We start from the raw sequence: 288,156 nt of genomic DNA, 5'->3' as shown, positions 1-288,156 counted from the left end.
GTACTAGTTTAGAAAGGCAAGACAAATGTCAATAGTGTTTTTGTCATAGTTTATACAGTTAGCTTTTACCTATGAAAACGGACTTAAAAATCAAAAGTTAATACTTGAAAATGACTAATAATTTACATCGATAATAGTGATATTAGATTTGGCTTGTATTGGTCCTTATGTTTCAGGTAAATAGGTTTTTGCCTCTTGTGAATGGCGGGCAAAGCCGCACTAACGACTTTCATTGGGCCCTCTGAACAAAGGGTAAGTGGGCGGTGGTGCTTACTGCAATGTATTTGGGATTGCAGGAGTCAAGATACAGTCTCTGCAGGTCATGTGGCAGGACTCCCATGTTTTCAGAGAGGAAAGGGCCCGAGAAGTCAGGAGCACAACCGGCCGCACGCCTGTGTGGATGTGCTGTGCCCCCGACAGTCCCTGAAGGCAGGCCGTGCTTTGCGTTCAGGTTAAGATCTCTACCTTGAATGTTCTTCATGTGTAATATCCTTTTACCACCTCACTAAGATTAAACCTTTTCACCCAGAAAAGGCCACTGAAGAAGTGTAAAAGTAGCTTTGTAAGATTTTATCTAAGTCCTTGCCCGACACCCCTCTCAGCCTTGGGGATGATACGCTCTCTTGCTTTCTCAAATAAAGCTGCTGTTCATCTCATGTTTAATCAGTGTGCAGAGTTGCGGAGAAATGAAATTCTGTTAGTTCAGCTTTTAAAACTGTTTTCAGTTTTCCCTTCATCCTGTTTGATCCCTAAGGAAGCAGCTTTTAAATTGTGGAGATGGAACTTCAATATAAATAACCCCTGACGACTTCATCTGCGTTCCCAGAGGTGCGTCCAAGGGCCGCTCCTGCGGCAGGTGTGTACTGGGAGGCCCCCCCCCCCCCCGCCATGCTCCTGCTTTGTTGCCACTGGCTCCTCTGGAATCGCAGACACCTGTTCTGAGGCAACAATTTAGAAGTATCACAGCTGTTTAAAAAACAAAAATCTGTGCAGTAAGCATCAAGTAGATATTTTACCCCTGACCTTGGTCTCTTTGGTGTTACCCAAAATTAAATCAGCAGCTATTTCAATTTTAACAGGCAAACTCTTTAATTCCCACTGTCCTCTCTCAGATGGTGTTTGCACAGGAGCGAAGAGTCATTTTATCTTTTCTCCTGCAGGTGAGACTGCAGGTGGAGACTCCCTAAGCAACCTTGGATTAGATTTCCTGAGTAATCTAATCACAGCACATACTTAATGTATGTACTTTCGTGTGATGAAGTTTGAGAAATAAACTATTATGTTGATGTTAAATAACTAGACTGATAACTAGCATGACTGTTTTAATTGGCTGAGAGCTGGTTATCCATTCACAGCAGAACCTGGAATGATGAAGAGAATTCAGCATCCTTTATGGTCCAGTGGGAATTAGTCCAATAATCTTTCAGGCAAAAATATAATTGGAGTAATAGAACAATGAAAAAAGATTATTTATAAATGATATTTTATAGGACACTGAACAACTTCTAACATGTCTTTGAAACTAATTTTAGCAAAAATACAAATTTAAAACAGAGGTTCCATTAACTGGGTTATATTAATTCCCCCTGCCCCCTCATGTCAGCTTAGACCCTGCAAATGTTCATTAGTGTCAGAAAGTTGGGGAAAGTTTATTTTCATTTTGTGTTTAAATGTTTGTGTATTTGTAGGCTATTTCTTAGCTCAGAGAGCAACACTTTTTTTAAAGTGTACTAAGCCACTGTTCTTTAAATCTGGTTTGTAAAATTCTGGTTATGTATACGCTGAATGGTGTGTATCTCTGGGCAAGTTAAATGACTGAATAGTCTCATCTTCGAATTATACAGACCTTCAGATAATGAGTTTTATAACCCAGACCCTAACCAGTTGAGACAAGTGCTTGTTCTTTATTCTTACTCCTTGGAATAAAGTGCTACCTTGTCCTGAGTTGAGTGATACAATAAGTTCTGCTTCTACAATTTAGATGCTTACAGAGATTCCAGTTCTTCGATGGGTGCTTGGTAAATACTTGACTCTTGAGCCAAATAAATGATTGTGATTGATTAGAGATGTCCTAGATAACCTAATTTTCCATGTAACTGAGGTTTGCCTTTAGGAACCTTCATAAACAGATTTAGACGAACAAATGCCTTTTGAATGAATGTTAAACACACAGACATACAGATGAAAACCCACTTAGAGGTAAGAGGTAAGCCAGAGTCTTTGTGAAAGAGTTCCTTGCTTTTTACTAATGTGTCTCTCTGAAAGCTGTTGTGAAATGACAGTAATGGAATGTCCATTAAGGGGTGATGGACTGTATCTGCCTTTATCTTATGTTCATATTTAAGCAGTCACCTTTTAACTCTCCAAAAAAGCTGCCACATTATTAACATTTACGATCTGAGTATCATTTAAGAGTAGTTTTGTGACCTCAACCAGCAGCCTACAACTGCCAGTCCCCCCTCCCTGCCACAAAGGACAATCTTGTTCTAGTTTTATGAGATGGGCTCTTCCAAAAATTATTCTAGAAGTCTACAGGTGACATATCTGTGATCAAAACAAAGTACCACGCCTTCCTTTAAGCATGGCTTAATGTTTGAATTATAGACAGAAAGTTACAGATACTGTATATCTATATTTTTGCAGGAGTTTAGAAGTTCAGAGTTGTTAAATAACTTTACATGACCTTCCAAAAGCTGATATACCTCCTTTAAAAAAAAATTTAATCCTGACCTATGTTTGATTTTACAGAGGAAGGGAGACAGAAACATTGATTAGTTGCCTCCCATATGCACCCCAACCAGGGATTGAACCCACAACCTTTTGGTTCATGGGATGATTTTCCAACTAACCAAGCCACCCAGCCTGAGCTACATCCTTTTTAAATGTAAGGAATGGAAGGCATTATTAGCAGAGGACTAGAAAATCTTACAGTGTAAATGAATGCCTAGGTGAACTGGTTGAGTGTCTCAGCCAGGTCATTTCAAGTCTTCAAAAGCAAAATTTTAAAATACCTCTGGCAGCTTGTAGGATGACAAAAATAGTCATCTCAAGTTTTATTTTATGACTCCTTATGGCAAAAGCAACTGGTTCTGGTTTCCCTACTCTCCTTAAGATTTGGAGGTATTTGATATAGCAACTTCTGCTTGGATTGCTTTGCAAATATCAAATCAACCAATTTCATCACCTGAAGCAAACTGTTTAAGGCAAGGCACCAGACTCCAACGTGCTGCCTCCAAATTCCTCTGCTCTTCTAGCAGCCCTGGGTTCTCACCGTCAGGTGTTGCTCCTGCTGAAAAAAGTAGTCAACCCACTTCCCTAGAGCCGTGGTTTTTTGTTTGTTACCTTCTCTATTCAGTTTGCCCCAGGATAGCTCAATGCCATCAGGATGTGCATTACATATTTAAAAAATTCACATTCCATTAATTGCACGAGCAATTTCTAGATCGATGAAGTTCCTTTCTCAAGCTTACACACTTGGAAGATAGCACTAGTTGTAATTTGGTTACTTTTTTTCTAAGTACTTTTCAGGGGCTTGGTCAAAATTTTAAATCTTTTAAAAGTACCCAAGTAAATGTTAAAGATGTATTTAAAAAGCATCTACATTCTTACAGGTATATAATTTAAGATATCATGACACATAAAATCACAATCCTCATGTAATTTAGCCTTCCTATATAGATAGCTTAGAAGTCCCTCCTAAAATCCCTCTGAAATGTATTTTGCCAAGATCCCATACAAGTGTTTAATAAATCCTTTGCTTTGAAACTTCTTTTGGATAATTTGTTTGAATTACTCAAATGTTAAAGAGTAAACACCTTCAGTTCTTAACATGTATTAACAAAGTGCTATTGTTTTCATCTCCAGTAATACATTTTTGTCAAGAAATTTATTAACCTTTACAAACACTATTCTCAACCATTCATAAAAAATGATTTATGATTAAATCTGTAATAAAACCATACAAGGTTCCTCAATGCATTCAACCACAGCAGTGTTACCCATGGACATAATAAACCACTTTAAAACAGCAGTTTTCATTCATGTCATATAAGGCTGTCAAATTAAAAGAATTCTTTATAATGGGTTGTTATCCAAGAAATCCATTTCACTTCATATTAGGTGGTAAGACTGATGGATGGATCCGCCAAGAGTAGAATCTGAAAGTAGATTTTACCCCTTTATGGTCACCTTTCAATCTCAAACAAGCTTCACAACGGGAAAATATTTATGAGCAGAGAAATCAAATTCGGGAGGAACCTATAAAGAAAATCAGAAAGTCAGTGTTATCTAAAAAATGTTCAGACAGTAAACAACAAAGATCACTTCTATCTTACAGTATCTTGTATTTCTAAGGATGAGGCAGCAGCACAACATAGATTTTTTAAAAAGCTGGTTAAATGATAAAAACCAACCTGGAGGGAAAAAAATAATTAGTGTATTTCCAGGTTTGCGAAGATCACTAGAAAACAAGCTGACCTGTTTTCTATCTTAGAGGAGTTAACGAAGGAAAAAGGACTCAAATTACTGAACGATGAGATGTGTGTCACTGGTAAAGAAGGGCAGGCGGTGAGACCGAAACACTGGGAGTAAACACAGGCACGTGTAACAGATGGCACCAAAACGGCCTCAGCAGTTGGCTCCTAACAGATGCAGAACCGGTGTTGAATGTTTGTATTAGCACTGGCGTTAAAACACTACCAAGAAAGCTTATAGAATCTTCCATATCCTAAGCCATTAAAAATAGCTTATTGAAGCATTCACTTTTCTAAAAGCAGGTGACTTTTTAAGTACCTCTTCCATAAGTGTATTCATATACATTTTCTTTTTTTTACCATGAGTGATCAGGTAATTTACATGGGGAGGGAGAGGAACGAAAGGGCAGACTTTTGAAATTTTAAGTTAAAACCTCTTCTAAGATAATTTTTGAGTGCTTAAGTCTTATAAGAATACTTGTACATCTTTTTGAAAAAGTGAAGTTTCACAAAAACTGAGACCCACCATTTATTTTCCCCACAGTGTACTTGCCTTAGACTCCTTTTTGTGTCCTCCCGCCAATAGCTTCATAACCACAAAGTTGGGTTTGGCGACCTTTAAAATTCTATTGACCTAAACAATGAGCAACATTAAATTATCAAAACATAAAATTCAGTCAAAGTGTCTTTATAGATACTAATAGGAACTTTGTACAATATCAAGTGTTGATATTTTATTAAAGGCAATTTAAAAATATGAATATATTTCTATTAGTAACTATAGAACAATGCATTTCAATAAAATTTACTACACAGCAAATGTGAAAATAATGAAAGCCTGAAACTTAATATTTGCAAGTTCTAAACTCTATACAGAGGTACCACCAAGTAAGGTCACCAAAAACAATAGCCCTTTATTTTAAAAGGTCAAGTGGATAAGGTGGCTTTTACTTCCTGTGATAAATGACTAGATCATTTTTCAGATTTAAGATTTATATTTGAATATAGTAAGCTACAGATTAAGATATTTTAAATATTAGCATTTTTAAGCTATGGATCAATCTGGATCTTATTTCTATTCTTCATGGTTCTAAGTCTTTTTTTTTAATTGATTTGAGAGAAAGAGAGTGATTTGTTGTTCCTATGCATTCATTGGTGGTTTTCTTGCATGTGCCCTGACCAGAGACTGAACCTGAAATGCTGGCATATCAGGTTGACGCTCTAACCAACTGAACAACTCAGCCAGGGCCCAAGGTTCTAAGTTTTAATTTCTCCTTGCATTGATTTCTAAATTTATCCATAGGAGGTATTTACATCACCTCTCTCATCAAATAATTTTAAGTCTGACAAGGTCAGGTTAGCAAAGTCATCTGAAATTCTCAGCAGAAACACAGCAGGCTTCATTAATTAATTCTATAAAGTTCATTTTTATAATCAAACTGCCATCCAGTAGTAAGACATGTACTTCCCACCAACCTTCTCCTTTAGAATTACTGTGACCGCACTCTTACCTCATGGTCTGGGTTGGGGATGTTTTCCAGTATCATTTTAGCTTGCTGGAAGTGCTTACTAGCTGCCACATACAGATCTGGAGACTGAGGGGGAGGGCTGTATTTATTGAGGTCAGACATTTCCTAAGAAGGGGGTGAAACTATCATTCAAAACATGTTTAATATGAACAACTTAAAAGTATCTTTTTAAATTAATTCTACAATGACTGTCCATTAATAAGTGCACACCGAAGGAAACATTCAGCCGTACCTGTTTTTTCCTACGTAATAATAAATTCTCAACCTTCACATACTACCTCATGTTATTCTCATACTTAAATAACATGGTAAATACAACAGAAAAAAGCCAAGTAATTTTCACACTATTTAAATTGGTATTTTATCACCTTGTCCTATTGGTTCAACAACAGTCTGATTTGACTATTATAACAAAAGGGCTAGGCACAAACATCCACAAGAAGGTCTAAGACTAAATATTTCACTTTAGTGAGCAAGTTCACCTTGAACTGCAGATAGTGTACTGGGGGTGGGGTCATCACACTGTTGAACGGAGCAAATCTGTGCTCATACCGCACTTGTTCACTATCGAGTTCAAACTTGGGTTTTCGTACTTTGCCATCCATGTCAAATGCTACCATGGTCTACAGAAGAAAAAAAGAAAAAAGGGTACCAATATGAAAAAGTGAACACTCATTAATTCAGAATAGAAAACAGGTGTTTACAGAGAGCTAAAATAACTTAAAGCTCAGAAATCAGAAACTGACTTTAGTATTCATTTTTATGTTATGTGCCATCTTTTATATAAAATGTTTTCAAGGTCTTGTGTTTATGTTACTACTTTTCCCTGTGAAATTACACCAGGCGCACATTTTTTTTTCAATATTTCACGCTTTATAAAAGCTTTGAACCTTTCAAGTAAAAGCTTCTGAAGAAACAAGTAGCATATAAATTTTTGTAAGATAAGAATAGGTCCTGTTCTTCAAACAGGAGTCCATGTTCTATGTATTTTAATGTAAGTTACTTTAAATCATGTCCTGAATTGCTCAGTACAAGTGAAGACTCAGTACTTACTATACTACAACACCTCCTTGAAAACGCCTGCTTTTGTTTAAGCCACACATTGTGGAGCCCACCCCTTTCCCACTACATTCCCAAAAATTAGGCACTTGAGAAAAGGGTCATGTCTGATTCCGTGTGGTCTCCTGCAAATGTGCTTAATACACGACATCTGGCACACAACATGGGCTCAAGTATCTGGTAAACAATTTTAATAAAAACAACTAGACTTGGACAAAAGCTAATTTCAATAAAATTTAATAAAAACGGGTGAAATTAGAACCTAGAAAAAATTTTAATTAAACTATGTAACACCGATATAGTTGAAAAGCAAAAAACTTTTTCAACAACTTACCTTAAACATTCCAGCACACATGTTCTGATAGGCCTGGCTCATTGTGATTTCTCGGCTCAAAGGGCGAACTGTAATTAGAAAATCACCTATACTCATTAACCCTTCCTCTTGCATTACTGCAGGAGAAAATCTAATTTTTGAAAATCTTCCACCTTGTTTATTAAACTTTCAAACAGTTTTTTCCTGCAGGCTACGTGTTATTTTATGGCCCACTACAAACAATACTGACAGGCTAAACAAAAATCATGTTCCCAAATGGCTAACACCCTGACATTCTAGTATTAAGTAATTTTAGCTTCTGAATTCATCACAAAGAGAGAACAGTTTTTTTCTATAAGCAATTTGATATGTTTAATCCCCAATGGCTGTGATAGAAGCCACTTCTTTTTTTCAATTACAGTTTACATTCAGAATTATTTTGTATTAGTTTCAGGTGTATAGCGTAGTGGTTAGACAATCATATACTTTACAAAGTGATCCCCCTGATATTTCCAGTACCCACCTGGCACCACACATAGTTCAGAGACTTATATAGAAAACCTGTGAACAAGTGTTCTCAGGTTTTCTATATAAGAAACCCATGAACAGTCTACCCAAACTGCTGAAATCCTAAGGAAATACGAGTAATATTTTGTAATGATTGCAGCAATATTTGTAACCCTTCTGTACGTGACCAGTAAGGCAGTCCCTCTGAAACATTTCTTTCCCCTCCAGGTCCTTGGGTGGTGTGCCAAGGCACTATGGAATCACCCTTCTGTCAAAAGATCAAAGGTCTCCTGCTGTCTTGTTCCTTAACCTGTCTTGCTTGCAGGCTTCATGTGGCCTATCTTGCCCTAAGGTCCTCTGACACATGGACTTGCAAAGAAGTAAAGGAAAAACAAGGAAAGGAACCAAAAAGGCTTGTGTCACTGATACTGGGACTCAGTTTCTACCTTATACTTTCCAAAGAGAAGATGAGAATTAAATTATTATGACTAATTCACCTATTACAAGAGACAAGTAGCACTCCCATCTATTTATTTGTAGAATTTAAAGTATCTCCAATGTTTATTCATTTCTTAGGTTTAAAAATAATCCACGGCACCTTTCTTCTTTTTCTTTGTCTTTTTACTGCTACGGCCCTTCTGTTGCTCTTCCATTATCCTTTCCTCTGCCATCTGAGAGCCATCGGCACGACTTAATGTCGACATCAACCACGCATAAAGGAACTCAGAGAGGTACCTTACAGGATAAAAAATGTTAGTTAACAGTAGATGTCTATGTGAGATAGCTTTATCCACACATGTATTGGTGCTAACAGATTATTTTCCATAATGCTATAAAGTCTTTAAACAATAGATTATCCAATTAGTTAATTGATAGGTTAGAACTTATATGAGTGTTACAAGTGGTTAACTTCCCCTTTCTTGTAGCCATCTGTGTTGCCATACAATATGGAAAAATTTGTTTCCTACAACACACATTTTACAATTTCACAAAAGATTTATTGATAATGATGCATGTATATGCAAATCAAATAAATCCCATTGTTAGTTTTACTGTATCACAGCACCTTTCACCTCATTAGTGTAAATATTGTATTTTCCTGTTAATTACAAAAGAAAGCAAATAAATCCAAATCAAGAGCACAAAATCTCCCAATCAGCTGCCTCAAACCCCAAAGAACTTCAGCATTTTCCCTATAAACTGTCTTCTTTGTCTACTATGAGTTAACAAAATGTACCCCAAATATCTGTATCAAGACCTGTTGGTAAGAGCTATTATCTATTGAAATGTTGGAGAATACACCAAATAATATTTTCCTCATATTGCTATAGTTGATGCTCAAATTCAATCTGCACAGCCAAGAGTCTCTGTCAAAGAACCCCAGCAGCCAGAATGACAAAACCATGCCAACGATGTGGAAGAGAATTACTTTTATTCTTTCACAGCAGTTACTCCAGGAAGTATATACTGTCTTTATTACTAATATAAATAACTTAAATGAGTTTAAAAAAGTGAACTATATTAAGAGCTAATATATGGAACTTAGTTGTTTGTGATTGGGAGTAAAAGGTTATTACTATTTTAAAGTTACCACCATATTTTGCCAGGCTAAGAAAAAGATTCAAGATGACTGAATTCATTAGCTCACAATTTTCTTTATTTTCTTTCTATCATGGCTTTTCCAGGCCTAAAATATTCTCAAGCATCTTCTTCCTAGGTTTCTTCACCTCATTTCTAAGTGAAAGCAAAGAACTATATACTCTGCTTAGGATCCTCTCTTACCAACGTCTTCAAACCTCCCGAAACAAATCCTCAGGGCCACAGTTTGCAATAATTACGCTCCCATGAAAATCTTAGCCTTGGTTTCTTCTCAGAAGAAATCTGGTTCAAATTTTTAATTTTAATTCAGTTAAGTATTGGGTTAGCCAAAATGTTCATTTTTTTTTCCTGTAAGATGGCTACAGTAGCACTTAGATGTCTTTAGCTTCATTTGAAACACTGTGACAGCTGTCTATCAGCATGCATTTCAAAAAAACTTAAAATTGGCAAATTTTTGTGTAGCCATTTTAATACTGAAGATGGAAGAAAACTGCAACATTTTTGGCATATAGTGCTTTATTATTTCAAGAAAGGTAAAAATGCAACTGAAATGCAAGAAGAGATTTGTGTGATGTATGGAGGTGCTATGACTGACTGAATGTGTCAAAAGTGGCTTGTGAAGTTTTGTACTGGATTTCTCTCACTGGACAATGCTCCATAGTCAGGTAGGCCAGTTGAAGTTCATTGTAATCAAATCGAGACATTAATTGAGAACAGTCAACATCATACCACGTGGATCAGATAGCTGACATATTCAAAATAAGAAAATCAATAAAGTTATTGGTGAAAATGAAAAATGTCTTTCATTTTACAGTAAAAACCAAGTGGACTTTTTGGCCAACCCAGTGTATTCACTGATACTACTACCTGGCATCACTGAAGTTAGGGCAAAATGTGTGTTAATTTTTCTACCTATAAACAGGTAAAAGGTCTCCCAATAGTCCCACAACTAAAGTTAAAATACACTAAATTTAAAAAGTACCATGAAATTATACTCTACAAATGCTCTCTCAGATCTTTTCTATCCCACCCACTACAAATTTTAACTGAAAGTGTTCCCTTACCAATATATGTAGTAGTACTCGTGCATGCTGTAGAGTTCCAATTCAAAGCCACTTAAAAGATACTGTATCATAATTCTAAGGTTATGGTAAAGGACCCAGGTGCCTAAACAGGCCAAATGTTGCCTTTGGGGTTCCTGTTTCAACAGCATAGTGTGAAGTGCCGCATCAACCTTCTCTGCCTATCAGAATAAAACATAACATTTACTTTGTTAGGTAATGAGAGAATTTAAAATAAACACTGAGTAATAGCATGAGCAGAAAGTATGAATCTTGCCACTGAAAGAACTAATACTTACAAAAGCAGTTTGGTTAAGTTTATACCTCAACTTTCACTTCACAATGGATAATATTTAGCTAAACAGTCCTTAAAACTGAAAAGACACCCAATTTACAGGACAAAAATAAAAATAATTGACCTTCAGTTCTTTAGTTATATCATCAATTAATATTGCTACTGCTCACAAATTTAAAGTTAATTTCTAATACATTTTTATATTAATATAAACGTACTGTATAATTATAGATGTATACATATTTTATAATTTATCATGATTATCCAAGAAATAATTTAAGATGTTTCTCAGTTTGGATTATTGTTGTTTCTTTTTTGTTAACTCTTACTTTGGTATATGAAACGGTTACACTGTAAGTAAAAAGGTAATTCACCATACTGAAAAATTAAATAGTCAAAATATTGTTCCAAAGAATTGTTTTTAAAAATCTGGTCAAGGCATATGAATTGCTTAGTTTTAGAAGGCGGGACACTTGCTGGCTCTTACCTCATCCTGCAAGGTGGCGAATTCCTCAAGAATATGACCCAGCTTGTCTCTCTGACGAGCCCTGTTATGCCCATGGATCTGAATAAGACTACAGAATGGCTGCAATGCAAATACAGTTTGTTAACCATCAATATGAAATTTCCTGATACTATAGGAAATAAACATTCAAAGTTTCCAAAATCTGGTTTAAAGAGAAAAAAAATACTGTGTATGTAAGAATCATGCCTATGCATATTTTTTACGTAGGTATTTCTCTTTAAAGAGCTCAACACCAGAATTTATCAATAGTTAGAAGTGGTTGTTTATGAAACTTGTTTTCATATGACAAAAATATCCTCCTTCAATCTTCAGATACCATCCCACAATCTCAAGAGGACAGTTTCTTTTCTGCTTATTTCAAGCCAAAAGTCAATGTTCAAGGCTGACATTTCTGTGCTGTTTTACACATACCAAAATGTCTAGTAATTCTAAGGCATCAGTAATGGCTAATTCCTATAAACTTGAAGGTTCTTCTACTCCTGATCTATATAGTATTCCCATATAAAATACTGTAACATTTCATTAAACAGACAATAGACATGTACAATAGAATGCTCTAAGAAGTATGAATCAGAACATTCAAGTATAATACTGTTTTTAACATTGTATACTTTGACAGATACTATCTCATTTGATGGAAGTGATATTAACATCTCACTTTATTGAAAAGTAAAGTGATCTGCCTGATAATGATACAATGTTTGTTTATAAAAATGAGATCTGGTCATTTACTGATTCTCATTTGACCACACCATGCTATCTTCATTGTGTGTGTGTGTGTGTGTGTGTGTGTGTGTGTGTGTGTGTGTGTGTGTGTGTAGTAATTAGAATTAGGCCCTTAAGAGCTGTCTTTATATTGCTTATAATTAAATAAGAATGAATGTAATAAATTTAATCCATCACAAAGTTTATACTTTTTCCTAATTACTTGAGATTTTCAAAAACTTTGTGATCTTGTCTGCATTAATAATTTTAATTTTACTGTCATCATCCTGTTCATATGTGCCTGGGGATATTACAAATATTCCTTGTTTATAAGGTCAAGAAGTTTTTATGTGCATTTATAAAACAATGTGAACTGATGCTTTCACAGATGGGAGTCATAATACAACCCACTTCTGTGGTTCCTGAGGGTTGTAGTAAGAGGACATCAAAAGGAGCCTGTGTACCTGACAGCCTGCCAAAAAGATACTAGATTATGAAACTACCAAGTCAAGCATAAGAAACTTTTTATTCAGTGAAAATGAACAAGAAATATGAGAGGAAAAAAACAGCACAAACTAATGCTACTGAAGGAATTATACCCTACAATTTTTGAAGTATCCATCACAACGACCCAAACTGTAGCTCTTACCCGAACACAGTGAGTAACAAAGGAGTCAATACAGTCCTTAGCCTGGTGGTTATTATATAGGCAGCACCTGAAATACAACATTCATGTCATTAAAATCAAACTATTTGGCCTACAAAAAGAAGCAGAGATTTCTGTAGGTGTTACCAACAAACAGGGATGGTGGAAAAAAGAGAAAATGGAACCAAATACATTGCTAAGCTGAAGGCTGGTGGCTCTAGGTTAAGAAATATTTCACCATTACTGTGCTGTTCACACAATAAATGTCCATTTTTCCAATTTCTTTAGTTTTATATTTGGACAATCAAGAGTTAAATTGAATAAGGTCAAATTAACAAGGAAAAGAAGGAAAATTCCAAAGCTCCACTTTTTCCTGAACCTACGCCAATGTCATTAATTTTCCTACAATGGATACCCTTACAGTTATTACAAAGAACTACATAGAATCATAATTTCTCCAAGACATATCCACATTTCCAAATGCCAGTCAAAATCATCCACCATCTATATACCCCTCTGGCACTTGATCTTTTATCCTCACAAAGTGGTTTTCCTGTGGCATTCCTTAGTTAAGAGGATTACTTCTTGACTAATGCTTTCCTGAGCAGTCTGGAAGGATTTGCTCCTTTCCTGGCTCTAGAGGAACTATAGGGGCTGAATGGATGGAAGACGGCCTTTTTCCGTCCCCGAGGTGTGAGGTCAGTAGCCTTTGCACCTAAGGAGATGGCAAGAAGCAAAGACATTCTTCTGATGCACTGAGAAGGAGCTGACAATTTGCTACTCCTAAAAGTTTGCCATAACTGAGCAATCTGACCATAGCCCCAAGGATAAGCAGTTGTGATCATGCAACAGACAATGGTAGTACACACAGGAGCCAGGAAAAGAATAAGGCAGAACACCTGAAACAGACGGTGGCAAAAGAGAGGTGCTGGAAGGCCCATTATATCTTTTATTCCACAGTAAGAAAATTACTGAAACAGACTAAAATAAAGCGCTTAAAAAAAAAGACTTTCTGGATCTGAAAGCTATGATTTTCAAACCTAAAGATTCAGTACATGAGAGATGCTCACTAGTAGTCTTGAAGATCAAGAGGAAGAACTCAAACCACAGAAAATATAACAAAGAGATAAGTGTCATGAGGAATAAGATGATTAGAAGAATATAGTATATTAGGAGTTCTAAGTAAGAGAGAGAGGAAAAAGATGAAGGTGAAGCAGTAATTAAATAATAATATAGGACAAGTGATTTGACTGAAAGACCTGAAGCTTTAATGAACTCAGTTCCAATAGTAGTTGAAAATTACACCTGAACATTCTGTTAAAACTCTTGAAGTCCAAAGTGTCGCAGGTTCGATTCCCAGTCAGGGTACATGCCTGGGTTGCAGGCCATGACCCCCAGCAACTGCACATTGATGTTTCTCGCTCTCTCTCCCTCCCTTCCCTCTCTAAAAATAAATAAAATTTTAAAAAACAAAACAAAACGAAACTCTTGAATTCCCCAAACTCCTAAAATAAAGAGAAACTCTATAATCCTCTACAAGAAAATGTCAAATCACCACAGAGGAAAAAATATCAGCAGCAGATTCCTTACATATAACACTGTATTTTGAAAAACAGTGGAATGCCATCTACAAGCTACTTACTACGCAGTGAATGTTGCTACATGCACAGTTGATTCTTGGTATTTGTGACAGTCTTCTCTGTAAAGTTGCCCTGGACACTAGATTAGACAATACTGAAACGTTGCTGCCAGTGTAAAATACAGGGTTCTGTTTCTGCCAGCCTCTGGTCACATTTTTATGCAACTAACCAATACATAACAGTCTTATTTTATGTGTATTTGTTTCCAGATACCATAAATAATATATACTGTTGATACATTAGCATCGAACTCATGCCTGAGCAAAGCTTACCTAACACATCTTCTCTCTGTAAAGCACAGGACAGCCTTCTTGTGCTAAGGCACACCAGACAGCACATCACCACCCTTACAAGCCATTTTAAACTATGAAATCAAGGAAAAGCACAAAAACAGTCCTCTAGTGGAGCTATTTATAGTATAAGGGCTGAGACAAGAAGGCAACGAGAAGGCTGCCTTGCTCAACCTCAGTGTTAGGCAACTTGCTTATGTCCATGAAGATGAAAAAAGCAGAGTGAATATTGATCTGAGAGTTACTAATATATTTTAGTGTGTAGGCAGATTTATAAACACGGAATCCACAAATAATAAGATGGACTGTAGTTAAATCTAAATGGGTGGCAAAAGTAACAATGTGTAATCTAAGTGCTGAAGTAGGACTGTTAAATAGAAAATGCAGAATGTGCCCTGGCTGGGTGACTTGTGTGGAGCACTGCCCCGGTCACTGAAAGCCTGTGGGCTGGATCTCTGGTCGGGGTGTGTATGGGAGGCAACCAATCAATGTCTCTGCCTCAGTCTCTGCCTCTCTCTCTCTCTCTCTCTCTAAAAACCAATGAACATGTCCTTGACTGAGAATTTTTAAACAGTTGAATTTCTATCTTCATAACATTTACTGGAAAATTAACTCAGAAGAATTAAAAATTTAAAGGTAGAGAATAAAGCCATAAAAATCTCTGGAAGAAAAGTTTAGTTGGTTTAAGATTGAATAGGACAATCTATGGTCTGGGGAGAATTATTTGCTTCAAATAAGAAAGGTATTAAGTTATACAGGAAAAAAAAAAAGCAAAAACTATCAGAGAAAATGAAAATTTTGATGTGGAAAAACAAAGATAAGCAATTCATTTAAAAAATCTAAATGTCCAATAAATAATTAGTGATTAAAGTAACAACAAGATATTACTTCTTACCCAACACATTGGAAAAAATAAAGAATGATAACACCTGCTACTCAGGATGCAGGAAAAAGTATAACCTCATATATCAATTACTAGGAGAAATATGAATTGTTACAATCTTTTGGAATGCAATCTGGCAATATTTATCTCTACACATGCCCCCCTACTCAACAATCTCACTCCTTAGAATACAATCTTATTATAAAATATTTGGCAGCCATTACAAAATTAATTAAATCTATATCAGGTAATTTGAAACAAAGTCATGATTGTATCTTTTTGGGCAGAAAAAAGGTAAACAATTTTAAAAGTAAAAATAATTTTTTAAATTTAAAAAGCAATCCATAAAAGTTCACAAAAGAGCCTGTTAATGTCCTCTTATTTAGAGCAAGTCATGTATGTGTGTATCTTTATACAGAAAAATATATGCAGTGACAGTCATCAAAATGTAGTTATCATAGAGGTAAGATTTCAGGTGGTTTTTACTCTTTCACATATTTTCCTGTATTTTTAAAATTTTCCAATGTAACCATGTATTATTTATATACAGTTATCTCCCCATAGCTACAGTTTCACTTTTTGCAGTTTTAGTTACCCATGGGGTTCCCAAAATATTTAATGGCCAATTCCAGAAATAAATAATCGATAGTTTATATGAATACAGTGTTTGTTTCACAATATCTGACTGTACTGTGTTTGTCTTTTCACTTTGTACTTGAACACAAACATGGTGATACCTCAAGGTCTGAGAAGCGAGACGGCAACCAGGTGACTAACGGGTGGGCAGTGCACAGCGCGTACACACTGGTGACGGGCGGTGTGCATCCTGGGCTGGACAGAGCAGGACAACCCTAGATTTCATCCTGCTGCTTACAATGGTGTGCTATTTAAAATTTACAGATTACTTATTCCTGGAATTTTTCAATAAATATTTTCAGACAGCAGTTGGCCTTGGGAATTAAAATCATGAAAAGTGAAGCCACAGGTACAGGGAGGGACTACTGTATTTCACCTAATAATGACCCAAAAGTGCAGGAGAAGTGATGCCGATGAAGGAAAGTAGCATTTGCCACTCTAAAAATATGCCTCTTTGAGATGGTATTTTAAGCTGGTTATTTTTAAGAAACAAGACTCAGGAAGAACCTTTGATTTCCTCCCCAACTGTTTAACAGATTTAGATATAGAACCTGCTCCAGAAAGGGAGCCATCATAATGGAAAACTATAGTTCAGTATGAAAGGTGTGGTATAAGGGAGGAACCTATCAAATACTGTTTGATCCAAGTCCTCTCTGTGTCCCACTGTTCAACAAGGCCCAGCAAAACAGCTACCAAACACCTGCTTTTCCATCTCCATGTGAATATCCTTCCTCACCTGTGAAGTCCAAAACCATGACCTCCCTTTCTCCTTCACTCAAGACGGCACATACAGCCTCAACGGCCTTTTTCCTAAAGCTCCATAGTCTTACGGAATCCCTGTACATACATATGTAATTAAACTTGTTGTTTTTTTTCCCCTCCCGTTAATCTGTCTTGTGTCATTTTAATTATTCAACCAGGAAGAACTAAGCAGGGAAAAGGAAAATTTTCTCCTCCCCCAAACTGGCGATTTGGATATGCCAAAGAGAAGCTGTAAAGGGCTTCCTTTATGTGAAAAGATATATGCATTTTAAAGAATGGTGTATATAGGGTGTGGTACTGTCTGAGGTTTCGGAAACCACTTGGGGTCCTGGAATGTATCCCCCATGGATAAGGGGTGAGAACTACTATAATCAGCTTGCTTTTTTTTTTTTAAGCAATAGTTACGTTCTCTTCCCTTTCTATTCCTTATTGAATACGCTGTCACATCCTACTAAGTTTACTAACAAAATTATTCCTATTAATTGTACTACTGAAATCTGTCCTCTCCTTTATATTTCCAGGGTTTAATTCTTCCTCATCTATTACCTGTACTACCAAATCAGCCTCGCTAAACACTCTGCCTCCATTATCACTACTGGTTTGCTTCCTACTAAAAAATACATACTCTACCATGCCAATTCCTTTCTAAAAACTTGAAGCAGTTCCTGAATTAACCATAAAATAATGAAAGAAATGGAATGCTGGATCATGGGAGATGGGGGAAGGTTGACCCTTTTTAAATAGAATGATCAGGGTAGCCCTCACTGAGGTGACACTGGACTTGAGGGTGGTGAGGGAGCTGGCCCTGGGAATCTTTGAGGAAAACACCCTCTACCCCCATTCCTGTAAAAAGGCCATGAGAGAGTGTGTACGTTCCAGCAACAAGAGAGTCAGTGTGGCTGAAGCCAAGGAGGTGAGGGGAGAGCAGTAAGAGATGCGGCCAGACGGGCGTCAGGACAGGGATCTAGATCAGAGCGTATGGGGCCTTGAAGGCTCAATTAGAAAGACTTTGGCTTTACCTGTGGACGCAACGGTGAAATGTTAACCAACAGTGAGGACACTTGGGAATTTACTTCCTCCCGGTTAAGGGGCAGTCGTTAATTGCGAGGTGTCTGGGTAAATTCTCATGCTCCCTGGGCCCATGACTAACAACTCTTGAGGTGTCATGCACTGTCTACAGAGCTCCTGACAAGAATGAACAAGGGTTACTTTCCACAGAGCACACCTTTGTGTGGTGGCTTTCTTCTTTTCCATGTCCCACCTGCCCACAGCTCTACTGTTTTTTCCTGGGAAAAATTTATAATAGCATTTACATGAATCTTTGTCACAGGGTCGGCTTCTGGGGAAACCCAACCAAAGAAAGCTACCAGAGAGTTCTATGTGAGATGTGGCATGATTCATTCAGACTGAATGCCGAGCCACTAACTTCTTATAATACACCACCTCATACACCGCGTCTTCACACATGCTGGTTTCTTTGTTAAGAAGTAAAGACTCCTTTCTTCCATCCACCACGGAAAGCTCTACTTATTTTCCAAAATGTCAACTCAAATTATGATTCTTTCTGCCTGAAATACTTTCCAGCCTCTTACAGCAGCATGTTTTCGGGGTAGTGACTCTATCAGAACATAATTTAAGAATCAATCACCTGCATTTTCTATTTCTATCTGGACTGAGCTTGTTGAGAAGAGACCTTATCTTGTTTTTTTTTTTTTAATTACTAACAGTGCTTTGCACGCAGTAGGAATTAATATAATTTACTGAATTTCTTGTAACTGCTTGAAGTTTTTCTACTCATATTGGACCTAAGGTCAACCTCACAAAAACCTCAATTTAAATCTAAACAATATGTGGCATAAATAAATTAATTTTAATGTGATTGAATTTGTTGTTTTTATACAGAGACTTGATTTCAACAGTTTTTTTTTTTTATTTCTTGGCTAAAAAGGAGAAGGACAGAGAATTTGGGCTTTTAAGGAACACACATTATAAAACATCTTCTGATACTTACTTTGGGGAAAGCACCGGAGGACTGACAAAAGACCGAAGGGCATCTTTCACCATGTCTTGCATGAGATGAGTTCCAAAGACCTTTTTGTTATCAACCAGGAAAGTGGTCTTAAAAACAAATGTTACATATTAGTAATGCTGTCACAAACTTGACATACTGCACATATAGTTCCCATTACTGTGACATGAGAATACTTCTTGGCTATAAATACCACAGAGGCCCTGACTGGTGTACCTCAGTTGGCTGGGTGTTGTCCCTCAATGCAAAAATGTCGCTGGTTCGATTCCCAGTGAGGGCACTTGCCTGGGTTGTGGGTTTGATCCCCGGTCAGAGAGCATAGGAGCGACAACAGATCCATGTTTCTCTTTCACACTGATATTTCTCTCCCTCTCTTTTTCCCTCCCTTCCCCTCTCTCTAAAAATAAATAAAATCTTTTTAAGAAACCCCACAGAATACAAAAGAGATTAAAATATAAAAAGTTGGTGGAAAATTTTTATAAATCACTGCCTCCACAACAGGTATTACATATTAATCCCTATTTAAGGTGTATTTTGATGCAGGAGAATTAAAAATGTGCAGGAAAAAATCTTCCAAGTCAAATTGTGAACTTGTCAAAAATAAACTGACTAGTCTAATTATATCAAATGAGCTAATTACATAAGAAAAGACTTCAGAAATTATGAAATAGTAAATGGCTATAAATACTTAGCTAGTCGGTAATCTGTAATACCAATAAGGAATGCATGAGAGGCAACCAAACATTTGATGTTTCTCTCCCCCTTTTGCCCTCCCTTCCCCTTCTCTAAACATAAATAAAATCTTAAAACAAAAAATGCAACCTTTCCAAAATTGGAAAAAAAATAGATTATTAAAAAATACATTACGGGCTGGGAACCAAAGTGTTCCAGGTTCGATTCCCAGCCAGGGTACAGTCCTGGGTTGCAGGCCATAACCCCCAGCAACCACACATTGATGTCTGTCTGTCTGTCTGTCTCTCTCTCTCTCTCTCTCCCCCAACCCCTTCCCTCCCTAAAAATAAATAAATAAAATCTTTAAAAAAACCCATTAAATTAAAATAAAATATTACTTCATAATAATTTGCATTTAATTTGTTCTCTTAACCTCATTGCATTTTAATATTTATTATATTATACCCTATTTGATTTCGTAACACATGTGGGTTATTTCCAGTTTTTGATGATCATGAACCAAATAGCTATAAATATTTGTATACAGTTTTCCAGAACATTGGATTCTACTTCTCTAGTAAACAAGTAGAAGTGGGATTTCTACATTTCACTTTATAAGAATCTGCCAAGTTGTTTCCCAAAAAGTATGTAGCACTTCACATTCCCATCAGTACTGCATCCTTACAAGCACTTGCTATTTTATTTTCCTTTAAAAGATGGCGGATAGTGGCATTTCATTATGGTTTTAATTTGCACTTCTGTAATACTAATGATGTTGAGTTTTTTCCATGTCAAAGTGTTCAAATTTTTGCTTATTTAAAAAATTGGATGGTCTGTTTTTTTATACTTTTAGAGTTCTTTTTATGTTCTAGATTCAAGTCCTTTGTCAGACATGATTTGCAAATATTTTCTCCTACTCCAGTCTCTTCATTTTCTTGAATGTCTTCCACAGGATTAAAGTTTTACATTTATCAACTTAAAGATTGTGCTTTTGACATCACACCTGAGAATTCTCTGCCTTTTCCAATGTCACAAAGATTTTCTCCTATGCTTTCTTCTAAAAGTTTTAGTTTCACATTTTACATTTAAGTTTATGATGTATTCTGAGTCAGTTTTCCACCCATATGCCTATCCAATTGTTCTTGCACCACCTACTAAAAAGACTACCATTTCTCTATGGACTTCCCTTGGTAATTGGTCAAAAATTGACCATACTAATTATATTTTCATTTCACTATATTTTAAGACTTCCTCTTTGATCCGTGGGTTATTTAGACATGCATTAATTTCTAAATATTTGGAGAATTTTCCAGATCTTCTATGAATTGCTCATTTAATTCAAACTAATCAGAGAACATACTTTGTATCATTCAATTGTTTTAAAATTAAGGTTTATTTTATGGCCCAGGATATGATCTTGATGAATGTCTAACAATTTAAGTCAATGCTTGTAATTTAAGGATGTAACATTAACTGTGGAATAGGCTTAGAAAGAAGCATTTACCTTTTGTTCCATCAATAAAACAATGTCAACAGACACATAATTTGATATTTAAAGAAGTTTTTTCAATACTAAGTGACACTTACTTGTAATAGAGATCTTGAAAGAACACAAGGTGATTGTTCACTAAACTCACAGAAAAAATCCTAAGAGATAAACAGAGAAAAAGTAACGTCAATAATGGATTTAATAAAAGCAGAAAACATCTGCATATGGAGTGTAGTTTTTACTGGAAATAAAACACTCTCAGAGTTAGAATATGACCAACAATTAAAGATCATCTCTACAGGAATTGTCTAAACTATATCAGAGACTTTGGACAATTTTAGAGCCTCAATTTTTTTTAAACAAACTGACCAATAGTAGTCTTTTGTGGACACTCACATTAAATTTGTACACCATGAAAATAACTGTCAACAATATTTTACTAATTAATTTTAGGGTTTACTTCCTACTTCACCTAAATGAATACCACGTAATAACCAGGCCAACTGGATTCATATTACTGACTGACTTCCTGACTCTAGGGAAAACACAAAAGGTATGCTCAGAAAGCTATACGTGGGATTATACAGATAGAGAAAAAAAAAGACAAGAAAACACACTGAAATGTTAACATCTGTAGGTTGTAGGACAGTAGTTATTTATCATCTTAATATCTTTCTGCATTTTGGGGGGTCAAAGTAACACATTTTTAAGAGTGGAAAGAGGTAGTCTACTGGCTGTCTCTAGCTGTTATTATCCAGAGACAACCAATATTATGCACTTCATCATGTAGAGGGAACAACAGTCAAATGACTATCTACACATAGTAATGCAAAATAAATTAGTGTACTTATATCTAAGTATCAACAAGAGGAGTACAGGAGAATGACTACTGCCCTTTATCAACATTAAATATTATTATACTTTTCAATCTAGTTGTTATAAATTACATTTCTTTAATAACTAGTAAGATAAGCACTATTAATGTTTACTTCTTTTTAAAAGTGTGTGCTTATGTCCTTTCCCAATTTTTCATTTGGATGCTTATCTTTATTTTACTAATATGTCAGCATTCTTTATAATCTGGCATTAACCTGCCCTAGCTGGTGTGGCCCTGTGGATTGAGTTGCCGGCCTGCGAACCAAAGGGTAGCTGGTTCAATTCCCAGTTGGAACACATGCCTGGGTTGGGGCCAGATCCCCAGTAGGGGGCGCCTGAGAGGCAAACACACACTGATGTTTCCCTTTCTTTCTCCTTCCCTTCCCCTCTCTAAAAATAAATAAAATCTTAACAAACAAAAAGTAATCCGGCATTATCCTAATAACAGGGTTCTTATGCAGATTAACCAGACAATTTGGTCCCTAACCCTCCCTGACTTTTTATCCTTCCCTCTACTCTTGGCTTCTTGTACCCCCAGAACCCCCACTACCACTGCCCATTCCTCTGTCCCAAGTCCTCCAGGGATCCAGACTTTTCTCCTACTAGACTCTTTCCAGGTCCAGGGCCAGCAGTCCAGGCCTGGCTCCCTCAGCTCCTCTCTATGGTGTGTCAGTATGCACTCATCCCTCTGACAAGGTAATCCATAATCTTCTGCCAGAATACAAATTCCAACTGTGTATTATATTTTCTTATGCCAATTCACATTGATCTCTCCCTTTCTAAAACCCTGTAATTAATCTGGTGAACATAAATAGGTACCCATGTAACAATTAAGGATCAGAAAGGTAGATGCAGCAGAAGAATAAGAAATCTCTATTTATTATCCAGATATGTCACTAACCAATCTCATTTAGTTACAATCCCTCTCAACCTAGGTTTAGCATTATGACAAACTGCGAAATGAATTGGCTTACATCTGTGATCTTTTCTATCTCTTAAGATTCTATGATTCTTAATGACAAAGTACTAAAAAGAAGGCAAACACAAAAGAAGTAATAAAGGCATAATCAGTGAAAGTTTCACCAAGGAGTGAAGACTTAAGCTGGGTGTTAGTGACAAAGAATTAGTAGAAGAGAAAATAAAGTTATAAGACAGAACATAAACAAAAGCACAAATCTTTATTGACCATCAGCTATATCCCAGAGGCAGTTGCTCAATTCTAGGAATATAAACTGGTTAACCTGTCACCTCAAGGAACAGAGGTTCAGAAGAAACCTGCACCCAGCAAGAAAGACTTCACAGAGGGAATGACAGAGGGCTAGGAATTATGTACTTTAGCATGTAGAGGGAACAAGAGTCAAATGCATATCTACACAGAGTAGTGCAAAATAAATTAATGTACTTGTATCTACATAGCAACAGTGTTATTATGCATATTTTGTACCTTCCTATGAACCTTAAATATATCACTATTACCTTACCAATTAATAAAACTCCACCCCTGAATGTTTTAATATTCCCAAAATTAAACTATAGTTTTTCCATATTTAAATCCATAAAAAGATTAATCCAAAAAATGCCAACTTAAAAATGCATGTACTCTTTTACCCAGAAACCTCACTGTGTAGTAACCTATGTTAAGGGGCAAGAAAGTGCCTGAATAAAGATTTACCTATAAAGATATTCACCATAGTATTGTTTTTAGTAGTAAAACACTGCAAGAGACTTAAATGCAGTTCAATATGAATGGAATGAAAAAAAAAAGCATGCTTACTGTGGAATCCCACGTAGCCATTAAAATAATACAGAAATATATGTATTTGTTGACATGAAAAGATAGTCATGATATAGAGATTAGTAATTAAAGAAAAAGTTACCAAACACCATGATCCAATTTTGTATGAAAAATACTGATACACATGCACTATGTGTATGCATGCACACACCTATTTATATAAATGATTTTGAAGACATAATCTAGGGTTTAAATTCCCATTTGTAAAGTGTGGATGAATTATGTAGCCTCGTGACTTTAGTTTCTTAATCTCTAAAACAAAGTTATATTAAGAATAGAGATTTGTACTTACCAGGATACAGTGTAAATTTGTTAAGTTTACCACCTCACAAACAGTTTTTATTCTATCTATTAATCTTGCAAAATAGTTGACCATTTCTTCTCTTTTAATTATCTTTGCATATCGAGGAAAAGTGGGTGGAAGTAGCCTCTGGTTAACAAGGGGCTCAAAACCCATCATAATTGGATGATCTAAAAAGAAATAAAAATAAGATTTTCAATGTTTCTTGGAATTTAAAACTTCAAACACTACTAAATGTGAAAAAGGCCAGTTTCAAAAACATCTCCAAATGAATTCTAATCATAATATTCTCTAGATTTTATAATTTACAATTACTATATCTACACACACATATTTTAAAATAGATAAGCATATTTAAAAGCTAAAGTTGTACTTGCCATCTACATGGTGGTGGTGATGTTTACAGGGAGGGCCTTCTGCCTCCAAACCAAGAATGGGATAAAACACAGTTAATATATTCCCACATAACAACTATCTTTTCTGACTATAATGGTATGAAACCAGGAAGCAACAAGAGGCAAATAGAAAATCCACAAATACATGGAAACTAAACAACACAGTTCTAAACAACCAATGGGTCAACAAAGAAATCAAAAACTATCTCAAACCAAATGAAAATGGAAAAAACACACCAAAACCTATGAGCTTCAAAAGCAGTTGTGACAGGGAAGTTCATAGCAATAAAAGAACATATGTAAAAAATTAGAAACATTTCAAATAAACAACCTAACTTTATACTTCAAGGAACTAGGAAACAAATTAAGCCCAAAGTTAGCCAAAGAAAGGAAATAATAATGATCAGAGTGAAAATAAATGCTATAGAAACCAGAAAAACAACAGAAACAATCAACAAAACTAAGAGCTGGTTTACCAAAGATAAACAAAGTTGGCCAAACTTTAGTAATTCCTATATGTCTACTGATTGGAGAATTTAGTTTTCATTTAAAGTAATTATGGATAGATATGGAACTGCCAATCTCACTTTGTAGACTGTTTTCTGGTGGTTTTCTAATTTTTATAATTTGTTTCCTTTTTTCTCTTGCTCTTTTCCTTTGTTATTTGATAATTTTCTGTAGTGCTATCCTTTGATTACTTTATCTCTTTTTTTAATATCTATAGGCTTTTGCTTTGTGGTTACCATGAGGCTTGCATAAAATACATTTGTATTCAATAAGTGTATTTTAAGCAGATAACCTCAAACACATACAAAAGCTCAGTCCATCATATTTTATGCTTTTGATGTTACACTTTTCATCTTTTTACATTGCATATCATTAACAAATAATTGCAACTATAGTTATTTTAATACTTTTGTTTTTTAACCTTCATGTAAGAGTTAATAAGTGCTTTACCCACTACCATTAACAACATTAGAGTATTCTGAATTCAACTAGTTGGCCCTTGGTAGCCACAGGTTTTGCATCCATGGATTCAACCAACCAGAGATCAATCCACGACTGGGAACCTGTGGATAGAGAAGGCCGACTATATGCGCTGTTCTATGCTACTTCATAGAAGGGACTTGCACATCTATGGAGGATCCTGGAACCAGTCTGTTGCTGATACACAAGGACCACTGTATTTATGTTTCACAGTTTTATACATTCCTATGTTTTCAGCCCAGCCCAAGCTGCTAGTTGCCTTTAAACTTCTGTGATTGTCCTCACTTCCTCCTCAGTTCTTAGTAGTAGTTGAGGGTGTGTCAAGACTCACCAGTGTCCCAAAGCCAGCATCTATATGCAGGCCAATTAGAAGCTAAACCCTCTTGTAGCAGCCGGGGAAGTATGTAGTTAATTCCCTTCCAGGCAGAAACTAGGAGATGGGCATTTTTGTCTAATTCCTCTGTGCTAGGTCTGGGTGTATATCCATAGGGGGAAGGGTGCTCCCATACCTGATAACAACTGTTTCTTTGTTTTACAGTCTGGTGGGGCTCCTGAATCCAAGCCCTGTTGGTCAGTAGAGCCAGGTGATCTGGGGGCTCATCCCTTGCACAGCTGCAAAAGCTTGAGCACCAGCTGTGTGTGTACAAGCTCCTTCCCGGGGGATACTGGTAACTGGGTTTTATCATTACAACAAGTTGGACAGAGGAAGTGAGAAAGGTGCCTGCTGGTTTTCCCAGTTTCAGGAAAATCTCATCTAGCCTTTAGATGCCTGCTAAATTAGAAGCCCAACACTCAGGCAGCAGCTTTTATGGAATGCAGACAAACCTATTTCAGGGGAAGACTAGGAGACGAGTAATTTTGACTACTGCCTCTGCATGGATCCCTGCAGGGACAGCCACGGCAAATGACTGTGAAATAAGCCAGGCAGTGAAAAGACAAATACTGTACGATCTTACCTGTTAGGAGAACCTAATGAACAAAACAAACAAATGAGCAAAACAGAACCAGAGGCATGGAAACAAGGAACAGGCTGACAGTGACAAGAGGGGAGGGGGATAAGGGTAGAAAAAAAGGGAAGGGACTAGTCAAGGACCCATGGCCATGGACAACAGGGTGGGGATGGACTGTGGGGGTAGAGGTAGGGGTAGGCTGGGTGGATGAAGACAAAGGGGAAAATTGGGGACAACCATAATAGAATAACAATAAAATATTAAAAATAAAAGAACTGCTTCTTTGTTTGCTACAGTCTTCTGGGACTCATAGATAGAAGCCCTCTGGCTAGGGATTCAAGTTCCATCCCTCAGCCAGTAGCAGTAAAAGGTGGGGTGCAGTTGTATAAACAAGGTTCTTCCAGAGAGGTACCGGCAACTTGGGAGTGGGTTGGAGGGAGAAGGCAAGCAAGGTATCTTTGGACTTCCCTGGTCTCTGGGAAGGATCACAGCCCACCACTAGCTAGTGCCTGCTAAGTGAGAAACTGCCTAAGGCAGCAGCTTTTAAAGTATACAGATAAACCTCTTTCACAGACAGCTTGACAGAAGGGTAATTTTGTCTGCACTCTCCCTGCTGACCCCTATAGGGACAGCCAAGGCAAGTGCTCACAAGCCCATTAAGAACTGCTTAATTCTTTGCTGTAGTCTTGTGGGTCTTGTGGACACAAGCCGTGCTGCCTTTCAGAGCTAGCTTTTCTGAGATCCTGTCTTTCCAGAAGGAGTCTTAAAAGTTGGGATGCTAGAGGTGGAGTGCAAACAGTTCACTCCTCAGGAAGAAAGCTGGAAGTCAGGGTCACTCTCCTGACTGTATGGCCCTATGCTGGGGGGTTATGGCAGAGTATGTCTCAGCTTTACCTGCCCATTTAGGTGTGGGTATTTTCTCATTCATCTAATGCATAGGAGCTGATCAGCTAGTTTCTGGGTATCTTTCAGAAGGAATTGCTTTGTATGTAGCTGTGCATTCACTATGTTCACGGGAGAAAGAAAGCTCAGGAGCCTCCTATGTCACCATCTTGATCAAGTCCCACCCCCCGATACTTGCAGTGGACAATAGTCTTTAGGAAGCAAGATCTGGATGATAGATTCTTTAGATGACAGAGCTAGAAAACATACATATGTATACGGACATATAAACTTTTTTTTTAAATTTTATTCCGAAAGAGAAAGGCAGGGAAGGAGAAAGAGAGGGACAGAAACATCAATGTGTGGCTGCCTCCCATGCATCCCCCACTGGAGACCCGGCCCACAACCCAGGCATGCTCCCTGACTGGGAATTAAACCAGTGACCTCTTGGTTTGGAGGCCTGCGCTCAATCCACCGAGCCACACACCAGCCAGGGCACCAACTGGATGTTTTAAAAAACAATAAACACTTACTCTCTCACAGTTCTAAAGGCCAGAAATTTAAGATCAGTTTCACTGGACTGATCTTAGTCCAAGGCACTGACAGGACAGCACTCTGTCCAAAGACTCTAAAGGGAAAACTTACTCCTTGTCCCTTCCAGCTTTTCGTGGCTGCTGGAATTCTCTGGCCTCTAGCTGCTTCATACAAATCTATACCTGTCTTCCCATCACTGTCTCTTCTGTGTGTTTAATCTTCCTCTGCCTCTTTTAAGATATTAAGGATGATATTTAGGGCCCAAATAGATAATCCAAGATTATCTCATTGAAAGATCTTTACTTAGTTGCATCTGCAAGGACTTTTCCAAATAAAAAACACAGGTTTCAAGATGACCATAAGTGTGAGGGTTAGAGTTTTTGGATTCTGACTCTATTCTACAGATGTATGCCTATCTTTATACAAGCCCTACACTGTCTTAATTACTGTAGCTTTGCAATCAGTTTTGAAATCAGAAAGAATGACTCCTTCGACTTTGTTCTTTGCGCCACTGATTTATATGTTTCCATTACTGTTGTTAAGAAGTCTAATGACCTTCTGTCTTGATTCCGTATCTGTAACTTGATTTTGTCTCTTTCAAATCTCTTAGGACCTGACTTTTAACCCACCAATATGAAGTTTCATGATGATATGGTTTAAAAGAAGTCTATTTTCATCCTGGTTGTACCAGGTACCTCTTTATTGGTCCCCTCAATCTAAGTATTTGTATCAATCAAATCCATAAAATTTTCATAAATGATTTTTGGGGTGTTTTTTTGCTTCTACTTTCTGATCTCTTATTTCTGGAACAACCTTTATTAGTTTACATTTCTTTTATCTTATTTTTATCCTTATTGGATATTAGACCTTCTGGAACTGATCCTATAGTATTTTTCATTCGCCTTATTTTCAATCTCTACACTTTTTACTCTACTTTCTCTAAGATTTCCTTCAGTTTGCATTGTTTTCTTTCAATTTTTATCATTTCTGTTTACATTTGAATCTCAAAGACCATGTTCTTTTTTTCCTTTTTAATCATCACCCAAGGATATGTTCACTGACTTTAGAGGGAGGAAAGCAGGAGAGAGAGATACATCAATGAGAGAGAGACACATAAGTTGGCTGCCTCCTGTACACATGCCAACTAGGGATCAAACCTGCACACCTTTTGGTATACAGGACAACACTCCAACTAACTCAGGCCAGAGCTTTTATTCCTTTTTTTCCTAATATGCTATATGTATTACATTTTACACATGCACTGATTTTTCTCATTTTTAAAGGCATGTGATCCATTTGCCTGTTTTGTTCCTATTTGCAGCCTTGAGATTTCCCACCTTGACTAGATTTGTCACTGAAGGATAAAATAAACCTCATTAAGAGCTCTGTGAATACACGTTAGGCTTTTCCGCCAAGCTGTTTTATCATGAGAGTACAAATTTTGCTATGTTTTCACCCACCTCTGGGTGTCAGACTTCTCTAAAAAGACTCTTTCAAATTCTTAAGTGGAGTACAAGAGCTAGGCTGTACTGTTTTGGAAACTAAGTGAGGGGAAAAAATGGCTAAAGTTTGGAGGGAAAGAGGAAGTAAGTCGGTCACAATAGTAAATATTTAATTTTTCACTTAACTCTCCCATAATGTGTACTATTCAATGGTGCCTGGTGTCCCCCCATCCAGAATCTGTTACCCTACATGAATGCTCAGTGATTTAAAGCTTTACATAGCCATTTTGTTACCAGCTGGAGTTATAATATTAAGAAGGCAAATGAGTTATCTGAGATGAAAACTAATCTACAGCATTGTTTTATCATCATTCTTCTTAAAATAGACATTGGGAAGGCATTCAGTTTTTTTGTTTTGTTTTGTTTTTAAAGATTTTATTCATTTATTTTTAGAGTGGGAAGGGAGGGAGATAGAGAGAGAGAGAGAAACATCAATGTGTGGTTGCTGGGGGTTATAGCCTGCAACTCAGGCATGTACCCTGGCTGGGAATCGAACCTGCGACACTTTGGTTCGCAACCCGCGCTCAATCCACAGAGCTACGCCAGCCAGGGCTAGTTTTTTTTTTATTATATAACCTTTTAGCTTTATGCTCAAGGAATAATTACAATGTTAAATTAAGACAGCTAAAGGTTTAAACAGAAAACTAAGCAGAGTAAGTACTCCCTAAATTTACTACTTCACCTGCTTAATCATCGAGACAGCTTTAAGCAAATCATCTTCCTGAAGCTTATTTGTAGGCAGACTATAAAACCAAATAGTGGAGAATATACACACAGGCAATATTTTTCTTTTTTTTTTGTTTTTAAGCCCTGACTATAGGGAAGCCACAAACCACCTGGACAACTAATGATCCTATGGTGATGAGTATCCTCACAGTTATAGTTTTCACAAAAGTATTCTTGCACTAGTATTCAAAGTATTGAAGAGCTGTAGATATGTTATACTTCTCTGTAAATAAGTACTAGACAGCTTGCTATGCATAACAACCTTTTTTTAATGTACCATGGTTACAGAATGCCACCTGGTTAGGCATCTTATATATATATTCCCCTACTGAACCAAAAAAATGTTAATGAATATATTCATTGTAATTATTAGATAAATAAAGATTATAATACTGATTTCCTAAACCAAATTACCTTTGCACTACCCACTATCTAATATCTGAATAAGAAAAAAAGTTTGTGGGAAGGGGAACATCCAACCACTGTCCCTAAAACGTGAGGAGTGCAAAAAGAAAGCAGTGAAATTAGGAAAAACTGGTCTTCTTGGTCACAACACCAACAACTGGGAAACAAAGTTTAAAGAATATAAATTTCATCTTATTTTAATAAATTTAAATTAGTCTTCTTTTATTGATTCTAGAGACAGGGGAATGGAAGGAGAGAAACATCAATGTGAGAAAGAAACTAATCAGTTGCCTTTTGCACGTGCCCCAACTGAGGATGCCCCAACTGAGGACCGAACAAACCTGCAACCCGAGCATGTACCCTGTTAGGGAATTAAACCAGTGACCTTTCAGTTTGCAGGACAACATCCAACCAATTGAGCCATACTAGCCAGGGCTCATTTTCAGTAAGTTTTAAGGGTAATCAAAATTGCCACATATTATCTAAAATATTAATTTACTTGCAACTTTTATAAGAAAAGTACACTATTCCTTTCATATTAAGGCTTATTTCATAAATTAAATCTGAGTGATAAACAAATCTTTAGAGGGATAAACAAATAAGAAAGTCCCTGGCCTAAAGTATCAAAAACTCATGGAAAGACAAACAGGTAAACAACTACAATATGATACACTAAAAAATGCTGTAGCAGAGGCATGTATGAGTCCAGTGGGGGAATACTGAAGCTGCCTGGTGAAGGGAGGGAAGACTCTGTAATGAAGGTAATGATCTGTCAAAGAAGTAAAGGGGAGAAGGTGACTAAAAAAGAATGTACTGCCCTGGCTGGTGTAGTTCAGTGGATTGAGTGCTAACCTGTGACCCAAAAGGTCACCAGTTTCATTCCCAGTCAGGGTGCATGTCTGGGTTGCATGCCAGGTCCCCAGTTGGGGGTGTGTGAGAGGCAACTGATCGATGTTATCTTTCATGCATCCATGTTTCTCTTTCTCCCTCCTTTCCTCTCTCTCTAAAGATTAAAAAAAAAAATGTCCTGTTGACATCATAATATGGTCCCCAGAGCAAAAAGAGTAAAATATACTACTCTTTTCATCCTAGAAAAAAATGTTAAAAGAAGGGGGCATAAACATTTTGTAAGTCTATGAAGCAAAACATTCCAAGGTCCAGATAGACTGAATTAAATGAAAAAATTTTTTTAAACTTTAAGTAGTGATCTTTTTTATTTTTTAAAAAGATTTTATTTATTTATTTTTAGAGAGGGAAGGGGGAGGGAGGGGGAAGAGAGAGAGACAGAGACAGAGACAGAGAAGACAGAGAGAAACATCAATGTGCGGTTGCTGGGGGCTATGGCCTGCAACCTAGGTATGTGCCCTGACTGGGAATTGAACCTGCGATGCCTGATTCACAGCCCTCGCTCAATCCACTGAGCTATGCCAGCCAGGGCTATATGAAATTTTTGAACAAACCAAACAATATATACACACTCTGAATGGGAAAGAATGAAAAAAGAGTAGGAGCAAAACAGACACTTACCCCCTTTTGTAGTATCATTCTGGGCCTGGATGCCATGATGCAATGAGTTATGAATGGCAGAAAGAAGATCTGCTGCTTGAACCATCAATTTTTGAGCTTCTGCAACAGCACTGGTCTAGCAAATAAATCACCAAAAACATTCTTACATATTCTTTCACTGAAAGATATATATTAAATAGGAAAATCCTATAAACAATAATGAAATTAAATGTTTGTTGTAATGTCACTGGTTTTCACAAACTATTCACTTAATACAGGATGTCCAGATCCTGTTAGAATAGAAATCATTACTTTTTTAGCCATATCCATATTTTGTAGGAGCCATTAAAAAAATTTTAAAAACTTCTATTCTATTAATCTTTTGTTTAAAAAAGAGAGATGCAGCCAACTGGAAAATAGCAACATTTCTACTTTGTCATTCATCAAAGTGAAACAAACAAACACAAAATGAGGAAAAAAAAGTATAGGAGTTAGAACAATGGTAAAAGTTGACTCTTTAGTCACCACTTATTAACTATTCAAAAATTCATCTGTAACTGAGATACACACACACACACACACACACACACAATTTACCATCTAGGACTTACTTTGGGATCTACACAAATCTAACAGTTATTATTTCTTGAATGAAAGAAAATATCCTAAAATTTTCATTGTTACTTTCTGCTTTCAATTCACAACATATAACTACCTAATTTTTATAACAATGACATATATGCATGTTATGGAGCAGAATGTAAAATTTATAAGACTTTTTGAGAAAATCATCAGGGCTACTCTGATGTAAACACACCAAATGTTGAGTGCTGTCTATGTGCAACTGGGCACATTTTAATGGAAAAGTCTCAGAACCACTTCGATAAAGAATTCCATCTAAAAGAAAACAAAAAAGCTCCCACTAAAACAGAAAGATTACAGTAAATGTCCTTACCTCCTTCTTAGTAAAGGCAATAAGCACTGTCAGTAACACTCGAGTAAATTTCACTCTGCTGAATACTGCTAAACACTGTTGGTGCTAAAAAAATAAAGAACTGAAAGTTAAAAAAGATGCAAAGTATGCCAAAATAATTTCTTTTGAAAATACAGTATTTTAAGTTTGAAATCTCACTATACAACTTACTACATTACAAACACCTTCACTCAGGTTTTACATATCTGAAAACAAGAGATTCAGCAAAATATAACAAAGCCTACTCTACTGAAGTAGAAACATAAAGCTTCTATAGCAACAAGGCTGATTTTTCCCTAAGAGAAAAGTTACACTATCATCTCTAAAACAAATACAATCAGTATTTTAAAAAGGACTGTTAAAAAAGTACTTTAAGCTGAGTTAGAAAATTTAGGATCTCAACAAAGGATTGTCAACTTTTGATTCTATGCAAGTTCTTGATATTTGCCAAGCTCTGATGTACCATTTGTAAAAAGTCATTTTTTCTTCCTACCTCATAGGAATACTGAAGATTCAGCACTGAAATCATGTATTTGAAAGAGCTGTATTATTATTCTATCAAAATTAATACAAGGGAAATAAAATCCCTTGCAATGTCCAATTTTTAAAGAAATACCTTAAAAAGGGCTTCCATAAATTATAACGCAGTTCATAAAACTACAACATTAAGAGGCAGACTTCTCTGATATTATCTACCAGAAAATAAGTTCAATTACTTCTAGTTCAACTTCTGGATCTCTTTCTTCTCCTTGTCGACTTCGAGTACTCTAAAATTTTAAAAAATGTGAATTAAAACAAACACAAGACTGTAGAAGCATTAAATCATAAATTTATAAAGAAAAGCACCTAATTAATTTATTGTAAGAATCTATTTGTAAGAAAAATGTCTGAAAGGGAAAAGAAGTTGTATTTAGTATTTCCCTCAATAGGAAATATTACTATATACAGAAAGTTAATCTTCATATAAATTACAAAAATCACACAAAAAAGTAAGGTATTAAAAGCAGCAAAAGCAAACACAAAAATAACATAAGTAAAAGCACATGGCACATGGCATTTCTTTCTTTTAAAAAGATCTACTCATTGAAATTCCTGATGTTTTTAAAACTAATAATCCTACCAGGAAAAAAGTAATCTTTACAAAATCACATAATAAGAATTAAGTCACATAATAAATACTGATCTGTTCTGCACTAAAAAGCAAGACACCTTGTTAATACACAACTAATATACGGTTGACTGTTTTGACAAAATTCTAGGAAGATATAGTAGAAGAGCTGGGTTCTAGCACTGGAACAGCACTGGCTAGCGGCAGGCCCTTAAGTAAGACTCAAACAGGTTACTAAACTTCTTTGAGCTGTATTTTGCTCACCTAAATGTGGGGCACTGTGTGTATTTTACTGTCTAATTCAATGAATAATTGTAAATATCAAATAAGACAACAATGTAAAACTGCTCTGACAATGGTGCTGTGTTATACAACTAAAAAAATAGTAGATATATGAACTTTTTTCCTTTTTTAATCTCTTTGGGAACCAACCAAATCATCAGGGGCATTTGGCTGAAGGACGTCATTCATAGAAGGCATTTACCAGATTTGGGATACCACCATTTACTGAGCTTTTCCATTGTTTTGTAGACACTCTACTAGCTATTAAAGCTACAAAGATGATGACAGTCCTTACTTCTGAGTAACTTAACAACTCCATGGTATTATGCTACTCTTAAAATAGCATACAAAAATGCTAAAACACTGGCCTTAAATTAAAAAACTGAGGGTTAAATTTCTAATACTTTTAAGTGACATTAACTTGTCAGTAGCTCCTATAACAGCCTCAAACTCATTACCAAAAAGGCACAGCATACACAAAGGAAGTTGAAGGTCCTACCTACATTAGCTATTTATACTTAGTTAAAGTTAACCTGCCATTTAGAAGAAAACAAAAATCCTATACAAAAGAGAAAAAATGTATATATACCTTTACTCTTCTTTGCATGTCATCCTCCACATCCTTTAGCATGCCTAGAAAGAGAGACAGTGAGGTGAAAAGGAAACAAATCCAAACATTAAACTTGTGAACTACCTTTATAAATAATATTACCTGTAACTCGAAGATCTGTGACACTGTTAGCCATTTTAAATCCATAAGTCATTGACTGAAAATCTTCCTAAAGAGAAAAGGAATAATTAGGTCCTTGAGTAGTAGCAAAACCTTTCCTTATATTTCTCTTATAAAATCACTATTTGCTAATAAGAAAACAGTAGTGGAAAGTCAGCCTGCTTGTCCAAATATTGCTATCCAGCATCCAAGCTTTCCTTATCGCTGTACCCTTAAACACCATATTCTAATACTCTGTGCCCATAATTTCAATTGCTTGTCCTTAGACAATGCTTATGATAATATCACAAGGTAATTCCCACTTACGAAGTATTCTCACATTCACAGGTGAACAGTAAATACATAGTAATTACTGTTTGATTCAAAGACTGCAAAATTTAAATAAGGCTCTTACTTCAAAAATGAATAAATGCCTATTCCACTGTGAGGATGCAAAGGTTAAACCTTCTCAAACAGAACTACTCAAAGTAAGAACAAAACCACATTCCCACTTCAGCCCCATTCTGAAAAAAAATTATTCACAACCGGATTCCCACCCTCAAAATCATTTAAAACACTACTGAGAAATTAACAAATTAAGTGGCTTGCTGACTTGCATTGAAGACTATTGATTTAAAATCATCTGGATGATTTGGTTATGGCAGAAGCTCTAGTTAAGGAGTGTTTCTGTCATATTACAATTCTTATAAAAAAATATATAAAAGCCTACCATAATGGACTAAGAGGTCTTTACAGCAGTGGCCAGGACTGTAGCAAAATTTCTGAATTCTTAATAAACACATCAGTGACCATGCAATGCATACCAGGTATTACTATCTTACAAACAGAAAGACAACAAACATAGATTATGTCTCTGGTCTCAAAGAACTAGGTGTGTTACAGAGCTATAAGGTTATCCTCTAGGTGAAGTTTATACTCTATCTCTACTTGAACACCAAACAGGATTCTCAAATTTTGTGTCTAAGAAAGTATATTCTCCTAGTGTTTACCACACTGCTATGGCACCTCCATCTACCCAGTTACTCTGAATAAAAGCTTGCACTTCAAGTTTTCTCATTTTCTCACAGCCCATATCAGATCAATCAGAAAACCCTGTAGATTCTATCTTCAATTTCTAATCTAAATATCTCATTCCTTTCACAGCTGTCTCTATTTTGAGTCACTACCATCTCTCACTCCCGTAACTGTCTCCAGATAGGCCCCAACATTCCCATGTGCCCCTGCTACATTTGCTACCATAAGTCAAAAGGATTATTTTAAAATAAGTCATTTTACAGCACTTTTTTAAAAAATACATTTTATTGATTATGCTATTACAAGTGTCCCATTTTCCTCACTTCAGTCCCCTCCACCCTGAACACCCCATCCCACCCACATTCCCCCCCTTTAGTTCATGCCCATTTGACATACATATAAGTTCTCTGGCTTTTATATTTCCCATACTATTCTTACCCTCCCCCTGTCTATTTTCTACCTACCATTTATGCTACTTATTCTCTGTAACTTTTCCCCCTCTCTCCCCATCCCGCTCCCCCACTGATAACCTTCCATGTGATCTCCATTTCTGTGGTTCTGTTCCTGTTCTGGTTGTTTGCTTAGTTTTTGTTTTTGTTTTAGGTGTGGTTGTTAATAATTGTGAGTTTGCTGTCATTTTATTGTACATGTTTTTTATCTTCTTCTTCTTAGATAAGTTCCTTTAACATTTCATAGAATAAGGGCTTGGTGATGATGAACTCTTTTAACCTGACATTATCTGAGAAGCACTTTATCTGTCCTTCCATTCCAAATGAAAGCTTTGCTGGATAGAGTCATCTTGGATGTAGGTCCTTGCCTTTCATGACTTGGAATACTTCTTTCCAGCCCCTTCTTGCCTACAAGGTCTCTTTTGAGAAATCAGCTGACAGTCTGATGGGAACTCCTTTGTAGGTAACTGCTTCCCTTTTTTCTTGCCGATTCTAGGATTCTCTGCTTAATTTTTATCTTGGCTAATGTAATTATGATGTGCCTTGGTGTATACTTCCTTAAGGCCAACTTCTTTGGGACTCTCTTGAGTTTCCTGGACTTCCTGAAAGTCTATTTCCTTTGCCAGATTGGGGAAGTTCTCCTTTATTATTTGTTCAAATAACTCTTCCACTTGTTGCCTTCCTCTTCCCCTTTTGGTATCCCTATAATTCAGATGTTGGAACATTTAAAGATGTCTTGGAGGTTCCTAAGCCTCTCCTATTTTTGAATTTTTGTTTCTTCATTTTTTTCTGGTTGGGTGTTTTTTTCCTTCTGCTCCACACCGTTGATTTGAGTCTTCAGTTTCCTTCCCATCATTACTGGTTCCCTGTACATTTTTCTTTATTTCACTTAGCGTAGCCTTCATTTTTTCATCTAATTTGCAACCAAATTCAACCACTTCTCTGAGCATCCTGATTATGTGTTTTGAACTATGCATCTGATAGGTTGGCTATCTCTTTGTTGCCTAGTTGTATTTTCTCTGGAGCTGTGATCTGTTCTTTCATTTGGGCCATTATTTTTTTTGGCTTGACGGGCCTGTTATGCCTGTTACGTAGTAGGAGGTGGAGCCTTAGGCATTCACTGGGGCGGGACAACCCTCGTAGCCAGGTTGTGACACTGTATGTGAGGCAGGGGTCCAAGAGGGAACAATGGCACTTGCTCCACTCTCTGCTGGCTCTCAGAGAGAAAGCCACTTCCCACAAGCAAACTGGGCCTTTGCGGTGCCGATTCCCAGGTGGGTGGGCTTGAGTACACTCTAGGACCCTGTGGGTCTCTCCAAGAACTCACCTGTGAGGCCAGGAGTCTCTCCCGGCTTCTCAACTCCCACAGGAGTTTTCAATCCGTGTTTTGAGGCTTTATTTCCCCGAGTTGGGACTCTGGGTTGTGCGGTCTGTCTCGCTCCACAGTTTCGCCTGATTTATCTGCCCACAAATGTGGGACCACCCGGTCCACCAGCTGCCATGTGTGCCTCGCCCCTCCATAATCCAGCCTCGCTGGGTCCACCCACTGCCGCTTTCCCACAAGCCCTCTCCACCCAGCCGCCCAACTCTGCCCCTCCTTCTGGTCTGGATGAATGTGTCTTCTTTAACTCCTTGGTTGTCGGACTTCCATACAGTTCGATTTTCTGTCAGTTTTGGTGTTTTTTGTTTTTAAATTGCTGTTGTCCTTCTTTTGGTTGTACAAGGAGGCACAGTGTGTCTACCTATGCCTCTGTCTTGGCTGGAAGCCCCATTTTACAGCACTTTCTAGTCAAAACCTAGTTTTTTTCCTCACAGGAAAACCCAAAAGCCCACCATGGCTGCTAAAACCATCCCACCATGGGGTCTGGTTTCCCTCCCCAATCTCATTTCCTACCCACCACTCTCCTCTATGTTCACTGTAAAGCACTCACACAGGCTTTTTTGTGTCTTTGAGACACATCAAACACATCTCCTCTCAGGACCTTTATACTTACTGACCCCCTCTCCAAAATTATTTTCTTCAAAAGAATTACAAAGTTCTATCCCCACTATATTCCAGTCTCTGTTCTAATGTCAATTCCTCATACAGATGTTTCCCCTTAGCATTCTCTCTAAAACAGCCTCCTCCCCTACTTTCTATACCTTTCCCGGCTTTAGTTTTCATAAAACTAATCACCACCTGACATTATATATATATATATTTGCTTACTTGCACACTGACTATCCAAAAGAATGCATAATCCATGAGATCAGGGCTTTGCTTTATTCATTATTTTATTCCAGGACTTAAGAATAGTGCTTGGTACAGAGTACTTTTCAAAATATATTCAGTGATGAATGATGACTCACCGTGGGGCCAGGGCCATAAATGTAAGCAGCCGGTAACCTTCCTGAGTACATCAGGCCAGTTACAAGATACCTTGGGGAATGGTGGAGACTGTAGCAAACCAAAGAATATCTACTTCATCTGAAGGAAGTCAACCACTAGCTACCCTATTGTGGCCATGAATCAATACAAGGCTAGTATGGTAAGGTATTGTAATTTTTCAGAACAAAAACCTAATTTAATGTAAAATCTTCCAATTTTTAAATGTTGCCCATTTTTGAAAAATTAAGTAGGCTAGCACTGTGATGATAACACACAAAAAACCACCTGTAGGCCCTATCTGTGAATTGTGAGTTTGCCAAGAGGAGTCTTAGGAAAAGCATTTGTCTGGGAGAATATCACAGGTCTGTGTAGTAAATACAAGGCTTGTAACAGGAACTTAACCCAAGTCATTGGAGGGCTGAAGCAGAGATGTTGGATAAAGAGAAGCTGGCATTAAAAGATCATTCTGAAAACTTTGTGGATTTAAGGACAAAAATCAAAGTGAAACCAGAAACTGACACAACACAACAATCCAAGCAGGAGATGGTGACAATTTGCGCTGAGATTGTAACTAAAGGTGAGAAGTGGCTGAAATCAGTATGTATCTAAAAAGTAAAGCCAACATGATGTGCCAAAGACCTGAATATGGGGTATAAGGTAAAATGTACAATTAAGAATCGTTTTTCAGTTTTTGGTCTGAACAACTGCTAAATGATTGAACCATTTAATGTGATGGGGTAGACTTGGGGAGGAACAGGATTAAAGGCAGAAATGGAGTAAAATGTTGGTTATATAAAGTTTGCAATTTCTTTGATCAACCAAGTGAAGATTTTGGGCAGTTACTTGCTTGAGCGGAAGTCAGGGGAGGAATCAGAACTAGAGATATAAATTTGGGTTTCATCAGCATACAGTTGGTATTAAAAGCCACAGAACTACAGGAAATATACAGAAGGAGAAGGTATAGAAAAGAGAGAAAGCCCAGCAGTATTTCAGTATCTAGAGAAACAAGCACAGGAAATGGAATAACCAGTGGGGAAGAAAAATCTAAGACAGAACTGTATCAGGAGACGAGAAGAAAGAGTATCACAGAGTGCTCAGCCAGGTCAAATGATGCTGACAGGTCAAAGAGAGCAGGGTGAGAACAATGGATTTAGTAAGATGGATATCATTAAGGACCTTGTTAGTACCAGTTTCTATGTAGTGGTAGAAAAGAATGTCCTGTTGAACAATGTCCAAGTGGGCGAGAAGAGACTGAAAAAGAGTAAAACGAATATGGGTTAACAGTCTACTTAAGGAGTTTTTTGTGTAGGGTAGCAGAGAAATGGGATTATAAATACAAAGAGCCATGGATCCAGGGAACTGGCATTTTCTTTTAAATAGAGTGATATTAGAACATGTTTATATGCCAGAAAGAACAATCTAGTAGTGAAGAAATACTCATAATGAAATACAAAGACAGGGTCAATAACTGCATTCGGTAAGAGGGAAGAGAATCTAGAACACAGGTGGAGGGGCTGAACTCAGAATGCCAGGAATACTTTTAAATTTCCACAAGAGAGAAGGCAGAGTATATGGGTATCAACACAGGTTAGCACTTGTGATAGGGAGAAGATGGTGTACTTCTAATATGTATGATTCCATCTAATATTTCATTAAGGTACAAAGCAAACTAATAGAGAGAAGAGCTGGCATTAGAGACTTGAGGAGAAAAGATATGGAAAAGTCACCTCAGAGGCTGGAAAAGCAAGTTCACCACAGCAAGTTATAGAGTAGGACTGTCGCTAAGTGCCCACCTGAGGTTTGCAGTCCTAAAATTAAAGTGAGAACAGACACACAGATAAGAATTTTATGTAGCAGCCTTCTGCTGTTTGGGTACAAGCCGTGAGTAGGCAGATGGTTGGGGGCCTTGCCAGAAAAGTGACACATGATGAAATGAAAGGGGCAAGGGAGTTTTAGAGTGACTTTGGCACTGTATCAAGGAAATGAGGGCATAAGGCAGAGTTACAGAGAAAAAGAAAGCAACCGCATCCATAAATCGAAGGTCTGTATAGAAGTAAAGGATAGCAGGAGTAAGAGAATCAGAGTAAATAAAGTGATAGCACTTAAAAAGCAATATGCTTGAATCAAGACTCTGGAGGTGAGTAGATTAGTACGGGTAACCACACCATTATTATTCAAACTGGTGTACTCCAGAGTAGAAAAGGATGCTATTAATAATCACACCAGGACAAAAGGTGTCAAGCTGAACTGTTCCATGCAAACCAGTATGTACAGATACCAGCTATAACAGAAAGATGTGCTAAGGAAGGGGCAGAGAAGAAAACTAATGTATGTCTGGTTAAGTCAGAAGAGTGGGATACAAATTTAAAGATAAGTAGGACTTTTCCCTAAAAAGGTAAGTAAGAGAGAAAAGGCATAAGGAGAACCAGGGGGAAATGTATCTAAGGGGAAGAATCAAAGAAATGCAGTGTTGCTGGCTTTAAAGATGGAGTCACAAGCTAAGGAATGGTGGAGGCTTCCAGAAGCTGCAGAAGGCAAGAAAGCAGTCCCTTTCCTAGAGCCTCTGGAAAAGGGCACAGCCCTCCAGTTCCCTGATTTTTGCCCCATGAGATCTGTGTGGGACTTCTGACCTCCAAAGTGCTTCCTCTGCAACCATGTCTGAAAAACCCGATATGGCTGAGATTGAGAAATTCAGTAGGTCGAAATTGAAGACAGAAATGCAGGAGAAAAACCCACTGCCTTCAAAAGAAATGACTGAACAGAAGAAGCAAGCAGGCAAATTGTAGTGAGGGCCCCCACTGCCAACATGCACTGTACACTCCACAAGTATTGCCTTCTAAATTTACTTCTTTTAGCTGTTTAACTTTGTAAGATGCAAAGAGGATGATGGATCAGTTTAAATGACTGTGCTGCCTCTTTTCACATCAGAGAACTACTGACAAGGCTGTACCTGCCTCTCCCATCTGCCTCTCTGGCTGGCAGGGAAGGAAGAGAACTTGCATGTTGGCGAAGGAAGAAGCTGGGTGGGATGACAGTGAAATCTAGAGTAAAAACCAAGCTGTTCCAAGGTGTCCTGCAGGCTGTAAAATGCAGTTTAATCAGAGTGCCATTTTTGTTCGTTAAAATGATTTTAATTATTGGAATGCACAATTTTTAATGTGTAAAAAGTTTTAAAACCTGGAAAAAGAGAGAGAAAAAAGGCCTAAGAGCCAGAAAGAATCCTGTGCACTAGCATGAAATAATGAAAGACAATAATATACCCAGAATCAGCTGAACAATATGCCAAGGAGGAAAACAAAAATTTGTATGAGAAAGAAAATGTAGGAATATACTACTCTGGCTCATCTGTCATTAATATTTATACAATCACAGTGTCAGAAACGAGTAATGACTTAACCAAAAACTGAAGGACTATTGGGGTAGGAGAGGGGGTAATGTATGAATGCTAAATACTTGGTAAAGATGTGCTGATACACACACCATAGTTAAAACCTGTTAAATTCTTAAATTCAGAAATTAGAATATAAACCTATTATCTAGGAATATGAAAATAAGTAGCAGAAAAAAGCTAGAAGATTATGGTAATAGTGTCAACAATAAAAATAAAGTTAAAAAGAAAAAAGAAAAAGAGGTCCTTGCTGGTGTGGCTTAGTGGACTGAGAGCTGGCCTGTGAACTGAAATGTTGCCAGTTTGATTCCTGATTCAGGGCACATGCCTGGGTTGCAAGCCAGGTCTTCAGTTCCAGGTGTGTGCGAGGCAACAAACAGATCAATGTATCGCTCACACATTGATCTTTCTCTTCCTCTTTCCCTTCCTTCTCATCTGTCTAAAATAAATAAACACAATCTCAAAAAAAAAAACAACTCCTTCTTAATAGCATCATTACACTCAAACTGCATATGTATCAAGTGACCTTATGTTAAATGATCTTATAACACAAAAGTAGAGAGTGAAGGGACACTTGGAAGTGATGGATGTGTTAATGGTATTGACTGCGGTGATGGTTTCATGGTGGGTACTTATCTCCAAACTCATCAAATCTTAAACATTAAATATGTACAGCTTTTTATAAAAAGCTAAAAGAACTGAGTGTTAATACAGAATAAATAAGAACAGAGAATCACAAATAAACTCACGGGCTATTTGACTATGTACAAGTATTATCACTTCTATTAAAACACATACCCCAGGGAAAATTTTTAAATAGCAAGATTGAACATGACCAGATTACCTATTTTCAAGATGGTCAAGTGGAGAATGAACTAGAAGGAAAGACTGGGCCAGAAAGAAGAGTTCTGCCTACACTTAAAGCTAACAAAGGCATGAACTAAAGCAGGAACAATGAGAGAGAAGAGTGACCAGATTCAAGATAAAAATAAAATAACCTTGATGTGGAAGGTTAAAAAAATAAGTAATCAAAGATAATATTCTAGATACCATCTTTGCAAGACAGATTGCAAAAGGACAAGCGGTGAAAGGGGTGAAATTACAGTTACCATTTTAAATGTGTGAGCAAGATATTAAGAATGAAACCTCTTTAGGCAGCTGAAAATGTATCCACTTCAGGAGTTAAAACAAAGCAGGGACATAGTTGAGAACAAAATAAACCAGCACTTAGGAACTTCAGAAGCACCCATTTCAAAGAAATGATTATGTCATTCTCATCTACTCATTATCATATCTCTTAAGGACTTTTACTAAGTAATCGATTTTTTCCTTATTTATAAAACTGAGACAAATTTATCTGGAAAATCAGCAAAGTTTAGAGGAAAACAATAACCATTCATATCATACACACACAGCATATGAGTGTTTTCCCATCCTCAACATGGTGTACTATAAAAAACATTTAACCTTTGCCCATAAGGGGTAAATAACGGTATCTCACACTTTTAATTTGCAATTCTGTTTAGTAAGGTTAGTTATCTTATGTTTAAAAACTATTTTGCAAACTATCTTCTGATTTTAAAACAATATTGATTTTAGAGAGAGGAAGGGAAAGAGAGAAAGAGAGAAAAAGAGAGCGTCGGGGCGGGGACAGAAAAAAACTATGTGAGAGAGAAATATTGACTGGTTGCCTCTGGTACACCCCAACTGAGTATCTGACTGGCAAGCAAGGCATGTACCCTGACTGGAATCGGACCAGCCACCTTCGGCTCACGGAATGATGCTCCAACCAACTAAGCCATGTGGCCAGGACAACTATTTTCTGATATAAAAAAAAATTTAACACTTAAAATATTTCATCTATATGCAATTTATTTTGCTGTTAACCAACCCCTTCCCTCCCCAAAACACCCTAATTCATATGTTAGGTCCTCAAGCCCAAAGTGATGGTATTTGGATACAGGGCCTTTGGAAGGTGATTAGGTCACAAGGGCAGAGACGTCATACGTGAGATTACTGTCATTATAAGAGGAACCCCAGAGAGAGTTCCCTCTACCCTTCCACCACGTGTGGACACAGTGTAAAGACGGCCGTCTATGAACCAGGAAGCAGGCCTTCACTAGGCGATGATCTTGGACAACTTAGCCTCCAGAACAGTGAGAAATAAATTTCTGTTGTTTATAAGCCAACTAGTGTATGGTATTCTATTACAGCAGCCCAAAGGGACTAAGGCAGATGTAAAATAAGTTGATTTTCAAGGGTGATAATCAATTGTTCCAGTATGATTTGTTAAATGAATAATTTATCTGCCCTACTGATTTTTGATGTCCTTCGGGTGTACTTTGAGAATGTAACTATTTAAAAAAATTTGTATTTCTCTTCTCACTTATTAACTTAATCTCTTAAAATATTCCACCTAATGCATTAGATTTTCCACAATGACACCCATGTCAATTCAAATATGTAGCTAAATAACCAATGAGTGTATAAAAAGTAAAGAGTATTTCATAAATAACTCACAAGCCATACATTTAAATGTAGACAATCATGCTGGGTATATATCTAATTATTCTCACACACATAACATTAATTTAGAAAAGTTTTACATTCTATACACTGGACCATTGTTGAAGTCTAAGATATTTATTTTGGGTCAACAGCAATGTTAAAAAGAAACTACCAGTTTCAACAAAAGGAAGAATTACATTATCACTTATCAATAACCTCAAATGCTATCACATTTCCCCTTAAAATTACCAGCATCTGAAGCCTTGTTTCTATAAGGAGAAAAAAATCTATGTCTGTAACTCAGAACACTTCAACAGAATGTGGTGCTTAGTACTAACTAGAGGAAAATGTTCACACCCTAAACAGCAATTTTTAATCCGTTTGCCCCATGAATTTTTAAAACATACAATACCTGACTATTTAGTCAGGTACAGTGACCTCTTTTCCCATAGATTGTCAAATAAAAACATAGTAACAGCCAATATAACAAAAGTCATCTGGTGTGAATGAATCAAAATTATACCTATTTTATTGTTAGACCAGCAACAGATATATTTTTTGGTGTGCTGCAGAATTTTAGTAATTAGTTTGTGTGTGCCATGAGATGAAAAAAGTTGAAAATCGCTGCCCTAAAATATTCCTCATACCTTTGTTTTCTTTAGTTCCTGCTTATCCAAAGACTGAAAATAAAGCACTTCTGTATTTTAATTTGTAAGAGGCTTAGGGGCAGAGACTAGCTCTTCTATTTTCTTTGTGAATCCCTACAATATCCAGAACAAAGTCCTCTGCACATAATGGATACTCAGTGAATGGTACTGACAGAAAGAATATACAGTAAGATGAAAAGTCCTTTCTTACAGAGAAATGGATTACTTTAGCCAATATATAAATAGCAATGGCATCAACTTTAAAAACTGTTTTTAACTATACACGTTATAAAAATATGTATCATAAAATCATTTAAATATATCACAGTGAATAAGATGGTCAATGAGCTTCAGGAATTCTTATATTACAAGATCTTACCTCTTCAAAAACAGCAGCTTTATTTACTTTTTCCCTTGCAATGTCACAGATTTTCAAGATTCCCAGAGCAAAAGCTTTCATGGCAGGGTCTTCTATAAAGTCTGGATTATGAATGTAAAGGCACGTAAATACTGTCTGTGCCAAGGAGTGGCCTTCTAACCATGTTATCTATAAAAGAAATAAAAGAATGTATATGTTTAAGGTTACAAAGTCTGCAAAGTCTAAACTGATCCAATAGTCAAAGACCACAGTGCCACAGACCAAAATAAATATATTAATCATAAGATTTAAAAGGTGATTAAAGGGAAGGTCAGGAAAGACAAAAAAATTAGAATTCACTTTCACTGACTAAAGTCTTTCAAGAGCTGCATACCATAAATATGATTAGCTGAAAGCTATAAATATGGAAAGCAGTCTTATATATAATTCAGTTTGCAATATATCTGGAGACTAATGGAGTTAGAGTGCCTCTAAATACAGCACCCAAAAGCAATTAATTCCACATATAGTCAATAAAAATCCATAAACTAAGGAACTTACATTTTAGAATTAACTAGGTCCCTTGCCACTCATTTAACTCTTTTCATCCTTAAGACCCTAACCCAGTCGAGAGCATCATATCTCACTGAGACAACTGCAAGAAACTACATAATGGTTTTAGTGCCCCTGCCACCCATCTCTAATCCAATATACCCCCAACCAGAGGAATCTTTCGAAAACATAAAAATAATCATTCAACACTATTTTACTGTGTACTTACAATGGGCCAGGTACCAGGTGCTCAAAGCTGGTAATACCCATAGCAGCCCAAATTGAGTAACTATTATGTCCCAAGTGCTATGCTAGGTATTTTCATATATCTTATGTCCTTTTTCCTAACACTTTGAGGAGGGTTGTATTTTTCTCCTTTTATATGTAAAGAAACAAAGTCAGAGGGTGTAAATAGTTTTACCCAAGTTTATATAGTTAGATTTTACACTAAGTCCAAGAATTCTGCAATAGAGCAAGACACATAGCACTGCATTACAGAATAAGAAATGCACATGAAAATTACTACAATCATTGCATTTTTGTGTTACCAGTATGAAGACTTTCCAGGTGAAAAAACCCTCTAAAGGCCTAACTCTTAGAGACAGTTTCAAGAAGTATCATACAATGGTTGCTCAATTTTGGCAAAAACCCTCCTACTTCCCCCCCATCTGTCCTATTCCACTGGGATGGTAAGCTGATAAAGAGTAAGAAAGGTATCTTTGAGGGAAGGAGATAGCTTTGGAGGAAGACAGACCAGGATCAGGACTCCGGTTTTGCCCTTTCCTAGCAATGTAACCCTAGCAAATAAGATGAAACCATGTGTTGAACAGAGCTGACATAAGACCTAAGTGAAAAATACTCACATAAAACATCTAATAGAAGTACTTCACATACTGGCAACCAATACTTACTAAATGACCATATGAATAAAATTTACATAATTCTAAGGACAATGATTGAAAAAAATTTTTTTAAAAGGATGGTTAGGAATAGGCAAAAAAAGAAAAGAAAATAGGCAGTAAATGAAAATTTTGCCAAAATTAGCCAACATTGTTTAGGAAAGACAACTTATCCAGCATTTTCTCTGTCTTCAAAAACATGGGCAGTTTACTACAATTTACTACTAGATTAGAAAAATCTCTCTCCAAAGCCAATCCTTGTTTCAATTCCATGCTTATTTATGGGACTTCCACTTACAAATTTGCTTCCCTGGATACCTTGAAAACAAAAAGGGTATTTATGGTAATGGCTACACTATTATCTTCACTAGAAAGAAAATACCCCCTTCACCCAGAAAATGAGAACCTAAAATCACTGGATGACAAGAAAAAATGCTGTTTCCTATAGCATACTTGGCCTGTTAATCTTATTTACACCTTACTAGGTCAAGCATTACAGATATTTCATACTCAACATTAGTGTGTTTACTTTAAAATTTAAAGATACAGATAAGTAATAGTTTTAAAATTAACTATTAGTGTTACTTTAACTCTTACCAAACAGCAAAAACATGTATCCATTATCCCTATCAATTCCGGCAAGGTGAGGTCTTTAATTTTAATGGTACCATCCTAAAAAGGAAGGGAAATATAACATATAAAAAGATTTTTAAAATGTATATAAAGTAGCATTTTGCAAATGCTATATCAAATCCATACATTTTATCTTTCAAAAAGTATTTAAAAAGAACAATTCTAAGAAAACTCTATCTCATCATCGGATAAAAACTAAGAAGCCAAATTAACTCTGTATTCTTAAAAATATATTTAAAACAGGTCTTCGGTAAGAAAAATGAAAGTCCTTTCCATCTGAAACATAAAAAAGGCTTTATAAAGAAATAAAAAGCTAAACCAGCAAGTATTTTAAAAGCAAAGTTCAAATCAGTTTCAAGCATTAATAAATATGAATCATTTTAATGAATCAAAACTCACAGATGATAAAATAAACATTTTTAAAAACATTTCCCTTAAGATGGTTAATTATACTACCTGTAAATTTTGTTTAAAATATCTACTTACTCAGCAAATCTTTCTCCATAAAATATGCAAAATTTAACTCTGTGGCAACTATGAATGTGTTTCTAAATCAATTCTTAATGAGTAAACATCAAATCACTACCACAAGAATTTTACTTAATATATTAATAGGTAAAATTTAATCCCTAAGCTAATTACTCTGGTATTTGAATATATACTCAGATGCTTTCAAAGATCAATTTTAAAAATATACACACACAAATTTAGAGCAAACTTTTATTGAAGACCTTAAATAAATAATTTTCAGATTTCAATAGAGATACGTAACTAAAGGTTGTAACTAATTCTTATTTATATATTTGAGGTACTTTTAGAAAAGTACACTTTAAGTTAATATGCTAAGTTGCATTTCCATCAGTAATCAGAACATCTTAAAATATGAATAACAAACAGCCCTGGCTGATGTGGCTCAGTGGACTGAGCACTGGCCTGTGGAACAAACAGCCATTGGTTTGATAGTCAGGGCAAATGCCTGGGTTGCAGGCCAGGGTCCCCAGTAGGGGGCGCTTGAGAGGCAACCACACACTGATGTTTTGCTCCCTCCCTTCCCCTCTGTCTAAAAATAAATAAATACAATCTTAAAAAAATATATGAATAACAAACAATAAAAGAAAACACAAAAAGCACAATGGTGACTACCTTGATGGCTTGTTCAAAATTGAGAACTTTTCGATTAACTTGGTTTCCAATCATGCCAGCATCCATCTTGGGATCCATCATTTCAATGGCAGACATGGCTTCAAAAAGACCAAATCTGCAAATAAAAAAATTGACCCCATAAATTGTTTCTGAACTAGTAAACTTACCCAGATTCCCACAATGGTATAAAATTGTAACACTTTAAATAACTACAGTATTCTATGTATTTAAGTTTTTTTAACTTGCTTACACTTCTACTTCAATTAAATAACCTTCCTTCAACACAAAAATTCTTTCATGTACTTGTCACTAAAATTACTCAAGGAAAGGACCATAAGTCACAGTTTCACTGATAGAAACATTTCACATCATAATTAGGGGTCAGTTGCCCCAAAACAGCTCACCAAGGTGAAAAATATATTTATAATTAGTTTTATTTTTATAGCTTTGAATATAAAAGTACTCAGGCTTCAAGGAACACTACTGCACATGAGAAAAAACTGATGGAAATATCATACCACACTATTTCAAAGGACACAAATACTTACAGCTTATCATGAAGTAGTTCTCCCAACTTTAATTCTAAAAGAAACAAAGAGAAAAATCCTTTGATAATACCATATTTAACTTCTTATGCTCAGAAAAAAGACAAGCAATATTTTATCACCTGAAAAATGCACATGTATTACTTTAAACTTAATTTTCTAAGATACGGTTGTAATATTGCTACTCAATTACAAACACAATGTCTTCTACACAGTGAATATTTGGATATTAACCAGAAACTAAACTTTTAAGAGTAAATGCCCCATCAAGGGCCAAAATAACCCAATTACAATTAATTACCAATCTCATTTTCAAAAATCACTAGTATTTCCTTGAAATAAACTTTTTCATAAAACTGATTACTACTTCTGAAGTTGTTTAGGAATCAGCTGTTCTCAATCTAATCTCTTCTGTCCCAGGAACAGTGTTAAAACTATTTTCTTAAATTACTTTTTATTTAAATAATATAGAAAACACTTGCATAGACAGCTAATCAAAATGGTGTTCATTCCTTTAAAGCAGTTTTCAACCATAGCTGCATATTAGTATCATCTGGGAAGATTATGAAAATTTCAAAGTCCAAGCAGCACCCCAAACCAACTATGGGTGGGGTTTATGCAATAGTGTTGTTAAAGTACTCCAGGTGATTTCAATGAGCAAGTACGGTGGGAACCACTACCATTTTAAGTAGCTTAAATACTGATGGCCAAGTCCTGTATAAACAGGCAGTTTTCAGAACTTCGTAGCTAATCCTCTCTTAAGTAACAGTAATCCTCTTACATCATCATAAGTTAAATTAATAGTAATTTTTAACAGTTTCATGTACCAAAACAGATAAATCAATGAGAGGCATGTATCAATTTACTACAATAAAACATATGTAAAAGAACACAACTGCAGTTCTCAAAGATGGTCTGGGAACCTAAAAGTCTGTGATGTTAAAATTATTTTCATAATAATACTAAAACATGCTCTTTTTCATTGTGCTGACATCTGCACAGATAATGCAAAAGCAATGATGTGAAGGGCGGGGGGGCGGGAAGCAATGCTGAGCAAAATTGTTGTAGCTTCAGCACAAAATCAAGATAGTGACCCCAAGCTAAAGAGTGAATTTTTCAACTCCATGTACTTGCAGCTAAAAAAGCAAAATTTTTAAAAAGATTGCACTCAAGAAATCCTTGATGAAACAGTAAAAACTATTAATTTCAGAAGCAGGACTAAGATTCCACAAGGCACCAAGTGTACAAAATTTAACAAGACACTTGCTTTCCGTAGTGCCTTCAATTCTGCACTCTAGGTACCCTGCTTGGTTCACACTAGTGCAGGCCCTTGATTAGGGCATTAAATCTCAATCTTTTGAATACACGTCTTTTTAATATTCTATTTGACAAAATGGAAAGTATATATTAATACTTCCAGTGCATACTAGTGTAACAGGCTATCTCAAGGAAAAGTACTTGCACAATTTATCACAGAACACCATTTTTACTCGAAAGAACTAACAAACTATAGGTATTCAGACTTAAGAGTATGACATTTTCTTGAAGCAAGTAAGTTTATTGTTCTACGGGAAAATACCTGACATTTGTTGCCAATAATAAAATTCAAGCTTTCAAGCAAAAATTAACATTTTGGAAAATGTTTAATTTGCCACTGTAAGCTTGACAGTTTCCCAATACTTATACTTTTCTGATGATATTGTTGGTGATATTAACAAATGTGCTTTTTAATATTGTATAGTGAAGTGAGTCAACATTCAGAGGTTCTGCTTAACTCAGTGAACCAGTATTTTGCAAACAGCAATGCATGTTACAAAACTAGGCATGGATAAAAGATCCATTCAAAGTTCAAGACATACCAATGGATTTTAATGTAATAGAACATGAAAAATACATTGATAGAGCTTCAGATTCCACATAATGAATCTTTAAGAAACTACCACCTTTAAAGACAATTCAAAGGTGAATATTCACAATTATCTAAAAAGTGTAATCCATCTTTCAACTATGTATTTGGTGAGGTTAGATTTATGTCATATATTTCAACCAAAACAACCTGTGGTAACCAGTTTAATACAGAAGATGACATGGAATTCAGGTGCCCATTATGCCAACATTAAAGAGATTTTCAAAAATATAAAACTCCCCTCTTTTAAGTTATTTTTTGTTTTGGAAAATACACTGATTTTTCATTAGAAAAGTGTTATGTTAACATGCAATGAGTTTATTATCATTTTCAAATGGATTAATAAGTATTTTTAAATTTCTCCATTTTAAATTCTAATACAGTAAATATGTATACATAACACACAAATAATAATTAAGAGTGTAAGAGTATAATTTTTAAGAATATATGGGGTCCTGAAGCCAAAAGAATTAATTAATAACTGCTATAATAATCTATCATATACTTAGGATATATTTGGGTACCAAATAGCTTCATCAAAGTTTAAAATAAAACACTACACAGACCTAGGAGCAAGTTGGTCACTCTCTGACTTGGTTTCCTCATCAGTAAAATGAGAGGTTGAACTAGATGACTCTCATAAGGCCATACAGTAATCAGTTCACTCACTAGTAAACTACAGGCAGTAAACTTTAAAATTTATTCACTAAGCAAGCAGAGTATCAGCACTCTCACTGCATGGCCAATGACTGGACACAGGATCACGATCTTTTATAGCACTACAGACATAAGTCACTTGGGTGTTGTCCAGCTAGGTAGCAGTTCTCCAAAAATTTAGTGAGAAGGATAATGTTTTATATTTATCATTAGCAGACAGGGCAATGACATCATCACACATCACGAAGTCTCAAAAATTCCACTGTAAGCTAATAAGAGAACATGAGTCAAAAAGGTAAGTCAATGTCTTATTATTACCATGAAAATAGTTTTGACCTAGCATACCCCAGTGAAAGTCTTGGAGATCCCACGGATAATGGATCACACCAAACCATTAAACTAAGTTAACACAATGATTTTTTTTAAGTCACTTGTACTTTTAAGTTTAAGCCTTAAGTAGATGCAACAGTATATAGCTAAACCACTCAGACCAAAGGAAATTAAGATACAAAAATTTTTGGACAATCTTGATAATAAACCACCTTTAATTTTATCCTCACTCCCTTGAAAAGCACAAATAGAAATGTTATGAGAGACAATTTAACTTAATTTTGTCAATTACAGAATTCGATGACATCTTACTAAGAACACACTTCCATTTGCCTTGGAAGTAAACAATGAATCATAACTTGTGGCTGGAGTCTGGGTATGCAGCAATGCTGAGCACCTGAAGCATATGACCTTTCTTTCCCCTGAAGAAACCAAGACAGAAAACATGCAACAATACAAACACATTTTACCTTCTCTTAAATGAATAGATTTGAAGATGGATGCATAGGTAGGAATGCTTCACTTCCTTGCACAACCAATAGTAAGATAACAACCAATTTAAAAACAATAAACAATCAGAACTGCCGGAATATCAAACTTCATGGAACTCGAACAACCAAGGAGTTAAAGAAACATTCATCCAGGCCAGTAGGAGGGGCAGAGGTGGGTAGCCAGGCAGGCAGATGGCGTGGGTGAGGAGGGATGGCTGACTGGAAACTAAAGACTCAAAACCTCTAGCTGTAAAATACTGTGGGGGTTGCTGCAGTGGGAGAAGCTCCTAGTTTCACACAACAGAGTTCATTGGAAAGTGGGGCCAGAGAAGAGTAAGTGAGCAGCGCTGTTCCCAGTGATGACTCCCCCAAAGACAGCCCCACAACACAGCAAAGAGGGTTGCCCCACCCTAGAGAATACCTAAGGTTCTGCCCACTTACAACATAACAGGTGTGCCAAGACAAATATGGCCCAAACGAAAGAACAGGTCAAAACTCCAGAAAAAGAGCTAAGCGATGAGGAGATAGACAACCTATCTGATGCAGAGTTCAAAAACACTGGTAATCAAGATGCTTACAGAATTGATTGAGTTCGGTCGCAAAATGAAGGAAGAAATGTAGTCTACACAAAGTGAAATAAAGGAAAATATACAGGGAACAAAGAATGAAGGGGAGAAAACTGGGACTCAAATCAACGATACAGAACAACAAGAAGAAAGAAATATCCAACCAGAACAGAATGAAGAAACAAGAATTCGAAAATATGAGGAGAGGCTTAGGAACCTCTGGGACAACTTTTAACACTCCAATGTTTGAATCATAAGGGTGTCAGAAGGAGAAGAAGAAGAGCAAGAAATTGAACACTTGTTTGAAAACACAATGAAAGAGAACTTTCCTAATTTGGCAAAGGAAACACTTCCAGGAAGCACAGAAAGTCCCAAAGAAATTGGACCCAAGGAGGAACACACCAAGGCACATCATCATTAAGCTACCCAAGATTAAAAATAAGGTGAGAATCCTAGAAGCAGCAAGAGGAGAGAGTTCCCTACAAAGGAGTTCTCATAAGACTATCAGCTGATTTCTCAAAAGAAACCTTGCAGGCAAGAAGGGGCTGGAAAGAAGTATGTGAAGTCATGAAAGGCAAGAACCTACATCCAAGATTACTCTAACCAGCAAAGCTTTCATTTAGAATGGAAGGGCAGATAAAGTGCTTCCCAGATAATGTCAAGTTAAAGGAGTTCATCATCACCAAGCCCTTATTATATGAAATGTTAAGGGGACTTATCTAAGAAATAGATCAAATACTACAAACAATAAAACTAACTCACAACTATCAACAACCAAACCTAAAAAGCAAAAACAAAAACTAAGCAAACAACTAGAATAGGAACAGAACCACAGAAATGAAGATCACATGGAGGGTTATCAGTGGGGAGGGAGAGAATGAGAGGGAAAGGTACAGGGAATAAGAAGCATAACTGGTAGGCATAAAATAGACAGGGGGAGGTTAAGAATGGTATAGGAAATGGAGAAGCCAAAGAACTTAAATGTACAACCCATGGGCATGAACTAAAGGGGGGTGATTGTAGAATGCTGGAGGGTGGGGTGGTGAAGGGTGGTGGAAGGATAAATGGGAGAAAAAAATTGGGACAACTGTAATAGCATAATCAATAAAATATACTACAAAAATAAATAAAATAAATGAGAAGATTATTTGTAAACTGGTATTAGAGATCTCTGAATAGATTTCTACATATAACATTATAAATGATGACAACATTCCCAGCTAGGATCTACTGAATCCATGATACAACTGAAATCCAATGTCATTGTATGTTTTTTTCTGTAAGATGGCTCTAGTAGTGCTTAACTGTCTTTAACTTCATAAGAAATCATTTTGTTAGACTGTACTGTGACAGCTGTTATGTCAGCCTGCATTTAAAAAAAACTTACATTGATGAATTTTTGCGCAGCCATTTTAAAATTAAAGATGGAAGAAAATCTGCAATATTTTTTGGCATATTATGCTTTATTATCTCAAAAAAGGTAAAAATGAAACTGAAACACACACAAAAAAGATTTGTGTAGTGTATGGAGAAAGTGCTGTGACTGATCGAATGTGTCAGAAGTGGTTTGAGAAGTTTCTTGGTACTATTAACATTCTGGCCAAATAATCCTTTGCTGTGGGGCTGTCTTATGCACTGGAAGCTGTTAGCAGCATCCCTGGCCTCTACCTACTAGAAGCCAATAGCAGGAGATAGCTGACATACTCAAAATATCCAAATCAATAAAGTTATTAGTGAAAATGAAACATGTCTTTTATTTTACATAAAAAATGCAATGGACTTTTTGGCCAACCTAATAGTAGTGATATTCAAACAAATCAGTTAACCCCTGGGTGAAGGTGGTCAACTGAGCACATGCAACTACTTTAAATTCCTTCCTGAAATCTCATTAAAACAACTAGAATTACTTTTCTAAAAAGAAGGGTATAAACTGAAAGGAACAAAAACAAGTGTAGAAATAATACAACAAAACTGGGGAAACCTGGAAACAGAAAGAAAGTAGTTCCCCCACAATGATCTAAAGTGATCCACAATTAATAGTGTATCCACAGTTAGGATGAGTGATCCACAACTAACCAGCTGCCTACCCAACACATGCCCCACCACTGAAAATATTCTTGATTTCCATGAAATGAGGAAAATGTAATTTTCATTTCTACAACCAAAATCACTTAAGAAATACTTTATAGGTTACCCAGATCTTTCACCAAAAAAATTTCTGTCCATCTTTTTCCTGTTAGAATAAAGTGCTAACCAATTGCAAATCCCTAAAACAATGATTCTCAAACTTCAGTTCATGGATAGGGATGGGCAACCAAAAAAAGCCCATGAAAGTTTTATCAAGAATCTACAAGCATACTTCTTCTATAATTGTTAAATACTATGTAATCAGTTCAATGATAATCTTTTAAAAAAATTACAGAAACATATTATAGACCAACTGGGTAACGTTATAACCAAGCATTGTTATAATTTCAGCGCCTGAGCTTACGTTCATAATTATGCTGGTTTTAAGCAGTCACTGAAAATGACAGCATTTAACGTAATGCTGTGATTCTCAAACTTCTGAAGTACGAGATTCAGATATTTTCCTGGTTTGAAGAAACATGGCCTTAGAATATTCATTTACTCTTAAAACAAATACATATTGAGTACCTATAAAAGTTCTGAGTGAGAGAAGGCAAAACAGAAAGGAAGAGAAAGAAAGAGCTTAAGCAACCTAGATTTTAAGAGAGAGAAAAGAAAGCAATAAAGGGTACTGGGTAAGAGCTGAAGAAACACGATGGAAAAAGAGGGTCTGAAACAACGGTACCTCTAATAAAGATGGACTGAAGAAGAATTAACTAAGCCATCAAGAGATAAGAAAATGGGATGAGAGATGGATCCATATCCTCCTAGACCAGAGCTTAAAAAGAATGAAAATAATGGTAGCCAAGCATAGGTTGTAGGCATCATCCTAGGAGAGCATGTGGAAGAAGGGAATCCGGCAGGCAGAAGAAGAAGGAGCAGTATTTCATGATTATTTATGTTTAAGTGAAATTTCTAAGATGTGGGTTTGTAATTCAGAAAGCACCTAAATATAGACAACCAAATGGAATATGAAGAACAGAGACTATTTTAGGCAAGATTTCCTAGAGAAACAAAGCTCAGAGTTGTTCTTTAGATTATTACATACCAGGCAAAACAACAGTGATGGCACCATACATTCAAAGTAATTTAGACAGAAAAGAAAAAAAAAAAAAAGAGCCTCAAGGTCAGTTATAGGAAATGTGGAGGGAATGCCTACCATCTGCCTAATAGAAAATAAAAGAAATGATGAAAGTCAGAATCTGATCCAAAGGATTTTGAAGAGTCACTAAAAGAGTAAGTAGAAATGTGCATGGAAAACATTGCCATCCATATGCAGATTATTTTACTGTACAAAAAAAGAAACAATCTACCAAAGTCTAGCCAAATACCATCATACTGTCACCAAACATGAGAAAACACTGTAATAGTTAAAGAAAAAGGATGTCATGATGTCTGTTTTAAACTTAGTTTTCAGAAAGTTGCTAGAACAGAAGTCTAAACTATAATCCAGGCAATAAATCTGATTATTTTAAAAGGGGAAAACAAAGTATTAATACCGTAGGCTTAAGACCTTCCAACAGCCTTTAGTACTAATCTACATGCAAATTATGTCCAGTGGACATAATTCTATGTCAATTTTTTAGTTTCAAGATGTATACCTCACATTTGTGCCACTTGAGCGAGTGCAAAAGCTAATTATGGAAGAATAGGATGGTTTAATTAATGTTGGCAACAAAATGACATACTACCTCCTCTCAGTCCACATGAAAGCAGGATTAACCAATATCTCCTGCTCTAAATTCCTTCCATGAAGAAGCAGAATTATTCACTGTTCCTCAAACATAAAAGCTTCATCTGGCTTTAATGGTTCATGTCAGTCTAGAATAATTCCCTCTTACATTCACTTAGAGAAACTCATTCACTCCTTCAAAGTCCAACTTAAGCCATATGCACTTCATAAAACCTCTCCCTTTTAGGTGCATAATGACAGCCCTCTAATACAGTTCACTTAAAATCAGTGCAAAATGATAGGCCTGATCCACTTAACAGCCTAAGATCTGCAGGCACAAAAACTACACTGTAACTTAAAGTTCTTTCTTTCTCCCTGAGGTAGACATATATGGGCAGTCACTCAACTCCCAGTCTAATGCTCTTTCCACTCTCTCTCTCAGGCATACTTTAATTGGACATGCATTTTAAAATAGTCGAAGGGTAAGCACATGATTTATCATTCTGCTTATAATTCAAATGCCTCCCTTTCCACCTGCAGATGCTCCAAGTTTTCATTCCTCTCCTTAAGAGCACTATTCTAAACACATGCCACCACACCATCACCAAAGACCACTAACAGAGAAGCCATCGAGGTGTGAATCCCTCCACCATTCCTCTCCATCCACTTAGAAACAAACCTGTATCTTCACCATCCCAACCTTATTTCCTCCTGGCTCAGTATGTCCCTGTTCTTCCCCACTCCGAGTTAATTTCTCTACCATGTTTTTGATCCAATCCTCTCAATGTTCAAGCTCTCATTCTATCTTTGTTACTTTCTGGTATCTTAAATCTCTCACCTCAGTAAGGCTCTTTCCCCTCAAACAAACAACATGCTCAGTTCTCCAATCATTTATGCCCAAACATTTATCAAACGTACTATATGTCAGGAAATGTTCTGTGTGCTAGGGTTACTGACAAGACCTCTACACTCACAGAGTTTATATTCCAGTGGGATAACGTGACAATAATAACTGAAAATGGTGATTTCTAACATTAGATAAGTGCTATGAAGTGAATAAAACAGGGTGATTCAACTGAGCAAGAGTTGGATAGAAGAGAAAGAAGGGGTGAGTTTGCGTAGATGGGAGGTTTTGACAAGTCCTCACTGGAGAAGTAACATTTAAGTGGTCAGGAAGGAGCCAGCTATGTGAAGAACTGAGGGCAAAGTAATTTAAGATATACAAAACGAAACATGCAAAGGAAGGGGGACCACCTTGGAATGTTTAATGAGCAGGACTTATAACTCACATAATGAGCTCAGTGGGGCAGTGGTACAAAAGTGAAGTTGAGCCCTGGCTAATGTGGCTCAGTTGGCTAGAGCACCGTCCAGTAGACCAAAAGGTTGTAGGTTCGATTCCAGGTCAGGGTGCAGGCCTAGGCTGCAGTTCCACCCCTGGTCAAGGGACGTACAAGAGGCAGCCAGTGGATCAATGTGTCTCTCCCTCTTTCTCCCTCCCTGCCCCTTTCTCTAAAATCAGTAAGAATGTCCTTGAGTAAGGATTAAAAAAAAAAAAAGTCTAAGTGGCAGGCAGGCACCAGATCATAAAGGCCATGGGGAAGAAGTTGGAATTTATTCTTTATGCAGCAGGAAGCCACTGGAGGATCTTAAGCAGGCAATGATATAATCTAATAATTTTCAAACTTCAAATAGACAATATTACTACTATCTCTAGGTCCACACAATCCCTGTTTCCACAGTTCAAAATTTTGCTATATATTCTCTTACCTTTACTTAAGAAGTTATAAAATTTTAATTTAAAAAATTGCCTCAGCATCAATATTTAATGATGATGTGTGTATATACATATGCTTTAAATGAAAGTTAAAAGTAGAAGATAATGAATAAATGTGGTTAACAAACTTAAATAAACCACACTCACCTACTGATTTGATTTATTGAAACAATGCAGAAATCATAATCAAGATTTTATTTTACCCTTTCTTAGATTCTGAACTTCTAATCCAAAAATTCAAACTCACCTCGACAAGCTTCTTCAAAATCTTGAGTTATGTCCACCCAGTTTGTATTGCTTTTTTCCATCTTTTCTGGTATACTGAGCTCCCATCCCGAATCATCGTCTTCTACAGAAGCTTTCATAACCATTATGCCTACAAAATTAATACTGGTTTAAAAGAGAGGATGTAGCTTTCAGGGCCAGCATATTTGCAACCATATGTATTTAAGAATTGAATGAAAATATGACTAAACTGTTAAGGCAGGGCTCTTCTGAGTTTGAGAGTAGTACTGAAAAAACATACCTTATTGTGAGATTTAACGCAATTAAATCTCACAATAATCAACACTGCTGCTGCTCATTTACTAATAGCCAGTCACCTACCAGAGCTCATAAAGAGTTTGCCCTCTCACTATTTAAGGAGAAAAATCACAAACCATTCATCCTACCACTGGCCCAAACAGAACCAACTCCAGAGCTTCCAACTTTCAACACAGGCTGTATAAGTGACCACCAAGGCATTCTACAGGATCCCCTCTCGCAACATTTCAAGTCAAGGTGGTTCCTCATTCTCCAGGACCTTGCTGGGCCAACCTCTACCTGGCCGACGGCACCAGGTAGCCTCGCCGAGATGCGTGGCGTGCGGGAGCACACGGTGGGGTCCCACCCTCCAGGCCCACAGCGAGGCCGCACCTGAGGCGGGAACCGCCCCGCCCCCCCTACAGGTCAACTCGACCCGGCCCCACAGGGCGCGAAAGCAAGGACAGAGCTACTGTGTGGCACGAGAGAGCGGGCATGCCTGGTACCGGGTCTCTGCTCCGGAACACCGGTCAAGGCTGAGGCCTGGGTGGGTAACGGGCACCCGGGAACCCGAAGCTCCTACCTGAAATGAGGCGGGAGGGCCGGGGCCGCAGGGTGACCTGCCGTCCCCAGGGTTTGCCACACAAGCAGGGACTGAAGCGCTCAAACAAGGGAGACAGGAAGTCTCAATGGCTCCTCACGGGCGAATCGTACCTACTACTCCAACGGCTACTCGCGCGGCCACGCACTGCCCAGACCGCGGAAATCACGAAGCCTCCTCTTCTGCCGCCGCTGTAGCAGCCGCTGCAGGCGCCGCCGCCCCCTACCCTCTGTGCTCAGCCTGACCGGCTGCTTGCGCGCATGCGTACGCCCGGTGCGCGCGACCCCGCCCCCTCTCCCACACTCTTAGGGTATCGTGATCTGCAGCCACACCCCTTCCCTCTCCACTGCCACCAGTCGGTCGAGTGCGGCCGTCTTTTTTTCTCGCGGGAGTAGAGCCAATCGCGAGACCGGAAGATACCTTTCCTCTCCGCCCTCGGGCCGAGTCCCTGGGTAGCGGGCAGGTCCTGGTAAGGGGCGGAGCCTAGGGCCGTCGAATCCGCACAGCCCCGCGCAGAGCCCTGGGAAATTCTTTAGAAAGGTGACGTGAAGGATCGAGGTTGTAATGTAAGTATGCCTATACCCCGGCCATTGCTGTATTAAATGAAGAGCCCAGCTTCTAGACTTCTACCGAGCTAGTGCTGCCTGACACCAGATTTAAGTGTTCAGGAGAGTGCCTGGGGGTTTCGTGAGGGAAAAGAGAAACAAAATATCTGCAGGGTCAAGCCAGCCATTTTCTTTCAAACTCATACATGTTTTAGAGTAAAAAAAAAAATATTAGTAAGAATAATGAGTTTTAAAGTGGGATAAAATAAGTAGACTAGTAAGAAACACATCTTTACCACCACATACCCACTAAAATTTAAGAAGATGCCAAATACCGATTAGGACGTGGAGCAACTAGACCTCTTATGATGCTGATAGTGATGCAAAATGGTTAAAACTACTTAGGAAAAGTTTGTCTTTTACAGTAAAGTTTATCATACACTTATATGATCCAGCAATTCTACTCCTATTTACTTATGAATACAAATATGTGTTTGTACATTAATTTTCATAGCCTTATTTGTAATTATCAAAAACTGGAAACAACGCAAATGTTCATTGAATGGTGAATGCATAAAAAACTCCGGGCATAGCCATATGATTTAATTAATAGTAATTATCAACAAAGAGGGATGAACTACTTGACATATAAAAACATGAATCTCAAAATAACGTTGAGCAAAGGAAGTCAGACTATGAGCAAAAGAGTATGATTACATTTATATGAAACTATAAAAAGACAAATCTAAACCACAGTGGTATAAAAGATCAGTGACTGCAGAGGTTGGGTGGGTGGGGGAGTGGGAGAAGAGTGTCAAGAAATGCTTAACTGGAATAGGGCTAGGTGATCTGAGGTAATGGAAATGTTCTGTATCTTGATTATGGTGATCATTAGTTATATGGGTTGATGTATGTGTAAAAATTCATTAAAATAAACACAATGTGTGTTTTATTGTTTGCAAGCCAAACTTCAATAAAGTTGATTTAAAAAAAAAAACAGAACACACCTTTACGTCTCTTACAGGATAATGTGTTTCCTTAAGGGCAGGAACTTTGCCTGTTTTAATTAAACTTGAATCCGTAGCATTTAGGGTAGTGTTTGCCATATAATATAATAGGCACTCACTAAATATTACACACTGAGGGTGAGAATGTGGGAAAGAATCACAATAAGACAGAAAGTTATATTTCTCCAAAACCATTTGGTAATCTTTACAGGGGCCACAAGAAATCTAGAAAAGAATGAACTGATTGCATTTAAGTAACTCAGTATTATGTATAGATTGTAACAAAAATGGGTGCCAAAAAACCCCACCAATTTTTGGAAAGAAAGAAATTACCAGAACAAAGCGGTCGAGTGAAATAAGGTTTTATTAATTTCTTCACTAAAATTATAATTTATTTGAAGTTCAAACTTATTTTTCTAGTTCTACTTACCTCTTCTGTATAAAAACAGTTTTTCTGAGAAACAGAGGTTAACTTATTTAACTTATCCTCATCCTATATGCTTGATAGCGTGGAAGAATGATGGGCATTGTAGACATTAGATACACTACATGATGAATGAATAAATGCAAAGGAACTAGTTAACAAAGAGTTGGTCCACCTTAAAAATCAGTAGTTACGGAGTTGATGGGCATTTTTGGAGATCAGGAAACTAATTCTTATTAGTCTAAATCTTGACTTATAAAATCCTAAGTATTCCTTGCTTAAACACTTCTATTGAGAGGAAATTTAGTTTGATGTCATCATATTAATTGATGTCAGGAACAAATATAGGAAGAGTTAGATAAAAGCAGAGCTGCTAAAGAAAAAATTTAAAAAATGGGACTACATGAAACTAAAAAGTTTTTGCATGGCAAAGGAAAACATCAACAAAATAAAAAGACAACCCACAGAATGGGAGAACATATTTGTTGATACATCTATAAGGGGTTAATATCCAAAATTTATAAAGAACTTACAAAACTCAACACCAGTTATAAAATGGGCAAAGGACCTGAATAGACACTTCTCCAAAGAGGACAACAGATGGCCAATAGACATATGAAAAGATGCTCAACGTCACTAATCATAAGAGAAATGCAAATTAAAACCACAATGAAATACCATCTCATACCTGTCAGAATGGTTATCATCAATAAATCAATAAACAAAAAGTGCTAGTGAGGATGTGGAGAAAGGAGAAGGAACTCTTGCACTGCTAGTGGGAATACACATTAGGTAGTCACTGGAAAGCAGATACATCAAAAAATTAAAAGTGGGTCTGCCTTTGGACCAAGCTATCCCACTTCTGGTAATGTATCTAAAGGAAGCCAAAACACTAATTCAAAAGAACATAAGCATAAGCACCCCTGTGCTCACTGCAGCATTATTTACAATAGTCAAGATATGTAAGCAGCCCAAGTGCCCATCAGTAGATGAGTGGATAAAACAACTATGGGCCATTTACACAATTAAATACTACTCAGCTGTAAAAAAGAAGAAAGTTTTACCCTTTGTGACAGTATGGATGAACCTGGAGAACGTTATGCTAAGTGAAATAAGGCAGTTAGAGAAAGACAAGTACCATATGATTTCACTTATATGTGGAATCTAATGAACAAACTGAACTAACAAGCAAAAATGGAAACAGACTCCTAGATAGAGAACAGGATGACAGCTAAGGGGGGTGGGGAAGTAAGGGAGTCGAGGGATTGAGCAAAAAAGAAAAATGACTCATGGACATGGACAGCAGGGTAGTGGTTGTGGGATATGGAAGAGTGTATAAGGGGACTAAATGGTAATGGGAAAAATACAATAACATTTTAAAAAAAAATAAAGGTCTGATTCTGTCATGTATATAAATAAGAAGCAGAGCTGCTTTTATAATTTGACTGTATTTAGTTTTACCACTGCATAAAGGAAATTAAGGGTGTCCCTAAAGGCTGCAGGCAATTCAGAGAAAGATGGCTTTCAGAAAAGGAAATGGAAAAAATAAAAATATCCTACTGTATCATGCAATAGAAACATGATACTATTTTTTATTAAGTACAGGCAATATCAGTTTAATTAGTTCAATTGTATTTACATTCTCTTTTTTAAAAATCTTACTTCATGCACCTGAAGAATACTCAGTAATCCCATAAAGTTATTAGAAAGTTAAACTTCTATACTAGGGAATAATATATAACTATCTTCTCTATAATGTTTATAATGTAACAACATTATAGATATAGTCTTCTCACACATATATTGTTTAAAGATTTTATTTTTTTTTAGAGGAGAAGAGAGAGAGAAAAAGAGGAAAGAAACATCATTGCAAGAGAGAAGCATCAGTTGGTTGCCTCTCATTCATGTCCCGACCAGGAATTACACCCGAAAGCCAGGCATGTACCCTGAGCAGGAATCAAACCATGGACCTTTCAATTTGCAGGACTATACCCAACCAACTGAGTCACACTGGACACTGGTCAGGGCTCACACACATTTTTAATTAGTTATTCTTACTATCCATTATTACTCATTGCTACTGTTAACTAGTTCTATTGTTTTGTTTAAATAAGTGCATTTAAGGAACAGAAAATTAAATACAGAATATATAATTTCAACAAACATCTGTTTTTCATAATTTTATGTGAAAGTAGTAACACATGTATATGTATTATATATCTTTCTTTTCCTCATACGGCTGTGTTTGAATTGACTGTTTAAAAAGTTAGTTACCTTACTTCATTGAGTGTATGTACTTACTCAACCTATTCAACCTATTCTCTGTTAGGGGACATTTAGATTGTTTTCAGGGTTTTACCATTATAAATGATACTACCACAAGTACTTATGTGCATACACCTTTTTCATAGTTTTGTTTGTGATTTTAGGGCTAAATTTTTCTCAGCAGAATTTGGGTATATATGTATATGTAATTTTGTCTAAGTATACACGCATATGTAATTTTGCTATTGCCAAAATCACCCGTATTAAGTTTGTTCCTTTTTCATATTTCCACCAGCAACGTGTGTGAGTGCTCACTTTCATAGCCTCATCAATACCGCGGTTGAAGTTTTGGAAGTTTTCCAAATTGTTCAATAATATCTCAGTGTAGTTCTAATTTTCATTCTCTTATCTAATTCTCACTCTCTTATGGGTGAGGTAGAATGTTTTTTAAAGGACAATTTGCATATTTTGTCTGGTATGTCTGCTCTCATGTCTAGCCCATTTTTATAGGTTTATAGTTTATTTTCTTTTTTACTTTTAAGAATCTCTGTATATTAACTGTTTGTGATTTAAGTTGCATTTTTAAAGCCAATGTATCATTTATCTTTTTACTTTGCTTTTTGGTTGTTTTGTTTTGTTTGCATTTGTTACCTGAATGTATTTTTTAGTCAAGTTTATCAACAAAGATGTCATTTGGAACCATGGATTCTGAGATCTCATAAGAGAATGGTATCAAGGGGGAAGTAGACTCAAAATTGAGTCTTGAGGAACCCCAACATTTAGAAATCAGGTAGAGGAAGAAGACCCAGTGAAAGACTGAGAATAAAGACTGACTCAGAAGAAAATAAAGAGTGATTCACCAAATCTAAGATATCAGCTCCCAGATATCCCTTTAATATCAATATATGCACATAACATAATTTATAACATTGTTTTCGTTATAAAAAATATTTTAAAAATTCCAATAAAATGATTTTCAGTTTCCTGCACCTATCAAGTAAATTCTTTTTTATTAAAAATAGATTAATATGTATATAGATATGTATATTCCATTAATGAATTGTCTAATGCATAGATATTGAAACTTTTCTTAAAATATTTTATTTATTTTTATTTTAGAGAGGGGGAGGGAGAGAGAAAGAGAGGAACATTGATGTGTGGTTGCCTCTTGCATGCCCCTTACTGGGGACCTGGTCTGCAACCCAGGCATGTACCCTGACTGAGAATTGCACTGGCGACCCTTTGATTCACAGCCCAGCACTCAACCACTGAGCCACACAGCCAGGGCAATATTGAAACTCTTAAACTTCTGTCAAAAGGGAAGTGAGCATAGTGGACATATCAACCAACTGCAGATAAAATATGAAATTAATGACTTGGAAAAGAAAATGAAGGATAAAGAAATACTGAAAAACAAGTTTATGAATGAGATAAACTTTAGATCCTAATTGCAATACGGTATAAACAATTTGAAACTATTGAGCAAATTTAAACACTGACTGGATATTTGATGTTAACAAATGAAATTGTTTGGTAGTATAATATTGTAGTAGCATTTGAAAAAGCAATTATCTTTATTTTTTATGAGATCCATGCTGAAATATTTATAAATGAAAAGATATGATGCTTAGTATTTGCTTTAAAATCATCCTGTGGGGCTGATGATAAATGGGTAGAGGGAATAAGATTTGTTGATAATTGGAGATGGTGATGAATATGAGTTCATTATACTGTAATACTTTTGTATGTGTTTAATTTTTTCATCATAAAAGTTTTCTTTTTTTACCTCTTTTTAAAAGTATTTTTATTGATTATGTTATTAAGTTTTCCTAATTTCTTCCCCTCCTTATCCTCCCTTCTCTGCCCCCCAACCCCTCAGCATTCCCCTCCCCCTTAGTTCCTGTCCATGGGTTGTATGTATAAGTTTTTTGAGTCCTCTATTTCCTATACCATTTTTTATCTCTCCCCGTCTATTTTATGCCTACTAATTATGCTTCTCCTTCCCTGTACCTTTTCCCCATTCCTCCCTCCCCCCCACTCACTGAAATCCCTCCATGTGGTGTCCATTTCCCTGATTCTGTTCCTGTTGTAGTTGTTTGCTTAGTTTTTGTTTTCATTGTTTTTATTTTCTTTTATATTCATTTGTTGATAGTTGTGAGTTTGATGCCATTTTACTGTTCATAGTTTTTATCTTCCTTTTCTTAGATAAGTACCTTTAACATTTCATATAATAAGGGCTTGATGATGATGAACTCCTTTAACTTGACGTTATCTGGGAAGCACTTTATCTGCCCTTCCATTCTAAATGAGAGCTTTGCTGGACAGAGCAATCTTGGATGTAGGTCCTTGTCATTCATGACTACAAATACTTCTTTCTAGCCCTTCTTGCCTGCAAGGCTTCTTTTGAGAAATCAGCTTACAGTCTTATGGGAACTTTTTTGTAGGCAACTGTCTCCTCTTCTATTGCTTCTTTTAAGATTCTCTCCTTATTTTTAATCTTGGGTAGCTTAATGATGATGAGCCTTGGTGTGTTCCTCTTTGGGTCCAACTTCTCTGGGACTCTCTGGGCTTCCTGGACATCCTGGAAGTCTATTTCCTTTGTCAGATGCGGGAAGTTTTCCTTCCTTAGGTGTTCAAATAAGTTTTCAATCTCTTGCTGTTGTTCTTCTCCTTCTGGCACTCCTATAATTCAGACATTGGAACATTTCAGGTTGTCCAAGGTTTGTAAATCTCTCTTCACTTTTTTGAATTCTTATTTCTTCATTCTGTTCTGGTTGGATGTTTATTTTTGCCTTTTGTTCCAAATCGTTGCTTTGAGTCCTGGTTTCCTTCTCGTCCCTGTTAGTTCCCTGAATATTTTGCTTTATTTCATTTTGGGTTTCTTTCATTTTTTTAACCAAGCTCAATCAGATCTGTGAGCATTTTGATTACCAGGGCTTTAAATTCTCCATCAGATAAGTTGGCTATCTCCTCATCGCTTAGTTCTTTTTTTGAAGTTTTGCTCTGTTCTTTCATTTGGGCCATATTTCTTTGTCTTGGTGCACCTGATAAGTTGTAAAGGGTCAGGGCCTTAGGTATTCACACCGGCAGGGCAACCAACCCTCTTTGCTCCTGCACTGCAGCCCCGCCTGTGGGGGAGGGGCCACAGAAGGGGCCACAGAAGGAGCAGTGGAGCTGACCTGCTGGGCTCTAGTGCTCCCAGTGGATTCTCGTGGGAGACCAGGAGTTTCTCCCACCATTGCCTAGTCCACAATGAACTCTGAGTCTCAGTTTCACCTTCAGCCAGCCTCACCTCTGTAGTCCAATGCCTTGCCGCGGTTTTTCTGAGCTGCCCGGCCCACGGGGTCTGCCGCCTTACCAATCTGGTTGTTTTGGTTGATTTTTTTCTTTAATTTCTTGGTTGTTGGAGTTCCATGCAGTTTGATTTTCTGGCATTTCTGGTAGTTTACTGATTTTAGATTGTTCTCCTCCTTTTGGTTGTGCGAGGAAGCGAGGAGTTTCTACTTATGCCTCCATCTTGGCCAGAACTCTCTAAAAATTTTCTTTAAGAAAAATTAATAGCCAAATGTCTGTCCCTAATGGCTTTATCTCATTGAAGGAGAAAATGATCTTTACTGTACTATATTACCATAGTTCCAGCAATACAAGTAACATGAAGCACTGCAAAGAATATGTTGCTGCAAAATAAAACATGTCAGGCCCTGACCTATGTGACTAAGTTAGTTGGGCATCATCCTGCAAAGTGAAAAGTTGCTGGTTCAATTCTCTGTCAGGGTCATATGCCTGGGTTGTAGATCTGATCCTCAGCTGGGCACATACAAGAGGCAACCAGTTGATGTTTCTCTCTCACATTGATGTTTCTCTTCCTTGCCTTCTCTCTCTCTCCCCTTCTATTTAAGTAATAATAATAATAATAATAATAATAATAATAATAATAATACATCAAAAAACAAATTGGTATGGAAACTGCAAAGTAAATTGGGAAATTTAAAATTGTATTCCCTTAAATATTGCGCTAAATAGTTACTGCTCAGTTACATAAGTTCTTTTTTGTTTATTAAATTTTACCTCAATATCTTTTGTGAATATTTGTTATAAAACCAATGTAAAAAATTACCCATACTTGTAAGTGAAAATATAAACATGACCTATAATTCCAGGCTGACAGAAGACCTTTGTTTAAGTGTGTTCAAGACCTTTATTTATTTTTCCATGAATATACACATATACTTCTGTTTTATTAAAAGTGGGTCCTCACTGTATGTATTGTTTTATATTTTATTTTTCACTTCAAAATAGATTATGAATATATTTCACATTAATAAAAATTGCTGTAGAACACTGAGACATGTATTTTTCCACTCAGGATTTTTAAAAATTTTATATTTGTGGTTATTTCTCCTTTGTGATGACTAATCTTATCATTTTTCCCCCTTATTAGGCTTGCAAAAGTTTGTCTAGCTCATACAATTTTTTTCTTTTGTGTTTTTGTCCCCAAACCCACTTTTTTTTTTTCTTTTTTTGTCCTTCTGAACCTTCTGAAACTCTTTCAGTGGTCTTTTCCGAATTCCATAAGATAAGTAGTTAGTTCCTTTAATTTTCGTGGTTTGTGTTTAATAGAAAGGACATTTGAGATGATAAGGTTTTCTTCTATAGGTTTTGTTTATAACAGTTTCCTCTTTCCATTGATTTCTTGATTTCATCTTTTTAAAATTCCTCCTTGACCTAAGGTTATTTTTGTTCAAAATTTTGAGGGGTCACTGATGTATGTATTTTTAATCTTTGTGTATTTTAAACTATTGGTTAATAGTCAGATAGGATCCTAAAGTACTGAAATTTCATGGTGATATACTGAAGTATAAATCTATTTTAGGCCCTGGCTGGCATAGCTCAATGGATTGAGCGTGGGCTGCAAACCAAAGTATCGCAGGTTCAATTCCCAGCCAGGGCGCATACCTGGGTTTCAGGCCACAGCCCCCAGCAACTGCACATTGATGTTTCTCTCTCTCTCTCTTTCTCCCTCCCTTCCCTCTCTAAAAATAAATAAATAAATCTTTAAAAAAAATCTATTTTATTTATTTCCATCATTTTGCTGGGCATTAAGTGGACCCTTTGTGAAAATCGCATCTTTTAGTTCTTGAGAATTTTCTTAAGTTGTTTTTAATTGCATCCTCCTCCTTTCCCTTTGTTATCATCTTCTAAAAATATTACTATTCAGATGTCAGATTTCTTGAACTGGTCCCTTAATTTTAAAAATATTTTCAACAGATTTTAAAATTAGAAATTATTTTTCCTTTTTTTACTGGGAGAATTGTTCAGCTTTATCTCCTAAACTTGGTATCAAGTTTTCATTTTTGCTAGCCCATTTTTTCATTTCCAAAAGGTCTTTTTTGTTCCATAGATGTTCCTTACTATAGTAAAATACTGTTTATTTTCCACATTTGCATTATCTTCTCATATCTCAAATAACATTAAAGATATTTTCATTTCTCCCTGCAGACTTTATTTCCTCTAAGTTTTTTTTCCAATCATTTCAGTCTCTGTTTTTCATGTTAGAGACTTCATCAGTCCAGTGATTTTTGGCTAAAAGTTCATATTGAAGCTTGAGGTTTCAAAGAGTAGATCTAAGGTTCTGTGCCCCTAGTACGGGCCTGTCAAATGTTGCCTTCACTCTTAGGAGACTCAGCTGAACCATTCAGTTGACAAATCTATGATGTCATTAACTTTGGGGCTTGTGTCTTGGGCTTGTGTCTCAATCAGAAGATTGAGAGCTTTCGTGTATGGCAGTGAAAGCTAAGCACTGCACAGCTTCACCAGTGTCATTTACACAAACTGTGAGTCTGAAATGCTCCCCCAGACCTGTGTAATTTAGCAGCTATCCTTCAAAAATATGTTAGCTAAACAGCCATTGGAATGGAAGAAGAAGGCCGGGAGGTGGGGGAGGGAGAATTGCAACATCCATTATAACATTTTCATTTAATCTCTCTTTTTCTTAAGATACTCCCCTTTCTCATCTGTTCCAGTATCCCTTCCCCACCTCACACTAGTCCATCCTTGCCAGATGTTCTGTCTATTCTTTCCAATGTTCTACAGGGATTGAAGAAAACTCAGTTAACAACCACACGGAATTAAGGAGATGTCAAGTCCTGGTGCTTCTTAAACAGGCTCTGTTTTTAGCCTCACACTAACCCTCACCTCTGGAGGAATCTGGTTCCATCAGTTCCGGGGTCTTCTGGATATTTTTTTAAATTATTGTATTTTATTTTTTATTTGATTGTTGTTCAAGTACAGTTGTCTCCATTTTCCTGCTACCACTCCCCCACATCCCAGACATCCCTACCCTAGATCCTACCTCTCTTTGGTTTTGTTCATGTGTCCTTCGTACATGTTCCTGAAAACCCTTCCCCCTTTTCTTCACATTATACCCTCCCACCTCCCTGGATATTTCTATGGTACAAAATTGAGTGGTTTCTTGGCTTTCCCCACAACTAGCCTTTGGTCCAGCTTTCTTTGGGCTGCCAAGTCAGTGTCTCCCAAAATTTGCTTCATATCTTCAAATATAGTTTTTATTTTTTCTTGATCCTTGCCTTTTGTCATTGTGAATGTGTGCATTTTCACTTTCATTTTGTGGATGTTATAATACCATTTAAAATTATTTTTATTGATTATGCTATTACAGTTGTTTCCATTTATTCCCCTTTGGTCCCCCTCCACCCAGTACTCCCCAGTTCCCTCAGGCCATTTCCACACCACTGTTCATGTCCATGGGTCATGCATGTAAGTTCTTTGGCTACTCCTTTTTCTATACTGTATTTTACATCCCCACAGTTATCTATACCTACCTATTTATACTTCTTAGTCCCCTCCACCCTTCACCCATTCCCCCACACTGCCTTCTGATCTGGCAACCACCGAATGTTATATTAATGTATAAAATTACAGCATTTAATTTTGGATTTTTTTTTCACCACTGCATTCCAGTTTTGAATGAATCATAGTCTTAACCTCATGTTAATATGTTCCTACTTAATAACACCAATGAAGGTCAATGTTGTTTTGTTTGTACTCAAGCATATTTTAAGAGTAACTGGCACAGAATAATGGAAATATACCATTCTATAAATAACAACATTCTTTTCATGATTTTCTGCATTTACTTGAGTGGCCAAACTTTAAAACAAAATCTTGACAGAGTTCTCCAAGGACTTCAGGTATTTAGGAACTGTGCAGGCTAGAGCACCATATAATGTATGGTCCAGCATAGGTGGACCATATCCATGATTCTGTCTCTGTTCTAATTTGCTTAGTTTGTTTTTTAGATTCAGTTGTTGAAAGATATGTATTTATTGCCATTTCATTGTTCATAGTTTTGATCTTCTTTTTCTTAAATAAGCCCCTTTAACATTTCATATAATAATGGTTTGGTGATGATGAATTCCTTTAGTTTTTTCTTATCTGGGAAGCTCTTTATCTGACCCTTGATTGTAAATGATAGCTTTGCCAGGTACAGCAATCTTGGCTGTAGGTCCCTGCTTTTCATGGCTTTGAATATTTCTTGCAAACCCCTTGTAGCCTGCAAAGTTTCTTTTGAGAAATCAGCTGACAGTCTTATGGGAAGCCCCTGTAGGTAACTAACTGCCTTCTCTTGCTGCATTTAAGATGGTCTCTTTATCTTTAAACCTTGGCATTTTAATTATGCTGTGTCTTGGTGTGGGCCTCTTTGCACCCATCCTGTTTGGAACTCTCTGTGCTTCCTAGACTTGCATGTCTATTTCATTCATCAAATTAAGGAACTTTTCTTTCACTATTTTTTTCAAGTTGATTTCTAATTTCTTGCTCTTTCTCTTCTTCTGGCACCCCTATGATGTGAATGTTGGAACACTTGAAGTTGTCCCGCATGTTGCTGGCACCTTGTTTTGTTTTGTTTTGTTTTTGGATTCTTTTTTCTTCTTGTTGTTATGATTGGTGGTTTTTGCTTCCCTATGTTCCAAATCATCGATTTGATTCTTGGCTTTATCCACTCTACTGTTGTTTCCCTGTAAATTGTTCTTTATTTCAATTAGTGTGTCCTTCATTTCTGACTGGATCTTTTTTATGCTATTGAGGTCCTCACTAAGTTCCTTGAGCATCCATATAACCAATGTTTTGAACTATGCATCTGATAGATTGCTTATCTCCATTTTGTTTAGCCCTTTTTCTGGAGTTTTGATCTGTTCTTTCATTTGGGCTATATTTCTTTGTCTCCTCATTTTGGCAGCCTCCCTGTGTTTGTTTCTACATATTATGTAGAGCTGCTATGACCCCTGTTTTGGTAGCATGGCCTAATATAGTAGTTGTCCTGTAGGGTCCAGTGGCACAGCCTCCCCTATCACCCAAGCTGGGTACTCTAGGTGCACCTTCTGTGTGGGCTGAGTATACCCTCCTTTTGTAGTTGGGCCTTGGTTGCTGTTGGGAGGTCAATGGGAGAAATTTACCCAAGCCAGTCAGCTGTAAGGACTGGTTGTGACCACTGACCACTGACCACCCAACCTCCTTCTTCTGTGGAGTATCAACTGTGCAGAGGCAGAGTGGTGGTGCTCTGATGTGGGTCTGTAGTTGTCCACTGGGTGTGCGGGCTCTGGGATTTCCCAGATGGTGTAACCCAAAGTCAGCTCCCACCTGTGTTCTCCCTAAGACCACTTGATAGGCTATAAAGCAATCTGAGATGGCTGCTACTTGTGCTGGTCTTGGAGATTCCTTGGTGAAGCTAAACTGTGAATCTAGGATGGCTGCTGCTAGTGCCAGGCCTAGGGTCACTTAGAAAGAGGTATGGGAGCCACAGGCTCACTGAGGCCAGCTGTTGCTTTTTTGATTTAGGAAGTTGTAAAGCATGAGCCAAGACTAGCCATACATATGGAAAAATCACAGTTAACAGTTTAGATGGGCCCTAAGTTGGGTGGGAGAGAGTCTCAGGGGATCTCCAGGGCAGGTCAAACAGTGTTAGCCAGGTTGATGGAGTCTCAGATATGTCGCCTGCCTGCTGGCTCTGTGGTTCTGTGGAGGGGAGAACTTAGAAAGGAACAATAGCCTCTACCCACCTTTCTGTCTGAGAGAAAACTGTCTTCAAGCTCTTGCCTTGATGCTAGACATGTCAGTTCCTCACCATAAGCCACTGGTGCCTTTTAAGCTGCTACCCAGGTGTTGGAGCTCAGAGAGTGAATCTTAGTAAGTCTCTTTATAGGTTCTTTAAGATGAACTGCTTGGGACTCCAGAAGTTTCTTCCACTGGCTCAATCCTCACTGGTTTTTGCAGCCAGAAGTTATGGGGACTTATGTTCCTTGTTGGGGGCCTGGTGTGGGGCTGGGAGTCCTCAGTCCCAAGATAGCCCTTCAGAATTTTTATCCACCACATGTAGATGTGGGACCAGCCCATTCTGCACCTCTGCCTCTCCTACCAGTCTGGATGGATATGGTTTCTTTAATTTCATAGTTGTCAGACTTCCATTCAACTCAATTTGTGACAGTCCTGAGTGATAGTTGTTTTATATTTTATTTGTAATTTTGATGTGGTTGTGCACAGAGGTGAGCCATGTTTGCCTCTCCTGCCATCTTGACCAGAAGCCTGGATGTTATACTCCCTTTGGTCCTCCATATCTAACAGAAAGTCCAGCTGAGGGATCTTGGTCAAGTCTCCTGAATATGCTAAATCCCAGCATCCTCATTCATAAAACAATGAGTTTACATCACTTATAAGGTTATGAGAATCAGAGAATTTGGTGAATTTTAAAATTATATAATGTAGTTCCTTTTATCAGTTTTTTGATGTCTTGGTTATTCAATACCACTTGACTACATTGTTTGGAAGACAATCTAATACTGAAAGTGAAATTCAAGTACTTCACTTTTTTTTTCTTTTTACTTTTTTTAAAATATATTTTATTCATTATGCTATTACAGTTGTCCCATTTCCCCTCTTCACTCCTCCCCTGCCCACCCCCTCCCACCCACATTCCCCCCCTTAGTTCATGTCCATGTATCATAAGTTCTTTAGCTTCTACATTTCCCACACCATTCCTGCCCTCCCCCTGTCTATTTTCTACCTATTGTCCATGCTACTTATTCTCTATATCTTTTCCCCCTCTCTCCTCCTCCCACTCCCCTGTTGCTAACCCTCCATGTGATCTCCATTTTTGTAGTTCCCCTCCTGCTCTATTTGTTTGCTTAGTTTGCTTTTGTTTTAGGTATGGTTGTTACTGTGAGTTTGATGTCTTTTTTTTTTTACTATTCATATTTTTTATTTTCTTTTTCTTAGATAAGTCCCTTTAACATTTCATATATTAAGGGCTTGGTGATGATGAACTCCTTTAACTTGTCCTTATCTGAGAAGCACTTTATCTCCCCTTCCATTCTGAATGAAAGCTTTGCTGGATAGAGTATTCTTGGGTGTAGGTCCTTGCCTTTCATGACTTGGAATACTTCTTTTCAGCCCCTTCTTGCCTGCAAGATCTCTTTTGAGAAATCAGCTGACATTCTGATGGGAACGCCTTTGTAGGTAACTGTCCCCTCATCTCTTGCTGCTTCTAGAATTCTCTCCTTCACTTTTACTTGGCTAATGTAATTATGATGTACCTTAGTGTGTTCCTCCTTGGGTCCAACCTCTTTGGGACTCTCTGAGCTTCCTGGACTTCCTGGAAGTCTATTTCCCTTGCCATATTGGGGAAGTTCTCCTTTATTATTTGTTCAACTAACTTTTCCCATTGTTGTGTTTACTCTTCCCCTTCTGGTACCCCTATAATTGTATGTTGGAATGTTTAAAGATGTCCTGGAGGTCCCTAAGTCTCTCCTCATTTTTTTGGATTCTTGTTTCTTCATTCTTTTCTCCTTCTGGTCCCTTCCACTGATTTGAAAGCCAGTTTTCTTTACATCGCTTTTGGTTCCCTGTGCATTTTCCTTCATTTATCTTATTTTCATCTGCAGTTGTTCATCTAATTTATGACCAAAGTCCACCAATTCTGTGAGCATCCTGATCACCAGTGCTTTGAACTGTGCATCTGATAGGTTGGCTATTTCTCGGTCGCTTAAAAAAAACTGGCTCTCGGGCTTTTAACTCTGTTTGAGCCATCTTTTTATTTTATTTTATTTTTTTCCTTTGGTCTGGTTGCACCTGTTACGTATGAGGGGCAGAGCCTTAGGTGTTAACTCGAGCGGGGCACCTCAGTTGCTGGGTTGTGACATTGCATGTGGGGGCGGGGTCCAAGAAGGAATAATGGCACCCGCTCCGCTCTCACTAGGACTTCCGTCCCCTGCTGCTTCCCACAAGCAAATTGGGCCCCTCTGGTGCTGGCTCCCAGGCAGGTGGGTTTGTGTACTTTCGTGGACTCTGTGGGTTTCTCCAAGGAGCCTCCTGTGAGGCTGAGAGAATCTCCTGGCCTCAACTCCCACAGGTGTTTCCAGTCAGTGCCTTTAGGCTTTATTTCCTGGTGCTGGGGTCCCTGGGTTGCACGATTTGTGTCGCTGCCCGTTTTCTCTTAGTTTGTCTGCGTGTGAATGTGAGGCTTCGGACAGCCAGCTGCCTTGCGCACCTCCCTGGGTCTGCTCGTTGCCTCCCACGCCCAGGGTTTGCCACCCAGTCTCTCAGCTGCCGCTGCGTGTCTGGGGTCCACCAACTGCCATCTGCACCCTGCGGGCCCGTGTCTGCCAGCCACCGCTTTTTCCTGCTGGGACCCCTCAACCCCTCTCCGTAGGCCTCCAACTCCGCCCCTCCTTACTGGACTGGATGTATGGTATTCAGACTTCCGTTCAGTTCATTTCTCTCTGTTCTGGTTGTTTTTTGTTTGTAAGTTTTGTTGTCCTTAGTTTTGGTTGCACGAGGAGGTACAGTGTGACCACCTATGCCTCCACCTTGGCTGGGAGCCGTACTTCACTTTTTTCACACTCAGATTCATGACTTGCTTATCCCTTTTTAAAAACATATTTGCAGAAAAGAATCTTTATTTTACCTTCCTTTCTCTTCAAAAATCCATTTCAGTAATTTGAGTTTATAAAACTATAAGGCACTCATGCTTCAGCTTTGTACAAGTAGTCAGAGCAGATGAAAAAATCATTTCAGTTGCCTAAAAAGCAGCCTTTTAGATGCTTAAAGGTTTATATTAAGTCTTTATGCTTGTCAGCCCTGAGATAAAATGTAAAACCACTTTTATTCTAAACTAAATTGAACCAAAAATATAGATTTCTCATTTTATCCTTCAGACATAGCTTTTAAAAAAGAACTGTAAATGATCATGTTTACCTTGTATTAAAAGACATCAAATGTTGCTCTAGCCTACACAGTTCCTAAATACCTGATGTCCTTGGAGAACTCTGTCAAGATTTTGTTTTAAAGTTCAGACACTCAAGTAAATGCAGAAAATCATGAAAGAATGTTGTTATTTATAGAATGGTATATTTCCATTATTCTGTGCCAGTTATTCTTAAAATATGCTTCAGTACAAACAAAACAACATTGACCTTCATTGGTGTTATTAAGTAGGAACATATTAACATGAAGTTAAGACTATGATTCATTTAAAGCTGGAATGCAGTAATGAAAAAAAATCTATAATTAAACTTCCTCTAACAATCCTTCTTACAAAATAATTGCTAAAATAATTTGAAACTAATCCAGGTAAAATATACTGGCAAGTGTGCAGGGGGAAAAAACACCATGTGTTACAGACTATGATTAGTAACATTTCCAGTACTGCTCTAGTCTTTTTCTCCTTAGGGACATTCATGAACTAGGATTGCTGCAGATATTCCAATGTATGAAATTTAGAGCTAACTTTATAATATAAATATGAGTGTTTGAAGTTAACTTTATAATATGAGTGTTTGAGTATTTGAAATTATACTAAAGAATTTGAAGAAGCATCATAACTTCTAGGTTCTATAAGAATTTAAGCTATGAGACACATCCTTCTACACACAGAAATCACTATGAAACATAACTAAAAAAGCTGTGGTGCATTTACACAATGGAATACTACTCAGCTGGAAAAAAGGAAGGAACTCTTTCCTTTTGCAAAAGCGTAGATGGACCTGGAAAGTATTATGCTAAGTGAAATAAGCCAGTCAGAGAAAGGCAAATACCATATGGTTTCACTTACATGTGTACTCTAATGAACAAAATAAACTAACAAACAAAATAGAAACAGACTCATAGATACAGAGAACAGACTGACAGCTGTCAAAGGGGATGGGGAGTTGGGGGCTGGGTAAAATAGGTAAAGGGATTAAGTAAAAAAGAAAAAAAAGCCTCACAGACAACAGTGTGTGATTGCCAGAAGAAAAGGGAGGGTTAGGGCAGATAGAAGAGGATAAAAGGGGAATAAATGGTGGTGGAAGGAGACTTCTCTTTGGGTGGTGAACATACAATACAGTATACAGATGATGTTATAAAATTGTATACTTAAAACCCATATAATTTTATTAACAAATGTAACCCCAAATAAATTCAATGAAAATTAAGAAAAGAAAATATTAGGCTAAGTGAAATAAGCCAGTCACAAGAGACAACATATTATTTGATTCAGTGTAGGTAAAATATCCAGAATATGCAAATCTATAAAGACAGAAAGTAGATTAGTAGTTGCATGAGGCTAGAGGATATAAAAGAGTTGAGGTGATTCCTAAGGGGTACAGTAGTGGCCCCCAACATTTATGGCACCAGGGACTGTTTTCATGATAGTTTTTCCATGAACTGGGGTAGGAGTGGTTTCGCGATGGTCTCTGTGCAGTCAAACCTCACTGCTAAAGATAATCTCTATTTGCAGCCACCTGCCAGCGCTAGCATCACTGCTTCAGCTCCACCTCAGATCATCAGGCATTAGATTCTCACTTCAGGGTTCGAGCTCCTATGAGAATATAATGCTGCTGCTGATCTGACAGGAGGCAGACCTCAAGCAGTAACGCCCTCATGACAGGGAGTGGCTGTAAATAATACAGATAACTCTTTGCTCGCTAGCCCACAGCACACCTCCTGCTGTGCGGCCCTGTTCCTAACAAGCCCTAGACTGGTACCAGTCTGTGGCCCAGGGGGTGGGGACCCCTGGGGTACAGGGTTTCTTTGCTGAGGTAATGAAAATGTTGTAAAATTTATTGTGCTGATGGTTGCCCTGAATATACTAAAATATCATTGAATTGGGCACTTTAAATGGGTGAATTGTATGATATATGAATTATACGTCAATATAGCTGCTTTTTAAAAAAAGGATTTGGGGTAAGTGGAGTGGGAATGGAGAGTGACAGAAAATGTTCACGAGGGATGTTTTTGGGGTGGTGAAAATGTTCTACAATTGGATTAGGGCGATGGTTTCGTAACTCTAAGTTTACTGAAAATAATTGAAGTGTACTCCCTTAAAATGAATGAAATTTGTGGTATACATTTTATACATTAATATAACATTAAAAAAAAATAAAGTCTTAGAGGGCTGCAGATTCCAGCTTAGAGAGGCAAACAATATTTTTGGTCAGAACTCAAGTTTCTGGAACAGTCACACTTTCTGAAGCAGAAGTCATGCTCCCTGTAAGGCACATTCTTTTGTGGCCAGCCTGGGACTAATAGGGAGATTTGTGGCTACCCACAGGCCCAGAGGCCTTGCTGCAGGCAATAGTATTTCAAAAATCCCAGTTAACTAGGCATATGTTGATTTTCAAGTGGTTAGGTAGCACAAAGAATGGGTGACTTGTGAAGCTGAGCATTTCTTCATAGCCTCACCTCGACCTCCAGAGCACAGAATATTGGGCTTCCCAGTGGAACATAATCATCCATGGTATCTTCTTACACTGGAGTTATTCTTGGGACAGTAGTTACGTGAGGTCACTGGATTGGTTCCTGGTGGGTGAAATGGCCTAATACCCCCCAGAGAATTCCATAGGTCAAATGAGTTGAGGGGGGTGTTCATGTGCACAACTCCAAAAGTAAGAGCTCATAGTTGTCAGACAGTCAAAGAGAAAATAGAGATGCAGAGTTATACCTAGTTCCTGCCTCTGCTCCCTCCCCATTTCTCCCCAAGCCAGAACGTAGCGATATGGCTAGCCACCAACGGAGGAAGAACTATATACCATGACCCAGAGATAGGCATGTCTGACCTTGGACAGTGGTGGGAGAACTTCATCTAATTACCTGTTTTCTCTGACAGTCAGGCACACAGGATTCCTATAAGGTAGAAACAAGCATCTAGTTTCTGTCCAAACTTGCAACACCAGTCACTTTAGCTTAGCTATCCACTGTGGTACTCACAACAGCTAAATCCAGAAGGGTCCCTCCAAGTAGCGCTTACAAACAGTGCTGTATGCGCCAGCCTTGGTCTTAGGCTAAGGACTGCCATCCACTGGGAACCAAACTCATGTGGTCCACTACATGCTACCTCACCTGAGATTGGTACCCACATAGTTGGCAATAGAAAACAAAAAGTCGTCAATGGAGAATTACCTTGAAGGGTTACATGCTAGGATAGTCCACCAAGTTTTTAATCTGTGTGGACTGAAGTTCTCAGACTGGGCTGGAGAGAAGTCCTTAAAGCAATAGGCTCTCCAGGGGAAAATTAGGGAAATATAAGTTTGGGGGGTCTTCTGCAAAGGGTAAGCAGTAGAGATTGCATGGTCATTAGAACTATGTGAGGCTGGGCTTCAGTTCTTGCTCTGCCATTTGCTAGCTAAGTATTTAAGTAGTAAAGCTACTTTTCCTGGCTAAACTTCAAGCTCATCATCTGTAACACCATCTGTCTTAGGTTTTTGATTTAGTATGAAATGGGATACTTTTTTCTATACTCCTGAAGCTATAGGACTAGTGAGATACCCTCTGCCACTCCCAGGAAAGGCCACAGAATAAGAGAGAGAAGACAGAAATATCTAATGATACAAAAAGATGGCAAACACTTAAGTGAGGACAAATTTTGTATTTGCTGATAAGAACCAAGCATATGGAAAATATAGGTTATTGAGATGGGGAAGGCAATTTCTGTTTAATTAAGATGTGACATTTCCATGACAAATTCTCAAGAAAGAAAAACTCTGAAAAAACCCAGCAGCAATTGAATAATTGTTTTATGAATGTAGTATTTCAATGGTTATTTTGAACATGTCTATTTCATTAAGCAATTTTATTTAAGTTACTTTATTTTTTTTTTGTTATTCTATTAAAGTTGTCCCAATTTTCCCCACTTTGCCCTCCTCTGCCCAGCCCACCCTATTAAGGTTACTGACTTGTCCATAACCCATTAATTCTGAGAAATTGTTGTATTTTACTTTATCACATGTCTCCCAGTAGGCAACCAGAGTTTATGGCAAAGTAAAAACAGTGATTTCTCAGGTCACAGAGGAATGTACTGTTTTACTATATCAGTAGGTAGAGAGAACTATGAATTTGGGTCCACTAAGATCTGAGATTTAATTCTGGCTTCACCATTTACTACCTACGTGAACTTTGCATGTCATGGCATCCTCAAGATTGAGTTTTACTGCCTTAGGAGTAGTCACAATACTGCCCATATTTTAGGTTTGGATTAAGAATTAAGTGAGGAATCATCAAGATGCTTATAAACTTTAATTTACAAAATGACATAACTTTGAGTAATGAAGAAGGATCAGTTATTAAATATTTATTGCACTTCTGAACTTAGTTTGTCAAGTGGACTTAAACACTACAACAAAAGGAATATTCAGATTCACAACTGTAACTTAGATGATATTTAGTTTCTAGCAAATTTAGGATGTTCCGGACTCAGAGGTTCAACACTGGCTGCAGATTGGAATCACCAGGACGCCTTAAAATGTTGGAGGCCAAACCTCTCCTCCAGATATTCTGTTTTACTTGATCTTCAGTATGGTTATGGTAATGAAATTTCTAGAAACACTCCAGCTGATTCTAATGTGTAGCCAAGCTTACCAATCACTGCTGTAGAAAAAATTGGCAAAAACGTAAGCTGGGGAGACCAAACCATTGATCCCTACTGTGAGCTTAGCTGATCTAGCCTAGGTTTAGCCTAAAGTGAGGATTATGCTGAAGAAGCATTCCTCTACTAAAGCCAAGGCTCAGGTTTTGTTCCAAGCGCAGTCCATACTGAGGAATCATTGGACTCAGAGCACCTTCCTCTTGCTGGTGTCCTCATCAGGTGCCCTCTGAGAAAACGTTTATGGCCAAGCTGTGCTGAGGTTAGAATCATCTGTGGTGTTATTCATCAGGATTCTTCAGAGAAATAGAACTATTAAGATATAGAATGTGTGTGAATTTATTTATTTTAAAGAATTTATATTTCATGAACAAACTGAACTAACAAGCAAAATAGATCCAGACTCATAGACAGAGAGCAGACGACAGCTGGAGTGGGGTGGGAGGGATCCAGCAAAACAGAAAAAGAAAGGGAAAGAACTCAGGGGCACAAACAACAGTGTGGTGATTGTGAGATGGGGAGGGGGATGGGTGGAGGTGGAAGAAGATATAGGGGGGATAAATGGTAATGGAAAACATACAATAAGAATAAATAAATAAATAATGTGTAGCTCATGTGATTATGGAAGCTAAGTCCCGAGATCTGCACTTGGCAAGCTGGAGAACCAGGAGAGACCATGCTGTAGTTCCACCAGGCTCAAGACTCGAGAAGAGTCAATGTTTGAGTTAGAGTGTAAAGGCTGAAAAAACCTGATATTTCACATTGGAAGGCAGTCAGGCAGGAGAAGTTCCCCCTTACTCATGGGGGATGGAAATGGGGATAAGGCTTTTCTTTCATTCTATTCAAGCCTTCAACTGATTGGATGAGACCCCCTCAACTGCCCCTCCCTCTGCCCCGCCCTTAGATGGGCAATTTGCTTTATTGAGTCTATCAGTTCAGATGTTAATCCTATCCAGAAACACCCACAGGCACACCCAGAATAATGTTTGACCAAATGCCTGGACGCCCTGCGGCCAAATGGACAGTGATTAACAATCCCAGTGTTTGATCATAAGAAGCCCTATCTGCTGCTTCTTCAGAAAGCACAAAAGGGCACCCAGGAGCAGGCACAAGGAGACTCTGGGATGGTGTGTGGTTGTCTACAGCATAGTTTTGGGTAACTGAGGGGAAGCAATGAGGAATTCACAAATTGCCATGTGATTGATTCCCATACCAGTATGTTCTACATCATTTAATAGTAGTGACTTCAAGAGCTGCTACGACCAGTTCTCTGTGTCACCCTCCAGGCACTTAAGTCATTTGCAAGTAGGAAAGGAATTACAGGCAGGACATGAGTGGAGTTGTATCCCTCTGGCCTACAGAAGTTTACTCAAAGTTTTTACTTCAGTATTACTGAGTTACCCAAAGTCTTAACTATTCTATTTCACTAAAAACATTACAGCTATTTAAGAACCCTCACAACTATTATACCCCATTCCTAGATAATTCTTGTTTCTTAAAGTTTTGTATTAGTTTTTTTCCTCCCTCCATAATTCACCTCTTTTATATTGGAACTTACCTCTTTGATTCTAATTGCTAAAATCTAATTTTTAAACAGAAGGTTCTTTTTGAACACTCATTTTTCTCAAACTCCTACCATCTGGAAATGAAACACACTTTTAGCAGCTCAGTTCTTTTCAGAGTAAGCCAAAGTCAGCTGAAGTCTGACAACTTTCTGCAGGAACCAGAAATAGGTTTATTGGGTGGGGGAGGGGGGAAGAGTTATCAGGAAAAAGGGTGAAATTTACTTTTCATAAACTCAGAAGTAAAGCAATCGCTCTGAATATCAGTCAGTTCCCTCCATCTCCCCAACCCAAGCCTCTACTATCTATTACTTTTTTCTCAAAGTGTGCTCTCTATATCAGCAGCTTCAGCCTCACCTGGGAACTTGTGAGAAACACTCAGGCCCCACCTCAGACCTACTCAATCAAAAACTCTGGGGGATGGAGCTCAGCAATCTGTGTTTGCACCAGCCTTCCAGGTGGGGCTGATGCCAATCTTTGTGAAGCTTTATGCTGGTGCTTCCATATTCTGCTTCCTAGGAGCTTTACTGACATACATCCACACAAGGTAATCTCCCCTCTGTAACAGCTCATTAGGTGGAAAAAATAGTTTCATAGCCCCACCTGTGGGCTCTCTGCGTCTCAGGCAAACGACCAAAACACCAGTTGAGCCCTACCTGGATGCTGGAACAGCACACAAGTGAAAAGAAGGAAGGCACAAAGAAGCACAAGGCAGAAGAAAGATCGTCAGATAGAAGCACTTATGTTTGGTCCAGATGGAGGAGCTAAAAACGGGGAGGAAGAAACACTTAACTAGATCATGGCCAAGTTCCAAAACTGATAAATGAATAAAGACAGTCCTTAGAGAAATTTTATTATAAAGCGAGCAAAGAAATAGGGCATGTGGAGTCAATATGAAGGTTATGAATGCCTCGGCCAGGTGATTTCTTCATGAATTCATCTATTTTCCACCTAAAAATGGCTCCTGGGGAAATACTTCTCATAATTTAGGATTTTTGTGGGTGCAATTTTGGCAATAGCTTCTTCATCGAAGCAAGTATACATTTGAGTTTAGGAGTGGAAAAGTTTCAAAAAACTAAAGTTCATTAAAGGCCAGTCACTTTACATAAATTTATTTAAGATTTATAGGATTATAAATTAGGTGTTATTGCCTCCATTTTATAGAGATTAAGTAACAGGCCTCAACATGAGAGTAGGAATTTTAAACCAGGCATTCTGACTTCTCATGTAGTTATTTTTACACATACCAGGCTTTCTCCAATAAAATATACCAAGGTTAGAAGACTTAAATCAAGCTCTGATGTCTAAAGAATCTGTATGCACTTTGGCAGAAGGAATGTAAACACTGAGACATACCATTTCCATTCATTGGGAAGATAAATGAAGGTCAGAAGACACATGTTTTGATTACATAATCACAAAAGCTCAGATATCAAATGTCACATTAAGCGATGTTAGCATGACCGGCTAAGACTTATCTCTGCCACTTTTTTCCTTCAGTAAATACAGAAGAAATCAAAGAATTTACAGGATAGGATAGTGGATATTTTTTCAAATCCATGAAGAGAGGGATTCCTAATGGATTTTGGGGTCCCAGACAGACCCAGTTTGGCTAATGAGTGACCTGTATATTACTTGTACAAGAAATCTACTAAAGCAGCTACCTCCCTGTTTAAAAAAAAATACTCTCCTGGGCTGATCAGTCTCCTGGAACCTGGTTTTTCTTATCTTTACTCCCCCAGGGGAAAAGCCCAGAAGAAAGCACATGGAGAGAAACCTCTAAAAAACTAACTTGGTGGGAGGTGGACCAGCTTAGTGAAAATTATGTCAGAGTGAGGCTAGCATGGGATCCCAGTGCTTCATTTCAGAATACGCCTTATTTGAAGAATGTTATTCAGAGATTTAATATGACTTTTATGCTTGAATAGGCAAAAGTCCATTTCCTCTTCGATCTCTTCCTCTAGCCTCCAAAAATACATCTTAGCTGCAAAACACTGGGAAAGGAGAGGAAAACAAACTGACAAACCATCATCCTCCCTGTAGCCCCAGCCTTATCCTCCCACTACCCTTGAAAGGATGAATGGGTGGGTGTGGCTGGTGGGAACAAACTTTTGGGACCAAGGGGAGGGAACATGTTCAGATGGGCATATTTTGAAGCCGGAGAGAATTAACTCCATTCCTAGCTAAAAATGTCATGATGCCCCACCCAGCTTGGGTTTTCATGCAGCTGATGGGAGTGGGGAAGTAACCATCAAGCATCTGTTCTTGCCTGTGTCTCAAGGCTAAACCACAAGGTAGATACTGTTGAGGGCACTGGTTTTGAATCTGACACTTAATTAGCTGGGCAAGTTACTTGTTGAATGAAGAAATGGTGGTTGTTTCACCCCCTACCCCCTCCCCCCAACCACTGCCTCCCTCCCCTCGACAAACAAGCTTGCAATGAAGAGGCTTTTGGTTTGGATTCTGGCAGTACAAACTGCATGACACAAAAGATGGAACCTAGAAACATGACATGTGAGATGGAATCAGTGGGTTGTGAGTGAATGAGGAGGTATGAAGTGGAGAGACAGATGGACAAGAATTTATGTTACAGGGGGAATCTGGCCAGATTGCTGGGCAGAGGGGAGGGAACCTCGAAGCAGCACGGGAGAACCTGCCTTCTTCGGATAAAGGGGTGGTCAGAAAGCGCCAGAAGCAGCAAGGAAGCCACAGCCAGAACTTGAGGGATTGCGATATCCCCGCCCCCACCCCCCAAGGGTAAACAAACCAGCGCCAGGCAACCTGATGGCCTAGACAGAGACTCTGTGCAGGCTGACCAGCGATGGAGAAGGGAAAAGCCCTCCTCAGAGGTCAGGGGGAGGTGCAGACCTGCCAATCTAGCTGGGATTGGCTAGAAAAGCCGGACTCTTCCAGAGGGCATAGGATTTTGTGCCTGGACTTTTAAACGGAGGGTGTGCAGAGACTCGCCCCTTCTTGTCCTTCGCTGTCCCTGGGCCCCTAAGCCTTCCTGGGCTGGTGCGTCCTGGAGACTACGTGGTCTGGCAGCATTCCTGGGCCCTTCCCCACCGGAGAAGCAGTGGCAGTGTGGGCAACTGATCCTGCACTGTGTGGTCCTGCTTGGCCAAGCACAAGAACCCCCTGGCAAGCGAAGGGTTGGAGGGACACGGAGCAGGCACTGGACCCGCAGCCAGCAGCAGAGAAGAGGGCACCACTCAGTGATTGGAAGCCGGTGCGCACAGACTCCAAAGGACGCCTGAAGCAGGACTACGACCAAGAACCAGTTAAGCCAACTGCATTACCCAGAGGCCGGTATTTTTAAATGGGAGAAAGAACTTTGGGCCCAGATGAGAACTGACAAAGGGTGGCAGAGGTTTTTTTGTTTGTTTGCTTTGAGGTTTTGAAGGGAATGGGCCCTTAGGCAGAAGCCTGCCACTCACCCAAAATTATGTAGCTTCTGAATAAAAGATTCCTTCCCTTTTTCACCAAACCTCTGCCTCCTGAGTTTGCCTGTGTTTGAAGGTAGGTGGTGAATCCCACTCTGTTCAATAACATTTATAGTAATTCTGAAGTCCACGTGCAATAGCTGCATAAAAAGTTACTACGTGGACATATTTGAAACATGGAAAATAGCCAATGTAGAGAGTTCTCCTGGAGATCAGAAGATGCTAGAGAATAGAAGTTGGGCCTCTAGAAATACAGAATTCCTCTGTTTAATGACTTAGAATTCAAATGTTTATCTGATATGTTGAACACAATTAAAAGGCTTGTTTGGAATATTGAGAGAGAAATTCATGGTGGTAATCATGCCAACCATTTTAGTTCACATTTTTTCAGTGATCGGGATGTAACTTATGTCAGTTAAAGCACGTTTAAAATAACGTACAATAAACAGTGGGATTTTTGAAGCTTTCCCCTCATAGCCAAAGGTCTTTGCCCTCTATATTCACAATATAGGATGCCTTTAACCAGCAGATCAAAATTAATCTCACTAATATAGAACAAACCAACATTATGAGCTTCCTGATATGCACCAAGAAGAATATAACATCATTGCTCTGGTATTCTTGCCAGAAATGCATAACTTGAGCTTAATAACAAGAAAACAGACACGCTCAAAGTGAGGCACATTCTACCAAGAATAACTGATCTGTTCTTCTCAAAGATATGAAAATCATAAAAAGCAAAGTAAGACTGGGGAATTGTTCCAGATTAAAGAAGACATGGCAGCTAAGTGTCGTCTTAGACCGAATCTGGGGTAGGGGAAAGGGGGTTTGATTGCTACAAAGGACATAATTAGGACAACTGTCAAAAGTTGAATATGGACCTGGGTTAAACAATATTATTGCATTGATTTTAACTTTGCTGATTTTGATTATTTTGTTATAATTATTTAACAACATATCCTTGTTCATAAGAAATAAACACTGAATATGGGTGTGTGTGACATATAGAGAGAAAACTTAAAGCATATGGGTCAAAATGTAAGCAATTGGTTTATTTGTTGAATGATCACAGGTGTATTTTGTAATATTATTAGAATATTCCTATAATTTTAAAATGATATCGACATTAAAAATGACTAGGAAGATGAATGTACTACTTTCCCTCCGTCCTCCAATCAATAAGTTCAGAATGAAGCCACAAACTGAATTTAAGTTGGAAGATTTCAAGAGGGAAAAAACCTCAGCTGTTTTACAGTAAAAAGACAGGAAAGATTTCATTGAAGGTACAGATGATTTAGAACCTTTGAAACTACATCAGAAGTTAATATTTTAAAAGTGTATTATAGAGATTGGACTGGTCACTGAAGGCCTAACTCAACAGACACCTGTCCTTCCTTTAGTACGAAGAAAGATCTCACACGATGCCCCTTTTGTCTGGGCTTCCTGCCTATCATTTGTAGGAGTGAAAAATAAGATACAAAAAAAATTCTGTAAAACTATGTGAACAGCATACTGTGGAACTAAAATGGCAAGAAAAAGAGAAACAACAAAAGATAGAATGGCATAAGAGATGTAAAAAATAAGACGACAAAATACAGACATAATTTTAATTTTAAAATCAAAGAAAAGGGAGAATAAAATAAACTGGTAATTTAATAAAAATAGTGCCAAGCAGTAAAAAAAAAAAGATAATGTGAAAAGCAACAACATTGAGAGTCTATGATGAACCAAAGAGAGAGAGATGAGCACAGAATAATAGACCCACACAGGCGCAGCAGAGAGTGTGTGGGAAGAAGAAAGAAGCCGAGTCCTGCAGTGCTGAGGGGCGGGCGGTGATGGGGCCAGTGGTCAACAGGTGTGTGTTTCTTTGGAGCAACCAGCTGTTCAACTGTCCTTCCATTCCACCTTCTTTTGGAACAAGGGGTAATTGAAGGGTAAGCCTCGGATATAGAGCTTCAGGTTATAGAAAAGCGTCTATTCAGCCAGATATTTCCTTCAAGTCTTAGAAAAGCTACAATTTAACCATAATCTGCATTTTGAAGTATTAAGTGATAGTGAAATTTCTTTCTGGCTTGATTGATGAATGCCAGCACATTATACAGAGCAATAGGCCCAAATCAGGATTGGTTCAGACCTATTGTTCTGCAGATATTCAAATACACCATTTATTTCTAGAAAAATATCTTAAACTAGAGGCAGGGTAGTAGAAAAGAAAGGAGAAAGCTTAGGGGTTAAGAGCACAGGTCTGAAGTCTGAAACTCCCTGTGTTCATATCCTGAACTCTGCCATTAACTTGGTCTGTAGATGCATCTACATCTAAAAAAGGTGGGTATTAAAAAAATAAAAAGGGTAAGTATTAACAACAGTACCTACCTTGCAGATCAGTTTTGAGGGTTAATGTAAGCACATAGTTAGTGTTATATATGTCTGTTAAACCAGAAGAAAAATAAAGATAATGAGGAAATAAGCAATACCTGAAGGGGTTTTTATATATTTTTTATTGATTGATTTTAAGGAGAGAGAGGCAGAAAGAGAGAGAAAGCACCATTGATTTGTTGTACTACCACTTATTTATGCATTCATTGGTTGATTCTTGTATGTACCCTGACAGGGGATCAAACCCACAACCTTGTCATATCGGGACTACACTCTAGCCAATTAAGCTACCTGCCTAAGGTGAAGAAGCTGTATTCTCATCATGCATGTAAAAGCCATGCAATAAGAGACATCTGCATGGCAGTTTCCTTAAATTGATGCACAACTTCCTCTCCTGGTTCTGTTGTGGGGTCCAGCTCCTGGTACCATTGGGAAAACACTGGGAGACAGAAATCAATAGCAGCATTGAAAATTTATTAGGGCATAATACAGCATAGTGAACATCAGCATTAGTTTGCTAGCTCCTTTAATTCGTCCTGGGGAAGAATTATGAATCATTAGAGACACATAACATGCCTCTATTCACCTGCCCTTTGGTTATTCTATGACAAATATATTATTTGTTAAGAGAGAACCAAGGCTGCAGGTTCAAGTGAAAACCTGGTTAGGGAACAGAGAATCCTTTGTAAGTAAAGTAGGCGTTCAGTGTCAGGGATAAGTAGCACTGGAAAGAGGTCTTTAAAGTAAGATAGGTTTGAATGGAAAATATCATAAAAGTAGGGGAAAGAAGGTTACATTGGAAATTTGTACTGAAGGTTACATTGGAAATTTATACTGAAACCTAAAAAATGTAAAACCTTGATCTTATGTTGAAGAAAATTTAGATTATAATTTCAACTAAGCATCAAATAATAGAACAAATAAAGAATAATTCAAGTGTTGATTTTTACAAGATAGTAAGAGATGCCATCCTTCATAATTGACTTTCACAGCACAAGTATTTTTGCAAAAATATGAACGTCATTAGATTTCTCAAGAGGCTTTCTTAATCCTTTGATGGTTAATTTATTCTCTTTTGAAGCCCCTTCATGTCTTAATCATCCTCATTAATTTTTCCCCTCATCCATTAACTGCCTGAGATGTACCAGATCATGTGTCATCTCCTCTCTTTTACATTAATTTGCTTCCCTTTACAACCTTGTTATTGCAACAGTTGAATAATGACTTTTCCAAAAGCAAAATCCCCTTAGAATAATTTTTGGTTTTATCTTTTAAGGAAATGTAAATATATTGTATTCAATATGAGCCATTTCATACTTTCTGAGTCATTTAAAGCATTTACCAAATCATAGTATTTCTTGAAATTGCTTTAAAGTTTTGTTTTAAAATAATATTAGAGAAAGATTTAGGGATAGGAATGTGTCCTGGTACATATGTTTTTGTGAAATTTTAACAACTGGAATATTTTGGACAAGGCACATTGTACTTCTGTTTTTTTTGACTATACCTATAATTTCATAGTCACATAGTGAGAACAAATGGAAGTATTTAAGAGAGATGTGTCCGAAGACTGTGGAAAATCCTCAGTTGTCTACTTTTTTGTATTGTTGAGTAACTTGTATCCCAACTTAAAATCAAACAACAAGAATGCAGCCAAAGATGCATCTGCACAAACAACATTTGTTAAGACTCTAGTAATGGAAACTGATTAGTAAAACTGGCAATAGAAGTTAGTAATTCCTACTTCTTCCTTTAGCCCTCAGGGACCCCAATCCAGACAGAAATCAGACTATAACATTACGACGCAGAAGCTAAACTTGTCTGTAGTTTGCATGGCAAAATAACATCTATAATCATAAGTATTTTATTGCACATGTGGCGGTTTTTCAGGAAACCATATTTCTGAACACCAGCCAGCTATAAGGAATAAGGCATTATGCTAGTGCTGCAGTGTTCCTTCATATGTGAAGATATTGTCCGCATTGGAGTGAATGAAGATTTTTATGCACATGTCTGCCTCTTGCATCATTTCTGTCTCAGACCAAAAACCACCTCCTCAAGGCCTTCTCTCACCAACTACTATTGCACCCCCTACACTGCTCTTTATTATATCATCCCATCCCATTGCTTATCACTGTTTGAAATTATCTTGTTCATTCATTTGCTTAGCTATTTCTTGCCTCCTCCCAAGAATGGATTCTCCCCAAGGAAAAGGATTGTACCCATATTGTTCACTGCTATATCCCCCAATGCCCAGAGCACTGCCTGCCGGGCACATATCAAATCTGTTAAACAAATGAATTAACTGTGAAGTGTCAAAGGGATAGCGAAATTAATACATAAGAAGCTAAGGGAGTCTCAATGTTTTATTGAGGTATTTGTACTAACATACTAATACACAAAAATAACTAACTCATGATTATTTATAGACTGCAATGTAAGCATCAGATATATGACCTTTTATAACCCCAAATTCCATTATTGAGGTATGTTTTGTCAGCTCCTCAGATAGCTTTCTTGCATTGGATAGATAAATTTGGAAAAAATACCAATATTTGTATGCAAATACAGAATTCTCCCTGTCTGTTTCTTAGAAATTTATGTGCTATCCAAGGATAGTGAGACCAGACAGAAAATATGTGACTTGAATGAAAGTTGCTTCAGTTTGAGGCAATTTTTATCCTTATTCGACAGAAGTTATGCACTCATCTTACTCTCTAAATGAAATTCTCCTCTCTTCAAGCCTCTTATCTTTGGAAGAGCAATCCACCTGACTGACACAAATATACATGCCCTAGAACATTGAAACTATTCCTTAAAAAAATCAATGATTTATTTTCAGTAATTCATCTAAAAGTTTCTCTTTTTCACATGCATTGTAAATGATAGTATATGTGATAAATTGGGTTGTCAAAAATATTTCTCTGTTTTCAAAACACCTCAATAAGAAAAAATAAAGACAAATATTGTCTGTATTATACAGCTAGTTCTTGTATAATCATTATCAAAGATAAAAAAGATAACACACATCAGTGCAATCAATGTACTTTTCCTTAGTTTACTCATTAGTTTCAGCCTCTCTTCACTAAATTCGTTACTTGATGGCCAACAAAATACAGCCACTGGCTTATGTTTTACCATTTGTTAAAATTAGGTTACATTGATTCCCACTTAGAAAGGTATGTGGGTGTCCTTCCCTTCTGGAAGACTTTCCATCACAAGCTTCCAAAAGAAAAGACCATCTTTTTCTCAAACCTCATATCTGTGGAACTAGTGATATCCTATTATACCCATCTCAGGCCTCTACTTAGAAATGAAGAACTATATTACCAGTCTTTTGGTCAGGGACTTGTGAAATTATAACTAAAGACCTAACTTTTTTGTCATTGGAATCTTGGAAGGAGAGGAAAGGTGGGCCTGAAAAAGTATTTAAAGCAATGATGGCTAGAAATTTCCCAAATTTGACAAGGCACATAAACCTATAGATTCAGGAATCTGAGTGAACCTCAAACAGGATAAACCTGAAGAAATCCATAACAACACATCAGGATCTAAATAACATTTATAAAATACTCCACCAAACAGAATGCATATTATTTTCAAGTGTCCATGGAAATTATATCAAGATAGACTATATCCTGAGCTAACAACTACTAACATAAACAATTTTAAAAGAATTGGAATCATACACAGTGTTTTCTTTGACCAGAATGAAATCAAACTATAAATGAGTAACAGAAAAATTTCCAAATGCCTGGAAATTAAATACCACATTTCTAAAAAATCCATGGGTCAAATTTCAAAAGAAATTTTATTTTTTCACATCTTCTTGATTCTTTTTTCCCTTATTTTTATTGTTGTTCAAGTATAGTTGTCTTCATCTTCCCCCTACCACACTGCCCCCAGCCCCACCCATCCCCACTTCCCACTCTCAAACCTACCCCCTTTGGCTTTGTCCATGTGTCCTTTATACATGTTCCTTGACAACCCATCCCCCTTTTTCCATGTTATTCGCTCCCACCTCCCCTCTGCTTACTGTCAGTTTGTTCTTTATTACCATGTCTGTGGTTATATTTTGCTCGCTTGTTTATTTTGTTGATTAGGTTCCACTTATAGATGAGATCATATGGCATTTGTCTTTCACCATCTGGCTTATTTCACTTAGCATAATGCTCTCCAAATCCCTCCACACTGTCGCAAAGGGTAGGAGTTCCTTCTTTCTTTCTGCTATGTAGTATTCCATTGTGTAAATGTAACACAGTTTTTTGATCCACTCATTTACTGATGGGCACTTAAGCTGTTCCCAACACTAGGCTATTGTAAACTGTGCTGCTATGAACACTGGGGTGCATAGGTTCTTTTGGTTTGGTGTTTCAGGATTCTTAGGATGTAATCCCAGAAGTGGAATTGCCAGGTCAAAAGGCAGTTCCATTTTCAGTTTTCTGAGGAAATTCTATACTGTTTTCCACAGTGGCTGCACCAGTCTGCATTCCTACCAACAGTGCACTAGGGTTCCCTTTTCTCCACAACCTCGCCAGCCCTTGTTGTTTGTTGATTTGTTTATGACTGCCATTCTGACCGGTGTGAAGTAGTATTTCATTGTGGTTTTAATTTGCATCTCTCTAATGGCTAATGATGTTTAGCCTCCTTTCATATATCTCTGGGTCCTCTGTATGTCCTCCATGGGGAAGTGTCTGTTCAAGTCCTTTGCCCATTTTTAATTGGGTTGTTTGTCTTCCTGGAGTGGAGTTGTGTGAGTTCTTTATATATTTTTTAGATCAAACCCTTATCTAAAGTATCATTTGCAAATATATTTTCCCATACAGTTGATGCCCTTTTCATTTTGCTGATGTTTCCTTTAGCCATGCAGAAGCTATTTATTTTGATGAAGTCCCATTTGTTTATTTTTTCCTTTATATCCCTTGCTCTGGGGGGACATATTGGTGAAAATATTGCTGCATGGGACATCTGAGATTTTCCTCCTTTTGTTCTCCTCTAGGACTTTCATGGTGTTGGGACTTATATTTAAGTCTTTCATCCATCTTGAGTTTATTTTTGTGTATGGTGTAAATTTGTGGTCAAGTTTCTTTTTTTTTTTTCATGTAGTCATCCAGATTTCCCAACACCATTTGAGGAAGAGGCTATTTTTTACTCCATTTTATGCTCTGCCACCTTCAAAAGAAATTTTAAAACGCAGTGAACGGAATGAACAGGGCAATATCCAAGTTTGTGGACATAGCTAAAGCAGTGCTAACAACAAATATACAGCACTAAATGTATACATTAGAAGTCTCAAATCAAATCTAAGCTCCCAGGAATATAGAAGTAGAGCAAAATAAATCAAAGAAAACATAAGGAAAAAGTAATAAGATAATCAGAAATCAATACAATGGAAAAACAGAAAAATAATCATGAAAGTAAAGGAAATAAAGAGCTAGCACTTCCAAAAGATCAGTAAAATTGATGAATTACCAATATGAGAAATGAAGCAGAGGATATCACTACAGACCCTGAAGACAACAAAAAGAATACTATCCCCCTAAGGCTGGGAACAGGCAAGAATGTCTGCTCTCATCACCCTTAACCAACATAGTGCTGGATTTTTTAGTCAGTGATTTAAGGAAATAAAAGGCATACAGTTTGGAATAGAAAAAAAATAATACTGTCCTTATTTGCAGGTGAGATGATTGTCTATGTAGAAAGTCCCAAAGGCTATACAAAAACACTCCCCAGAACTAACAAATACATTCAGGAAGGTATAAAATGCAAAATAAATATACAAAAATCAATTGCATTTCTATACTAGCAGTAAACATAGGACCCAAAATTTAAAACATAATACCTTTTAAAATTGCTCCAAAAAGAGAGAGAAACACGTCACTGTGAATCTAACAAAAATGTGTAGGACTTGTATACTGAAAACTATACAATGCTAATGAAAGAAATCAAGGAAGATCTACACAAACTGAGAAGCATACTATGTTCATGGATTGGAAGAGTCAACATAATAAATGTGCCAATTCTTCCAGGACTTAGTGCAAAGATTGCAAAGTCCCTCAGCAAAATATTGAGGGACTTTCATTAGCACCCAAAGCTTTTTCCCATAGTCTGACTTGGTTCATTTATGTCTTTTTATGAGATGTATTTATTTCTTTTGAGGGAAAGAAGCAGAGATTAGTTCTGAACCAGTTTTGGGTTGCTTGGGTAGGATTTAGGAAAGAAAAAGCTTTGTGCCTGTGTGCCGTTTTACCAGCAGTTGAAATTGGACAAGAGAGAATGCGTTCCCACAGATGTTCTGAGTGTCCAGAGAATCTGGTTTTCACTCCGCCATTCGTCCTCCAGGGGGCAGCAGCCCCTGTTACTGAAGAAGCAATCCCCTTTGCTCTGGTTGTGTGCCTGGTGTCTCTCCATGTTCTCAGTTCACCAATAGTGGAAGCAAACTCACCCTTCCAGATCCAACTCTTGCGAAGAAAAATGCTTGCCTAACTTCTAACCTGAATGACTCTCATACTTAGAAAATAGCCTCCCAAATAACTGTAATTATGCATGGTTTTCTGAGGTGATATAGCAGGAACTACTAACTGTTCGTACATACAGTCCTGCATCACTAGAGGACAGATGGGGATCCATTCTGAGAAATTTCGTTGTGCAAACATCACAGAGTGCACTTACAAAAACCTAGGTGGTTCAGCCCACTACACACCCATGCCACGTGGTACAGCCTATTGCTCCTGAGCTACAAACCCCTGCAGCATGTTACTGTACTCAATAACAGGGCAACTGTTACACATGGTAAATATTTGTGTATCTAAACATAGAAAAGATAAAGTAAAAATATGGTGTAAAAGATAAAAAAATGCCTCACCTGTATGGGGCACTTACCATGCACGGCACTTGCAGGACTGGAAGTTGCTCTGGGTGAGTCAGTGAGTGAGCGGTTAGTGAATGTGAAGGACATTCTGTACCCCGCTGTAGACTTTATGAACACTGAATCCTTAAGCAACACTAAATTTATAAAACTATTTTTTCACCTTCAGTAATAAATTAGCCTTAGCTTACTGTAAGTTTTTATTGCATACATTTTTAAATTTAAAAAATTTTGACTTCTGTCACAATAGCTTAAAACACAAACACATTGTACAGCTTTACAAAAATATTTTCTTTTTTTAAGGACACATGGACAAAACCAAGGGGGAGGGTGGAAGCAAGAGAGGGAGGTGGGGGAGGGGTGGGGAGAAAATACAGACAACTGTAATTGAACAACAATAAAATAATTAAAAAATAATAAATAAATTTCTTTTATTAGCTTGTAAAAAGTATTTTCTTTTAAAAATATTTTTATTCTAAAAGCTTTTCTCTATTTTATTTTTACTTTTTAAACTTTTTTTTTGGTTAAAAACTAAGACACAAACACACAATAGCCGAGGCCTACACAGGGTCAGGAATCATCAATGTCACTGTCTTCCACCTCCACAGCTTGTCCCACTAGAAGGCCTTCAGGGGCAATGACACCCATGGAGCTGTCATCTCCTATGGTAACAATGCTGACTTCTGGAACACCTCCTGAAGGACCTGGCTCAGGCTCTTCTTTTTTTTTTTTTTTCTATTTTGTGGGGTTTTTATTGTATTTTTTCTATTACTCTTTATTCTCTTCTACTTCTACCTACCCCACTGCCCCCATAGTTGCCACACTTATGTCCAGGTCCATGAATCCTTTTTCTTTTTAGCTTGATGCCTCTACCCCACAACACCTTGCCCTATCCTGCCAGAGCGGTCAGCCTGCTCTCCATCTATAAAGTCTGTCCCCATTCTCCTTTTTAGTTCAGTTTGTTCATTAGATTCTCTATATGAGTGAAATCATATAGTATTTGCTTTTTCTGAATGTCTTATTTCACTTAGCATAATGTTCTCCAGGTCCACCCACGCTGTTGCAAAAGGTAAAATTTTCTTCTTTTTTTTTTCAACCAAGTAGTATTCCATTGTGTAAATGTCCCATAGTTGTTTTATTTACTCATCTACTGATGGACACTTGGGCTACTTCCAAATCTTGCCTATTATAAATAATGCTGCAATGAAAATAGCGGTGTTTGTATTCTTTCAAATTAGTGTTTCAGGTTTCTTCAGTTAAGTTCCCAGAAGTGGAATCACTGGGTCATGAGGCAGTTCCATTTTTAATTTTTTGAGGTATCTCCATACTGCTTTCCACAGTGGCTGCACCAGTCTGTGTTTTACTAACAGTGCAAAAGGGTTCCCCTTTCTCCACATCCTTGCCAGCACTTGTTTGTTGATTTATTGATGATGGCCATTCTGACAGGTGTGAGATTGTTACAGAACAACAAGGGGAGGGGGCAAGGCAATATACTATAACTGAAAGGAAACCCCCAGGTTCGTTATGTCTGCCACCAGAGGAAAGACATCTCTCAATGCCAGAGATTCATGAAAAGGAAAGGAAATGTTTATTTAATGCTATACAAACTTAAAGCAGTTACCTAATGTCTTCATCAAAATCCCAAAGTCCCTTAAAACACCCACAAACACACAGTCCTTCCTTCCCCCCTTTGCCCCAGGCTGGGGTACCATATCTCAGGAAAAGAAAAAGAAGTCTGTGGCTTAGGCAGCCCCTGGTTCTTCCCAGTAATCCGTCTTGGCTGGTAGGCCTCCCTCTGTTCCCGGCACACCATCAGCTGAGTGGCTGGGATCTCTGCTAAAGTTGGGTGGTGGTTCCCCCTTCTAAAGCTGCAGGGGTCCCCACTCTGGCAAAGCCATGTGGTTCTCTCTCTACTGCCCTAGCCGCGTGGTCCTGATAGGGGACTTAAGACTTGGAAAATTTTACCTTAAGGTAAATAGCCATAAATCTAGCAGGTAATGTGTATGTTAAGCTTTTGTTTCAGAAACTACAGATAAGGCCCATCCTGGTGCCTGGGAAAAGCAGCCGACCTCCTGGGGCATTGGCTAGAGATTACCACCTGGAGACATCCATATCAGGAAGAAGCAGGGGACTACCCCTCCCCCTTGGAGACAGCTAACGGTCCAGGACAGGAATTTTGCAACTGCTGAATCTCAAAGCCCTCACCGCACATTGTTTGCCCTTTCCCACCCCCCTTATAAAAAGATCTGGCCAGGAAAGAAGGGGGAAGATGGTTTGTTAGGGTATGAACCCACCATCTTCTAGGATTGCCAGCCATCTGAATAAAGCGCCCATGAAAGATTCAATTGCTGTCATTGCTTATTGGATTTGGTAGTGACAGGCAGCCCGAACACCGGTAGTAACCTTTTCTAGTTACTGTCCTCTTTGCACAATGGCTACAGGAGTCTCCACTCAGCCAAAACCTCATGGTTCTCTCACATGTCCACAGCCGTGTGGCTCTCCTTTCTACTGGCACAGCCTCATGGTTCTATGCAGTACCACAGCCGAGTGGTCCTCTTGGCACAATGGCTGTGGGAGTCCCCACTCTGGCAAAGACCAAGTGGTTCTCCCACTCAATGGCTGCCGAGTCTCAGCTTAAATCCCCTTGCCAATTCTCTGCAGCCCCATTTTTCTGACTCTTCCCACCATTGGCTACACTTGCTAGCCCTCTCATATCCTTCCAGCTTTACTGGCCTGTGATCCTGGGTCTGGGCAGGTGTAGCCCCATGTCATGGAGCCAGTCTTCTCCCAGCTCTCACACAGGTGCTGTAACTCGGGGGGACCTGCCCCCCAGTTATGCCTTGTTGGGGAAGTTACTTCCATTCCCCTGGCTCAGAGCAAGGCCACAGTTATTTAACATATCTATGCAACCAGTTAAAGGTTAAATGACCACACCAGAGGTTAGCTGCAAAGCTGTTGCTATGCAAAACAGCTTTCAATGACCCTGCTCCATTTGTCCCTTCCCCCAACCCACACCTGTGGGGGTGGGAGGTGAGGACATCCTAATATTTCCTGAATACCTTGAGTTCTAGACCCCATTCCAAATCCCAATTTGGGCCCCCCCTCTTGGCAGCACCCTGTTACAAAATGGTATCTTTTTGTGGTTTTAATTTGCATCACTTTTTTCAGAAATATGCCCATGGTGGTTTGCCTTCTTTGTTTCTTTCTTTTTTTCATCATAGATTTGCTTGTAAGCAAATAATTCACACTGAACATTCCTTTCTGTTAATGAAAACCCTTTGGTTTAGTAGTCCTGACTATCAGAGTGACTGTCAGGCTATCCCAGTGTTTGTGTTCAAGTAACCCTGATTTTATTTAGCAATGCCACATTCACCTAACTTTTATCATTACATTTATTGCTATAATTTTCTATTTTACTATTAGTTATTGCTGTTAATCTCTTACTGTGCGTAATTTGTTAAACTTTATGAAAGGTATTTATGTGTAGGAAAAAAACATAGTGTATGCAGGGTTCTGTACCATCTGTGATTTTAGGCGTCCACTGGTGATCTTTAAACATGTCCCCCACCGATAAGGAAGGAGTACTGTACATATAAAATATGTAATTAGCAACTTAAAAAATTTTAAAGAGGACTTTTAACTAAACTCAGTTTTGTTCTTTTATGTTGGAACCTACTTCCACGTGTGGAACAAGTCTACAGTACCTATTTTTTTTAAAAGTACCATCACCAAAAGAGGACTGAAGCTTGGCAGCTTTCTGTAAGGTATAAACTAACTTTGATAACATTTTTAAAAATGTGCATGTTATAGATACTGTTAGCTCCATAACATTTATGACATCGTTTTAGATGTACTGAAAATAAAGTCCTTTAGCTGTCTTAAAGGTTAAACACTTAATCCAAGGAACTCTGGACTTGTTTCAGCTGAATCATCTTTATTCCTCAAAATCTGAGAACATTTTCTTCTGCTGTTTAAAGAGGTTTTCAGCCAAAGGTCACTGCTTTCATTTCTGTTTTTTCAAATGCTTTTGGATTAATTACTTAATTTTGTGAAGTGTCCAACTTTTGAGATACTATTCCCATTCTATCACTAATTTATTTTAAACCAACATGTTCAATTCAAGGAGCAATCACCAAGTATTTTTCTATGAGTTGCTGTGCTTAGGGAAGAAAAAAGAGAGAAACCCCATGCCTCTGCCTTTATAGTAAATAACTATAATGCATGAAGTACATGCAATATATACTAAAATGTGAGCATGATGCCTCAGTCATCTAAGGCTGCTATAACAAAATATCATCAACCATGTGGCTTACCAAGCACAGAAATGCATTTCTCATAGTTCTGAAGGTTGTTTCCTGGTCAGGGTGAAGCCATGGACAGATTCTAGTGAGGACTGTCTTCTGCGTGGCAGGTGGCTGACTTCTTATTGCATCCTCACATGGCTGATGAAGAGGCAAGCTAACTCTCTGGCCTCTTCTATAAGGGCACTAATTCCATTCATGAGGCCTCCACCCTCATAGCCTAATTCTCTCCCACAGGTTCCCCACCTCCAAATACCATTACATTCAGGAATTAGATTTTAATATATTGATGTTCTGGGGGACACGGTCATTCAGTCCATAGCATGTGAGAGTTGGGTTCTTAAGAATAGTTCATTCCTATTAGGGAACTACCTGGAAAGACTTCAGGGAGCAGGGTAAATTTGATCTGGACACTGAAGAATAATAGTGGTGGTAAGGCTGGATTCTCAAGCAGTAAAATCAGGTGTATAAAAATGTAAATATTTTATTTTCCTAAAACTGAACTTAATTTTTACATCCAAGTCCCTGTTTCTGCCTGATATTAGAAAATTAAATCTAGACACTTTCCAGATAAACTCAATTGAATGTAGGGATTTCTTAAGAATTTCAGTTGTGGTTCAGTCAAACAAGCCTTCCTAGTCAAGGTGTAGTCAGTGGACTGGCAGCACAGATCCTCTAATTGCTTCTTCTAAATGCACACTCTTTGCCCCCAACCCCAGATCTCCTGACTCTCAATGAAGGTCCTATTCATATTCCTTGAATGAGAATCAGCAATTTGACAAGATTCCCAGGTGACCTGTACACACATTAAAATCTGAGAGATCCGGAGACACAACCTCTGTCTCTTTCTGCCTTTTACGTGCACTGTCAAGGTCAGCTCCTGAATCTCCTCAGGGTACCAACCAATGTGCCTCTCCGATCGTTGAACCCTCCACTGTGGTTCACCTCAGCTGAGATGAACCATTTGATCTCCAGCCTCACCTTCTCTGCTCTACTGTGGTTTTTCCTTGTCCTGGCTGCAAGGCATTTAAGGATCTCCTGCATCTCTTTCTCCAGTGATCTCACATTTCTCTGGCTTTTTGAAAATCAGTCCATTTCCCCAGAAATTTTCTAACTTGTCTGGTCTTTGCGGAAACCTCTCAGCCCAGGCACCTGATGTTTAGTTAGTCGATTACCAGAGGTGTAGAGCTGGCCTTCTTGTGGTTGGGGGACAAACTGGGTAGGTTGTGTTTGACCGTACATTGCTGAGTTTGTAAGAGACAGTAAATACTGGGCAAAAGGAAGATCTAAAAGAACTGAGTGTGGAGTCACGGATTCTTCAACAGTTTCCTTATCAATTCAGACTCTACTGATCTAGAATATGTGATAGTCCATACAAGGCCTGGGATGGTGGTTATTTATGTGCAAGGTGTCCTTACTCCTACACAGTGTTCTTCCTAGCTTCAAGATTATCTGTCCATCCTCCTAATGAAAACTTACAGTTACTGAGTGGCCAATATATGTCAGACATTGGGCTAAGAATTAGGATTAAAAAGATGATAGTCCCTGCCTTCAAGAAGATTAGGAAGAGATGTATAACATCAGTTATGCATAAGGGAAATGATGGGAGGACTGTGGGAGCAGAGGTTACCCTATCAGTGGTGGGGAAGAGAATAGGCAAGTTTGTAATCCCAATAAAACTACAAAGAATGCTAGGCATATATTAATAAACAAATTGCTTTCATACAATGTTCAAATCTAGTTACATACACTGTCATACATTTCATTACTGTTATCTGTTAGATAAAAGTAATTCTTTTGTGAGTCAACTAGGACTTTATAAGTCAGTGCAAACTTGACCATTAATTTCCTAACTCTACATATATGAAAGATATAGAACTATTTTTAAAATTATCTAATTCAGAGTTTTTATTTTTTTTTAAGATTTTATTTATTTATTTTTAGAGTGGGAAGAGAGGGAGATAGAGAGAGAGAGAGAGAAACATCAATGTGCGGTTGCTGGGGGTTATGGCCTGCAACCCAGGCATGTACCCTGGCTGGGAATCGAACCTGGGACACTTTGGTTCCCAGCCCGTGCTCCATCCACTGAGCTACGCCAGCCAGGGCTCAGAGTTTTTATTTCAAATTAATCTTCCAAATGGGTAAGATTTTATTGCTAATGCAATAAAATGACATAGAGAATTAAAAAAAACAGAGAAGACAATCAGATGCTAAGACATAATGACTAGATTCTCTTACCTAAATGAGTAAGGTTATCAGTGACATACTAGAATAAGAGTATGCATAAAAAAAATGATATCCTCAAACTCAGCAAAGTCTTACCATAAGATCCAACAATCACACTACTAGGTATTTGCCCATTTAAGTTGCACAGAAAAAGCTATGCTATGTCCGTACAATGGAATATTACTCAGCAATAATAAGAAATAAGCTACTACTGAGGCACAACAAGACGTGCACATTAGTAAGTGAAAGAAGCCAGTCTGAAAAGGCTACCTATTGTATGATTCCAACTGTATGACATTCTGGAAAAGGAAAAACTGAAGAGACAGTAGTAAAAAGGTCAGTTTCCAAGTGTTTGGGGAGAGGGTAAGAGTGGGTGGAGCACAGGGGATTTTTAGAACAGTGAAACTACTCTTATCATACTGTGGTGGTAAATACAAAACATTATGCATTTGTCAAAACCTACAGAACCTACAACATGAAGGATGAATTGTAATATATGCAAATTTAAAGGCCAATTTGGGCCTTGGCCTGTGTGGCTCAGTTGGTTGGGCATCATCCAGTGGACCAAAAGTTTGCAGGTTCAATTCCTGATCAGGGCACGTGCCTAGGTTTCAGGTTCTATCCTAGGTCAGGACACATATAGGAGGCAAGTGATGGATATCTTTCTCTCACATGAATGTTTCTCTCCTTCTCTATCTCCCTCCCTTCCCCTCTCTAGAAGCAATAAACGTGCCCTCAGGCAAGGATTTAAAAAAAAGGAAGTCAGGGGATACTAGGGAAAAAGGCAGACCCTGACAAGAGACTCGAACTGTGTTACAGATGTGTGGAACAACCTTACTGAAGGGAGTGGGGGTGGGAGGGCAGTTGTTGACCTAAATAACTTTGGAAATGAATGGCATCTGTAAAACAAAAGGTAAAAAAAAAAGAAAGAAAGAAAGAAAAAAGAAACTGCATGTAGTACTGTACTGTAGATGATAAAATTGTTTCCTTTGGGGAATTGAAAATTCTGATACTGCCATACATGAATACTGGACTTGAAAAGTAAACTAAATTGATGGCAGATGTGAGAGCCATTTTTTTTTTACTATTGAAGTGATAATTTTAAAGGTCAGCAAGTGTAGGAGGCTAGAGGTTGGAATGATTCGCGTGGTAATACATTAGAGTTGGAGACCTCAGTCAGAACTCACACTTAAAAAAACCCATTTAGCTTAATGTGAATACAGATGATCACATATCGAAATATTCACACATGTATGTATATACTCAGGTGTTTTAGTTTGCTGTGGCTGCATAACAAATGACCACAAACTGGGCTGCTTAACACCAGTGAAATTCTGGAGGCCAGCAGTCTGAAATCAATATGCTGGTTGGGTGGCACTCTGTCTGGAGGCTCTACGGGAGAGTTCCTTCTTTGCTTCTTCCAGCTTCTGGCGGCTTCAGGCGTTCCTTGGCTTGTTGTTGCATGTAGGAGGCTGGCGTCTTCACCCAGGTGTCTGGGTAACTAAGGGAAGCAGTTTCCCATAGCCTTGAGAATGGGCCTGATAAGCAGTGTTCTCACAGCCTTGAGACTGGGTCGAATAAACTCTTTCCATGGCCTTGAGTGGGCTCGCATGCATAGTATGAAGCCCTGTTGCATAAGATCTGTTGGCACCCTGCTGGCTTTGTCTGCGTTCTAGTATTTAAGGGGGTAGGGTCTCCCCGCTGGGTGCCACAACAGGTGCCACACTGGAGGATGAGAGACATGCAATGTGCTATACTGGGTGACAGGTGACATGCAGAGACATGCAGGGGGAACACAGCTTGCAGCTGACGCACCTGTGAATAAAGGCATCTCAGGCATCCTCATGGCTCTGTGAATATTCTTCCTTCTGCCTGAATACCATGAACCTGTCAGGCCTTGAACGCTCACAGCACATTGCATCACTCCAATCTCTGCCCCCACCGTCATATCACCGCCTTTTCTTTGTATGTCTTTCCTCTTTGTGTCTCTTTTATAAGGATACATGTTAACGAGTTTAGGCTCCACCCTAAGTTTAGGTGGACCCTAAACTCATTACCTCCTCATTACAAGTAATCATTTCCCCAAATAATGTACATTCACATGTTCCAGGGATTTGAGGTAGATATCTTTTCAGGGGTGGGGGTGGGTAATTTTTGGTATTTTTAAGGTCCTAAATCCAGATAGTGCCTGGATTTCACCTACAGGGCACAGTTTGCTGTCCCCCGAGGTAATACGAAGTATTTACCATATTCAAAAGTTATTTAGTAGTATTTTAATAGCATTAGCATTATCATCTATTTATTTTATGTTTGTAGCAGCTGGAAAGTGAATGTTTATAAGATATGCAATTTGGATTTATAATTTCAATTGCATATTTGCTATACCCTCCTTTAAAAACACCAAAATAATACCATCCTGTCTGCAGACCCCAAATTTCACAATGACAGACCTTTGCATCCTTAACTCTCAAAGGGTTGACAACAATGAAAAAAATATCATTTTGCTTTTTCTTTAGTTTCTTTCCTAATTCTGAGGTTTTAGAAGTAAGATATGAATGAACAATGGTTCTGTGAGGTTTACTTTTTTATAGACCCTTTGCGAAACAGTTTCAAGCAGCTTTGTTTCAGAGAAGGTTCTCTGGAGATTCTGGCTCAGAGCCTCGGAGAGGAAACAGCTGCTGCTGTGTGGAGAAATCACGTCAGCCTCTGACGGCCTGTTTGCCTTGTTTTCCCCTTGGCTCCTTGTTTTCCCCTCAGCTCTGTTCACAGTGGAAACATTCTCTGTTGGAGGGAGCTGTTGTATATTACCTTGTTGCTATTGCCCTGCACAGAGATGTTGAAGAGTTATGGGTATGGTTTTAGAGAGCCATCTGTATAATCCTAAAGTCAGAAGGCTGTTTTTCAGCAATGAATCTGCAGACAAAGAAGCAGAAGCATTTTAATGTGTTTGCAAACTCTGGTTCGAAGCCTTAGATTTGATGAAGCTTCCTGGAAAATACAAATTCTATGCACAGTATGGCTGTTTTCAGTGAACAAGAGTGCTGAGGGTTTGTTGAAATAGCTTTTTAAAAATCCACTTGATTCCTGGCTTCTAGAGTCAGGCACTGGGTCTTGTCTTTTGTTGTATCCCCACCCGCCCAGCACCCAGTCACCACGTTCCAAATCATACGTACTGCATTGTGGAAGTGAATAACAAATTCATATTCATTTAATTTCACTATTGGAGTAGAACCAAGTATGAATAGAGGGGCCTGAGCCAAATAGCAATTGGAAAGAAGGCTTAGAAAACCTATGGTACTTCCTTCCTTCTTCAGAAGGTTCATTCTGGTGTACTGGCATGCGTACCGCTGTATGATGGTGTGGATGCCAAGAGTAAAAACTGCCTAAGTCTTTGTAATTTTCAGGGGAGGACAACCACCACATCCCACTTGAGAATAGGTCCATAAATAGGTACATTTTCCTCTGTGAGCCCTTGACACAGAGAATTGATGAACCATTGAAGACTTCTCTAAACTATGAAGCTCTAGACAAATGTAAGACTTAACAAAATTTTTCTGATTAGCAGCAAGATGATTTATTTTATTTAAAATTACTTAATAGACTTAAAATTAACAATAAAATGGAAAGACAAAGCATTAAATTAAAAAATAGTACATTACCTATAGAATAGAGTTAGAAGTTAGGGTTCTTTGAATATATTTTGTTCATATATTTAATTTTGGAACCATGTAATTCTTTTGCATAATCATAATATAAAATTGAATATAAAATTGAAATGTAAACAAATGAACTTAAAAACAGCTCCAATTGATGGCGTAACTTCACACAGTTATGTCTTTAAAATACAGTAATTTGACTGCATATATCTAGAGATATATACACTAAAGACAAAAAGAACTATAAAAATAATCCTAAACTGTTCCTAGCAATCATACTGTTGGAGGTTGTGGTAGACAGGAAGAAGTGCCACTCAGATCCCCCCTCAGGGAAGGGACAGTGGTTAGTGAACAGTCTCAGGCTATCAGCTCCTTCAGGACTGACCTCAAGTTTGGAGCCACCTTGCCTGAGGCTTGCCTCTTCTGGTGCAGCCCACATCTGGTGACCAAGTAGGAAAGGAATGTAAGGGTTTGGCCAGTTCTGCACAGCATGCAGGATCAGTGATGGGAAAAATTCATTCTGGTATTCCTTGCTGGGTTGGCCAAAGTTTTGAAGGACCTGAGCACATTGCATTACATTTACCTGGCTTCTGCCAAGTTCTACTTCCTCCTCCTTCCTTTCTCATGTATCCTAAACTCCGTCTCATTGTGTACTTCCACAGAATCCAACCTGTGGCAGAGAACCTGTGCCTGAGACTTTAATATATGTACTTTGAGATAGAACAAGGGAGTAATCACATGTATGTTTAAAATCAGAATTTTTGGAGGATGAGAAAGAAGTTTCAGTGGAAGATTAAGGCTTAAGTAAAAACCCTGTAAGTTAGGATTTCAGTTCAAAGTGTTAATATCAACATGTGATATGTCTTATCTTTAAAATACATATATTTGTATCAGTCAGACTTTGCTGCTTAACAAACCACCCTAAAGTTAATGGTTTAAATTATAACCATTTATATTTCTCAAGATTCTGTGGTTTAGCTGGGTGGTTCTTCAGGTTTGGGCTGGCTAATTCAGGAATGGATTTTTCAAAAGAACATAATTCACATTCCTGGAGTTTCAGCCAGGACAGCCAGGATGATGGGTACCTGTCTCAACAGGGCCTTTTGTCCTCAAGGAAGGTAACCTGTGCTTCTTCCCAGCACTACAGCGAGCAAGCCCCTATGGCACCTGTGCTTTTTAAGTCTTTGCTTTTGCCACCTTTGCTGTTGTTCATTAGCCAAGGCAAGTTGCCTGGCCAAGCCCAGATTCTATAGTTAGAGAAATATACTTCATCTTTTGATGGGAATAGTGTTAATGTCACATTGCAAAAACAATCTTGCATACAGGAAAGAGTGCTAAGACTCCTTGGAACAATAGCTGACTCCAGATTTGGGACAGGAGAAGTAAAAGGTGAGGCTGGAATATCTTATAAATACCAGACAATGAGAAAACTGTCAAAGGTGACTATGGTTGCATCAAATGGACTTGGTACAGACTTGAATAGACTTCCGCTGGCCTAAGATGAAGACATTTGACTATTCGTACAGATAATAATTGCAAGGTATTAAATATTTCAAATGTTTAGAATCCATATATTTATAATAACACTAAAGAAGAAATACTATTGGTCATTTTTGGAGGATTTTAGGGAATTAACTCATTATGTTAAAATATATGTACTTATATATTTTATATATATTTATGTGTGTATATATTCTGTATACCAAGAAAAATGGGTAGGGAGTTTTGTGGGTGGAAGTGGCAGACCCCGGGGCTCCAGCTGCCCTAAGGGCCGAGGGGTTCAGCCAGATGACTGTCAGCTTGCCCACAAGCCATTCCTGTCAAATTAATGTTACTTAACACACTTGTTCAGCGTTCACTACCTTAGGGATTGTTTATCCAGCTCTTCAGTTTGTTTATTTTCCAGTCCTTCACTTTTAGGGAAGAGAGAACCAAGGTCCAGGGAGGTATCTCGACTTACCCAAGGGCACTTACTGAATCTGGAGTTTCTCCCACGGACTCCGTGTATAGGTGGCCCCTCTCCATGTCTGCAATAAGCTTCTTTCACAATCCTCTCAGTCCAGGGTCCCCAACCTCCTCACCCTTTGTTTACTTCTGGAAAGCCCATTATTCCATTTCCCCTTCCATTTCTTCCCGCATTCTTGGTGCTTTCTATTTATCCTTCAAAGCCCTTTACCTGATTCCTCTTCATCCTTTACCTCATTTGTCTCACCTCCCTTAGCCACCCCAGGCAACTAGTCACTTCCTCTACTTTTATTCACTCCCTCCCCTTTCACTGTTGCTTTATTTACAAAAGATTTACATACATTGAAATGCACTCATTTTTAGTGTTCAGCTCACTGTTTTATTTTTACAAATGTATATACTTGTGTATCCATTGCCACAATTAATATGTAGAGTATTTCTTTCTTATACTTTTTATACTTTGTTGTTCTATTACAGTTGTCCCAATTTCCCCCCTTTGCCCTGCCCTGTCCACCTGAAGTTCTCTCATACTCTTTTCATTCAGTTGTCCCCCACGCCCCCCAAGCTAGCCTTGAGCAATCACTGACCTGCTTTCTGTCACTACAGGTTAGGTTTTTGTTTTCCAGAATTTCATATTAGTGGAATCAAACAATTTGTACTCTGTTGTCTCCTGCTTATTTTGCTCAGGATAATATTTTTGAAATTTGCCTATGTTGTTGTCTGCATCAGCAGTGTGCTCCTTTTGTGGTTGTGTGATATTCCCATGTGTAAACTGTGGTTACAGTTCAACCATTCACCTGCTGATGGACATTTTGGTTGTTTCCAGTTTTCTGGCTACTCTGAATAAAGCTGCTATGCACCTCCACAGTGTTTTACATTGACTTGTATTGTAGAACTTTTCATATTAACTACAAATACAGTTTATATATAGCACAGAGAGCACTAAAGCCAGAGCTGAGCCCTACAAGTCTCAGAGAATGTACTGTATGTATTTTTTGGACCATAAGACACGTGCACCTAGGTTTTAGAGGAGGAAAATAGGAAAATTTGAAGCAAAAAATGTGGTAAAATATTTAATAACATAAATAACATAATATTTCACCAGTGTAAATGTAAACAGAACTCAACAGTAGCATTAACAACCATTATTCCTCCCAAATTTGGGGGGGTGTCTTATAGTCCAAAAAATACAGTATATAAATTGCTCAGTACAGTTTCAGCACAAGCTTAATAAATAATAGCTATTATGGTTGCTCTTCTTTTTTGCTATGTGGCCATGAGTGAGTTACTTACCCTCTCTGAATTTCAGTTTCTTCACAGGTAAAATAAAAAATGTCCGGGATTCTGCCCACGATGCTGATGACACACTGTGGGGGTATCAAGCAATCACGCAGAATATTGGAGGGGGGTGCTCTCCCAGTGGCTGGTTAAATAATGGAGGGTATAACTTAAGACTTCTTGGGATAGGTATGCTTATGGAAGCATATGGAAGAAGACAGACTAGATTGTGCCTATGAAATAAGGATATCCTGTAGAGAGGCAGTGGAAGCCAGGGAGGGGTCAGTATAGGGAGCAGCAGTAAAGTTTATGGAATGTTACATGCACAGATATAAGATGTGGACAGAGGGTTTTATGGGTTTTTTTTTTTTTTCAGTTTTAGGGAGCATATCCAAGATGGACTTAGGTGCTGAAGCAAGTGAATTATGATGATCCTTTTAAAATAACTTTGCTTTAGAACCAAGAATATCCACCCAGCCTCAAGGTTACACAACAACTTCTCCCAGCGTCCCTGCCCCCCCTAGGTCTTTGCTAATTGAGTTAAACCTTTCTTGGCAATAAGGGAGTGACTGGAAAGATCGATTGTGCACATATTATGATTTGGTTTTCCAGTTGCTCCAGGCTGCAAGCCCAGCTCACATTCCTTTTGGCTACTGTCTCCTTTCATCTTCCTGTAACCATTAGTGACACCTGATCCCGTTACAGGCTGCCGTCTTTCCAGGCATAATCTGTTGACTAATACCCAGGATTGCTGCTAACTCAGAGGATGGGGCTGGTAGGTACTGGGCTGCTATGTCTTCACAGTGTTCCACACTTTTCAGTTTCAGCTGCAGTGCCAATGCAATTTAAAGCTCTTCAGTGAGAAAAGGGAATGCTGTGGTCTGTTTTCCAGAATCGTGCATGTGCTATAACCAAAACCAGCAACAGGAAAGAAGAAAAATCGTAGAAGTAAAGTCTGTCTTCCTCTTCTTCACCTCCCATTGTGGTGGGTGTCTAGTCACTTTCACAGCTCACTGTGCCTCGCTCTGCCCAGAGCCGCCCCTGGCACTCTCCCAAGCTCCAAACCTTCCTCCCACCCTTTTGGGATAATTTCTCCTTTGCTGCACATTTCCTTTTCATTGAACTTATAAATGTCTAAAAACTGTGTTTCTCACTGTTAAGACATCTCCCACACAGGTTAAATATTTCATAGCTCTCAGTTCCTCTGGGGAATTATGATTTATCTCAAATGAGTGACTCCTACTCCAAGAGCTTCAGGTAACTTGATGGATGGAACCTGACATTGGATATTTTGATAGACAAGTATTTTGGTAGACAGTTATTTTAAATTTTCTTTGCTTCACATCAGTCACTGATGCTAGCTAACGTTGCTGAGGAAATGAACAGAAGTACTTTACAATGTTTGGGATTCTGTACAAGGTGGTAATCTTACATGATTGTGTGAAAAACTGAACCAAGGAGCTACTTTATCATTGAAAGCAGAACAGGCCATCGAGCCCCTCAGTACCAAACTAGAACATATTGATACTAAATAGTTAAAAAGCACTATGCCAATGATTTGTTCAGGTCTGATTCTTCCAGGCCATCCAAACACTGCATTTATTAAAAACTGTCCATCTCATTTCCAAGAATAAACAGTAGCATGATTCATAACAGTGGAAAGGACCTGTCAGGTATGAAATCATCACTAAGCCAAAGAAATGACTACGATTTATCAGAATCACTGCTATGAATAAATAGTGGGAATTCTCTTGTCCTCCGAACAAAACCAGTAAGGATTGACACATGACAAGGTAGTTTTGCCTTTTATAGAAACCATCCAGAAGTGGTTTGTAGATATGCGATTGTTAGAGATTCAGGAAACCCCTAAATTTTATAAAGGTGATCTAGATATGTCATCAAGATAGGGATATCAGCAGAGAAAGCTACAGCCTAATCAATTATATTATAACCCAAATAAGTGAGCGAATAAAGAAGCAGCAGCTTGTGCTCTGCACACAGCACATACACATACACACAGCAATGTTCTGCTGGAGTCAGCAGTGCAGGTTTAGAACTGACTGTTAAATAATCAGGAATTTTGCAAGCCATTGCTAAAGTTTATTGATAGCTTGAAACCAGTCATGAGGGGAGTCTTTATACCATTGAAACCAGTAATTGCTATAGACCAGAGCTTTTTGTTTTGTCTCATTTTCAGATAGCTGGTTACCAATCCACGTGTGTCTAGTGTTACTGAAGGCAGAGATTCTATCAGGGAAATGTATCTTCCCATCTTTTAGAGAGGGCTGTGTTGTGGAACTAGAGAAGTTCACCAGACATTTCCCAGAACCTGGATTTAGCTAGTATTCTTCCAACTGCCCTTGCTTCAGATTAATGCTCAATAAACAACTTGTTGCTTATTTTTGGTACCAGTAGATGACTTGGTGTTAAACTCCTTGAAGTCCTGGGGATTCTAAGGAGCCCTCTTAAGGGGCATCTGGGGAGAGAAGAGAAGCATCACATGAAGCTGAATAGGTCCTTCATCTATCTGCAACCACAGCTGCTCCATGTTCTTTGTTTTACGTGTTGGCTGTCCACAAAAATGCCAAACAGAACAGTTGCTTGGAGAAAGCATACTGCTGCTAAAACAAACAAACCAACCAACCAACCAACAAACAAAACCCTTGAAAATAATAGGCCAGAGCTCTGTTTTCACCAGAAAAACACATCCCTTATTGTCAACAGGGTATTTTTCTGGATATAATTCAGCTACCTGTGAGTTTAATTAACTTCCATTAGTTTCCCATCAACTGATAAAGCTGGGATGTACTGACTGAAATTTTAAATCTCTCGACGAACCAGGTTGAAGACCCGACCTGCTGGTGAGGAGCTGCCCTTCTGAGATTTTGATCGGGGGGGTCAGCAGGGCCTCCTTTCCAACAGCTCTCTCTCACAGGAAGCAGGAGGGTAGCCTTCCCTTTGCTACAGAAAACTGGAAAATGAGTCAACCAGGTGAGCTGGGCTCGAGTCATGGGAAGATTTTGTCTTTTAAAATGGCTTCTTTTCTGATTAGGAAAGTGACCCTGATGTCCCTAATTAAAATTTAGAAAATGACAGAAGCAAAGAGAAGAAAATGAAAATCACTTTACTCACAGTCTAAAGGCAGTCACTCTTACTTACCGTGTATATTCTGGCTCTTTATAGATACACATATATTCACCCACATACGTATACCTTTTTTTATAAATAAGATTTTTTTTTCAGATTTTATTTATTTATTTTTAAAGAGGGAAGGGAGGGAGATAGAGAGACAGAGAGAAACATCAATGTGCGGTTGCTGGGGGTCATGGCCTGCAACCCAGGCATGTACCCTGGCTGGGAATCGAACCTGCCACACTTTGGTTCGCAGCACACATTCAATCCACTGAGCTACGCCAGCCAGGGCCATATACCTTTTTTTAAAAAGAGGAGTGTTAAAACTTGGGTTCACAAAGTAATGGCACTTGACTGGTTCTCACTGTAATTTCCTCATCTGTTATACATGGGTACAAGTTGGTCTATATAAGAAAGGCCTCTTCTTGCAGCCTCAGCCTGAATCTCAGCTTCTCACCTACCTCCCTGAACAACATGAACTTCAGCATACGCCCCAGCTTCTCCAGACCCAGGGCTCCCTGCAGTTGCCCAGCTACTGGGTCTGGCTGTCCAGCAGCATGACCACAGCATCTATGCAGGTACTGGGGGCTTGGGCTCCTGGATCTCTGTGTCCCATTCCACCAGCATGAGGGGCAGCTGGGGATCTGGGAACCTGGCTGCAGGGATTCCCAGGGGTCTGGTGAGCAAAAGGGGCATCCAGAGTGAGAAAGAGACTATGCAATGCCTGAATGACCACCTGGCCTCCTACCTGGAGAGGGTGAGAAGCCTGGAGGCTGATAATTGGAGACTGGAGATCAAAATCTGGGAACTCTTAGAGAATAAGGGAACCCAGGTCAGAGACAGGGGGCATTATTTCAAGACCATTGAGGACCCGAGGGCTCAGATCTTTGCAAATTCTGTGGACAATGCCCGCATCATTCTGTAGCTTGACAATGCTTGTCTTGCTGCTGATGACTTCAGAGTCAAGTATGAGATGGAGCTGGCCACGTGCCAGTCTGTGGAGAATGACATCAATGGGCTCTGAAAGATCAGTGATGACACCAATATCACTTGGCTGCAGCTGGAGACAAAGATCAAGGCTCTCAAGGAGGAGCTGCTCTTCATGAAGAAGAACCACAAGGAAGAAGTAAATAGCCTACAACACCAGATTGTCAATTCTGGGTTGACCGTGGAGTCGGATGCCCCCAAATCTCAGGACCTTGGCAAAATCATGGTAGACATCTGGGCCCAGTATGACAAGCTGGCTCAGAAGAATCGAGAGGAGCTGGACAAGTCCTGGTCCCATGAGATGGAAGAGGGTACCACAGTGGTTACCTTGCAGACCACTGAGATAGGTGCTGCTGAGTTGACCCTCACGGAACTAAGACGTATGGTCCAGTCATGGAAGATCAACCTGGACTCAATGAGGAATCTGAAGGTGAGTTTGGAGAACATCCTGAGGGAGGTGGAGACACGCTATGCCATACATGTGGAACAACTCAATGGGATCCTGCTGCACCTGGAGTCAGAGCTGACTCAGACCCGGGCAGAGGGGCAGTGCCAGGCCCAGGAGTATGAGGCCCTGCTGAGCATCAAGGTCAAGCTGGAGGCTGAGATTGCCACCTACCGCAGCCTCCTGGAAGAAGGGGAGGACTTCAATCTTGTTGATGCCCTGGACAAGAGCCACTCCTTATAGACCATCCAAAAGACCACAACTCGCAGGATTGCGGACGGCAGCAGAGTGATGTCTGAGGTCAATGACACCAAGGTTCTGAGGCATTAAATGCAGCAGAAGTGGGACATCCCTTGGCAGAGCAGAAGGCCGATAAAAAGTTCATTGAAAGATTAAAAAAAGTCCTCTTCTTTATATAAAATTATAAATAAAAGCTAATGTAAAAGTGTCATATTTTAAAAAACAAAGTAGTTATTTTAGTAGGTACAAATAAAGCACAATCTAAAAGCATAATATGATATTCAGTAAACATAAGTCTCTCTCCCACAGCTATCCAGTTCTTCCCAGAGGCAACCAATGTTACTGGTGCCTTATTTATTTTTCAGAGAGACTCTAAGCATATACAAACATATCTGTAAAGTGTAACAGCTAATTTAAAGGAAGATTTCTGGTTTATATACGGAAGTACAGCCAAAATATTTTCAATCTACTAGAATTTTTTAAAATGTGTTTTGTTGTTGTTTTGTTTTTATGCTTTAATTTCCTTTATGGCTAGAGAAAGCATCTTGTGTATGGTCATTACTGTTATCGTAGTCATCAGCAAGCATGAATTAAGCGCCTATGGTATGCAGTTTTCTGTAAGAGTACCTTCACTTAAGAGAATGAATTCTCCTGATTTGGGGGGTCGCAGTTGGCAAGATGGTAAATGCATAACAATGATACTTTCTCCATTTCAGAAGTAAGGAATTCATCTATATTTTCGTTTAGAAAGTCAGAAGGAAAAACATCCCGGCACAATCACATTTAGAGGTGAGTAGGTCACATGTGTTTAGGAAATCAATGTAGATATAGTAGTTCTCATTATTCATGTATAGCCACCATGGTGGTGGGATTAGTTTTCTATTGCTACTTTAACATATTACCACAGCCTTAGTGGCTTAAAGTAACACACATTTATTATGATATAGCTCCATAGATAAGAAGTCTGAAAAAAACCCCAAAAACAAACAAAAAAATAGAAGTCTCATGGTAGGTCTTATTGGGCTAAAATTGAGATTCTGAGAGGGCTGCATCCCTTTCTGAAGGCTGTAGGGGGGGAATCCCTTTCCCTCCCTATTTCAGTTTCTAGAGCCTGCCCACATTTCCTGGGTCATGACCTCCTGCCTCCTTTCTCCTTCAAAGCCAGCAATGTTGCATCTCACTGATCCATCTTCTGGACTTGTCTTTCTCTGACCACAGTCAGGAAGGGCTCTCTGTTTTTAAGGTTTCATGTGATTAGATTGGTCCCAGATAATTCAGAATGATCCAGAGTAGTCTTCCTATTTCAAGATGCTTAATTTAACCAAGTCGCCAAAATCTCTTGGCCATGTATGATAATATATTTACAGGTTCTGGGGATTGCAATGTGGACATCTTTGGGGTGGTGTTACTCTGCCTGTCACAGGGATCAAGAGAAATGAATTCCCAAAGAAACGAAGCAATCTTTCTAAAGTGGACACTTGCAGGATTACAGCCCCACTCAGGGGTGACACTGAAGGACAACAGTGAAGAAAAGTCCTTCCAAAGGGCAGAACTTGGAACAATAGATTTTTGGCTGTCCATATCTAGGATGAGAGATGACCAGAAGTGTGGATCTACACTGCTTCATGGGCAGTTACTAATTGTTGGGCTGCTGGGTTAGGGACTTGAAAGTAACAGGATTACAAGGTTGGTGACAGAGAAGTTTGGGGAAGAGGTATGTGGACGGACCTCTTTGAATGGGCATGAACTGTGCAGGTGTTTGTGCTTTACACGAAAGCCCATCAGAAGGCATGAACTGCAGAAAGGGCTCTTGCTGATCAGGTGGACAAAATGATGCTCTCTGGCATGTCAGTTATTTTCTCCATTCTTCCCAGTGTTTGCTCAATGGGCCCCTGAACAAAGTGGCTGTGGTGTCTGACATGGAGGTTATGCATGGGCTCAGTCATGGGGATTTACCTGTACTAAGGCTGACTTGGCTAACGCTATTTCGGAGTGCTTAATCTGCCAATAGCAAAGGCCAGCATTAAATCCCCTTGAGCAGTTTCTCCAACCCATAGCTTCTGTAGTGCACAGTGACCACTGGTATCTGGTGGCCAGTAGCTGGCACCCTTCAGGCAGTTTCATAGTGGAGTGTCTCTGATGAGATACCTCCCCATGAGTAGTTTTCCCCAGCACCCTAGATGACGGGTTTCCAGTAAGTTCCAGAGGACAGATTTCTAGTGAGTTCTGCCAGTGCAGCACCCAAGAGACTTCTCTGTCATCCAGTGAGTCACTGCTGTGCTTTCTCCAAAATCTGGATCTCAAACCTGGGGACTAATAACAGATAAAAAAGAAATAAACCCTTTCATTAATTTGATTGATTATTGTCTTGAAATTTCCATCTTATCATGATGAGAAGAATCAAAGTCTGGTCTAGTCCTCAGAGGAGGAAGGTAGTCGCAAATTTCACACCTCCTAAAAAGGACATAATATTTCTTCAACAACTCATGAGAATTTATTTCTTATGTTTAAACCTGAAGTTGAATGCACTAATATAATTCTGCATGACTTTTCTTTGTAATTAAAATCTATAAATCCTTCATATTTGCGTTAATTTGTTTTATAAGGTTTGGTGTACAAGGTTGACTGTGACAGAGAGCTCACTGTGTGAATGAGGCTTTCCAAGCTCCCCTGTAGTTTCTGGATAATGCATTCTATTGGTGCCCAGGTTCTGAGGCCGCTTCAAAGCCTGAAACAGAATAATTAGCCTTTGCAGGTGTCGTGATTTACAACCTGCTTTTATACATACTATAACTTTTAATAATCTACTCTCCAACCTTTAAGGTTAGTTATGATAATTTAAGTAATATAAGTTTTTCTTGTTCAAATGTTATGTTTTTGTTGTAGAAAATTTAACAAACATGGAGGAATAAAAATAATAAATGTTTAGTGACTATCAAGTGATAATTGTTGTTCAAACTTTAATGTGTATTCTTCCAGTATAGTTTTTAAACATATAAAGACATTTTTTTTGGTAAAAATGGAATCATATGGCATATAACCTGCTATTTTACCTAACACTGTATTATGACTATGTTTTTATGTCATGATTTTAATCCTTTTGGGTTAGGACCTCTTTTAGTCTAATGAAAGCTACATTTCCTAAGCCCCAGAAGAAGACCCTGCAATTAGGCAACTGAGGTTTATCAGTGAATGCACAGAGGAGGATCCAGAATTTGTGGGATTTGAAGCTTGTGTATACAAGCTTGGAAACTCTCTTTTGTTTGTTTTATGTTCAACTTAATTTTGTGTTTGGTTAGGTTGCATGCTTTCTTTTAAAACATTTAAACAATGCAAAATATATAAAGTGGCAACACTTACCCCAACTGGGCAGCAAATAATTCAGGTCAACAGAATGGTATTTTCCTTTCTAGAACTCTGTTCATGAAACTGTACATGTGTAATATTTCCTATAATATTGATTTAAAAAATACAAATGGGATCATACAATCCATACAAACAACTTGTTTTTTTTTCTAATTTGATAATACTATATTAGACATTGAATAGTATTTCTTAAATGTGAGAAAGTGAATTTAATTTTGACTCTCCATTTCTATGTTTCAATTTAATTTAATGGTTAGCTTGTATAAAAAATTACTTCTTTAATGTTTTCTTTTTTCTTTTTCTACTTTCTTTTTTTAATACATTTTATTGATTATGCTATTACAGTTGTCCCATTACCTCCCATCATTCCCCTCCACCCTGCACACCCTTTCCCACCCACATTCCCCCCCTTCAGTTCATGTCCATGTGTCATAAGTTCTTTAGCTTCTACATTTCTCATACTATTCTTGCCCTCCCTCTATTTTCTACCTACCATCTATGCTACTGATTCTCTGTACCTTTTTCCCCTCTCTCCTCCTCCCACTCCTCTGTTGCTAACCCTCCATGTGATCTCCATTCCTGTGGTTTTGTTCCTGTTCTACTTGTTTGCTTAGTTTCTTTTTCTTTTTGTTTTAGGTGTGGTTGTTAATAATTGTGAGTTTGCTATCATTTTACTATATTTGTTTTTTTTATCTTCTTTTCTTAGATAAGTCCCTTTAACATTTCATAAAATAAGGGCTTGGTGATGATGAACTACTTTAACTTGACCTTATCTGAGAAGCACTTTATCTGCCCTTCCATTCTAAATGAAAGCTTTGCTGGATAGAGCAATCTTGGATGTAGGTCCTTGCCTTTCATGACTTGGAATACTTCTTTCCAGCCCCTTCTTGCCTGTAAGATTTCTTTTGAGAAATCAGCTGACAGTCTTATGGGAACTCCTTTGTAGGTTACTGTCTCCTTATCTCTTGCTGCTTCTAGGATCTCTCCTTCATTTTTACCTTGGCTAATGTATTTATGATGTGCCTTGGTGTGTTCCTTCTTGAGTCCAACTTCTTTGGGACTCTCTGAGATTCCTGGACTTCCTGGAAGTCTATTTCCTTAGCCAGAATGGGGAAGTTCTCCTTTATTATTTGTTCAAATAAGTTTTCCACTTGTTGCTCTTCCTCTTCTCCTTCTGGTACCCCTATAATTTGGATGCTGGATCGTTTAAAAATGTCCTGGAGGTTCCTAAGCCTTTCCTCATTTTTTTGAATTCTTATTTCTTCATTCTTTTTTGACTATATGTTTTGTCTTCCTTCTGGTCCACTCCATTAATGTGAGACCCAGCTTTCATTCCATCACTATTGGTTCTCAGTGCACTTTTCTTCATTTCACTTATTGTAGCCTTCATTTGTTCATCTAATTTGCGACCAAAATCATTCAATTCTGTGAGCATCCTGATCACCAGTGCTTTGAACTGTGCATCTGATAGGTTGGCTATCTCTCGGTCACTTAAAAATACTATTGTGGGGCTTTCAATTCTGTTTGAGCCATCTTTTTGTTGTTGTTGTTTCTTTGGTCTGGTCATGCCTGTTACGTTGAGGGGTGGAGCCTTAGGTGTTCACCAGGGAGGGGCACCCCATTCGCTGGGTTGTGACATTGTATGTGGGCGCAGGGTCCGAGAGGGAACAATGGCGCTAGCTCTGCTCTCCGTTGGGCCTCAGTCCCTTCCGCCTCTTCCCCCCAGCAAACTGGGCCCCTCTGGTGCCAATTTCTGTGTGGGTGGGCTTGTGCATGCCGTGAGACTTTCCAAGGACCTCTCCTGTGAGGCTTGGAGTCTCTCCCTGAGCCTCAACCCCCACAGGTGTTTCCAATCAATGTTCCAAGGCTCTATTTCCCAGAGTTGTGATCGTGGGTTGCATGCAGTGCCTTGCTTCACAATCGTTGCCTCGCTGGGTCTGCCAGCTGCCACTTACGCGCTCAGGGTCCATCCACTGTGGTCTCGCATGCCCCGGATGCCTTATGCACCTGGTCCCAACACTCTGCTCTCCACGCTGTGACCTGTGCCCGATTGCTGGACTACGCCCCTCCTACTGGTCTGGATAAACAGGTCTATTTTAACTTCTTGGTTGTCTGACTTCCATACAGTTCAATTTTCTGTCAGTTCTGGTTGTTATTCTGTTTCTGAATTATTGTTGTCCCTATCTTGGTTGTGCGAGGAGGTATGGTGTGTCTACTTATGCCTCCATCTTGGCCGGAAGTCTCTTCTTTAATGTTTCCAAATCAGTTAATTGTTAATTAGGTGGTCTTTTGGAAATGCTGAACAGTTTTATTAAGTAAGAAGAAGAGTACTTCTAGTGTTTGTGATTTTTGTTCAAATGTTTATTATTTTATTTTAAATAAGTTATTAAAAAGTAAAACAAAACACTTGTTCAGACTGCAGGATTGAGAAACTGACTTGAAAATAATGGGAAATTGTCTTTTTCAAATAGCGGGCAGGCCCTCTAAAAGAAAAAAAATCACATGTGAACATATATAAATTATTTATATGGATATTTATTTAGAATGCAAAATCACAATATCTTCCTAGGCATTTGCAGATCTAGGTCCCTTTCAAATGAGATCTATTCAGGAAATTTACCAGAAATAGTCATGTAGAAATGCTTCCTGATTGCAACCTGTCTTCCCCTTATCATTTGGAAAATTCTTTAAGTCCGCAATTTAGTACTCACAGGAACCGGCGAAAATTAGGGGCTAAGAAAGCCCTCTTAGCTCCTCACTTTATTAGCCTCAAGGTAAATTCACATCTGTTCATGAATTAAACCCACTGGACCCTGGTTAAGAACTCCTGATTTACCACATCATTTGTAATGGCTTCCTAGTGATCTATATTACAGCTGTACGATAATGTGTTTAACCAGGTGCCTTCTGTTGAACATTAAAGATAGTTTATAATTCCACTTATAAGAATTTATAAGTGGAATTATAAGATTTATAAGAATAATCATCCTTACAGCTAAATCTCTACATCTTCCCTGGTTATTTCTTTAGGATAAATTCCTGTAAGTGGATCAAAGGGCATCTACATTTGAATGTTTAGATTTGGCTATTTAGATTTGGTTATTTAAGTTCCATTTCACAAATAAAGAAAGTGAGGGTGTAGTGGCTTACAGATATGGATCTTTAAACTCAACTTTTTAGTCCCTGAATCATGTATCATTCACAATCTACCACATGACTCCAGGAAACCGTTTGTCACTGTAAAATCTTTTGTCTCCAGAACTTCTCCATTGTGTGAAATACTAGGGTTGCTTCCCTCCATTTCCCAGCCATGCCACATTCACGTAGGTTCAGCTCATGTTGTTCTTACAACATTTCTGCTCCATGGTCTATTTGTGATAACATTTCAGTTTGGCACAAGACAGCTGTTAGGTATTTTGTTGGGCGTGATCATGAGTATTGTGTCTAGCAGGAGGTGCTCAATAAATTGGCGATCATTGAATGACATTGAATAGTTACAACAATCCTACAACTTCTGTGGACTACTCATGTTTCAGAAAGTTCATGGCTAAGCTTGTGCTCCTAACATTTATGGTTCCAGATGGAAATGGCTGTAGACTTTTGAGAGGTCTATGACTGTTCTAAATCTGATGGCTGTAGAGTTTTCTTATAAAGTTTGTTGGATTTTGTATGTGTGGAGAGCAGGACCAGAACAGCATTGGTCCAGTTAAGACAGGATAAAGTGTGTAAAGACAGTTAAGTGTGTAAAACAAAATGATGTCATTCATGTCAACCACGTTGGCAGCCAGTCAGCCATGCTGCTTTGGTTCCAGAAGGAAACTACCTAAGTCACACCAGACACATCTGGCAAAAACATATGCTTAAGTTTTCTGCACTTGTGACAAGAACAGCCACATCTGCAGAACAGGACCGCCCATAGATAGTCGTTTTGAGAAAGTGCCTACTTGTCATCAGGGGTGCCAAGACACTTATCAAGAGACCCAGAGGGGTGGAGTGCACCACTCTCAAGCGCATAACTGAGGCTGGCTCCAGACCACTGCTGGGACAGCTGAGTTCCACACACCAGAGTGCTGCTCCACATCACGCTGACTTCCCTTGGCATCTGCTGCTGGAGGCTCTGCTCTGCTGGATCCAGGCTGTACCCTCTTCAACCTGTGAGACCAGCTCTTCCTTGCAAAAGGGTTATGGCTTCCTTGCCCACGGTGCTGTCTCCTGGACCTATTGGCTGAGACTCTGGGTCTCAGGTTTGTTTTCCTCCATTAATTGTTATGTGTGTGTGTTTCTTTTAGATTGCTAGAGTATAAATAGGATATTAATGTATGTTGATGTTTTGCTTTGAGTGAACCTACATATAATAAAAGCTGAGTGAATAGCATAGTTACCTTGTATGACTCTTATGTATTCCTTTGTGCTGGGTTGCTCAGTAGGTAACTAGCCAAGCAGTTGCCCGGCTGACTAATTAGAAAGACTATATCACTAAACATACTTGTATGTTACTCTACATACGCAACAGTATGTTACTTTATGAAAGGTATGCAAGTAAGAAAATCAGCAAAAGAGAAAGAGATAGCTGGCTGGGCTCCAATGGTAACCTTTCTCTTCCCTGACTAGTCCCAAGTTAAAATAATTAAGTGTTTATTGGTTACCTACAAGGCACTGGCTAGACTGTAATGAGGAATCCTAGTTAAATGAATATCATTATAAGGTTAGACTCTTATCTACATCAATTATTTATGTTTAGTTTCATGTATCATTGTGAAGTGTTTTGAGGAAGCTGTTTAAAGTAGTGGAAAAGAGTGACAAATGGGATTGGCTCTGCATTTTACCTAGTTGTGTGTGTTAATTTACTGGGTTTGTGTTCTGGCTATCACACCACACTAACAATGCTTTGCTAAAATGGAATTCAAAATCTACAAATGCAGGCATTCACATTTATATCTTTCTATATTGCTGGTTGATATGTTTATGAAGATACTGTTTGAATAAAGTTTCATATGTATTACATATACTTAATTTCTGAAAAATGTTAAATATTCTTTGATAATTAGGCATTCTTAGATAATGCTTTTCAAACTGGATTGTCTGGGGTGGTATGTTTTAAAATTATTTAAAATACCATAACCTACTTTTTGGTGCTTATAGTGGGAGAAACTAAGGCATTTAAAAGGTGATAGTCTCTTGTTTATCCTAGTAAAGATGTCTATCTGGCTAGGGCAAGCTGCAAGAAGATTACTTTTGGAACTTCCTTCACACCTGCTCAACTCGTTTAAACATGATGGTAAGAAAGCAAAATAAGAACTTCACAGCTCTCGATATATTTCCCTATCTCAGCAATTTTCAACCTTTGGAAAATCAACTAGTTACTAAAATTCTGCAGCACACCGAAAAGTGTTATATTTTTTGCTGATCTGACAACAAAAAAAGGTGTAATTTTGATTCAGTCACACCAGATGGCCATTCTTGTGTTGGCTGTTGTCATTTTATCTGAAAACCTAAGGGCCTGACTAGATAGTCAGGTTTTGCATGTTTTAAAAAAATCTTGCAGCACCACAGCGTGCCCCCTGCGGAAGGCACAGCGGTTGAAAACTCCTGCTCTGTGTAGTAGTAGTGTTACATTCTTTGTCAGCTACTATAAACAGCAGGAAACATGACCCCATGCTCTTGGAAAAAAAAGGTATTTATTAAAAATATATTACAGTCCACACAGGAGGGGTGTATCAGTATTTAGCTTGTCTGAGACATAACTTTCTCAGATAAAACATTCCGTCTTTGCTTTCAGTGGCCAATTTAGCACTGCCATTTTCGTGACTGTATGCAGGCACCATACAAAATAGCCAAAAATAAGTCAGCATGCTATTTTGTTCCCTGCTACACTAGGCATGTAGGTTTGGCCATAAGGTGCAATTTCGTTGTGCCCTGTGAGCCCAGCTAGGGAAACTGCTAGTCTGCTAATGTATTATGGATTTTCCTTGAGGTCAGGAAATAGCTAAACATTACCGTGGCCCCAGGGACTGATGTGACCTGGTATCACGTGGGGAGAGGTAAGAACCGCTTGTCCGGGGCGGCTAAATGGTAATAGGGGTGAGCACTGGCTTAATTCCGGGAAAAGACGGGGTCTCTAACTGGGAGCGTACAAGAAGGTGATATTTCGGAAAGTGGTTATCCACCTGGCAACCCGTTTTGTTCGGTTGGGCGGCTGCTGTAGTGGACGCGGGCCGAAGGCGCGCGCAAAACCCCCTCCAGCCATCTGGAAGAACCACCCCAGCCCTACCCTTCCATGCCAGCGCACTCTCTCTTTTTGGCCATGCGCGCTCCACACCCTCGGCCACGCGCGTGACCCGCCCTCTGTTCCGTGCGCGTTTGCCACGCCCGCGCACACGCGCGCGCCCCGTCCTCCTCCCTCCCTCCTTCCCCGCGCGCGTGAGCTAGCTGGCCAAAGCGTGCGGTGGGCGGGGCGCCGCGCTGACGTTGCCCGGGATGCGGGAAGGTTCCTCCGCTGCCGCCGCCGCCTCTGCCTCGCCTGCTACCCGGGTTTGTATGAAAACACCCGGCAGCAGGCGGCGAGGAGTCCGCGGTGCGTCCACAGAGCAGCCGCCTGCACTGCCTGCGCCGAGCCAAGTGGTGTGGTTCTGTCCACTCCCTGCTCGCTCCCCCTCCTAAGCTGGTGAGTGCCCCGCTGTCCGCGCCTGGCCGGCAGACCCTGTACCACGGCTTTCCCGCCGGGGGGCTGTCCTTCTGCTCTCCCTGGGCCGCAGCGTCTTGGGGGCGGTAGAAGCCAGGGGAAGAGCGACTCCTGGCCTGCCGCGGTCTGCGCCCCGAAACCCCTTCGACCCTCACCTGACAGGTTGTGTAACGCATGTCTTTGGGGACGTGGACCGGATCTTGAGGGGAAATCCCTGATGGGCTGGGGTTTTGGCTGTTCCTGGAAAACGCTCCATCCCATTCCCATCCACCAACACCTGGCCGCCCTCCTACCCCCACCCCCAAGGAGAGTCCTCAGCACGGTCTCTAAGCAAAGGCGGCCCTCGTGCCCTGCTCCTTCTCTAGGGCCCCCGAGCGCCAGTCGCCGCTGTGCGGTGCAGAGCAGAGTCGAGCAGAGCAGAGCCGAGGAGGGGGGCGGCGGGTCTTGGGCTGTTGCACGCCCGCTTCTCCACCCACTCCAGTACCCAGCCCAGCACCCACCCTGTGGGAGTGCCAAGCGTCAGGGTGGGGTGGGTGTGGTGTGACCCCGGCGATGACTAGTTTTGTTTCCTCTCAATGGGTGTTTGGCCCAGAACGTGTTCTCTGTTTACAACTTGTCACCTTGTGGGTTTGATTTGAACCTGAATCAGATCGCCCTTGATGACTCTGCAGAGTTTCCCAACAGCGGGTTCTTAATTGCGAGTGTTCAGTTCAAGGACTCCTGCAGCCCCTACGCAAAGGCTGGCTGGCTTGTCCCCCCTCCCCCGTGTCATTTAAGCCTGTTACTACCAGCGTAGTTTTGAATCCGTTGGTTTGCTTTCCTGGGCATTACCCAATGTAGAATAGAGTTTTAATACATCTAATATACGCAATATGAATGTTGGCAACTGCGAGCCCATTCCTTGTTTTCAGATAGCTGGCTTACGTGCCTGAAGGTCTAGGGCAGCTGATGACTTAATACTTTCAGCACTTCGTGGTTACTCCTTTTCACTTATCTTTCGTGTTCATGTTGTAATCTTCGTGTAAATCGAGTCATCTCTTTCTTTAATCTTTGCATTCCTCTTTTGAATTGCCTTTTTTTCCCTGAGAAAACTAGAAAGTTATTTTTGTAATGTATTGTGGAATGTTTTCAGTTCAGTAGACCAAAAAAAGTAGTCGTTTATTTAAGGCACTTTAAATAAAACATGAGCCAAAAGTTAAAACCAAACCAAACGCTGGCATCTCTATGAGGATGTCTTGTGTAATTACTGTGAGTCTTATCCACTCCTTATTTGTCATCCTTAAGCAGCGTTATAATATGACCTGTTCAGTTTCCCATTCTACTTGTCTTAAGTTCTACAATGAAGTTTTAAGGTCATTTTTAATGACCTTAGAACTCTGCCTTGAATTGCTTGGGCACATATTTAGAACTGCAGTCTCATTCTGAACTCTGAAATGAAGGGGGTAGAATGAGAGTTACCCTTGTAATTAGCCAATATTGCAAAATATTTTGAGGAAGAAATTTTTATTGACTCGAATTGAAGCATTATTCTCTTTAGAACAGTCTACCTAGAATCCTGTATAATGGTTTCATCGATTACAATAGCAGAGGGAAAAGAGGTTCAGGACTTGTGAAATTACCTAATTTGTATTATATTCTACATTTTGGTGTTTAAAAAAAATCTCCACAGTATTCACCATCCAAAATTTGCTCTTCTTGGTTGAAGTCCCTCAGTACTTGGAAGATGAACATCAGTTGTGATAAATCAAACTGTCAGAGGATTATCTTCAAGTTGGGGGCTTCCGGGAGGCAATGGGTGGAGTGGGCATGACTTTTAAACTTTATACATTATTGTTGGTTACAGTACTTCCATCCTGTAGTGTAGTGACTAAGGGGGGTTGGGCCTCAGAACCGAACTGGCTGGGTTTGAATCATGGGCTTGCTTTAGATGCAACTTATTTATTCTCTTTTTGTTTCAGTTTTCTCAGCTGCAAAAGTGGGATAATAGCAGTTACACCCTTAAGATGATATTGAGCCGCATATGAACTAACACACACGAAGTGCTTAGCCTGGCACATAGTAAGTGCTCAGTAAATACTATTACTATTACTGCTTGTCTCCAGTCTTTGAAGGGTTCTAGTAAGCTGAAGAAGGACTTTGGACTGATGGAGCATTATTCGTGCAGATTAATTCCACTAAGACCCATTCACTTTTTTTGGGGGGGGGGGGGTGCTAAATACAGGCCGAATCTCACTGTCCTACCTTGGAAGCACGTGATTTAGTTTTAAATAGAACAGCTGGACCGTGAGTGGGGCGTCCTGAGATGCTGCCTGAGAGCTGCTGAAGTATCCCTGTTTGTCTGTTCTGACAGAACCTTGGATTGTCTCCCTCGTGGTGGCGGCGGCTGCTATTTTAATCACCTGTTTTTGAGTATGTGATTGCATTTCTTTGACTGTCATGTGCTGCTATGAAAAAATTATCAAACTATTGATGGGTATGTAAGTTTTTATCAGAACAGTATATTACATATTTTCAGTGTATATAAACCACTTTCCTCTAAGCATGTTTTTGTTTTATTTTCTTTGTTATTAATATTGCACAGTGAGGTTAGTTTTGATTTGATATTGTCTTTTTAGCTTTCATGTAATTTTCTTAGGAAAGTTTTTTTTTAAATTAATGATTTTATGTACTTTTTGGTTTGTAGGGATCTGATAGTAATATTAAGTTCTCTAAATTAGATGTTTTAAAACTTTTAGTCTTGGGACCCTTTACACTCTTAAAAATTATTGAACACCTTAAAAAGAGTTTTTGAGTCTTCTCTGTTTTCTTGCTGTGCTAACGGTTTGTCAATTTTGTTAATGCTTTCAGAGAACCAGCTTTTGGTTTTGTTGCTTTTTTCTGTTCCTTTTCTAATCTCTATTTCATTTAACTCTGCTGTACTTTTTAAAAATTTTTTTCTCCCTCTACTAGTTTTGGGTTTAGTTCTCCTTTTTCTACTTCTTTAAGTTGTAAAGTTAGATTGCTTATTTGAGAACTTTCTTCTTTTTCAGTGTGTTTATGGCTGTAACTATCCTGATGGGCTCTACTTTCTCTGCATCCTACACATTTTGGTATGTTGTGTTTTTATTTTCATTTGTCTGTTAAGTATTTCTAACTTTTCTTGTGATTTCTACTTTGTCCCGTTGGTGAAGAGTGTGCTATTTAATTTCCATAAATTTGTGAATTTTCCAGTTTTCCTTCTCTTACTGATTTCTAACTTTATCCTGTTGTGGTTGGAGAGGGTACTTTGTGTATCTATTTTTAAAAAAATCTGTTGAGACTTAATCTGTGGCTTGACATAGACTGTATACTAGAGAATGTCCTATGGGCACTCTGCTGTTGGGTAGAGTGTATGTATGTCTATTTGGTTTATTGTGTTAAACCAGTAAACCCAAACAGAAAGACTGTCAACTTTCTGTTTTTTTCCACCCGTTATTGAGAATGGGGTATTGAAGTCTTCAACTGTTATCGTAGAGTTGCCTATTTCTCCTTTTTATTCTGTCAGCTTTTGCTTCATGTATTTTGGTGGTCTGTTATTAGGTATGTGATGTTTATACTTGTTCTATCTTCTTGGTCTCTTGAACCTTTTATTAACATGTAGTGTCCTTTGTCTCTTACACCATTTTCTAAAAAATTTAAAGTCTATTTTGTTTGATAGTGTAGATACCTCTGCTGTCTTTTGATTACTATTTGCATGGAATATCTTTTTTTCTTTAATTTTCACCTGATGATATATTTTTTATTGATTTCAGAGGGTGGAGGGGGTGGGGAGGAGAGAGAGAGAGGCAGACAGACAGACTATGATGTGACAGAGAAACATCAATTGGTTGCCTCCTGTATGTGCCCCAACTGGGGGTTAAACCTGCAACCTAGGTATGTGCCCTGACTGGGAATCAAACCTGAAACCTTTTGGTGTATGGGACGACACTCCAGCCAACTGAGTCACCCAGCCAGGGCTGCATGGAATATCTTTTTCCATCGTTTCACTTTCAGGCTACTTGTTTCTAAAGTGAGCCTTGTAGAGAGCATGTAGTTGGATCATGCCTTTTTTTTTTAATCCATTCTGCTAATCTCTGCTTTTAGATTGGAGCGTTTGTTTACTTTTAAAGTAATTACTGATAAGGAGGCACTAATGTCATTTTGCTCTGTTTTTATCTGCCTTACAGCTTTCTGAGTTCCTCCTATCTTGTATATTTTATTTCTTATTGGGAGTATTAGTGGAAGCTGACTTTGGCTACAGTACTTCCCTTAAAACAAATAAAACTTAAATCATTTTAATGGGTCATAGTTAGGTTAGAAGCAAAGGAAATGTTTCAAGGTAAGAATTCTAGTCTCATCTATCACCTACGTAGATTTAGGAATTTTGGCAGTTGTTTAAGTCTGAAAATAGTCATTTGGAATCTGAGTCGGGGGAAGAGTTATTATTAAATAAACTAGGTGAATTGAAGTGTAGTGGTTTTCTACTTCCCCAACAATAAGACCTTATAAGTTTTAGTATAATTAAAGCATCACATAGCAGAACAAATTAGAACTTTTATATGTGCCAGAACATCTTTTGTGGAGTAATGTGCAAAGCATCCAAACTTATGTTTTTAGTGAGGATGCATGATGAGGAAAGGTAAAAAGTGTAATCTTTATAGGTTTACTCTTACCCACATTTTTTGATAAAGTTAATGACAGTAATATATGTGAAATAAATTAGCCTGTGTGCAGATTGGGCTAATAATTGGATGTCGTATGAGTAAGGTAACTACTAGATGAAAATGTCTACTGTAATTTAGTAATTTAGAGTAGGTTAATATATACAGGCCATGTTCAATGTATATATTTATCCTCATTTAAATGGTAATAGTCTCTATTTGCCTGTTGCTGAGAATGTACCTCCTCTTTTCTTTACTAACAAAACAGATATTTTTTACTTCCTTCCCTCAGAGTTTCTCACTTTTTCCTTTAATGATGTGGCCAAGGGTTTGGGCATGTTCTCTGCGTTGTTTCTTATTGAAGACTCGGGATTGCATTTCCCATCACATCGACATAGCGGCTGTGGGGGAATAAGAGTAGCTCCCTTATGTTCTTGAAAAGCGATTTATTCCTTTCAGATGGTGAACAATTAGAGAAAGCCAACAAAAGATGGTGTGTATTCAGTGTAGCTGTTTCTCCATCTCCTGTGGCTGAACCACAGATACTCTTTTTTTTTTTTAATCTTCATCCAAGGACGTGCTTAGAGAGGGGAAGGAAGGGTGAGAGGGAGAGAAACATCGATGTGAGGGAGAAAACATTGATTGGCTACCTGGCCATGACCAGGGACTGAACTGCAACCTTGGCATGTGCCCTGACCAGGCATTGAACCCACGACCTTTCCATTTACAGGATGACACCACACTGGCCAGGGCCAGATAGTCTTTAACAATGGTCTTTTTCTGTTTGCCTGCACCCACTCTAGCAGGAACAATATCTAGTACTTAATAGCAAAAATTATTTTTGTTGATTAGAGCAATGTTGTTTTATTTATTGATTTTTAGAGCGAGAGAAGGGTGAGGGGAGAGAGAAAGAAAGAGAGAAAGAAAAAGAAACATTAATTTGTTGTTTCACTTCCTTATGCATTCATTGGTTGATTTTTATATGTGCCTTGACTGGGGATCGAACCCACAACCTTGGCATAAGAGTGTTGGGACAACACCCTGGTTACAGAACCAGCTAGTGGGTGCCTGACAGCTTGCTGCCAACAGGCAAAACTCTAGAGACAGAATTCAATGGAAAGGAAAAGGAATCTTTTCTTTGATGAACATACAATTTGAAATAAAGGCAAGTATCTGTTCCCAAACCCATTCCCTCGTAAACCCCCCAAAATAACCCTGCCACCAGTTGCCAGGCCAGACTGGTTTTAGCCTGCACCTGGAATTCTCTTTCCCTTTAAAAGTACAATCATTAGGAAGATGCAGGTGGCTGAAGCATGCTTCTTGTCATGGTCTGCTCCAGGCACCCCTTGGAGTCTGTGCGAGCTGCACCTTCTTGAGAACAGTTATCTGCCCTAAAGTCCAGTTTCAAAACTGAGCATTGTGATTTTCCTTAAAACCAATTCCCCTTCCTAAGATTACCCACATTATCATCCAAATTCTAGAGCCATCAATTAGGGAGAAAATACAAAGCAAAAAGGGAAATCATTGTCCTTCCAATATTGACCAAAATTTTATCTCAGTGCCTTATATCTTTTGTTACTTTACAGCTTAATGTGAAGTTTTAACCCTTAGAAACATCAGTTTCTTTTTAAAAATGACCTTTGCAAAGCAGAAACAAAACAAATCCAAAACAAAGACAGTTCCAGAAAAAGTGGTGGAGGGACTGGAACTAGCCTTAGAATCTTGTCTCACAGCGACTGGTCCCACAGACAACTTCTTCTAGGTCCAAATGGCCCAAAGCCTCTAACGGCAGAGACTTGCTCTCATACCAACCAGTACCGCAGACAGCCCTGATGGGGTCCAAATGGCACGAAGCCCAAATGGCAGAGACAGAGGATTCCTGGTGTAAACAAAACAGCTAAGTTCCCTGTAGTCCCCATAAGACCAGAAGGCAAGCAAAGAATAACTTTAACCAAAAACTGAGGTCTTCCTCATTTCAAGTTAAAACTCTCACAACTTTTTATGCTCATTTAGAAATAACTATAATTTCTTTTCAATCCTTGTTCCTTTTAACAATGGGAAGGACCATACCCTAACTCAGTATCAAGCAGTGGAAAGTCCCTAGATTTGCAAACACATAAATAAAGTAAAGGAACATTGTCACATTGCATTGGGGCCCACTGTCTTCATCCAAAAGAGAGATTTCAAATCTCCTTCCAGAGTGCTAGTCCAGCTGTCCTTTTCAGCATCAACCACAGCAGCAGGGTTCAAATCTCCCTTAGATGGTGCCCATTTTATCTGTGTGTGGTGGATCCAAGGGCTTAATTCCTGTGAAATTTAGAGTAGAGGGTGCTGTTAGTAGGATGTCAGAGGGACCAGTCCATTGCTTGGAGAGTCTCTGTTCAGGACCTTGAGCCTTCCAGGTCTTTAGTAACACTAGGCCCCCTGGGTGGAATGGGTGCAAGGGCTCATCAGGTGGGTAGGTGAACCTGCAATGAGCAAACTTGTGCAAGGTGGTTAGTGTTTGCCCTGAATGTTATACATGCTGCTCAATTTTTGTCTTGTGCTCCAAATCTAGGGAGGGAGAAGCATTCCCTAAACTGAGATTTGGAAGGGTTGCCCATAAACTATTTCAAAAGGGCTTAACTTAAGCTCACTTCTAGGTGCCACCCTAATTTGGACCAAGGCAATGGGGAGTGCCTGGTCCCATTGCAAATGCGTTTCCTGGCATGTTTTGCCAGGGTCGTCTTCATTGTGTGGTTTGTTTTCTCAGTCTTTCTTGTAGATTAAGGTCTCTAACATGCATGCAATTTCCACTGTATTTGTAGTGCCTGCCCAACCTTCTGGGAGATCCCTGAAGTGAATGATGGCCCATTGTTGCTCTGAGTGCTGTGAGGAAGTTCTAACCTAGGAGTTACTTCTTTAAGTAGACGTTTCATTACCTCAGTCACCTTCTTAGTTTTAGTGGGGTATGCCTCTACCCACCCAGAAAAAGTGCCCACAAAAACTAACAAAAAATTGAAATTCCCTTTGGTTTTAGGCATCTGTACAAAGTTTTCTTGCCAGTCCTCAAATGGGCATAACCTGTATATTGTGCTCCCTTTTTCACTGGGGTGCATTCTGTCTTAGGATTGTTCCTGGCACACATCTGGCAGGCTTGGATAATGGTCCTCTGAATGGTTCTTTGCAAATGAGGGCTCTTCAGATGTGGCCTAATGAGGTCCATCAAAGCATCCCTTCCATAATGGGTCCCTTCCTGTAGGTGTTTGAGGATGGGATACACTAGAGCCTCAGGGAGGAAGACCATGGGTGTTGATCTTCCACATGGAATTGGGATCAGTGTTAGTGGATCCTCATTCATGGGCCCATTCCTCATCTTACTCTGTATACTGGGGTTTAAATTTTGACAAGTCTAAGCAGGGGATCAAAGTCTCTAGGTGTGGCCCTCTGGCTGCTTGTTTTGGTGCTTTATCCTTGCTCTGGATAGGGAGGCTCCCTGGACAAATTGGGTGCCCAGGTGGGTGTTCGAGGGGGAGATCCATCCTTCGTCATACTTTAGGGGTAGCTAGTGGTGAGGGTAGTGAGGTGGGGTCCTCTTGCTACTAACCCTGTGCTCCCTGGGTTCAGGGCATTCATGAAACCCATTTCCTCTTCTTCTTGTGTCTTATTATCAGGGAGGGGTTTCAAGGCCCTCTCCCTCCCCTGCACCATCAAATGGACCTCTGTCTCTGGTGAAACCCTGTTATGCAACAACATAAATGCCTTGACATAACAGATTTCACCCCATTTGTGTAACTTGGCAGTACTGTTCCAGTTGCGTAATGGCACAGTAATCTAGGGAGCCATCTGCGGGCCACCTTTCCTCACATTCCAAAACAAATGTAGGCCACACAGTATTACAGTAGCAAACCAGTACTGGGACATGGCATACCAGCTTCACGTACTCCAGTGCTCTGAAATTCTCCCCAGTGGGCTCCCTCCAGTAACCAACACAGAACAGCCCCTGCCGGCCCAGATGCACGGCAGGCCCAACCCTACGTGTGACCAATACTTTTCTTGAGCTGGAGTATACAAAATTGCTTGCTTTTCCTTATGTGTGGGCTAGCTTGAGGAAACTGATTTTGCTGTGTGATCTTCTGTTAAAGTCAAATTCCCACATATAATTTTGCTATGTGCCATCTTTAAATATATGAAAGTCAACTTTCCCAATGTAAGGTAATGAATACTGTGAGTTCAGATTGTTAATGCAGCTTTTTTTGTTTTAAATTTATGTTGGATAAATAACTTAGAATACATCTTCCAGAGACCCAGGTAGGTCAGTAGTTTGGCTTTTGTGTAAAAGTACATAGTGTTTCATCATGGGGTGTCAGCATCGAGGTGCAGAGGATAGAAGTTCCAAACCGTCGTTTAGAAATGGTTGAATTACGAATGTTCTTGCAGAGACTAAGCTTGTATTTTTTGGAAGCAGCTTTGTTGAGATATAACTTACCATATAATTTTCCCATTTAAAGTATGCAGTTCCTTGGCTTTTAGTGTATTTACAGTTATGCAACAATTACCACAATTGATTTTAGAACATTTTTATTACCTCAAAAATAAACCCCATGCTCCTTTAGCCTCTCCTCCTACTAGTTACCTAACTAGGTAACTAGTAACCTGTCTCTGTAGATTATTTATTCTGGGTATTTCATGTAAATGGAATCATATAATGATATGGTTTGATGACTGGCTTTTTTCATGTGACAATATTTTCCTTTTTGTGTGTTATTTTTAAAATTGTTAACATATTTTCAAGTGTCATCTAGATAGCACATATTTGTACTTTCCTTTTATCATTGAATAATAGTCCATTATATGGATATATCACACTTTATTTAACCATTTATCCATTGTTGGGCATTTGGGTTTCCCATTTTTCATATTATGAATAATGCTATGAATATTTGTGTAGAAGTTTTTGTGTGGATACGGGTTTTCATTCTGGGGGTGTATACCTAGAAATGGAATATCTGAGGCATGTGGACACTTTGTGGTTAGCCTTCTGAGGCACTGCTAGACTGTGCCATTTTATGTTCCTGTCCGCAGTGTATGAGGATCTTAGTTCCTTCACATTCTTGCTAACACTTGTTGTTTTAATTGCTTCTTACTTACTGTAGCCACTTTACTAGGTGTGAAGTGTTATCTCATTATAGACTAAGTTTTTAAATAGTGGTTAGGCAAAACAGGAATGATAGTAGTCTAAGATGGAATTAATATTGCAATCAAAGTGTTTACTGGACTGACCTGGGACTGGAAACTTCAGTAGCCATTCTTAACTCTGGCTATGCATGATTAGTATCATTTCCTAACTTGAAAAGTGATGTCAGAGATTGATCCAGTCTCTGAGGATATTGTATGGTATTTTTCCCCTCACAAAATTCTTTATTGAAAAAGAGAACAGTGGAGATACAGTGGTAGGGAACAGAATCTACTTTAAATACCTTAAGCGTAGAGGGTTTATTTACCATAGGATACTAAATAGCTTAGCAAACTGTTGGGATGTACAACATCAATCTGGTCCATTCAGGAGATAGAAACCACACAGTAATTTAACGGGGAAAGATTCATATAAAGAATTGTTGACTGTATCAGGGGACTGGAGCAACAAGGGACTTACCAGTAAGAAGTAAAGGTAACTCTAAGGAATATGGGAGTAGCTGATACAGAGAGTACTTACTACTCCCAAGGCTGAGATAGAGTGGATCTCCCTCCCCCACTGAGGTCTGGACCTTGTTGGAAAAGGGCAAGGTCAAGGCAAGTAGCTGTGGGTGGCAAATTTGCTGGATATGTACCTTCTGGGGTGCCAAGAAAAACTGTTCATGGGGAGGTGTCTCACCCGAGTCACTGTGCTACAAAACTGCCTGGCCTTCTGTTGGAGAAGCGGCGTGTGCTGCAGGAGCCTGTTGCTGGAGAAGCCACCCTTGTTTCAGGAGTGGGTCCCGGAGGAGCCGTGTCTGCTACAGCCTGGTGAGCACACTGGAACCAGAAGCAGAGTTCTTTTATCTGCAGTGTCTTTCCTGTGCCCTCTTGATAAAGCTTAATATTGTGTCAGCTGGCAAAGAGATGAATATTTTTAGAGCATATGAGGTCTATCTAGAAAGTATCTAGCCAAGGACTGTGGAAAAATAGAGACACTGAAGAAGATACAAGCTACAAGAAATGTTGTACATAGGACAATGACACCTCAGTCCCCTTCAAAGTAGGCACCTTGGGACCTCACACAGTTCTCCCAGTCGCCATTAGGTGCCCTGTCGTATTTTCCTGAATCTCATCAAAGAGATCTCTTCATTGGTCTCTCAACTTTAGTCTGAAATCTCTTCCCTTTCAAAGGTGATTTTAGTTTTGGGAAAAGCCAGAAGTTGCAGGGTGCCAGATCTGGGCTGTAGTGGGGCTGAGTCACCTGGGTGATTTGATGTTTCACCAAAAAACTCTACATGAGACGTGATACACGAGTGGGTGCATTGTTGTGATGAGGCTGTCAATCATTAGTTGCCCATAGCTATGGCTTTCTGTTTTGTGTTAAAACAAATTTTACCACAAAGTTTGTTGCAGATTCGTTTCTCTACTCATTCATTTTGAATGTGACAGCACACAGTACACATGCTCACCCAATGGCATCTACCACCCCCACTGACTAGTACAGTGAGGTCTTCACTATTCATGCATGTGCGTTCCAGTCCATTCTCCTTGCCTCCAAGGTTACATCAATGTTGTGCAAAACATTCTCATTATATTAACAATGGCTGGACTTTTCCTGGACAGACCTTGTACAGCCATTTTCATAGATAAGCAAAAGATTAATTTGGAGATGGGGGCAGTAAGTTAATGTATGGCACAGGTATTAAGTGGTTTATAGAACTGGTCAGAGGTATAAAGAGACTCTAGGTTGAGCTTTAAGGAACAACTCCCAAAATCTCTGTGCAGAGGCACAGAGCCGAGAAACCAAGAGTGGTATTGTTTCTTTTAGGTTAAGAGGCCTCCTGTGTGTAATTGTGAAATTTTTCCTAGATCTTCAGTGCTAGAATCACACTCATGTTTTAAAATCAGGAAACCGTTGTGGTCAGGAGGCTATGGTGATCAGATATCTTCTGCTGTGCGTACTAGCTGTAGAACTAGACAGGACTGGACCTGGTCTTGTTTGTACCTGCCCTGCCCGAGAGAGGCTAGACCAGCCCTTCTCGATCTGTAAACACAGGAGGATCCATGAAATAACTTTTAGGTCTTGGGGTACTCCTCCATGAAGATGATAACATCTATAGCTGTGATATTAGTTTGGACAGAAAAGTTGAGATATAATAATTGTTCTTACCACCTCCAATTCAGTCCGTTGGTGATGTAGGGATCTTCTGTCCTGAACAGGATGAAATGGGTGCTCCTTGACATTGGTCAGAGGCGAGGACAGCAGTTGGTCAGTCACGTCTGCTCCCAGCTTGGGAGAGGAAGATACTGGGTACCACATGGGGGTGGCACTTGAGAACAGAGCCAGGCGGCCAGAGGGCCTGTGGGAGACCGGCTTTGTAGGAACAAAAGGCTGAAGTAACTCTCCCCCCGCTTTGCTATGGGAGTTCGGGAGTAGTTTGTTTGAATAATTCTGAGAGTTGGCAGGGAACTAAAACTAGTTCAACTTTGGACTGAATGCAGCACAACTGGTTTGCCCGACTGTGGAACCAGCGGGGTGAGGAGCCTTCCCACTGGCCGGGGCACCTACGGCAAGAGTGGGAGGACTCTCATTAGGCCTTGGGGCCTGTGAAGTTCCCAGCTGTTGGCTCAAAGGGCCGTGTTTGGAAGTATTAGGTTTTATAGTAAGTACTTCAGTAATGATTGCTGTTGCTCTTCTGATAATGATAATTTTTCTGTCCATCTAATTGCTTTGGTCATCTAAGTAATCTACTCTTGTGCGGATCTCCATCCCAGAAAAGAATATAAAGTCTAATGTGAGCTAGTTGTGCAGATAGAAAAAATAGATTTTCCTTTTCTTAAATTTCCTATTTTACTTTTACTTTATTTAAGTAGGCCTAGGAGTCAAACCACAGATTTTTATTATACAAGATATTAATAAAGTATGTCCTGTGTATATGGTATGTGCAAGAGTATTTTTATTTTTATTTATTTAAAGCAAACAAAAAAATCTTTAACCAACCTTATTGAAAAAAAAAACAAGGTAATTAACTTAGCTTACCATTCAGGTAACTAAGCTTCTTTTCATGATTTTTAAAGACTCATATGGTAAAGGTAATCAATTTCTGTTAAATAACTGTTTTCAGTATTTTTTTTAAAGGTAGGCTTGCTAGACTTAGTTTAAATAAGTAACATAAGCTAATTTTTTTTTTGGTAATTTTTATTGTGGTAAAATATATTTATCGCAAAATTTGGCATTTAAACCATTTTAAGCTCACCTTGGCTGGTGTGGCTCAGTGAGTTGAATGCAAGCCTGTGAACTGAAAGGTCACGAGGTTTGACTCCCAGTCAGGGACTGTGCCTGGGTTGTGGGTTGGGTCCCCAGTAGGGGGCGTGTAGGAGGAAGCCTATCCATGTGTCTCTCACACATTGATGTTTCGCTCCCTCTCTTTCTTCCCTCCCTTTCTCTCTAAAAATAAATAAATAAATAAAATCCAAAAATAAAACATTTTAAACTTATAATTCAGTGACATTAATTATATTCCCAATTAATTAACCATTACCACTATTTATTTCCAAAGTTTTTAATTATCTCAAATAGATACTTTGTAATTACCATTAAGCAATGACTACCCATTCCCTCTTACCTTCAGCCTGTTATAACTTTTAATCTACTTTGTATTTCTATGAATTTGCCTATTCTAGATTTTTTCATATAAATGGAAGTAAAGCACACAGTATTTGTTGTTTTAGTTCTGGCTTATTTCAGTTGGCACAGTGTTTTCAAGGTTAATTCATGTAGCATATATCTGAACATTCCTTTTTTCTTTGTTTAAAAGATTTTATGTATTTATTTTTAGAGAGAGGGGAAGGTGGGGGAGAAAGAAAGGGAGAGAAACATTGATGTGAGGGAGAAACATCGAGTGGTTGCCTCTCATCTGCGCCCCGTCAGGGAACTGAACCTGAAACCCAGGCAAGCGTCCTGACCCAGAATCAAACTGGTGACCTTTCGCTTTGCGGGATAATGCCTAACCAGCTGAGTCACAGTGGTCAGGGCAGGGAAGTTACTTTTTATGGCAGAATATTATTACATTTTACCTATATACCACATTTTAACCCATTCATCTGTTAGTGGGCCCTGGGTGGTTGCTACTTTTTAGCTATTGTGAATAATGCTGCTATGAACATTGGCATACAATTACATGTTTGAGTCCCTGTTTTCAGTTATTTTGGGTACATAGGAGTAGAACTGCTTGGCTATATAGAAACTCTACATTTAGCTTTTTGAGGAACTGCCAAACTTTTCCACTGCGGTCGTACCATTTTACATTTTCACCAGCAGCATATGAGGGTTCTAGTTTATCTCCATTCTCGACAACATTTGTGATTTTCCACTTTTTTGATTATAGACATCATAGCAGGTGTGAATAATGCTGTGATTTTTATTTGTACTTCCCTAGGACTGGTGATGTTGAACATCTTTCCATGTGCTCATTGGCTATTTGTATATCTGCTTTGGAGAAATGTTTATTCAAATCTTTTATCTATTTTTAAATTGGATTGTCTTTTTTTTGTTGAGTTGTAGGAGTTCTATATGTATTCTGAATATTAAACCCTTACCACATATATGATTTGAAAGCATTTTCTCTCATTCTGTAGGTTGTCTCCACTTTCTTGATGATGTCCTTTGATGGACGAAAGTTTTAAATTTTGAGGTCCAATTTATCTTTTTTCTTTTATTCTATGCTTCTTTTGTAATAACTAAGAATTGAGTGCCTGCTGCCAAACCCAGTGTCATGTAGATTTAGCCCCATGTTTTCTCCTAGCAGTTCAGGTGCTGATTTTTTAGGTTGTTGACTCATTTTGATTTAATTTTTATATCACGTGTGATTAGGGATCCAACTTCATTCCTTTACATATGGAAATCCAGTTGTCTCAGCAAAGGACAGTCTGTTCTTTTGTAATTGAATGTACTTGGCTCCCATGTCCAAATCAGTTGGCCATAGACATATGTGTTTCTTTCTAGACCTCAGTCCTGTTGCATTCATCTGTTTGTCTGTCTGTCACTACCACATGTAAGTTGATTTTTAGTAACATTATTCGCAACATGAAAATTACTGAGAATGTTAAATAACAAAGCTGCTAAAAGTTATAAGCCAAAATAATGTTACTAAGAATATTGTTTAAGACATAATTTATATGAGAATTTGAAAAAAAAAACTTAAAAAAATTGATTTTAGAGAGGGGAAGAGAGAGTTTTTGATTTATTGTTCTACTTATTTACGTATTCATTGGTTGATTCTTATATGTGCCCTGACTGGGGATTGAACCGGCAACCTTGGCGTATTGGGACGATGCTCCAAGCAACTGACTACCCAGCCAGGTCCTACATAACTTTATTTCTTTATTGTCTACTTTAATCTAGACCCAGGAGGGAGTGGAGAGAAACGCCTGTGGTTAAACTACTATTTTATTGTGAACTGGAGTTTGAATCATTTCTTAACTGTTGAAATAGAAATGATCTAAGTGCCCAGCATTAATCTTTGCAACTCCAAATTTACAGCGAACTTTTCATGAGATGTGTGGCCACTGTAGTTTTAGAGGAAGTCATACCACTCAACAAGAAGTAAGTTCACTTCTGTTTATGCCTGGGAACAACACTTTTGAAAACATGTGGGATCCTTCCCCCCTTACCCCTCTGCCCCAAATATATAGTAAGTCTTAATTAATTTGGATGTTGGGAAAGTTATTTTGACTTTCTAGTCATTTTTTAAAAAAAGTCTGTTGAATGAAAGAATAGAAAATTCTAAAATTCTTACAACTTTAAAAACAGACCATGTAATTTTTATACCTAATCTAAGATAAGTTTCCTCTTTAATAATCGAATTAATAAGAAAAAAATAAAAAAAGCATCTTTTGTTGAAGTAAAAGTTCTTTGTTATTGAAGAAAAACATCGAGAATACCTGTATCTTCTCATACCTATGTCTGCTCCTTAGCATGCTTGTTTTCTTTTAAATATGTGGCATTACTAAACATTGATAAGTATGCGATTAACTTGTTGAATTGGTGGTAGTCTTTTTTTTAGTGATGTTGCAAAATTCTGCTTCAATAAACATTGATCTATAAAGTTAAAAGATAGAGTTTTTTTGGGTGAAGAGTTACAAAGTCTGAAAGATTGTCAAAATTTTGTGAATCAAGATTCAAGGTTTTTAAATGTATAGTACAGGGCTGGCTGGTGTAGCTCAGTGGGTTGAGCGCAAGCTGTGAACCAAAGGGTGGCCAGTTTGATTCCCAGTTGGGGCACATGCCTGGGTTCAGGCCAGGTCCCCAGAATGGGGTGCGTGAGAGGAACCACACATTGATATTTCCTTCCCTCTCTTTCTCCTTCTCTTTCCCTCTCTCTAAAATGAATAAATAAAATCTTAAAAAAAAAGTATAGTATGTGCTTTGTAAAGATGAACCCTGTATTGATTGAATATGCATTATGGACATTAAATGAGATGATGTTACAGGTTTTTACTCTGTTTGAACAGTTTGTTATTAATTTAAAAGTGTTCTTAAATAGAAATAATTATACATAGTTACCAGTATTTGCCACTATGTGAATAGTGGACAATAAGTACACTAATACCAGAATGCTGCGGTTGGTTTGAGTATTTTAAAACAGAGCATTAGAACAGGAATGATAATTTTGTCTCCAAAGAAATCTTAACAAATCTTAACACTAGATTGTAAATTGTATGATGTTAGGCCTTGACGTTTTTTTCGCTCCAGGATTTTGGTGGCATTTTACTGGCTGACTTTAGGTAATAGGCACATATTGCGCATTGAAGTGACTTGCCAGAAGCACGTAGAACACAAACATTCTTCTTTGGTTTCCAGTGTTATCTTGTGTTTCTCATAATAGAAACTTTCAGTTGTATGGCTTTTATGACATCTAAGGTATAGGAAACAGAGTTATATTTAATTAACTTTTTTTTTTTTTAGATTATCTGCAATGGTGAAATAAAGTAAATCAAGATGAGCAAGTTAAAAGGGGTATCAGAGAAAAGGTACTGTAATTTTAAATACCAGCATGTGTAAATATCAGAAATAATACATGAAGCAGTTATTTGAAACTCATTACTAAAAAAATATTTATGTTTAAATAGTATGTTATACAGTTGACCTTTGAACAACGTGGGTTGAACTGGGTGGATCCACTTATGTAAGGATATTTTTCAGTAAATGCCTGTACTGTTGTCATTCCACAGTTGGGTGTCCGTGGGTGCAGAGGGCTGCCTGTATGCACTGATCTAGGCCATTTTATATAGGGGGCTTGAAGATCTGCTGATGTGGGTATCTGCTGGGGGAGGGGGTGGCCTGGAACCAATCTTCTGTGGATATTAAGGGATGGTTTTGGGGATTCAGAAGTTATACATGAATTTTCAACTGCACATTTGCGGTGGTGGCTGGTACCTGTAACTTCTACATTGTTCAGGAGTCAACTGTATTTATACTGGTATATTAATAATTACCTTTTCAGTTAAAGCTTGAGTCAGCAAGCTATGACCCGTGGACCAAATCTGGCCTGGCTCTTGTTTTTATATGGCCTGTGAGCTAAGAATGATTTATGCATTTCTAAATGGTTGGGGAAATAAAAAGAATAATACATTGTGATATATGAATATTATATGAAATGCAAATTTCAGTGTACATCGGTAAAGTTTTACTGAGCATGCTCATTCATTCACGTGTCGTCTGGTCACTTTTGCACAACAGTGGCAGAGTTGAGTAGTTGCAACAGAACAGGTACGACTGTGTGGCCCAAAGCACCTGAAGTATATATTCTCTGGCCCTTTACAGAACAAGTTTAACTGACCCCTGACTTAAAGCACCATCTCTACTGTGTAATCTCTTATTTCTTAGCAAATCTGGAGGGGCAGAAGGAATATTGATACTTGTTGGGTTTGGACAAGATTGTAATTAGAAGGATTAGATTGGCAGATTTAAAGACCATGTGAATGGGTAGTGATTTAAATCAAATAATCATGTCTTCTAGGATATAACAAGCAGAATTTTTCTCTACTTCCCATTCACTGTCATCATGGTCATGCCCTAAATGTTATCACTGGCGAAATTCTCATTTATAAGTACTGATTTAGACGTTTTATTCCCCAATAACGGTCTTATCTGTATAGTTCACTTGCTCAAATGTCTGCATTGTGAGGGTTCTGCTTTATTCAGAGCTCTAATCTATTGGCTTTTATTTTTTTCTCATTTATCTCCTTTTCACCTAGTGTAGAATCGATTGTCTGTTATTACCCTCTTGCAAATACCTGAAATGTATTTATCTCACTTTGAGTGTGTGGTGTTTTATCACAACCACTGGACAAAGTTTTTTCCTTGGATAAATCTTTGTTGAACACCTGAATGATGTTGGAAGATGAACTAACTTGGCAGATATCAGTAAAAATTATTGATTAGCAACCTGAACTGAGCCCAACAATCTTATTACTGTGGTTCTCTGGAAAGTTCATTTTTCCCAACTTTTGTAATGACTATTTTATACTTTCTTTTTTTAAAAAAGTATTTATTTATTTTTAGAGAGATGGGAAGGGAGGGAAACCTGGCCTGCAACCCAGGCATATGCCCTGGAACTGAACTGACAACTCTTTGGTTGTTTGCAGGCTGGTGCTCAGTCTGCTGAGCCACACCAGTGAGGGCTACACTTCCTTTACCCTTCAAACCTTTGAAATCTTCAGATGTATACCCTCAGCAAACGACCATCTCTCAAGATATTTGGAGATAATACATTTATTATCCTCTTAATACTTTTAAAAACATTTTTATAGAATTTATTGGGGTAACATTGGTTCATAAAATTATATAGCTTTCAAGTGTACAGTTCTATAATACATCGTGTGTGTATTGTATTGTGTGTTCACCATCTCCTCACATTTCTTAAACCAACTTTACATGTTGCTTTTATTTGATTCCATCCTCTGCTTACCCTCCTGTTACTTATTCCAACAGAGGGTGTCTCTTTTCTTCTCAAAGACTAATGCTGTTACCTGTGTTCTAGATTTCACCTTCTTCCTTCCTTCTCAGGGTCTTTTAATATTTATTCTTTGTCTTGAATCTTTAACTCCTTTATTGCTTACCATTTAAAAATTCCAATGTTTATAAACTCTGTTCTTCTGTTATTCCCCAATTTATATGATTCCCTTAAAAGCCAAAAAATTTGAAATAGTCTATCAATACAGTCTATATCTCATTTCACACTCCTTAACCATTCTGGTTTAGTTTCTGTCTTATCCACTATACCAAAAGTACTTTGGAAAGCCACCTTTAATTTTCCTGAACAACTTTATTGAGGTACAATTATAATACAACAAATAATACAGAGAGAGTACAGTTTGGTAAGTTTGGCCTACGTATACCTGTGAAACCACTCCCTCAATCAAAACACTGAAAGATTCATCGCTTGTTTCCTGGTGCCCTTTTGTACTCCTTTCTTCCTGCCCCGTCCCTCCCTCGTCTACCTTCTGTCACCATAGATGTGTTTGTGTTCTAGAACTTTATATAAATGGAATTACACAGTGTGTCTTTTTGAGGTTTGGAGGTGGGAGATAGGGGTGTGTGACTGGCCTCCTTTACCCAGCGTACTTATTTTGAGATTCATCTCTTATAGTGTGTATCATTCATAATCATACTTTTTAAAATTACTAAGTAGTATTTCCTTGGATAGATATACTGCAATTTGTTTATTTATATTTTGGACATTTGGGTTTCTAGTTTTTAGCTATTACAAATAACGCTGTGAGGAGCATTTGTGTGCTAGTATTTATATGACCTTATGCTTTCTTTTCCCTTGGTCAAATACCTAGGATTGGAATGAAGAATATAGTAGGTCTATGTTTCTCTTTAGGAAACTGCCAACAAGCTAATAAACTGCCAGGGACATTACATCTTATACTCCTTCCAGCAGTATATGAAAATTCTAGTTTTTACATTCTCACCAACAGTTGGTATGGTCATTCTTTTTAAATTTTTAAATTCTATGGTCATTCTTTTAAAGCTGTAGCCATTCTAATAGGGATGTTTTGGTATCTCATTATGCTTTTAACTTGAATTTCCATAATTACTAATGATGTTGAGCATCTTTTCATGCACTTACTTGCTTCTAGCATATCTTATTTGGTGAAGTGTCTTTCTGAATCTTTTTCCCATTTTAATTGAAGTATTTGTTGTTTTTATTATTGAGCTTTAGAAGTTTTTTATATATTGTACATCCTATAATAGAGTTGCAGACATTTTCTCCCAGTCTTGACTTTTCATATTTTAAACAATGTCTTTTAAAGTTCAGAAGTCTTTAAATTAGGTGATGTCCATTGTGTTTATTTGTTCTTTTATAGGTAATGCTTTTTAAGTTGTCTGTAATTAACATATATATAACCCACGTTTACCAGTGTTTTCTTCTAGAAGTTTTATGGTTTTAATGTTTAGGTCGGTGCTCCGTTCTGAGTTAAGCTTTATACATGGTGTGAGGTACGGATAGAAGTTCTTTTGGCATAGGCACATCTAGTTGTTCCAGCACGGTTTTTGGAGTGACCATCCTTTCTCCACTGAATTGCCTAGGAACCTTTGTTAAAAATCAGTTGTCCGTGTGTGTTGGTCTGTGTTTGGACCGTGTTTTCTTCCATTGATCTAGATGTCTGTCTAACTGGTGGTACCTCATTGCTTGGATAACTATAGCTTTGTAATGGATCTCGAACTTGTGTGGGTCCACCAACTTTGTTCTTTATTTTCATAGTTGGCCCTGTTCTAGGTTCCTTTGCATTTCCATGGATTTTTGCACCAGTTTGACAATTTCTGCACAGTAGCCTGCTGGGATTTTGATTGGGATTGCCTTGATTCTATAGATAAGATTGGGAAGAATAGACATTTTAATATCGAGTCTGCTTATCCTTGAAGATGGTATATCTCTTTTGTTTATGACCTTCTTTCATTTCTTCCAGCAGTATTTTGTAGTTTTTAGTGTACTGATCTTTTACATTGTTTGTCAGATTTGTTCTATTATGTCCTACAAAAAGAATAGCTCTTTGAGTGTCTCCAATAATTTTTAAGAGTACAAAGGTAGTATGAGTTTTCTTCTGAAATTGAGAACTTCTGTCTTGGCCTACATTAACTTCTGTATTAAGCTAAAAATGAAGCTGAGAGTTACCTTAAACCATCCTTTTTCATTTTAAGTCTTTTTTTTGGTTGTTGTTGCTCTGATGGGGTATTTTTTGCATCTTGTCTTGTAACTTGCTGATTTGATCCTTTGCTTCCTCCAGCCTGCTTGTAATTCCTTCTAGTGTATTCTTCATTTCAGATAGAGCAGTCTTCATTTCCAACTGGTTTTACTGAGGTTGATCCAGTTTCATGTTGCTGTGATCCAAGAAAATGTTTGATATGTTAATTTTCTTGAATTTGTTAAGGCTTATTCTGTCCTACCTTGTGGTCTATCTTTGAGAATGATCCTTATCTTTGACAGTGGTTCTTATTGATGGTCCCTCTGTCCTTTTGTGGGCTGATGTACTTCTTCCCAAGTTCCTTATAATTCTCGCTAAGTTCCTTGAGCATCCTTATAACCATGACTTTGAACTCTATGCCTGATAAATTGCTTGCCTCCATTTCAGTTAGCTCTTTTTCTTGGGGTTCCTCCTTTTCTTTCATTTGAGGGTTGTTTCTTTGTCTTTCCATTTTAGCTGTTCTTTTGTCTGTTTCTACATACTAGATAGATCTGATTTTACTCTCTGTCTTCGTGTGGTGACCTTATGTGGTAGGAGTTGACTTATGTGGTAACAGTCCTGTGGGACTCAGTAGTGCAGGCTACATCTCCTGAGCTGGATGCTCTAGGAATGCTCCTTGTGTGGCTTATCCTGTTGTTCTTAGTCTTGATTGTTGTTGGCCTGTTTGTTGGTGGCCCTCCCCTGTGGCTGGCTCATTGAGAGGCTCAACCCCAGCCATGCCTTTTATGCTGGTAGTCCGGTGCTGACAGAACAAAGCAAAACAACACAAAACAAAACCCACACAAGCAAAACCCAAACCAAAACAAAAGCAACAACAACCCTAATAACAACAGCAAAACCAATGATAAAAGAGCAGGGAATAATAAAAGTGGAAAGAGAAGTAGAATATTATCGGAAAAACAGGAATACGATAAGACCAAAGGAAAGAAAAATGAGTATGAGAGGATAGAGGGAAGAGAAACCTTAAGAGTAAGGAATAGAAACAGGGAATCACTACAAAAGAACAAAGAAAGAGAAAATATAAAGTTAAAAAAATAAAAGGAGGGAAGAAGGCAAAATAGAGTAAGGAAAGGGAAGAGTAAAATATGAGATTTGAAAGAAAAGAGATAAAAATAGAAAAATTGAAGAAAAAAATGATAAAAAACTATGCTGAGGAATGAATAATGAAATTATTGTAAAAGATAAAAGTAGAATTCATCTTAACAGAGTTTAGCACTTGTCTGCTGGGTTCTCCCTCTGGATATAACCCTGTTGTTGTCTGAAGCTGGTGAAAGCCAATGTCAGATGCTGTCCACATCTAGCTCTAGGCAGCTGTTCAAAGATATGAGCAATGCTCAGTTTGTGACTGATTCCTGTGCATCTGGGATGGGTCTTGCTGCTCTGTAAGTCTGGGTTTTATCAGCACAGGACCCAGGTGTGGGTCTACTTATGACCAAAGGCACTGCCAGAACTGCTTCCACCTGCCTCTGCTTGGGGTCCTGCCCTTGGTCTTAGTCTAGCCACGACCTGTCTGTTTCTGAGGAGGCTTTTGGTGGAATCAGAGGGATGGGAACCCTGGGTCTCCTGTGGGAGGTTCCATTCAGACTTCAGGTAAGATGGTGGGGTGTGTTACCCCATCCCCACACGTCTGAGTTGGTCCCAGATTTTTTCCCTGAGCTTGGCAGGGCAAAGCCCTTAGTAGGATAGTGGGTGGGGCCTCCAGGGTCCAGAGTTTGGGTCCTCTAGAAACCAGGAGGGCATTTCTAGGCTCTCCCGGGATGGGGAAGGGCCAGTCTGATTCCTGGGAAAGTGTATGGAGTGGCCATGTCCTAAAGCCATTCTTTAATACCCCTGAGTCCACCTATGTTGCTGTCTCCTACAGCAGGGGATAAGATGCAGGTTGGGGGGAAGTAAGCAAGAAGAAAATTAAAAGTGATGCAGGGTGTTGGGAGCAAGGTTCCAGAGGGTGTGGCGATCGGTTTCCCACAGGGTGGGGTCTTTTTCCTCTGGGAGGGGCTTGCTCTTCTCAAGAAAAATGTCTGTTGTGGTATGGTGTCATATCTGAGCACCAGGAACCCAACGTCAGTTCCCCGAATCCTTTCCCCCAAGCCTTCCACTTGAGACTGTCCTCGTGTGACTCCAGACGCGGCTGCCCTCCCTTTGCATGAGCCCAAGGTGAGTACCTGGGAACGTGAAATCTGTGTGTTGGCCCCTTCAAACAAAAGAAAGGAAAAAAGAAAGAAAAAGGTGTCTTTGTCTCCTGTGGCCTCTGTCTCTCTTAAGTGGGCAAAAAAACTGTGGCCTTTCACTGTTGGATGCTGTGTGGGCAGGTGATCCCAGCACTGGTGCTCTGTGCTTGGGAGCCGGGTATGAGGTCCAAGATTCACTGCCCTCCAGGTGAAGCTCCCACAGCCCAGCGGCAACCTTGGCTCAAAGCCAGTGAAGGTGGTGTTGGTCTCTTTTGTGGTCCTACCCTTTCTTCCTGTCTCTAGGTGATTTCTGCCTGTCCTGGTTAAGTATCTCCTCTTCAGGTAGCCTTTACTTATTTATTTTGGGTGGATAGTCCCCTCTTTATTTTTATTTTCATCTTGGTTCTGGGAGGCAGTGTGAGATAAAATTCTACTCCATTGCTATCTTGCCACTCTCCATTGAGCTAGACTTTATTGCATTTAATTATTGCATAAGAGATAGTCAACGAAGTATTGTTCTCTTCCAGTTAGAATATTGTTTTCCTTACATATTTAAATATTTGACTATTTCTACAAAAGAATGATAATGATATTTCTGTTTTTCATGTCCTTTGATTTATGATGGAGAAGAATAAAGTGTGTTCAGGATTTTCAGAGAACTAGTAAAAATGTGATTAACAACAAAAATAATTAAAGAAAGAAAAAAGGAAGTTAAAAATGAGTTATAAATGATAAATATTTCTGAAAGATGATAATGTATGTTTTGGAAATAATACCATACTTGAAATTAAAACTTAATTTTTATGCGTCCTATTTAACTCTGAACTTTAGTATATTTTTATGGTAATTTTTCTGTCATGTTTTTATCTTATTTATGAGAACATCTTTATTTCCTACAGCTAATTTATATTTTAAAGTGGAAAAGGTAATAAAATTTATCTATCATTTGAAAACAGGTTCAGTAGTCCTTGCATTTGCTTGGGAAACTCTTTGTTGCAAGGAAAATATATGTACAGCATTGAGGCTTTGGTAATATCCAAGAAATCAAAAGCAGTAGGAGACCACTATAGTGAGACAGATATGTGAGTGATAATATCTTTAAAATATACATAATATCTTTAAAATATAACTTGATACAATGTTTCACATTGATCATATTTTTAATTTCATGATTTTCTCACTTATATAAAGTAATTAAAATTATAAATGGAACCTCTGGAGATTGGTCTTAGCCTCATTTTGATTCATCTAAAAAATAAAGTAAGATAGCCAAGATATATCTTTTTATTTAAAAAATTTCTGCTTTGCGGTATAGCTCAAATTGTTCATTGAAAAGCTCTATAGGTTCCCCCCACCACCACTAACATCTGAAAATTGTTCAGATGGTGGAGCTGCCCTCTGGTGTTCATCCTGTGTTCTTTCAACATTAGTGTCAATAGCCTTAAGGTTTTAGAGCTGAGTCGGTGGTGGCTAGAATGTTTTGTTCAGTTGTTATTATTCTGTAGATGAAAAAAGTAGACTAGAGAGGGAAACTGACTTGCCTATATTCTGAATTTCCACTTGCTTGCCTTCCTTCAAAAAAATATTCATCCACCACCTATCATTTGAAATAAGAATCACTTAGATGAAACTTAGAGGAAAGCTTTATTTTTTAATAGTGGTATAGTTTAATATAAAATTTTAAGTTATTGACAAAACACTCTTAATTTGGTATGGATATGTATTATGCTTCATGTGTTTTTGAATTTTTAAAATGGATGTTGTATTAGCTACTGAAAGAGAAAAATATTTGAATAAAATTAGGAAAACATACTCAATTATTGCACTTGTGAATTTTTGTTTCCATAATGCAAATTTCTTTTAAACATGGATCATGGAACTGTTTTTAGATGTATTTTCCCTAGTATGTAAACTGTAGTAACTTAATACCATTTTTCACCAAAAAGAACTAGGTCTCTCAAGAAGAACTGGCTTGGCTCAGAATCTTTATGTTCTTAAGTTAATGAAGACTTCCAAAAGTTTTTTTGTTCATGTGGGTTAATTTATCTATTGATATTTACCATATTACAAATTAAACTGAGAAATGAAAAAATTAATTTAAAAATAATAAACCCAATACATAACATAATAACTTTATATTAAAAATAATTATACTTTCAAAAAATAGTGGGAAGAATGGCATTGCTTTATTACATTTTTGAAAATTTAGTGTTTAGCTTAATGGGAGACAGTTGGGTTTTCTTGCTTCTGAGTTCAGTCTCGTGATACATGTGTCACTGTATATTATGCATACAGAGTTTGTGCATGTGATGTTCTTATATTAGGATATGAAGACAGTCTGGGTGCACATAGATACGAACTTGGAAAATGAAGGAGTATTTGAATAAAAGGACTTTTCAGATAATTGTGTGTAATTGTCCTTTGATTTACGCTGGAGAAAAATAAAGTTAGATGTTCAGTGTTTGGAGGAAATAGTAAAAAGGTGATTAAAGAAAGTAACAGGTATAAATGAGGAATGAACATTTCTGAATGATAACGTATTTTCAAAATAAAGCCATATTATGTGAAATTTAAATTGAAATGGATATTCTTTGATATTACACTCAAACTTGGCAAGTGGTAGTTTCTTAAAGTTAGTTGCCATGAATCTGAATCCCACTTTTTATTCTCTGTTACATTAAAATTTATTGGCTTCTCTTGTACTTTGAATGGTTCTTTTACTTATGTCTGAATTTGTAACATCACATGTTGGCCATTTAGAAAATATTGATTTCATGAGTTATTCAGGTCTTCTAAATATTGACACATTTTGTTACACAGTATTAAAACATTACATTTATTTGTATATGTTTTTATTCTTGTTCAGTTACAGTTCTCCCCATTCCCCCCCATTACTCTCCCCTGCCCTACCTATTCCTACCTCCCATATTCAATTCTCCCCTTTTCCATTGTCTTTGTCCATGGGTTCTTTATGCATGTTCCTTGATGACCCTTCCTCTTCTTTCCCCTGTTATCCCCCCCATTACCTACAGTTTGTTCTTTATTTCCAAGTCTGTGATTATATTTTGCTTGCTTGTTTGTTTTGTTGATTAGGTTCCACTTATAGATGAGATTATATGGCATTTGTCTTTCACCACCTGGCTTATTTCACTTAGCATAATGCTCTCCAGTTCCATCCATGTTGACGGAAAGGGTAGGAGCTCCTTCTTTCTTTCTGCTGTGTAATATTCCATTGGGTAAATGTACCACAGTTTTTTGATCCATTCATTTACTGATGGGCACTTAGGTTGCTTCCAGCACTTGGCTGTTGTAAATTGTGCTGCTGTGAACATTGGAGTGCATAGGTTCTTTTGGATTGGTGTTTCAGGATTCTTAGGATATAATCCCAGCAGTGGAATTGCCAGGTCAAAAGGCAGTTCCATCTTTTGAGTTTTCTGAGGAAATTCCATCCTGGTTTCCACAATGGCTGCACCAGTCTGCATTCCAACCAACAGTGCACTAGGGTTCCCTTTTCTCCACAACCTCGCCAGCCCTTGTTGTTTGTTGATTTGTTTATGATAGCCACTGTGACCACTGTGAAGTGGTATGTCATTGTGGTTTTAATTTGCATGTTTCTGATGGCTAGTGATGCCGAGCATCTTTTCATATGTCTCTGGGCCCTCTGTATATCCATTCTTCTTGGAGAACTGTCTGTTCAGGTCCTTTGCCCATTTTTTCATTGGATTGCTTGTCTTCCTGGAGTGAAGTTGTGTGAGTTCTTTATGTATTTTTGAGATCATATCCTTGTCCAAGGTGTCATTGGCAAATATGTTTTCCTATACAGTTGGTTTCCGTTTCATTTTGCTGATGTGTTCTTTAGCCGTGCAGAAGCTTTTTAATTTGATGAAGTCCCATTTGTTTATTCTTTTCTTTATATCTCTTGCTGTAGAGGAGATATCAGTGAAAATATTGCTGCCTGGAATATCTGATATTTTCCTGCCTGTGTTCTCCTCTAGGACTTTAATAGTGTCATGACTTATATTTAAGTCTTTTATCTACCTTGAATTTATTTTTGTGTATGGTGTAAGTTGGTGGTTGAGTTTTATTTTTTTACATGAAACTGTCCAGATTGCCCAACACCATTTGTTAAAGAGGCTGTTTTTACTCCATTTTATGCTCCAGCTCCTTTTGTCCAATATTAATTGACCATAGAGACTTGGGTTTATTTCTGGGCTCTCTATTCTGTTCCATTGATCTGTGTGTCTTTTCTTATGCCAGTACCAGATTGTTTTGATTACAGTGGCCTTGTAATATAGTTTGATATCAGGTTTTGCAATCCCTCCTACTTTATTCTTTCTCAAAATTGCTGAGACTATTTGGGGTCATTTATGGTTCCATATAAATTTTTGAAATGTTCTATATCTGTGAAATATATTATTGGTATTTTTATAGGAATTGCATTGAATCTATAAATTGCTTTGGGTAATATGGACATTTCAATGATGTTAGTTCTTCCAATCCATGAACACAGTATATCTTTCCATTTATTTGTGTCTTCCTTAATTTCTTCAGTGTTGTGTAGTTTTCTAAGTACAGATCTTTTACCTTCTTGGTTAGGTTTATTCCTAGGTAGTTTATTTTTCTTGTTGCTATAGCAAATGGGATTTTTTCCTGATTTCTGTTTCTGATATTTCATTGTTGATATACAAAAATGCCTTTGATTTCTGAATATTGACTTTGTATCCTGCTGTTTTGCCAAATTCACTTATTAGGTCAAGTAGGTTTTTGTTGGAGTCTGTAGGGTTTTGTTTGTACACTATCATGTCGTCTGCAAACAATGACAGTTTTACTTCCTCCTTTCCAATTTGGATGCCTTGTATTTCTTTTTCTTGTCTGATCACTGTGGCTGGAACTTCCAGTACTATGTTGATAGGAGTGGTGAAAGAGGACACCATTATCTGGTTCCTGATCTTAGTGGGAAAACTTTTGGTTTTTGCCTGTTGAGTTTGATGTTGGCTGTAGGTTTTTCATATATGACCTTTATTATTTTGAGGTATGCTCCGTCTACTCCCACTTGGCTGAATGTTTTATCATAAATGGGTGCTCTACCTTATCAAATGTTTTTTCTGCATCTATTGATATGATTGTGTGATTTTTGTCTTTCCTTTTGTTTATGTGGTGTATTACATTTATTGATTTGTGATATTGTACCATTCTTGCATCCCTGGGATGAATTCCACTTGATCACGGTGTTTGATCTTTTTTATGTATTGCTGGATGTGGTTTGCCAATATTTGTTGAGGATTTTAGCATCTTTGTTCATCAGAGATACTGGCCTGTAGTTTTCTTCTTTGTTGTGTCTATCTGTTTTTGGGATTAGGATGATACTGGCCTTATAGAACGAATTTGGGAGTCTTCCCTCTTCTTTGATTTTTTGGAATAGTTTGAGAAGGATAGGGGTTAGCTCTTCCTTAAAGTTTTTGTAAAATTCTCCTGTGTAACTGTCCAGTCCAGGGCTTTTGTGTGCTGGGAGTTTTTGATTACTGCTTCAATATTACTACTTGTTATCGGTCTGTTCAGGCTTTCTGCTTCTTCTTGATTCAGTTTTGGAAGATTATATTTTTCTAGAAATTTGTCCGTTTTACCCAGGTTTTCAGATTTCTTGGCATATAGTTTGTAGTAATTTCTTACAATCCTTTGTAAGTTGTAAGGTGTCAGTTGTAATCTCTCCTCTTTCATTTCTGATTTTATTTACTTGGGTCCTCTTTATTCTTGATGAGACTGGTTAAAGGCTTGTCAATTTTGTTTATCTTTTCAAAGAATGAGTTCCTGGAATTATTGATCCTTTGAATTGTACTTTCAGTCTTTATGTCATTTAAGTCTGCTCTGACCTTGGTTATTTCTTTTCTTCTATTTGCTCTAAGTTTTATTTGTTGTTGTTCCTCTGGTTCTTGTAGGTGTAGGTTTAGGTTGATTATTTGAAATGTTTCTATCTTTTTTAGGTAGGCCTGGTTTGGTATGAATTTCCCTGTCAGTACTGGCTTTGCTATGTCCCATCGGTTTTGGACTGTTGTGTGTTCATTTTCATTTGTTTCCAGAAACTTTCTGATTCCTTCCTTAATCTCATTATTAACCTGTTCATTGATTAATAGCTTGCTATTCAGTCTTCATGAATTTGAATGTTTTTGAGTTTTTCACTTGAGGTTGGTTTCTAGTTTCAGGCCCTTATGGTTAGATAAAGTGCTTGATATAATTTCATTTATCTTGAATTTACTGAGGCTTGTTTTGTGTCCTATTAATGTGGTCTGTCTTTGAAAATGTTAAAAAATATTACATTTGTAAATATCACCATTGGTTTTTATCAGAAAATTTTCAAGTTAGCAGGGAGCTGTCAAGGTCATGTTTGATAGATCCATGTTGTTCAAAATTCTCATTTTGGCTCGAAAGCTCCAGTTTTATCATTGGGAACAAATCAAACACTTGTTTTCTAGAAATGATTGATTCACTTTTTAAAAAATTATTTCCATAAAATTGTTATGTTAAATAACCCAGTCTGAATAGTCATTGTTAGTTTTTTTTTTTAGTAAAAATGATGTTCTGTGAAAAAAGTGGCTAGTTCAGCCTGCATTTGAAATAGTCACACAGTGTTTCCTCCAAGGTAACCATCTTATTTCAGGGTACACTTGAAATGTTTATGCACATACAGAATATTCAAGAGATGTATACTCATGGGTAAAACTGGCATTTTTGTTTTTAACCGACTGCATGGTGGTGAAGAACACAGTAAATACAGTATAGTTTGCTGTCACTGCCTTGATTTGTGTCATGGTGCCAGCCCATTACCATCACACCAACTCTGCAAATATCAACACAATGTCAAATAATGTGCTAGTATTTTTAGGAAAAATTTTTTGACCATGCAGATTTTTTGAAAGGGTCGCAGTTACTCTCCGAGTTTTGTAGAGTACATTGAGTACTGCTGGCCAGTAACAGTCTTATCATACCAGAAAGGGAGGAAACTGTCGAAGACTAGGATCATATCAAAAGAACTGAGGAGCCAACTTGACGAGACATTCATTGATTAAAGATGGGACAATTTGAGCATTGATAACTACCCTGGGTAAAACATATCAAATGTGTTTAAATATGTAAGTTCCTACTGGTACACGAAACTAAAATACTTCATTGGTTATCTGGAGAAGATTTTAGGAAATGAAATCATTCTTCTAAAAATTGATAAATATAGATAAATAAAAAAATCTAGCATTTATTTTCCTTTTATTTGATGAACTGTACCTCTGGATAATCAGAGATTTTTCTCTCTATGGAGTAATCCTAATTAGCACACAAAGAAGGAATGGAATGATAGAGTACATTATTTTCAACCCTTAATGTAATATTGGATCTAGGCAATGATGCCCAGTGACTGCTTATATTACAATTGTATTTGCTTCCTATGGAAGATTATAGTAGCACACATAAAGAATTCATGCCACCAAATCAGACCTTAATCAGATTAGGCTTTAAATTTAACTACCAGTTTACAGAAAATATGGAGGATAGACAAATATATTAATGTTACCATGGGTGTGTAATTGGCAAAATCCAGAATGCTGGAAACTATAGGACAAACCACCCAGATTCGTTAACAAATACATTGTGAGGGGAAAAAAAAGAGTGATAAGAAACATCTAGATTAGAAGACAAATGGAAAGAAGGGATAGGGTCAAGTCAAGCAACATGTACAAAGGACCCGTGGACAAAGACAACGGGGGAGGAGGATTGAATGTGGGAGGTTGGGGTGGGCAGGGCAGGGGAGAATAATGGGGGAGAAATGCGGACAGCTGTAATTGAACACCAATAAATTAAGAAAAGGCAAATACAATGTGTAGACCTCATTTGGTTTCTGATTTGTACAAATTAACTGTTAATGAGAGAATATGAATTTGGGAAGTTTGAACTATGACTAGAGTTTTAGATTAAAGGATTATTGTTACTGCTTTTGGTACAGTAGTGCTATTGTAGTTATATATATTTTATTATACATATTTTAAAGAGTTCTTATTGTAGAAAATAGATAATGCCAATTACTTATATAGGAAATGATCCCTTTGAGATTTGCTTCAAAATTAGCCAGTGGGCTGTGTGTGCCCGCAGGTAGGTGTGTGTGAAATGAGATTGTCCCTGAGGTGGTGACTGTTGGAGCTGGGTGATGGGTATGCAATGGTTCACTGTCCTGTTTTGTCTCCTTTTGCTCATGTTCGGAATTTCCCATAATGTTGCTGTTTCCACTCACTCAGATTTACAACAACAGTTTTAAGGAATCATTTCTCTCTTCTGAGATATTGGAAGAAAAAGAAAATATATGAAAATGTTACTTATTTTCCTCACTGCAGAATTTTTTATTTAAAAATATGAAATATCTCTGAAAACCAAAAGGATAGAGCATAATATTATAAACAATCACCCAAGAAATAAAACTAAAAATGTGATGTGTACAATTGTCTAGTAACATTAATCTCCCTTACCTGAATTTGATGTTCATTTCCATGTGTGTATCTCTCTCTATAAAAACATATTTTCTTACATATATACTGTAGAATACACTAAAGAATATATTGTATTCAGTGTGTATGTTTTAAAACTGTTAATGAAGTACTGTACATATCCTTAAAGTTTTTTGGGTTATGTTTTCATTTGGAGATTTATACATATTAATACATATTTTCATTTCTATACTATGCTAACTGAAAAATTAAGAAATAATGCATTATTTTATTTGAAATTGTGTATTAGGTACATTATTTTACTTTAAGTGGTTTATCAGGTACATATGCTCAATATATATATGTATTTCAACCTCCAGGTATCTTTTCAGATAAAGTACCTCCAAATTTGAAGCATTGGGCATAGTTGTTAATCAGAAAAATATGTAATAAATATACTGTTTTCCATATGTTTCCAGATATTTTTGTTCATTCCAGAATATAGCTGTGTATTGCCTATTCTGTGCATGCCAATATTTAAAAAACTGGGTGTATAGAATATGGCATGCAAGGTCTCTACCTTCATGGAATTTACATCATTTCAAATAGTGATGAAATTTACGGGTACATTTTAATATTGGAAGCGGAGGGTCTGATGGAGAAGTGGGGACGTCTTCAGGTAGTGACTTGAAAGGAGGAGTCAGCCACATGAGAGGTGGAAGAAACCACCCTTGATGTCGAGAGGACAGCAAGACCTTGAGGTTGGGGCAACCTTACTGAAGGCCACTGGGACTGGACCCCAGTGCATAACACTAAAAATAAAGTGTTAGAGGTAGATGGAGTCCAGATGGTCTAGGGATGGTTAAACTGTGATAAAATAGTAAGATTTTACTAAAAGTCTGGTGGGAAATCATTGAAGGGTTTTTAGCTGGATAGCAACTTCATTAGATTTGTGTTTACACAAATCTATGTGATGATAAAATGTCTGAGAACTGTATGCTTTCTAGTATCAGTTTCTTGGTTTTGCTGTTATTCTATAGTTAGGTAAAATTTAACCATTGAGGAAACTAGGTGAAAGGTCAGGGACCACTGTACTAGTTTTGCAATTTCCTGTGAGTCTTTATAATTATTGTAAAATAGAAAGTGAAAAAAAAAAAACAACCCCTCACTGTGAAATGGATTACTGGGCAGCAGGAATGAAAGCAGACTGGTTAGGAGACTGTAATCTCCTAGTGAGAGATGATGATTGCTTGGCTTTAGGCAGTAGCAGACATGGGTAGAGAAGCAGATGGATTTGAGATATTGTAGAGATGGAACAGGTTTTGGGTTGGTGTGTGGAAAAGGAGGTCTGTATTTTTGTCTTGATCAACCGATGTTTTCATGTAAGTTTGGAAAAGTTAAGATTGGGAGAGGAATAGGCTGAGAGAAGAAAACAGTTTTTTTTTATGTTGGGCTTGTTAGGCTGGGTAAACTATCAGAAACTGAGGTTGGAGTTGAATGTGGGAGCCAAGCAGCATGTGAATGATAATTACAGCTGTGGGGTTAGATGAGATCACTCGGGGCGGAAGAGGGGAGAGAGTGAAGAGATGAGAGCTGGGGACAGAGCCGCAGGGGGTGACGTCAGGGTCTAGACGCAGGGGTGGGTGTCCAGCCTGCAGCCCACGGCACACATGCAGCTCAGGATGGCTGTGAATGCCGCCCAACACAAAACAGTACATTTACTTAAAACATTATGGATTTTTTTTTGTGACTGTGTGTCACAGTGTATTTAATGTGTGACCCAAGACAACTCTTCTTCTTCCAGTGTGGCCCAGAGAGGCCAAAAGTTTGGACAGCCCTGGTAGAGGTTTGTCAGAGGAAGACCAAACAGAGGACATTTAAAAGAAGTGTGGTGATAGGAAGAACATCAGGAGAGTATGGAGCCATTGAAGCCCAATGAAGAAAGTGGTTTTAGAGGGCACCATCCGATTGGGATATTGCTGAGACACTGAGTATGATGAGGAAAGAAGCAGCCAGGAAGTTTGGGGAAGACCTCAGGGTGCAGAAGGCAAACTAGTAGTTTGAGAAAGTGAATATTGCGTGAGGAAATGGAAAGAGCAAATCCAGACTTTCAGGGCGTAGCAGAGAAGTGGGGTAGCTAGCGGGAGCTCCTAGATCATATTTGTGTGCCGATGGGTATGATCCAGTTGACGGTGGGGGGGGGGGGGGAGAAGGTGGTGACTCAGAGAAATGCTAATTGATGGAGCAAATACACTAAACATGCAGGAGGGGCTGGGTCAAGAGGAGGAGTTGTTCTTTGAATCTCAATATACCAGCCAAAGGGTGTTCTTGAAAAGCCAGTCAGAGTGCTTCTGCTTGTAAACTTCCCATTTCACTTAGTGCAAAGACAGTGGTCTTTCTGTGCCCTAATTTAAAGTGATATTCTTTTTAGCCTTAACAATAATTCTCGGATTGTTGGACTCCTGGCTCAGCTGGAGAAGATCAATACTGATTCTACAGAATCAGACAGTGCCAGATATGTCACATCAAAAATTCTTCATCTGGCTCAAAGTCAGGGTAAGTTTTAATCTCTTGTTTTTGGAATTTATTTTCAATTCTTTAAAGTGGATGTTAAGAATGCTTACACTTTCGATAGATGATTTTTTCTCAAATAGACTCAAGAAGTATAACATGGAATAACTGTGAAAGAAATTAACCTTCAAAGCATTGTTTCTAACAAATGATGATTTTACTTATGTATGAATTCCTCTCCCCCGTCAATATTCAAATACCTAATTCCAGTGCTACTTGTTTCAGGATGTTGACAAAATAGGCCAGATAACATAGAACATTGGTTATTGGTGTGGTTTCCACTTTGCATGCAGGCTCTATCATTCAGTGGCTGGGAGATTTTAGGAAAATTTTGAATCTCTAGGACTTAGTTGTACCATCTCCGAAATAGAGATAAAAGATATCATGTTGTTATTATTAGTTTTATATGAGAAGCATGTAAAAAGAATGTTTAAAATGTTCAATAAGTGATATCTGTTAAATGAAGCTAGTATTACTTACTGCATTGGTATCAAAGTCTTGATACAGAGTACAAGAGAAAGATACTGACTTTACACTTAGGAACATAAATGTGAAAAATTCCAAATAAAATATTAGTGAATTAAGTCTAATTATACATTAAGAGATAAATGTCATTGCTAAAGAACGCTTATTTCAGTAATGTAAATGGTTTTAATACCAGGAAATATTTCTCAATTGATGCTAAAAAAAGGAATTTAAGATTCTAAAACATGTACTTGATAAAAAAAAGCAACAAACCTGAGTTTTCTTTTTTTAAATAAGTGTAACACAGCAGCTACCTTAATATTTAACAGTGACACTGAAGGCATTCTGTTAAAATTAAGATCCAGATAATTCACAGTTAATATTTTAATATATTTAATTTTATATTTTATTAACCTGGAAGTTCCGGTGATTGAAGTAAGATGTTTAGTAGGTATTTGCTGTGTTCATTGGCTTAGTATCTATTTATCCTTCATTGTGGCCACAGACCTTTAGTTTTTTTGATAATTTCCTCCTGTGCAACCCATGTGTTTAGAGGGTTGTTAGGAGAACTCCCAAACCCAGGCGAGGTCTTTAAAAGATTGCATTTGTTCCCAGCAAAATCTAAAATACCTGCACCTTTTAATTCAGAAAGTCACTGTACCAGAATCTAGCCTTTGGAAATATGCTTATCAATTAAGGCAGATGTACAAGGATGTTCATCGTGTTAGTGCAAAGATAGATGTACCAAGTGTATTCACTGTATTATCCTCAAAACAAAACAAAAACCAACACAAACAAAACATCCCTCACATCTATAGATAACACTTGAGTACTCTGCTTCCACTAGTGTAGACTCTTTCCATCACAGCCTGAAAGCTCCTACTCGAACATAACTGCTGAAAGTGCCCCCAACCATGCCATTACCAGAGACTGCCCTCTCTCCACCCTGCCAGCTCCACGGGGGTGTCTAACCCCTGATTATTGCTTCCTGGGGTTGTGTAATGCAGTGGCTGTTCACAGGACCTGCTATTAACCAGTCAGCACAGTATGAGTTAGTGGTGACAGATTTTCCCATTTTACGTTCCTCTCTCATCCTCTACTGTCTTCTTTTTGAATTTGGTTTTACAGACATTAATGTTTTTCCTTTTTTAAAATTGCTGCAGACAGTTGTCATTCTTTTTAAGCATTAGTAATGGGACAGCAGGAAGCAGAGAAGAACAGTGTTTTAGATCTTCATATCACTTATGGGAGTTCCTATTTTGAAAGATTAAAAGGCTTCTGTAAGTTTTACAAAGTCCCATTACCTGGACCTGCGATGATGCACGACAGCAGGAGATTGTTAGTTTAAAAATAAATATGAATCTAACATTTAGCATATTTATTTTGTAGGGAATGTAGATAGTCGTCATAATAACATTATACCCTGACCTCTCTGTAGTACATTAGTCCCTCTCTTTAATAACTTCTAATTTAGAGTAACTTAATTTTCAGATGGATATCTAATGATTTCTAAAGCTGCAACCAAGTCTGAGCTTTTGTGACTTGTATTGAACACCCCATGCTTCATGTTCTTGTGAAATTGAAGATGTATAATTTTCATGTATCCAAACTATTCCACATGTAACTCTTTGCTCATTCACAAGGAAAGTCAAACAGGATTTGCTTTGGGCAGAAGTATAATGTTCTGAAGGCCAAGTATCACCCCCCTCCCCCACTGTTATCAGGGCCTCAGTGCTTACTGATCTGCTCTTAAACTCCCTTGACTATCCCCATATGGAACAGATTTGGTACTACCAGGCTCTTGAACTTTATTGTGTGTGTGCTGTATTGAGAATAGGTTGTGCTGTCTTTTTAAAAATCTCAAAATGAGAAATGAATGGCATTGTCATCCTGTATTAAAAGAATTTCTGACACTAATAATTTAGGTGTGAAAAAGTTGGAGAAGGGCATCAGATATCTTGTGCACCAGTCTTGCTGAAAGAATGATTACTGTGACCCCTTTAGAAGTGCATTAAATCAGGAAAGACTGTAAGCTTTGGGTTCAGAAACACCTTTGGGTCACCTGGTCTCGTACTTGCTTAATGACTTTGTGCAGGTTTTTTTTTCTGAACTTAAGTTTTGATATATGAAAAGAGTAGTTTTTCTCCCAGAGGGTTACAGTGAGTCATAAATGAGGCATAGTGTGGTAAAATAAACGCAATAGTAAATACTAGTTCCTTTCCTAAATGATGGCCTATGATCTACCTCTCTTTCGTTAATCACAGGAGAAGAATTGTGGAAAGCTCTAGTTTTATTATTCGAGATTCAGAAGTTTAAAATAGTATTAATTCAATCAAAACATTTAAAATGGTACCAGGTTTCTGTTTTCACCAGTTTGGTAGAATGTTTTCCAGCTCTAGTCATACAGATGATGAAGAGGCCTGCCCTTACACTCCTTTCCCTCCTCCAGTGCTGGTGCCTGCACCGTGTTAGTGACTAAGATTTCAGGTGCACAGATGGGGAGTCACCTAGTACCTAACAGGAGCTGTGATGAAGTGCAGGGAAGATCTCGTGAACTGGAAGTCTCCAGAGAGTAGAATTAGCAACACTAGAGAGAGGAATGCATGAGAACCAATTTAGAATGTTTACTAGACCCGTGCAGACTTGTTTATTCTATGTTAGTTGTATAATAAAAGTGTATGTGATTTTTATTTTATGTTTTAGAAGAAATTCTTTTTTCTACTTTTCAGAAAAAACAAGAAGAGAAATGACAGCCAAAGGTTCTACAGGAGTGGAAGTTCTACTGTCAACATTAGAGGTAAACCACTTAGCGACTTTAATTATGTAACTATTAATATCAACTAGTTTTAAGGAAAAAATATAAATGAAGTATAAAATTTTTATACTGGAGGTAAAGCCAGTGAATGGAAGTTTGTTTTATGTTTCAATTTAACATTTAGAATGGTGATAAAAACTTTCTAATACATATTAGGTAAACCTCTAAGTATATTACCCTACAATTATCTGATAAACATATACTTTTTAAAATCTTTATATGCTATTCTAATTGGTAATAGGAAATAAAGCATTAGCTGTGAATATGTCTTCAGCTTAAAATAAATGATTGGTATTGGAAATTCTCATGTATTATGTCAGCTGGTATATATTTGTGACTTAATTTACTACATATATATTGGTTGAAAACTATATTATATTTGTAGAAATGAAATTTCTGTGTCAGTGTAAAAGTTTTGGGTGGATCAGCAGGATATATTCAGAATCATGATATTTTATTCAGTGCAGTATTAAGAACAGGGGTAGTAAGTTCCATTGTATACCTCATGTTTACACGATATTGTGTTTCAAAATATATCTCAATAGAACTAGAAACAAAGAACAGGGAGTGAATTTGTGTTTGTTGATAGGAATTACTTCCTATCAAAAATGAAATAAAGCTGTTATTTTGAATTGATCTGTCAGCTTAAAGCAAATCTCAGTAAAAATACTAACAGTTTTGTTTTTGTAGTTCAGTGGGAAAATAATAAGCAAGAATAGGAAGGATGTTTCTGAAAACGAAAAGAAATGAGAAAATACCAACCCCACCAAATATCAGAGAACATGATAAAACTTCAGTAATTCAGATAATTTAGAAATTATGTATGAGTAGTTGGTGGACATCAGTGTAATAGAATAAAAAAATCCAGAACTAAATTAAAATGCTTGTGGGAATTCAGTACTACTTAATAGAAAGTAGCATTTCAGATCAAGGAAGGACAAATGATTGCTTAATAAGTGGAGCTGGGACAAACTGGGAGCCCTGCAGAAAAGCATAATGTTGAATCCTTACTTCCTACACCAAAATAGGTTCCATATCAAGCAAATATTTAAGCATGGAGAGTAGAATCATAATACTAGAGGAAGTAATGAGAGGAATTTATAAATAATTTTACAACAGGGAAGGCTTTTCTAAGTAAAACACAGGAACTGTGATAGAAAAGGTTGGTAATTTAACTACATTAACAAAAGTGCATGGGGAAAAGCACCACAGACACTTGGCAAACTGAGGAAGAATAATTCAACTTGTAAAGTGGTTTTTACATCCTCACCTGAGGACATGCCCATTGATTCCAGAGAGAGGGAAAGGAAGGGACTGAGAGAGGGAACATAGATGTGAGAGAGAAGCATTGATCGGTCACTTCTCGTACACGCCCCCAACCAGGGACCAAATCCGTAACCCAGGCATGTGCCCTGAATAGGAATTGAATCCCTGACCTTTCTGGTTATGGGACGATGCTCTAACCAACTGAGCCACACCAGCCAGGTCCAACTTATGTAATTTCTTTAACATATAAAGAACCTCCACAAACTAGTAAAGTAAAACTCATCCCAATATAAAAATATTAACAGGTTATGAACAGTCAGTTCCCAGAAAAAGAAACACAAATTGCACTTAAGATTAAGCATCATTGTGGTTCCCTCCCCGCCACTCTCCACCCCCTCCCGTTTGCTCATGTCACACATTACTGAAGTCAGCAGAGGTGGGAGGTCCCAAGTTACACTGGGGAGATTTGTCTGGATGGAGCTTTTTGGTTCCATCGGTTTGTGAACTAAAATGCTGAAACAGAGACAACACTCAGTTCCTTTTGGAAAGAGGAAGAGTAAGAGTCCCACACCAGTTACTGAGGCATAGCAATTCTCAGTTTCTTCTGTATGACATTATAAAATTCTCTACTCTGGAGGTGAGCAGTTCCTTGAATAGGCTATGCTTCTGTTCTCTGTGTGGTTTTTTAAATTCAGACATTGCTTATAATAAGAGAAATATGATGAAGTACAATGTTCAACATTTTTTAGTAGATTAGTTGTTCAGACTTTGGGAAATGGTTGCTCCTCTACATTGTTGGTAGAGTGTAAATTGCTCTATGAAGAGGAATTTGGTAATATCTGTCAAAATACTGATATTCTTTGACCCAGAAATTTCAGTAATTTATCCCACATAAAGTTGTAATTAATCCCATGTAAATATATGTGGTTTTTGTTGCAATTTTTAATAGCAAAAGATTTTCAGAAGTGTCATTTGTTACATAAACAACGGCTTAGCCATGTAATGGAATGTTTCCTGTAGTCCTTAAATAAAATGAAAAAAACTGTCTACCAATATGTAAAAATGTAAATGCATGAAACAATATCTATATAGGGCAGTATTTGGAGAAATAAATCTGTATATACACATCTGTTTACAATACATGGATTTCTTTTATGTGTGCACGTCATGCTTAGGTAGATATGTAGGCCCGATAATGCAGTTGCCTTCTGGGAAGGGAGCTAGGTGACTGGGTAGGCACCATGTATACATTGTAGTGCTTTTTATATTTTGATTCATTTATTTGTATTGTCTATTTGGGAGAAGATGATGAACTCATAAGACAAATTCCTCTTATAATACTGTTGATACTCTGAAAGTAATACCTCAGATTATTTGCAAAAATTCTTAAGGGCAAGAAGAAGAGACTGAAGTGATAAATGAGAATAGTAGAAACCGAAACATTTGTTCTTAGAGAAATTGGAAGGTCGCCTGTAAAATATAAATAGTTCCCAATAGGAAGAAAAAAGTTTGGGAATTACAAATTTACAATGGTTTAATGAAGCAAATAAACTCTTTATTTCAGAACACGAAAGATCTTCAAACCACGCTTAATATCTTAAGCATTCTTGTTGAGCTGGTGTCAGCTGGTAAGTTTTTTTTTTTTGCCTCAATTTCTATTTGTAAATAGTGATCAACGGTGTGTCATGTGTGCTTTTTGAGAACTCTCTGGTGCTCTTCTAGAAGCTATTTTGAGTATTGAAATTGGGAAGCCGGTATGTCGTGCACTTGTTGCTTTGTCTTCGGTGTCTTCCAGGGCTCCTCAAACCACCCCCGGAAGCCTTCAACATGGAATTTGGGCATCACTTGTATTTACTCTCTGTACTATTTTCTAACTCAAATAAATGACATAAAACAAAATTTGATTTTATGGTGTTTGATTTCGGAAGTCTTTATTTGAAATATTTCTTGGATGCTAATAAGTTGTATATGATATTTTGTGGGAAAATTTGCTCTTTAAGCAAATTAAAAAAATTTTTTTTAGGTGGAGGTCGAAGAGCTAGTTTCTTAGTCGCCAGAGGTGGTTCACAAATATTGTTACAGTTACTTATGAATGCCAGCAAAGACTGTCCCCTGCATGAGGAGTTAATGGTGCAGATTCATTCTATTCTTGCAAAGATTGGACCGAAAGGTAAGGGTTTCACTTGCATGATTATCAAATCTAGAAGCATCTCTGTGACATGGATTCTCTGTGCTTTGAAACTGGTAAATTTTTAAATCTAAAATGCTAGGCTTCTTGGCTTTAGTTGTGGAGTGCTTTCTGAGGTTAATTAGTGACCCGCAAGTGCTTTCTGAGGTTAATTAGTGAGGATCCTAAGTTCATGAGGAATCCCATTGCATGTGGTGGAAAGAAGAAGAGGTTTAGGTCAGAATTACACCAGTGTGTCTTGGTGTTTGTGTGTGCCTGCATGTGTATGTGTGTAAAGGATGCACACAACATGGATGTTGTTGAGGCTAGAGTGTGTGTAAATGGAGATGCTTTGATGAGCATGGGGGTAAAATGTGTTTGCTTTTCACTAACAGCCACTTTTGTACTGCATGGTCTCAATGCCCAGAAAACTTACAATCTACTTAATAAGACCAAAAGAGACATAAAACAATTTTAAGACTGTTTATTACAGTAGTAAGGCATGTAAAATATTAAAAAATAAAAACTGAGGAAACAGAATATGAAACAAAGGAAGAAGCTGATTTAGGTTAACAGAAAAAGGAATCCTTTCAATAGAACCTAATGTCAGTTTATAATTGTCTATGATTCCCTGAACCTTCAATAATGACTTTTAAGACTTCTGCTGTTGCCTTTGTGGCATACATACGGGTTTTAAACTTTGAAGTATTTGGTCAAATGCTTATTCTAAAAAGTATATATGTATGTATATATGCATGTGTATATAGCGTGGATGTTGTATGTATTGTATAAATGTTTATTACTTTTACAGTTGTTGTCTTAAATAAAACATCCTTGAAGATAACTAATTTTCAAGGTATCTTAGGTAGCTTTAAGACTTATTAAACATATATTCAGTTTATTCAAGAAGTATGTTGTTAGCTGTTTAACTCTTATATTTGAGATTTAAGGGCTTCTGAGGTTTTTGCTGAAAACAAAAAGCAAGAGAAAATCTCATTTATTGGTCAATATTATTACAATATACTTTCTATTTAGAACCAGATTATCTTTCTTTTTCTTTTCATGAAGTTAAATTAAGACATAGATGTATTTATATTTGCATTTTTTAATATCTCCTTTAAGTTGTAGCTCATTTATTTTATTTTCCTTTATACTTTTCAATTTGTGCTATTTCTGTTATTATTTGTCCTAGTTTTCCATTTTTGTCATTTCAGGACACTATGCAGTAATTTCTTCAATGATTCTGTATTCTCTTTTTTTTTTCTTGTGAGATGAGAGTAATTTTCCTGCAGGAGTATTTAGTACATTTTGACTTAAAATTCCTGTGTTTGATAAAATAACTCCGCTTGCTAGTCCTGCTTTCTTTCTTGGTTTAAAGCCTTAACATTCTTAAATTCCTGTGATCCAGATTGTTTTTACTGTTTTAATCACTTTGCGAGAATAAAAAACAAGACCTTCTTTTCTTCTCTTCCTCTCCTATGTTAAAAATTAGATCCCGTTAGAAATTTATTTGGTAATATTTGTTAGGTTATTTTCTACATAAGCTGTTGATTTTAGATTGACTTAAGTCTTAAAAGAACTCTAGTAATATTAAGGAAGTACTATTGGTAATGGACATGGAGATTCTCAGCCACCTGGCAGGGTTCCTTTGAGTGTGTGGAAGCAACAGACTCAGACATGCTATGATCCTTTCATGCTAGTCTGTGTGCTGTTCTGACCTGTATCCCTCTGCCTCTGCCCCTCACCTGCTCCTCAGCCACATTTCAGAAGTATAAGGAGTATTTTTAAAGTCATACAAGAAAATGATTATAATCTTAAATATTTCAGGTCAGTTTTACATTTGATAATAGGAATTCATAATGTAAATTTTTAAAATCTCATTGCTTTATGACTTCTTCATTTCATCCAAAGTTACATATGAATAAATTATGTTCTTTTTTTTTAAAACAGACAAAAAATTTGGAGTAAAAGCTAGAATTAATGGAGTTCTGAATATAACCCTGAATTTGGTCAAACAGAATTTGCAGAATCATCGCTTGGTTTTGCCTTGTCTTCAGCTTTTACGAGTATATTCTGCAAACTGTGAGTATTTCAGAGTAGTTTTTAGTTAACTTGATCTTTTGAAATTATAGAAGAGGAAAATTTGACCCGTAAATCTCTAAAATTTTGGACAAGGTAAGAGGATTACCTTGCCTAACCCCACTACCACAAAACTGATGTGGGGTAAGACGGTGAATTGACAGCATGGATGGAACTGGAGAGCATTGTGCCAAGTGAAATAAGCCAGGAGGTGAATGGCAGATACCCTATGATCTCACTTATAAGTGGAACCGGTTCAACAAAACAAACAAGCAAAACAGAACCAGAGACATTAAAATAAAGAACAAACTGACAGTAACCAGAGGAGAGTAGGGAGGGGATAATGAGGGAAAAGAGGGGAAGGGTCATCAAGGAACATGTATACAGGACCCATGGACAAAGCCAAAGAGGGTAGGTTTGAGGGTGGGAGGCAGGGATGGGTGGGTTGGGTGGGGCAGGGAGGCGTCATGGGGTGAAAATGCAATAGCAACGACAACAACAAAACAAGGTGAATTGACAGTCTTGAGAATTGTCATTAAGCCTATAGTGAGGGGGAGAGCAGGCAGCTCACGGGAACTATGTGGAAGAATGTGAGGGTGTTGGTAGCTGGAAAAACTGCTGTTCCTGTTTGGATTTTCATCGATGAGAGGAAAGCTGAGAAGGAAGGCATGTGGCTGCATGGTCACCTGGAGCTAATTATCTTCAGCAATCAGTAGGGAAGTAGCAGAGCAGCAAATAAATGTATAGGAGTCCCGGAGGAAGCTGGAAAGAAGAGAAATTAGAGAAAGCTTCAGGCGAAGTGCCCCCTCATATTCTCTCTCTCTCTCTCTCTCTCTCTCTGTCTCTCTCTCTCTCTCTCTCTCTCTCTCACACACACACACACACACACACACACACACACACACACTCTGTCTGTCTGTGTCTCTCTCTTTCTCTCTTTTTCTCTCATTCATATTAGTTCCCAAACCCATAGGTATTGATTTTCTTTCTATTCCCTGACTGTGGAATTGGGGTGGTTAACAGAACACCGGATATTGAAATTGTAGAGTACATGTTATTATAGAATATCACTGTAAAATAATCAAAGTGGTAGATATGCATGTACACATATACATGTGTGTATTTATTTTCTATATCTGTACCTTGACAGTATGACTACAGGTGTGCTCAGAGGAAAATAGCTTTGACTATGTAAATAATTAACACTTCTATAATTAAAAAGCATACAAGGAAATGAATGAATGGGATATCTAACCAAAGAAGTTAGGAAGAGAACAATAAATGTAAAGAAAGAAGGGAAATGAAATAGTAAAGAAAAAAAACCTTAGAAAATAAAAAACAGCTGATCTAAAAAAAGTAAAGCAATTGTATTAAAAATAAAACAGATTAACCTCTGAACACCCCAGTTAAGGAAAAAGGAAGACAGCACTGACAAAATAAGAAGGGCTAATGGGATACTAAACAAACACAGAGGAAGGCACAATCACTATACGAAACTTTCAGAGCAAAATTTTTGGTGGCATTTTATTGGATTAACCACTAGAGGGCTAATAAATGGTTTATGTATGATTTTTATACTATTTGTTCAGAGCTAAAAATATTGTGCACAATTTTCTGATGAAGTAATTGCATCTTCTGTGAAACACTCTTTCCCTATTACAACTGTCTGATTAAGGTTGTTTTTACCTGTCAGCTAGCACACTGCCTCCTAATGGTCTCTCTCAGATCTTTCTTCCCCAGAGTGCTGTGAGATCTGACCTGTAATTAAAATGCAGATTTTGTTTTAAAACATAATTCCACACATTATCAAAGTGTATGTTCTATCCATTTACTATCAGTGTTGGTGTTATTTCACATACAATGCTTTTGATTTATCATTTTCCAGTAAATATTTGTTTCTTTTGGGCAATTCCCTATAGTTGAAGGAATGAACAACTTTCAGGGACTTTTATAATTTTCTTAACTTCTTTTCCCAATTCCTCTTCCCACTGGTATGTCTTTGTTTGATACTCTGTTTAACTGCTCATACCCATGGTGTTCGTTAACTACCATTCCATTATCCATGTTTGTATCCCCAGAGGTTCTCAGAGCCACATCTGCCCCTCACTGCAGCCCCTGTCCTAGCCCAGTCCTCCTCCTCTGTAAGGACAGAGCCCAGCCATCAATCAGTGTCTCCAGAAGTGCCTTCTGGTTCACTGCGGACTGGGGACTCCTCACTGTTGTCACCTAAATACCTGACAACTCTTAATCTGTTAAAAAAGTAATTTAGTATTTATTTGTTTACTCTTTCTGTCATTCTCCTCTACACTGTTCTCTGAGAGCAGGCACTGTTGATTTTTGTCTCCCAATCCCCATGGCCTGGTATTTAGTCAAGTTCATTGCATTTATTGAAGAAACAAATGAAGTAACTTTAAAAGTATTTATTTTTAGTAGTAACATTTTATTTTATACAACTTCTTTTAGAATTTCCTGCAACTTCCCATAAAAATAAAGCAAAAAATATTTTAAAGTGATTGGTTAAAGTGGACTTTATGAGGGACATGAGTTACATTTATTAAACAATTAGTATATGTTTTTGATTATGTTGTACCAAGTATACACATTGCTACTTACTGAGATTTTTAAATCATTAAACATTTTTTCTCCCCCTTCCAGCTGTGAATTCAGTATTCTTAGGGAAAAATGGAGTTGTGGAGCTGATGTTTAAAATCATCGGGCCATTTAGTAAGAAGAATTCGGGTCTTATGAAGTGAGTAAATGTTTCGAGTATAAACAGAGTTTTCTTTTATTATTCTGGGTCTCCTCATCTTGACCTGTGCAAAGAACAGTAAATTGTATGGTGGGTTCTTTCTTAGTTCTTAAATAGTGATTTTATCATGATAAAGATTTTCTTCAGTATGAAGTTTAACCTTTGAAAGTATATCAAAATTAGAAAACTTTAAATTCATTGAGTATAGTGGTATGGAAATTTAGACTTTGAACATTCCTAGATAGTATAAGAGGAAAAAAGATCATTTATAGAGTGTCATTCATTCAGAAACATTTATTGAGTGCCTACTATATTTCCTACCAATTTTGCAATCTTTAATGACTACTTCATTCTCACAATTATCTGAACATACTTTTAATTTATACATTTTTTTTGCCAAAATAATGTCATTCTTTTTTCTTATTTTGAAAACGTTTGTAGGTCTTTCAACCTCAGAAAATAAAAGCACTCTCCAGTGTCTTGGTTATATTTAGTTTTTTTCTTAAGCTATATTAGAGGTCATTCTTTAAAAAAATTTTATATGGAATTTTTCAAATATACATAGAGTTTACATTATAGTAAAGCAAGTAATTATCTTGAGTAGTTATATTAATTGCTTATTATATGTAGTTAGCAACATTCTGCCATTTTTCTTTCATTTCTTTCCTTCCATGCTTTATTTTTGTCGGGGTATTTTTAAGCAAATCCTAGATGTCATGTATCTATATATGTGTGTGTGTATATGCACAGAAATTCATGTGTATAAATGAATTTCTGTTAGCAAATCTCAGATATTTTCTAATTTTTCCTCTAAGTATTATAGCATATCTCAACTAAATAGGGACTTAAAAAATGACCACTATACTATAGCCATACTCAAAATTATTAATTCCTTAATATAATCTAAAATCCAGTCTGTGTCCAGTTTTCTCCAGGTGTCACAGAATGCCCACTTACAGTCCATTTGTTTGAATGGGGACCAGACGAGGTTCACACATTATTCCAAACCTACACAAACATGGAAAGAACCAAATAAGAACCCTGGTATACCTGTCACTCAATTTCAACAATGATCCACATTCTGTCATTTTTATTTCATTTTTCCCTTTCCTATGCCCCCTTTTTTTCTGGGGTATCTTAAAACAAATGCCCATTACATTTGTTCTGTTTATTTTTTTGTGTGATTACTATCAGATACAGAGCTTTTTACTTTTAGTGTTACCACAATGTAATTTCTTTGCCCAGCAAAATAATAATTCCTTAATATCATCTAACATTTTTTGATTATCTAGAAAGTATATATTTTTTTTGCAGTGGCTTGTTCAGATCAGGATTCAAATAAAGTCTATAAATTCTATTTGATTACTATGTCTTACAATCTTTTAAAATCAGTAACAGTCCCCCATTTTTTGGGTTCTGTTTTGTTATTTGTTGAAGGGCCTGAGTGCTGTCTTGTAGAATGCCCCAACATTGTGGGTTAAGATGAGTGTATCCTGGGGTCATCTAAACATGCAGCTATATCCCTCAGATTTTCTGTAGACTGATAGAGCCTAGAGGCTTGATTAGATTTCTTTTTATTCTGCTCAGAATTGGTCCATGGGTGGTGGCGGGCGCTCTGCTTTGTGACACTTAAGATCATTAAGTCGATGTGGTCCTTCCCCCCTTTCACCTAATAATTCAGTAATATTTCATGATATTGCCTAGATTGTTTTTTTCTTTGGAAAACAGTGACTTTTATAATTTCTTCATTTTTCCATTTTTATCAGCTATGATTCTTTTATAAGGAAGAACTTGTCCACATTATTTGGTCAAATTCTATAAACAAAGTTCAGAACATTTGCAGTCTTTTTACCCTTCCTTAATAAAGGTTAAGTATTTTAGCTTGTATCCTTTTGAAAATGGGAACTAACCAGCACATATAGTTATTTATTAAATATTATTTGGTGGGATAACAACATATTTATGCAAAAATCATACACAGTCCTAGAGTATCTGAGGAAATGTAACAAGATGAGGAAAATTATTGTACCACAGTTAGCAAAACACACTTACAGAATTGGGTAGTATAGTGAGTGGGCTCCGGAGGCAGACAGCATGGGTTTGCCTGTTAGCTCTGTTCCTCACTGGCTCCATGATTCCAAGTAAGTTACATGGCTGTGTAACTTATTATAGCCCAGTTTCCTGGCTGTAAAATGGTACTGTCAGCACCTATATCATAAGGTTGTTGTCAGGATTTAATGAGATGATTCCTGTAACTAACACAATACTTGTATTAATGCAGTATAATTAATTTAGGTAGGTAATACCGTAATGTGTATGCAAATCCTAGTTAACGCTAAAATACATTCCTTATTTTTAATTTATATACCATTTTCTCCCTTGATCTTTAAAGTACTTTGTAATTTATCTTTTATATAATGGTTCTGATCTTCTACTTAAGATCTACATTATTCTATTTTAATCAAGTTATCAGCTCTAATATAAAATGTCCCTAGTAGAAACATTTCACAAATAATCTTTATGATATACAACATGGAATATGTCCAAAATGATATACAAACCTGTGAGTCTAAACTTCTGAGAAAGGAATATTGTTACATAAATTATTCTTTAATTCTTTTTATATTTTAAAAAGGAAAACAAAATTTAAAATTCATTTTTACTTTAAAAAGAAAAATCAGCCCGGGCTGGTGTGGTTCAGTGGATTGAGTGCCAGCCTGCAGACCAAAGGGTTGCTGGTTTGATTCCCAGTCAGGGCACATGCCTGGGTTGCAGGCCTGGTCCCCAGTAGGGGGTGTGCGAGAGACAACCACACATTGATGTTTCTCTTCCTCTCTTCCTCCCTCCCTTCCCCCTCTCTAAAAATAAATAAATAAAATCTTTAAAAAAATAATTCATTGACCAAATGTTTATATCTTGATCTCTTTATCACCTTAGGGCCTCCTTCCTTAATTTAAAAAATTTTGATATCTGGCATTTGTATCAGAGTTCTTCTTTCCCTTAAGCAGTGCTCTAAATGTCATGGAAGAAGATTGAGGGATATTATTTATGTTTGAATGGTCATGCTTCCCTTTAGGATTTCTGTTCCTTCCCAATTTTATGGTTTGGATTTAAACACTATTAATCTAGAAGGAAGCGACTCTGGAAGTTATTGTAAGTCTGTCTTTTTGAGTTACAGCAGGTTTGGAAATTATTGCAAGCACTGACCCCTACTTTATGGAGCTTCTGAGTACCTAGGGCTTAAGCTTTTCTTCCTTTACTGCTCTTACATGGATAAGCCACAGGCTGCTTTCTAAGCCACTGCTGGTTGTGTGATTGTGCGTGACACATGAATACTGGAATAATCCATGAAGAAGTATAAAATAGTGGTACTGAGAAGTTCTAATCAATTAACATAATACAAACTATACATTTCAAACATTTGTTTGTAATTTTTATATTATAAATTCCTCCTGGCTTACACGTGTTATAGAATTTCAGAAATTCCTTTGTACTGAAGTTTTTTTTATTTTACTTTAATCATTGTTCAAGTACATTTTTCTGTACTTTACTGCCATTGCAGCCCAACCATCCATCCCTCCCCACCTCCCTCTGTACTGAAGTTTTTAAAAATACCATTTAAGTAACATATTGGTGAAAGTATCAAGAGAACTTTGCACCAAACTCCATATTTTTTTTTAATCTAGTGGAGCTATGGAACAGTCATGGGGTCAGAAAGAACTGGCTTTGGAGTTAGAAAGAACTGGGTTCGTGTTCTTGTTGTGTCAGTCTTGAAGAATAAACATCAAGGATTAGAAACTGTCAGAAGCACTTTGATTTGTTTCAGATGTTTTACAAACAACTGCCAGCAGGAAGAAAGACTTTCTAAAAGTACTCTATGATTTTTATAATTTTGAATAAAGACTTAGCTGTAGATGGGAAAATCCTATGTGTATGTTGCAAGCAATTGCATCAGTTTCCTAGGGCTGTTGTGATAAAGAACCTAGTACAAATTAGGTGGCTTAAGATAATAGAACTGTATTTTCTCACAGTTCTGGAGGCTAGAAGTCCAACATCAACTAGTCAGCACTGCCAGTGGTCCTTTAAGTCCTGAATGGAATAATCTTTCCTTGTTTCTTCCTGGCTTTTGGTGGATTGCTGTCAGTCTGCGGTTCCTTAGCTTGTAGCTGCAGCATTTCAGTCTCTGCCTCTGTCATTACATGGGTTCTCTCCTGGTGTGTTTGTCTTTAAATAGTCTTCCCTCTTCTTATAGGGGTACCAGTCATTATGGATTAAGAGCTGCTTACTCCATTATGATCACATCGTAATTAATTACATCTGTAGCAGCCCTGTTTCAAGTGAAGTTCCATCTGCGGGACTCTGGGATAGGATGTCAACATGTCGTTTTGGAGGAGACCGACATTTCTGATTTCAGAATTTTCTTTCTCGACAGAGAAATTCAACCAGAGAAATGTACTTTTCATGTCACTTAGTTTTTATGTGATTCTAGGCAAATTATACTCTGAAATCTTTAGTTTCCTTATTTATAAAATGTGCTAGTTCTATGGACCTGAACTGTTTTAAGAATTCAAGTATTTCTGAGGTACCTATAATAGTTTCTGGCATTTATCAGTCCTTGCCGAACAAGTCTTTTTCACTTTATTTTTTTTACAAATTGCTGTTTCTCTTGGGAGATCCATTTAGTTCTGTGTTTAATTTTGACCAGTTTAAAAATGATACATACAATCCTATGTAAAAATGATACATACAATCCTATAAAATGATACGTACAATCCATTTTATTGCATAATTATAAGATTATGGAATGTTTCTTGATGATTCAGTGCTATAAAAACAGTATATAATTTTCATTTACTTTTAACTCATTATTCCTAAAACTTCACATTGTTTTTAAAGAAGTCACGGGCATGAACTTATAATATTTTTAAAAGCATATACTTTTGTTTTTATTTTACAAATGCTGTAAGTAGAGGTTGATGCGGTTGCTTTATGTATGTTGGTGAACTAAAGTGCAACTGCTCACTTGCTCTAGAGGAGCAATTCTCGACGGGTGTGCTGTGGCAGGCACGCTGGTGTGTGGCAAGAATGTTTAAAACGTTCATGGCCTGACTGTTTAGTCCAGGACACTGTCCTCTTTACCCTTCGGTTGTCAAATAAAAAAACCCCAACAACAGCCAGCACAACAGTAGCTGTCTGGTGTGAATGAATCAAAATTATACCTAATTTTTTGTCAGATCGGCAAAAAGTACAATGTGCCACAGTCTTAGTTTACATGTGCCATGAGATGAACAGGTTGAAAATTGCTGCTCTGGAGGATGGCAGTAATGAGCGTTTATCATCAGTGTACACTTCCTCAGTGCGTGCTCCTGCAGCATCTCAGTGCCTCCGTCTTCACGCTATCCTCTCCGTGTGCGTGTGCTTGTGATGATGGTGTCAGGTGTCACTGCGAACCAGTGTCCATCCTCAGTCCTCTGACTGACTGTGCTCTTCACCTGTACTCCTGTCTGGTCAGGCTGTGTCTCCTCCTGTGCCGCTGAAATACGCTGCTTTGCTTTTGGCCTTAATTTCTTGGGTGACTTTTTCATAGATGTGTACATTTTATTACATTATCTAAATTGTAAAATTATCTGTGAAAGAGATAAATTTGTTTTCTAACTTTATAGCCATGAGGAACCTGCTTTTGTGGGTATCTAGTAGGCATTCAACAAATGCTTAATGATGAGTGAAATGCTTAAGTTTGACAATGTACATGTTTTTATGCAAATTAACTATAATTGTTGAAATCTTACTAAGAGGTACTGTAGTGTGTGTAGCATTATGTTCTTAGTTACTGAAATTAAGTGCCATTTTTTCAGTAACTTTCTAAAAAGAAAACTGTTTGAATTATAGGTTCTCCATAGTGATATTTATATGCACTTTTAAAGCAGATTAATGGCAATTGATTTCACTGTGTGTAACTGAGTGTTTATGTTCAAAGAAAATGTAAGTACCTTCAATTTGGGGGGCTATTTCTTGATTCTCTAATGGGCACATAGTTTTTTGAGATCTTAATTAGGTTCATTATTCTCATTGGTGCCTTACGACTGAAAAATATTAAGGGCTCCGGCCACCTCTCCCTAAATCCTCTAGTTCCAATATTTTGCATTTATTATCACCTTAAATATTAGCATTATTGCTTGATAGAGCTAAAATACTTTACAACTAGATAGCTACAAGGGTCTATAGAATTTTCTAGTTATGAACTTTATTTGTGTGAAACTTGTTTTTAATTTGTGAGTCTTAATAATGTTCCTGTGTGAACTCTGTCAGGGTCAGACACAGATACAGTTATTGGTTTTAGTGATCTGACCTCTGACATAAAGACTTAGATGTTATTATTTTTTTTCTTTAAAATTTTTTTGGGTGCTTTTCTGTTGCTATTTGAGTCTTCCCATACATTCAGGTCTAACCTGAAGGGAGAGATGCATACAGAGAAACACCACATGTAATGGACTATAACAGGAATGACTTTTGGAATAGATAATAATTACTAACCTGAAAAGATTGTGTGAATTTACTATTGTAGATTAATTTTACTAGTTTTGTTGTTGTTTGTGTTTTCTCATGTTGACAGGGTTGCTTTAGACACTCTTGCTGCATTGCTAAAATCAAGTAAGTTTTTAAATACTAGAAATACTAGATACTGTATTTTCAAGTATTTTATCTACAGTGTTAAACAAAATATAGATTTAGTCTATAGTTATAAACCTGGTTTATAATAATATAATGTCAAAATTGAGTTTATCTTTTATTACAGTTGATAGATGTATCATAACTAATGTCATTTATGCTTATTGATCTACAACTTATTGAAAAATATGATGACTTTCTTTTTGTATGTTATTACTATACACATACAAGGCCCTGTTAGGAAAGCAATATGTAGATATTATGTATTTTTCTTAAAAAACTGAAGTTAACATAGCACTGAAAATGTTTATTTACTGTGAAGACTATCTTGAATAATTACTCTATGTATAACACACATGATTTTAATTTAGAACCTTCTTATTAGAAATTTTATTTCTACCATAAATTCAAATTTATAACATTAAAATGGCTACTAATGTAAATTTACAGTTTACTAAGTTAATTGACAAACTAAAGCACTATCTTCAAAATTGAAGCATTGGAATGAATGGGTCTTATTATGATATGATGCCTCTGAAGAGTAATCATAATCATCTACACTTCGTGTTTTTTTCTCACCAAGATACTCAGTAACTCTATTTTAAATAAGTTTCATTAGCACCCCTGTTTTCATTGGTTGACTAACATTTATTTAACCACAATAACATTTTAGTCCTAAAGAGCTGTATTATTGGCTTTCAGTTTTATTTTTCCCCCAAATTGTCTTTCTAGGGTAGAACAACATTTCCTTAAGTTTGAATGACCAGAGCTGTTTATTTGAATAGTAACAAATGACTAGTTGGTAAATCTGATATTTGGTAATGATTTATTAAATTTAAAAAATCACTTTAGGTATTAGTATTATATACTAGAGGCCTATTTTTAAATGCACTAGGGTATTTTGGAGCACTTTTTGGGGTGAAGGGGATAGAAATTTACTTTAAAACAAGAATTGAACTACTGGAATAACCCTGAGAGAGTATAAAGTATGTATACACAGTGCAGAAAGTAGGTACACGGTGCAGCTTAGTTAACCATCGCCGGGGCGTTGGTTAGATGCTGCAGTGTAGAGGGAAACCCAAGTTGGATTTCAAGGTGTAACTGGAAAGGGAAGACGAGACACAGGCTGATTGTAAATTAGGTGTCCTGAATGCATGAGTAACACACCCTTTAGTAAGCTGTTGTAATTATGCTCAGTTGCAGATGGCTCTGTTCACTTCTCTTTAGGGGCACTCAGCACCTGCGTTTGAGTTATGGGCAAGTTTTTTTTTATTTGAACTTTAATGAAAAGTTTCAGTATTCCTTATAAATGTAACTTAGGCTATTGGGAATTACGGTGGAGACAGAGTTTGTAACAGGAGTTACACTGATCATGTTTTTTAGAAAGATATTCATAGCTAGTAAGCTAAAGGCTTACATATTCTAACTGGTGTAAACAAAGTATGTATATTCATTTAAAATACATGAAACTATTGCCAGCCAAAATTACGGAACTGATATGGTAAATAGCCACAGCCTTAGCAAAACTAGCTCTGCTAGACACTATTAATAGAGGTTTCAAAACCCTTACATAGGACCAACCTCACCCCTTCCCCACCCTGGGAGTTTCTTCCAGCTCTCTAATGTACAAGCACACTTTCTGAGAGGGCATTAATAACGTTGATTTCACCGTCTTAAATTTTATGTTTTAGGTATGTATTAGCATAGTTGGAAACTAGTATTTCTTTGAGGCAATTAAAAGCAGCAAAACTTGGCTGTTGCATCGTCTTAATGTCCACGTCATGAGGCAGGGGGTCATTTCATAGGTAAACTTACATTAGGGAAGGGACTGGTGTTTCTTTGTAACTGAACCACCTCAGATGGGTTGGTGTTCCACTTTCTTTTGCACCCTTACAATAGGTCAACCCAGTGATGCTGGGTGGCTTAAGATGTGATAGGATTTCCCTCTGATAGCTTAATTAAATGCACCTGTTTGGTTAATAATCTTAAATATTGGCAAGTAAAAAATAATAAAATAAGTCAAGTTGCTGGATTTCTGTTAATTCTATCTCCCCAAAATTGACCATTTCCAAAAATCCCTTTAATATAGTTTCACTACATTAAAAAAACAATGATTAGAAAGCACCATCTTCTAATTACATAATGCGTCTTACATTTATTTACTAAAAAAGTTCTAAGTATTTTTAACTAAGAATTACTATGGCATGGATATTTATGTAATTATGGAGGTAATTACAGTAATTAATTTTAATGGAAACACTAAGTTTATAATAGGACCTACAATCCAATATAGTTAATCTCAGTGGAAACACAAAGTTTGTAATAGAAGTTACAATAATGGTAATGGCTTTTAACAAAATCCTGTTCTCAGATAGTAAGATAAAGGCTTATCCATTCCATTTATTGTAATCAAAGTCAGTGTATTCATAAGTTTTCAAATACATGAAAAGTTTTGTTGGTATTAACATTTAAAAGATATAGCCCTAATTGCATTAAGTATATACTGTTTTTATTAACCACAAAACAATATATGGGCAGGTTTCTGGAAAATATAATTTACCATCTGGAACTTACTTTGTTAGATAAAAATATTTAAATATATGGTTGCCATTTTTTGATAAAGTTCTTTTAAGAGTTCATTACAATATTGTGGTTATATTTTCAATTTGTTTATTCTACCACTTCCTCCTGTCACTTAAAAAATATTCTTTCTCAATTTTCTTTTGTTAAAGAAACAAATGCCAGGAGAGCTGTAGACAGAGGATATGTCCAAGTCCTTTTAACAATTTATGTAGATTGGCACCGCCATGATAATCGGCACAGAAACATGCTCATTCGGAAAGGCATTTTACAGAGTTTAAAAAGCGTAACAAACATCAAGCTGGGAAGGAAAGCCTTTATTGATGCCAATGGGATGAAGATTCTCTATAACACTTCGCAGGTGAGTTTTTTTCTGTTACTGTGATCACATATTAATATATGATTTGGTTCTTAAGAAAACTTAGTATTTCTAAAAATACCCCAAAAGTATGATAAATATATTTAAAAAAATTGAAAACCAAGAGGCATAATCATTTCTCATATGCAACCACAGACTGAGTTGGAGAAAGTGCTGAGTGCATGTATCTGCAATGTGAGATTTTTCCACATAGGTAAGAGGAAGATGTATGGATCTATCCACTGGGCAGGAAGGGGTTCCATACAGCCACGTTTTCTAAGATGCGCAGTTGGCTTTGTGTGTGTTTCCCTCATAAAGTATTTAGGGATGTTTTACAATTGGTAATGCAATTCTGTTGATTGTGGGTGTTCTTCCTTCTGGATAGAGCATTTCCCCCCCTGTTTTCTTTATTACTATTTGTAGAGCATTTTAAAATGGAGAAGGTACAAAAGTGAAACCTGGAGTTAGGGTTTCTTGTTCTGTCTGCTATTCTAAATATAGACCTTCTTGATGATATCTTCAGTGCGATTTGTTCTAGCCTCTGTAGAAACCTGTCAGCTGTGGGGAGTGGGATGTGTAGTGCAGTCCTTTGTTTTTAGTAGGCTGTAGTTATTAGAAAGAAAACTCTCCTTGAAAATTCCAGCCAGTTATCCTGATTGTGCCCACTTGATTTATACACGACTAATAATCTCTTTCTGCATGAGAGTAAAGACATAAGAACACACATTTTATGTTTACCCTTAGCTTTGTTTTTCTTATCAATCATATACACTTGTTTTTATTATTTCTAATATATGCAGCGATGGATGTTTGGTGTATGAGGAAGAGTTGGGTGACTTTGGTTATGCCACTTAACATTTCTGAGCTTTAACTTCTCATCTGTTTTGACAGACTAGATGTGAAGATTTGTAGTGAAAATTTTACAGGATGTCAAAGTGCCATTTATATGTTAGTTGTCAATAATAATAAAAATAATAGTGTTATGATATAGTTTGAAGTCCCCTATGTATCAGCCCTTCACAAGATTAATTAGATACCAGGACAGCAAATTAAACTCTTAAAACCATGATATTTAGACTTTTTTAATAATTGAACAGCCAACTTATTAGAGGCGCTATTGGTGATAACTGATAAAATTCTGAGAAAAGTTCAGCCAAATGCATGTTCCTTTTTTGCTTCTTTTTTATTATCTTACTATCTTTCTCCCTTACTTTTAAAAACTTTGTGTGCTAGACTTGCTAAATACACCTAAGTTCTTCATGGATATTACTTAATACTTTGGTGACTTTTGGTACCAAAGATGGTATTGATTTCTGCTTAGTTAAAATGTTTAAGGAAAGGTACTACTAAATTTGCCACATGAGGTTCTTACTTACAAAGAGAAACTTCTGAGTAGTTAAAGCTGCTTTATAATCATATTATGTTAAAGTATCATTTTGTGACATTTGTCTCTTGAAAATTATTAATGTATTACTTTCTGAAATAATGTAAGTGTGGTTCAGTTATTTACTAAAGGCAAATTATTTATTTTTTTCTTTTCCTATAAAACAGGAATGTTTGGCAGTCAGGACACTTGATCCTCTTGTCAACACCTCCAGTCTGATAATGAGGAAGTGTTTCCCTAAAAATCGTCTTCCACTCCCAACGATTAAAAGTTGTTTCCACTTCCAGTTGCCTGTTATTCCTGTGGCTGGACCTGTGGCTCAGCTCTACAGCTTACCCCCTGAAGGTAGGACCACAGACGCACTGCTGGCTCTTCGTGGTGGCTGGGATTGTCTGACGTTGTTGACTCTTTTCTTTGTGTGTGTCCAACTCCCCAGCAAAAGAAGTCCTTAATGAACACAATAAACTTCCACGTTATATTTTAGTTAATAAATATTTCTTTAAATATAAGAAATTGAGGGCTAGTAATTAAGGGAAGTAGTGTGGGATTTGTTACAAAAATGTAAGTGTGAACTGTGAAAAAATATAAGCATCCCATAGGAACATAACTTGATAGTTCATATGAAATTTCAGAGTAGAAGAATGTAAACATTAGATGTTTGGGCTGACATTTTTAGCTTTTTCATGAGCTTCAGTTTTTTAAAGTTAAAAACACCCCTAATCAGCAAAAAACCCCCAACCTAATCACTAAGAATGTTGTGCTTAACATAAGAAATTATCAGAATTTGGCTGTTTGCCACTTTCCATATAATACTGTAGATATGTAATAAAGGAAGTAAGAGTTTAAACTTTTTAATCTGGGGAAAAAGTAGAATTTTTAAAAAAATATCAAGGAAAATGGAAAAGAGGAAGTTGTCCAGCCTATTAATAGAATTTCTAAAGCATTTTCTTGTCACTTGATAACTTTAAAAAAAAATGAAGGTGCTTTATATTTAAAAGCCATTATTTAGAATAAATGATTGAGGAGAATTAAGTAATTATAATTAGTTTTATTCTTGATAGAGATTTATTAATGGTAGTTATCACAGAGTACACATTTATGATTTTATTTTAAAATAATTATCGAAGTACAAGTTTAGTTTGCACAAAATATTAGAATGGATTATTCAGAAACTTCCTTTAAAAGGTTTAAAAGTCTAAGACTAAGTCTGGGACTTGAGTAAGATAGCTAAGTAAAAACAATGATTTTATTCCTTCTTCTAATTCTATTTAAAGTTAAAAATATGGGAAAATCTAAAAACTACTGAATCTAAAAACTAGCATTCTCATGGAGCAAACATAGAACATGCAACAAACATTGTAGAGATATGAATAGATTAAGAAGAGTGTCAACCCTTACCCACTTTAATACGAAGTGCAGTATCTCTGACTCAAGTTGAGGTTCAGTGAACACCTAATTTGGAGGGAAATAAAAAAGCAGTTGGAATCCCTTCCTGTCTGTATCTCAGTGTGGGATTATGGGGTTTAAGAGGTGATTCTAACTGGCAGAAAGCTGGTGAGACTTGGCTGTGAGGTGGCAGGTAGTAACATTGGGAGGGAGGGAGGATGAACCTCCTTGTGTTCTTTATACAGTGTCTGGAATAATCACATGTACAGAGAAAGCTGAGTTCTAGTGCAAAAAATGACAGAGAGATGATGTTTTTTGAGGGCCTTTTTTCTGACTCATCTCCGACTGATGTAAAGATTCAATGAATTACAAAAGGGGATGTACATTGACTAACAAGCTTTTGTGACTAAGATGTAAGGGGAAGGTTCTGATAGCAACTGCATAGATACAAAGAAAATGCCATCTTTCTGTTTTCTGTAATTTTCTCACATATCAGGCTTCATAACATTTATCAAAATTTTCATTTTTTTACCTTCCTCAGGACTGTTTTTTCTTTCTTCATTTTATCCTCAACATCCATTAGATTGCATGAAACATAGTAAGTGTGCATTTAACATTGGTTGATGATTGAATTGAATTGGCTTCAATACTTATTTCCTTGAATATCAAATGCCAAAAGATAGGCAGCATCTACAGAGATTTGGAAGAAGAGTTCCGACTCAAGATTTCCGAACCCTTATTACTCGTTCTCCATATGTAAAGGTGACATATTCTTAGATATGTAATGGTATGGAAGTATATTATCTAAGTACCCTTCCTGAAGTAATTACATGAAATAATACTCCAGGCCAGTGATGAGTTAAGATGTCAAGAACACAGCAAGACATGGTAGCAGAGTAACTGTTCAGCGTTACAAATTGTTAATTATGTAGTACTAAATAGATGCTTAGGCTGGGATCTGTTAAATCTTAGGAATCCATAGATGGATTTCAGAGACTATGAATGCTACTTTGAGATTTTATGTAAATATATTTATGTTTTTTTTTCTTGGAAGGAATTCTTGAAAGGGTCTATCACTCACTGCTAAAGAAAAGCAAGGACATTTCAAAGATGCACAGAATCCTAGAGTGCTAAATATGAAGCAAGAACAAGCAAATCAGTTTTAGTAATAAGATGCCTAAGTGGATAAAATATTCCTATTAAAAAAAAGAAACTTTCAGATTCGGTTAAAAAACTAAATCTAAGTAGCTGATTCATACTGGAGGCTCTTAAAATACCTAAATGGAAAGCATGAAAGTAAACAGATTGGCAAATGTGTACCTGTTATTTCCAGTTCAAAAGAGTCGAGGAAGGCAGTATTACTACCATTCAAAATATAGATACAGAATATGTTTAAAAGAGGACAGCAAAGATTATTTTAAATAAACTAGATAGTAACAGATGTGCCTAATGCTCAAGGAAAGTTAGGAAGTTATTATGATTTTAATAATAAGCAGAAATTGGTAGAAACAATTTAGTGGGCGATTTTTAATTTACCTCTAACTTCTTGGCAAATTAAATAGAGGAGGTTCAGCCAATCGAAGTGGATGCTAAAGATAACTCCTGTCACTACATTTGAAAAATATGATTGAAATAAGTAAATATTAATTTTTAGGAAAATATGAATAGCTAAATGTACTAAAATAGTAAAAAATGTACAGGTGAACATGCAGTCAAGTTACCTTCAGTGAAGACACCAAATGCTGATGACTTTATAGATGAGCTCTCTCAACTTCCAAGAACATTTTCTGTGCTTTATTTTCCAAAGCAAAGAAAAAAGAAAAACTAGCAAGATACTGAAATAAAAACCTGGTAGAATAACCTGAAACAACCTATAGATAATTGTCACTCATGAAGATAAATATAAAAATCCTAAAATAATAGCAAATTTAACACTTTTCACATGTGTAGGGCATCTTGACAATGAAAGGATTATTTTTAAGAAGGTAAGCTTATTGTAATATTGAGATTTTAATTAGTAAGATTGAGCATTACATCAAAGGAAGGAAACCAATGATATCTTAGTAAATGCCATGAAGAGATTTAATAAAAATTATTATTAGCTACAAATAAAAGTTCTTTAGGAATCCAGAAATATTTCCCAAACAAGCTATATCATCTAACTCAGATCAATAGCTGACATCACACGTAGTAGTGAATGTTACAGGATGCTTCTCTCAACCGTCGTTAGTGAACACCGTTTTGGAAGTTCTAGTCAAATAAGTAGGATGTGGAAAGGAGAGGCTGTAGTCATTTAAAGACTGAAGGAAAACTAATTCGTGTCTGTGAAGGGTGTTAGTGTCTGTGTAGACAATACAAGCAAATCAACTATAAAACATATGTTAGGCAAATACAAGTTCAATAGATACTGTTTACAGGATAAATGAATAAAATTCAGTAGCTTTTCTGTTTGTGTGTTTTCTCATATCAACAAAAACCAGTTATAAAACATAAAGGGAAAGTAAATCACATTTATAGGAGCAAAGCAACAACAAAATTAAACCCTTGGAATATGCTTTCTAAAACCTTACAGAAAGTGCTGACTCACTCTTTTGTTATATTATACAGAGTAAAATTTATCTAATTAGCTTCCTGTTGATAAACATTTGAGTTTCCCCCTCTATTTTTGTTTTTAGTATAAAGGAGCCAAGAATATTTTGAAAACTAATGACAAGGAATGATTTGTATTCTTTGATTTTAATTATATAATTAGGCTATAATAATTATTTATTGGAAATGGTACACGAATAGATCATTAGAATAGAGAGGAAGGTCTCAGATGCCTGAAACCATATGGCATTTCATATCTTGGGTATAAGTACCAGAGAAAAATAACATAGAAAGGAAAATATTTAAAGGTTTTATTAAAAATTAAAACATATTTCGCCTCTGATGCTGAATTGCATTTCCCCTTCTCCCTATCCAGGCACTCCTCTTTCTTGTTTGCAATAGGCTTTTCTTAGTCAATTCCTTTCTTTTTTTTCCTAGCAGTTCTTTCTCCAAATGTCAATTCTTCCCTCGCTTGTCTGTGACTGACTGCTGCAACTACATTGGCATAAATAGACCCTGGCTACTATGTACAATATGAGTACTTGTTTTTTTGCTCTCTACTTCCGAACAAATTTGCATAAACTTAGTAACTATATCATTTATGATAGCCTGAGTTGTTGTTACAGAATGACTCAATATAGTACAGTAGTCATTCAAGCAACAAAAGTACTAACATACATTTTTATAGCACATGCCCTTTGCCTGGCACAGTACATATATAATTCCTTTAATGCTCACAAGAACACTGTGAGTGGGTATCTGTGTCCATTTTATAGGTGAAGAAAATGAGACACAGTTAACTGAGGTAACTTGCTCAAGGTCAAATAGCTAGTAAGTGCAGGAGTCCAGTATTTGATTTAGGTATTTTGCCTCCAGAGCCTCTTTACTACACTGCAACAAGATAGAAGGGGCAGTAGGCCTCTTCTCCACTAGGTCATCAAAGGAAGCGGGTTCTTTTTGTTTTTACCATCTCCCATGGTGCATGTATGTGTTGAAAATGGTGATGACAGAAAATTGAGAAAGAAATTTTCTTTTTGAAGTACATGACCCGGAAGTGGTATTTACCATTGTGCCTCACCTACCATTGGCCAAAAATTGGTCATATGACTGCATCTACCAGAAGGGAGGCTGGAATCTGTAACATTTAGTTAAAACTCAGAGGTGCTGTTACTGAAAGGAAAGAGCAGAGGGCAGATAGGCGAGGAGTGGGGAGGAGTTAATATTCTTTGCTAAAATAAGTCATACCGGAAATGGAAGTCAAAAAGAGTTTAAAGAAAGGGTTGTCAACAAGACAGAGGGGTACTCCCAACACTTGCCTCCCTCACAAATACCACAACAAAAAACTCCAACCAGCTATACATTGATGAAAATATCTTAGGGATAGCTCTGGACTACAGAGAAGAAACAAACATTAAAAACCCTGCCGAGCTAAAAAACTGAGGACCACCACATAGAAAAGTATGGGAAGTATTTTACCTACATCACCCTGTGCCTGTGCCCAGAGCAGCTCAGCACTGGGATCGGGGTGGGGCTGCCAGTCTCCTCAGAGGATTTTTATCTCACGAGGAAAAGGGGCACAGGAAAACCCTGGCAAGGCTCACTGCTGTGGACATTTGTAGCCTTTGCTACCACGTCTCTCAGGTCTTCAATAAAGCTGGTCCCAGCTGATGGAACTGTCCCAGCTGCTGTCTTTACTCACTGGAAGAGGAACTCTCGTTGCTGTTGCATCTCCTCTTCACTGGAGTCACTGCAGTGAGCCCCAGATACCCAGACCCTTTTTCCCCGAGAGATCTGCACACTCCTGCACCCCAGACACCAATGCCACTGCTGCAGCAAGTGCACCTGTGTCCCAGGACCCAGGTGCTGTGGTAGTTTTCATGCTCCTGAGTCCAGGCCCCCATGAACTCCTTTTATGATTAAAAACTCAACAAATTAGGTATAGAAGGAATGGTCCTCATTATAGCAACAGTGTATGTGATGGCCCCACAGCTAGCATCATACTCAGTGGTGAAAAGCTAAAAGCCTTTCTTGTAAGATCAGGAACATGACCAGAATGTCCACTTTTGCCATTTCTATTTAATGTAATTTTGAATATCCTAGTTATAGCAGTTACACTAGAAAAGGAAATAAAGGGCATCCACGTTGGACAGGAAGAAATAAATGATCTTTGTAGATGACATAGTCTTTTAGAAAACCCTAAAATCTGCACCAAAATTAGTTAAAACTAATGAATTCAGTAAAATCAGGATACAAAATCATTATACAAGTCAGTTGCATTTCTATACACTAATAATGAACTATCTGAAAGAAGTTAAGAGTGTAATCACATTTACAGTAGCACCAAAAACAATAAAATAATAAGTTTTACCATGGGGTTGAAACACTGGTACACGGAAAACTGTGAGATCGTGTTGGAAGAGATTGGAAAGCACACAAACAAGTGGAAAGAGAGCCATGTTCTTGGATAGGAGAATTAGTGTGAAAATGTTCCCACTGCCCAAGGTGATCTGCAGATTCAGTGCAATTTCTGTAAAAATCCAGTGGCTTTTTTCCCCCACAAAATGGGGTCTAATCAACAAACAGGTATAAATGACCCATGTGCATGGACAACAGAGTGGGGATTGACGGTGGAGGGGGAAGTTGGCCAGGGCAGAGGAGAGCAGTGAGGGGAAACTGGGACAACTGTAATAGAACAACAATAAAGAAAAAGAAAGAAAAATATAAAGAAATTTATAATTTGTATGAAACCACAAAAAGTTCCAAATAGCCTAGGCAATCTTGAGAAAGAAGAACAAAAAGCTGGAGGCATCACAGTTCTTGATTTCAAACTATTATAAAGCTTTAGTAATCAAAGCAGTATGGTATTCAAATACAGCAGACACATAGACCATGGAACAGAACAGAACAGAACCCAGATACAAACCCACTCATATAGTCAACTAGTTTTTGATACGGGCATCACAAACACAATAGGGAAAAGGCAATCTTCTTAATAAATGGTTTTGGGAAAACTAGATAGACACATGAAAAAGAGTGGAACTGTATCACTATTTTATACCACTCACACAATTTAACTTGAAATGGATCGAACATTTTAAAAGATCTAATACTAAAACTTCTAGAAGAAAACCTAGGAAAAAGATTCTTGACATTGGTCTTGGCAATGATTTCTTGGATAAGACACTAAAAGCACTGGCAGTAGACTAAAATAAACAAATGGGACTATTCAAACTAAAGAGATTCATTCAGCACAGCAAGGGAAACAATACAATGTTTGTAAACCACATATCAGATAAGGGGCTAATGTCCAAAATACATAAATAACTCATACAGCTGACTAGTACAAAAGCAAATAATCCAATTTAAAAATGGGCAAATGATCTGAATAGACATTTTCTCAAAGTGCACAAACATCTGATAGATATATGAAAAGGTGCTTATCATCACCAGTCAGGGAAATACAAATCAAAACAACAGTGAGATGCCACCTCACACCTGTTGGAATGGCTGCTGTGAAACAGAAGAGCAAATATTGGCAACAACGTGGAGGAAATGGAGCTCTTATAATTACTGATGGGAATGTAAATTGGTAGCGCAAATATGGAAAACAGCATGTAATTCCTTAAAAAGTTAAAAATAGACCTACTTATATGGTCCAGCAGTCACATTCCTGGGTATATATTTAAAAGAAGTCAAAATCATCTTGAAGAAGTGTCTGCCCACCCATGCTCACTGCAGCACTGTTCACAGTAGTGAAGGTCTGTAAACAACCTAAGTCCTTCGATGGATGGATGAATATAGAAACAGAGATTGTATCTGTGTCTGTGTGTCTATAGCTGTATCTATATATAAGTATATGTATGTGGTAGATATGTATGTGAACATTATTCAGCAATAAAAAATAAGGAGTTTCTGCCATTTGCAACAGCATGGGTGAATCTGGAGGGCATTATGCTGAAGTGAAATATGCCATACAGAGAAAGACAAATACTGTATGTTAGTACTTACTTATATGTGGAACCTTAAAAAAACAATAACTGATTCATAGAAACAGAACAGAATGTCGGGTGCCGGGAGCTAGGGGAGTGGTAAAAGGGGCAGCAAGGCCAAAAGGTATAAAATTTTTAGTTTTAAGATTAAATTTTGAGGTTCTGAAGAACCAGGGTTCTAAAGCATCCCTTGCTTTCCCATAGCATTTTTAAGTATGTGCCTTCATTAATGTGTATCTTTTTAAATATAATTATTTATTTACTCTCTTCTGCTTTTTAACCTCATGAGCTCCCTGAGAGCAGGGACTGTATTCACTGATCTTTTAAAAAGTCCCCAGCAGACAGCACAGTGCATGGCACATGGTAGTCGCTGACACAATAAATGGGAAGTGGATTGTAAAAGGGGTGAAATGAGTTGTTCAGATTTAGCATAAATAGAAAACATGTTTCATTCAGGCTGTTGAAACATAAGGCATTATTAAATTTTAGAAACAAAACAGTAAAAAAACTCATTCATTTTTACAGTGCTTTCCCAAATTTTAAAGCACTTTCACTGTATCTCAGGTTTTTCAACAACTGGGACAGCCTTATAGATGCTTTAAATAAGAAATGTCATTTAATTTTCCTTTGGTAATTGAAATACACATATTTGCATGTAAATAGAAACATTCTCCCTTCGGATGTGCATGTTGTAGAATGCTTACCTCTGACCTACTTACTTATAGCACATTTTGTATCACAGTGGATGACGTAGTAGATGAAAGTGATGACAATGATGATATTGATTTAGAAGCTGAAAATGAAACCGAAAATGAGGATGACCTAGATCATAATTTTAAGGTTAGTATAATTTTTTGTCTTCAGTCAACTTAGTAAATTGTATACACAGTTGTAAACAAAGAGTAGCTACATGGAAGTAGCTAATGATAGGTTAATTTGTTCTGTCCACATCTTTTTATCATGGCTGACTGTGGACAGTAAACTACTGAAAGAGAAAATAATGTTGCTTTGAATGCATCAGTCTTTGAAAAAGGCCAACGCATTCTTTCCTCACTGTGCCTGTTTTATAGGTAAATTCATCTTTCTAATATTAAGAGTTTTTATCTGTATATTAATATAAAATAATAAAGATTATATTTATATGAATTATCAATGAAGATGTAGAAAGTGAAAAAGCACTTTAAAGTACCAATTACAATAGCACCAAACCATTAATGGCTTAAGTATGTATCTTATATAATATATCTAAATATTTATATCTTGACTATCACAAAACACTGACTAAAGTAATCATAGCTGATCTGAAGAAATGGATAGATATAACCTATTTATGGATTGGGAGACTTAATACTACTTACCGGTAAATTCTTTTTTTTTTTTCCCCCAAAGTGGAGAGCCACCCTTATAAGGCTGCATTTTCAAAAAGTAATATTGAATGTTGGTCTAGTATGACTGGAGGAAATAATGCCTCTGTAAGTGTTTTGTTATTTTGAAAGCATTGTCTACTTTATTAGGTGTTAATCAAGAAAATTATATATTTTTGATTCATCAATGCATTATTTAAGATACATGAAATTACATATTCATGTAATAATAATTACACAATAATGATACAATAATTAAGATGATACTCTTTAAGTAAAGACAGTCTTTATTATTTATGGCGGGGGGGGATCATTTTATTGGTTATACAAAGAATAGCTAAATTCCTGAATATGAAATAAGAGAAATACATAGTATGTTTTTCCTTTTAAATTACTTATTAATGGGAAGTGTGTAAATATAGTTAGGTACATGTATATAAAAGAATTTTAAAGATTGAAGCATGGTAGAACAAAGTAGAGAAATAAATAACTGTGGTAGTAAGATAAATGCAAAATTAAAAACCAATACCAACGGAAATTATTAAGTGGTATAATTATCTTTCTTTAGCCACCAGTGAAGGAGGTAATGAGTTGGCATTTGTGTGAGGCCAGGGTTGTTGAGGGCCCTAGAGAGCAGCTTGGGTAGCAGGTAAACCGACGCTCATCTTACTTTAATTAGCTCCTTGAACAGATAGAGGCCACGTTGCTCCTGGACACCTAACTCTCTTTCTCTGAGGTCATACTTCTCCTTTAAGCTTACCTCCTTCTTTCCCAAAGGGTCATGGAGCTCATTTCTGGCTGTGGTTCCATCCCTTTTCTTTTCCCTGAAAAACAGAGTGAATGGTGCCACTGAGCTTGTCTAAGGGCACTTTACTGACCTTGAAATATAAGAGTGTGTGGTAATCATTAGCCTCTCTTGCGGCAGTGCATTCATTATGTTGACTAACAGTGGATGCTCTGGTGTCTCTGCTCTGATGTCCTGGCTCCTCTGTCTGCAGGCTGTGTAATTTTGAGCAAGCCACTTAACCTCTCTCTACCTGTTTCCCCCTCAGTTAAATGGAGGTAATGATGCTATTACTTCATAGTGTTCTTATGCACATCAAATTAGATAATATATTTAAAATCTTTAGCATAGTGCTTCATGTATTTTTATTGCTCAGTATATGTTAGTTATTTTGATCATCATCACCACCATATACTTATGTTTTTCAATTTAGTTTTCTTAAGTTTTCCTTTAATATGAGCAAAATGATGACAGGGAGATTGGGGGAATATACTTTAGTCTTGATCTTTACACTAGTTTTTCTATCTTGAGGAGCTCAAATACCTGTTATTATTAGAATAACCTTTGACAAAAACAAAACAACCAAAACAATAACACAACAACCCAAAAATACAATCAAATTTTAATTTATGCTAAAAGTAATAGACCCTTTATTCAGTGATTATTCTGTAATTACATGTAATTAATAATTTGGAAATCTTTAAATCTAAAATGTAGCCTGTAATTTTTTATATGTTTTAACTGGTGACATGCCATTTTTTACATTTCAGAATGATGATATTGAAACAGATATTAACAAACTAAAGCCTCAGCAAGAACCAGGACGAAAGATAGAAGAACTTAAAATGTATGAACACCTTTTCCCTGAGCTTGTTGATGATTTTCAGGTATAAATATAGAAAATTCAGCATCTTAACTGATTTTAAGAAAACATTTTTTTCCTCCCGTAGGTGCGTAATCAGTGTTTTCATTTGTCCAAAATGAAAGTAGTGGTGCTTTTCTGAGTGACATTGGACAATTACATCAACATTCGGAGTATAAATTGCTTATCTGTAAAATGAGGGAAGTAGCTCATTTAATGGACACAGGGTTTTACTCCTTAAAAAATTAATCTTGCCCTGGCCATTGTGGCTCAGTTGGTTGGAGCATTGTCCTGTAACCAAAATATTGTAGGTTTGGTTCCTGGTCAGGGCACATACCTAGGTTGCGGGTTCGATCCCTGGTTTCAGGGTGTGTGAGAGGCGACCAATTGACGCTTCTCTTTCACACTGATGTGTCTCTCTATCCCTTCCTCTTTCCATAAAAGCATTGAAAATAATGTCCTTGGGTGAGGATAAAAATAAAAATAACAAAAAATTAAATAACAGTTCTTTAAAAATGACAATTCAAAATCTCATTTTGAAGTCGTCTTTGTATCAGTTGCATTCAACTAAGGGTAAATGAGAGAGCTAAGAGACAGAATATTTTAAATTTAAAATATGTGTAGTCTATGTATGTTGAATTTTTTTTCCCCAGAAAGTGATTGTAGAATTGTGGAATGTCTGGGAGAGAGGAAGGCAACTTGAAATTTTTAAATCTAAGTTGGTTCATAGGCAGAGTGACTTCTTGTTAAAATTTCTTACCCTCATGTATTTACTGGAAACAATTATTCAGGCTGGATTAGACAGCAAGTAAAGCTGATTAATTGATGGCAATGAGTAGGTCTAGTGCCTTATTCTCACTGTGCTCACTTGGCAGTGGGTCCTTGAAAAACGCTGAAACTGTTTAGGATCTTAAACTGTGAAATAAAGGGTTTGAAGCAAACCCCATGCCCTTAAGTTCCATAGATTGATACTTAGTTCCCAGTTGTTGAAATAAAAAGACTTTTATGTGAGGTCATATGGAAGAAATAAAAAAAGAGAAATACTTGCTAGCTAATGTTTACATTCCACAGTTATAATCATTCAGGTTTCTCCTTGGAACTCATGAGCTTTGGCTGCAGTGCAAGGAACAGCAAGGTGCCCTCCTTCCCCCTTCCCTGGTGTCTTTGTGGCCCCCCAGCCCCCTAGACTTGGTGTATGGGAAGGTACTGGGAAATCAAGGGTACTGGAAGGAACACAGGGATGAAAGAGAGTGTATTTGTCAAAAAAAGAGAGAGGAAAGGAGGTAGGAAGAGGCATTTGGAAAAGGACACAGGATGATTTTCTTACAGTCAGCCTACAGGAAGTATCTGGCTGCTGTTTTAACCCTTTTCTGACCAGGTGAGAGCCACTTGAAAGTAAAACCACAGTGATGGCAAACACTGCTAACCCAAAGCAGAAAAACATGGTGGAAGGGATTTGGGGAAGAAATTGATTATTATGTGAAGAAGTCACCTACTTTCTTCTCTGTGTGCATATGAGACCTATGTAATGTGATTAAAAATTGTAGGGTTAGAGAGGAGTAGTTTTTTAGTGGGTGTGAAAGCCAGGATTTTGATTCTTATCCTTTCACAAGACAGTCTTTTTTGCTTGTAGGCTACAATGATGAAGTCTTCTTGTATGTCTGCCTATTAGTTATCAGCTAGAGTAGGTTACGCTTGGTGGTTTCTTGCTTGGTACCTATCAACAGCTTGCCAACTTGCCCTTTGTTTTGGCTGCGCCTGGAGCAGGCTCTTACTTTGGTCTAACTTGGTGTGTTCAGAGCTAGATGGTAAAGACAGGTCTGTCTCAGTGAGAGACCTCTGGAAAATCTTATTCCCAAAGTGTCCTCCTTTTTATTGTGTTTAAGCAAAAGAAACTGCTTCAATATTTCAGGTAGTACGTAGTTATTAATACATTCTCTACTTTGCCATGAAGTTTTATGTGAATAGTTAGCTCTATTTCTATAGCATGGTTAGAGGAAATAACGCATTATCTTTTATTTACATAACTGGAAAGTCACTTCCAAAGTAGTTGTGTTGACACTTGACTATCTGAGTTTTAGGTGTTAGAGGAATGCACTGTTCAAATACTTTAGTATGTAGTTTTTAAACATTTTATTTGTTGATTTTAGAGAGAGGAAGGAGCAGGAGAGAGAGAGAGAGAGAGAGAAACATCGATTTGTTCCACTTATTTATGCATTCATTGGTTGGTTTTTCTGTGTGTGCTGATCAGGGATCAGACCCATGACCTTGGTGTATCAGGTCAACACTCTGACCCACCGAGTGATGTGGCCAGGGCCTCTAGCCTCTGTTTTTTTGAAGTCTGTGTTAGAACTACATATAAGTAATACTTAAGTAATATACTTTTGAGAATTACAAATATTGGTTGGTACCAAATAGGAAGTGTTGGAAAGAATTTTTTTTCAGCCATCATTATACCAAATATTTGCAGGTCATGAGATGGTAACCATTAATGCAATTGATATTATGACATTTTACACTTTGATTTGTATGCCATTTTCGACATCAGCCAATGAAGCTTAAAATTACTTGATATATAGGTATGTTTGAATCCTGAGCACCATGCACTTTGTTTCCCAATGTGTTAAATCTGTTATTCAATGGCCAGGTGGGAGCAAAAAGAATGCACTTGAAGGTAACATGTGGAATTATTAAAGTAATTATCAACATACTTTTTAAGGGAAACTTGCATGCTTTGAAAACTATGATTATTTATTGATAATGACAATTACAGTTTCATTTCCTTTTTTAAAAAACATTTATTTTTAGAGAGAGGGGAAGGGAGGGAGAAAGAGAGAGAAACATCAATGTGTGGTTGCCTCTCAAGCAACCCCTGCTGGGGACCTGGCCCCCAACCCAGGCATGTGCCCTGACTGGGAATTGAACCAGCGACCCTTTGCTTCACAGGCCAGCACTCAATCTACTGAGCCACAGCAGCCAGGGCTGCTTTTGTTTCTTGATGGCACAATATGGAAAGTGTGAAAATTCTGTGTTTTGACAGCTCTTTTTTTTTTTTTTAAATCTGTTACAGCACACTTACTGAAATTTACCATATGGACTTTTATTATTTTTATTTTTCTCTCTTTTTTCCTTTTTAATTTGGTTTTAAATTTTTATTCAAGTTATATATATGTGGTCAGAGTTTTAAGAGTCGAATAGTTTCCAGAGTTTAATCAGGAAAACTATTATCCCCTTCTACCTGCTATTTTCTAAATCACTTTTAGCATGTTTTAGAAGTTAATCTCCATATTTCTAAATGATATTCTTAGTGCCATGTCTTGATTTTTTTCAGCTTTTGTTCTTTTTCTTAAATTTTATTATTTTATTTTGTAATGTTATCATTTTAAGATAGGCATGTAGTACTTTTCAGCCTTTTTTTTCAGTATTTGCATTTTTAAGTGATAAATTTTATTCTAATTACTGTTTTAGCTGTATCATATAAGTTTTGATTTTTAGTATTTTTATTGTATTTTGTTTTGAAAATTGATTTACATTATGATTTTTTCCTTTGATTCACTGGTAGTGTCAAAGCTGGCTTTAAATTTTTAATTTATTTCTAGCACATTGTTACAGGATAAGAGGACAAAAATTCTTTATTCGTATAATCCTTTGACATTTTTGAGCCTTATTTTATGGTTTTAAATATGTCAAGTTTTGTTATTATTTCTTTTGTTCTTGAAAGAGTTCTTTGCTTGTTGGGTATGGCTGTATATTCGCCTTTAGGGAAAGATTGTTAATTGTGTTGGTAACTTCTTTTCTGTTTTTATGGATTTGTATTCCTGCAATATCAGTTACTGTGTAGGTCTTTCAATTTTTGTTATATATTTTTTGAGGTTTATTACTTATTGTGTATAAATGTAAATTAATTTCCTTTTGAACTTTTTATTTTTATTAAGTTAACTGCCTTTATCTCTAAGACTTTAAGGCAAAAAGTTTTTAAAAATATATTAGTGTAGTTACATTAATTTGCCTATATCCCTGGTATCTTTTAAAATCTTTTTACTTTCAACTTTTTGATATCCTTAGGTGTGTATCTTTAAACAGCATATAATTGAATTAAAAAATCAAGTTGAGTCTTTGCTATTAACTGGGGCATATTGTGTACATAACGTTATTCTTATATTTGGATTTATGTTTATTATCGTATTTTGTATTTTCACTTGTTTTTCTCTATGTTTTTGTCCCTTTTCCTTGCCTTCATCTGGATTATTTTTTTTCTTGTTTCACCATAAGTTTGAAAGCTATACAGTCTTGAAATTATTTATTTTAAACAAATTAAGGTATAATTTATGTATAATAAACTGTATTCATTTAAAGTGTAAGTTTGAGTATTTACATTTATGCAAAAATTTTAGTTACTGTTTATGAAACATTTACTAAATTCTGAAGTTAATCATGGCCTTCTTTTCCTCTTTCTCTTACTTAGAAAAGGAAACTTAGAGTTCTTGAACTATAGTCACCTCCCCAAACAACTTAGAACTGTAGCTTTTAAAAACATCAGGATGGTGCTTTGTGTTTTACATTCACTTTTTAAGATTTACCCACATTTTTACGATTTTTCTATTTTTCATTTATTCATGTTTCTCATACCTTCTTTCTGTGTGAATTACTTCCCTTCTGTCTGAAATGTGTTTTTTAGTGTTTGTCTCTCTTTTTGTCTTTTAGTTTGAAAGTGTCTTTGTTTTGTACTAATTTTTGAAACTTAGTCTCATTTTTTTCTGGCTTATTAAAGTCAATTTTATTGAAGTATAATTTATATGTGATAAATTATATACATTTAAGGTCAACAAGTTGTGACAAATTTATACAACTGTGTAACTGTCAACCCAGTTAAGGTGCAGAATTATTTCTGTCACCCCAGAAAGTCTCCCTAGGTCCCTTATATTCAACCATCTCACTTCCTGCCCAGGTACATACTGATCTGCTCTCTGTCACTCCCGGTTAATTTTGCCTGTTCGAGAACTTCTTATCACTGGAATCACATAGTGTGTGCTCTTTTATGTAAGGCTTTTTACGTTTAACATGTGTTTTCAAGTTTCACCCACATTATTACACAAGTGATTTTGTTCTTTATTGCTGAATAGTATTTCATTGTATGAATACGCCACAATTTCTATATCCATTCTCTTATTGATGAGTAATGGAATGCCAGCCATTTTGGGCTATTATGAATAAAATTTATACTACTCTCAGTATATAAAGCTTTTTTTATGGAAATATTCATTTCTACTGGGTAAATAAATACCTACAAATGAAAATGTTCGGTAGTAGATATGATAAGTGTATGTTTTAACTTTAGAAGAAATTTTTTCTGGTGACTTTTAAGATTTTTTTTTTTTAGCTTCAACGCTATGCATTTTCCCCAGTAGTGTTGACCAAGTGTGGGTATTCTGTTTTTAACTCTTGTTTGGAATTCATTGTCTTTTGGAATCTGTGAGTTGTTTTCCCATAGGATATGGAAAAACTCTTCTCAAAACCCTCAAAATAAAAACCAAAATTCTTACAATAGCCTGCAAAGCCCTTCAATACCTGGCTCTTTTTTACCTTTTGAAATCATCTTGCTCACTGTGCTCAGTTATGCCAAGCTCCTTGACTTTGAACACACCAGGCTTTGCCCACTCTGGGTCCTGTGCACTGTCTTTGCTTGTATTTCATTTTGGTCAGGTTTTCCCCATCACGGCATTTAAAATTGTGACCCAGCACTCCTCCCCTGGCACCCCCAACTGATAGTGTTGCTCCTCCCCCCCTTTTGCTAAAACCCTTACCCTTTCGATAGTCCATAAAATATATTTATATCATGTTTATTACTTGTTGTATTGGCAGTTTCCTCCCCTCCTTCCTTAGAAGAATATAAACTGCACAAGGGAAGAGTTGTTTTGTGTTTTTTAAGTGACAAGTTTTTAAGTTCCTGAAACAGTGCTTGGCACAAAACAGGCACTTGTAGATACTTGTTGAATTAGTGCATAACAATTTGGTTGTGATTTCTTTAAGAGGATTTTGGATAATTTTAATGTCTCTCTTTCCCCTTTCTAAAGTTTTCCATATTTTTGTTGTATATAGGCACCATTTTTATAAGAAAAAAATAAGTGTAATGAATTTTGTTGTGGTTAAATACAGGGAGGAGCAGAAGGAAGCTTACAGTTATGAGAATGTGTAACACAGAGTTTATTCTTCCTATTTATTAATTACTGTATTAGTTTTCATATAAACAACTGTAAAACTGATTTTGCCTTACCCTGTACTGTGTCTTTTGTTAGCGAGATTAAGGTATACTGTTTTATTCATCTTTAAAATGTTTAAATGTTAGGTTTCTAAAGCAGCATATAAAATGAATATGGTCTTGGTTTTGTTAATACATTGTAATATTTACAGGTAGAAGTTTAAACATATTTTTTTATTTTCAAAGGACTATGACTTAATCTCCAAAGAACCAAAGCCTTTAATATTTGAGGGGAAAGCGCGTGGTCCTATTGTTGTCCCTACAGCAGGAGAGGAAGCAACCGGGAACTCGGGCAGTTTACGAAAAGGAGTCGCAATGAAGGCAAAAGTGTCTCCCAAAGGGGATGAAGGTGATAAGAAACCTGCCTTTTTGGATCTGGCAAAAGAAGACATGCACGATAATGACAGAACATTACAACAGCAGCTAGGTGATCAAAATAGAACTATTTCATCTGTCCATGGCTTCAACAGTGATATTGTGAAGGCCTTGGACCGAATTACATTGCAGAATATTCCTTCTCAAACAGCTCCAGGTTGTACCGCAGGAGTGAAGAAGGACTACAGCCTCCCTCTCACTGTCGTCACGTGCCCGAAAGTATGTCCGCACGTGGCTGCTTGTGGAAATGTTCTGTTTGAGGGGAGAACAGTTCAGCTAGGGAAGCTTTGCTGTACGGGAGTCGAAACTGAGGATGATGAAGACAGTGAGTCTGCTTCATCCGTGGAACAAGCATCAATTGAAGTCTCCGATGGACCAACGCTCCACGACTCAGATCTCTATATCGAGGTTGTGAAAAATACAAAGTCTGTCCCAGAATATTCAGAGGTTGCTTATCCTGATTATTTTGGTCACATTCCACCTCCATTCAAAGAGCCTATTTTAGAAAGGCCTTATGGTGTACAGAGGTGAGTGGCAGATTCCTTCTTCCTTCTAAGTAAGACCATTGTTAAAGTAAGAGCTGTGCTTAAAAAAAAACTAGGTATTTAGGAAGAAAATTACTTTGAATTTAAGTTATTGTAATTTTTATCCAACTTTGGCAGTTTTACATTGTTTGAAATTGTCCTTATAGGTTTACTTTGTTTATTTTCTAAGTTCCTTACTTATTCAAATGTAGCCAGCATAATAAACCTGACCATATCTTGGGATCATATATAGCATAGCATCAGGACAGGGGACTGACTTTGCTGGGACAATTTAGAAATTAAAAAAAAATTTTATTGTTGTTCAAGTATAGTTGTCTCCATTTCTCCCCCACTATTCCCCCCCGCCCCACCCATCCCCACCCTCTAGAAATTTTTATTTTTAAAAATATTTTATTTATTTATTTTTAGGGAGAGGGGAAGGGAGGGGAGAGGAGAGGGTGAGAAACATCATTGTGAGAGAGAAACATCCATCGGCTGCCTCTTATACACGCCCTAACTGGAGACCAAACCTGCATCCAGGCATGTGCCCTGACTGGGAGTCAAACTAACACCCCTTTTGCTTTGTGGGAGATGCCCAGGCAACTGAGCCACACGGGTCAGAGTGAAATTTTTTTTTTAAAAGATTTTATTTATTTATTTTTAGAGAGGGAAGGGAGGGGGAGAGAGAGAGAAACATCAATGTGCGGTTGCTGGGGGTTATGGCCTGCAACCCAGGCATGTACCCTGGCTGGGAATCGAACCTGCGACACTTTGGTTCTCAGCCCATGCTCAATCCACTGAGCTATGCCAGCCAGGGCTTAGAGTGAAATTTTTTAAATAAAAAATTTAGAAACTTTAGAGTGAATCTGAAAATAATTAAAAACAAATTAATTAGTAACCTTTGAATAAATGTTACATTAGTAATATGTTAATTTAATAATTTGATTATCTTTTTAACTTGATTTACATGTATGATTTAAAAATAGCAGTATGGACAGTGTTACTTTGCTGTGAAATTTGAAATTGGAAATATACAATATAAAAATTTGGAATTTATAAAAATGGTAACTAGTTACTGAATCTTGCGAATCAATTTTGGAAATGATAGTATTAACTATTGCCAACTAGTGAACATTTGGCATATAAATACATTTTTGGTGTGACTTGACTATTTTCAGTGATTATGGTTAAGATTTTGTGATAGTGGCTTACCAGCACCTAAAAACATTTATATGCTCTTATTATGAGCATGATAGGTAATGATAAAAGAAGACATTATTTTGGGTATTTGGTTCTCTGTAAACTATAAGCACTTTTAAGGCAATAACTGTATCTTTCTTTTTATCTTTAGCATGTGGTATAATCAGTCATTTTTACTTGGCACCTTAGTATATGTTTAATGCTACCAGTTGGCTCCTTGACTCACAGGTGTGGAATCACATACAAGATAGTGTCAGGATGGGGGACTGACTTTGCTGGGAAAGGTGTGGGAGGGGGCTCGTTCCTTGGCATCTGCTGGTTGTATCACAGACTGCACCATCCAGAGGCAGCTGGCCTCTTAGAGTGCTGGAATGGCCTTCAAAAGGCATAGGTGAAGCTGCAACTCAGAGGAAATTATCTGCAAGGATGTGTTACATGCACTGCATGAGAAACTTCCACATGGTTATTTATCCTCAATAGAAAAAATGGGGCTAGGAACCAGGAGGTGGTAACAGAAATAGTCCTACTTAATATAGCATGCCGTGTCCCAGTGGGGGACTTTGTGCTTTCTGGTCCTGTACCTCTGGGCTCTGCAGGATTAGAAGTCCTGGTCATCAGAGTGAGTACAGTCTTTTCAAGGGGTACATAGCAAGGCTACAATTTAACTGCAGACTGTGCTTGTCAACGGTTTACTTTAAACTCTTGTATCTGGCAGGCAGGAATAGTTGCTCGTAGCCTTCAGCCATCATACCTTTGGGACCTATAGTAGCATTCATGCTGAGGCCATTGGCTGACCACGATGGGGTCACTAGAGTGGAACCATTCTTGACCCATGCAGGGGTCTGCTAATAGGCAGTCTTTTCTCTGAGGTTGAGGCTTTTGCAGAGCTGCTCTGCAGTCTGTGGCTCTTCCTGCTCAGTGTGCTTCCCTTTCCCAGGTGTCACACCTGCTTTATGGACAGCCTTGAAGGCCCTCCTCACCTACTGCTAATGTCTTTCTCCTTTGTTCTGTACACATGTCCCCCAATAGATCTCTTGCATGTCTGATTGTGTCTTGGCATTTGCGTTTTGAAGGACCTTAACTGATGCTTCTGGAGGGAGCCAGGATCAGTTGGTGACTTGAGTTTTCTTCTTCTTAGTGTCACCTCTAAGGCTCTCTACCTCCTCAGAGTCAAAGGTGTGTCATGTTGACCACAGAAAGCACTTCTTTATTTTATTTACTTATTATTATTTTTTAATTAAAGATAGACATTTTAAAAAATTGATTTTTAGAAGGAGAGAAAGGAAGTTGGGGAGAGAGAGAAGAGAGAAACGTCAACTGATTCTTGTGTGTCCCCTGACCAGGAATCAACCCAAAACCTTGGGGTACCAGAACAACACTCTAACCAGCTGATCTACTTGGCCAGGACATTAGGTGTTCTTCAAGGTCTCAGAAAAAGTTTCCTTATTACATTGCTTCAGTCTGAAAATTTGGTTTCTTCTTACTACCCTGTGATAACTGAGATAAGATTAGAAGGGAGGAGAACTGTGAAATAGACTGTTAGGATTGTGTAAGTCTCTGATTCTCAGCCTTGAGTTCAGCTAACTGTGATCCTTCTTGTTTCTCTTTGTGGACTGCGTGCTATGAAAGCTTTTCTCAGTCAAGTATTTCCTTTTCTCCTTTCCTCCCTCCCTCCCTTCTTTTCCTCCCTCCCTCCTTTCTCTCCTTCTGCCTTCCCTCAGCTGCTTCTGATGTTGGGCTTTGTCCCTGCTTGGCTGGGTCTTTTAGAGAATAGCTTTCCACCCAGGTCCCAAGCTCTGCTTGCTCTTTCCCCAGGACTGGGCTTATCCTGACAGTGGAGGAATGTTTACAGTCTGGGAAATACTGTGGCTCTTCTGCAACCCTCTCCTCTCTTACAGTATTTACGATGAATTCTTTCACTCATCCCTGAAACATGGACCTTGTCATCACTCTACAGGTCTAATCTACAGATTAGAGTTTGACCTCTTCAGTATATTGGGCCACCTGTAGGACATTTTCCTGAAGTAGCTGATTTTTTTTACTGCCTCTGTACAAAGCATAATGTACTCCTGAGTTTGTTGATTATTTAAACCAAAACTTTAAGGTATATTTTTGATATAAACAGCATGATGAAAGATCAAAAGGTCAGTGGGAGCTGGTTTGTATGTTTTGCAGGTAGGTGTGTTGGTGTGCAAGTTAAGTGCAAAGGAGATGGAGCTCAAGGAAATTAAACGCACTGACATCCTATAATCATGGTGGTTCTATAAGATTTTAATGGAGCTGAAGTAGTCCTATTGCCTAGTGATGTCATAGCAATAATACTGTTGTAGCACCATGCATTATTTACGGGTTTGTTGCGATGCTGGTTTAAACATCTTCATTACTGCACTGCATGTACCATTATAGTAGTAGGCTGCACCATCTCGGTTTGTGTGTGTGCTCTCTGCTGTTTGCACAGTGATGAAATCGCCCAGTGATGCATCTGTCATTAAGCAACACGTGAATGTAGTGCTTGTGTATATGTGGCTGTACCATACTGTCTATAAAGACTGTCTTCTGTGGATCCTCAGAGGACACGTATGTAATGAACACCATTTTTCACAGTATCTTCATGGTCAACATAACAGTGAGGTCTGCTGAGTTGTTTCTGTGATGTTGCTCTGTATTTGATGAAACCTAACAAAGTACAGTTTTGCTGGTGGTCACATGTCATGTGAACTTTTGAGTCTTTTCTGGACTAAATGGCCTGCATCTTTTTCAGACTGTACTGCACAACATTTTTTCTTTTGAGCCACACCTTTGATAAGTATTGAATGTCAGAGAGTTTGAGGTTATAGTCCCCTGTGGGTACCTGGGAAATAATTTGTTGTGTTTAGGCTGGAGGGTCATTTATTTTAATAGGCATCTGAGGTAAAGGAAAGAAGGATTGATATCTTTTTAAAAGGTTATTTATTTATTTTTAGAGAGAAGGGAAGAGAGGGAGAAAGAAAGGGAGAGAAACATCAATCAGTTGCCTCTTGCATGCCCCTAACTGGGGACCTGGCCCACAGCCCAGGCATGTGCCCTGACCAGGTGTTGAACTGATGGCCTTTTGGTTCAACAGGCTGGTACTCAATCTACTGAGCCACACCAGTGAGGGCTGATATCTTTTTATGAAACTCATGCTCTTTAACACAAATACCTGTCTGAATAAAATACCTGTTTATTTTCTTTATTAATGAGGGCTGAGGGCAGGGCAAATATTTTCCTTAAGTATTAATTTTAGGTTTAGTTTAATATAAATGGACAATTGTGTCCCCTAAAATACAGTGTCAGAGGTTGAAAACCAGTGTCAGAGGTTGAAAACTAGGCCATATTCAACTTGTGCATGATTTTGGCTTCACTGGCAGAGCATTTTTTAAAGCTGATTGCCAACATTTAAAGTTTGGGAGATTGCACATAGAAATCCAAGTGTCTGGTGTCTCTTAAAAAAATGTAGTATGACAACCTTAACCTCTTTTCTGCTGGGCAATAACGAGTTTGTTTTTAGGCAGAACCTGTGTTCCCCAGTTTTCCACGCTGCCGCCACATCAGCCTCTCTCGCTACATCGTGTGCCGGCCTGCCGGCTTCTGCTTTTCCACCCCGTTTTACATGATGGGGGCATGGCTGCAGCACTGAGCTGTTGTACCAGCTTTCCAGTGGAGTCTTTCTTCTAAAACAATCAAACCTTTGTAAGGATTGATTTTTGCATGTTTGTGGTATATATCAATCTCACTTAATAAATTACTCTGACAAGTGGAAGTATTTAATCATTTACCCATACTTGATCATTTCTTTTGTGTGGTGTATCAGAGTCTGTGTAAGTGCCACCTCTTTCATTGTTAAAGGTCTGGGTGACATTAATTTTGGATTTGTTTGTTGTTATAAGTAATAACTTCTTAAAAGGTTGTTTCTTTAGAAAGAATTGGGTATTGGAAAGTAATGATATCGAACCTAAATCAAGGGTTTTTATCATAATATTTTGATAATAGGTTTGTTTTTCAATGTGCTTTGTCAGTGATGAGTTTTTTTTGGTAGAATACAATTTAAAAATAAATTATATTTAATTGTATAACTACTAGGTTAAGAATTTCAGTTACACTTTAAAAAATTTTAGTATGCTTTTTTCATGTGTTTAACTATTATACTTTTTAATATTTTCCTGAAAATTTTTAATTCTTTATTAGAATAAGTGCTTGGCTAATTGTGTTAGATTTCTAAATGATATGAGAGTGCATATCCTTAAGCACAGAGAAGGGTCTCTGTGCAGGAGACTAGTCTCACATCTGCCTGAAGTTAAGGAGACTTCAGTGTTGAGGGTATTCTTGAAATATTATTATAATCATTTTAGCAAACTTTTTACTCTACTTTCTCAATAAATCGATAAACCACAGTTCTGATCTGTATTACTAATTTTTAGCTGAAACAAAAGCAAAATTTAAATTAGTTACATAATTGTCTTCCTCATTAAGAAGTAGGTGATAACAGTAGTCCCTCCTGACCCCTACTTTTGCTTTCCTTGGTTTCAATTACCTGTAGTCAGCCTTGGCCTGAGAATATTAAATGGAAAAATATTGGAAATAATTCATTAAGTTTTAAATTGCACGCTGTTCTGAGTAGGGTGATGAAATCTCATACTGTCCTGCTCCCTCCTGCCCAGGATGTGACATCCCTTTTTTGCCGTGCATCATGCTGAATGCACTCCACGCTGTGTATGCTCCCTGCCCACTCGTCACTTAGTGGCCATCGCAGTTATCAGGCCGCCTGTTGCAGCATTGCAGTGCTTGTGTACAAGGCGCCCTCATTTTCCTTAGCAATGGCCCCACAACGCAAGAGTAGTGATGTTGGCAATTCAAATATGTCAAAGAAAAGCTGTGAAGTGCTTCCTTTAAGTGAAAAGGTGAATTAATAGTGCAATAAGATAGATTGAGAGAGAAAGAGCATATTCATATAATGCTTATTGCAGTGTGTTGTTAATAGTTGTTCTGTGTTATTATGAGTGATTGTTGTCAGTCAGTTACTGTGCCTGATTTATAACCTAAACTTCATCTTAGGTGTGTACATGTGAAAAAATACAGCCCCACCCCCACACATGGATCGGTGCTGTGTGCGGTTTCAGGTGTCCACTGGGGATCTTGAACCATGTCCCCCTTCACCGTTTTACTAATGCCAGCAGGTGCCTCCCCACCATGGCCTTTATGCACCTCTGCCTGGAGTTTCAGGCACCTGGCTTTGCGATCCAGGTCTGCACTGTTTAAGCCACAGTTTGGTACCATTTTTGATGATTGTTGTCTTCCTTCTCTTGAATATTGATGGAAAGGTTGTGGGGTCTGTGCGGGGTCTTTAGGACAGTGGCAGGGATTTTAGGAATATTCCAGGTAGTTGGTGTCCATTTTATTGGACTGCGTCAGGGAGAGATCAGGCCTAGGGAATCCTGGAGATGCAGGGACCAGCCTCTGCTTCCTGACACAGGTGTGTTGCCCTCACTGCACATTTCCTCTGCAGCTGTAGAAGAGAACAGACTCTGCACAGTGTGCAGGCGGGTTGCCAGCTGCATTTTAGGTTAGTGCCAGTGAGAGTGGGTTTTGAAAATTTCCTTCTAATGTAATCTCTGGCCTTTTGGATCTTTACTGATTCTAGTAATGCTACTATTATGTGTGCAAAATTATTTCCCTAGGGGCTAGAGAGTGGATCCACACCATTTCTATGTAGCAAAGCATAATAGACATTCAAGATTTATTTCCTAGACCTCAGACTTTAAAAATACTGATTTTTTCTTGTTATATAGTGATAATTTTTTGTTCAAAAATACATAGAGGAGTGATCATTTTTATTTTAAGAAATTTTTATCATTTTACACTTTTTAACAATCTAATACTTATTCTGGAGAAAGTTGTCCCTTTTACATCTATCAGTGAATTTTGGTCAAACTTCTCTTTTATGATTTTAGGACAAAAATTGCCCAAGATATTGAGAGGCTAATACATCAGAGTGATATCATAGATCGAGTGGTATATGACTTAGATAACCCAAAGTAAGTCTGATATTTTTGTTTTTGTTGTTTTACTTTCATTAGTTTTATTTTTACTGTAAGATGTCAATGTTATTTTAAAAGATATAAAGTATCTTTTAACTTCTACCTAGTTTACTGTCATGATGTTTTCAGCTTTTACAGGGATATAATGGTAATGTAATATTACTCATGTTTTTTACTTAAGTTGAATATATCACAAGCTTTTGTTTGTTCTCAGGTGGACTTTTAATGGGTATAGTAAGGTAAAGGTCACAAATTGATGTAGTGTTTTTAAAAAACTAAAATTACTTCTACTTAAGAGAGTGGAGGTTTCCTATGAAATGCTGTAAATTTGTCCTGTAATATTGAGCCTTCATTTCCTTGGAACAATAAATTGCCATCCCCTTCAGAAGGAACATAAGCTCACTAATTCCTCATAGTCTCCACTGTGCTTTCTTGTCTCTTACTGTTTAGAAACTGCTTCAGTCCTTGAAATTACTAGCCTGACCTTTGAAACCATTTGTTTTTGATCCGTGATTTGTTAGTGTCATGTACAGTTTAGGATTATCACTAATATCACATTTTAGGGTTTAAATAAAAGTAATAAATGAAAATTACAAATGATGAATGTGACTATTATTTAGTCATTTGTCTCTTCACATGATAAATTTAATTAGGCCTCAGTGAATTTTCCTTCCCCTTTAATATTCTAATATTCTAATCTTTTTGGAAAATTTTACATGTAACTGATTTTTTTTTTAAAGATTTTATTTATTTATTTTTAGGCAGAGAAGAAGGGAGAGAGCAAGTGAGGGAGAGAAACATGTGATTGCAGCTTGCTCGCCCCCTACTGGGGACCTGGCGCACAATCCAGGCATGTGCAAACCCTTTGGTTTGCAGGCCGGCACTCAATCCACTGAGCCACACCAGCCAGGGCACATTTTACTGATCTTATTTGGAAGAAATAAAGCACTTTGCAAAGACTTTTGTTAGAGAGATAAGGGCAAACCTATATCAAAGATAATGACTGAATTTGAAATAATATTCTTGAAAATTAAAAACGAATCTCTTTATTCATATCTTTTAGTTATTTAAGCATTTGTATAAGTGTGTGTCATGTAGACCAGGCAGACATGGTAAATCCTGAAACAAACTAAAAAGTCCCGAGTGTGGTATATTGTGCTATTTCTAACTGAAATGTTTTGGACAAAATCTTTGAGCTTTTTGGATTCTTAGTTTTCCCTATTAGATGTAAGTTCCAGAAGAGCAGGAATTTGTGTTCAATTAGGGAAACAGACAAATAACAAAAGCAGTATGTCATGTAGTAGGTGCTCAGTAAGTATTTACTTAAGTAATGAATATGTAAACTGAGGATAATACCTCCACCTTTTTGGGTGCTAATTAAAAAAGATAATGGATAATGTAGTTACCGAAATTTATAATAATATTTAAACTTGAGAAATGCTTAGTTAGAATTATTAGTACTCAGTACAGGTAATAGCATTTTAAAAACTAAGTCTGGCCTTTTTAATATAATTATTTGCACATATTTAGAAATGACATTTATACACTGAGGTAAAAATTCTTATTAAGATTTCCTACCAATGTAGGAACAAATCTCTACTTGTAATTATAATGTTTTGGTCTATAAGTATTAGCTAAAGTTTGTATTTTGCTTGTGTTGGTTATATTTTTTTGGTTTAAAAATAATGAGGAGGGTGAGGTGGTAATAGTGTTATATTTTTAATCTATAGTGTGTTTTTATGTTTATTGTTGCTCACCTCTTAACTGCAGTGTATTTTATTATACTTGAACATTTTTATTTAGTTACACCATTCCAGAAGATGGAGATATTTTGAAATTTAACTCCAAATTTGAATCTGGGAATCTGCGCAAAGTAATTCAAATTAGGAAGTAAGTCATTTAAAATTTTCTCATTTTGTATGTGCACTGATACTTTTTTCATTTTCATCAGATTTCTTTATTTTCTATTTTCAGAAATGAGTATGATCTTATTCTGAACTCGGATATAAACAGTAATCATTATCACCAGTGGTTTTACTTCGAAGTCAGCGGAATGCGGCCAGGTGTTGCTTACAGGTTTAACATCATTAACTGTGAAAAGACCAATAGCCAGTTTAACTATGGTAAGGCAATTTTCTTTCCTAAGTTGGAGGACATAGAAGTGTTACATCTGTAGGACAGAAATTTTTTGGAAAAAATTACTAACTTAAAAAAAGTTTGTTTTCTTTTGTTTTCTCTGGTTCTCAAAATTCAAATATTTGTTATGCAAAATTTGAAATAAACTAAGCTTTGCTTTGTTGGTAAAGAGAGTTACCTTTATAGGCAAGCCCTTTGAAATGTGTTAAGTATGGTTGATTTCATCCAAAATGAATACCACTAAAAATTTATTATATATGCTGCTTAAAATCAAGTTATTCATGTCAGTTCACGTAGAAGAGAATTGCATAAAGCAGTCTTTTTTGAACTTTTTATTTTGAATAGATTCATAGAAAGTTAAAACACTGTGGAAGTTGTAGAAATGTTCCAAGACCTCTTCTCTAAGAGTTCTCCAGTGATAACATCATACACGACTGTGGTCCGATACCACAGCCAGCATTTGACGTTGGTGCCGTGTGGGTGCGTGATTCTGTGCCACTGTGTCACATTTATAGATTCTTGTAACTGCCACCACAATCAAGATACAGAACACTTCCGTCACCACCAAGCCTTGTGCTGCTCCTTTAAAGTTCACTATTCAGTATGATGTTAGCTGCAGTTTTCTGTGAATTTTTAAGTCTAGTTGAGGAAATTTCTTTTCAATACTAGTGTTCTGAGACTTTATTGTGAATGGATATTAAATTTTGTCATATACTTATCTGCATCAATTTAATTGGATCATGTGATTTTTCTTCTTTAGCCTGTTAATATAATACATTGATTTTTGAATATTGAACCATCCTTTTTTATCTATGTAATAAACCACACTTGGTCACTGTGTATAACTGCTAATATTTTGTTAAGAATTTTTAAAAAAAGATTTTATTTATTTATTTTTAGAGGGAAGGGAGGGAGAAAGAGAGAGAGAGAGAGAAACATCAATGTGCGGTTGCTGGGGGTCATGGCCTGCAACCCAGGCACGTACCCTGACTGGGAATCAAACCTGCGACACTTTGGTTCACAGCCTGCGCTCAATCCACTGAGCTACGCCAGCTAGGGCTTGTTAAGAATTTTTGTATTTATTTTCAAAAGGGATATTGAGCAATAGGTGTGGGTTTTTTTTTTTTTTTAAATGTGTCTGGTTTTGGTGTATCATGGTAGTACTGAGCTTGTAATAGTTGTTGGGAAATGTTCCCTCCTCTTAGTTTCTGGAAGAGCTTGTAGAAATTTGGTGTTGATTCTTAAACATTTGGTGGAGTTTTCTAGTGAAATTATTTGCGCCTGAAGATTTCTTCTGGTTTTGGTAGTCTTTTAAATGAGAAATTCAGTTTTTTAAAATAGTTTTAGGATTATTCACATTATTTTATCCTGAGTGAGTTGTGGTAGTTTGTGCTTTTTAGCTTTTTAGGAAGTGATCCATTTCTTCTAAAGTGTCAAAATACGTGGAGAGTTCTTCCAGAGTTCTCTCTTATGGTCCTTTTGACATCTGCAGGGTCTTCAGTGACATCCCGTGTTTCATTCCTAACAATGGTGATTTGTGTCTTCTCTTTGTTTTTCTTTGCCAGCCCTGCTACGGCTTGTCAATTTTATTGACATTTATAAAGAAATAGCTTTTTTTTCATTGGCTTTCTCTATTGTTTTCTCATGAGACAATTTTTTAAAACTCTGGTATTCTACCAGCAAAATTATTAAATTTATAGTCTCATTTAACTCTGTGTTTAGCACTTAAATAAATATAAAACTGAGAGTTATTTGTCACACACCAGTCTTTACAGTCAAATATTAAGTCAGTGGAAAATAATATAATTATATAAACTTAAAATCAGTAATTTAAAATTGAAACATCAATTTTCAAGTATTTAATCTCATAATTTTGGGGTTAAAAGAAAAGAATTCTTTTTCTGTCGTCAAAAACTCACTTACATTGGGGATTGAGGGAAATCAGATATGTATGATAAGTTTCAAAATCTCAGCAGTCTCAGGTTTGTTGTGACGATGAAAAGGTTTTTTTCTTTTTTAGTCCTCATCTGAGGACATATTTTTTTTCATTGCTTTTGGAGAGAGAGAAAGGGAAGAGGAAGGGAGAGAGAGAAACATGGACTGACTGCCTCTCTCCCATATGCACCTGGACCTGGGTTCGAATCTGCAACCTTTGGGTTACAGGGCACTCCGACCAACTGACCCACGTCACCAGAGCAGGATGAAAAGCTGTTCTGAACAGCTAAGGCATGAGACACTGTGTTATCTGTTCTCAGCTGTTAAAAGCATGCATATGATGATGCTCTTTACAGGGGCATTTCTGAGAATTGAAGCTTTCAGGAGTTGAAGAGGTTGTTCCCAATTTGTCATTTTTTGTGTGGAAAATAGAAAATCGTATCCTCTAGATAATTACTTTATATGTATGACATCAAAACTTTAGTCAGATTCACTAATTTAATGTAATTATAGAAAGATTAGGTAGCATAATATCTGGCTTAGTTATAAACATTTTAAAACGTTTTTTTAATAGTTATTTTTATTGTGTTTTTTCTCTACCATTTATTCCTCTTACACTCCCTTCCACCTCCAACCACTCCCGCCCCACACTCACCACACTGTTGTCTGTGTCCACGAGCCTTTTCCTTTTTTCCTCGAGCCTTCCATCCTTCCCCCCGCTGTCAGCCTGCTCTCTATTGAGGAGTCTGTCTCTGTTTAACATTTTTAAAGGTTTTAAAAATGTTTTAAGTAATCTAATTTTAAGGATTCAGTGGTTTTACTGATTTGCATGAATAGTGATATGACTAATTTTGATGATTATTTTGCATTCTTTATTTTTGATTTTTAAATATAACTGCTAATCATTGAGTGTCATGTTTCTTAGAAACATTTGTTTGTAGACCTTAAATGTTCATATAACTTTAAATATTACCTTAATTGACTAATTCACCACCCAAACAAGTAAAGATTCTTGTGTTTTCCCTGCTTAACTTGTAAGTATAATGTTGTTATACTTAATATTTTAGAGGAGAAAAAGACAATTGAGTAAAATAATTGTATTTGCATTTTGAGTGCTCCTTAAGCATAAAATATAAAGGCATATTTACTGCTGAAAAGATAATCAGTAAAATTTTCAAATTGTAGTAGTAACTACAAATTAGTGGTAACTACAAATTAGTAGATGGTGTTTTTACTAATTATATGTATACAATTTTATAAAATAATACTCAGCACTTTAAATTTCATTAAATATTTCAGTTTTTTAAATTAAAAGCATACATTTTGGAATGCTTTCTATTTTGAAAAAACTTGTACCTCCATATTATAAATAAAACAATCTCCTCACTTAGTGCTGTTCTAAACTTAAAGTGAATATAATTCTACAACTAAAACTCAAAGCAATGAGACAGATGGCTATTTATTTTAAAAAATGTCTCCTCCTTCCTACCTACCCCTTGTCCTCTGGATGTTCTTATATGTGTATCACATTTTCCAAAATCACTTTGTGGAGAATTTGGAAAACAGATTCCTGTTAAGAAGAAAATTAAAACTATCAACAGTGCATCAATTTAATCACTTTAACATTTGTTTTCTTCCAGTCTTTTTTATAATGCAATATGTGATTTCTACATATACAGAGTATATATTTATTTAAAAAACATGAGGCTCATGACCCATGCAGTTTCATAATTTGTATTTTAACCAAACATATTGTCAACATTTTTCTGGGCCTTGAATATATGTCTGAAACAGTTTAATGCACTTTCTGTGGAGGTACTGTAACTTATTTATCCAAACCTTTCTTTGTTGGAAATTTGAGTTGTTTTCACTATTTTCTACCTTAAATAATGCTGAGATAAACATTTAACTAGATATTTGTGTAGATAATTATTTAGTTACAAATTCACAGAAGTGGAATTTTTTAATCTGCTAGCTGTAAATGTGTTTTCTTTTTCTGATTATGAAACAATGGATCTTTAATATAGGAAACTTGGTAAATTAAAAACAGTTTAAAAGACTCGAAGGAAGGAAAGATAAGAGAAAATCTACTGTTTAGTATTATTTTTCTATCCTTAAAATATTCATATTCACATAATTTTAAATTTAAATTTTACCCTTTTATAAATTTGGGATTATAGTATTAAAGCTTCTTTGTAAACTATGTTTTTACCACACATTATATAAAAATATTTCCCATGCTATTAAATATTTTCAGCAACATTATTGCTAATAATATCTGTACAATATTCTATTGAGTAATGTACAATAATTTAAATAATAATTTGATGGGAATTTCTTTTTCAACTTTTCAAAATTACAAATTGTTCTGCATTCAATATTTGTAATTTTTGCTTTTGCATATGCTTCTGGTTATTTTTTTTTGTCATAAATTTCTCTAAGTAGAAGTTCTCAGAAAAAACGAATGTATATTGCTGAAGACTAGGGAAGATGGGAACTTGCAGTGCTGGTGGGAGCATTAAATTAGTTCAGTCTTTTTTTGAAGTGCATTTGATAGTATGGCTTCAGTGTTTATACTTACCTTAATCCATCCTGGATTTATTTTGGTATATTTAGTGAATTGAGATCTAACTTAATCATACTATTAGTAGTTAAACTGAACTCATTCTTTTTCCAAAGAGCTTTAAAATGTTTTTTGATGAATTTGTGGAGTAATTTGTCAAACATTCACATTTATAACTGATTTGCAACTCCGTGTCTGACCCACTAGTAAAAGCAGGGCGGGAAACCTGGAAGACGTGGTACATTGTTGCTCTCTGTTGTAGCTGTTATAGGGAATGGTCAGGTTAGTGAAAACATTAGGTTAGATTAGGACCTGGTTGGAAAGGTATCACTGTTACTTATAGTCCCTGACTTTTTGAATTTGGGTTGAACTATTCAGACCTCTTATTCATATATATGTTCCCCTTGTACTGAAACACAGTTCTCAGACACTATGGTTTTAGCTGTACACTAGTATTTGTTTGGTGGCTCTTTGTTGCTGTAGTACCTCTTGATTATAATTATTCTTACTGTTAGTCTCGTGTAACATCCTTGTTGCAAAGTATTAAAGAACTTTGGTTTTTAAATTATTTTGACTTTATAATATAGTTTACATCCTGTAATCTTTTTCAAAAACAATTTAAAAACTTTCTCTACTGTTTTATTTTTCCTAGTTTATTCTGAATAATTTAGAATAAATGTTTCAAGTGCTCCTCCCCCCCATTCCTTTGCATTAAGCTTGCAGGATAATTTGGGAGAAATTGAAATTTTATTGTATTAAGTCGAGACATAGAGAATAATTTTGTTCATTCAAATATTTTATTCCATCACCTAAGTTTTTAGTTCTATACATTTTTGTAAGTTCTAAATACCACATTTGCTATGTATAATGCGCTCCTGTGTATAATACACACCCATGTTTTTGGCCCAAACTTTCAGGAAAAAAATCTTACATTTTAATTTTTTAATTCAGTTATTTAATTTATATTTAGATACTTGATTTTTGTATTACAAAAGAATTTTAAAGGAGTTAGTTACACTTTTAAGTCATAAGCATAAATAAAAGAATTAACATTTATAGAGATACAGAATTAGTACTACCCATGTGTAATGCACATTCTTATTTTTCCCTCAAGAATTTAGGCAGAAAAGTGCGGATTATACATGACAAAATACTGTATTTGTATTACCTTCACTCATAAATATTTTATGTATTTTTGTTTCTGTTGTGAAAGAGTGCTCCTGTTTTCAAAATTATTTATAATTATGAAAGCTGTTGATACTTGTATGTTTACTTGAAAATCAACCTCCTGACTGAACTTTTTCCTATATTTCCATAGTTGATAACTTTGGATTTTGTTGGTAGGTTTCTGTAATTTCTCCCTATTTATAGTGCGCACCTCTCATTTTTCGTTGCATTTGGATAAAACTTTGAGAATGTTTAAAATAAAAAAAGAGACATCGGGTATCCTTGTTTTATTTTGACCTTAGTGTGAATGCACTAGTATTTACATTAAGTATGTTAACCCTTGTTTTGAGATACATACTCTTGTAGTAAAGACTTTCTATTTATTTTTAAAAATCAGAATTGTTTTTTGTATTTAATAAATATAATGCTTTGAGCTGTTATTGTGCTGTAGTATATTAATATGTTCCTAATATTAAGCTATATTTGGGTTTCAGAAATAAGTCCACTGTGTCATGTAAATTAATCTTTTAATATAGAACTAGTTTTGATTTGTTAGTATTTTGTTTAAAGGTTTTACATCATTGGTCATAGTGAGGCAAGTCACTTCCCTTTCTGGAGAGCCATCCTTGCCCACTGAGAAAGCTGAAGAGGCTTGTGTTTCCTCACCCTGTGTTCTGTTGGAGTTTAAATCGCGTTTACATGTTTTCATGGAATTTGGAGAGAGCTCAGCTCTAAATCTGTCTGATTATATGTCCTTTTCTGGGTGGGAGAGGAAGTGTCTGGATAACTATCAGTTTTCTGTGACTCAGTAGTCTAGTTTTCTATTTCAAACTGAGGCAATTTTGAAAATTTCTATTTTCTTACGTGACATTTAGATTTTTAAAATTCACTAGCAGAGATTTCTATATGATAACTACAATATGTGTACTTCCTTATTCCCTTGCTTGTTTTTTCTTTTTTTTTTTCAGTGTGTGCTTAAAAATAATTTGTTTTATTTTTTATTTTAAAACCCTGGCTTTTGGTTTTATTCATTATTTCCTTTAAAAGTATTTTTTAATTTATTAATTTCCCTCTTTAGTTTTTTTCTCTTTCCAACTTCTAGTTTATTTACTTAAATTTATTTCTGTTTAATGGTTAAGCATTTAGATTTAGATTTTGCTCTTGACAGCAACTTAATTCCACCCGCCCCGCCCCCCCGCCCCCCCCCCAGCCCACATCTCCAGATCTGAAGAACTCATTTTCTAGGTTAACTCTAATCATATGTATTTTTGGCATCCTTTTTTACTCAGTTATTTAGGAAAACTTTTTTTTTAGTTGGTTAAATTATTTTGGTTAAATTTGTTCTCATTTCTTTCAGATTTCATCAGTTTTGTTCACAGACATGTAAAATTTATGATTTAGGATTTTTTTATGGATTAATATCTGGTCAGTTTTTGTTTTCATGAGCACTTAGGAAATAATATGTATTCTTTGTTGGCAGTATAATTTAATATATATTGTGGATTTATTGTTATAGATCTGTTTATTCAGTTTTCTGTATTCTTATTTTTCACCTTCTCTGTCTGCCTAAGACTTCAAAGAAATTTAGTTTTTCAGTTCTGATGTGTTTCTGCCAAGTCCTCATTAAAAGTTTTTTTTTTCCGTTTTAAATGCAGAATTATTTGACACATAGTTTTTCACTTTTCCCTATTATTTTTGTGTATACCCTTTAACAGTATAAAATCACCATATTTATTCCATTGAGTAATTTTGCCCTAAATTTTATTTATACATTCTTTTATTTTGAATTTGCTTAATGTATTTGTATCTTGTTTCTTGAAAATAGAGATTGCATTTTGTTGTTTGACCCTTATCTTTTTATACGTGGTTTTTAACCTATTAAAAATTCTTTTTATAATGATATTTGTTTTTTTTTTTTTGCTGTTTTTTCATTTTATTGTTTTCTTTATCTGTTGTTCTTGAAGGGACTTCAGGGTTGTAGCACAGGGGCCCCCAGTCGGGGAGCTGCTTAAGTGTTTTGATGTTTCAAAAAAACCACCCGGCTGATGTGGACATGCCGCTCATTACTCACGCTCCAGGGGAGCGCACCGATGGCGGCCGGCTGGGCGGTGTGAGGGAGACCGCACCTCCTCCAGTGTGAGGCTCATGATAAGGGGTCCCGGACAAAGGCAGCACCGGTCCAGGTTGCACAAACCTATGTGTGGCCTGCAGCTACATTACCTCAGTGTGTCCCTGCAGATGGAAAAGGTCAAGAAGCAGTTACAGGGAAGACGCTGCTCCCAAAAGGAGATAAGGAGGGAGTTAACAATCTATTCCCAAAACAGTGCACATTCCTTCTGGCCAGAGCCTCTCTGATTAGCCCTCAGTCATTGAATGGGGGCCATGTATTGACTCCACAAAGATGTGGTGCAACACTTCTTTTAGTTGTGGGGAGCTAAATATGTACGGTATTTTTAGGACTATAAGACGCACCTAGGTTTTAGAGAAGGAAAGTAAGAAAAAAAATTTTGCAGTAAAAAATATAAAATATTTAATAACCTGTGACCCTGCTCCCCCCCCCCCCCCCGCCCCCAGGGAGCCAGGACTGCTACATTTGGACTATAAGATGCAACTCCCATTTTCTCCCTTATTTTGGGGGTGGTGCATCTTTTAGTCCAAAAAATATGGGTATATAAAAATAGATCATGAGGCATATTCTACATTGGATTTTTCTCAGTCTTATTCCATCTGCCTTAAATTTAGTACAGTTTCTCCCAGATTTGACAAGAAGTTGACTTTTGAATTTCCTTTTTCTTTCCACACATTTGTAAATACTTAACTAGGAAATTGGTAAAAGTTGTAGAAGGAGCTGTTTGGTAGATGTATTTTTTTTAAATGAAACTATCATAAGATTTAAGTTTATACAACATAAAACAGATTTTGGTTTGTCTTAACATAAGAGTTGGAAGACAGAAGGGACCAATATTTTAGCAAACTAGAATTAAAGGTTTTAAGAAATTATAACTAGTTCTAGAGTTAATGTTACTGTCATCAGATTCATTTTGAATTCACATTGGAGAAGGTACTGATGACCAAACATATTTGTAGTAGAACTTCTTCAGCTGGAAGGATTTTTAAATTGCCATACATGATTGAAATCAGGAAATAACTACATGTCTGTATTTTTTTCTTTTCCTGGTTGAGACATACTGGTTGGGCAGTGTTTAATAATATTTAGTGTTGGGCTTTAGCAAAGGTGCCCCAAAGAGGTCTTGTTCTTTGGCAATGCCCTTCAAAAGAGGATGAATTACTGTTGCTTTTGTTTCCAAGGTTGTCTTTTCCTGGGGATTTTTTAGGATATTCTGTTAAATACTTAGCAGTTTTTTAAATAAATGAATGATCATATTTGTGAATTTATGTTTGAAAATTTATGTCACTGTGTAATAGTGCTGTATCTGTTGTAACTCATTACCTCTCATTACTTGAAAGGGGTTTGCTCAAATTACCACCAGGTGGCAGTCTTGCATTTTAGTTAAACTAAAGAGCTTTTATCACAGGCTTCCTCTCTGGCACTCTTGCTGTCTTTCCCTCCCATTCCCTTTACCGCATCCACTGTCTTCCATATATATGAGGGTTTTTAACCACCTTCACAGATAAAATTGAACATGTGTGGAATCAGGCAACAAAATAGAATTTTGCAGTCTAGTATGTTGCATTCCCAGTTTACTCACATTAGTTAATTCCATACTTTGAAGCTGAGCTGAGCTGTCTCTTGACTAAGGAAGTCTTCTGTGACTCTCCAGACTGGATTAGTTCCCTTGATAAATGTTCCTTGTAATTTTTTTTTGTTTTAGGTACTCTTTAAAGCTTTATGTTGTTTATGTGTGTAGTTGATTAATACCTTCCTTGCATACCCTCACCACTTTCTGTAAATTTCCTGAGATCAGGAAAGTGTGTCTATTGCTGACCACTGTATTTATAGCACAGCATTTAATATATGTTCAGTAAATATTAAATGAATGAGGCAATGGATGGATGAACTATGAAGAAGATCCCATTAGGAACATAAGATGAACATGCATAAAGTATATGTCAAGAAGACTCTATTTTATGATCAACTTCTCTAAATATTTTGTTTTGAAATAATTTTAAACTTAACAGAAAACTTATATCCCTTATTTATATGTTGAGCATCTGAAATGATGCCCCATCACCCTAGAATTCTTCCAGTGTATTTTCTACAGACAATGGCATTTTTTTCTGTGCAAATACAGCACAACTGTTAACATTGGAAAATTATCATTGATACATGAATTACATCTAGCCCTTTGACACCCGGCCTCCCACCCCCACTTAAGTTTCACCTGTTTTTTCAGTAATGTCCGTAATAGCAAGAGGATTCAGCTCAAAATACATCATATATAAGTCTTTTAAGACTACTTTAGTGAGGAATAGTTTTGCAGTCGTTAATGTTCATGACCTTGACACCTGAAAATTATAGGACCCTTATTTTGTAGAATGAATCTTAATTTGGAGTTGTTTCATGCCCCTCATGATTTGATTTGTTAGGCATCTGTGGCAGAAATATCACAGAAGTGAAGTGTTCTGGTGACACAGGATTTTGTTTGTCCTGTTACTCATAATAATTTTGTAACTTAAGTTGGTGTTTGCTAGTCTTTTCCATTGTATAGTTATTTGTTTTCTCTTTGTAGTTAGTATTTTGTGTAGAGGTACTTTGAACCCATGTACATACCTTGTCTCTTCTCAAGCTTTCAGGATGTTAATGTCAGTGTAGGACTGTTTTCCTATTTTACTCAGTTGGTCATAATTTGTTGCTGTCATTATTTATCTGACACTCCGATTGCCCAAGATTTAGCCAGTGGGTTTCAAGCAGCTGCCATTGTTCTTCCCCAAGAATTGGATCTTCCTATTTTTAGTATACATCTTTGCTGTCCTACAAGCCGTATTAGCAACACGTATTTTTCCTCCATAGGGTCACTGAGCCCAGAAAACATATACAGCCTGTGATAGGTGCCTTCAGGTTACTCAGGATCCACTAAAAAATTTTCTCGTCCCTCTTATCTGTTAAATGATGGTATTGGCTTCAACTTGAAAATTTTATGAATCAGTGATTCATACATACTGCATTTGATGATTAGGGCCCAAAATACATTCTGTCTGTCTTTTTAGTTGCATCTGTTATACAACATTGGGTTTTACTTGGGTATTATTAGAGGCCACTGTCATTGGATGTTGGCTTCACTGTGGCGATTTAATATTTTGACTGTCTACAGTCAGATGACCAGAGGGATAGTTCTTAGTATATTTGTTTTGTGTGCATAAAGGTTTTATCCTTTGGCTAATGACTACTAAATCAATTACTCAAACATAGCCTGTCTATATCCCTTTGAATAGACTGTGGTTTATTCAGTTTCAGTTACCTCATTTGATTGATTCTTATTGGGGTGACCTATTTTGTTCATATGGTTTTTATTATAGTCAGAATTTGTAACTACAGCTCTCTTCACTGTCCAAAATTAACTATCATTTAAAAAGTAATGTAAAAATACATGGTCTTTTATAAAAGTAGAACACTTTAGATAAATGTACTATGCCCTTTGACCTCAGCCTGAACCTTGTTCTACTTTACTATTATTAACCGCTATTGTGAGTTTTATGTGTCTGGATGAGGTTAAAGTTTCTGTTTGAAATGGCTCATTGAATCCTAGGAAGAAATAAGAAACACAGGAATCTTTTTTTAGAAAAGATTTTATTTATTTATTTTTAGAGATAAGGGTAAGGAGGGAGAAAGAAAGGGAGAGAAACATCAAATGTATGGTTGCTGGGGGCAACTATACTGGGGACCTGGGCTGTAACCCTGGCATGTGTCCTGACTGGGAATCGAACTGGAAGCTAGAAAATTGAATTGGTCTGCAGGCTGGCACTCAGCCCACTGAACCACACCAGCCAGGGCAGAAGGACAGGAGTCTTTTATGTACCAGTGAAATACATGAGTTTCAAGTAATATAAAGACAAAATTTTAACATACATCCACTTTAAAAGAACTGGTTAATAAAATAATGGTAATAATAACAGCAGCTAATATTTACTGAATATTTACCAAGTGTCAGGTCTTCTTTAAGTGCTAGCACATCTGATGCCCTTGATCTATACAAGAAGTAGGTCAGTGAGATTGTTACGCTCATTTTACAGAGAAGGAAAAGGGGCATAAATGGTTTAGTAATGTCCCTAGGATCGTGCATCTGATGTGCTGAAGTTGGAATTTACACCCAGGTAATCTGGATGCAGATTGCATGCTCTGAATGACTATGTTGTTCTGCATGTGAAAATTAGGTTAATATTGGACTTCTCATCTGTGGCACTGGAAGTGAGAAGATAGCCAAATAAATGTCTTTTGCAGCATCTGTCATTTGTCAGTACCAGCAAACTGCATCTTTGTGTGTGTAGAAATCAGAAAATACGCCACTCCTGCACCCTCTCTGAGAAAAGTGAATGAGGAAAATGGTCTCAAGATAGAAGACTTGGAATTTATAAAATGTGTTAAGTAAAAATGTTCTAAGGGACTGATGTGGGAGAAGTGAAAGTTAACTAGTCTTGCTCATTTAATTTGATACACTATCAGAGAAATAATAGTTAATCATAAAATTAAGATGGAAAGCACAATAGAAGGCTTTCTAGATGATGCAAGAAAAAAAGGAAATGTGGAGAAATGCAGCTCGGCCAGTAAAATAAAAAGGAAAAGAGCGATAAGATATATTTAAAAATATAGTAGAAAGAAAGTAAGATGGAAGTAATGAAATGAAATGTATTGGGGGCATAGATGTTTACTAGGGTTATGTCCTCTTGTTGAATTGTTCTCATTATTATTATGTAGTGTCCTTCTTTGTCTCTTCCTGCAGCCTTTGGTTTTAAAGTCTATTTTGTTGGATAAGTACTCCTATCCCAGCTTTTTTTTTTTCTTTTCTATTTGCATGAAATACCTTTTTTCCAACCCTTTACTTTTAGGCTGTGTGTATCTTTCTATCTGAGATGGGTCTCTTAGACACAGCATATATAAGGGTCTTGTTTTTTTATCCGTTCAGCTGCCCTATATCTTAGAGCCATTTAGCCATTTACATGTAAGGTGATTATTGATAGATACATATTGAATGCCATTTTAGTGTTAGACTATTTTCCTCTATTTGTTGTTTTTTTTTTCTTTCTTTCTCTCTCTCTTCTTTTTTAAAGCAAGCCCTTTAACATGTGTTGCAGTACTGGTTTGGTGGTAACAAATTCCTTTAGCTTTTTCTTGTCTGGGAAGCTTCTTATTTCTTTTTAATTTTAAATGATAGCCTTGCTGGGTAAAATAGCCCTGGTTGTAGATTCTTGCTTGTCATCACCTTGAACATTTCATGCCAGGCCCTCCTGACCTGAAATGTTTTTGTTGAGAAATTAGGTGACTGTCTAATTGGTGCTTCCTTGTATGTGACTACCTGCTTTTCTCTTGCGGTTTTTAGGACTCTCTCCTTGTCTTTAAGCGTTGCCATTTGACCTTTATATGTCTTGGTGTAGGCCTCTTTTGGTCCAACTTGATTAGGACTCTCTGAGCCTTCTGGATTTGTGTATCCTTTTCCTTTACCAGATTAGGGAAGTTTTCTGTCATTATTTCTTCAAATAGGTTCTCAATCTCTTTTTCACCTTCTTCTCCTTCTGGTATACCTAGGACGTGGATGTTGTTATGCTTCATGCTGTTCAAAGTGTTTCTTAAGTTCTCCTCATTTTTTAAAATTATTTTTTCTTTTTGCTGCTCTGCCTGGGTGTTTTTATCTACCTTGTCTTCTAAATCACTGAGTCAATCCTCTGCTTCCTCTAACCTACTTTTATTCCTTCCAGTATATTATTTATTTCAGACATTGCTTTCTTTATTACCAACTGGTTCTTTTTTATGTTCTTTTTAATGCTGTTGAGTATCCTTACAATCATTACTCTAAACTTTCTATCTGATAAATTGCTTGCATCCATTTTATCTAGTTCTTCTGGAAAATTCTCTTATTCTTTCCTTTGGGATCTGTTTCTTTGCCTTCCCATTTTGGATACTTCTTTGTATTTGTTTCTGTGTATTAGGTAGATCTGCAAAGACTCTGGTGAAGACCTTTGTCAGATGCTGTTTGCTACTGGCCTTGTACAACTTATTTGGACCTGTTAGCAATCTACAGCGGAGGTGTGGCGCCCTCTGCTGGGCCTATTTGTGTGCAGAAAGAACCAGGCTGCATGCCAAGACTGGCTTATATCAGCACCTGGCCTGGGGTGGGGGTGAGCTAAAGTCTTAGAGCGCCCAGAGATCCCCCTTAGTTGTTAAACTTAATCAGTGCTGTAGCCTGAAGCTGTTTTCAGCATCTGGGTTTAAGCTCCACAGGGTGGAGCAGAGTAATTCCTGTGGGTGGGGCTCTTGCTTCCCCTCAGGCTGATGCCACTTGGAGGGGACTGCTGTGCCTGAGCAAGATGGCTCCTGTGTATGGGGAATGACTCAGCACAAGGATCCTGGGGGCTGTTCCTTCAGTTCTCTCCCCAGAGCCACCAGCCCCAGACTTTCCTCACTTGTCTCTAGTTCAGTCTGCCCTCTCTGCTGGAACCCAGGGTAGGTGGCTGTAAATGGAATTTTGTGTGTTGGCCCTTTAAGAGGCTCTCTGCATCGTCAGCCATCTCTCCCTGGCAGACAGAAATCTCCGAACTTTTCACAGTCGAATATCACCTGGGTTCCTTTCCTGGCTCTGGTGCTGTAGGCTGGAGAGCCTAGCTTGTGGTTTAGACCCCACACTTCTCAGGGGGACCCCCTGGCTGCTGCATATCCCTCCAGGACTTCAGATGCCGCCTGTGGGAACCCAGCTGGCCCTCTTGTGCCTCCTCTGCACGCCCTGCCAGTCTCATAGTGATGAAGTGGTTTCTTCTGTCTGTCTGTGGTTGTAAAACTTCTCTCCAGCTAGCATTCCATAGGTTATTCAGGGTGATTTCTCTACAGTTTAGTTGTAATTCCAGATTGGCCCTGGGAGGAGGTTGGTGTAGCTTCCACTTTCTTCTTCACCATCTTGGATCACCTTTAATTAGAAATTTAAAATTTAGGTTCTTTAGTGCTCTAAAGCTCATTTCCTGTGCTTAATAGCCATGCAGGCTAGTGGTTGCTATATTGGACAGTGCAGGTATAGAACATTTCTATTCTGGGAGGAAGTTAAGTTGGATAGCTCTGATCTAGAAGGTACCACATAGGAGAACACTTAATAGACTTATGGGACATAGCTAACTGGTACTCAGAGGAAAATTGAAAACCTTTAACAACTTACATTATTTAAAATAAAAAATACAGAAAGTTAGTAAACTAAGTACCCAAGTTCAGATACTAGAAAAACAAGAAAATAAAGAGAATTTTTAATAATAGAAATATTATTTTAAATACCATTTTAAAATGCTATTTTTAATAATTCTATTTTTAAAAATAGAAGTAAAACAAAACATAGAAATACTGAAATTGATTAATAAAAAGTAATGATTTTGAACAGACTATAACTGTTCTGAAGGAAATAAACATATTAGATGCTATATCGAGATGGTATTCCAGCTGAATTATATTTACCTATTAAAAATAGATTTTACTTTTGTTCTAATAAATTACCAACAAGTTATTAATACATTTTTCTGAAGCTAATATAATCTTATATTAATACTTGGTAAAGGTAATTAAAACAAAAAAGCCAATTTTTAGATGCAGAAATTCTAAATGAGCTTTTAGCTAATCTAATTATATGCTAGTAAAAGAATAACATTTCCTTGGAATACAAAGATAGTTCACAGTAGGAAACCTATCAATATAATTTACTGCATTAACAGATTAAAGGAGAAAATCCATGTAATTCTATTGGTGGATGTTGAGAAGGCATTTGATAAAATAATTGAAACACTTAAGTATAGTAAGAATTATGGAAGAAAGTACTTCAGTTATGAGAATAATCATAGTACCTACCACAGAGGGTTGCGAAGACTTAAGGACTTCACATATGTGAAAATACTTAGAACGGTATCTGACATATCAAAAATTATCCAGTGTTAGCTCTTCTTATACTTTAAGTGTGATAGTTAATGCATAAAAAAGAATTGACAAATATTCAACTGAATGGCAAAACAGCTTGATTAAAATCATGAACAAGACAGAGTTGTTTGTTCTTACCACTGTATTCAGAATTGTTTTTAAGGTTTCATTTCTCTAAATAAAATAAAAGTAGATAATGAAGTGACTGATATAAATACTAAAAGGGGATATAAAATCTTTTAAATTGCAAATGGTATGATTTACATACTTAGAAAACCCAAGAGATGACTAAAGACTAAAAAGATACCACGGTAAGTTTAACAAAATGGTTCTGTAGCAAGAAAATTAAGAAAATGACTATATCTTTAATTTAGGATTTAAGGAAAATCAGAAGCACATCTTAAAAATGGTTATCCTTTCTAAAATTAACATGAATTTCATTAATTCCAGTTAGAAACCCAGTACATTCATTTTTAAAATGAGATCAGTGATTTTAAAGTTCATGTGGAAAGTATATTTCTAAAACTACCCATGAAAATATACTATATATTTAATCCTGTTTTTGTTAGCATTACCCCTTCCTCTTCCCTGCTGTTAACACGTTTGTGTGGAGAAGGTTGGGGAAGAAACCAATCATGCATTTGGTGGCATTTTTTCCCCTTCCCTCCGTGTAGATAATTCATGGGGAACTATAGAGCTCTTTCCTTACATAAGTATTTTTAACTCTTTCACTTACTATAGGATGTGTGTGTGTGTGTGTGTGTGTGTGCATGCATATGCGTATCTGTATATTCCTTGTTATTTAATCTATAGAAAAGAAATAAAAATGGTTAATGATTTTTCACTCATTAAAGTTGTAATCTATTTTAGTTCAACTGGAAATTAAAGCACATCATTGATTGACTTATAAGATTTTAAATAAATTTCTCAGATTAAAAAAATCCATATAAAAAACCAGAAATGTCTTTTTCCTTTAGCTTTCTGAATGTTTGGTGCTTTCTATAGTGCATAGATTAATTTTACCTAAAAAATGTTGTAAGAGTTATTCTCTCTTTTTTTTCCTCTTTTCTTTTTGTCAAGGTATGCAACCACTCATGTATTCAGTTCAGGAAGCACTAAATGCCAGACCGTGGTGGACTCGTGTGGGGACAGACATTTGTTACTATAAGTAAGTATTCTAAGGGTAATAGGACATTGGTTTACAGAAGGGATTATTAACTTCATTCTATTTCAATGTAAAGATTAGAGAGTAGAGTCATTATTTCATTGTTTGAATTGTGGTGCCATGCTTTAGTATTACTTCTAATAGAGTCCTTTAAAATACGAGATCGATTTAGGGGGCATAGTCAGTGGAAATACAGTTGACTGATAACACAGGTTCAAATCGCACGGGTCCACTTTTATGTGAATTTTTTCCAGTAAATGCCTGTACTGTTTTCAATCTGAGGTTGGAGTCCGCAGATTTGGAGGGCCAACCATATGCATTGATCTGTGCCATTTTATGTAGGGGACTTGAGTGTCTGCTGAGTTTGGTATCCACAGGTGTCCTAAAACCAGCCCCTGACAGACAGTGAGGGAAAACTGGTATAGTTAAGGTTTTGGGGAGTTAGAAGTTATACTTGGATTTTTGACTGTGCAGATATTGGTGCCTCTAACCTCCATGTGTTCAAGGGTCAACTGTAAAATGTATTTTGTAGACAGATAGTTTACGTCTAATTCTTTGTCTCCACTGCTTAGACAGCTATGTGTTCTCAACATTTTTTAGCTTTAAAATTGGCAACTTCATTGAATAAAAATGAAATTAGAAATTCTAGAAAATACTTCTGGCCAACATGGAGGTGTAGGTAGATACACTTTGCCTCCTAACACAACCAAAATAAAGACAACAACAAATTTAAAAACAAAAAATAACCAGAACTGCCAGCAAATCAAACTGTATGGAAGTCCCGACAGCCAGGAAGTTAAAGAAACATTCATCCAGACTAGTGGGAGGGGCAGAGACAGGCAGCCAGGGAGGAGAGGATGTATAGCAAGGCAGTGGTTGGAGGACCTGTGTGGAGGAAGCAGAGGCTGGCGGACCAGGCCATCCCACATTTGCATGCACATAAACTGGAGGAACAATTGGCGAGTGAGACAGACCATGCAACCCATGGTTCCAATGTGGGGGAAAAAAGCTGCAAAACCTCTGTAAAAACCTGTGGGGGTTGCAGTGGTGGGAAAAACTTCCAGCCTAACAGGAGAGTTTGCTGGAGAGACCCCCAGGGTCCTAGAATGTACACAAACTCACCCACCCAGAAATCAGCACCAGAAAGGCCTAATTTGCTTAGGGAAAGCAGGAGAAGTGACTGAAATCCGGCAGAGAGTGGAGCAAGCGCCATTGTTTCCTCCTGGACCCCTGCCTGACATTCAGTGACACAACACAGTGAAGTGGATTGCCCCGTCCTGGTGAATACCTAAGGCTCCACCCCTTACTGCATAATAGGTGTGCCTAGACAAAGAAATATGGCCTAAAAGAAAGAACAAGTCAAAGCTCAAGAAAAAGAGCTAAGCAACAAGGAGATAGCCAACCTATCAGATACTGAGTTCAAAACACTGGTAATCAGGATGTTCACAGAAATGGTTGAGTATGGTCTCAAAATAGAGGAAAAAGTGAAGACTATGCAAAGTATAATAAAGGAAAATATGCAAAGAACTAACAGTGAAGGGAAGGAAACTGGGACTCAAATCAACAATTTGAAGCAGAAGGAAAAAATAAACATTCAACAGAACAGAAAGAAGATATAAGAATACAAAAAAATGAGGAGAGGCTTAAGAACCTCTGGGACAACTTGAAACATTCCAGCATCCAAATCATAGGGGAGCCAGAAGGAGAAGAGGAAGAGCAAGAAATTGAAAACTTATTTAAAAACATAATGAAGGAGAACCTCCCTGATCTGGCAAAGGAAATAGACTTCCAGGAAGTCTAGGAAGCTCCAAGAGTCCCCAAAAAGTTGAACCCAAGGAAGCGCACACCAAGGCACATCATAATTACATTAGCCAAGATTAAAGATAATGAGAGAATCTTAAAAGCAGTAAGAGAAAAGGAGACAGTTACCTACAAATGAGTGCCCATAAGACTATCAGCTGATTTCTCAAAAAGAAACCTTACAAGCAAGAAGGGGGCTGGAAAGAAGTATTTCAAGTCAAGAAAGGCGCAAGGACCTACATCCAAGCTTGCTCTATCCAGCAAACCTATCATTTAGAATGGAAGGGCAGATAAAGTGCTTCCCAGATAAGGCCAAGTTAAAGGAGTTCATCATCACCAAGCCCTTATTTTATGAAATGTTAAAGGGACTTATCTAAGAAACAGAAGGTGATCGAAGGTATGAACAGTAAAATGACAACAAACTCACAACTATCAACAACTGAACCTAAAAAACAAAACAAAAGCAAATACATACTAAGCAAACAACTAGAACAGGAACAGAATCACAAATGGAGATCCCATGGAAGGTTTTTGGTTGAGAGCAGTGGGGAGAATGGGGGAAAAGGTATAGGGAATAAGAAGCCTAAATGGTAGGTACAAAATAGACCAGGGGGAGCTTAAGGATAGTATGGGAAATGGAGAAGCCAAAGAACTTATGTCTGACCCATGGATGTGAACTAAGTGGGGGATGGAATGCTGGAGTGAAGGGGGTACTGAGTGGAGGGGGATGAAGGGGGGAAAAATGAGACAACTGTAGTGGCATAATCAATAAAATATACTTAAAGAAATTCTAGGAAGTAACTTGTATTTATTTGTTGTTCTGATGATAGTAAGTACACTTCTTTTCTCTTCTGTGCACAAATAATTACCTCATTTTAATTTCCAAAATATATTACCTGGAGATGTATTTCATGGTTATGTCAACTTATATAGCTCAACTTTGACTTCAAATAGGTGAACTACTTAATGAGTTAGAAATAAGTGTGGTAAGTCATTTATTGCTTCAGGGGAGTAATTGGATTATTCTTCAGATTCATTCTGAAAAATCTAGAATTATGTATCTTGCTTCCCATGTTACTCTGTTTCTGCATGTAATATTTTCCAAACGACTTCTACTGTTGAAAGCAGTTGACATCTCTGTTTCTTGCCTGTTATTAATCTTAATCCTGACATTTTTGTTTGGGGAGTATTGACTTTTTCATACTGTGCTTAACTAGCACTAATATAGTTGTATCAGTTAGAAGAAGACTTCTAAAATTAAACTGTTTTTAATGGTTTATGACATGGCTTTGGACAAACCTAGGTCTTAATTGCTGTTACTTCTTGGGAAAGAAAGGGTTCCTTGGAATTCACATCAGTAGGGTTTTGCCTCTACTTTGATTTGTGACATAAATAGTAAATAAATGAGGAACAGAAATATAAGGTTATATATAACTCATCTGTACCTGAATAAACCTCATATTTATTTTAATGGTAGGCTAATATAAAAGTACTCTCCTCACCTATCTCTTTCTCGAAGTTGAAGTGGTGATGACCTGGGCAGTGCTCGGTTAGCTTTTGGCAGAATAATTTGGACTGCGAATGGGTGAAGTGGTGTCTTTCAGAAAGTAGTGTTTTCTTCTCATTTCTCCCCTTTTGCATGATAGAAATCAGCAATGAACGTTTTTCTCTTTCACATTGTAAAGTTAGTGGTCATAGCATGCTGGTAGTTGTTCTATGTAAGGGGCGATGGCAAAGATTTTTGTTTGTTTGTTTGTTTGTTTTTTCTTTCAGCTATTCCCAGCTCTGGAATTGGAATTTAGTCTCAACTCAACAGACATTTACTAATCACTTTCTGTGTAATAAGCACTTTTCTAGTTGCTTTCTCAAGGCCTGAAATCTAGATAGGCATTAAAATTTATTTTTGCCTTGTGTCTTACTTAGCTTTTTACCTCAGTCAGGTCCTTTGATGCTTGTTTGTGTCATCTGTGAAATTGAATAAAACTGCCTTCCCCCTACATGTGAGAATAGAACCTGTGAACTGCCACGTAGTTAAAGTGTGGTATAATTAAATACTTTCCACTTAGACGTTAAGCTTTTGGAGGAAAGGAGTTGGTAGGGTGTATTTTGGAATTCATTTCGTATTTTCTTCAACTTGTAGCACCTTGTCATTGAGTCTCAATTCAAGACGAAATGATGGCTCAGCTAATGGACTATATAACAATTTCAGAATTCCTTGAGTGTGTAGAAATAATCTGCAGGCCATGGCTTTTCTTCATTTTATGGCTTAAATAATACAAGGTCATTTGGAATTTTAGGAATTCAGTTGATGTACAAAGCATTTTTAGCTCAGCATATGTCGGTGATATTGAAAGTCTGGAAAGTAACCCCAGGCATGTGCTCTGACTGGGAATTGAACTGGCAGCCTGTGGTTTGCAGGAGGATGTCCAGTCAACTGAACCATGCTGCCCGGAGCTCAAGTATCTGTTTATAGAGTACTTAAGTTACACTTTTCACAAACCAACCCTGCCCCGAAGTTCTGTTTAATAAAATAACAAGAAAAATCAGAATTTCTGTATGTATGAAATAAACAGTGTATGCTTTTCTATTGCAGAAATCACTTCTCAAGAAGTTCAGTTGCTGCAGGTGGGCAAAAGGGAAAATCCTACTATACAATTACATTCACTGTCAATTTTCCACACAAAGATGATGTTTGCTACTTTGCTTATCACTATCCATATACGTATTCAACTTTGCAGGTGAGAACTCACTAAGTTGTTATTATGACTGTTATTGTGTTATGTGTATGTGTCAAATAATAGAAGATAAAATTGCTTTAATAAGAAAAAATCTAGTGTTGAAAATTTTACATAATAATACAACATTTGTTGAAAACATTGAAGGGTGTGTAAAATGGCAACGTAGTCTCTTTTTATTTAATAGAAAGAAATACTAAGGAAATTTGACGTAATTTTTGCTTTCTATCTTTGGGTCAACATCTACAGGTTCTCTTAAGATTCCATGATTTGCAGATTTTATCTAGATGAGATTTCCAAGTGTTTAATGAGAAACATTGAATCTGATAGAAAATCTAACAGTAGAAAAATGTGGGTGTGGTTTAAGTTTTCTGCAGGGAATTTATTTCTTCTAATGGTTGTGTATGGAGTCCTAGATCCAGATTGCTTAGAATTTGGGGTACAAGAGTTGTTTTGTGGGTTCTCTTGAGATTTTTGATTATTTGTATTGTAAGACAAAATAAAACAAGTAAATTCAAGTAATTACCATGGTAGGTTTATTCTCAGAAGAGAATGTCTATCCTCATAATCAAAGATCATGGAAGATATGATCAATTTATCCAGAAAGAAATTGGAGCGCTATGATTAGGGACAAGCTTTGAAATTACTGAAGAGGGGAAAAGGAGAGAAAAACACAGTCCGCAGAGCAGAAAAGATACCAATAAAGGTTACAACCTACACTCAGTTGTTGATAGTTGTCCTGGAGGGAATGGGGGTACCAGGTGGAAGGGGGCAGTGGGGGGAAAATTGGGACAACTGTAATAGCACAATCAATAAAATGTGTTTAAAAATGATAATTAAAAGATCACAGCCTAGAAATGTAAAATCAGACATCTCTCTGTGCTGAGTAACATAGCATCAGAGTGCACAGTGTTGTCATTTGTAGGGCTGTGTGTTACTCTTCTTTACTGGTGTGTACCTTTTTGGCGTATTCTGAGTTCCCCTGCTTTCTTTTAATTCCATGACCTTTCCCAGGCATTTGCGTTGTTTCTCACTTGGACTTTTGCCAGCCTTTTTCTAACTGGTGTTCTGAAGTTCACTTTTATCCCCTTTCCTCTTTATCTGTATTTTTTCCACACTGTATCAAGAAGGCTCTTTGAAGGCAAACCTGATCATGTGACTCCTCTGCTCAAAATGCCTTAGTGATTTCTGGAGCCATTTGTACAAAGTCTAAAATTCTTACTGTGGTTCACTGAGTCATTCCTTTACTGTCTGCCACAATTTTTGCCATGTCCACATACTGTGTGAGCTGCTATTTACTTAATATTTATTATTTAATAGACTAAAATAATTTACTCTTTAAAGTCTATCCTTACCCTAACTTAATATCCAGGAAATTATGGATTTAATGGGTAGACATCTTTCTAATTCACAAAAAAATATGTACCTATTACATTCTTTAAAGGTTATCCACGTATCACTTAGTTATCTCAATTACCAGTAGTAGTACATGTGCGACCCTTTAGGAAAAACTAGTCTACCAGGCCCTCCTTTCTGTGTTGAATTCTCTGTTTCTCACTGTTTCTTTTCGGTGTAGCTATGAAGAATCTATTTCAGTTCTTTGAAATGCCCTCTTCTTTTTTAGTGTGTGTTCTTCCTACACTTTCCTCTGCCTGTAGCATGCTTCTCTGTCCTCTTCACTCATCCTTTGGATCGCAGTTTAAATATAATTTTTTTTTTTCAGGAGAACTTCCCTCACTGCCCAGACTCAGCTGGGCTCCCCTCCCCTTATTACAAGCTATCACAGTACTCTGCATTGTCCCTGGGGTAGGGTCCATTTATTCATTGTTATAGCCTCAGTGCCTGGCACAGTTTCTGGCACAGAAATTGTGATCACACAGTGAATAGTGATTCTGTGAATGAGCATAGGCAAAAGTTTGGAAACCAACTAAGTGTCTTAAAATGAGGGATTGAATGATTTATATTTGGTATGACACTATACCATATCGTTAGTATATGATTCATAATTATGAATTTATGCATGTATAAATTAGTAAGTGATAAAAGAAGGTTATAAAAAGGCGTGTATAATTACAGTTTTGTTAATATATATTGGCACTTGTTAGTAGTAATCTAAGTGATGCAATTATGAGTGTTTAAATTTTTTTCTTTGTACTTTCTGCATCTTCCAGACATTTCACAATGAACCTGTATTAATCTTGAAGTCAGGGAAATTTGTTAAAAAATTTGTGCAACATAATTTTTATTCTGCATATTTTACATCACTGTTGTAGGCCCACAGTCACAATTTCAATATTCAGAAGGCTTTGAGAACCAAAAGCTTTTTCATAGTCCCTTTGGCAGCAAAGCCTGGCCTAATTGACGTGAGCTTATTTAGAATATTGATTCCACTTAGAGTGATGCTTTATGTGTTTTGCCATAGAAATAACAACGTGCTTATACAGGCTGCTGTCGCTGACCCTGTTGATGGTATTGCACATTCAGTGCTATATGTGCTGCATCTGTTCTCTTTCTTGAATTCTTCAAATACTAATGTTTGAACTACATCTGGCCCCTGAGGGTCCCAGAGGAGGGATTAGGAATCTGGTTGACTTAAAAAAATGTTTTTAGTTGAATTTATTGGAGTGACATTGGTTAATAAAATTATATAGGTTTCATGTAAAATTCTAACACATCATCTATATATTGTATTGTGTGTTCACCACCCCAAGTCAGTTCTCCTTCCATCACCATTTATCCCCCCTTTATCTATTTCTACCTCCCCTTGTCCCCTTCTCCCTCTGGTAGTCACCATACTGTTGTCTGTGTCTATGAGGTATTTTCTTCCTGCTTAATCCCTTCACCTTTTCCATCCAGCCCCCAACCCTCTGACAGCTGTCAGTCTGTTCTCTGTATCTATGAGCCTGTTTCTATTTTGTTTGTTGGTTTATTTTGCTCATTAGATTGACTTTTAGGTATGTGGATATCTAGATGCATTTATTTCTGTTTATCACAGGGAGTTTTTAAATAATTGTGTATTTTTACATTTTATCCAGATGCATCTTCAAAAATTGGAATCGGCACACAACCCTCAGCAAATCTATTTTCGAAGAGATGTGTTATGTGAAACCCTGTCTGGAAACAGCTGTCCTTTGGTGACTATAACAGCAATGCCAGAATCTAATTATTATGAACATATCTGTCAATTCAGTAAGTCTGTCTTTTTCACTCAAAATACCAGTTATTCTTACTTATTTTTCTTTGCTTTATATATATTTTGTATGGGCAGTAGCACTAGGAGCAGGCATCAGAAGTCCTGGTCCTATTACTGCTTAGCCCGGGGCCTGCTCCTGGGCCTCCATCTCCTTATCTCAGAAACGAGAGAGCTGCATGAGGTGATCTCTGAGGTCTCTTTTGATGCTAATTCTCTGTAGTTCTTATCCTTGGAAGTCATACCCAAGGTGTAATGTCACAGATTATTTTAAGAGCTTAATGTAATACTACCATCAATTTAAAATTTATAGCTAGTTTTATTTATAAATAAAATCACCAGAAATTTTATGCTAGCACTGAATAGCTACTTGTTTTTCCCTGCTGTTTATTTTTTTAAAAGTTGCGTCAAATGTATGGCTGTGATAGAAAAAAAATAAGAAAACCGTTCTAATTTTGATGAAAAGGTTGAATATTTTCAGGAAAGAGAAAGAGCTCGCTGTGAATGAAAATAGGAGCAGGTGAGCTGAGTGATATTTTGCAGATGGGTTTGCGTGTATAGTGAAAATGCTCTTCTTTGTATATCTCTGAGCACATATACCTTTCTTCTGTCCTTATAATAGTGACTATAAAACAGGGATAAGACAATTATTTGTATGATTACTGAAAATAACACACACCTCGTGGCAAAAAAACAAAACAGGGATAAGATTATATTTTCCTTCTTTTCCCAGTGACTTTATGAAAATATATTTATATTTAAAACTTCCTCAACTACTTATTCTTTATAAAGTCAAAATTATATTAAAGAACTGATTTTATATGCTAGATTAACCACTGGGAAATAAGCGACTCAAATGGTATTCATTGATTAATGATTATGTTATGAACTCCTTTAGGACATGGCTTATGGGGGCTTCACTTCTGTTTCCTCTCTAGGACCTACTGCAGTGCGTGTGTACAGTAGGTGCACAGTGCGCTCTACTATGAATTTGTATCAGAATTCACATTTGAGGAGAAATATTTCTAAAGCCCCAGAGTCAAATATCATACAAACTTTTAATAGTTGCTCATTTTAATTTGAGATTTTATGTGTACTTTAGGAAATCGCCCTTATGTCTTCTTATCTGCTCGGGTACATCCTGGAGAAACTAATGCAAGTTGGGTAATGAAAGGAACATTGGAGTATCTCATGAGTAATAATCCTACTGCTCAGAGCTTACGAGAATGCTATATTTTTAAAATTGTCCCTATGCTAAATCCAGATGGTGTCATCAATGGAAAGTAAGTTAAACAATAGTTATAGAAATACTATAGCTTATTGTGGTGGTCCTGTCTAAAATTGTTGAAGTAATGTCATCCAGGGTAAATTTGGAAAGCAAATCTAGTGGTTTTTCTAGAGCAAAGAAATTTTTGGTGTGGAATTCATTTAATTTTTTTTTAAATGAAAATATATTTTGTATATTAGTAGTATGGCATTGAAAATTCTATATTCATGAGAACATGATTTCATAAAGTGTATATCTTGCTTGAGTTATTTTAGAAAAGTCACAGTGTCAGGATATGAGAAAGATTTTTTTTAACACATCCTTTTATATTGCTTTCTTTTTAAATTTTGTCAGTGGTGTGATCTTAGTTTGTTATAAAATTTAGAATCTTCTGGGATCTCTTTCACTGATTCAGAGTGTTGGCTCTATCTGCTAACTTCTTCCTGATACGAGGAAGTATAGTTTCTGACAAGGAATTCTCTAACCTGGAGGTAGTAGAAGATACCGCTTTTTAAGAGAAGGTAGCTTATTGTTAGTGTAGTTCATTTATTATGGCAATTAGACAAGGTCTTTTTAGTGCTTCTGAAAGATGGGATTTGACATAAGAATCTCCAAAACTGAGGGTACCATATTTTATTCAATAAATGTAACATGAACCTTTCTCATATTTTAGAAAATTTTTCAATAAAAAAGGGATAATTTATTTTTAGATAGGTTATGGTAATGGAACTAAAATAAAATTTTATGTCTTGTTTTAATTCAGGAATATATTGACCAGTTAGAATTGTTTATATTTCTGTTATTACCTTCTGATTGCTTAAATTTTTGTTCAATGGTTTTAATACTTAATACCTTGATTAAATACAAATGTATTTGAATTTTCATAAGAATGTATACTTTTCATATAGTTATCTTAGGAGATCCCAGATAGCACTTCTAATAATAACTAATACAATCAAAATACAAAATGTTAGTAAAACAAATGAGTATTATTTAGCCAGAATGAAATACATGACCATTAATTTTTATGGAGTATGGAATAAAATCCCAGAATTGAGGATTAATTTTTTTCTATAGCTTGAAAGTTTTGATTTCTGAATCTGAAAGCTTACCACTTTTAAATGCATGTAACACAGGGTCTTGGACATAGCAGATACTTAATAAATGATTATTTAATGACTAAAAGATGGATTTTGTTGAACCTACCATTTATACCTATTTGACATATTTGGTGGAATAGAACCATAAAATTAATTCAAATATACATAGGGATTTATTGACACCTGTGTTTGTCTATCACTGTGCTTGCCTATGTTCAGCCACCGCTGTTCTTTAAGTGGAGAGGATTTGAATAGACAGTGGCAAAGTCCAAATCCAGATTTACATCCTACGATTTACCACACTAAGGGGCTGCTACAGTACCTGGCTGCAGTGAAGCGTATACCACTCGTAAGTGGAACATTTGTACTTTGTATAGTCAAAGACATCATTTTATTAATTAATGACTTAGTGTTTTGTACATTACTTTCTGGTAATAAAAGCTAAGTGTTAATTTCAGAAACAACTTCTTTAAAATATCTTTTTTTCCCTTATCAGTCACTTGTGTAGTAATTATGGTGTCAAATTAATATAATTTATTCATATTCTTATTTTATCAGATTTAATTTTTATAATTCTCATGAACTCTTTACTTTTTTTTGTTTATGAATATTGGTAACTCCTAGTTGTAAGCTTTAGGTATTTAATGTCACTGTTTGAACAACACTAAAATACCAGTATTGTCCAAATTCTCAAACTAGTAGAAGTTTGTGTCTGAGCTCTTCAGCCAGCTCTGAAACTGGTAAGTTTGGAGTATACACATGAGGGAAAGGTCGTGCAGGCACGGAGGGAGACTCCACAGAACTGCGTATGTAGCTGCTTCTGTTTTCATCAGCTTTCGTTTAGAATGTTTCATCCTATTAGTGTTTCAATGAGTTAATTTTCCTTTCGGAAATACAGAAACACTTTGCAGAGGGGCAAAATTGGCATGTGGGTCAGCACTTCATTTTTCATTTCTAAAATAATACTCTTAAAAATTAAATTGAAACCATTTTGAGGTTTTTTTAAAAAAAATAAATAATGCTCTTAAAATTAAATTGAAAATCATTTTCATGTTTTTTAAAATAAGATAAATATTTTAACAGCCCTTGGGGCAATGATGACTACAGTTGTAGATTTGACCTATAACTGATTTTATTATTTTTTAAAATGGTGAGTAGCCCTGGCTGGCGTGGCCCAGTTGCTTGAACATTGATCTGCAAACTGAAAGGTTGCCGGCTCGATTCCTGGCCAGGGCACGTGACTGGGTTGTGGGCCTTGTCCTGGTTGGGGTGTGTGTGAGAGGCAGCCAGTTGATGTTTCTCGCACACATCAATGTTTCTCTCCTCTTTTTCCCTCTCTTCCCCTCTCTGTAAGATAAATATATGAGTAAAATATTTTTAAAAAATTAAAAAATAAAATGGTGAATATAGATATAAAAGAAAGAGTGGAATTCATGGCTTGATGCAGTACTTGCAGAAGACTTTCTAGCCATTCTGGTAATCATAGATTTCTTTCTAAAATTCGATATTACTGTTTTTATCGGTCCTGCTTGTTAAATGGTGGCTCAGTTATAATCAAAGGACCAAGGAACACAGACCTATTTATTGGCTAATAGTAACTAGATTTATGTGACATTCTGTGCATTTGAAGGTTTTTAATTCTGAAAGTGTATTATCTTTTCAAGGTTTATTGTGACTATCATGGCCACTCCCGAAAGAAGAATGTGTTCATGTATGGCTGCAGCATCAAGGAGACAGTGTGGCACACCAGTGCTAACGCCACCTCCTGTGATATCGTGGAAGATGTGGGATACAGGGTAATTACCACGGAAAGCCAGGGGTTTTTGAGTTTCACACATGCACACGAGTACAGAAATGATTTCGCATATGAACGACTCAGATTCGGTTCATGTTGCCATTTTGTCATTATTGTTTCAGATGTTTTCTAATTTTTTTGCTTTTCACACTTAGATTTTTGATGTACTTGGAATTTGTTTTATATGAGATGTGGAGGTCTAATTTTAGTTTCTCCATCTATAACCATTTATTAAACAGTATATCCTTTCTCTGCCGATTTTATAAAGCCACCCATTGCCTACCAGTGTTTCTGCACATGCGGTGTGTGGAGCACTGAAATGAGATCTTACTGCTTCAAGTCCTGTGTGCTTCCCATTTTGTCCCAGAGCCTCTTGTGCTAAATTTGTGCCTAAACAAGGACCACAGGTTATTTTTCAGAAAATGTTTCAGTAACGTACTACTACTGTTAGCAGAACTTCGAAGTACATTTTCTTTTTGGTTCTCTCTCTTCTCCCCCTTTTCCAAATAAATAAAATGATTAGTTATATAAAAAATGGAAACATCAGGAACACAAAGTGCTAATTGAAAGTAATCTCTCAATTGATTACTAAGTAATCAATTTTACCATTCTGAGCACATTCATTCATAAATCTATATGTAAAGTATATGTGGGTTTTTTTTTGCAATTTCCACAGCAACTTGTTTTTTTTACAATTCTTACCCAAGAACATGTTTATTGATTTGAGAGAGAGAGAGAGAGAGAGAGAGAGAAACATCGGTGTGGGAGAGAAAAATCGATAGGTTACCTCCCGTGTGTGCCCTGACCTGAGATCGAACCTGCAGCCTTTTGGTGTGCAGGGACGGTGCTGCAACCAGCGGAGCCACCCAGCCAGGGCAGGAGCCTGTTTCTCCACACAGTGTGTGTTGGCCATCTTTCCTGGTCCTCGTGTGGGGATCTGTTTCGGTCTTTTTGACAATTACACAAGATTTCATTGTGCATTTTTGTTCCTATTGTATGGATGTACCACAGCTTATTTATTCAGTCATTCCCCGTTGGTGGCCATTTGATTAGTATTGTCAAGTTGTCCTTCATAAAGTTGATACAAATTGATGTTCCCCAATATAATGAATGATAGTACTATTTCTGCACACCCTAGTCACGTAATACGGTTGTCTTTACCAGGTTAAAAAAAAATCTGATGGTTTAGTTTGCGTCTCTATAATTTTGTGGTCAAATATTTTTTCATGTATTTGTCTAATTATGATTTTTCTCTTTTGTAAAATGGCCTTTTCTCATATTCTCTGCTTGTTTTTGTGCTGGTGGTCATCTAGTTATTGTTTTTGAAACTTTGTGTTTTACAAGTATATTGAGAATTTTATTTGTTTATGGTGTGTAATAATTTAAAATTTTATCTTATTTGTTGAATATTTTAAAAAATGGCATCTGGGTTTTGTGGCTTAGAAAGAATTTTCCCATTTCAAGATTTAAAAATGTAGTTCTCTGTTTACTATTTTTAGTTTCATTTTAAAATTTTACATTTAAATTCTCAATCTAATTAGAATTTAATTCAATGAAGGGTGACTTGACTGTAGCTTGTTTCTCAGTGGCTATCCAGGTGTGTCAGTATTAGTGAATGATCAGTGCTTTCTCAAGTTACAATAATTATATTACATTTAACACATACCTTCGGTTCTAATTTTGAACCAGATATATTTCTTTCTAGAGATATATCTATTCGTACTCCAGTATCACAGTTTAACTTAACCTTAGATATGTAATTTAGGTTAGTATCTGTTGGATTATTTCTCCAGTCCTAGCCTTTTCTTTCAGAATTCCCCAGGGTGTGTGCCCATATTTACACTTTCAGGTGAATTTAAGAATAATTCTAAGTTGTAAAAAATGTTCTGGGCATTTTGATTGTGATTGTCTTAGCTTTACTGATTAATTCAGGATGCTTGACATTTACAGGCAAATCTGAATTTCTTCATTTTTTAAACATGTTTTTCTCCATATTTTTAAACATGGTTTTTCTTACATGGTTTTATTGTTTATTTGTTGCTACTATAAATGTGATATTTTCTTCCATTCTATTTTCTAATCATTTGTCTAGGAAAGCAGAAAACTATAAATTAGTAAGAGAATTATTTTGATGTGACCCTGCTCTAATCACTGTGCTTTCATGAAAATTTTTAAAGATGAAAACATTTAACAATTAAAAAAAAGTCTTGAAATACTGTTTTATCATTATCTTTGCAGACTTTGCCTAAGATACTGAGCCATATTGCGCCAGCATTTTGCATGAGCAGCTGTAGCTTTGTAGTGGAAAAATCTAAAGAATCCACAGCGCGTGTGGTGGTTTGGAGGGAGATAGGAGTACAAAGAAGCTATACCATGGAGAGTACTTTGTGTGGCTGTGATCAGGGAAAATATAAGGTAAAATATTTCAGGATTTCTAGCCATAAAAATATTTGAAGACTTTTCTTTATGTTTTTAATCCAATGCTTTTCAAATATATATTCAGTAATACATTTGTTATACCGAGTTATATGTAATTTGTAATAATGAAATTGAATCTCATGTAGTCTTAAAAACATTAATAAAAATTCCTCTGAACTAAATAGCTTGCCTTGGATTCTCACGAAGTCTTTTTTTTTTTTTAAAGATTGTATTTGTTTTATTTTTAGAGAGGGAGGATGGAGGGAGAAAGAGAGGGAAAGAAACATCAAATGGTTGCCTCTCACACACCCCCAGCTGGGGACCTGGCCTGCAGCTGAGGCATGTGCCCTGACCAGGAATCTACCAGGCATCCTTTCTGTTTGCAAGCCGATGCTCAATCCATTGAGCCACACTAGCCAGGGTGGATTCTCATAAAGTCTTGAGTCTACTTATATTCAAAATTTTTAAGAAAGCATATTGTGGTACACATTGAAATACTGATCAGTAATTTACTTCCGACCAAGATGGAGGCATAGGTAGACACACTGTGCCTCCTCACACAAACAAATGAAGAACAACAACAAATTTAAAAATAAAAAACAACCAGAACTGACAGAAGATTGAACTATACAGAAGTCCAACAACCAAGGAGTTAAAGAAGAAACATTCATCCAGACCAGTAGGACGGACAGAGATGGGCATCTGGTGGAGAGGACACGCAGCAAGGTGGTGGCTGGCGGTTCCACGTTTGCATGTGGATAAACCCAGAGGAACAACTGGGGAGAGAGACACACCGCACAGCCCAGGTTCCAGTGCAGGGAAATAAAGCCTCAAAACCTCTGACTGTAAAAACCCATGAGGACTGAGGCGGCAGGAGAAACTTCCAGCCTCACAGGAGAGTTTATTGGAGAGACCCACAGGGTCCTAGTATGTACACAAATCCACTCACTTGGGAATCAGCATCAGAAAGGCCCAAGTTGCTTGTGGGTAGCAGGAGAAGTGACTGAAAGCCGGAGGGGAGCCGAGCAAGCTGCATTGTTCCCTCTTGGACCCCTCCCTCACATACAGAGCCACAATGCAGTGAAGCAAGTTGCCCTGCCCTGGTGAATACCTAAGGCTCCACCACTTACCACGTAACAAGTGTGTCCAGACAAAGAAACATGGCCCAGATGAAAGAACAGATCAAAACTCCAGAAAAAGAAAAAAAAGAAAAAACAAACTTAGAAAAAGAACTAGGCAACCAGGAGATAGCCAGCCTATCAGATGCAGAGTTCAAAACACTGATAATCAGGATGCTCACAGAAATGGTTGAGTATTGTCACAAAATAGAGGGAAAAATGAAGACTATGCAAAGTATAATAAAGAAAAATATACAGGGAACTAACAGTGAAGGTAAGGAAACTGGGACTCAAATCAACAATTTGGAGCAGAAGGAAGCAATAAACATTCAACTAGAATAGAATGAAGAAACAAGAAATCAAAAAAATGAGGCTTAGGAACCTTTGGACAACTTGAAATGTTCCAGCATCGAAATCATAGGGGAGCCAGAAGGAGAAGAGGAAGAGCAGGAGATTGAAAACTTATTTGAACAAATAATGAAGGAGAACTTCCCTAATCTTGCAAAGGAAATAGACTTCCAGAAAGTTCAGCAAGCCCAGAGGGTCCCAAAGGAAGCACACACCAAGACACATCATAATTAAATGACCGAAGATTAAAGATAAGGAGAGAATCTTAAAAGCAGCAAGAGAAAAGGAGAGAGTTACCTACAAAGGAGTTCCCATAAGACTATCAGCTGATTTCTCAAACCTTATAAGCAAGAAGGGGCTGGAAAGAAGTATTTGAAGTCATGAAAGGCAAGGACCTACATTCAAGATTACTCTATCCAGCAAAGCTATTATTTAGAATGGAAGGGCAGATAAAGTGCTTCCCAGATAAAGTAAAGTTAAAGGAGTTCATCATCACCAAGCCCTTATTTTATGAAATGTTAGAGGGACTTATCTAAGAAATAGAAGATGATAAAAAATATGAATAGTAAGGTGACAACAAACTCACAACTATCAACAACTGAACCTAAAAAAAGCAAAAACAAACAACTAGAACAGGAACAGAATCACAGAAATGGAGATCACATGGAGGGTTGTCAGTGGGGAGGGGTGGAAGGAGGGTGGGGGACAAGGTACTGGGAATGAGAAGCCTAAATGGTAGGTACAAAATGGACAGGGGGAGGTTAAGAATGGTATGGGAAATGGAGAAGCCAAAGAACTTACATGTACGACCCATGGACAGGAACCAAGTGTGGAGGGAATACTGGAGGGAAGCAGGGTACTGGGCAGAGGGGGATTAAGGAGGCAAAAAAATGGGACAACTCTAATAGTATACTAAAAAATATAGTTTAAAAAAGTAAATAGTGGTTAGTAACTTATAATTAGTTGTGCACATAGTACATTATCAGTAAGATTTTTCTTTTATTTTGTTGGATGTAAATATATTTTTATGCATAGAAATGAATACACTTATTTATAAACTTTATATTTAGCTTTTTGTGTGTGACTTTGAAATGTATATCCCTTCACTACATTTTTTTTTTAGTAAGACTGCTCTCTGTAGTGCAGTCTAAGGCTTTTATTGGAAACAAGCTGTGTTTTAAACTTTATTTTTGAAATTAAAGACTAATGAAATGTTAGATGACTTGGAACTTTTTAATTTTAGATATTGAGAACTTAATGGCAATAAATTAGACTTCAGGTAAGCAACGGCAAACCTGAGTATCTTTCTTGCCTTGGCACAGAAAGAGTTTCAGGTGTCCTGCTAATTATGTATCTCCTTCTGTTTCGTTTTGCTTTGGGTTTTTTAGCATAGGGCAATAGGAAAGTGAATGTAATAGTGATTTTCATATACCTTCCATAAAGATGGTTATAACTTTATGTTTGAAAGGAGCTAAAAATCTTCCAGTTGGTTAGTATTAAAAATGCAACCATATGACACTCGATGTCAAAATATTTAAACAGTCTGTAACAAGCTGGAAGAAAGTTGTCGATTTTGTAGCTGACACTCAAACTTTTGGGGCCTGGTAGAGTAGAACTTAATGACATTTCAGTGTCTTCTGTGTTAAGTTGACCACAGTATATGCTTCCAAAGTGTAATAGTATCTTTTGAGTTCTCTTCAAATACTGTTGACTGGTGACTTCTAGTTTACCGAGGGCATGACGGCGGTGAGAGATGAGATGTGGGAGAGCCCCGTTGCAGCCATGCCCCTGTCCCCTCGTCATTGCTGTAGTGGGCTGCTTTGCCGAGGCTCATTGAAACTCCCGTGGAGAAGTGTGTCTTCCTAAGCCAAGTTGTTTTTTTAGTGTCTAAAATTCAGTGCTTTGATCATAACATACATTTTTTTAGTTTTTTTAAATTAATAAATGTTTTTTAGAGTAGTTTTAGATTCACTGAAAAATTGAGTGGAAAGTGCAAAATTCCCATCTGCCTCCACCTCCACATGTGCATGTAATATATACTTTTCAAACTTACTAATATTAGCTAATAAGTGGTATATTTTTAAAAAAGATTTTTTCTTCCTGAAGAGTATCTTGTATTACTGTATTTTAGACTATAAATGTTCTTATAGTTTTCTGTGAACTAGTTTAGAAATAGGCATAATCTTTCTAAAGCTTTTAAATTAAGAAGGCAATTGAATGTTCTAATTCAATTTCACACAGGTAAGTATTTCCTAGAATATATGGAGATGCCAAACTCTACATAATCAATCTACCAACCAGTCATTATTGTAAAGGCATGTAGGTTAAGTAATAGTTTTTACAATTTGTTCTCTTCAGTTGCCCTGTGCTTTTGGTCCTTTCGTAGGAAAGTTGTTTTATAGTACCTTCTCTCTAAATGACGTCAGCACTCACGTACACCTGCAACTTTTATCAATGTAAGAATTTCACTTATTTTGGACATTCCTTTTTTTCTGAAAAGTAAATGATAAGCAAAATATCGATTTACATTCAAGTTTTATCCTTTTATGTGGTTACATTGAACTTCTGTAAACCTTATATTGTTCACTGGAAAACTCATGTAGAAAAGGGTGTGGGGGTCGTGGTTACAATTTCCTCTTTGCTTTGGTAGACAAAATTTGAGATGGACATTCTTAATCGACATGGAACAATAGGAATTTAGTTTACTGCTACCTCATTGGCTTAGACTTGTTTGGTATTTTTTGACATAGGTATCTTTGGTTTGTTTATCTTACAGAAAAAGTACCTATAAGGTAATGTTCAAGTATACAAATTGGAGCCTTGATTTTAACGCTATAATATTTCAACATTGTCATCCAAAGTGGTAGATAACAAGAAATATTAGGAAGATCTTGTAAAAATATTTTTTTCACACATGAACTCCAAGACTAACATAAACACACAATGTTTATGTATTTTTTTCTCCCAATGTATTGGTGAAAACAGTTGCATTGGGTGATTAAGAATAGACAATTTAGAAATGTTTTTCTAACACAGTTTCCTTTGTGACTTAGAATATCTGACATTGTTAAGACATTGTGTTTTTGAGCCCTAGGTCCATACCAAATAATAATCTTTTAATTTTATTAATATAGTTATAAATTACTTTTATGTGATTTTAATGAGAAACAGCAGGATGATAGCAAACACCCTATTACATATATAATATTGCTTTATTTCCAGGGCTTGCAGATTGGTACCCGAGAACTGGAAGAGATGGGAGCAAAATTTTGTGTTGGTCTATTGCGTTTGAAAAGACTGACATCCCCTTTGGAATATAATATGCCTTCCAACCTGCTCGACTTTGAAAATGACTTGATCGACTCCAGCTGCAAAGTAACTAGGTAAGACGCACTTGTTTTATTCCATTGTTACCTTGTAGTATGTTAGACTTCATTAAGTCTGTTAAACGTAGGAAAGGCAGAGATTTTGACAGCCAAGAACATTTTTAAGATTACTGTAATTAAATTTACACATTACTGTTTGTTCCAAATTGTGAAAATATTCTTGATTCTTTTAACATTAACATTGGATGAAATTTTAATGAAGTAGTCTTATATTTTGAATGTTGTTTTTAGTGGAAAACTACTTATATCAGCTAATATCTAAATTAAGAGGGTTTGGAGTTAGGATTCACACTTTGAAAGAAATTTAATTTTGTTGCTATCTACATACATCAGATAACTTTCTGATAAATTTCTGGTTTTGTATACCAGAAACAGCTAATTTAGTATCCCTTTGAAAATTTAACTATGATACATATGTCAAATATTCTTCTGAATAGGTAAATTTTGTCCCTAAAATTCAATATATATAAAATTTGATCAGCTATAGGATCAGAGATGATTCAGTGTCATAGTTGTTAATCATACTGTCAGAACTTAGCATTTCATAGTTTGATGTATACGGGTAAGAACACTCCCTTTGTATGGAACCTTCGTTTTAGTTTTTAGACATTGACTTGTCATCAGATTTAATTATGGCCATGCTCTGCCGTGTGTACCAACTTGGCAGCTTCAAGTACAGTAAAACATTCATTAGAACTCTGTTCTTCATAGTGTGGTAATTGACAGAGGGGTTGCATGAATTGTTCCCCCTGGAAAGTGCCTGCTAAACACTAACAGAGACTAACATAGAGATGGGTGGTGGTTCTCATGGATGTGTAGAAACCTCCTTTTAAGTTATTTCATGTATTCTTCCCTCCCCCAGCTTTGTTGAGGTGTAATTCCCAAATAAAATTGTAAGATATTGAAAGTATATAGTGTAATTTAATATACGTATCCATTGTCAAGTGATTTCCCCTATTGAGTTATTAACATGTCCATCCGTTACCTCACCTGCTGATAGTTGTGTGTGTGTGTGTGAGAGAGAGAGAGAATATTTAAGTTCTACTCCGTTAGCAGATTTTGGTTATACAATCTGGCATTATCAACTGCAGTCACCATCACTACCTCAGGCCTTATTCATCTTACAGTGGAAATTGGTGCCCTTTCACCAGCCTCTCCCTGTTTCCCTGCCCTCAGCCCATGGCAACTACTCTACTCTGTTTTCCTTATTAGTTCCATTGTTTTCCTTTCCGATTTCACATTTAAATGACACCATGAAGTGTTTTTCTTTGTCTGGCTTATTTCACTTAGCATAATGGCCTCTAGGTTCATCCATGTTACAGCAAATTAAAAGATTTCCTTCTTTTTTTAAGGCTGAATAATACTCCATTGTATATCTGTTTACCACATTTTCTTTATCCATCTGTCCAACAAGGGACACTTAGGTTGTTTCCACATTTGGCTATTGGGAATAATACTGCTTTGTGCATCGGTGTACAGATCTCTCTTGGAGATAACGATACTGCTCCCTTTGGATGTATACTCAGAAGTGGGATTGCTGGGTCACATGGTAGTTCTCTTTCTAATTTCTCGACGAACCTCCATATTTTTTCATAGTGGCTGTGCCAGTTTACATTTCCACCAACTGCGCAGGGTTCCCTTTACTCTATATCCTCACCGTCATTTGTTCTCTCTTCTCTTTGGGTAATAGCTGTCCTGACACATGTGAAATAATATCTCATTGTCATTTTGATTTGCATTTACTTGATTAGTGATGTTGAATGCCTTTTCATGTACCTGTTGGCCATTTGTATGTCGTCTTTGGAAAATGTCTACTTAGGTCTTTTTCCCATTTTTAAATTGGGTTATTATTTATTTATTTGTTTATTTATTTGCTTTTGAATTATGTGAGTTCCTTGTATACTTTGGATATAATACTCTTAATAAGATAATGTGGTTTGCAAGTATTTTCTCCCATTTCATAGGTTTTGCCTTTCTTTTCATTTTCTTGATAGATTCCTTTGCTTTGCAAACACTTTTTAGTGTGATGTAGTCCTACTTATTTATCTTGCTTTTACACTTGAGAAAAATTGGTGCTTGGAGAGAGTAGTTTGCCTAGGGTCACGCAGTTGGTTAGTAGAAGCGTAGATCACAAGAGAATTTCTGACTCTGTATGGAGTGTTTTGTTTCTTTTGCTTGCATAGGTAACAGCTGAAGATCTGCATTCTGCTATCTCAGATGTCCAGTCAGCTCTAATGGACGTACACTGGTGTACGTGTGAGGAAGGTAGTGAATTTTTTAGGTTTAATTTTGCCCAGTGCTTAATAGTTTAATATAAAGATAGCCTGAAAACTTTGCATTTGAATGAAGCACAGTTTTCCCTGTCATTAGGAAATAGTGCAATCACACAGAATGGGAGACCATAATCGCCGATACATCTGATAAGGGGTTAATATCCAAAATTCACAAAGTACTTACAAAACTCAATACCAAAAAAACAAACAGCCCAATTAAAAAATGGGCAAAGGACCTGAATAGACACTTCACCAAAGAGGATATACAGATGGCCAATATGAAACGGTGCTCAACATCACTAATCATCAGAGAAATGCAAATTAAAACCACAATGAGATACCATCTCACACCTGTCAGGATGACTATCATCAGTAAATCAACAAACAAGTGCTGGGGAGCATGTGGAGAAAGGGAACCCTTTTGCACTGTTGGTGGGAATGAGCCAATGTGGAAAGCAGTATGGAATTACCTCAAAAAACTAAAAATGTTTCTTCCTTTTGACCCAGCTCTCCCACTTCTGGGAATGTATCTGAAGGAACCCAAAACACTAATGCGAAAGAACATAAGCATCCCTGTGTTCATTGCAGTGTTATTTACAATTGTCAAGATGTAGAAGCAGCCCAAGTATACATCAATGGATGAGTGGATAAAACAACTATGGGACATTTACACAATGGAATATTACTTGGCCATAAAGAGGAAGAAAATTTTACCTTTTGCAACAGTATGGATAGACCTGGAGAACATTATGCTAAGTGAAATAAGCCAGTCAGAGAAAGACAAATATCATATGACTCACTCATATGTGGAATCTAGTGAACTAACTGAACTAACAAACAAAATAGAGAAAGACTCATAGATAGCAGATGACAGCTAGTGGGGGAGGGTGAAGTTAGGGGGTGGAGGGATTGAGCAAAAAGGAAAAAGACTCATGGGCATGGACAACAGTGTGATGATATCTGAGGGTAGGGGAGTATAAGGGGACTAAAGAGGAATGGAAAAAAATACAGTACAGATTAAAAAAGAAAACAATTGCAATTATGAACTTTTCTGCATAATAATGATGCTGTGCAGTGGAGAATTTCAATGTCTTCATCTTGTGAGAAGGCCTCTTAGGTGAAGGTTTTCATATTTTTATTGAAGCAGCATGAGGAGGATTTGTTCTGAGATTAAAATGCTATTCTCAAAGAGTGAAATATTTCTTATTGAATTGTTTTTGGCATAGACACCTTAATACTGAGAACAAAATTCTAGAGTAGAAGGGTGTTAAGGCAGGTGTATGTAGTACAGCTATCAGAGAATGAAGCAAAAACAAGGCAAACGGAGTAAACTTACATGAAGAAAATGAGGTAAATGAAGAAATTGTGGTGGGAAAACAAAGTAATAGCAGTGAGAAAGAATAAATGCTGATTAGATATTTTTTATGATTGAAATAATATTTGAATTTCTATCTGCTAATGGAAAGGGATTATTTTATAATCCTAGGGCAAATACCTTTAAGTCTTGCTCTTAAGTTAAGACTACTGTGAGATCATGTGTCTGAAGATACTTCCTAAATTGTAAAGAGCTTAAAACATATGTTGGAATTCTTAATAAAAGTCAGATTGAATTGCTATGATTGGTCTTGTGTCTTGAGGTGTTTTTTTTTTAACTAAAGTAAAACTAGTGGGATTGGGTAATATGGAAGTCAGTGATCTTGTGGGCCTTGTGGCTTCTTGTAAGGAGTGCAGCAAGCATTTGTTTAGGGCCTAGAATGTGTCAGGCACCTCTGGGAGTTAATAGGTGGTGTCAAATGGCTAAGTCACAGCTCCTGACCTTAAATTGCTTGTGATTTAGTACTGAGAACGCAGGTGCAGACACCGTGGGACCAGTAGATGGTTTCAGCTGCATCTGACAAGGGATGAGACAATGTTTGTGCAGGGTACAAAGGGAATATGGAGAAAGGGTTCTTATCCCAAGATGGGCTTTAAGAAAGGAAGAACACCTAAAGCTAAGCACAAGCTGTGATTTGAAAGAGATATGAGTGGTGAGGGGAAGAAAGGTGGGAAGTATGTCCTAAGCAGAGGAAACAATGTCAGTGAAGACTAGTGAGGCAAGGAGTAGTCTGGAAATTGACTGGCATGACTAGCTTGCTGAGAATTTTGTGGGTTTTTTTTTTGACTCACTGAGTGAATGATACTGAGAAACCGCAAGAGGAGCGGGCTTAATGGGGAGAACAGTGAGTTCAGTTGTGAGCACGTGACATTCACAAGGTGCATGTGAGACAGCCATGTGAGTATACTAGCAAGTCCATGTGTACCTAAGGGAAGTTCAAGGGAGAAGACAGGGCTAGAATGTAGATTAAAGTGTATGAGCTCACTCAGAATGTGCATGCATGTAAGAAAGAGCAGAGCATTTGTACAAGCACCAATGTTTTTGAGGCATACCCAAGCAATGAAGAGCACTTGATCAATATTAAGGAGAGGGGAGTGTCAGAATTTCCACTACGGTTAAGTACAGCAGAGAGATCTAGAAAAAACGGACTGGAAAGTGGCAACTGGAATAGCAGTAAGAAGGCTGCTTTCAGCAGGGCGATGGGGGGTTAATCTTCCCTCCCTTTCCCATCTCAGTATTCCCCCAGTTCCTTAGACCTAGAGCTGATCACTCCTCCCCTCCACCCCCTAAACACATGCATATGTAAGTTAGCGCTGATGGCCCCATCACCATTGCTGGATGCAGTCTGTATGCTTCAGCTACAGGCTGGGAACATGATTTTATTAGGATCTGCAGAAACAAGAGTCAGTTACCAGGGCCAGTATGGGTTACAGAAGGAATAAGAGTATGACATGGTCCACTCCTGGGTAAAAGGATGGGTGATGCCGGAACATGAATGGAGCTCAGGTCACAGTCAGTGTATGCATGAGCCGAGATCCAGAACTGACAGGATCAATTGTTACCTGGATCCAGCCTCAGTGTTCCTTATTATGGAATTTCTTTTAAATTTCCAGGAGCCTGCCTTCCCAGTGTGCTTCTCTTGTCTTAAGAGTGCTTTTCAGCATCTGATACCAGCATTCATCCAAGTATCCTTGCCGTCAAAGGGCTTTTTGGGATTGATCCTGGGCATCTTTGTTGCACCTAAACCGTACTTCTCTCCTCTGTTCCCCCAGTGACTTACAGATTATACTACTAGGCTTTTTCTTTGATCCCTGTTCCTTAGCTCAGATTGATTAATCTTCTAGTATCCAGCTTCCCATATAGGACCAGGTCCTTGATCTGACCCCCATGTAGTGGCTGGACTTCCTGCAACCAGTGGAGTGGGGTCTGTGGAATTCTGCACTCTGTAGGTCTGAATGATGCTTGCCTGCGCACCCACCCACCCACCCACTGTGTGGACTTGGTACTGTTCCTCCCTGTGGGGAGAGCCCGTGATGCTGCTGGGCATCTGCGCTGCCCTGGCCGCTGTGCCTCAGCACAGTGGAGTCAGCCTCTGCGCTCTGGGTTGGTTTGCCCTGCCCCTCTACCAGCCAGTGTATACTCCATGGCTCTGAGCAAATCTGTTTCCTTCCGTCTCTTTCCATGATCATTTCTTCTTGTTAGGATAGTGTCCAGGAAGAAAATGGGCAAGTATGCGGCAAGAGATTAGTCTTTTCTTACTTTCTCTCCTTACTTCCCTCTTCCTTCCTTCTTTGCTTCAACTAGTCTTCTATCTACTGTTAGAATTAACCTAGGACACCCTGTGAATTTGATATACCAAGGTCAAGCAGAAGGAATGAGTTACATTTTTTCAAAATAGAGTAATTGTCAATTTAAAAGGCAAATACTTTTTTGTAATTTTTGTAATTACACTTTTTTTGTAACTTTTCCCCTTAAAGTTATATAGAGCAATAGTGAACATTGTAGTTGCATAATTGAAAGCTGTGCACTTGTCCTTGTGCGTGTGAGGTTGCTGTGGAGTCTCACACGATCCTCCGAGGTGCTCAGCTGGGTTTATCAGGACTGCTCTGTCACAGTACTTATAAGGGCAGCTTTGCTGTATATAAGCTCAGGATGGTTTTGCAATATATTTTTCTCTTTTCTGTGATGAACATAATTAAAACAGTTCTAGGAAAAAGAATACTCTCACCAGATGAGTTTCGCTTTCTCTTCCCAGAAAATTAGAACCATGTAATCCATTCACTTGTCTGTCTTGCCCAAACTTCCTGATATCTGAACCGAATTTAATGTTCAGTTGCAGGAATTATTTCATTTTAGATGTTAATGACATCTGCTTCTCTGCTCATTTTAACAGATTATTGTTCCTTTTTTATTGTCTGATTTTATAGCTTTTAATTGCATCAGCAATGGGAAATCCCTTGGAAACAGGTGGGATATAAACACACATACCTCTATATGAAATTAAGATAGTTTGGGTCACAAAATGGGGACATAGAAATGTTGCTGTAGTGTTTCTTTGATGTGGGGTGTGTACATGTGTGCCTCTGTGTGTGTGCGCAAAAATCTCCCAAGTGAGGAAAACTCAGAATACTGTTACATTTTTGAAGAGGAAAGAATATATTGCCCTAGTGAAAAGGTTGTCTTAATCCCAATATACCTAATGAAACATTTAGAAGCACTTAGTGTTTTTAAGTAAATATCTTACTCTGTGTCCCTAGGGAAAGTAATTAATCTGGGTATGGAGTGTTCACTTGTTTTCCATTTTTATTCTTGACCAGTAGAAACTGTGAGGATTGCTATATATTTTTTATGGCAAATGATCACTGTGCATACTTAGAATAAGTGGTGTCAGTGCATTACTGCAGGAACCAATTAAATGCCCATAGTTTCTTATAAAGCCTATTGAAATTATCTGCTGCTTATTTACAGTGATTAAAATAGAATTTTGAAGCCTGCAAATTGATGAAACCCTTCAAAGAAGTAACATAATTAGAGAGCCTATTGTTTTTTTCTTGGTACATAATTATAGGATGTGTATGACACTCTTGTAATATAATTAAAAATTAACATCTCACCCTTTGTTATCAAGGCCAGGAGGTTTCAATTATTGTATTCATAAATCTCTGAACTTGTTCATTTGGGTAATGTTCTTAAAGTCAGCCCAGCCAGTTTTATTATATTGAAATCAAAGGTAATCCAGCATGTTCAAATAACCTTATATTAGAACCTGAAAATCTAATGAGGCTTGTATGTTCTGTGTGCTTTGGCTACAGCCCTACCACTTATGTTTTGGATGAAGATGAACCTCGATTCCTTGAAGAAGTTGATTACAGTGCAGAAAGTAATGATGAGTTAGATATTGAATTAGCTGAAAATGCAGATTATGAACCTTCTACTCAAGAAGAAGTACTTTCTGATTCTGAATCATCAAGAACATACTTACCTTGAGCCCCCCTGCCATCTCTTGTAAATGCAAAGAAGAAATGAAATATCTTGATTTTTATTACACAGGAAGTTTGAAAGAAATGAGTTTATAGAGAGCTGACTCATAAAAACAAAAAGAAACTTGAGCCTGTTTGGTTTCAAGACAATAAATATGTTATTAATTCATGATAAAATTGGCATTTGTTTTATTTAAGCTATTCAATGCACTTTATATAGCATTGAATTATCAAATATTGGATTTACTTTTTTAAAGGAAAACCTGAGTATCATTGCATGAATTTTTATCTCCTCATGGTTATGTCCTGCATCAAATGGATAATTTTGAAGTGTGTGAGAACATAAAATCTGAATTCTAGAATTGTTGAGAAAATCCAAGCTTCTGAAAACTGATCTATATGTACATGGACTTCTGTAGATATGTCTGTGTAGGGACGGGTGGGTGTGGACAATAAGACTGTTCCTCTGAATCATGTTAACCGTTGAGTTGTGACTGAGATAATCCGGAATTTGCCTTGAAACCATTACATCCTACATTTACCAAATTAAACAAATAAAAACTATATTAAACGTTGCATTCATTTCGTCATCCTTTTTAACCAACTCAGATTATTGGTTTATAGAATCTTAGTGAAAACATGATAAAAATCCAACATCTGAACACATTGATAAAATTTTGTTTAAAAAATGCCTAGTTTACCAGTGTTGTGTTTCATGGTATGGGTGTGCCTCTACTGATCATAAAAGATGTGTTTGAGCAGCTCTTTCGTCTGGAATTGAGTCTCATGAGTGCACCTAAAGTTTATCACTACAATCCGTTTTGTTAAGAAGCTTTAAAAAGGCAATGAGCATACAACCTAGTGTTAAAGGTATAGTTGTATATAAGCTTATGTAGCAGTTCCTGAGCTGTGCTATGTTATTAGGCTTACTGAAGTGAATTCACTTGGGGCGTGATAACTGCTCTCCAGTCCTAAATGACTGCAGTGAATTTAAACTTTTTTTTTTTTTTGTAGCGACATCTTCCCAAGTTTAAGCTGTCCTGCTGCAGGAATGACTCTGTTTTCAAATAAGACAAGTCCAGTGATTTTGTTTAAGTGCTTTAAGAACTAAGTTTCTGTTGTAACAAAATAAATCCAAAAAGATACCTCATTCACAGCTTCTTGCAGGTGCTTAGGTTTCGGCACATTATCTTTGGTTATTGCTGATTCAATTTGTCAATCTTTAAAATTTTTTTAACCTGTAATAATTGGAAAGAAATTACAAAAGGTGTATTTCAAATTTTTGCATTTTCCAAATCACGATTTTCATTGTATTATTTGAGGCGTTATAGTCCATAGCGCAGCTTTTTTCAGTGTTATGGGAACCATGTTTAAAAACATAGCATGGAGCAGGGGATAAAGGAGTCTTTTTCTCTAAATAGCCTAATTCTCATTAATCTCAGAAAATAAAGACTAAATAGATGGTGAAGTTGAAGAAAACCTTAGTGTGTGGTGACCTGATTTAGGAGAGATTAGGATACTCTAGCAAGGTTAAGTAGTATTTATTTAATAATTTGTCCAATAATTTATAATTAGAAGGTTACTTATATATTTTGTTTGTGAAATAATTACACATCTAATTATAATTTTTTCAGAGTAGATTATGAAGCCACTATGTCTGTATTGTGAGTTTTTCCTGGTTCTTATAACATTAGAAATTAAAAACAGCAGTAGTCATTATGAAAAGCGAGTACATTAGTATAATAATGTGCAGAATAACTCAAAACTTCAATTACTGTGTTAAGCAGTATAAAAACCCCTTGTCATGTACTGTTATAATATTTTGTAGTGATGAAGCTCATCTTTTAGCATATGTTATAAATCTGAATATGCCTTTTATTAAATAATTATTCGCAGGACTAAAGAGAAAGTTTATATGGTTAGAAAGTTATTTTTTTCCTTAAACAATAAATAGCTTTGGAAACACGAGAAATAATCTAAAATCCTAACTTCCCTAATTAGAAGTAAAACTGTTTCATTGGCCGTTATTAGTTAAAATTGCCCTAAATCTTACCTCTGTGGCTATGTCCCCTTTAGAATTTTCAAAGAATGTTTGTCATAAGCCTGAAAATTAACGTGTAGCTGATAAACTGAGTCTAATGATAGATTTAGATTTATTTACCCTGTGTTTGGAACCACAGTGAGTTTCTTAAATGTAGCTATGGTCTAACCCAGTGGCTCTCAAACTGCATAGCATACATCAGGCTCGCCTGGAGGACCTGCTTCTCGATCCAGGGCTTACTGGTTATGTAGACCTGGGGTGGGTCCCCTGCACTTGGCATTTCTTAAAAATTCTCCAGTGGTAATGCTGTAGGGCCCACTCTGTGAGAGCCATGGGTCCGATCTCTTTCATGATCACGTGTTCCTAAGAATCAGAGGACCTGTGAATTGGAAATTAGCACCAGAGATGATAAGTAACTTGTAGAATCAAGGAAACAGACACCCAGCCACAGGGTTGCTTGGGCGACACCAGGGTTTCAGCCCAGGTCTCCTGACCACTAGCCTCGTGTTCTTAACACAGAAGGAGGTGCTACCCTCTGCCTTTCCCCACAGAGTGAGAAATGTTAAAAGCTCAGGGTCTCTCCTGAGTTTGTGAAATGCATGAGGGCAAGGCAGGATGCAGAAACTTGTGATTCACGTTGGCTTTTCCTCCATGCAGTCATAGTGTTGTTTGAACACAAGATTTTTGTCCAACATTACTTATCTGCCGCTTTTTCCAGTTTGTTATTTGTCTGAATCCTAAATAAAATAAGTAACCTGGAGTTGCACTTCAGACAGCATATTAACAGCAATGAATACAGTACTTTTAAATTTCAAATATCCAAATAAAGATGACCATATTATTATGAGCACTGAGATTGGTAATATAGTAAATGTACTAATGGATTTGTCTTTGTGCATGATCTAGAAGTAAATGGCAGCCATGAAACTGTAAATGTATCTTTATAAATCCTTTTGTTTTTGATACACTTTAATCATAAAACATTAATAGAAGAATCAGTGAATTTTTCTGTTATTTTCATGAGGGTTCAGGAGCCATATGTAAACCTTAGTTGTCTCCACTTGGAAAAACCCGTTGAAGCAATACTTTCATTGAAAGGCTCCTCTACATTGTATAATTATTAATGTTTAAACAAATATTTCTCTGGTTAAAGTGCATTTAAATTCCTGCACAGAAAAAAAGGGAATTCAGAAGAAAGTCTCATTTTCTTTATGAGAATTAATTTTTTGGAGGTTTAGTTCTTGAAATGTCACATTTCAGTTGTTTATCACTTCAGTGATATTTACAAAGCACTTACCTCTACTGGGTTGACACCGGGGAGAGGGAAGTCACCCTTCAGTGCCCTCCCTCTTCTTTCTAGACCCTGAAGGGTAACAGGCCTGTTGTTTCCCACTCTGCCTCATAAGCCTCCTTTACAGGCTCTTTTCACCTCCTGGTCTCTTCTGTCTTATTACCTTATTCACAGCGTGGCTGGTTGCTGGGGGCATTGAGTTATTAAACTCTTCTTTTTCAGTTTGAGGTTGCTAAATATGCAGTGCCTAAATCCAAGTGAATGACCCTTTTATGGTGGCATTTGAGGCATCATGCAGGCCAGGTATTTTGGAGCCTGGGACATGGTTGACACTGTTGAGGGCTGAAGCAATTCTGTGCATGCACATTCATACTCACAAACCCCTGTGAAGTGGAAATGGATTGAGGAACTCCTCTATTTAGCCTTAAACAGCTGAAGAGGTTTCACTCCAAATATTTAGAAAGGTTTCCTTTCATCATACCAAATGCAGGACTCTCCCTCTCAAAGACATCATTGATAGAGCGCCAAGTAAAAATGAGGTGAGCAATAACAAGAATCTGAGAATAGGTGTTTTTCATGTACTTTTAAGTCACAAAGATCTGTGACAAATGGCAAATGTGTAGAAATGATAAAAGGCAAAGATGCTCATAATTGAAAATTAATATAGAAAAAGCTAGAGTTTAATAAACAAAAGTAAAGTCTGCATCTGTGAAAATAGGTTGGCTTCTCTAAACTCCTTTTCTAGCTGACGGTGTAATTAAGTAGGTAATTTTAAGACTGGAAATTTATTTTCATGTCTAGTGCTAAATATTTACTGAAGTCATGTTATCTACTCTTTACAGTGTCATGACTTTATTATTTAAACTTTCCCATTCTTCATACCACCTACATGATTATTTGTTTCTTCTGTCTTCCTCAGGAATTCTTAGAAATGCTTAACATTTCATGTTTCCTTTTTCTTTCAGAATGTGGGCACTTGAACAGAATGAATGAATTGGATTTCATGTAAAAAGATAAATTTTAAAATCCAAAGGATGATAATTTGTATTTAATGTAGAGCGAGGGGTGTCCAGTGCATAACCACCTTTGCTAACCTTTATTTCCCCATCCTGAAGAGCTACACAAGATGAAAACAAAGAACCCCTATCACTTATGCTAAAATCCAGATCACTGATAGCACAGAGTGGACATAGTGTGCTTGTTTACCAAATGCTCATTCTCTCCCTTGTCCAAGCCGCTGTTTGAGATCATGGTCCGAGGCCACCAGCTGCAGTGGGGAAGCACATGGCCTGGGCTGACCAGTCAGCTTGTTCTATCTGCTGGTCTGGAGTTGGCCCATGATCAAGCCCATCTAGGAACGAATGTATGTCAGCACTTTTAAAGGTGATGCTAGAACAGAGGCCCCTTCTGGGAAAGGAACGGTAGAGCCGCTGGCGGCCACCAGGCGTCCTTGAGTGGAGAGCGTTTCTGAGAAGAGCCAGCATTGAAGGAGCAGAGCCAGGACATCAAGAAACTCTGGGTCCTTTGATCATTGGAGCCCCATGTCACACTCTAAGTGGAACCTTGGACTGCATCAGTTATATGGACTTACAAATCGTTCTCATTGTTTAAACTATTCAGTTGGATTTTCTGTTACTGGAAAAGGTATGTCTGTTACACAGGTTTATATGTCTGAACCCTGTCTGAAAAGCCAGCAACCTACAGTGTCCATCCCTGTGGGGTGGCCCCACCCAAAGCACATGACCTAAGAGAAGTTCTTTTACCCAAAGGGACACTCTGAGAAGGCAGAAACATCAAATGTCCACTCAGACATGTCGAACAAACTAATTTTTGTTTTGTATCGGACCAGTTGACTGGACTAGAAGTGAACCATATTTTTGCCATTGCCTGCTCAAAAGTCAGGGATTCAAGTCATGGCAGTTGTCAGTGGTTTCAGAGATAATGTTGTTCCCAGAGTGGACTTCTCAGCATCTTGAAAGTTCGTTCTCTCCAGTGGTAATGGAGGACACAGGTGGTGTGCATTGAAGGCGAGGACTTCTTTACTGTTGCATCATAGCAACAGGTGGGCCCAGAGAGCAAGCTGAGAGCAATCAGTGACCCCTTTGTTGAGTTACAATTGGTCTAATTGTAGACCAGTGAGCAAGAACAATGGGATGACGTCTAGGTATTCTTCAGTTACCAATTTCAAAGCTATTTCCATCCACCCACTGGTTAGAGCTGCAAATCCCTGTCTTTCATTCACACAAGATTCCTAGATAAAGAGCATTTAAATAGCTCTTTATGATTCAAGAAGTGCTTTCCTAAAAGTTACTTGAGCATCTCAGAAACACTATTAATAAACTTATCATTAGCATTTCCATTTAATTTGTGAGAAACACGAGGCTTGGACTGGCCACCTCATTTACCTGGATTTGCTAGAGTGCCGCAGGGGTGGGGCTCAGACCCCAGCTTGCAGCCCCTCTTCTGATGACCCTGTGCCTCCTCACAGCAGCTAAGTGCTGGCCTGGGCCACCTCTGCAGTGAGTCAGCTCAGCCAGCCTTGTAGAAATGGTTTGGTGATTGGACAAGCGTGCAGCTGTTTTATCACCACATACCATAAATAGAGTCCCTCAGGAAGGTGGGGAGAGCTCAACCTGATCGTATCTAGTACGTTAAGTATTCTCCTGAGTGCTTTATTAGAATGATCTCGATGGAAACATTTTCTCTTTAGCCCATGGAATGATTCTCATATTTTCCAAATAAGTATTTTTATGGGTGGTTAGGAGGAAGGCCATACATCCAGTGTTTGTTTCTAACCATTTAATATTTTTTTTAAAGGAAAGAGACCCTTGGGTCTTTTTATTTGATGTTTAACAAAATAGGTAATGGTTTAGTGCAAGCCTTTTTCTCTGCCTTTTCTGGTTTCAGTTAAGGCTTGGAAAGGCTGCATTTGTATCTGTGATGCAGGGGCTGGGGTTGGGATATGTCTCATCTACATTTGTCTCACAGACTTAACCTAAAGTAACTTTTCACTTCATTTTCTTTAAGGAATTTATGCTTTCATTGAAGAGAGAGTTTATTCTTTAGCTTCGTTATCACTTTAACTGGCAGGGCCAGGACGTAAAGCCCATAAAGAAATAAGCCCATAAATTACCTGCTTTTCTAGACTTACATTTTAGAGGAATATAATTTTTTATGATGCAAAATAAGGATAAGATGACTGAAACACTCCAAGTTTGTATCAGCTTGTGATCAAACTATTGGCAAAATTTTTATAGACTTTGTATTTATTGGTTGATTGTGCTTATTAGCTGGTATCGTCCCCTGAGCCCTGTAATTCTGAGGGTGTAAGTGCAGTAGTTACAAACTGGAGAGCTGGGCCAGTACCTCTGTGGCCATTTTGACAAGGTGCCCCCTTGCCTGCCTTGCAGAAGACATCTGTTGTGGAGCTTCTTAGGGTTGGTATGTCTGCCCAGCCAAGCGAGGAGGGGCGCTCTGGGACTCCAATGGCTTTACTTCTAGTTAATGGGATATGGGAGGTTTCGCTGTATCTTTATAGGGAAGTCCATCAGATTTACAAAACTTTTAAAAATCCTCACCCAAGGGCATGTTCATTGATTTTAGAGAGAGTGGAAAGGAAAAAGAGAGGGAAAGAAAGGGAGGGGCGGGGTGGGGGGGAGAGAGAAAGAGCAAAGGGAGACATCAGTGTGACAAAGAAACATTGATTAGTTGCCTCCCATACGTGCCCTGACTGGGGATTGAACCTGCAACCCTTTTGGTGTATAGGATGATGCTCCAACTACCAGAAACAGCCATTGGGCCAGGGCTAGAAAACTTTTTAGTTAGACACTCCTAAACATGCCAGTCTCTTCACTACTTAGAGTGAATAAAATCATGCCTTTTGACTTTGATGGTAAGAAAGGCTGGCATTTACAGAATGCCTGCCTGCTATGCTGCGGACACTGACCCATGTGCTTTTTACACGTGTCCCTTTTAATCTTCACAGCAACCCTGGGATAGATAGTATCAGCCCCATTTCACAGATGTGGAGACTTACCTTGCTAAAGGTCACCCAGCTAATAAATGTTGGAAGGTCCTTATTGACCTTCCAACATTTATTGATCCTTATTTAAGCCAAGCAGGACAATGGCTACTGAAGACTACCATGGAGGGTTTCACAGAGTTGTCATCCTGGATTCCATGGTGTCTCACTGGGGAGCACATTTCATGGCTAACATGGTTTAATGGTGGGCTTGTAGACGTGGGTCTGCCACATTGCTGTCACCCCCAAGGAACAGGTACAGTGGGACACTTCAGTCTAGCTCAGGCCCTCACTAACCTAGTGAGGGAGTAGCAGCAGGAAGGCCTTCTGGTCCATCATGGTTAACTGCTCAGCAGCAGTCCTGTTCATGGTCTGTCTCCCAGCACGTGTCTCATTGTGAGTGAGCACGGTGGAATTCAGGTAGCAGTTCAGCTGCTACTTGGTCCAGGTCCCCAATTGTGCCCATCATAAACCTTTTGTTGTTGATGTTAAAACAAGAAGAGAAAACGGGTGTACAACTGTCATGTTTCTTGACTGGAATAAAGAGAACATGGTTAATTGGGAAAAGGTTCAGGGACCGAGAAAAAGTAACAAATACATGTTTCCAAAGTAAGGTGTCTTCTGTGCGCTACTGTTTACAATCTCGAGAATTGATATGGTAAGAAACCACTGTTAATAAAGGCGGATTGTGAGTATTCCCTCATGGGGGAAGTGCCACACTTTGTGACATGTCCTGTTACCCTTTAGGTGCATTCCTGGGGTGCACTGACCAGGTAGTGTAGGGGGGCTGTAATGGAGACCAGCCATGGACTCTAATGACGAGTAATACCTGATCACTCTACAGGTGCCATCTGCAAGTGGGACCTGGGTGTAGGGAGTGTTGGAATAAATCTCTAGGCCCAGGATGGTGCCACTCTTGCCTGAGGTGCCACATCAGCAGACCAAAGCCTTGTGTCCCTATAAATGCTCTGCTTGACCAGAAACACAGCGTATGCAGTTAGTCAATTTGCAAACACCGAGTCAGCTCTGGGCTCTACATTTTTGTTTCTTCTCACCCCAAACAAGCTTCGCTCTTTGGCCCCAGTCAGTCAGGTATTTTAAATTTTTCTCTTCCTTGCCCTTTTCCTAGAAAAACTTACTGCTTTCTGCCCCATTTTTCACTTTTCTAAATGGAGACTGTCCGCCTCATGAAGTGTTAAAGTTTGTATCACCGAACTCTGGCTGGTGTTGCCCAGTTGCAGCGTCATCCCGTATACCAGAAGGTTGTGGGTTTGATCCCCAGTCACGGTGCGTATGAGAAGGCAACCCATCGATGTTTCTTTCTCTTTCCCACTTCCTCTCTGTCTAAAAGCAATGAAAAGATCTCCTCTGGTGAAGGTTAAAAAAATTGTTTGTAACACCGAAATTCAATAATTTTTTAACAGGAGTGTCCCACGTTGGGGAGGGATCAAAGGGCTCGGGGAAGAGACCGGGCAGGGACAAATGCCGCATCAGCAGGTGATGACAGCCCTCCGACCTCAGAGCAGGCCAGCCCCCTGCCCAGAGAACTGGGGTTCTGCGTTGTATTTAAATGTCAACTTGTACAGGAATGATGAAACTTATTTTTACAAACCTAAAGTTGTTCTAAAAATTGTGTCATATTACAGGTGCAGGTGGGAAGACAAATGGATAAAAGCTAAACATAGCAGAATTGGACTTTTCCTTTAGTTTTTTTGGTATGTTAATATTTATTACAATGGCTTGGTAGTTTGATGTTCAGTATTGTGATCCCTCCAACTTTGTTCTTCTCTCTCAAGATTGCTGAGGCTATCTGGGGTCTTTGCTGGTTCCATATAAATTTTTGGAATATTTGTTCTAGATCTGTAAAATATGCCATTGGTATTTTAATAGGAGTTGCATTGAATCTATAGATTGCTTTGGGTAATATGGACAATTTAATGATTTTAATTCTTCCAGTCCATGAACACAGTATATACTTCCACTTGTTTGTGTCTTCCTTTATTTCTTTCTTCAATGTCCTATAGTTTTCTGAGTATAGGTCTTTACCTGATTGGTTAAGTTTATTCCTAGGTACCTGATTTTTGTTGTTGTTGTACTGATAAATGGAATTTTTTTTTAGTTTTTCTTTCTAAGAATTCATTATTGGTATATAAAAGTGCCACTGATTTCTGGATATTAATTTTGTATCCTGCTACTTGCCAAAATCACTTACTAAATGTAGTAGTTTTTTTGGTGGAGTCTTTAGAGTTTTGTATGTACAATATCATGTCATCTGTGAATAAAGACAGTTTTACTTTCTCCTTTCCAGTTTGGATGACTTTTATTTCATCTTCTTGTCTGATCCCTGTGGCTAGGACTTCCAGTACTACGTTGATTAACAGTGATGAAAGTGGACATTCCTATCTTGTTCCTGATCTTAAGGGAAATGCTTTTAGTTTTTGCCCATTGAATATGATGTTGGCTGTGGGTTTGTCATATATGGCCTTTATTGCGATTAGGTATGCTCCCTCTATTCCCACTTTGCTGAGAGTCTTTATCATATATGGGTGCTGGATTTTTTTAAAAAAATAAAAATCACATGATCATATCAATAAATGCAGAAAACGTATGTTAATATTTAAAAAGCCCCCATTCCAAGTCAAAGCTGCTTGCCTAGGAATTTACAAGGGACAGGTGTAACACTCAAAAGTGTAAGTTCACCATAGGTCCTTCAAGTGATGGTTTTAATCTTTAACCTTTCCCATTATCAGCGCCACCGTATGTTCTCCCTGCAGCTCCACAGGCTTGTTTTGTTGTCCCAGCTCGAGAGCCCTGCATCTTATTAAGTGAGGATTCTTTCAAATTATCTGAATTTTTTCAAAGGGACAGAGAATGCCTTTTCACAGGTTGCTTTTCTAAGTTGCAATTAGTCTGCATTGGGTGGAGGGTTTAATGCCCGTTTAATAAATTCACCAAGTATTACTATCAGCTTGTGAGGTTACAAAGACCCAAAGTAATAGCAGCAACCTATTGACTGAAGGAAAATGGTGCAACTCAGGAGTTTAATCTGCTCTATTTCCACAAGAAAATAATGCACATTTATAACAGAGGGAAGGAAAGCAAGAGATATTCTATAAGTCTTTATATCTAGCTTAAAACTGTCTAGAAATTGCCTCTTCATTTTGGGCCAGTAATGTCCCTAGACTCTTGGAAATTGGAGACACTTTAGTTAATGAACTACTGAGAAGCACAAACTTGAGAGTAATTCAGCTCTTGCCTCTTTGTCGGACTCATGTCCCTGTCTTGTTGTCTTTATTGATGAAACTGGGCCATAAAATTCCTGGGAAAATGAATATTTCCCTTCATCAGGTTTCTCACCAGAGGGGCGCAGGGTCTGCTTGGGGGGCCCCCTCACATTGGGTAGTGGAAGTCAACTCAGATAACCCGTGGGGTGAGGATGCCCTTTCACGGGTCTACTTTTCTAAATCAAAATTAGTTTGCATTGGGTGGAGGATTTGTATGCATTTAATTAATTCACCAAATATTACTGTCATAGCTTGTGAGGTTCCAGAGACCCAGATTGGTAGAGTGTCAGGCACACAGCCCAGCACAGAACAACAGCTCAGTGACTCTGTGGATGGTGGCCCATTGGAGTCCTCATTTATTCTATGTAGTATTTCGGCATTTTTCTGCCCTTCCATGGAATCTTTAGTGCTGAAAAGACTCTCAGAGGTTATCAAGTCCTGTTCTTTTTTAGATGAGCAAACTGAGTCTGAGAGGTTAAGTGACTTGCCAGAGGCCACCCAGCTTTCGGACTCTGCTCTTGAACCCCCGACATCAGATCCTTCCCAATGTGCGAGCTCGGCCTGCACGTCCATTAAGGATGAGCAGAACTAATTTCAGACACGTCTCGTATTCTGTTGACAATTACATTGCCCATCTTGTCATTTGACTTTAGAGCTTGGGGAAGCACCTTAAAATATAATTGCAAACACTCTACCCCTCCAAATGGGCACTCCCCTGCCTAATAATGAGGCTTTTAAGTGGAGGCTTAGGAGAGCAGCAAGATGATAGCTCATGTGAAATGAGAAATCTGGGCAAATGGGATTCGATAATGGATTCTTCAGTGACACTGGTTGTCTGCTCTGCGGTTATGTCGGTACAAAATGTCAGGTTATTGCCCAAATACTGGTTAGGATTTTGATTATTTTTCAGAATTGTAGCCAAGTATCTCAAGACTTTTTTTTTTCTTTTTCAAAGCCATATGTTTGATGTTCCTGCTTTGTTTTTTTGTTTTTGTTTAGAAGTTGTACTTTCTATTGTTTGTAGATCTAGGAAAAAAAGAAAGAAGTTTTCCCTATTGCCTCAGTGATTTATTGTTCTGTCCTTGGAGTAGAAGTTCCAGGTACTGTTGGATTCGAGACACCTAGAAGAACTGCCTGTGAGCTTGGCGGCTTTTAATTGAGAGCATTCATTCACTTGTCAGACTTTTATTAAGTACTGATGTGCACAGCACCAGTGTAGGTGAAAGGGACGCCAAGTGAGTAAGACGTGGTCCTTGCCACAAGGAACTTGGGGCCCCATGGAGGAGGTAGGCCTGGTTTCAATAAACAATGATGTGAGACAGAGAGAACATGACGCCCGGGGAAGGGGCAGAATGCTGAAGGGGTGTGAGGGGACAAAGGGCTAAGCCCTGAAGTGGGCCTCTGGAAGGGTGGGATGGTGTGAGACGGGCTGGATCCTAAAGAATGCTGGGAGCATGAACCCGGGAGACGGCCGTGGGGGAGTGTGGGAGTGTGGGCAGGGAGAGGACTAGGAGCTTGGGTGCCGCAGGCAGAGGGACCTCAATGAGCAGAGGCTGGTGGTGGGTAGGTGAGGGGGAGGGAAGTGGGGCTCTGACTTGGAAGCTATGCAATGGAGTTTGTATCCACAGGTCAGTGGGGAGCCACAGAAGGCTCTTAAGCAAGTAAGTGATGGGGGTAGCTTGACATTTTAGAGAGCTAAAGAACAATTGGAAGGGTATAAATCCCTGATTTCTCTTTTGGGTCCAACAACCAGTTGGACTTCTTAGCCTTGACTCTCAACCCCCTTCTTGGAGGAGTCTGTATCCCACTCCCAGTTCCTCTGGCCACTGGCCGCCCCAGGAACAAGCCTGTAGGGGCCCTCAGAAACGGGACCCACCTCCGTCTCAGCCAGAGCCAGAGGCCCTGAGGAAATGAACAGTGGTAATCACACCAAGGTTACTGCTCCTTCTGACCTCAGTGCTTGAGTTTAACAAGTACATGCAAGTTGTGGATCTTGACATTTCAACTAAGGATTCTAGGCTGCGTTAATATTGTCACAGGATGAAGTTCTCCAAGGCAAGCAGGTCTAGAGAAGTTGATAAATAATTTTCCTTCTAGCCAGACCAGAAGACAAATTCCCTGATTAATGAATTTGCGGAGTGACTCCCTGTGGAGAGCCCCCCAGGGAAGTGGAGAGAACTGAATTGCAAGCCAGCTTATCTACTAGTGCACCTCAGTCAAACCTGTGGCAAAGGGTGCATTTCCTTGGAATTCATCTTACTAATCTATAAAGTAAGAGATCGTGAGGTCCCTCAACTCTGTGATTCAGTGATTTGCCCAACTTTATCTGTTAAAGTATTAGATGGGTTACTATGTGTATTAGATGGGTTACTAATGTGTATTAGATGGGTTACTCTGTGTTTTTTTGTTATAAACGGAAGGTAGTTTGGGCAATCACATTAACTTAGCCGTTGAGGAGTTCACAACGGGTGATGTTGGGACTGAGTCAAGTTTTTGCATCTCTGTGCAGCACACGTGTGCAAAGCAGCTTAGACTCACAAAGCATTTACAAATGTCCCCTTACCTCATTGAACTGCCACAATAACTCAGTAAGTGTGCAATCATCTCCATTGCACCATGCAGGAAACCGAGCCACAGGCAGATAAGTGTGAACTGTGCGGGTCACCCACTTGTATCCGTGGGACAGAGGTCCAAGCCCCCACTTAGGTGTGGCAGCTCTAGCACTTTTCTTGCTGTGGCCGAGATGTTGCGACTCAAATTCTTCTCAAATCAGAAGAGTAGAGGGAAACTGAAATTTGTATTAAAATTTCTTGGATCTCTGTCTATGCAAAGAAAATTAAACTGAAAAACAAGGGTAGACCTGGCTGGGTGGTTCAGTTAGTTAGAATATCGTTGTTACGTACACCGAAAGGTGGTAGATTCAATCCCTGGTCAGGGCATGTATGGGAAGCAACCAGTTGATGTTTCTCTTTCACATTGATGTTTCTCAGTCTCTCTCCTTTTCTTTTCTCACCCCCCTCACCCCCATTCTTCTCTCTCTAAAACCAATGAACGTATCCTTGAATGAGGATTTAAAAAAACAAAACAAAACAAAACAAGAATAAATGGGAGGGAAAGGGGAGTGTGGTAGGCAGAATTCTAGAGATGTTTCCCCAAGTTTCCCGGCCCCTAGTTAGTCCCGTTCCCTGACACTAATCTAGGTGACGCTGAAGGGACTTGGCAGAGATAGCTAGCATTCTCAAGCAGCTTACCTTAAAGTAGGCGTGTTATCCTGGATTACCCACGTAGGCCCAATGTAATAACATGAACCCTTAAAAGCAGAAGAGAAGGAGGACTTATCAGTCCGAGAAATGAGGCAGAAAGGAAAGAGAGCTCTGAAGCACTGTTGCTGGCCTTGGGGATGGAGGATGGAGACAATGCGGGGAGTTCAAGGATCAGGGAGCAGCAGTGACCCAAAGCAAAGAATTGGGGAGTTCAGTCCTACAAAAAGGAAAGTCTGCCAACAGCTTGAATGGACTGAGATGCGGGTTCATTCCCAGAGCCTTGCAGCCCTGCTGACACCTTGGTATTGGTCTTGTGTGGTTCCAACCCGCACAGAGAGCCAGCTACGCCCTGCCATGGCCAGACTTCTGACTGCAAGGTGCTATGACATAATACGCTTGTGCTGGTTCACCCTGGGTGTTCGGAACTATTTTAACCTGCTAAATTTGTAGCAATAGGAAACTGATCCAGAGGAGGGAACTGTAGAAGAAGGAGGAAAGAAAAGAGCTGGAAGCCAGCCACCTTGCTGCCATGGGATGAGTTCTTTCCATCTCATGAAGCGGAAACACAACCGCTTTAATAAACAACACTGCCCGCCTTGCCTCTTGCTTGAGTGCGATGTTTCCATGTTTGGCTTCAACTTCAAGGTGATGCTTTTTGTTTGTTTGCAAGCATATGGAAAGTTTATTTTAATCTTTGGAATTAAGAGAATATGACAATGGGAAAAGTACACTTTCCTCAGTGCATAACAAGTTGAATTTTCAGGCTTTCTGTGAGATCAGTACTCAGTGTGGAATAAGAGTTTGGTTTATGTGTTGGGGGGAAGAGAGAAACGCACACTAGATGAGGTCGAGGGGCAGCCGGTGGTGTTCTGTATGACTGCTGGGCCTGGGAAGTTGCCTGACCCACTTGGGCCCAAATAGCTCAGGCAGTTTGGGGTACGTATTTGCATGGAGCTGCTTGCAGCATGTAGATGTTCTCAGGAGGGAATCCCACAACTCCATAGCGCTCTTATCCACGTATTATTTTCCTTGATTTTTGAATCTACTACAACATTGAATTTTGTTGGAGTGATCTTGGCCATGTTAATGTGTTAATGTCAGTAGAGTGGAATTTTCTGGCTGTCTTTACCAAGTGTGTCAGTGTACCCATGCCGTCAGTGCATATGGGACTACCAATGAGCAAAATTCCCTGAGCCAATAGACCGGAGAGGAGAGGTGGAGTTCAGGGAGGAGGAGCTGTGGGAGCGGCTGGGCTGGAGGTGGCCATCTGTTGTCTCATTTGGAGCACTGCTCAGCGTGTGGGGCTCTCCTACCCCAGGGCCTTGGCATATATGCTGATGGCATGAGCAGAGGGCACTAGTGAGACCACAGAGAACTCTGCCATGAGGGGTTCTCCACAGGCCCCTCTGGGGGGCTCAGACACACGCCTCCCGAAACACCTGCCTTTAGGTCTGGAAAAGCTGTGGTGGTCAAACAGGGTGGTCTGCAGCTGGGCCCTGTCTTGTCCTAACTCTCAGCCTGAAAAGCACAGTCAACCCACAGGAAAAGAACCATGTTGGGACTCAGTGCACCAAAGAAACACTTGCTCGTTACCCTCACCCCAGCACCCCGGCACCCCAGCACCCCAGAGGAGTGCTGCCCCAAGGACCAGGAGGTGACTCAGAACTCGACCATGAGCTTGAGCCCTTCCCTGCACACTTTCAGGGTCTTTCTCAAGCTAGCACTTGAGGAAGGGAGAAGACGAGGTTTAATTGAATTTGAGGTTAATCTATGGTCTGAACTCAAAAAGCCATCCAGAGAAGGAATTTGGATATTTGACGTAATGTGATTAAAAATAATCATTGGGGAAAAATAAAACTGTTTAATGCTTATAACTCTCTAGAGTGAGAACCAATACATTGGTATATTGTTATGCGGTAGAAAGATTACATGAACTCCAGGTGGACCCCATGGGCTCTGGGTGGAAGATGTGAGGGCCATGGATTTGGACTCAATGTAAGGAAATGAATGACTGGAGGTAGAATATACTGTCCGAGAAGGAGTGAGTTCCCCATTTCTGTAGGGATGCAGGCAGAGATTGGAAGTGGGAGCAGGTAGATGCTCTTTCAAGTCCCTTCCAAACTAGGGCTTCTCGTCCTCTCCTGGGACTCTTGGGCCAGCTGGGTAGGGGGGGTGTTTGGGAGGAGAGAGCAGGCTGATTGTGGTCTGCAGCTGCGAGTGGCCCTGGGGCTGACCTGGGTCTGGAGGTGGCTGTCAGGTGGGGCTGGTCTCACCAGGCTGGCATCTCTAGTTGCTTTTGTATGGACTTGGGCAGGCTCTTCTGCTGGTCCCTATGTCCTGCTGGTCATGGGCATGGTGACACTCAAAAAAAAAAAAAAGGTTAAACTAGGTGGTGCATTGGGTCTGATCCAGTCCAACCCAAGAATTCCAAGGTTAGGGAAGCAGTGACAGCTACCCATGGGGCGCGTCCCCTGATGTCTCAGAGACCTTCAGGTCATTCGCTCTGCTTCCACTCAGGTAGGAGGGCTCGCTGCTCCGCCCATTCGTTCCTCTCTGCTGTGCGTGGGGGGTGGATGCGGATGTTTGCCCGGTGGAAAGGGCCTGGGTGTGGAGCCCTTGCCAAGGGCGGCCAGCAGGTGGCTGCAGAGCTCAGTCGTGGGACTTCAGACCCTGGTTACTGTTGATTTACACTTGGGGAGAAAAGAGATAAGAAACATAACAGATGAATAGATAGGGAGAGCATTTTGGTGGTTGCCAGATGGGCAAAGAGTGTGGGGGGATGGGGGAAGAAGTGAGGGGATTAAGAAGTACAAATAGGCAGTTACAGAATAGCCATGGGGATGTAAAGTGCAGTGTAGGAAATGGAGCAGCCACAGAATGTATACGCATGACCCATGGACATGAACGATGGTGTAGGAATTACCTGAGGGAGTGGGGGGTGCTGGGTGGAGGGGGCAAGGGGGAAAGTTGGGACAACTGTAATAGCATAATCAATAAAATATAATTTAAAAAGACATAATAGACGAGATCATTAATTAGCCCCAGGGCTAGCAAGGCACAAAGAGTGGTAGCAGTTCAAATCCACAGCTTCCATGGACCACCTTGGTCTCTCAACTTATTTCCCTAAGGTGTCAATTCCTTCATATTCTTCTCCTCTCTTGATGAAATGGAAACATCCATTCCCACTCCCCACCCCTACCCTTGCCTGGCCTCACCACGTCCTCTGATTCCCAGGAAGAAGGTTGAAGGCCTCTTACTTCTGCAAGAAGAATGCAGCCAAAAGGCCCACAACAGATTTGCAAAAATGACTGTGGTTGCCAGTAAACCTTGAATTTCAGATAAACAACAGTGTGATAGTTGGGACATACTTACACTAACAACTTATTTATTATTTATCTTTTTTAAAAAAGATTTTATTTATTATTTCTATTTTTAGAGAGGGAAGGGAGGGAGAAAGAGAGAGAGAGAGAGAAACATCAATGTGTGGTTGCTGGAGGTCATGGCCTGCAACCCAGGCATATGCCCTGACTGGGAATCGAACCTGCGACACTTTGGTTCGCAGCCCGCACTCAATTCACTGAGTTACGCCAGCCAGGGCTATTTATTATTTATCTTAAACTCACACTTAACCAGATGTCCTGTATTTTATCTGGAAACCCTCCATGGGGCTCAGTTCTGCGGTGCAAACTGCTTTCCCAGAAGCAGTCAAAGCATTCTACCTTTGGCGTGGGGATAGCCTGGGCACAGGGACACTCCGGTCTTTCTCTGCTAGGGGGTGAGTGCAAGGCACTGGGTGTCCCCCAATGGCCTGCTACACCAGCACAGATGCAGGCACGGCCAGGTCTTCCCTTAATATTCACAGTGGGCTGCGGACACCCACCTGCCACCTTACGGACTGTCCAGAACCTTTCTCAGAGTATCCCTGCCACCTGTCGTTTGTTCAGCTTAAGGAGATCAGTCATGTTTCCAGACATCAGGCCTTCCCTCCCAGCCCACCCCTAAACCCTCTCCCCAAACTGGGCAATCTTGTGGGGTTTTTTTTTTTGCCTGTTACTGTACTACATCGTGTTACTGTTAAAAACCCTTCACCAGGGTTTGGTGTGCCCAGTGCTGTGCCGAGTGCTTCGCTCAGAGCTCTGGCAGCCTCTGTGGGTCTCTGAGGAAAGCCACTTCCACACTTGGCTGGGGTCTGCTGGTTTTGTGTTCGAGCACCTGCCTGAGAAGGGCCACAGCCGCTGGTGAGGGTTGAGCTGGGCTTGCTAGTCAGATGCCCATTTTCCCCTGGGTGTTTGTTTCTGTTCTACCCCATGACCGTGGCCAGAATGTTCCAGTCCCACCGAGAGGCTCAAGCAGCGTGAACCACAAAGACTCCGGTTGGTCCCCGTGCTGGTGCTCCCAGGTGCCCTCGCATCTTCCCTGGGTAGGAGTGGTCCCAGACGGGAGGCCCTTGCTAAGGCCCCAGGCGGGGGAGGCTGGCGGCCTCTCCTTCACTGAGCCAGAAGGGTCACCTAAGCAACTCTTCCCCGAACAAACTGTGCTGGGCCCATCTTGACAGAAAAGCAGTCAGAAATTTTAAGATGGCAGCTTCTTAAAATTCTGTCTGATTATGTCCCTGAATAGGAGAAAAACTTCGCGCTGAGTCTCGGTCAATTCGATCACCTCACAGGGCTGTTTAAAAGAGCCTTAGCTGCCAGTTGGGAACGGTTGTACCACATAAGAGAAGACTGTGTGTGTGTGTACACATGTGTGCATGTGCGTGTGCATGTATCTGGTTAGTTTAAGTTCAACTAGCCTGTGACTGCCCCTGAGCATCTGTCAGGTCAGGGGCAGCCTGACTGCAAGTCTTGTGTCACAAAGGGTTTCTTCAAAGTGGTAAACACACACTCACACACACACACACACACACGCACACACACACACGATCCATATTGTGTTTTAAGGAGACAGTAGTTCAAAGGGTTTTCCGGGCTATTTTTAACATCAATGTCTGGAAGGAAAATGATGTCACATGCTGGGAAAAGTGTCCAAATATTCCCACAGATGACAGCTGAAGAATTCTGGTTTTTGTTTTTCTCAGAGTTGGGATCACTCACAAAAGGTGCATGTTGAACCCCTCATTCCCCAGAACCTTTGCAGCTTGAACTGTGCCTGGGCAGCTTTCTCTCCTGTGGTTTGTCGGACAGACAGGAGCATGCCTGCAAGCTGGGGGCCTGGGAGAGGGCAAACGGCCGGTGGGGAGGAGGGGTCATCTCCTGAAGGTAACCTCAAATTCCAGACGAGTGGAAGGCCAGCTACCTTAAAGTGAGGAGAAAAAAAAATCCCCCCTCAAAATGGTGATCATATTAGGATGTCCTGCCTAGCTCTGCAGTCCTGGACAAGATACTGAACCTGTTTGATTTTCAATCATCTTATTTGTGGAATAGAGTAATACCTTTCTCAGAAGATCCTTGTGGGTATTGCTATGATAATAAATAAAAACAACTATTACAGTGCATGTTACTTACTAGGTTAAGCAAGTATTAGTTCTCATCTCTCCTTTGCCCGTGTTCACCCACCTTGCTTTATTCCCACGCTGTTTACTAGGGAACAGGTTACAAAGATCTCTCTGAACTGCTCTGGCTGCAGCCTTTAAGTGAGAAAGCACACTCAGAAGAAATAAAGTCACAGGAAGGTGTGGTGAAAAGGGACGACGAACAGAACTGTAGCTGGCTCTGCTCCCGTCCACCTCTCTTCAGGAAGTGGAGGTTTTATTTGCAGATGAGTGTGATCATGGTACAGTCCATGCAATGGCGGGACTCTTTAGGCCGTTTTCATCCAGGGCTGTAAATTGTCAGACAGAGGCTGGGCCACCTCTGTTGGCCAGGACTCCCAGAGCAGCCCAGGCCTGCTTTAGATGCAAAACAGTGGCCCTCCTGGGGTCATGTCTGGCACTTGTGGGCTTCTTGGTGAGAATTGTATTCTTTAATATCTTATTTCACTTTTGCCCCCCTCACCTGGGTTTCTTCTTTGTTTGCTTATAGCAGGGACTGGAGATAGTTGATTATCTCTTCAGAGGGAACATGATGTTTTCCTAGGACACTCCCAAGGAGGAGGAGGGGAAGCAGTCACCTAGTGGGAGAGACAGGGCCCTTCTCGCAGAGCCTGGTGCAGGACCTCATCCCTGCCCCTTCCTCTCAGAGGGAGCGTGTTGGGTCAGCTTTGGGTGAGGCTGGGTGACAGTTTCTCTACTGTCATGCAAAATCTGGAAACTGACCCTGCTTCCTCCCCTCTTCTGTTCACGGCTCACTTAGTGACTATGGCTCAGTGATTCTTTCTGTGAAAGCCAGAGCCTCAGACATGGCCTGCTTGGTGCCCCAGGTGCTGAGAAAGTTACAACCATGTGGTCTTTAAGGCAGGGGTGCCCTTTCTCATAAGGACAATACTCCTGCCACTGTTGGTATTTGTATTCAGACCAGCTTGCTTCGTCTGCTGGTCCAGCTTTAGGTTTGGGTCACTGGCCTAAGGGATGCAGGGACAAGCACGAAGAAGGGATGGCCAGGCAGCGGGGGTGGATTTCTCACAGGCCCTCACTGGTGCGGGTGCTGCTGGTAGAGGGACTGCGCTGTGACGGCCACTGCTCAGATGTCCCAGGGAGTGAACTGCAAAATCACACGTGAGGGGTTTTCGATTCCTTCTCATGCTCAGAGCAGCTGAGGATGTCCGGGGGAAGGGGTGAGCCTGGATGACTGGGGTTGTGCTGCAAGCTTAGAGGGAATTGGACACCACTATTGACTGTCACCATCGGAATAAACAACATGTGCCTTTTGTTCTTCAGGAACAGTGGGGACATGACCCGATAAGGGTGTCCTGCCCAAAGGCACATCCACACACAGCTCCCACACGTCTCCCCTGCCACGCCTGCTCCCTGTCACCGCCCCGCCGGTCCCACCTGCCACGAGTCTGCCGCCTGGGCTGCGCAAGGGATTCTGGACCACAGGCATGTTTTATCCATCATGGCTCAGTTGTTACTATACACAGTGTTTATTTTTCTTCATAAAAAGATGCAAGCTGTGTGCCTCCAAATGCTGGAAGCTCAGAATATTCCATTTGTTTGTAGAAAGACAGACTGGATGGCAGAATTTCAATCAAACTACGAAATGCAGCCTGGCATGCCTGGAGAGAGAGGAAATAATAATGCTGCATGCTCTTCTTTCTGAGAAGCCTGAGAACTGTGCACACTCGGTTAACTCATTAGGCCCCAGAAGGGGCCCTGGTGGACATACTCGGCCAGGGATGGTACCAGGAACTCTGTCAGAGTGCTCCTTCTTCCTCCTGGGGCAGGCGGGGCCGTGTGGCACATGCTGTGCCCTGCTGATGTACTCTGGGTAACCGGCATGTGTCCTTCTACTTTCCACATGGAAATGGCCCTTTTCTCCCTAATTACAAAAGTAGTAAATTGTTATTTTTTCCTGGAAACAAAGATTAAATACCAACATCATCATCATCGTCATCATCATCGTTCTCCCTGTCTGGATCAGTCTGTCTGTCTACACCTCACCTGCCTGTCAGCTGTGGGCCTCTCCCAGGGCCCACACCTGTGGATCTATATCCCACACAGTGGTGGCTCATTGTTATCCCGTCCTGTGGCTGTCTCTGCCCCTGAGTGAGGGCCAGTGGGTTGGTTGCCAGTTTCTTCTTTTATAAACTGGGCTGAACTGAACAGCCTTACACGTACCCCATAGCCCCTTTGTTTCCCTAGTTGTTTAGGCTGAACTACCAGCAGTGGGATTGCTGGGGAAATGTTTCCGATGAACATTCCTAAACTGTCTTTCCTGAAGTCCGTGCAAGTGACACCCAGCTGCACAGAGTGAGACCTTCACACCCTAATTCTTGCTCATTTTCTGGGGTCATCTTCTCTTCATTTTCTGAATGATCAGTACACCTTGATAAGGGAAATATTTATGTAGTAAAGATTTTTAGTTTTCCTTATTATTATGAAGTGTAGTTATGATAAGTATTTTCTTATTGTAATGATAGTGTTATTTGGCTGTTTCCTTATTTCAGCTTTTTGTTATGAAAATGTTCAAACAGCGAGAAAAGTTGAAATAGTGGGACGCTGAACCACATACCTTCCATCTAGATTCAGCTACTTCAACTTAGCTATGTTTGGTTTATCTCTCTCTGTCTCTGCGAGTGCAAATTTAAATTTTCCTAACAACCACAGCAGTATTAGCACACCTAAGAAAGTTATTAATAATTTTATATCATCTCATATCTAGTCATATTCAAACTAACCCAGTCCACACAAAATATTCTTGCAGTATAATGACTATTACATACTATGCAGAGATAATTTCAGAGCTTCCGATGCTGGCTTATATGTTATAGTCACTGGGTACTATCTTTTCAAGAAGCATTGGGGTTTACATGAAAAATTCTTCAAGGAATTTTGAGGGGCGGGGGCTGGGGGTAAGATTTTCTTTTGAACTGGAAGTTTTCCTGCAAGTTAGCACATTTTTCTGGGGAGGAGATGCCAAGGGCCCCTGGCGCCGGGCAGTGTCAGGGCAAAGAGAAGGACTGTGGACAGCTGGGTGGGCGGTGCTGCCCCTGTGGCGCTGTGGCTGCAGTCAGCCCAGCACGAAGGGAATGGGGGGGGGGCACCAAAGCTGAGGAAGATGAGATTTTGGTGCTGGAGAGAGTGACGGTGGTGGCAGCCCAAGACCTCTCGGCCCCTCGACAACAATGCCTCCACACCTGGGCAGGGCTGTTGTGGGTCACCATGATGAGGGCCCGTGCACACGGACCCCCGTATTTGCTCCCTGTGCTGTCTGTTGCCTTGTTTCTAATGCCCTGTGGGGAATAAGCTAAGCAAAGGTTTAGCCTGAAGTTACCCCAGTCTCTCTTTGCCGGGAGAGTCCACTTCATTTAGAACTTGGAACCATCGAGGTTTTCAACAGAGATGCTTAATGAACTGGGCCTGAGAAACAGGCAATAAACTTGCTGGCCTGCTTAACCGAATATCATTTCTCTTGTGCTGACTGCAATAACGTGTTTTATTTCCCCGCTTTTTATTAGCTCCCAGCTGAAGGCCCAGCTACGTGAGCCCCTGTGGCTTCGTTTTTGGGAGCAGTGGAAAGCTCAGCCTCACACTGGCCTTCTGAGCATTGCAGATGTCCTCCGATGCCTTTGCAATGGCAGGCCCAGACCCACACAGATGGGGTTTCAGCGATGGCAGTGGTCCGACACCTCCTGTCTTATAGAAGCAATCTTTTTTTCCTTCTGTGTTGGTTTGGATTTATATTAGCTGGGTTTATGTAAGCCGGCAGGATGTTTTTTAATGAGACTGATGATGCCAACCTAAAAAAGCTAAAATCCCCCTATAATCACATAAAACAGATTAAAGTGGAGGACGCACCACAGGGATAGTTCTGGGATGCGTCTGAGAGCCGGGTTTCGGCTCCGTTTCCAGAGTGTGGCTTCCTTTTGAAACATCTTTGCAGTAGGTTTGAAATCATCAGTAGTTTGCTAATTGGTGGCAAAAATTTGGCATTTTTAACTGAAGATAGAAACAATGAGAGAGAGACACAGGGCGGGGGAGAGAGGGAGGTGGTCGGGCATCGGACATCAGGAACTTGGGGGGCAGACAGTCTCAGTTTAGCCACCTGCAGCTACTAACCCCTCAGTGGCTCAGTGTCCTCAAATCCTCATTATCTGCCGTCTTGAACATGTATCACTGCAGTTCTGAGACTCTGTCAGCGCAAACGAGCTCTTCAAAACTGCGATGTTGCACTTTTTATGGCGTTTACTGGGATGGTGAACATAGATTTTCCCCTACCTGGAACTTACAACTATGAGTTTTATCTTTAATCCTAATTAGAAGGAAAAAATACCATGAATAAATGGTATCTATAAAATATAAGTGCCATAGCCAGACTATGAAAGAAAACTTGTTATTTCTCAAGATTTTCTGAGAACCGTTTTATGGATAATCGCTAACTCTCCCATATTTGAAATATGCAAAAATCTGAAGGATGCCAAATCAAAATGCTTCACTGGTCTCTCATGACTACCTAAAACTGTTAACATGTGAGCCGCCTGTCCCCCCACCTGTCCATCATCACCCAGCCACCCCTTCATCCACCCACTCACCCGTTCATCCTCCACCGCCCCACTCTCCGTCTGTCTATCTGCCCATCCACCCACCCGTCCATCCAGCTATTCATTGGGTGATTGTTTCTGCCTTTTTAAGGCATCTACTATCTAACCATGTTTCTAGCTTCTGTAGACTGATGCTTTAACATCTGCTCCACATGCAGAACACACCTGTTCTGGACAAGTCGATGTTATGCCTGACTCAACTTGCTTTGGTGTCCTGTCTTCCGTATTATCTCACATGTCCTTGGGGTGACTCCTCCTCCCAGAGGTGTACTTTTTTTTCTTAAGATTTTATTTATTTATTTTTAGAGAGGGAAGGGAGGGAAAAAGAGAGAGAGAGAGAGAGAGAAACATTAATGTGCAGCTGCTGGGGGCCGTGGCCTGCAACCCAAGCATGTGCCTTGACTGGGAATCGAACCTGCGATGCTTTGGTTCGCAGTCCGCACTCAATCCACTGAGCTATGCCAGCCAGGGCCAGAGGTGTACTTTTCAAATACTAAGCAACCAACCCAGCGCCTACATCCCCAACCATCTCCCCTATTGGATTCTCATACTCTCACACTTGAGGCCACTATCCACCTGCCCTTTTTATTTTTAATCCTCACCTGAGGACAGTTTTTCAGAGAGAGAGGAAGGGAGTTAGAGAAATATCTATGTGAAATGTCTATGTGAGAGGGAAACATCATCCAGTTGCTTTTCATACACACCCAGCCGGAGAATTGAATCCACAACCTAGGTATGTGCCCTGACCGGGAATGAAACCCACAGACTTTTGGGTACCGGATGATGCTCCAACCAGCTGAGCTACACTGGCCAGGCCTCCACATGCCCTATTACTTCAAGGCCGGGTGCCAGGTAATTAGGAAGAGCCCCAATACCCCAGAGTCCTCTAAAAATTATTCCAGCAAGCTAATCCCAGGCCTGTTTATCCTGCCTTGCCTGTTACTTCCTGTGGAAACCACAATGAAGTCCCTTGTTCATGTTTTCTCCTCAGTCATCCTTTCTCTCCTGACCAGCTCTGCCGAGTCTTTAGGTGACCCCATGCTCCTGGGGCGGGGTGTGCCCTATTCCCTTGGGAACTGAATAATAAAGCACATCTTTTTCATGGCAGTCCTCTCCTGATTTGTTTGCCTTATCATAACTGAATAATATTCAAACCTCTACCACATGCCGTGCGTTGTGCCAGGCACTGCGGTATAAAGATGAACAATGCAGAGTCCCTGCTCTGGGATCCTTAGATCCTCGTCATTTGGATGGAGAGACGGATGCACAACCACAGAGTGACAGCACGGGCAGGGTAGGGAAGGCTAGACGGGCGATTTTGCCGTGAACACCAGGGGGAGAAAGCCAGAGACAAGAGTTTGGGGCTGGATCTTGAAACACAAGGAGGAGGAAAAAGCACATGTAGAGTGCAGAGCTGGACCAGCTGTGGTGGAGGTAGGAAGAGACAAATAGTTTGGTGTGGCTGCAGTGCCAGTTGAGGGATGGCAGGGAGCCTCGGGGTGGTGACTTTAGGTCTTGAACGCCATGCTGAGGATTGTGGACATGGAACTGAGTGATGAGGAGCCAGCCAGGGCTTAAAAGCAGGTGGGAAGGGATCTCCTCTTACAGGCAAGAAAGGAGGAGGTTACAGGCAGGTAGAGGGAAAAGGTGGTGTGAATGTTTCTCTTTGTCTCTAAATTGAGGGCTTAGTGGAAGCTGAAAATCTAAGGCCACATGATGTGTTCATTGTGCTATAAACAGCGGAAGAGAGACTGTGGCATCAGTGGTGTCTGAGTGAGCCTACTTGCACACACGCTGGGCATGGGGGTGCGGTGGGCGATGCAGAAACTCCTGGAGGTGAGTGACACAGGCTTCGCACTCATGGAGTGTAGGGTCCAATGGTGGAGTCAGCAGCCTTGCCCTGGCTACAGAACAAAGCAGAATGGAGGAAGTGCTCCAGCAGCTGTGACCCTGAGCCCCAAGGGATAAAGACCAGCTTCCTAGAAGATGTGGCATTTGAGCCCTGGCTGTATGGCTCAGTGGATTGAGTGCCGGCCTGCAAACCAAAGTGTCACTGGTTCAATTCCCAGTCAGGGCACATGCCTGGGTTATGGGCTAGATCCCCAGTAGGGGGCACTCAAGAGACAACCACACATTGATGTTTCTCTCCCTCTCTTTCTCCCTCCCTTCCTCTCTGTCTAAAAAAAAAAAAGACGTAGCATTTGATCTTGATGTAATGATATATATAAGAAGTCAACAGACTGAGAAAGAAGGGGACTGATGCTGTGGTTGCAAATATGGCAAGCAGAAACATCAAACCCTCTCAGTAGGAAAATAAAAGTAAACCCAAGGGGTGGGAGCAGGGGTGCCTGAGGCCTTTTCTCCATCTTTGAGACTGGAGATCCTCAGCAGTGACTGAACAGCGATGAGCATGTTTCTAATTATCACGTTGAGCCTTTGATCTGTTTTAATTATTTGTTTCCCTCTACAAACACAAATTTGACTCACTGGTGCCATGTTAGCCAGCTGCTCTGCTTGGAGGTGCTTAGGCGATGGGCCACAAATATTTCCCAAATGGAATACAAATGCCCTGCCTTTCTCTTCACGCATATGGAGCTCCTCCTGATGTGCTAGGTGATGAAGAGTACAGGAATAGATAGGATCCCCTTCTGAGGTGGCCTCAGATGCGTCTGTCTCTCTTTCCTCAGGATGAGATTCTGGAGAAAGAGGAAAGAAAATATGGTAAGAATTCTAATCAGTTCGAACCCCACCTACAGAAATACGAACACTTTGTAGGTGGGTCAAAGCTGGAGACGTGTTAATAAAAAAACCTTTCTGGGCAGGTCTTAAGGGATTCAGAGCATCAGCTCTGTATGCGAAGCTTCTGCACCTTGCGTGCAATGCCTTCGGCAGTGACCAGATGAAAGTACAGTATGGTTCACCCAACTGATTGAGGCTGGAGGCAGTCATGCAAAAAGGACGTTAAAATAAAGGCTTGTGAATTTTAGAATTTAAAAATATACTTTATTGAGGCACATGTTACATGTAATATAACTCACCTATTTCAAGTGTACAATTCAATGATTTTTTAAAAGTAAATTTACCAAGTAATTTTGGTAAATTTCACTTGGTACACCCACCACCACAAATCACTCGTGGGACATTCCATCACCCTAACAATATTTCTAACACACACGGACTATTAATCCCCATTACTCCCTTCTCGCACCCCGGGCAATCAGTAATCTACTTGGCCTCTGCAGATTTGCTATTTCTGGACATTTTATGTAAATGGAACAATACAATATGCAGTTTCTTGTGTCACTTAGAAAAGTGTTTTGAAGTCCATCCATGTCTCATTGTGTTTTGGTACTCTTTCATTACTGATTAATATTTCATTGTATGGACGGACAATTTTTTTTTATCCATTGCACTTTGAATTGTCTTTACTTTGCATCTGTGATGAGTAGTGCTGCTCTGACCACTCTTGTGCAAGTTGTTGTGTGGGAGAAAGACCAGACTTGGAACCAAAATGTGCACTTTGATTCTCAGTTATCCAGAAAAAGGTTTTATGTGTAGGCCAGGGTTTTATTGTTCCAGCAGGTGAGTACAAAAGAAAAGAAGAGTGAACCTGAGTTTGTAGAGAAATCCAGCTGAGTCCTGGAGGCTGAGTCTGGCTGTAAGATGAGGTGAATTGAGAGACACTTCTGAATTTCAGGTGTTTGATTCCTGGGTATTTGAACTGATCACTAAAAATATGAAAAAAAAAGCACAATGTATATACTAAGAAAGTATAAAAACATATAACAATATAAAATGCTTGATTAAAACCATGAAAGGCAGAAAAAGAGTGGAAGACAACAATAGGAACAAAGAACAAGGTCAACAAGTAGGAAACAGTAACAAATATGGTTGATATCAATCACCTTATATCAGTAATCACTTTGAACATTAATGGTCTAAACATACAGAGATTGTCTTAGTGGATCAAAAAACAAGACTCAACTTTATGTTGTTTACAGGAAACTCAAACATATAGATTAGGAGCAGAAGGATGCAGAGAGGTATACCATGCCAGCACTAGTCAAGAGAAACAAGCAGCAGCTATAGTGATTTCAAACAGAGCAGACTTCAAGGCAAGCAAAGTTATTATGATAAAGCAGTCTCTTACATAATGATAAAAGACTCAATTCTCCAAGAACAGATAAGAATCTTTAATGTGTATGCACCTAACAACAGTGCATTAAACTGTGTGAAGCAAACACTGATAGAACTGCAAGGAGAACTGGATGACTCTACTATTATAGTTGGAGACTTCCACACCCTTCTTGCAGAGGTGGGCAGCTCCAGCAGGCAGGAAATCAGTGAGCACATGGCTGACCTCAACAACACCTAAATCAACTGGGTGTAATTGATTTCTATAGACTACTTCATTCAACCACAGCAGGATACATGTTCTTCTCTAGCTCCTTTGGTCCCAACCTTTTTCTCAAATTGTGTATCTTATAATATAGAATCCAGATATAATAGAATCTAGTTCAAATCCCTTATTGTTGTAGGTGGGTAAACTGAGACCCATCGAGGTCACATGACTCTACAAAGGTTATTGAAAGTGTTTGTGGCAAAACCCTGAACCCTAGTCTTTGTACAATAAGTTCCAATATTTTTAAAATTTTATTTAGTCATTTCCTTGTGCAAACCAGGTATACATATATGAGGTCTGGCCAAAAGGCATCCATCCATGTAATAAGAAAAATAGATACATTTATTGAAGTAGATAGAAGATACAAGAAACATCATACATAGGACAATGACACCTCAGTCCCTTTCAAAGTAGGCACCTTGGCACTTCACACAGTTCTCCTAATCACCATCAGCTGCCCCATTTTCCTGAATTTCATCAGGAGTCTGAAATCTCTTCCCTTTTAAAGGTGATTTTAGTTTGGGGAAAAGCTGGAAGTCACAAGTGCCAAATCTGGGCTGTAGGGGGCTGAATCAGCTGGGTGATTTGATGTTTCACCAGAAAAGGACATGAGAAAAGTGATGAAGCTGCCAATCATCAGTTGCCCATAGCTGTGGCCTTCTGAACCATCTGAATAGTTTCTACAGAGGAATGTTCATGCTTACCACAAAATTTGTTGCAGATTCATTGTTCTACTTGCTCAGTCACTTTGAATGTGACAACTACACAGTACACATGCTCACTCAATGACATCTACCACCCCCACTGTCTAGTACAGTGAAGTTGTCATTGTTCACACATGTGCATTCCAGTCCACTCTCCTTGACTGGCATCAATGCGGCACAAACTATTCTTGTGATATTAATAATGGCTGGACTTTTCTTGGAAAGACCTCATATTTATTTATTGAGCATAAATAAATTTGGCTCCATATATGGACATTAATTTTGGTGTGAGGAAAGAAGGAAAGGAAGCAGAAATGTAAGAAGGTCCTGACAAACTTTATGTATCAATAAACATGATTAATTAAATATAAATTTAATTTACAAGTATATTTCATTTTTTATTGCATTGAGAATGGAATAAAAAGGGAAAGAAATTTCTATGGGGATAAATTAGGGTAAACTGGGGGAAACAGGATAAAAGGGAGATAATAGTCATATTCCCCTATGAGAGAATGAAGCATTTCTTGCCATATATGTGTCACTGTTTCCATTTGTTCAAAGCCGTCACTCATTCTCTGCTCCAACTATTCAAGTGAGGGCCTCATATATATCATTTCACCATATGAGGTTGGTATTATTATCCCATTTCCAGAACAGAAGAATGAAGCTCAGGAGACTTGAGTCATTTGCTTGAGGTTACAAAGCTGGCATGTGACAGAGTCATCCTTGGAACTCATTACATATTTTGAAAGCCTTATGGGTTAGAATTCTGCAAGCTTCCTTCCTTAAGGAAAAGGCTACTGGTCACCTGAGAAGGAAAGCATCTGAGTGTTTTCTGGGTTCAGGGAGTGTCTTCTGTCCTGCAGATGGGTGAGACTAGAAGTGTCCCTTTGTACAGAGTCCCCTGGGACAGCGGTGCTAGCTGTGATTTGAGGTGAGGAAGGACCTCAGAGAACCAGGATCTTGTGTAGTGGACCTGAGTCTTATGCTGGGGACCCAGCTTTCATGGGCACCTGACCTGGCTGAGGAGCTTTGGGGGTTCTGAGTCCAGAGGCAGTTCTTGTTGTGTTGATTGGACGACCATTTTTTTGTTGGTTTCTCTAAGTTTTCCTTTAATGTGTCTCCAATCCCAGCTCTCAGCTGGGACAGGGAAAAGGAGCTTGCTCCTTTCTGTAGGGGGAGACAAGAGAAGTAGAGGCTGGTGGCCTGTTGGGGCCAGGAGTCTCTTCCCTGGTATGCGTTTGATCCAGCAGGTGAGACTCTCCTGTGGACTTTCTGAAGTCATGTGGACTCTTCTTCCTTTGTTTGAACTCCTGGGCTGCATCTCAGGTTGAATGGAATATGCCAGCTGGGACTTTTCCTCCTTGCTGCCGATCTCTGGCCTGGGGAACCATGAAGTCATCTGTGACTGTCTCAAGTGAGGGTCAGCACACTTTTTAGGTAAAGGACCAGGCAGTAAAAATTTTAGGCTTTGTGGGTCATATCGTCTCCATCTTCCTCCTCACCTCTGCTATTGTAGCAGGAAAGCAGCCATAGATAACAAAGTGCAATAAATAGGCATGCCTGTGTTCCAATAAAACTTCACTTACCAAAACAGGCGATGGGTGGGATTTGCCCTCCACACCCCCAGCAGGTACAGTTTGCCAACCTAGGTCAAGAAGGTAGAACAAATGAATAAATGTGAGGATTTCCTTCACCATGTATATGTGTTTCAAATCATCACAATTTACACTTCCAATATCTTATCATTTTATTTGTCAATTATACCTCAATAAAGCTGGGGAGAATAAAAGGTAGAGCAGCTATAGTCTGCACATGAGTGCCATTGCCCAGGTGGAAAGACAACTAAGACTAATAATCCAAAATGCCTTGGGACCTCAGAATTTGTACAACCAAGAGCTCTGTATGCCAGCCTGCCCTGTGAAACACCAGAGGGGATATCTGTCTAGCCTAGACGGCCGGGGAACCTTGTTTCAGGACATTGCATTTAAGGAGCCATGGGTCTGGAGAGTATATGGGCCTGGAGAGTATATGTGACATGGGCCTGGAGAATATATGTGACAATGTCTGGCTTGTCCAGCTTGTTCTCCAGAGCTTGCCAGCTGGAGCTGGGCCAGGGCTGGGGCTGCATTTAAAGGCTGATAAACTTTCCAGGGACACATTTTGCCAATAGACACATGCCCAGCACATGTTGTTCTGGTTATACTGGCCTCTCATGGTGTGCTCTTGAAAAAATCACGAGGTTTGCATCTACTGTGGGTGAGATCAACTCCCAGACACAGAGAGGCCATCAGAAGAAATGGGGCATGCCCTTGTGACCAGAAGGATCCAGGGCAAATCCAGACACCTAGGACACAAGACAGAGAAGCATAGGCATCTGAGAACAATAGCTACGGCATGGGCAGTGGCGGAGGAAGAAGAGCTTCCTTTTGGTTAGGGCACTGGCTTCGTGGGGGAGGCAGCCCTTGTGTTGGGCCTTGAAGGGTGGGTCAGATTTAGGCAGGTACAGATAACAGATAAGGGGTTGGAGAGTGTGAGTGTGTTTGGCTAACAGCTAGTGGTGTCATTTGGCTTTGAGGTTTTGGGGCAGATAGTATTTCCAAAAGTGATCGCAATAACATCTGCAATAGCCCATGCTCTTCTCCCCTTTGAAACTATAGATGGTACCCTCTGTGTAGCCACTACAGTGCAGTGCAAAAGAAAATGCCAGATCTGGGAGGCTAGACCATACAAAAAGTTGCAGTTTCTGCCCTGTGTGAGTAGGAACACTTGTGTATGGAGCCCCAAGCCCCACATGAGAAGTCGGACCATGCTGAATCTGCCATGGCGCTAGGGAGTCATCCAATGTAGATGCTCTGGTCCTGTCCTCCCCCCTGCCCACTCAGATGACTCCCACCTCCTGAAACTAGGTCACCCCAGCCTCCAAGTCCCAGGTAGTGCCCCAGATGGGGTGGAGGAGGTAAGCTGTTTCTCCGTGCCCTCTGGTTCCTGACCCACAGAATCCATGAGCAGGTTAGATTGTTGTTTTACACACTGAGGTTAGGGTGGTTTGTTCTTTGGATTCTGGGAAACTGGGAGGGAGAAGAGTATAGAAAAAACTGCATGGCACTTGTTCTATGACTTTGAAGCCAGTTTCAATCACTCAGAACTTATGGGCAGTGGGAACCCCTGGGAGGGTCCACTGGAGGGAATGGCTTACTTTCATGCCATGCTTGCAGAAGAAAAATCGGCAGTGAAATCCAGGACACAGTGATGGGCAGTGGCTGGAAAGAGGGTGGAGAAGCTCGCCGAGGGTTTTGGGATTGATTTAGATGAGCTGCAATCTCTGGTGAGCTGTGGTTGTGGGAGCTGAGAGGAGGAGCCAAAAGCAAGAGGCACTCACTGCTGGGGAGGATTAGGAAGGAGTTCTTCCTCACCCCTCGGCAGCTCCCAGCCTTAGTCAAGAGAACCGAAGGCACATGCAGGGTGTTCCTTGGAACCTGGCTGCACAGTCTTGTGAATGCAGGACTTTCTGCTTAGAATAGGCTTGAGGTTTCCCAGCTGGTAGTGGAGTAATAAGACACAGAGCTGGTTTCTGGTGAGACAGAGCTGGTTTTATGTGTGGGTGGGATACCGAGGAAGAGCTGAGTGGTAGCCAAGGGCAGACATGAAGACTTTGATATATGAGGGACACAAGGACACATGACAATTTCCCTGAAAACAACAAAGTAAGATTGGCCCCGCTTTACTGCCTACCCTGGTGGACTGCCACTGTGGAGTTATTCCAGGGCAAAGTTCCTCTGTTGGGGACATCTTTCATGGAGTCTCTGCCTTTTCTTCCACAGTCGACTTGAAGTTCACTATTCAGATGGGTTAGTGTCTTAATTCATACTGTGGTGTAAATGATTGTTAAATGAGCCTTTCCTGAGTGAGAATTCTGAAGCAGAGAACACTGGGCCACATGAAGGCAATGGGTTGCTGAAAGAAAGGAAAGGAGGAAGAAAAAAGGATATAGAATGTGGAGGCCAGGAGCTAGCAGCCAGAGCTCACTGGCCTCATGTCTGTTTGCAGGTCTAGGTTTGCCTGCTACTAGAGCTATTCCAGCTGGATACCCATTATTCACTGATATTTTTGGTCTTGATTGGTTGAGTGTCTGTTATGATTGGTTGGGCATCCATTCTGATTGACAGTTATGAAGGTCACCTAAGGTAGCTAGATGCCAGAACCAGGAATAATTCCTGCCCCAAATGTGGAAGACAAACACAGGATGGCCAGTTCAGTCCTGTCACCTCTCTGGGGCCCTCAGCCTTAGGTCCTGACCACCCTAAGCTCTCTGTGAGCTCTCCATGACCTTTTCATTGCTGGGAACCCTTTTTCTTTCTCATGGTCCTCAAAGGCACTCACCTCTCTCTTTTCCCTTAGCATAACCCCTGTGGCAGGGCCTGTGGTGTCCCACCCAAGTTCTGCCAGCCCTCATTATTCCCAAGCCCATGGAATCCCATTTCCAACTGCAAGTGCACGTGGACTCTGCCTAGCTCTGGCCACGATAGCCTCTTTGTCTCCTCACAGGGCAGGCTAAATACTGGACTGTTAATGCCCCCCTAGGGGCTGCCGTCAATCAGTGATGGATGGGATTGGGTGGATAAATAGCCCAGACACCTTGCCTCTTGATTTGGATATCTTAGAGGCATGGTTCACACCATCCCAGAGTTTCACCCACATTGATAATGTGTCAATTCCCTCCTCTCCTTCCCTTCCCCTGCACTCCTACAGTGCCTCCTGACACCACCTTCCAAATAACTGTGTGCACCGACATCCTTGTCTCAGGGTCTGCTTGGAGGTTACCAAACTCAGACACCCTCTCAAGGACCCTGTTTCAGAGAAACAAAAGTTAAAAGGTGCATCAGCAACTCCTGATGTTTTCTTTATAGCAGGGCCCCTCTCTGAAGTCTGGGAGCAAGAAGGGCATGGTTGCCTTCTTGGTTCTCAGGGGGAAAATCAGGGATAGCCAACCACAAACTACTATTGCAATAAATGGCCCTTTCCCATCTGTTATCTCAGGATCTCTAATGCAAAGTAACAAACAAGCAAACAAACAAACAAACGAAATCCCCCCAAAACAAACCCAACCATCCTCCCTTCCTGAGCATGAAAGACACTTCTGTGTGGTCACAGATTTATCCTGTCTTTGAAGATGTCACTTTCTTAGTTCTTGCTGTGAGAGGCTCAGCTCTCTACATCCTTGGAGAGAATCTTCTTCAAGCTCTGCTCCCTCAAATGATTAGATGACATTAAAGCAAGATCTAAGCACTGCTGTGAACGCACCTTGGCAGGAACTTCGGCCCCCAGCGCAGACCCCTCCCAGCTGACACGGTGTTAACTGCCGGCAATCAGCATCCTCCTGGCTAGAGCCACTGCTGCTTTGTGGAATCTTTTGATGAAGACAAAGGAATTTGTCTTCAATTCACTTTTTTAAACCTTCCTGGAGCTTTGAAGTCAGAACTAGAAACCGGTGAGGGCAGGGGCAAAAATAGGGCTCCATAGGAAAAATATGCACAGTTGAACCATTACTCCATGACAGATTTAGAAACCTAGTTGAAAAACAGAATCTGACTGTTTAGTGGGAATTCAGCATGGTTCCCCTCTGACTCCTCCCTTTGGGGGCCTCTGTTACATTAAGAGTGCAGGAGGGGGTAAAGCAACGGCCATCTTTGTTGGGGGTCAGCAGACACACTGGAGAGGCAGGAATGAGCGTCTGAAGCTCGTGTCTAGATACAACTCATTCTGGGGGCTCCCCTGTCCATGGCTAAAAGAGGCTTCCTCAAAGTTTTGTTCTCTGTTCTTTTCCTTCCACCGATTCCTGACACACGAGCTCCTCCCCCAAGCCCCCAGTGGACTCAGGAATGAACACTTTGTCTTTACTTGTTCCTCTTCCCCTTTGTACTTTCCCTTGTCTTCTCTTCTTCCTTTCCTTTTCCATTTTTAACTCTGTATTTGTTGGCTAGGGTTGCCATAACAAAAGACCACAGACTGGGTGGCTTAAACAACAGAAAGTTATTTTCTCACAGCTCTGGAGGCTGAAAGTCTAAGATCAAAGTATCGGCAGCATCGGTTTCTCCTGAGGCCTCTGTCCTTGGCTTGTAAATGGCCTTCTTCTCCCTGTGTCCTCACACGCCCCTTCCTCTGTACCAGTGCATACCTAGTGTCTCTTCCTCTTATAAGGTCACCAGTCCTATTGGATTAGGGCCTCCCCCACAGTGATCTCATTTAACGTTAATTACCTCTTTAAATGTCCTACATCCAACTAAAGTCACATTCTGAGGTACTGGGAATTAGGGTTCCAATGTATGAAATTCGAGGGGACAAAATTCAGCCCATAGAAGTGGTCTTGCTTAATCAAGTTACATGGGTTCAAATCTTGGCTTTACCATTTCTCAGCGAAATGACCTGAGTACCTTGCCTGGCCTCCCCGAGCTTCCATTTCATTATCTGTAAAATGGGAACACGCACACTTGGCGGTGGTGCTGTGCGGGGCTCAGGGAGTGAGGTGTGATTCCCTGGAGCCTGGCCTGGAGCTTGACGTGTGAGGGGCTCCCTAGTGAATATCAGATCCCTCTTTTTCCTCGCTCCTCCTCCCACGTCCTGCACTTGTGGCCTAGCCGGGGTAACTAACTGACTCCCTCCAGAGGAGTTGTCCCTGAAGGTCCTTTGGAGGCCTTGGGTTGCAATAGCGCTGGAAGGATCAGAAACCTGGGGCTCCAGCTAGAAAGCCTGATTCCCCAGGTCCCTCCCAGAAGCCAGAGGTGGGGCCTGGAAATCAGGCTCCTCAGGTGTTTGGATGTGTGAGCAGGTCTGAGAACTGCGGCCCTGGAAGTTACTGTTCTTTCAGAACTTAGGTTTAATTCACTTTACAGGATAGAGACATTGGTTTGAAAATTATCAACATTTACTTTTTTAAAAAAATAGACTGTTCCATCTAAGATTTCTTTTTTTCTGCTGCACATGCATGGGTATTTTGGGTAGAGTCAGCAGCCTCAGTTTTCCCAAGGAACTGAGAACAGACCAGGTCTAGAGAGCCAGTTTGAATAAAGTTCAATTTCAACTGCCTTGGATCTCAGGTCTGCGCATCCCCAGGT

At 38.2% G+C, this 288,156-nt stretch overlaps 3 protein-coding genes and 1 pseudogene across 11 annotated transcripts; 3 read left to right on the top strand and 1 right to left on the bottom strand.

The window, feature by feature from the left end:
• Nucleotides 1-3,867: 3,867 nt before the first annotated feature.
• Nucleotides 3,868-60,474, bottom strand: NAA35 (N-alpha-acetyltransferase 35, NatC auxiliary subunit). Of its 2 annotated transcripts, none has more exons than XM_045840154.1 (23): nucleotides 60,198-60,474; nucleotides 59,340-59,468; nucleotides 49,573-49,606; nucleotides 49,025-49,139; nucleotides 47,846-47,920; nucleotides 45,819-45,986; nucleotides 35,048-35,114; nucleotides 34,925-34,968; nucleotides 33,662-33,712; nucleotides 32,928-33,011; nucleotides 31,994-32,108; nucleotides 24,077-24,255; nucleotides 21,212-21,271; nucleotides 18,935-19,041; nucleotides 12,716-12,782; nucleotides 11,323-11,421; nucleotides 10,544-10,722; nucleotides 8,479-8,615; nucleotides 7,395-7,462; nucleotides 6,484-6,624; nucleotides 5,984-6,106; nucleotides 5,026-5,106; nucleotides 3,868-4,257 (listed from the first exon to the last, which is right to left on the bottom strand). In XM_045840154.1, the coding sequence occupies exons 2-23, from the start codon at nucleotides 59,461-59,463 to the stop codon at nucleotides 4,198-4,200; spliced, it is 2,178 nt and encodes a 725-aa protein (XP_045696110.1). In that variant the 5' UTR covers nucleotides 59,464-59,468; nucleotides 60,198-60,474; the 3' UTR covers nucleotides 3,868-4,197. The 2 variants fall into 2 exon arrangements, with proteins under 2 accessions (XP_045696110.1, XP_045696109.1); XM_045840153.1 differs by having other exon boundaries at nucleotides 60,329-60,474.
• Nucleotides 41,551-41,682, top strand: LOC123819697 (thymosin beta-4-like). The gene has a single exon (XM_045840156.1). It carries the CDS (start codon nucleotides 41,551-41,553, stop codon nucleotides 41,680-41,682), a length of 132 nt encoding a protein of 43 aa, XP_045696112.1.
• Nucleotides 60,475-112,646: 52,172 nt separating the features above from the next.
• On the top strand, nucleotides 112,647-113,934 carry LOC123820214 (annotated as a pseudogene).
• Nucleotides 113,935-123,666: 9,732 nt separating this feature from the next.
• On the top strand, nucleotides 123,667-252,474 carry AGTPBP1 (ATP/GTP binding carboxypeptidase 1). 8 transcript variants are annotated; one of them, XM_045840559.1, is made up of 30 exons: nucleotides 123,667-123,874; nucleotides 125,851-125,950; nucleotides 126,243-126,365; nucleotides 126,922-126,981; nucleotides 140,675-140,739; nucleotides 158,028-158,152; nucleotides 161,362-161,429; nucleotides 164,278-164,341; nucleotides 164,737-164,883; nucleotides 166,831-166,962; nucleotides 169,615-169,708; nucleotides 176,322-176,359; nucleotides 179,110-179,318; nucleotides 180,867-181,044; nucleotides 182,627-182,683; nucleotides 189,406-189,503; nucleotides 191,582-191,698; nucleotides 198,119-198,834; nucleotides 206,001-206,084; nucleotides 207,891-207,977; nucleotides 208,062-208,210; nucleotides 225,029-225,116; nucleotides 229,507-229,651; nucleotides 232,684-232,837; nucleotides 233,941-234,121; nucleotides 235,425-235,554; nucleotides 236,870-237,001; nucleotides 239,239-239,415; nucleotides 244,107-244,267; nucleotides 251,731-252,474. In XM_045840559.1, exons 5-30 carry the CDS (start codon nucleotides 140,708-140,710, stop codon nucleotides 251,903-251,905), a joined length of 3,738 nt encoding a protein of 1,245 aa, XP_045696515.1. In that variant the 5' UTR covers nucleotides 123,667-123,874; nucleotides 125,851-125,950; nucleotides 126,243-126,365; nucleotides 126,922-126,981; nucleotides 140,675-140,707; the 3' UTR covers nucleotides 251,906-252,474. The 8 variants fall into 8 exon arrangements, with proteins under 8 accessions (XP_045696515.1, XP_045696513.1, XP_045696518.1 ...); XM_045840557.1 differs by lacking the exon at nucleotides 126,243-126,365; XM_045840562.1 differs by lacking the exons at nucleotides 125,851-125,950; nucleotides 126,243-126,365.
• The last annotated feature ends 35,682 nt before the right edge of the window (nucleotides 252,475-288,156 follow it).

This window comes from Phyllostomus hastatus, unplaced genomic scaffold (genome assembly GCF_019186645.2).
Source record: "Phyllostomus hastatus isolate PE091 unplaced genomic scaffold, TTU_PhHast_1.1 phas_contig_34, whole genome shotgun sequence".
NCBI classification, from domain to species: Eukaryota; Metazoa; Chordata; class Mammalia; order Chiroptera; family Phyllostomidae; genus Phyllostomus; species Phyllostomus hastatus.
Note: the sequence above shows the minus strand (reverse complement) of the source record. Positions and strands in the feature narration are given on the sequence as shown.

What these genes read in the sequence shown, in the direction of transcription:
- NAA35 (XM_045840154.1), bottom strand. Translation starts at nt 59,463, where the DNA reads ATGGTTATGAAAGCTTCTGTAGAAGACGATGATTCGGGATGGGAGCTC. An exon ending in ATTTTGAACAAGCCATCAAG is followed by an intron (nt 47,921 to 49,024) that starts GTAGTCACCATT and finishes CTTCCTTTTTAG; the next exon opens with GATGGTACCATTAAAATTAA. An exon ending in GACACAAAAAGGAGTCTAAG is followed by an intron (nt 4,258 to 5,025) that starts GCAAGTACACTG and finishes TTTTCTTTATAG; the next exon opens with GTTCCTCCCGAATTTGATTT.
- LOC123819697 (XM_045840156.1), top strand. Translation starts at nt 41,551, where the DNA reads ATGTCTGAAAAACCCGATATGGCTGAGATTGAGAAATTCAGTAGGTCG.
- AGTPBP1 (XM_045840558.1), top strand. Translation starts at nt 140,708, where the DNA reads ATGAGCAAGTTAAAAGGGGTATCAGAGAAAAG. An exon ending in TGAACATATCTGTCAATTCA is followed by an intron (nt 232,838 to 233,940) that starts GTAAGTCTGTCT and finishes TGTGTACTTTAG; the next exon opens with GAAATCGCCCTTATGTCTTC. An exon ending in TCCAGCTGCAAAGTAACTAG is followed by an intron (nt 244,268 to 251,730) that starts GTAAGACGCACT and finishes CTTTGGCTACAG; the next exon opens with CCCTACCACTTATGTTTTGG.